Source organism: Larus michahellis, chromosome 1 (assembly GCF_964199755.1).
Source record: "Larus michahellis chromosome 1, bLarMic1.1, whole genome shotgun sequence".
Lineage (NCBI taxonomy): Eukaryota > Metazoa > Chordata > Aves > Charadriiformes > Laridae > Larus > Larus michahellis.
The window spans coordinates 55,055,705-55,319,067 of record NC_133896.1 but is presented as its reverse complement, the minus strand read 5'-3'; the positions used below and the strand labels follow the sequence as shown (position 1 = coordinate 55,319,067).

At 50.0% G+C, this 263,363-nt stretch overlaps 14 protein-coding genes across 20 annotated transcripts; 7 read left to right on the top strand and 7 right to left on the bottom strand.

Annotated features, from left to right (window-relative positions):
• The first annotated feature begins 7,802 nt into the window (after nucleotides 1-7,802).
• Nucleotides 7,803-26,019, top strand: TEF (TEF transcription factor, PAR bZIP family member). Of its 2 annotated transcripts, none has more exons than XM_074578037.1 (5): nucleotides 7,803-8,124; nucleotides 18,975-19,301; nucleotides 20,775-20,995; nucleotides 21,642-21,853; nucleotides 23,746-26,019. In XM_074578037.1, the coding sequence occupies exons 1-5, from the start codon at nucleotides 8,022-8,024 to the stop codon at nucleotides 23,765-23,767; spliced, it is 885 nt and encodes a 294-aa protein (XP_074434138.1). In that variant the 5' UTR covers nucleotides 7,803-8,021; the 3' UTR covers nucleotides 23,768-26,019. The 2 variants fall into 2 exon arrangements, with proteins under 2 accessions (XP_074434138.1, XP_074434129.1); XM_074578028.1 differs by lacking the exon at nucleotides 7,803-8,124 and adding an exon at nucleotides 12,782-13,092.
• A 24,951-nt stretch (nucleotides 26,020-50,970) lies between these two features.
• Nucleotides 50,971-60,260, bottom strand: TOB2 (transducer of ERBB2, 2). The gene is made up of 2 exons (XM_074578015.1): nucleotides 59,909-60,260; nucleotides 50,971-55,482 (listed from the first exon to the last, which is right to left on the bottom strand). Exon 2 carries the CDS (start codon nucleotides 55,394-55,396, stop codon nucleotides 54,374-54,376), a length of 1,023 nt encoding a protein of 340 aa, XP_074434116.1. The 5' UTR covers nucleotides 55,397-55,482; nucleotides 59,909-60,260; the 3' UTR covers nucleotides 50,971-54,373.
• A 5,276-nt stretch (nucleotides 60,261-65,536) lies between these two features.
• Nucleotides 65,537-72,513, bottom strand: PHF5A (PHD finger protein 5A). The gene is made up of 4 exons (XM_074578001.1): nucleotides 72,405-72,513; nucleotides 70,966-70,989; nucleotides 69,376-69,542; nucleotides 65,537-66,255 (listed from the first exon to the last, which is right to left on the bottom strand). The coding sequence occupies exons 1-4, from the start codon at nucleotides 72,454-72,456 to the stop codon at nucleotides 66,166-66,168; spliced, it is 333 nt and encodes a 110-aa protein (XP_074434102.1). The 5' UTR covers nucleotides 72,457-72,513; the 3' UTR covers nucleotides 65,537-66,165.
• Nucleotides 72,514-72,692: 179 nt separating this feature from the next.
• ACO2 (aconitase 2) lies at nucleotides 72,693-93,843 on the top strand. Its single transcript, XM_074577964.1, has 18 exons — nucleotides 72,693-72,855; nucleotides 77,705-77,847; nucleotides 78,926-79,184; nucleotides 81,449-81,541; nucleotides 83,493-83,651; nucleotides 84,062-84,212; nucleotides 85,499-85,603; nucleotides 85,866-85,957; nucleotides 86,237-86,342; nucleotides 87,416-87,573; nucleotides 88,641-88,714; nucleotides 89,420-89,531; nucleotides 89,707-89,829; nucleotides 90,025-90,180; nucleotides 91,327-91,518; nucleotides 92,342-92,474; nucleotides 92,790-92,911; nucleotides 93,343-93,843. The coding sequence occupies exons 1-18, from the start codon at nucleotides 72,820-72,822 to the stop codon at nucleotides 93,484-93,486; spliced, it is 2,358 nt and encodes a 785-aa protein (XP_074434065.1). The 5' UTR covers nucleotides 72,693-72,819; the 3' UTR covers nucleotides 93,487-93,843.
• A 1,182-nt stretch (nucleotides 93,844-95,025) lies between these two features.
• On the bottom strand, nucleotides 95,026-102,157 carry POLR3H (RNA polymerase III subunit H). Of its 2 annotated transcripts, none has more exons than XM_074577977.1 (7): nucleotides 102,038-102,157; nucleotides 101,525-101,652; nucleotides 100,215-100,311; nucleotides 98,490-98,576; nucleotides 97,435-97,498; nucleotides 96,587-96,794; nucleotides 95,026-95,913 (listed from the first exon to the last, which is right to left on the bottom strand). In XM_074577977.1, the coding sequence occupies exons 2-7, from the start codon at nucleotides 101,633-101,635 to the stop codon at nucleotides 95,860-95,862; spliced, it is 621 nt and encodes a 206-aa protein (XP_074434078.1). In that variant the 5' UTR covers nucleotides 101,636-101,652; nucleotides 102,038-102,157; the 3' UTR covers nucleotides 95,026-95,859. The 2 variants fall into 2 exon arrangements, with proteins under 2 accessions (XP_074434078.1, XP_074434088.1); XM_074577987.1 differs by having other exon boundaries at nucleotides 101,931-102,040.
• Nucleotides 102,158-107,620: 5,463 nt separating this feature from the next.
• CSDC2 (cold shock domain containing C2) lies at nucleotides 107,621-116,695 on the top strand. Of its 2 annotated transcripts, none has more exons than XM_074577901.1 (4): nucleotides 107,621-107,878; nucleotides 113,868-114,133; nucleotides 114,402-114,524; nucleotides 114,786-116,695. In XM_074577901.1, the coding sequence occupies exons 1-4, from the start codon at nucleotides 107,645-107,647 to the stop codon at nucleotides 114,946-114,948; spliced, it is 786 nt and encodes a 261-aa protein (XP_074434002.1). In that variant the 5' UTR covers nucleotides 107,621-107,644; the 3' UTR covers nucleotides 114,949-116,695. The 2 variants fall into 2 exon arrangements, with proteins under 2 accessions (XP_074434002.1, XP_074434008.1); XM_074577907.1 differs by lacking the exon at nucleotides 107,621-107,878 and adding an exon at nucleotides 109,365-109,449.
• Nucleotides 116,696-116,802: 107 nt separating this feature from the next.
• Nucleotides 116,803-129,516, bottom strand: PMM1 (phosphomannomutase 1). The gene is made up of 8 exons (XM_074577922.1): nucleotides 128,607-129,516; nucleotides 128,361-128,478; nucleotides 127,394-127,470; nucleotides 127,096-127,187; nucleotides 124,671-124,770; nucleotides 123,754-123,829; nucleotides 120,862-120,977; nucleotides 116,803-120,060 (listed from the first exon to the last, which is right to left on the bottom strand). The coding sequence occupies exons 1-8, from the start codon at nucleotides 128,682-128,684 to the stop codon at nucleotides 119,938-119,940; spliced, it is 780 nt and encodes a 259-aa protein (XP_074434023.1). The 5' UTR covers nucleotides 128,685-129,516; the 3' UTR covers nucleotides 116,803-119,937.
• An 828-nt stretch (nucleotides 129,517-130,344) lies between these two features.
• On the bottom strand, nucleotides 130,345-147,879 carry DESI1 (desumoylating isopeptidase 1). The gene is given in 7 exon segments (XM_074577936.1): nucleotides 130,345-133,487; nucleotides 134,655-134,777; nucleotides 135,585-135,694; nucleotides 136,363-136,432; nucleotides 137,393-137,414; nucleotides 147,545-147,709; nucleotides 147,712-147,879. Coding segments are annotated over 7 exon segments (693 nt in total). The 5' UTR covers nucleotides 147,821-147,879; the 3' UTR covers nucleotides 130,345-133,393.
• Nucleotides 147,510-160,711, top strand: XRCC6 (X-ray repair cross complementing 6). 2 transcript variants are annotated; one of them, XM_074577877.1, is made up of 12 exons: nucleotides 147,510-147,776; nucleotides 148,438-148,547; nucleotides 149,107-149,245; nucleotides 151,187-151,441; nucleotides 152,280-152,463; nucleotides 153,711-153,897; nucleotides 155,082-155,250; nucleotides 156,428-156,589; nucleotides 157,484-157,613; nucleotides 158,294-158,394; nucleotides 159,340-159,453; nucleotides 160,224-160,711. In XM_074577877.1, the coding sequence occupies exons 2-12, from the start codon at nucleotides 148,497-148,499 to the stop codon at nucleotides 160,415-160,417; spliced, it is 1,686 nt and encodes a 561-aa protein (XP_074433978.1). In that variant the 5' UTR covers nucleotides 147,510-147,776; nucleotides 148,438-148,496; the 3' UTR covers nucleotides 160,418-160,711. The 2 variants fall into 2 exon arrangements, with proteins under 2 accessions (XP_074433978.1, XP_074433968.1); XM_074577867.1 differs by lacking the exon at nucleotides 147,510-147,776 and adding an exon at nucleotides 148,106-148,320.
• A 1,861-nt stretch (nucleotides 160,712-162,572) lies between these two features.
• On the bottom strand, nucleotides 162,573-167,014 carry SNU13 (small nuclear ribonucleoprotein 13). The gene is made up of 3 exons (XM_074577949.1): nucleotides 166,723-167,014; nucleotides 165,721-165,841; nucleotides 162,573-164,000 (listed from the first exon to the last, which is right to left on the bottom strand). The coding sequence occupies exons 1-3, from the start codon at nucleotides 166,723-166,725 to the stop codon at nucleotides 163,738-163,740; spliced, it is 387 nt and encodes a 128-aa protein (XP_074434050.1). The 5' UTR covers nucleotides 166,726-167,014; the 3' UTR covers nucleotides 162,573-163,737.
• On the top strand, nucleotides 166,935-205,922 carry MEI1 (meiotic double-stranded break formation protein 1). Its single transcript, XM_074577852.1, is given in 32 exon segments — nucleotides 166,935-167,059; nucleotides 167,328-167,451; nucleotides 169,932-169,982; nucleotides 171,888-171,961; nucleotides 172,640-172,745; nucleotides 173,295-173,498; nucleotides 174,761-174,891; nucleotides 175,388-175,502; nucleotides 176,314-176,430; nucleotides 176,958-177,057; nucleotides 179,545-179,679; nucleotides 180,214-180,328; nucleotides 181,853-181,971; nucleotides 183,009-183,150; nucleotides 184,542-184,653; nucleotides 185,296-185,366; nucleotides 185,839-185,886; nucleotides 185,888-185,913; nucleotides 186,584-186,681; nucleotides 187,476-187,650; nucleotides 187,761-187,908; nucleotides 188,481-188,753; nucleotides 191,837-192,002; nucleotides 194,023-194,127; nucleotides 196,027-196,137; nucleotides 196,728-196,909; nucleotides 199,285-199,366; nucleotides 199,820-200,025; nucleotides 200,728-200,809; nucleotides 202,850-202,956; nucleotides 203,802-203,933; nucleotides 204,287-205,922. Coding segments are annotated over 32 exon segments (3,915 nt in total). The 5' UTR covers nucleotides 166,935-166,942; the 3' UTR covers nucleotides 204,428-205,922.
• CCDC134 (coiled-coil domain containing 134) lies at nucleotides 203,809-214,641 on the top strand. The gene is made up of 9 exons (XM_074577891.1): nucleotides 203,809-204,396; nucleotides 205,724-205,847; nucleotides 206,279-206,523; nucleotides 210,687-210,804; nucleotides 211,638-211,759; nucleotides 212,002-212,086; nucleotides 212,371-212,552; nucleotides 212,789-212,860; nucleotides 213,239-214,641. The coding sequence occupies exons 2-9, from the start codon at nucleotides 205,781-205,783 to the stop codon at nucleotides 213,362-213,364; spliced, it is 1,017 nt and encodes a 338-aa protein (XP_074433992.1). The 5' UTR covers nucleotides 203,809-204,396; nucleotides 205,724-205,780; the 3' UTR covers nucleotides 213,365-214,641.
• Nucleotides 214,642-215,185: 544 nt separating this feature from the next.
• On the top strand, nucleotides 215,186-241,472 carry SREBF2 (sterol regulatory element binding transcription factor 2). 2 transcript variants are annotated; one of them, XM_074577836.1, is made up of 20 exons: nucleotides 215,194-215,433; nucleotides 219,902-220,044; nucleotides 220,159-220,288; nucleotides 221,169-221,350; nucleotides 222,569-222,709; nucleotides 224,483-224,704; nucleotides 225,820-225,934; nucleotides 226,143-226,324; nucleotides 227,120-227,312; nucleotides 228,311-228,492; nucleotides 229,181-229,454; nucleotides 230,425-230,594; nucleotides 230,805-230,973; nucleotides 231,551-231,671; nucleotides 233,208-233,317; nucleotides 234,639-234,771; nucleotides 235,311-235,479; nucleotides 236,709-236,894; nucleotides 237,826-237,937; nucleotides 238,592-241,472. In XM_074577836.1, exons 1-20 carry the CDS (start codon nucleotides 215,352-215,354, stop codon nucleotides 238,810-238,812), a joined length of 3,237 nt encoding a protein of 1,078 aa, XP_074433937.1. In that variant the 5' UTR covers nucleotides 215,194-215,351; the 3' UTR covers nucleotides 238,813-241,472. The 2 variants fall into 2 exon arrangements, with proteins under 2 accessions (XP_074433927.1, XP_074433937.1); XM_074577826.1 differs by having other exon boundaries at nucleotides 215,186-215,433; nucleotides 219,902-220,288.
• Nucleotides 241,473-242,201: 729 nt separating this feature from the next.
• SHISA8 (shisa family member 8) lies at nucleotides 242,202-252,664 on the bottom strand. 2 transcript variants are annotated; one of them, XM_074572700.1, is made up of 4 exons: nucleotides 252,068-252,664; nucleotides 243,759-243,883; nucleotides 243,517-243,657; nucleotides 242,202-242,929 (listed from the first exon to the last, which is right to left on the bottom strand). In XM_074572700.1, the coding sequence occupies exons 1-4, from the start codon at nucleotides 252,613-252,615 to the stop codon at nucleotides 242,613-242,615; spliced, it is 1,131 nt and encodes a 376-aa protein (XP_074428801.1). In that variant the 5' UTR covers nucleotides 252,616-252,664; the 3' UTR covers nucleotides 242,202-242,612. The 2 variants fall into 2 exon arrangements, with proteins under 2 accessions (XP_074428801.1, XP_074428802.1); XM_074572701.1 differs by having other exon boundaries at nucleotides 243,517-243,633.
• Nucleotides 252,665-263,363: the final 10,699 nt, after the last annotated feature.

The following is a 263,363-nucleotide window of genomic DNA, read 5'->3' as shown; positions in this document are numbered from 1 at the left end:
TTGCTAATAAAACTGTTTTCTTTATTTTTCAAATCCATCATGGTGCAGATTAATTTGGGATTCTTGATAAAGCCAAAACTGGACATGCGGCAAAGACAAGGAAGTGCCATGGAGACACCCTGCTACTGCTGTATAAACCGGTAGAGTGACCAGAAGGTCACATCCAGTGAGCCCTGAGGAGAGGAGATGTGTTATGCACCTCCCTGATGTGCCTGGATACAGACATAAGGACTAGTGTCCTTCTGGTCATAGTAAGAGAGGCCTGAATACAAGCTTGTAGTGCAGAGGGAATGAGGAGACCAGCGCGCTTCTAAGGTGCATCTGTTGAGGAGGTACAATGTGAGAGGCATTAGTTTTACCCTGCACAGATTACTGAGGCCAGGCTGGCAAGCGCGAGGGCAGCTTTTCCGGTACAATGGGGACCACCACTGTCAATTGCAAGGCAGACAAAGCATGAGGAGAAAAACGGCAGTGTTTTCCTTGCAGGTTTGAGCCTCAGCTGTAAACACCTCCTCACTGGTGTTTCTTCATTGAAGAAAATAAATTTGTATTTTGAATAGGCAGGGAAAGGAGCGGTGACTTCAGTATTCAGATCCTCCTAGGAACTTCTGCTGATACAAAGACAAAGGGGAGAGCGCCAGGTCAGCCAGGAAGGATCCGGATCTGATGGAGGATTTGAGAGGAGCAGGGATAGAAACCCCTGAGAGGTGGGAGGAAGGCTTTCGTGCTAAAGACCTTTACTACTATCACACAGCAGCCTGGCAGAGGGAGTTTGCCTTGCAAAGCGTGCAAGCTGCAGATGGGATTCCTAAGCAATTCTGTGACCAAGTCTGTCTGCCCACACTATCGGGAAACGTTTCTGGGCACTGACAACAGGTGATGCAAATGCTGTCATCACTCTTAATTGTGTTTGCTGCAGCTGTTGCAACCAAGAACACGGCCATGTTGCATCATGTCCTGTGCACAGAGAGCAGCGGACTGCTCCTTCCTGCCAGGAGTTGTAAGCTGCGGAGGTGTGCTGGTCACTGCCTGTGATGGAGGGCGAACACTGGGCAGAAAGTGGTGTGCTAAATAAATGGTGAAAGAGGGCTGGATGGGGTGACTGGTGGGAGGGAAGTGGAGGAGAAAAGGCTGCAGGAGCAGCCTCCAAATGGCTGGAGCAGACAGCCATTTGGTGTGGGGTGAGGGAAGGTGCTGAATAGACTTGGTTGGGAGCCTGTAGGGTTGCTCTGGGCAGAGGTCCTGTGGACAGCTAGCTCTTGGGGCTTCCTGGAAATCCGTGGGCACAGCTCAGGAGCTCTGCGCCATGTCTCATCCAGCCTCACCCTTTCTCCCTGGGATGGGACAGGGCCCATCCATTCCAAATAACCTCTCTCCCTTCCCAGGTGGATTCTCACCCTCCCGCTTCTCTGCAGTTCCCCCTCCAGGCAGGAGCAGCAGGTCACGGTGCCCCCAGGGCAGGGGTGGTGTTTCCTAAAAGCAGATCCGGGTGCAGCAAGGACAAGAGCAAGGGTCAGACAAGATGACAACTCCAGCTACTCCTTCTCCACTGCAACCATCCTGGCCCTGGCAGCTCCTGAGACTGCCCCTTCCATGGGTGCTCCTCTCTGCAGTTTAGCTTATGGATGGCAGCACTCCAGAAAACTAATTTTTCCTGAGAGCCTTAGGAGGCATAGACATAGCAGAGAGTCCCAGAAAATAGGGTTATTTCTTACCATCTGGATTAATCCTCCCAAAAATGATGTTTATCCAGGGCTGGGATAAAAATCTCTAAACCTGGATGCCAGAGTAGGTTTGGCTTGCTTGGAGCCGGAAAAATACTCAGCGCTGGAGGTGCTCTTTGGTGTATTTCCCTTGTTCTCTGTGGATTTCCTCCGTCTGCCTTAGCTGTGGGCTTTCAGTAGTGCTGGGGCCCTCCAGGCAGACGGTTGGGAAGGATGAAGAGCTGCATAGTTTCTCTAATTGAATATCAAGGCACACTCCCCTGTTTGTACCTCAGCAAAGCTCAGGGGCAGAGAGGGAAAGTCTTGCTTCCGCAAGAGCAAGATGGCCTTAGTTTTCCTCAGCCAAACGGCTTGAGGATAATTGCAACACAGCTGGACATTGACCCTGGGACCTGTGGTGGGGATTCAATACAGAAGCAGTGTTTCAAAAGAGGCTTTCAGCAGGCTGGATCTTCTCCTGTTAATGACCCAGGCTTTCGTATCTTGGCTTTTGGGGATCAGCAGCAGCCAGACTGCCCAGGCTTCGGGGGGATCTGTTGTTGTCTTTCAGCCCACATGCCTTCCCCAGGCTCAGCTAACTCGTGGATCTGTCCATCGGGCTCTGACCTCTTGGACCATGGTGCTGCAGGATCCCTGCTCCTGCCTGAGGCCACGTCGTTCCCAGGAGAGGTGAGTGAGCCTGGGAAGGGACAGCTGAGGGACAGACGAGGTCCTTACAGCCTGTCTCTTCATTTTCAGAAGGAAGCAGCCGGAGGAGCACGTATCTTCCTTGCTGTCCCACCCAATGGTCTCTCACAGACCCTGGCAGAGGCCCAGCAATCACTGTCCTTGGGTTTCCCCATCCTGCTTTAAACACCTTGGTTTATTGCTGCTCTTGGCACCTCTTGGGCTCTGCCTTGTGCCAAGGCTTGTTCGGAGAGCTCCCAAAGCCAGCTCTGCCCAGGCTCCCAGAGCATTTCCAGAGCAGGGAATTGCACAAAGGCAGCTCTAGGTGTCCTTCCTGCCCAGGGCAGCACAACTTCTGGTGATCCCAAGAGTCTTTCTCACGTTTTCGCCCTGCCTAGCACCTAGTTTTCTGGCAAATGGCACCTCACAGGGGAAGGCCACGTGCAGAGGAGCAGAGCTGCGGTGAGCCCAGCTGCCACGTGAACACCCTGAGAAGGGGGGAATGTCTTGACAGGAGGGTTGGGGAAGCAAAGCTCATTAGCTTTTTGGCACTCGTTTTGGGGAATTAGTTTTTAGAAATCCTTTCATCTCAGGCGGGAGGTGCAGGCGGTTCCTTCCACTGAGCTGCACCGTTCACTCGGGGATCCCGGCACTGCTCCTCCACGGAGGAAGACAGGCACGCATGTACAGATATGTATGCATGTGTATGCATGCAATACCCTGCCCGGGGAAGGGACAACCCCTTCAGAGTTGGGAAGGGGCTCAGTGCAAGGCCTCATCAAGCCTGCGTGTCCGTGCCCCACGTTGACACCATCACAAGTACCTAAAGGGTCACATGCCCACACTTTAGGTGCCAGGCAGAGTCTTTAGCCAACACAGAACTCCAGTCCCACTGTAACTACCCTCAGCTGTCCACCCTCCCACACAGGCTTCATTGTTCCTTCTCCCACCTCCTTTTCTTTTAAAGTAATCTGCTGGTCTGGCCTCAGCTTTCCCTGCCGCTGCTATTCTGGGTGTCCTTGTATCTCCGTAGATGTCCATTGCCACTAGTCGCAGCATCTCAACCCCATAGAAGACAAGGTGCTGGGATGCGGGGCAAGCGTACTTTCAGAAAGGCCACAGTGAACCTCAGCCTGCCGGCCCCTGCCAAGGTGAACAAAATTCCCTATCAAGCCCAAAGCACTATGAAATAAACATTTAAATCTGGCAGCTGTCAGTGGAGTGTGCGTTTGTCCTAGGGTCTAGAATAAGAACAACAAAAAATTACAGATGTCTGCAAAAAGGCAGTGGCTGACCTCTGGCAAAGGGTTTGCTTAGATAAAAGAAGAAAGAGGAAACCACTTACCAAGTTGGGTTTGCTGCAAGACTCAATCCCCATGGGTGGGCCTGGAGCCTCCACACAGACCATGAGAAATAGGTCTGACATGTGGGACCTGGAGCAGGAGACATCCGCGTGTGAGGCGATATGGAAATTTCTGAGTAATGGCTGTGCAGCAGGATTTGTAAAGCTTCTAGAGTTTTCTTCAGATTTTTCTCCTTATATCCAGATACACCTCAGGGTAAGTAACCTTCCTTGTCTGTCGCCACAAAGCCCCCTCAGTACTGCTGGCTTCTGCCTCTCCCCTCACTATTGCCTGCCGGGGCAGCATGTGCTTTGGGGTGTTGGCTGCCAATGCACATGCCCCATATCAAATAGAACAAATAACAGCAGTTTTTCTCTCTGAGGAGGCATTAATTTGACTCTCTCTTCTTCCTAGTTTGTATTTCAAATATAAAAAGATATTTAAATATATTTATCCCTCTGCCAAAGTGAGTAGCCTGTTCTGGGGAGCAAGGGGTGGGTGGACATATGGATATATATAGATACATATGTTGTGTCAGCTTTGTGTCCTTAGAAAATCAGACCAAAAAGTTCTTTATTTTCTAAATTATTTCCATTAGATTATCAAGCCACGCTTTCATCTTATCTGAGGAAGCTAAGATAACAGCAATTAGTAATAATAACCATTAATGCCTTTCTTTGGTCAAATGTCACTGCTGCTGGTGGGTTCCCTGCGGGGTATGTTTTCAGATCCCTGTAATAAACACCTAAGTTCCCTTCTGTAATGCTAGCCTCAGAAATCGGTGTGCAGCGAGGTGCCACCACCAAGTACAAGACTCGCAGAGACTATTTGCAGGAGTTTTGGCCAGGGGAGCCACCCAGCTGTGCCTCTGTCTCTTGTTGCAGGGCTGAAGGGGGCTGCAAGACACCAGCAGGAGGGGAGGCAGTGGAAAGGCAGATACAGAAGCACCATGGATGTGGCCCTGTGAAGGAGCTGAGGGAGCACTCCTGGGGCTGAGGGAGACTGTGCAATTTGGAGAGATGCACAAAGAGCCTCCTTGACAATCTCCTTGTAATGAACAGGGTTGTATCAGAGAAGTCTGAATGTCCGAAATGATTCCTTGGGGTCTCAAACTGACACAAAGGCTGTACCTACCGATAACACACGAGCAGCGGTGCTCTGCAGTTCCTGATGCCCTTCAAGCCTGATGACAGACCTCTGTAGAGAGATCCTTCTAAAGACAAGAGTAGAATTAGGGGTTAAAAAAGACATTTACATGTCCTAATACCAGTATAAGTAACTGAGCAGTGCAGAGAGGCAAAGCAGGGAGGGGGTGGGAAGTAAGGTACAGAATTTGGTTGTGCTTAAAAAAAAGCAACTCTTTGGAATGAAAATGTAAAAGGAGGGAGAGCATGGACCAAGGAAAATGTTGATGGACCCCTGCTCTTCCGCTTGGGACTGCGTGCAGCCATGTCACTGCTGAACATGCTCCTCAGGCAAATGTGCCGAGGGGCCCAGCAGCACTGCTGGAGGTGTGGGTAGCTGCACTGGGAGACCTAGAGAAAAGATACTGAAGGTAGGTCTGGCCTCTGCCATTTAAATTGGTGTTCCCAGAGGCCCTCTCCATCTGGTTAGGTACCCCCTTCTGTGTGCCAGCCACTTAGGACCAGCATAAGTTGACTATGGCTGGTTGAGTCTGTGAGAAGATGTGCTGCTAAGGGCTGACTGCGCTTCTGAGTGATGGAGCAAAGCTGCTGAGACCTCTGCTAACGTGGGGTTACAATAATAATAAATAATGATGTGATCTGACAACAGTGCAGCCAGCACAAATGATGCAATCTGTGGCCATGCCTGCAGCTTTCCAGAGCCAACATTTCAACTCCATTCGCTAAAGCAGCTCAAGCACTCTCCGTGGTGGGACACAAGGGCAGACGGGCACTCCCTACTGCTATGACTCTACTCCATAGTACCGTTTCTGCTTCCCCAGGGCTTGAAGTCAGAGCAGCGTTTATGCATCCTACTAGTGATGTTACCCAAGCTCTTCTCCGGGGCAGGAGCTTGATTTTCAGGGATTAGGAATCAAGGACACGTAATGCTGGCAGGACGCTTTGTGGACATGGCAAACACAAGACGTTATATGTGCTCTCAGATCTCTAAAAAACTCCTTGTAGATGTCCACTGCAGGCTAATAATTCAAAATGCTAAGTGACAATTTCCTCTCAATGAACTTCTTAATTTTCTGATGCCATAAATGTCAGTCAATCAGTGCAGCAGCTGCTGTGAAGTCCTTGGGTGCCTCCAGACGTGCGATCAGATGTTTGTCCAGCTTTCAGGACAGGTGATGGGGCAAACCCAGGAGGTCCAGGTGTACCTGGCATTGGGCAGCTACCACATTCTCAGTCACTTTACCTTGCAATTGTTTGATGAGAAGCAGGCCTAGGCATATGTGACGGTAGCTGTCCCAAATGTTAGCGATGCCTGGCAGGATTGAATGATCCCACTCCATTTGCCTTGACCAGCCAGAATGGATCAGAAAATTTTGAGAAAGGACGTGGACCTCCTGGCCGGCAGACTGTGCTCCAGGAGGGAGAGATATGATCGCTTGTCTTGCTCCCAGCAGCCAGAATCCACTGACCTTGACCTTCTAGAATGTTTGCATGGTCTGTCTGCTGGCTCTGGGTTTGGGTATGGTGGAGGCACCATGTATGGTGGACACCATAACGGGCTAGGGCTAATAGGGGACTGTTCTCCCTGAATGGCTTCAGCACTGATGGTTACCACTGTCTGCTTTCTTACATTCTCTCTGCGGGTGTTGGGGCACCAAACCACAGGGAAAATCCCAATAGGTTGTAATGTAGTTGTATCGTAATTAAGAATTCTACCAAAGCATCTACCTTGTGATTTCTGAGCCTAATTGTATTGGGATCTAGATCATGAAACTTCCCCAGCTAATCTGAAATTCCCAACCACCCAGCCTGGCTAGGTAATTCTTTTTTTTTTTGTTTCAGTGCAGTTAAATCAAATGCATTTCCTTATAGGACCAAACACCATGCTATCAGGAGTGAGCAAAAAAACTATCACTTTTTAAGACTAAATTCTGGGCCAGAAGTGAAGCAGCGAAATGCTTCACTTTAGGGACAAGAAAAGCCCTACTGACTTCACTCAGGCCACTTCCATGCTCAGAGCCATGCATGGTTTTGTGAGGCTGTCCCTGAGAGCTGAGGCTCACGGACCAGTGTAGGAATACTTGGTTCCTATCAACTTGCACTGGCACTGTAAGACTGAGCCTGGCAAAATGGACAGGAGCAAACTGTGAAATAAAGGCATTTCTGTTCTAATTATCACACACAGCAAAAGAGGAGACCCCAGCACGTGTAAGATCCTCCTCTCCAAGCCAGATCCTGATAAAGACATTTATCCTCCTGCCTCCAATCCATCCCTCCACGCTAAAAAGCTTCACTAACAGGAGAGGAGGGGCTTTGCATGCTGAAGATCTTACTTAACCAGCTGTTATCAAAGTATTTGCAGGGTGCATGAACTCTCTTGCCTTACATCGCTGCTCCAAGAGGAGGCTGTTGGCTTTCTGATAAAACTCTGCCACTTATGAAAAGAAATTCTGCACTTTGGGGATGATGCACACTTGATAAGAAAGATACCTTATGCTGTTATCAATATTGACTTAGGAGGGACACAGAGTAAGTGTTCTACCGTATACAAATATTGTCACTATCTGCATCTCAGAGAGCTGAAAAGTTAGCAGGCAGACGCAGGCAGCGTGTGTATCTCCACGGGGCAGCCTGTGCAGCTCAGAGCTCGTCAGAGCCTCCCTTCAGAGGATCCCTCTGTTGTTGCGTTTGCAGCCGATGTGTGTACCCCTGACAGCGTGCGCTGGCTTTTCTTTTTTTTTCCCTGAACGTGTATATTTGTTATAACACCTTGGGAAGGAAAAGGGTGCTGCCTTTGCAAAGTTAGATAACTGGCCCAGTTCTTTGCTGCCGGATTGGCTGGGAAAGGCCCTGTAAAACCACGCTGGCCAGCCGCCCGGCCCAGCCCTGAGAGGCTGCAAGCTATTTCCACAATTGGCCACTTCAGAGCGGGAGAGGGGGAGGTGAAGACAGCCAGGGAAACTGCATCTCCGCCAGGCTCCTTCCTTTCCTCCTTGTTTTTTTCTCTCAGCTGGAGTAGTTTGGCAAGCCCGCTGCGGGTGCCTCCGAGCCTTTCTCGCAACATCCAGGCGAGTGGGGTGTAGCGTTGGCGGCCAGGCACCTGGCCCTCCCTTAGCCGTGCTAGCAAAGTCCCAGGACAGGACATGTCAAGCTGCAACAGCCCTGGGGGCCCCGGTGCCCTGGACTTTCCTGAAGTCCTGAAGTCCCTGCTGGAGTACTCCTTACCCTGGACCAACAAGATGACAGGTAGGATTGAGGGAACGCATGCTGGCGTTTCTGTTTTGATTTCTCCTTCCACTCCTTAAGTTGCAAGGCAAGAAGCGGGCAGAAGATCTCGTTTGCTGCAAGCCCTTCAAGGGTGTGTTTCCCCCAAGTGTCCAAGTCAGACAGAGAGTTCTGGCACCGAGCATGTTGTGCAGCTAGGAGGAAAAACAGCAGCAATGGATTGATTACAAAATCAGTCAAGAGTGCTGAGCTCCTGATCCTTTTAATCTCTGTGCTCAGCTACTTCTTGGAAACCCTCAAACCTTTGTGCACAGAGAAGGCTTGGGCACAAATCTCTGTGCTCACGTAGCAATCCTGGAAGTTGCACCTATACAGGTTGTCCCATGGTTAATAACAGCTAAGCCTCTTCCCAGATGCAGGCTGTCCAGGGAGCCTGGCCCGTGTGAGGCCGGCTGACTCCGTGCAAACTTTGTGTTTGATGCTGCAGTTGTTTATCAGTGGAAAGCTGGGGTAGGGAACACAGCAAATGTGTTTTCTTTGCAAGAGCACTTCTATGCTCCTAGGCTTTCCCACTCTCTGTGCAGCATCCTATAAAACAAATGGAAAGGACCCAGGAGATTATTTAGTCTGGGCCTCTGTTGTGCTGAACACTTTGTTCTTGCTGGACTGACCACTTCTGTATTGCTGGGCATGCTCCAAGTGCCCACAGCACAACTTGGGGACTCTCTGGTTTTGGATAGGATGCCACATGCCCTTGGCAAGCTGCTTTTTGGTTGTTGTGTTTTAATGTTCGCTGCTGAGTTATGGGGAGGTGTGTGGGAACACCTTGTCTCAACAAGCTCATGTCTAGGCACAAGTGAGTTAAACTCATGGAAACAAACATGCACTGAGCTCGCTCTTCTGCAGAGAGTTGTGACCAGGACATGCAGACAGCTCTGCAGTCTTGAGGGGCCGCATGATCCAGGAGGTGGGAGCAGAAAAGCCAGATTCACAATGTGGAGAAAGACCCTGCTCTTTCTCAGGGGTCAACAGGTGAAAAGGCTGCTGCTGCAGCAGTAAAGGATTCATAGCAGGAAAGGCAGCTGCCTACACCTGCTGGAATACAGGGAGCCCTCGGCACCCACACAGCTCCCGGTGGGAAAGGGGTTAATAGGGCAATGGGAGCTGCCATACCTGCTAAGGGTCTCATTTTGTCACATTGCTGCACTGCTGCCACCTGTGAGCTAGCTCTCTCCTTTGCTGAGACTTTGCCTGTTAACGGGTGTGTTTACATATCACACAGTAAGAAGCTGTGTGTGGGGACGAGGGCATGTTTTCTGAGCTGACTGATACCCAGGTAGAAAGCAGACCTGGCTGTGAGGAGGCAGTAACGGCCAAGGGAGGCTCACGTGGTACAGAGCCTTGCTGTGGCTAAGCTGAAGTTTGGCTGCCTCTCTGGGATCTCTGGCCTCCACAGCGAAGTGGATTGAATTAATCCAAGGGAGGAGTGCTGGCAAGATTTATCTCTTTGGCAAGAGTTGAAGTGGGGAGTGGACGGGGGATCAATGATTTGCAGGGGGAATGATTTAGTCTTAACTCAATATGGCTTATTTGGCAGCTGAGAGTGCTGTTTTGTGGCAGCTTTCTTCCTCAGCCCCAGGACCACCCTGCCTCTCAGCATCACCTCCCATAACCCTTAGAATTGTCCTTATTAAGCCGCCTCCCTCCCGGGCCACTGTTCCCATCATGGCCCTCTTCCCACAGAGCTCAGTTCCCTCCTCCTGGGTCTCCATACCTATACACCACTTGTCTGGATTTGCTGGGTCTCAGGCCTCTGTCTGAAATGTGTTCTGCTCTTCAGACCTCCCAGTGGGGCTTGCTGTACGTGTTCCCCCTGCCCCGTGCCTAGTGCTGGGCTGCTTCTTGCTTGCCTCCTTGCTGCATCAGAGCTGGGCTGTTCTGCATCATCTGGCCCTGACAAGACTCCCAGCAGTAGCAGCCAAGGCCACTGCATTCCTCTCCTCACATCTCATTGTCCTCCTTTTCCTTCTCAGCTGCAGAACAAAAGAGAAATTGTAAAAATCCAGGCAGATTCCAGCTCAACTAAGAAGGTACAGCTGATGGTGCAGTGGCCACTTTCTGCTGGCAGTAGCTTGAGCCCCTAATTCCCAGAGGAGGCCAGAAAAAGGTCTCAGAGCAACCTCCCTCCTTGCTGGCAGAGCAGAGCTGATGCCCAAGCAGGGTGCTGTGAAAGGGAACCCACAGGAATGCTCCCCAGGAACTCCCTCCAGCCTTCGGGACATGCAGCTAACACTGTACATACTTAAACCCTCTCCAAGCAAAGTCACAACCCAGTGGTGGTGCACAACAAAGTTTAGCACAGTGGAGTGTGGGTGGAAATGTGCTGGAGAAAGAACATGGTCGATCTAAAAGGAAGAGCCCTGGAGTAAAGGCTGCTGAGTGGTTTTAATAACCTCCATTCATATGGACATTACCCAGCAAAGCATTTGGCGTTGAGATCTGCAGGGGGTGATGCGCGCAGAGCCTGTTCCTTGAAGTAGCATTGTACAGTACTGAGACACAGTGACATCCCCAGGGGCCTCCAGCATCAACAACAATGGAACAAAGCAACCATGAGAGCCATGAGTAACTGAACGGGAAGCCTGCAGCCTGCCCACTTTGGCTACGTCCCCTTGCCCTGTTCCTAGAAGGTGCTCCTTCCCAAATTCACTAGGTTGTGTTCTCCTACCGCCTACCACTAGCTGTTTCCCAGGCAAAAGCATCACTGCGAGCCCACCGCCCCTTGCTGAGCTGTGTGTGCTGCCTCTGTCATGTGTGGTCTGACATCTGTGTTTCATTGCCCTGTGTGAAGTGGCATCTCCCTTTCATGCATGTGCTTTTTTCTTCTGCCAGCTGAGCTTGGCAAGGCAGAGGGAGTCTGCAGAGGGTGAGCAGCAGCCCTGGCGCATGCTGGGCAGCGGAGCATGACCTGTTCTGCCTGCTTCTTGCAGCTGGATTTATCAGCTTTGATAAACGATGCATTAACCCATGCTGTTCCAGCCTTTGGACCACAGCCTGTATTAACGAGGTGGCCCTTTCCCAGCTCCCCGTTGGGCAGCATGCAAGCAGGAGTTGCGTCAGGAGTCCCACCCCTGTCCCCCGCGAAGAAGGTGGCAGATTCAGCCTCCCAGCCCATGCAAGAGAAGTAGCTCGCAGGTAGGGCAGCTCCCTGTCTGACTGGGTTGGATGGAGATGTCCCCTGGTCCTTGTTGTAGAAGGGCAATGGGGAAAAGCACCTACCCCATGCAACTTCCGATCTATTCTTTTTCCTGGGGCACATGGGGAGGAATTTGGACGTGATTTTGTGTCACAAAGACCATCAGGGTTTATTAGAAAGGGTCAGGTCAAATTGCGCCTCGCAACCAAAATGAAATGTCTGAGCTTTGTGGGAGAGCAGCTGAACCAAGCAGATGCCTGAGTGTCTACCTGGGAAGAAGAGGTCCTTTTTCTGCTGGCACTTTGAAGGACATCTCCGCCCTGGCACCTGTGGCTCTGTTGGCTGCGGATGGGGCCACCCTATGGAGGTTGCACACCCTTTCCTTTCCCCACTCGCAGCGCTATGCAGTAGGTTTGCTGCGGCCGGCCCTTCTGCGGCAAGAGGCAGCAACTGCTGACGGGAGAAGCCTGTGGCTGTAGCATCTGACACTTCTGCGAGCTTATTCATTCTGCCCGAGAAGCTCCTCAGTATCCACCTGTGCTCTTGGGGATGAACTCAGCAACACTTGCTCCCTTTGTATGGTCAGAAGCTTAAATCCCAGCACGGCATCCCTATTGCTGGAAGATGGGATCAGCTGGAGAATCGCAAGGGATCGCTTGTGATCATGAGAACTTGGAGAGACCCCCTCCTTCTCCAGCTTCCCAGCCGCAGTGAGGTCCTTCTCCCTGCTAATGTTATATAGGGCACGCTGCTGCGGGCATGATGTAGGACAGAGGGAGATTAAATCCAGGTCATGTGGGAAAGGTGATCTCGGGATCCTAAACGAGGATATTTAAGGACCGGCGGCGGTTCGGCACCGGCGGCGGCCGACGCGGTTACGCGACCTCCGAGCCCGGTCCCAGGCCCGCCGCCCTCCCGCGCCGCGCTGCCTGCCCCGGCGGTCGAGCCCAACCGGACCCGAGGCCGAGGGGTGAGGGGTGAGGCAGCAGGGAGCGGCCTACAGCTGAGAAGCGGCTCCTCGGCGCCGCGCAGCCCGGGCCGCCCACACGGTCCCCTCAGCCGGTAACTGTCGCCTCAGGCAGCGACGGGGTGGTGGGGGGGGACTCCCGCGCATGCGCAGAGGCGGCCACCAAGAGACGAGCGGCGAGCGCGCGCCCCGCGGCCGGCGCGGCTCCTCCTCCGCCGCCCACGCGCGCGCCTTCCTCCCCCGCCTTCGGGAGCAGCTGGCGATGACGCAGGAGGGAGGCGGGGCTCCGCATGCTAATGAGGCGCAGCAGCCGGCCCCCGCACGTGCCCCGGCGGGCGGCGGGCGCGTGCCCGCGCGGCTCCGCCCCCCCGGGCAGTGCGGGCCAATGGGCGCGCCGGGGAGGGGAGGAGGGGGCGGACCTCCCTCATGAATACTGAAACATGCTGCCAGGCGTCAGCCGGCTGCGCATGCGCTCTCTGCCTGCTCGCGCGAGTCCGTCCGTCTCGCTCCGCGTTCGTCGTTGCTCGACCGTGTTCTGGGGAGCTGCTACTGCCGCCGCCGCCGCCTCGCGCCGCGACCGTTGACAGCCGTTGACACAGCCGTTAACACAGCCGTTAACAGCCCGCCCGCCAGCTCGCGGGGAGTATGCCCGGCCGCGCCGCGCACCAGGAGGCGGCGGCGGCGGCGGCGGGAGGACCGGAGCCCACTGCAGCCGGGGGGAGCGCGGGGGGGGCCGCCGCGCAGCAGGAGCAGCGGGGCCTCGCGGGCGCCTTCCCGCTGGTGCTGAAGAAGCTGATGGAGAACCCGCCGCGGGAGGCGCGCCTGGGTGAGCGCGGGAGCGCGCGCGGGGGCGGCGGGAGCGCGCGACACCCTCCAGCTTCCCCCCCCCCCCTTTTCCCTTTCCTTCTCCTCCTCCTTCCCCCCTCTCCCCCCCCCGCCGTCTTCCCGCCTCGGAGGGCGGGTCTCGCTGGGTCACGGAGGGACTGGCCGCGGTGTGCGCGGAGGGGGGGGCACCCGCGGGAGAGGCCGCACGCCCGGGCCTGGCGTCCTTCCCCGGTACGTCCTTCTGTCCGCCCCTCCCCGGCCGGCCGTGCCAAGTGCCGGCAGCACGGGATCCCGCCGGGAAAGGGCTCGGCCTGACGGGGCGGCCGCCGGCCTGCAGCCCGGCCGGCTCCCCGCCTCAGCCGCGCAGGGCAGCAGCGGCCGCCCCGCGGGACTGGGTCTCCCCGGCGAGCCGGTGCGACTGGAAAATTCAGCTGCTGCCATCGTCCTTTCGGGTGTATTTAAGTGTATGCGCCGGGCAAAACAAAATGCTTCGGGTGCGAGGGATATGTGGAAGTCAGGACGTGACGCGCTGGTTTTTATCCCCTTAGCTATCTAAAGGCAGCCTCCCCTACCTTTAGACGCATAGTTGGGAGCAGCAGTGAAAAGGTTCCGAGTCTTCCGTGACCTTAATTACTGAAAAGTCGTACGATGACACGCATAAACAGCAAATCTCCTCAGATTAGGTTTGTTGATAATCCGTGAGGGTATGACTGACTGCCTGCACATGCAGCGCTGCATAGGCTGGAGCTCGCTCTCTCCCACCGATTATGCAGTCAGCAGCTGTGTAAGTAACAGTGCTGGTGCTTATAGTCTTCAATGCTGATGGCACTTCTTTTAAAAACTTTTTTTTTTTTCCACCTGGCAGTATTTTTTGCCTTTTTGAGTATCAGTTTGATTTTGAGGAAGGTTTGTGTTTATCCGCACTGCTGTAGCGCCCAGTGTACTGGTGTATAATGTCCTTTCCAATCATGAAGATTCTGTGAAATAAATCCTTACATTTAGGAGTTTTGAAGTTGAGAATAATTTTTGGAACATCAGGCGATATCCAGAGTAGACTGCAGTGCAAGCAAGGTTGGCAAGATTCTTCCCAGTGAGGAGCCTAGTTAAGATCTGTTTACTTTGTGTGTCTAATGTTGTACAGTACTGTGTAAATGTATCCATCTTGTCGTTCTGGAAAATATTTTTTTCTCCTTTCTGTTTAAAAAAAAAAAAGTCAGCCTCTGATAAAGGTTTTAGTTATGTTGCCATGGTGCAGGATGTTGCAGTACATAGAATCTTGAATCTACAGTATTATGGGGTTTCTTAAGATATTTCTTCACCCAATCCTTTTTAAGGTGATAGTGCTAGCAGGAGCCTAAGGTCATGTGTGGAAACTATGATGGTAGCTGACTGGGATGTGGTGACTTTGTCTTAGGGGTGGTTTTCTTGTCCAGAATCATGTGATCTGGCCTATGGACATGTAAAATTTTAAAATTAATACGATTTTGAGGTAGTGCATCTTCCTAAAATTAGAAACATATTATACTTTTAGTAAAAGACCCTATTTCATCTTGGGAAGGTGTTCAGCTTGGCTCTCTAAAGCTTGCTAGTGAGTCCATTGCATCCTGATTACCCCTCTCCCTTCATGCTGTGATGAAGTTCAGATTGTTCTCATTCTTAAAATTTCTCCATAGATTTCCTTAGTCCATCTTGTACTGTTCCACTTCACACTTTGTGGAACTTGTTGCTTTCTGTTCATTTTGATCTCTCTTGCTTTTCTTGTTTGCATATTTGCAAGACAAAAGAAAGAACTCCTCCTGTGTTAGCAGGTAATTTTACAAAAGACTTGTCAGGAGAATTGTGACTCAACTGACTTCAGAAGATCCTTGTTGATTTTCTGTTCCTTTACAGTATGGTGACACAGCCAAAATGTTAAATAATTACAAATTTACTTAAAACAGTGGTGTGTTTTCAGCAAGCTTTCTGAGAAAAGACCCTATGCCTTTTGCCTGGAACACCTGTTGAGAAAAATACAATTTTCTGTTTTATTCAGTGAGAAATGGTATCATCTAGCTGCAGTGTCCATTTATAGTCTCCACAAGCTACCTGTGGGTTTTCCAACTGCTGTAGGTAATTTGACTACCCAGTAATCCAGCAGGCTTTCTAATCCTTCTGAGCAACAGAGGAGGACATCCAATTCCAAATGAATGCCGTAATCTTGAATGCCTTGCCATATACCAAGTATGTCTGACCAGCCTTGCTGTAAATTGTGATCATGTATGCTGTAGGGATTAAATAAATAAAAATAATAGTCTTTTTATAAAAAGTCCTGTGGGGTAAGGGAAGAGAATTAATATTCTGGAGCAGGAGTATAAATCTGTCATATTAATAATGAGCTGCTGCATACTCTCCAAAGGATGCCTTAATCGCCAGTTGTGTGCTGCTGTGGCAGGAGGAATGCCTCAACAAACATCACAGTAATGGGCATCAGGAATATAGAACCCTGTAACCTGTCTTGTTCTATTGTCACAAGTGGGACTAAAGATTTATGGAGCAATCAGCCTTAGTCTGTGTAGTGTTTTTGGTATAATTTACAATACTTTTTTATGAACCAGGGGAACTTTGTCAAATAAGTGTTTGTTCTGTTTGTGGCTGGGGGAGCACTTGACAGTTGTGGCCAAAATATCTTTTGGTGTGCTTTTGTTTTGTTATTTTTTTTTTGTGGGTGGTGGGTCTTTTGGTTTGATTTTTGTGTGGGTTTTTTTTTTTTTTTTTTTAAAAAACCACCAGGATGTGGAATAAAGCTCTTAACAGGCTGCTGCTTCTGGCTAAAACAGCAGTATTTCCAACAGTTCAAGAACTGGAATGCTCTGCCTAAATTACTTAGCACAAACTAGTGACCTCTCTGTTAACAGCAGATGTACAGCCTAGTTAGTAGGTCACAGTAGCAGAATGAGGGGGCTAAATCGGACATGAGCCATCATCTGCAGAAGTACAGTCCAGATTTATCAGGGTGACCTTGAATCACTGCAAATGGAGCCTCTTAGGATACTGCAGCTCTGCTGTCAGGTAATACCTGTTTACACTATAAATATCTTAAGAGAATTAATGTTTCAGCTCCCTGTGATGGGGCGGGCGGAAACTTCCCCCTCAAGATGCAAGAAGTTAATTAGTGTTTCGTTAGATATTGTGCACCCAGCAGGATGTTGTGCAGCAGAAATGAAGATTACATTAATTGAAAGAAAGCCAGTGGGAAAACGTCAATGGAAAAATGATCATACAAAGGTTTTATCTTTTTATGTATCGCATTTGAAATACATGGGCAGCCAATATGCATGTTAACTTCTGCTATTTTAATTTGTTTCAGATATTGCTGTTAGAAGTGAGGAGGGAAAGAGAGAGGCAGCATAGCTGAACAAAGATAGCACTGGAGGCCCAGGGGTTGTCCAGTTGTCAACACGTAGCAAAAGGACAAAAAAGTTCAGATGGTCTTCTCATGTGAAGAAAGGATCTAATCTGGTGTGAGCCAGGGATGATAGCAAGAGGAAGTTGGAGGGACCACAGTCTTTTCAGGTTACTGAAGTACAGCAGGATGATGGTGCGCATCTAAAAGGCATTAAAAGATCTGAATAGTCCTTTAGGCATCTACCTTCTGAAAAATATTTTTAAGCCTTATGTTTAGTCTATTAGTGACTTAAGGTTTCTTTTCTTCTCTGTTGGAGGTGTTGTATTAGGTGTTGCAAAGCAAAAGCACTGCTGGCTTGCATTAAAGCTGGTATAACTTAAAATGGAATACTGGTGTTTTCAAGAGTAGAGACTGATTTTTATTTTTTTTTTCCCCTGCCATTTTGAGTCAACATTCACAAGTTTTGTTATCATGTTGATCAAAAAATAAAAGTGATTTGCAAAGAATTCATTATTGTCACTTGCACTTGTTTTGGTGTTGTCTTTACTGGGATATTGTCCACAATCTCCAGTGCCAATCTGGGTTTGGTTGTGCTGAGCACTATGCAAACCTTATGGAAATACACAATCCCTGATTCACAAGTTGAATGTAAAATGGTGGTTCCAGTTTGGTTCTTCACTAGTAAGTGAAATCATCCTTACATGTGAAGCAGAGTAGATGCTGTTTTTTTACTAGCTTCAAGTAGGAGCTATTTAGAAATGTGCAGGTTATTTGGATCATGACTGTGAGCCTGCACGTTTGCTTTGCCCAAGCGAAGGGTAGGAAAGGTGCAAAACTCCCTGCAAAAAGGAGTTGTTGGCAGGGATAGGAGTTGAGAGATGGCAGTTCAGAGGCAGCAGTGTCAAGTAGCAAGGGGGAAGGCCAAAACTACAAGATTATGTTAATAAAGCTCAGGTCCAGGAACCACTGTTCTGAATTTAACATGTTCTTTGGTACTTGCTCTTAGAGCCAAGTGTATGGCTGGTAAGTATTTTCTCAGCTGTTTAGTTTAAAATAGGTGTCTCCTTTTGTATAACATGTTCAGAGCATGGTAGATTAAAATGATAATTTAATTCATATGGCAGCACTGTTCTTTAAGCCATAAAAAGCTCTTTCAGTCCCAGTTCCACACCAGCTAAGGCAAGAGCAGAAGGAATGCCAGTTCTATCAGAATAGGTTTTATATAAATAGGCTTTTCTGATTTAGAGCAGAGTTTCACCCCCCACTCCCACCCCCAATAAAGAAAAATATTCCTTTAGGATATTGTTGCCAGTCTAGAAAACCCTAATGCAAAACGTTTGTGCATTGTGTTGGGCTAATCTGTGTCAATACTGGAGATCCAAACTGGTCCAGTCTATGTCCCTGGAGTCCTTGTTCCATTGAACTGAATATTTGCCAGCTTCTGTGGAAAGACCAAATTTGCAGTTGGTTAGGATACAATCAGTGCCCGTTCCTTTTGACGGCAGTGCTGGCACAATGCTGGCAGTGCTGGCACTGCTTCTGCAATGCCTCCTTCAGTGCTGGTAGAACTGCATGTCTACATGGAGAACTGGATCAGGAAAATGACTTGGATTCTTTTTTCTTTTCTGCCAGCTTATTTTTATCTCTTAAATTATGTAATTATTCCATAACTTGACTTTTCTGCTTGGATTCCGTCCCAGACGATTGTTAAGATTCAGTAGCTATGGGGAACACAGAATCAGCCATTTTTCTGTCATATGTGCACTGTAGCATAGTAAATGGAGAAAATTTCATCAGTCTTTTGTGGCTTGGGGGTGGGGTGTGGGAATATGCCTTATTAGACATCTCCCCAAAGAGTGAAAATTGTATGTAGGTACTCTGAGCTATCTATAGCGAACAGCATTTGGAGCTATTGCTTTGTGTGGACATGCTGAGTCATTTCAGAAATAACTGCTTCTAAAATGCTGAACAATAGACATCCAGGTCTCTGGTGTCTGGTGGACCTTTTTGACTGCTTTTCAAATGTAATCTGAAAATCCATATTCCTTTCTTGTTTGTATCTAGATTATTCTTCTGCACCTTCCTTCTTTGTGCATAGAATAAACTACTCTGCTTCCTGGGAGTTTTCTTAATGGCTTCCTATGTAATCCTACTTACGGACACTCACTTTCGCTGTCTTCCAAGATGAGCCAGGCTATTTTGCAGTGACTATTTAACAATAAGCTACATGCGTATTATATCATGCTTTGGTAAGTTATCATAGCAAAGATGCTGGTCTTCAAGGCTACTCAAATGCCTGTGGTCCGGCCATCACAGGGGGTCAGAGCGTTCCATACTGAATGTATGAATGTCGCCTTTCAACATCTGATTTTTCAGATTACGTCATGAGGCAGAAATACAGCTTACTGAATTTCCTTTCATGGGGATTTTGTTAGACTCTTAAACCTTGAGTCTCTCCTGTGTTGCAGCTTGTACAGTGACCTACTTGTATCTTTCAGATAAAGAGAAGGAGAAGATAAAGCTTGAGGAAGATGAGGCAGCAGCTGCCAGCACTATGGCAGTCTCGGCTTCCCTTATGCCGCCCATTTGGGACAAAACCATTCCTTATGATGGCGAGTCTTTCCACCTGGAGTACATGGATCTGGATGAGTTCCTGCTGGAGAATGGAATTCCTTCCAGCCCTACTCACCTGGATTTGAACCAGAATCCACTCTTGCCTGTGGCTGAGCTGGAAGGAAAGGAGTCTGCCAGTGCTTCCACTGGTTCTCCTGCATCATCCTCTTCCACTGCAGTTTACCAGCAATCTGAAGCAGCCTCCAGCACAGGTAGATGGAATAATATGGGGCTCTGAGGGACTTCCGTTTTTCTGGTATTAAAAGGTGCCTCTTCAGATCAAAGAGGAGATGTGCTAACCTGTCAGTGTTAGCTGTGGCAGGTTAAGTAGCACAGACATGCTCAGTGTAGAGCCTTAGGTTTATGTGTGAGTTCATGAAGATGCTGCTTCTTCTCTTCTTCCCCTCTCCCCCACCTGGAAAAAATGAGTGAGCGTCTCTCAGTGTACAGTCTGTTTCCCTTTTGAAATTGAGAGAGCTGAAACACCAACATAAAGTATTTGCTTTCTTGGTATTGCTAGTATAATGAGAAGCTGGAGATGTTGAGAAAATAGTTTCTCAGGTTATTTTACAACAGATTTGATAGTTTCTGACAAGTCGTTTGTGCTACCTTGGTGGCTTGGTATGCTTGGGTGAACTTACGCTAACTTAATGTACCTCAAATAACAATCCTTAATAGAAAAACAATGAAGCAATCTTTTCATGCTAGCCTGTGAAATGTGAGAACAGACACTTGGAAAAGGTGCGTTAATGATGCAGTTTGATGTTCTGTGGTGCTTTGAAGTGGGAATGGAGGAACAAAGAAACAAAACTGTACTTAAATGGTAGTAGGAAACTTCTACTCTTCGTTTGTAGTATGGAGATCTTCTCTATTAAAAAATGCAGCAGCTCAGTTTGCACTAGATTTGGAGTTTAAACATGATAGCCACTAAACTTTCACAGTACTGTTTTCTGAGCAGACTTCACAGCAAGCATTTTGCTCGGGGCCTCTTCTGTGAACCTCTGAGAGAAAAGCAAAATGTGGAACTACTTCAATAAGACATAGGGTGTGGCTTTTTTCTAGGTTGTATATGAAAAAATTATTCATTCATCACTACTTCAAATTGCACTGACATTTACAATTCATGTATATGAAGTATGTAAACGTAAACTTTAATATGACAAAGTTCATATGAACATTATCAGTGTTAGACAATCTGTTGGGACATTTGTTTCCATGTGGCAAAGAAGTAGAATACTGTTGCATTTGTAACAAGCCCACCTTTATTTAGTCCTCTGTTTGGAAATACAAATGTCTGACCTTTGAAGGACCTTGTTTCTGTAAGGCTCTCTATGGCACAAAACTGAGGCTGATACAAGTTTCTCATTTCTTACTGCTGTGGAAAGTGCTTCTTAACTGTGTAAAGCATGAAGTTTCTGCCAAGGAAGTATTAACTCTTGTCCAGCATCTGTTTGCTCACGTCTGTTAGTCTAGCATGTGTTCCTAGAGTTTGTGTTACAAACTGGACTGTGTAACTTCTCTCTGTACCAGCAGCTGTGCAGCACTGAGCACACCTTACGGAAATACTAAATAATACGATTAAATACTGCCTACAGTAGGGTAGTAAACAGAGATACCCAGATTGGCTTCTTGGTTAATTCTCTTCACTCTGCTGAATGTATTGTAACTTCTGCTGTTGTTGCCAGAGTCCCCACCACAAAATGAGAGAAATACTCCCAGCCCCATTGATCCTGACTGCGTAGAAGTTGAGGTGAATTTTAACCCTGATCCTGCTGATTTAGTGCTGTCCAGTGTGCCTGGTGGTGAGCTCTTCAATCCTCGCAAGCACAAGTTTACTGAAGAGGACCTGAAACCACAACCAATGATTAAAAAAGCCAAGAAGGTTTTTGTCCCAGATGAGCAAAAGGTAACAGATTTATTGCTGCAAACTTCTCTAAGCCTTGATCAAAGTTCCTGATTCTTTACCCAAACATTTTGACACATAAAACTAATGCACTGCACCTATGTGATTGGGGAGAAGCACTGCCAGGAATAGAATTGGCAAGTCAACTGCTGTTCTTGCTCTTTTGCTGGTTTAGTATCATGAGATAATTACTGGGCAGGAGTAACTTATCATGCTATACGCAGAAATCAGAAGAATTATCAAGTCACATCCTCATCAACTGCATTTTTGAAGGCCATTGTGTATATATTTGCCCAGCATTATGTCAGCCCAGACAACAGAACGGGTTGTTTTCTGTGGAAGTTCATTCATGAGTTGAAACTAAGTAAAGGGAGCATTTTAGTTGGACAGCTTCTTAGTAGCCAAGTCTCTTAATCTCCCTAGTTCTAGCAGTGCACTTGGTTTATCCTAAAAAAAGACTCATGTAAGGATGGAATCTTACAGTACTGTGTCGCTTTCATTTTGGTGTCTGAGACCTGCAAACCAGTGAAGATTTTTCAATATAACAGTCAGTATGAATGTAATCATACAATAAAGAGGTGTCTATTTGATACAGTTGTCAGGTTGGCGCATCTTTTTTTTGTTCTTTTCTTTTCCTTTTTTGCTGCAGGATGAAAAATATTGGACAAGGCGAAAGAAGAACAATGTGGCAGCAAAGCGTTCCCGTGATGCTCGACGATTAAAGGAGAATCAGATCACAATTCGGGCAGCCTTTCTTGAGAAAGAGAATACGGCCCTGAGGACGGAGGTCGCAGAGCTACGCAAGGAAGTGGGACGATGCAAGAACATTGTTTCTAAATACGAGACCAGATACGGACCCTTGTAAGCACACCCCTTTTCCTTGTTAGGGCTCCTTGTTTTAGCCTCTTAGACTTCTCTGCCTTCTGTAGAGACACACAGAAATAAAGTTTGTGGAGGCTTTGCCATTTTGCATCTACACAAAAAAAACCCAAACAAACCCTGTTTCTGTTGGCACAACTTGTTCAGGCTCTTTCCTGATCATTGTATTGCCCAAAATCTTAATGTCCATATTTACAACTATGTTTTTAACACTGATAGAGCATTTTCTGATGTCATACAATAGAACAGATTCATCCGTCTGGAGGAATAGATGTGGATCCCTCCTGATTGGACAGGGCTTTTGCTGTCTGTTCTAATCTCCATTTTAAGTGGAGAAAGAGCCTAGGAGATTCTCCTTGCTTTTTTTTTTTTTCTTTTTAAACTCCTGCTCTTTTCTCCCTTTCCAGCCCACCCACCCCTCCCAGTCAAATTGTAAAACATAATTTTAAGATGTAAGTAGATGTTGCTGGGCAGCATCGTGAAATTATTTCCTCTCCCATTCAGAGGCACTAGGAAGTACCTGTTGTATAGAACTTTTCCTGTTGAAGAGGAACAGGCGAGCCTTTAGGACAGAAAGACAGGAAAGTAATCAATCTCTTGTAAAAACTGAGGTATCTCAAGGTTAATGCACAAGTGTTATGCAGACCAGAGTCAGTGCAGCGTTGATTAAAATACTGCTCAAATATCATGGTAGGTTCTAATCCTGGATAACTTCCAGAAACCAAGGAGAGAGAACAGAAGGGGATCTCTCACTTTATGGATACGGACAAAATAATTTGCTGTGGGTTTTAGGCTGTATTTCTACCACAACCCCTCCTTTTTTTCCTTAGAGGGACTTCTCTCTTGAACTGCTGATGATAAAGCAGCATGTCACACTTAGCTGAGAAGGAAGGGAGAGTTAGGAAAAGAGGTCTGGCTCGTTAGGCTGAACCTTGAGTCCCATCTGTTAAGGAATTGCCAGTACCTTATGCTTTGGAAGAAGGGTTTGTTTTTTTTTAAAAAAGCAAGCAAGCCACTGTTACTTTACTGCACCTTACCTGTTGTACAAGGGCTTGAGAAAGACTTTTGGTCCTTTGCCTCATGAACACTCTATGGAACAAGCTACACCCACTCTAAACACGAACAGTTTACCTCACTATCTCCTGTGTAGCAGTATATCTGGTCTCTCCATGCCTGCTGGTTCTCTCTCCAGCATGTTTCCTGTTACAAAATTAGCACACGAGACTTGCCCTCTTGGAAGTAATCCATTCTCAGCACCAAGCGCTGCTTCAACAGTACGTGGTGTTAAAAGAAAAATATGTTATGTGTGATGTTGGGACCTTCTACATGACCTACAACTGCAAGAACCAGAAGCTTTAACAGAAATATGTGTCTAGAAGTCCTCTTAATGAGAGAAGCTATCTTAAGATAGTGGCTGTGTCAGAATTCTTAGGCTACACGTCTTGGGCTAATATTTATATTAGGGAGTAAATGTGGGATACAAGATGTTTAAGCTAGTTTCCAGGTCCCCTATTGAAAACTGAAAAGTTTATTAAAAAAGCATTGGGGTTTCTTTTCTATACTAAAGTCTTCTTGCCTAGCTTACCTTTTAAACATAATGTGGAAATTGATGTGAGTTTAGACCAATCGTGTGTTGACTTCTTAAGGAAGTTGAGAAACAGGCTAATTCAGAATGCTTAAAGTAAATGTATGCTTTGAATTATCTTCCCCTCTGTTATGTTCTTAATTTGACTAGAGTGGCTCTTCTTTCAAACGTACTAAAAATTGTCACCCTTTCAGCAGGGGTTTTTCTTTCACAGGGTGGTGTGTGGTGGTGATGGTGGGAAGTATGTTATAAATAAATTGTCACACTTAACACTTTGCTTTGTTTAAAGTGACTTATCTGATTCCGAGTGATGCAACTTTAAAGACTTTTAAAAACAAAGCAACTAAAAAGCACACATGAATCGCCAGTCTTCAGAGTGAGCAGTGAAATCTATGAGGTGTCCCAACACAAACAACTGACGATGACCCTGCCTGCCTGCTTGCCTGCAAGTACCCCATCTGAACTACCCAGGGCTGGGCATGATGAAAAGTGCAAAGTCTCCTTAATTCTGTATATGGCTTTCTTATCTGTCTTTCTCACTGTAACTATGAACTACAATAAGCTTACTTATTGGGGTTTTGTCAAGACACTCAAAGTTCATGTCTCAAAGTCTGTTGACAGCCTGTGTGAATAGTGACTCTTTGTTTTGGCACTCAAGTGGAAGAAAATAGGGAGCTTTAAATGAAAGTGTATATATTAAGAACTGCTATATTTTAAGACTCTTTTTCTTTTCCCTGCAGTAGGATGAATTTTATTTAATACTGCGGCTCACTTCTGGTACAGCATAGTGTCTTGTGGACTACTGTGGGTGCAGAATTAAAGACACCAGGACAACAACAGTCTGTGATGTGTGAGACTTGCAGTGCAGAAAAGTACAGCAGATGTATTGAAACAATCCAGAAAGCACCACAGTTTGCCGTAGCAAGAGTAGTAATAAACCTCTATCAAATGACCCATGTAATAGTAAAACACTTCGGTTGCTTTCCTGCTCCACAGCTATACTGCTGTAAGCTGCCTTTTCCTTTGTTTCTTTTTATCAGGCTTGCTTTCTTTTATGGTATCTTGCTGAAACAAGATCTATTCTTCTGTTAATGATTTAGCAATCATGGAAAAGGTGCTAGTCTGAGCTGCTGATCCTCATGACTTTTGGCAGTCTGAAACCGCCGACTGAGTATTAGCTCCAGCAAAACAACGTCTGTTAGCTGCCATATTACAATTTTCTGTCTCTTGACTACATGAGAACTGCAGTGGCGAAAGAGCACTTTGTTCATCTGTTTCATAGAACTGAAACAGCCAACGATTTCCCACCGTTACAATGGGCAGCTTAAGTATCAAGACCCTTGTGCTGGTGTGGGAGAGTAGATGAAAGCTTGGACAGATTGCGGGGATGTTTATTGTGTGTAGAAGATGGAGGAAGTAGGTGGAAGTTCCTTTGTAAGAGTTTCATCAGCATAACAAAAATCTACTCTTATATTGAGGAAGCTTAAGAGCTAAATTTGCGTGGGAAGAAAAAGAGCACTTAATTTCTGGGCCATGCTTGTAGCCAAAGTGGAGCTTGTAAGACAGGAGTGAAAAATGATCAAGCGTATTCATAAACAGCATACATCTCAAGAAAAATAATCCTGACAGCTTTCAGAAGCACAAGTGCCAAAACTATGAGGCACAACTAGTTACCAGCAAAGCTCAACATTATCATGTTGGGCAAGTATTTTGACTCTGCATTTAGCCAAGAGATTCCACCCCTAATTTCAGAGCAGAAAGGCAAAGAGGAAAAAGGTGCAAAGAAGCAGCTAATGTGAACTTAATTTAAAAAAAAATATAATAAAAACTTCAAAACTCTGAATTTATAACCAGTTTTTTGAAGACATAACCTTTGTAAAGAGCATATACATTAAATGCCATTATTAACCTATTATTTTAATGGACCGTGTTCTGAAGTCAAGCAAGTACTTTTAAGTTGTTTTGTTTTTTTTTTTCTGGTTACAGAAGTATACTTATGAGTGTATTATTATAATTTGGGATTCTAAAGCTGAGATAATCTTGGAGTATTCTCTTCAAATAGATGAATAGTTTAGCTCCATGTTGCTGAAATGTCAGCATATACCTCTATCAAGTATTCCTGATTTGGACCGATATTTTTGGTATTTACTGGGTTTTGTTTGTTGTTTTATTTTGGTGATAAAGGCCAAACCATGGATTTAGAAAACAAAAACAAAGCAAACCAAACAAACCTGACAGCATGTAAATGTAGCAACTCTTTTTGCATTCATCATTTCTAAATTTTCAGTTAGCTTTGAATGGCCGTTCTTGAAAGTCATGCTTCCTGTTTAAATCACAAAGATAACGGGTATTGTTAACTGGGCAAGGAGCTGCTAGTCCTTCATTTGGGTCTTGCTGTCTTGCTGCTTTAGGAATACCTTTTAAATACTTAACAAATTGTATGCAGGATTTGGTTTTGCAGTATGTCATGCTATTTTAACAGCAAAATATTCAGTCAGTGAGAATAGTATGTGCAATTCTGTTACCTTTTGTGTTGGTATTAAAAGCTTACACCATGGAAACTAACAGTGAATGTTCATTAGATCTTTCTTTCAGAGAATACTGTTAGCAAACTCTTGTGCTTCCCTGTAGGACAGTGCAGATTTCCACATTCTGTGATTCATGTGCCTATGGGTTGCAAAACTGGAAAATCGCACTTTATGGTGAGTGCGGCTTAACTTTTGTAGTTGGAGAATTTTATTTTTTTTTGTTAAGAAGCAACATCTTCAAAGATAGATGAGAAGGTGGTAACTATTTAAAAGAGTGGAGGTATTACCAGACAAAAAATGATGTGCAATGCGGAATTCCTTTCTCAGTTTTTGCAGTCTCAGGAAGTTAAGCTTACTGCTTTGGAGCTCTCTGCTCCTCTCAGAACAAGTAACTATATAATCTTGTTTCTTTGACTAGGATGACAGTCCTATCTGTAAGTGATAACTTGGGTATGTTTTCATAGTGGTCATAAGAAGAGTAATATTCTTTTAACTCAATTTGAACATTAAAAGATGCTGAATTGACACTGTTAGAATCTGAAGTTCTCTAACTTTGGAACATGGTCTGTAGAGGCCGTAAGTGTGCCTGATGGCAATGTACCCCATTCCAGACATAAAGGGACCATCTCCAAGGGGAGAGAATAAAGGTAGTGCACCTTTCAGCATCACTGCAAGGATTGCCAGTAAAGGGATCAGTTTCTGACACAGCTGTACGTTCGTTAGAAGTGGATTGACACCAAATGACCATTTGACAGTACTCACTTTGAAAATATATAAACTGTTGATGAGATTTGTGGGCAATGAGTGTTGTCTTACTCTACAGAAGAAACGGGCTATGAATAAATGATGCGCAACATAATACAGTATTGCTTTCATACATGGTCTTCTAATCTACACATAGTTATATCTCCTTATAATAATGTGGGTTTGTATTTAAAAAATTCCCTAGAAGACTAATCTTTCACCTATTGCCAAGATCTGCTCCCACTGAAGCCAGTAACAAAGATCTTATTAACTCCCACAGAAAAAAGTCTTTACTTTCACATAGTTATCGTAAAGTTTTAGCAAGCACTGGAGTCACGGGTGTCTTTGCTTTACTCTAGAGCATTCTGTGCTGGCATCAGGTGGATGTATCTCATTGCAGGTGTAATGTTGGTAAACTGGTCCTATCACTTGTGCATTTTGACAGTTAGTGACAGTTTTGATACTCAGATAATCTGAATTCTGCTTTTTATTTTCGGGGAGAAGAAATGTTTTAAAAAAAAATCTATGATTCCAGTAACATTTTATGTGTTTTCTGACAATTCTCCATTTCCCAGCTGTGCTGTTTGAAAGGCCAAGGTGTTCTAGCTGTAGAAATCACTTTCAGCGTTATCTGCAGGACTGCTACTAATTGTACCAAATCCATTTCAAGTTGGGAGGTGCAGTGGAAGGGCAGCAGCTTTGGGAATACTGTAATAAAACCACTTATGTGGAAAAATATTTTTGTGTAGACAGCAGAAATAATGGACTTGCACAGAAGACAATATTGCTGCTTCAGGCTTGTAAGCCTCCTCAGCGTAACAGGGCTTTGTTCCTTATGATCAGATGCCTTCATTTTTAGTGCAAGTGGAGGTATCTCAGACCTTTGTCAAATCCAGATAGGCTTTTGTTCCCCCTTAAGGTTTTAGCTGCTAAACACAAGATGAGAAATGCAAGTTTGTCTTAATGCCTGAATCTCATCTTTTTGGCAGCCTAAATCCATAAACAGCAAAATCATTTATTAATGCTAGTGTTTTGCCTTTGCAGCACTGCAAGACACCGGCTGGCTTTCTAGATGTTCAGATAATTACTCTGATCTGTATATCTGCCACTGTAACGTGGTCGAGATAGATAAACTCACAGAGAGAGACTAGGAAAAAGGTAGAAAGAATAGGCTGAACTAAACTTCTGTGGAGATGCTAACATAATGCTAATTGAGAAATTACAATGATTTAATTCATGATAATACAGATTTGTCATACAGAATGTAATTTGTTAGTTTGATAGTATGCTATCTCCTAGTGAGGCACTTTTGGAATGCAAAGTTCTTAAAGTTCAAGCAGCTATAGGGGAAAAGGAATCCTTTGAGGAAGAGACACGTATAGATGGCAAGGAGAGCAAAGAATGCAAGCAGGAAGAGCAGCGTAATGCAAGAGTCTGACCTGAGCAAGACTGCTAAAACTGAAGCCTCACTGTTTACAATTTTAGGCCAATTTGGATCCCCTCAGTTTAGCATCATACAGAAGATATGTACTTGTTTAGGTTTGGGGAATCTTCTTTTCTTGATCTTGTTTCCACAGTCCAGAAAAAAGTGAGAGGAATATAAAGATAGGAGAGTTACTGCAGAAAGGCATGAAAAAATAGCAGTTGCTTTAACCAAGTGCACTGTTGCACTGGGACTTGACCTGCCAATGTGAACCGATAGTGCTGTGTCGTGAGGAAATTGCTATCTGAGGCCCCAATATTTTAAGGCCTCAATTCTGCTGTCACTTCTGCATGGGATTAGCCCTGCATCTGTAGAGAACCATGTGGACTTCACAGGATCTGTGAAGCTCTGCCCTGGCAGTCAGCTGCAGAATTGTGTCCTTAACGTGCAATCAGTTGTAGTTATAAGGCTGTTGATATTAAGTGTAATTTGGGTGCCTGTTACATAGCCAAAACCCTTGTTACTTCATTTTCCCAACTAAGGCATGAGCAGAAGCCCTTTGCTGTAGAACATATGTTAAAAAAAAAAAATGTACTTCACATACGTCTAGTAAATTAAGGCATGTGATTTTGGTCTGTGGGTCTCAACAAACTTTGCTCGTGTACCTGCCTGACTGTTTTCTTAGATCTGCAGTTCTGTCTCGGTGAGAAGGTATGGTGGGATTTGTTTTCCCGAGGGGGCAAAATAGCAGCTCTCATCTGCCACGCTGCGGGTGACTGCTTGCTACTGGCCAGGATCATGGACGAATGCATCCTCTGCACTTCTATGTGAAGTTGTCTGAAATATGGTTATTAACATGAATTATTGGAATACTGTATTTTGTATAACTTAGAACGTGTAAATACACTTTTAAAACTAATCTGTTCTATGAAGTAATAAATAAGTGCTTCCATTGTAATATCTGAATATTGTTAATGCTTCATGTAGCTTGATTTGGGATTATTTTTTTCCTAGAGAACTACAGAAATCAAAACAAAGATTGATGTTGTGGAGTTCTAGTCTAGTCGTGATGCTTTCTATCAACAAAAAAATGTTTTAAAAGTAATAATGAGCTACTTAAGCAGAGAAACTGAGAATTTGAGGGAATTGATTCTCTTCCAGTCTTTCTTTAACAGTAGTCACTGATGACACTCATAACTGTACTCTTCCCATCCCATTAGCTGGACAGTTGATCTGTTGTTTGTGAGTAGCATTTGGAAAGTGGTGATATTTAATTATTCATAAAGCCTAGTGACTGCGGAAAACTAAAGGTTGGTTGGTTGTTTTTTTAACTATTCTTTCTTTTGGCTCAAACAGATCTGTCTCCACCCTTCAGCCAGAGTGCAGCAAGTTGCAATGAAAGAGTGAGTTATTGTTACGGAAGCTCATTTGTAACCTAGATAGCCTACAGCTTTATTAGTTCCATTAGGTACATAGATGACACAGGTATCCTGTTGTGCTGTGGAGAGAAAGTGATTAATGACTTGAGGTTTTGCTGAGTACATGTTCACTGGATGCTGCACAGCTGGAACTTTCATCAGCGTTCATGACTTTTTCTATCTCATGTTAAAAGGAGAAAAAAAAAAACCAAACAGTGGAATGAGAATCATGAGCAGTCTCCTAGGAAATATGAACACTTGGGTTTTGAGAGGGACGTGAGATTGAACCATCAGCCTTCATCTAAAAAGATTAGCCTGTCATGACACTTTCTCCAGCCATAACGTAACTTCTTTGTCTTTAATGCTGTACTGGAGCAGTCTTCTCTCCAGTAGCAGCTACATCAGCAGTATCCCATAAATGACAAAGCCACAACATTTTTTTTGTAGTGGGCAGAGATGGTGGCGTATCTTTCTTTTTTTTCTTTTTTTTTCTTTTTTTTTCTTTTAGCTCCCCTCTCAGTGTCTCTAGGCTGTAAAATAGCTATGAAACAGCTAAGCATATGTGCAAATTATTCAGAAAGCTCTGTTCTTGTAAAGCTTTTTCAGAGACATACATTTTTTAACTAAATAGTTTGAGGGAACTCTTATATTTGGCCTGAAATTCTGTTTCCTCTTGGATAGAAGTTCTTTTTGGATTCAGATGTGACACTGATCTGTCCCATTCATTCAGTGGGATGGATGATAGATCTGCACGGTATTTATATAAGATATAAATCTGATCTTAGTTTTACTGCCTGTTATATTGTTTAATCTCTTGGATATCTATTCCTTGAGGTTGTCTATATAATTCCTGTAAATGTAGCTGCTTTTTGAAGCAGTCCATCAAGTGCATTTGAGATCATCCTGACTGAAAGATTCTATAGAAATGAAAGAGATAATAAAGATTGTAAAGCGGCTGGGTAAAACTGTATTGCCATAAATGGTTTTAATTTATATATGAGTCTTTTGTCCCAAACTGCTTATTTTGTACATAAACCTACACACTCCTGGCAGCTGATGGGTAAAAATAAAGGTGCTTAAACAGCAATCTAATGAGGAAAGGGCATTTCACTGTTGCGGAGTTGGTATTATTTTATATTTCCATTTATTACACTTTTTTAAATGTATAAACCAGAGATTTGAATTCTCAAAGTCTTCAGCTTGGATTTTGTGAGTAGTTTAAATCCTCTCACCTCTCTGCTCGTAACTGGTTTTTAAGAAAAAGAAAAGCTTTTGTTTAAAATGTAAAATTTTGACTGTATTAAATTCTGTTAGTACCCTGCCTTTTTAAGAAATAAAACGTATATTCCACTATGCTGAGATCCAGTAATTTTGTTCTCTAGATAGCGTACTGTGTGCTGTACACCTCAACTGTCAGCATTACACCTGCAATTTGCACTGAAGTTGGTAGACACTAAAGCAACTGATCAACTTTTAGGATTATGCTCTTGCTGTGCATTTCCCATATGTTAACTGTTAGGTGTGCTGGTAACAGGTATACAATTCCCCACTCTTATTTTCTGGATTAATTGATTTCAATAACTTCGCGAGGTTTTGCATTTGTTCTGTAGTGAGTCTAGGTTGAGCTCTTTCAGGTAGAGGGAGAAATCCTGACAAGTGGTAGTCAGCTGCGTACACTTGAACCTTGCTTCGTTTGTTACCTGTGGGCTGACAGCCACCACAAGAATTTAGTTTTCTTTCTTTATGGGAAGAAACAGAGTTTAGAGTAAGTTAGTTTTGACCACAAGGACAGCTTTCTCCATTCCTTTCCGTTTTTTGACATAAATCTTGTTTTTTTGGTTGGTTTGGTGTGTTTTTGTTGGTGGTTTGTTTTGTTTTGTTTTTTCCAACCCTTCCCCTTTCCTGGAAGTGTTCAAGACCAGGCTGGATGGGGCTTTGAGCAGCCTGGTCTAGTGGGAGGTGTCCCTGCCCATGGCAGGGGAGTTAGAACGAGATGATCTTTGAGGTCCCTTCCAACGCAAACCATCCTATGATTCAAGGGCTGGTAGGTGAAGATCAAGCTGGTAAGAAATGTATGTCTTCTATACATTCACTGCCTCTGACTGGAAAGGACAGCTTCCAGAATGCGTTAATTTTCCTTGGCCACTTACAGTCCATGCTATTTCTACCAGAGACACACGATCTCAAGGAAGGTGAGATCACTGGTATTTTAATATATCTGGAATATTTTAGCATATATAGAATCTGCAGTAAGGTAGAGTTTGGTTCTTTGCTTTTGTAAAAGGTATCTTGTATGATTGGTGATGGGGGCGACAGGAAGGAAATAAAATTCAAAACAGGAGGAAAAGGGGAAGATAGGATTTCTGATCCAACTCTGCAGGTAGGGCTCTTGTCTACGTGAACACTCAGTGACTGTTTCCTGACACTTGAGGGAGGGAAGGGGTACCTAGCCCAGGCACTAGAAGGTCTATGAAGACTGGGTTGGCATCTTGTCTTGTCATTCAGTACTATTTTGAAACATATGTATGAAGATGACTACCTGCAACCTACCATAGCCGATTAGGAAATATATTCATATGGTTTTGCAGAAGGAAGAAATTGTGTCAATTAGTTGTTTTTCTCTGCCTATCTTCCAGAGCCGTGGCAATTTGTATATAAAAGCTAAAAACTTACCTATTTAGAGGGAGTGTCCTGACATGTGCCATGTGCTGAAGGCCAAGGACTTGACGTAGACAAAACAAGGAATTGCGGTAGAAAGTGAGTGGATAGGCGGATATGTTGGATGTATCCTTCTGGTGTTACGCAGCCTTAAGATAGAATCAATGGACGATATTTGGTATCTTTTCTCTGTTGTGATGGCAGCTGTCAGCAGCATGGAGGTTTATTAAACAGTGTCGTCTTTTCAGGGAGACCGTATGTTCTCTTGGGTGGGTGGGGAGCAAGTTTATAAATGTCCTAACTCTGCACATTATATTACTAGTTCCCTTCAGGAAATTCTCCTATTTGCATTCTCCTAATATCTCCAGATCACTAGCGATCTGAAGGATGACAATGGAAAAAATGGCAACCTCTTACTCAGCCTCCTTCCTGTTGTGTGTTGGGGGGGATCTGCTGACCTCAGGACTTCAAATGCATTTGTACTTGTTTTTTCTTCTCCTGGCTACACCAGATCCGCAAAGGAGTGGGGAAAGGATCTGGCTCCTGTTTGGTTGGTAGTGCTCCATAGCGGCAACTGGAATGCCTTGGTTGAGAAATATGCAAGAACTGCATCCACTAAGCTCTTCTGGGTTTTTGCTTGCTGTTGGTTGTGGTTGTTGGCTAGACAGGGCCGCTGAGAAAATATTTTGTCTTACATGGCTTTCAAATGATACCATTCTCTTAGAGCTGGGGAGACTGTTGGGCTTTGAGAGGCTAAATCTGTGGGGTGACCAGGTTGCAAAAGTGGTTTCAACTGCCACTTGCTTCCGAATTCCCCTTCGGACATCCCATGGCATTGTAGCCCTGTGTGACTGTGCAAGCAAGAAGGAATGGAGACAACTGAAGAGCAGGTTGACACCACCTCTGCTGACATGCAGAGCTGGGAGGGAGCCTACTGTGTGACTGGGGAATTAGCAGAACCTGCAACAGGGTGGGAGTCCCAGCTCATGAGTATGGGTGAAACATTGCTGGAGACCCTGTGTATGTACCAGACCCAGCAACCAGCGTAGCCTCTGCCTGCAGCAGGACACTGGAGCCCCTCTCCTGCCCTGGAAGAGGAGGGACACAGAGGGACTAGAGATGCAGTTGTGTGGAGACCTTGGAGTAAGAGGCTGTCTTCTGACCTGCCCCAGATGTCCAGCCTGTGATGCTGGGAGGGGAGGTGGGAAGGGAGATCAGTGTTCTATGTGAGTAGAACAGGCTTCTGAGGAGTGGGAGGGCATCGTAAGGAAATCAGGAGCAAACTGAGCATGAGGGAGTCAAGCCAGAAGTTGGTGGTTTAGGTAATTGCAAAAGGGCAACACGGGACCAGCCATCCTCCCTCTGGAAAGGAGAGGAGGCAGAAGAGGCTGGGTTGGGAGGTAGCTAGGCGGAGTAGAGAGGAAAGGTGCTGGCAATATTCCAGACGTGGCAAGAGGTGAGTTAAAGTACCTTTTCCCTCTTGTGCTTGATCACAAGTTTATGGTCAAAACCGGTACTTGAATGCTTTAATCATGAAATTTGCTTCCAGCTTGTGAGAGCAGGCTCGCCACACAGCCCTGGTTGAGCCCCAAAGCAGCAAGCCTTTGAGCCAGACCCGTGTGCATGTTCCACGGTGGCCGTTTGGTGGCAACAGGCCATGCACCTGCACTTAGCCCACTCCAGACTTTGTGCTGCGGGTGCACCCCGTGCCTCAGTGCTTCTCAACCCACTCATGCTTGAGACGGTTGCCTGTGTCTCCCAAACAGCAGCTGCTTCAGCCAGCTTCAGTCTTTGTCATGCCTTCCATTTTATCCTGCTGGCTGCTTGTTTGCTCCTAAGGCGTTATGTGCTATCTATAAATGTAAAATACATAATTCGAGGAGAAGTAGCCTCCTCATGTTCTCCTAGATTCATGTACTGCCTCAATCGAGCAAGCAATGGGTCCTCCAGTGTCCTGCTCCTGCTTGGGACACTGCTGCAGCCCAGGAAAAGGTGCCACTTCCAAATCCTTCTCATCCTGAAGGTAAGGCTGGCTTCACCGAGTTACAAGACCGCAGGCCTCCTGCAGGACGTGAGGTCTGGGGACTTGCTGCTCATCCTGCACATCCCTTCTCAGCAACTAGGAGCTGTCATGTACGCTCAGTGCCTCGTGCAGCAGGAGCCCCATCAGAATCTGTGAGATCAGGGACGTTTGCAGAGCTGGGGACACGTGACCTACAAGTAGCTTGACCGCAAGGAGATCTCGCTACTCTTCGCACTACCAAGGCCTGCTGACCCAGGATGGCTCCTGAAGAGGGAAGAACATCACGTTGTTGTGGTGTGCCACCATCTGGGGGGGACAGCAGCCTGCCAGTTGGGCAGAAAGCCAGTCTCCATCAGAGCCTGGACCTGAGCAGAGGGGGGCTCTGCACAGTGCCCCCCAGCGTGGCCAAGGCACTGGGGCAGTGAAGCTGGCAGGACCCCCCCAGCGTGTGGGGGGCAGGTGGCTTGGCTGGGGTGCTTGTTTGAGCAAGGCTGACGGAGGGTTCGGCTGCTCGCATTGCCAAATGCGAGCATAGGTGCCGAAACATAGGTGTTTGAAGGAAAAATTGTTTTGTGTTTATGCCACCTTTCAGTCCTGGGGGGTCGACGCAACCACGGGCACGGTGAAAAGCCCTGGGTGGCTGCAGGAGCTGGGAACCATCTCCCCCGTCCGTGCAGCCGTGTCATGGTGGCGTGTCTCCTCGCTGCAGCACACGGAGGGGCACGTCGCTCCCCCGGGCCCACCGGCACCTCGAGGCTTCAGGGTATGTGTGTGCCACGGGCAGGGCTGCTCGTGGGGAAAGGGAGGCGTTTCAAACCCTTTGCTTTTCCCTCCCTGGTTAGTCCTCGCCTCCATCCCTCACACCCAGCTGTGAAGAAACGAGTGGTGGCTTCGCAGGGGCACAACGAGCTGGGCGATGCCGGTGCCCGCTCCCCGCGGCCCGGCTGGATTCCGGTGGGAGGCAGCAGGAAGGCCGGCAGAGGCTGCACCGCCCCAGCAGGACTGTCGCCAGCCCGGCGAGCGGCCACCGAGCCCTCACCGCTGGCCCCGGCCCGGGCAGCCCCCGCGGGCGCCCCAAATGGCGGCTGGGCCGCGCCCTGACAAGCGCCGCCGCCAGGGGGCGCTGCGACAGCGCCCAGCGCGGGGCCCCGGCTGGGAAGAGCCGGGACGGATCCGGGGAGGTGGAACCGCGGGGAACGATCGTCAACTGCAACGCCCCCGCCATGGGCAGGGATCCCTCCCCTGGACCAGGCTGCTCAAAGCCCCGTCCAGCCTGGCCTTGAACACTTCCAGGGATGGGACATCCGCAGCTTCTCTAGGAAACCTGTTCCAGTGTCTCACCGCCCTCACAGTAAAGAATTTCTTCCTAATATCTAATCTAAATCTCCCCTCTTTCAGTTTAAAATCGATACCCCTCGTCCTATTGCTACACTCTCTGATAAAGAGTCCCTCCCCGTCCCTCCTGTAAGCCCCCTTGAGGTACTGGAAGGCTGCTATAAGGTCTCTCTGGAGCCTTCTCCAGGCTGAACAACCCCAACTCTCTCAGCCTGTCTCCACAGGAGAGGTGCTCCAGCCCCCTCATCATCTTCCTGGCTTTCCTCTTCATATTTTCATGAGTCATCTGGATGATGGGATCAAGTGTACCCTGACTAAACCTTGCTGATGATACCAAACTGAGTGGGGAAGCGGACACTTCAGAAGGGAGAGCCACCCTGCAAGAAGACCAGGATAGGCTGGAAGCGTGGGCTGAGAAGAACCTTATGAAGTTCAACAAGGGCAGGTGTAAGGTCTTGCGCCTGGGAAAACATAATCCAGGAGTGCAGCACAGGCTGGAATCTACCTGGCTGGGGAGCAGCTCTGTGGAAAGGCACCTGGGGGTCCTGGTGGACAAGCTCACTATGAGCTAACATGGCAAAGAAAGCTGACAGGATGCTGGGTTGCATCAACAAGGCCATCACCAGCAGAGACAAAGAAGTCATTGTTGCGCTCTACTCGGTGCTTTTCAGGCCACACCTGGAATACTGTGTTCAGTTTTCGTTCCCGCTATACAAAAAAGATGTGGACAGGTGGGAGACAGAAGGGACACAAAGATGATCGAAGGACAGGGAAGCCTGACGTATAAGGAAAGGCTGCAAGAATTGGGTTTATCCAGCCTTGAGAAAAGAAGGCTTAGGGAAACCGTGTCACCATTTTCCAGTGCTTAAAGGCTCCCTTGTTACAAGGAGTCACACGGAAAGGAGGTGTGGTAATGGGTACAAGCCCTCCCTCATCCCAAGACCAAGGGCGCCGAAACCTCTGTCCCGATGCTAGACACAGCTTTCTCCTCATCCCCGCAGCTCAACAGCAAAACAGGCAACCTCTGCAGTGGGGGGAGAACAGCAAGGATCAGCTGAGGGCCTTGGGTGGGACACAGTCATGGCCTGGAAGTAAACTAAGAGATGAGAGACTGGAGGAGGCAGCCTTAACTCCCCTGCTGAGGGACCTGCTGTCCTCTGATAGCTCTCCACAGTCTCCTGAACTGACCCCACCGCAGCCCTTAATCAAGGCTCCCACTTCAGTGCAGCTCTGCCTGGGGCTCTGCCCAGCTGCCCCTGGCACTGAGGACTCGGAGCAGGCAAAAATAGCTGGCACGCTGGTCACAAGGCTGGGGACGTTGGCATGGTAGTGTGGTAATGCAGGCTCAGTGCCACATGGAAACGTAGGCCTGGGACTTTGACTCCTGTCCTTCTGACCTGAACACACTGTAGTGTAGTGCCTGAGCCCAGACATGTGGGGAACATCCAGGGAACGTCCTGACCACCTCAGCTTGAAGGCACCACCTCACTTCCCATGGTGAAGCTCCACAGAAGCCTAAAGATATGAATACAGCAGAGGGAGCAAGTGGGAGGGAGCAAAGGTGTCTCTAATGTCCCCGAGATACTGCAATAGGGAAAATGCAGCCAAGGAGTCCCGTAAGGGCACTGCTTCCTCCAGTGAACAACATTTCCAGCTCCCCAGGTCGCCCCAGCACACAAAGCCCGAGGGAAATATCTTCCTGGCCCTAGAGCTGGCTTTGTCTTGAGCCTGTGAGCAAGGCAAACCAACACACCCAAAGCATGACTAAGAGCAGAAGGAGTGGTCCCGTTCTCCTCCCTGCCTCACCCCTGTGGCCTAGCCCTGGCCAGAGAGGTTACAGAGATGAAGGGAATGAAAGAGTTTGCTAAAAACCCAGAAGCAAAAGAGATGACCTCTTCCTTGCCTCTTCAAGGATCCGGGATGACGCCAAAGCAGAAGATTAATAACATGTAACATGCATGCAACACACCGCGGTTTCAGCTCTGTACCATTCCCTCTGGGGACCAGCCTGGGGACGTGATTGCAAGCTTTATTTCAGATGTGTGTATGGCTCATTCCGGGCTCCCTCCTCTCCTGCCATGCAGTGACTACCAGCCGGCTGGATCTCTTACCAAATTAGGCTGCTTCTGCCCACCTTCCAGCCTAACAGGCTGTCGCAGAAGTTTACACCATGGCTGGCTAGGAACTTCTTTCTAATTTTAAGTCTAAATATATTTGTGATCCAGATGAGCTTCTAGGAGAATGACTTAGACTTTTGCCCTAGCATGTATTTATGACGCATGGGTCCTGCCCCTGCCTCAGCCTCTCCTGTTTTAGGTTTAAACAAGCCACATGCTCACAACGGCCACTCACAAAGCCTGCTCTGTACATGCTGCAGGTCAGATCCATCCTTCCTGAGGAGGGATGTCTAGACCAGCATCTACAATGCCAGGTGAAGTGGTACCTCATACTTGTTGGTCTCTCCAGACAGTTCTTTGCTGGGCATATCCTTAAACTGAGTATGTTTATTGAGAGCCAAAGCAGCAGCAGGCGGACAGTCTTCTTCCATTGCTCTGCCTTGAGGGGTGCCTGTCTTACAGCATTCTGGTGCAAAACACTGCTGGTTTTGACAACTCTCCTTTCCCTGTGACCGAAACTGCCTCTCTCTTAGCCAGCTCCTCACCCACCTCGTCTCTCCCCTGCCGGTCCCTGTGCCGGCAGCGTTCGGTGGGAGACGAGACGTTACGCAGTCCTGCTCGGACCATCTGCCTCTTGCCCTCGCTCTGAGGGAGAGGGTGGTGCTGGGGGTATCATGTTTCTGCATGAGAAGGTAGGGTTTTTTTTTCCCCCCTCAAGGTCCCTTCCGCTCTGCTCCGAGGAATTGCGATAACCCCACGGCTCGAGGAGGAGAGAATGACCTTTCTAAAGTTACAGGGAGAGGCTGGGGGGAGGAAAAGGGCAGCGCGGGTCCTGCCGGCAAGGAGGGCCATGAGAGGTGAAGGAGACAATGTCAAGGGACTGTTGATGGGCAAGAAGGGCTGGAAGAGGACATGTGTCCTCCGGGTACCACCAGCCCTGTGCTGAGGCGCTGCGTGTCCCTCTGTGGCAGTACCAAGTGTTGCCCCGCAGAACCAGTTTGGCACAGCCCAGCGGTACCAGTTCCCACTGTGGGGTCAGGTCTGGACATCCGCACAGCCTGGCTGGGGCTGCAGGAAAGAGCTGGAGAAAGAGGGAAGGGAGGGGGGGGAGGGGATTTAAAAATAGTCCCCATCTCATTTTTGCAGCTGCCATTCAGGGTGCGTAAGCGAGCCAGAGGCCTCCCAGCTCCCGTACACACTGCGCCTTACATAATGGCAGACATGCGGGCATCGCTTCGGGCCCGGAACAGGCAGGGACATGGCATCTACGCTGCCTTGCCAAAGCCGACGAGCAGCTCCCAGGAGCCTGGGCCCTGGAAACAGCCTCTGGGCTGGGGAAAGCGGCTTGTCTGGCTAGCAGGGGCAACCCAGCCACAGCCACAGGCTGTGGGAAGGGGTCAGGGGCTGTGGGGAGGTCTGCCAGAGATGCCGCAGTAGGTCCCGAGGGGCGACTGCCAGAGAGGAGGATGTGGCCGCGGGCGGGTGGAGGAGGAGGGGTGCGGAGGTGGCACCGGGAAGTGGAGGAGCACAGGCATTGCAGAGCAGCTCCCCAGGGAGAATTAGAAACTGGGAAGGGGCGAGCGGCAGGCGTGGGAGGACAGGTCTGGGGGAGGAGGAGAGGGACAGGCGGTGCAGGGAGGGACAGTGCTGGGGGGAGCTGATGTGAGGAGGGGTCCGAGGGGACTGAGTGGATGGGGAGAATTTTGAGAGGGAGGCAGGGTGAGAAGGGCAGTGCTGGGACCACTGGGGGCTGGGGAAATGGAGGGTGATTCAAGTGCCTGAGGGAAAGGTGAAGATCCACTGGATCCATCAGGACTGCCTATCCTTGTCTGCCTCCTCGGTGCTACAGGCCAAAGGCTGCAAAGGGCAAAAAGAACACTCCACGCCCCCTCCATGACGGCCATGCTTGGGCTCGGGCGCTGCTCCCGCGTGCCTTTTCCCTACCTCCCCGGGCTCCGAAAACTGCTGAGTTGGGGAAATTCCAGAGACAAGGGGCTGCGCATGTGGCGGCAGGTCAGGAGGACGGAGCTGGGCAGCGGTGGGGAGGCCACCGCTCTGCCCCTGCCGAGCCTCAGCCTCCCAGCCCGTCTCATCTAACAACGCTTCCACCCCTCCCACCTTCTGGCCAGGAACTGAGCCATATGTCTGCTCGCTGTAGGATCCTCTCTTCTTCCAAAGATCACCGGCTTTCATGCTTTCTACGCCAGCAGCCAGACTGCCTTGGGTAAGGCATGAGTCACTGTGGTGCAGTTATTTAAAGTGTGTCTTCTGAGCGCTCACCACGTGCCTGTGTTGCGCAGGCTGGGGAGGAAAGCTCTGCCGGACCCCAGGGTCGACACGCAGAGGAAAGAAACGCCGAGCCCCCGTCAGCTTCTCCCAGAGCAAAGGGAAAACTTGGCATTTCTCAGCAGCCCTCTCCCTCGGTGGGGAGAGCAAAGCAGCTCAGCCCAGCCTCAAACAATGCCGAACAATTTCCATAACCACAAACCAACCGTGTTCCACAGGAGGTGACCGTGTTGTCGCTTGGGGGCTCAGCAGGCCCGGGGCTGGTTTGGCAGCCATGCAGCCGCCCGCTGCACAGGAGGCATGGCCCGGAGACACCAGGATGGCACTGGGATGATGCTTGGCTTCTCCTGGTGCTGGAGCAGGAGCCAGAGTCCAACCCTGAAACTTCAGGCAGCTACAGATTTCTAACAACCTTTGGGGAAATGGATGTCTTAGCTAGTAAATATTTATGGCATATTCTAACTACTCCCTGCTGTTTTCCATTAGGACTGACATCCCAGAGCAATGAGTAAGTCCCAGTGCATGTCCTTCCTGGCTCCGCATCACTCCGCCGGACCTGCTGCGAGGCCGCTGGCCTATGAATGAGTCCAGGCTCAGGGAAGCTCATTCTCCCCCCCATCCCGCTGGCACCGACCGAGGTCCCGGGCACACGCCATACTTAGGCTGAGCCTTGCCACAGCCACCCCCTCCTGCCCCACTGAGGAGAAGAGCAACTGCCAGCCCTTCGCCTCGTACCCTGGCAGGAGGTTTGAGGGACTGCTGTCGGCCAAGATGGGGAGAGACTGGGCATTTCTAGGGTATGGAAAAGGAGGTGTCACTGGTGAGCGTGACGTCCGCATTGGCAGTCAGCAGTGAGGAGCCGAAAGAGCAGGACAGAGTTTCGCAGGGGGACTACCTACAGGCCAGCTACATGAAAGATCTCAGCTGTGTTTCCTCACGAAAGTGATTTTCTTTGGCACCGAACTGCCAGGATGCATCCACAACTTTTTCCCTTCCTTTGGACCAGGTTCTCTGGGACTGAAACAGCCTTTTCCTAGAGCCTGGCTGCTCCTGCTGCCTCTTGCACAGTCCTGGCCCTGCATTAACCCTTCCGGGAGCTTCTTCTCACATGGGTTCAATGCCTCCTTGAGCATCTATTTTTCTCTCCTGTAACATACGTCATTTAGCTTCAAAGCGTCACAAAAGGGATGGTATCAGGGAAGGTATTTGTGCTAATTGCTCATTAAGCATTCCCAGAAAAAGCCAGGCTCATCTTTTCCAAGACAGCAACAGCAGGAGAGAAATGCACCAGGTATGGGAGCTGTTGTCACCTCCACGCCCTGCTCCTTCCTGCCTCCCTTTTCTGGCCTGTGGAGGGCTGCTGTCTCTCTTTCATCACTCCCTTTGTGTTACTCCTAAATTTCCCCTCCTTCCACCTCCTTTGCTTTCTACACTTAATTTTTCTCTTGGCTAGACGTTGATCTTCAGGTTTCTTTTGCTCTATCCTCTTCCTTGTCCTTCTCCCTCTCCCCACACTGCCTCATCCCTCTCCCCCACTTCATTCACCAGTCAGTGGTGGCCACCAACCAAAGCAGTGCCGGAGCTGTCAATAAAAGAGCCCTTCAACTCCTACAAACCCTATTACAACCCCAAACACCAGTTCTACCCAAGTCCGTGGGCTTCAAGTCCATCTGCAGCGCAATCCTCTCTCAGCTAAGCCCTCCTACGCAGCTCCACTACTCTAGACCGCCGCTACTTGTTGCTACAGCTGTAAAAGCAGGGACCAACACAGCAGGGGAGGGATCGTAGCTGCTAAAACACATGCTTCGTGCTCCAGCTCTCCCATTAATTTGCATCGGGCCCGTAGAGGTTGATGTTTATTGCCTGTCTTCTCTCCGCTGCCTGAAGTCCATGTGCCGCAGACCCCTGCGCGCCTTGGGACCTTCACTGCAGTGACGGGACGCACTCAGGGGCTATGCAGAGTCCACTTTGAGCCCGGTCTGACCCCCAGCTAACAAGCACCAAGCTGTTTCCTCAGGTCTCTCCCTTCACTATGAAGTAGTTTCTTCATCATCTTCTTCATTAGAGCTTCTGGAGATGGGCCAGGAGAGAGAGCAACAGTTGCAAAATGATATAGGGCATTTATGCGAGGTATTTTATGCGAGGAATGGTAGGGCTTTGAGATTCTGCTTCCCATTGATGATAGTGTTATCCTGATGTTGAGCAAGGCCACACTGAGCTACGAGCCTGTTTGCAAGCTGAGACACCTTGGGCCTGCCTGATATTAGGCCAGAAAAAAAATTATGGTTGCTGGAAATGGCACCGACCACTTGGGAGCCGGGGCCGTGCTTTCTGTGGGTGGCTCTGACCTGATGCCCAGGCTGGTTGGTGGGTAGCCTGGAGCTGCTTTCAGGTGGGATGATAATCTGATACCTTAACGACGATGCCTGCTGAATTAAGTCCTGTGGTATTTTTGTAATAGCAGAGCTGCAAATCGCAGCTTCCCAGCTAAATTGCACTTGAGTAATGCTCTCATGACTTGACTATCTCTCCAACATTTTAATTAGTCATTTCTGTCTTCCCTACCATGACACGGTATTAGTACAAAATTATTGTTATTAGTACAAAATGGCTGCCCTGACACCCACTGCCACACAGCTCTTTGCAAGATGGGGCTGTATTCCAGTAGCAAGGGGTGACCTTGAAGGTGTTTTTGGAGCCATTGAGGGGGGAAAAAAGCATCAACACAGATGTGGACACAGACACAAGAGCAGACCTTTTGACCCCTTTTCTTCACAGCCCACTTGGGGGCAGACACCCAAGGGCCATAAAGCTCCCACTGAAGTCAGCGCTGATGTTGAGCACAGCAGAAGCAGAAGCGGGCCCTGCGGAAGGACGGCAATGACAAGAGCTTGGGACAGAGAAGACTCAGAGGGTTCGTGTACCCTGACTCCTCTGTGTGCCTAAGCAAGCAGAACTGCATCTATACTCCTGCTTTGTACAGGGCACCGCGGGAGCAGTTTGTACTTGTAGATAACACAGCGTGGCGACCACAAAAACCTGCCTCCCTTTTGGCTCGAGCAATTAGCCCGTACTCAGTGTTTCCATTAGTAAGCGAACTGAATGATGGCACTAGGTGGTTTGACATAATCCTGTTTGCCTACAAAGAATATACCAACTCCTGCTTCTGTAAGCACAGCAGGAATCAAACTGCATCAACAGCTTCTTTGGTCATAGCTCTAAGCCTCTTTTTAACCAGTTCTTCAACGTGCTTGGAAAAATCTCCTCAAGCGCTTGCTGTGTGTCAAGTCGCACGTTCTTCGCTGCACTGCCCATACACTTCTACGGTTTCCACTGCCACTCTTCAGCCTCTCCTCTCCTCCCTCCCAGCTTCCCTCCACAGCTTTGCTTTGGGGTCAGTAGTTCACAAGTGCCTCAGGCCATTTGTGGTAGACACGCAGCGCAGGAATTTGGTAAGACGCTGACATTTATGCCCCTCTGTCATCATATTGCACCAACGTGCATGGTGTGTCAATGTCCCATTGCCACTTTGCTTCTGATTAAACACTTCTGGGTGTTTAACGATGAGTTCTCCTCCTACTGTAAACCAGTGGTCATGGGTATGGGTCACCTCAGTAATCCCAGGATAATTTTGGACATCCTGGGAGGGGTGGCAGAGCCAAACGCAGCTGCAGCATCCTTCAAAGGCTGAAGGGAGTTTTGGAGACTTACACAAAGCAAGAATCCACTTCGCAAAACCCATCATCCCAGCTGGTCAGCAGAGACTGGTCTCAACAAGCTGTTCAGAACGAGCTCCCCTCATCTCCAGCCACAATTCCTGCAATCCTCGCATCTGCCACCTGCTCTGTCATTAGCTCCTGGGCCCTAGCCAAAGGCTGTGGCAACACCTGAACTACTAATTGGGCTATTGCAGCAGCGCTAACAGAGCTGGGGCGCCTCTGCCAGCCAAGGCAACTGATCCAAGACGCGCCAGTGTGCAGCCAGTGCCCTCGCTGTGCTTGAAGCCCCCTGCGCTACGCAGCTCCCGCAGCTACCTGCCATGCAGATATTTTTGCAAAAGCTGTTTCGCTGCATGGAGGTCAGCCGTTGCCAGCCAGGCAGGGCATGCGTGGGAAGTGGGAGAAGACCGGGAGGAGCTGTGGTAGGGAAAAAAGGGACCCAGGCCGATCACAAGTGAATGGAACAGCGGGGATGGGCCTGGCAGGAGGCGAAGGTACTATGGGGAGAGATATGGCCGGCGGCAGAACTCTTCCTTGCACCCCGCTGCTGGCTGCTGTTTGCTCCTGGGATCAGACCACAGCATTTAGAGAAAATAATTAGGAGCAAGAAAGATAGAGAGGCGAGGGAGAAGAAACTCTAGAGGAGGATGCTTCCCAAGTTCCCCAGGTGGATGAGCTCCTACCTGGGGAATACCAGCACCCATGGTGGCATTAGCTGGTCTCACAGCCAGAGAGCTGGGACACCCTTCCACACTCTTGGGGTCTTCCTATAGCCTGTGGCAGCACGGGCACGTAATGGCAAACATTATAGAGATGCGATTGCATCCGTTCACCTTCCTTTCTGGTCTGCTTGGTGAAGAGCATCCGCAAGGGAGAGCAGACAGACTCAGCTGCGGGACAGCGTGAGCATTTAAGTCCCTGAGGTCCAACCTGCTTTGCTTCGCCAAGTGTGAAGAGGCCAGCATTCACCCAGCACAAGCAAATGCTTTGGCAGGGCAGGCTGCAGGCAGGAGTGAAGCTGGCTGTGCCCCTGGGCAGGAGGCTTCTGTGTGGCTGCCAGGTGGAGCTCCATGGCCCTGCAGCCTGCTTCGCCGGTGACAGAGCCCGGAAAGCCAACCACTGCCACCACAAGGTGAGTAAGATCCTGCCAAGCGACAATTATCTCCAGGAGGAAACATGGCTCCCTTCAGGAGCAGCAGCTACTAATTCCCCCACCAATATCTTCAGGTGAAGAAGAGGGCAACGAACAGGCTCGCCAGGCATGGGAGGAGAGGAGGAGCTCTCTGTGCGTTCGGCTGGCAGGGCAGCAGCACAGCCTGCGATGGAGACCCTTTTCTGTCCGCAGACCTTGCAGGAGGGAGGGCAAAATTAAAGACAGTGAAGTAAATGGGGGCCCCCTGCTAATCGTACCTTCCTCAACAGAGTTGTATCACAGAAAAATACCTGGGGAGGTTGTTTTTTTGGTGAGATCATAGCCAGCTCCCTGTACCCAAGTCTGTTGAGGTCAACAAGTCTCACTGGATAAAATGCATGGGGTTCAGGCAAACACAGAGACACACACACACCCACACACACACCCCCTTTTACCTCCCAGGCTGTGGAAGCCAAAAGGCACCTTCAGCCATTCGCGGGATCCTTTGCAGCACCACTGAGGCGACATGGCCTTCTCCACTGGGGCGCTGTGGTCTTGCTTTTGTGGCTTCCTCACGGTAACGTGCAGGTCCCACCAGCTCTTGCAGCCCTACGTGGGCAGAGCAGCTCTGGGGCAGACATTTGCGCAACTTTGCAGGAGACTCCAGGTATGTGAAAGAAAGATGTCCAGCCCCAACCAGTTCTGGACTATGAAGACCTACTGGCCAGGCAAGGGAAGGGTCAGCACACACAGTTACTAACACAGACCTCCACTTCCTTGTGATGCTTTGCAGATTCCTGTCGTGGTCTTCAGACAACCTCGTTCAACCAGTTTATCCCGCTTTCCAGGAAAGCCCCGTGACAGGGGGCAGAGATCAACTGGGGGTGCTGCTGGCAGAGCCAGGGGTCCCTGCAGCAGGTCTCAGCAGTTACTCTGCGTGCTCAGAGGAGTCAGTGCTTCAGTCTCAGGCATCCCACGGTATAAAACACGAGGGCCGAGGTTGGATGGACTCAGGCCCTTTCATGGCATTTTAAGGTGCATGTTGGGAAGCCTGGAGTTTTTTCTTAAAAATATGAAGTAGGAAAATCTCCTCAGCTGCAATGTTGTCTGTGTGCTGAATATCTGTATGACAAAGAGATGTGGTCAGTGGCTTTCTCCTACAATAAATACCGGTCTAATATGACTTTGATGGAGCGTGTATTGGTTAGATGATGTATTATTCTCTACTTGCCACGGGGCTATTGAAGTCTCCACTATCACCCCTGTAACCATTGGCTTTGGGAAGGTTTCTACTTACATGCACTGGTTGGTCAACAAATTCCTAGAATAAGTATCTCTATGGAGGAAAATAATCTTTTCCAAAGGGCACTGTGCCTTTGGAGAAGAGAATGACTCCAAGATAAAAAACAAAGTCTTATCAGAATAGAATCTTTCTTAGCTGGCTTTGGTACCGACCAGTTGGTCTCAATGGACAAGTTTCCAGTCTGAAGGACCAAATGAGGTCTCTCTTGCGTGGTTTTATACACTTGATCTGTGCTGTGATTTATAATCTGGAATATAGGAAAGTTTCCTCGCTTGTGTTTCCAAAAATCAGCAATTTGTGGTTCTCTGTGCTGATGTGTTAGCACTTAAGCTGTAGGTCATAGCGTTCAATGCCCTGTCCAACAGCGACTGCTCGGGCAGCAAGACTGCTCTCCTCGGCAGCGCTGGGCACCTTCGGCTCTGCCTTGGTGCGTCACAGCCCACCTGTGCCCTTTCTGGGTTTATTTTGTTGGATCCTATTTTTGCCTGGGTTTGTCAAGCCCTTTCCCTTCCTCAGTGGATGGCTGGCAATGGCATTGCTGCGAGGGATGAGCTGTCCTCCCCCAGCGTGTCTCCATCTCGTTCCTTCTGCCATCTCCTTTCCCATTCGGAGCAGCTCCCGGCGCTGGTGGGATCAGTGTGAGGTGACAGGGGAGACCGATGGGTGCTCGTGCTCCCCACAAGAGGGGTGAAGCCATGGCCCCTCCCTGAGCCTCAGCGTCGCCATGTCTGTGCTGGAGGCAATGACAGGGCGGTGACTCACGGGTGCCCCGCGAGTGCTGGCCGTGTCCCCAGAGGGGAACCACCGCGTCAGGACCAGTCCAGCGGGAGAGTCGGAGGATGATCGTGCGCCAGAGTGTGACAAGCTTGGAGCCAGGCAGGGACAGGAAGGTTGCGCTGGGCTATTCCAGGCGGGAAGGAGGCCTACGCAGCTGCCGCCCACGTTGGGTCACCAGGAACAGGCACCGTTTCACTGGGCGGTGAGGGGGAAGAGAGTTGCAGCCTCCCTGCCACGGTTGTTTGTGTGTAAACACCTCGGATGTCCCCAGGGTGCTGTCCTCCTTCCCTCTGCTCCTCTCAGTCCTCCCCTGGCTCGTGTTTGTGGTCTTCCAGACATCTCTGCTGCTCCTTTCCTCCATGTTCTCTGCCATGCTGACACTGTCTCCCCAAGGATGCAAACTCCAGACCTCCTCCAGCAGATGAAGTACCTTCAGGCTCTCCCCCAGTTTTCCTGCATGCCCATGGCCCCTGACTTGCCCCATGCGAGCACTGACGCTTCGCCAGGCTCCGCAGGTGATGCCGGTGCGTCCTCCCAGCTGCAGCCAGGCTCCGCAGAGCGATGCTGGGCAGAGGCAAGGATGGAAGGCAACCTCGGCAGATTTTGGAAAGGCTCCCAGGGCCTGCTGTGACGTTGCGGGAGCCCGGAGCAGCATGTTGACACTGAACCCGACCACATGAAGATCAGGAAAAGCAAAAGCGCCTGTTGCTGAGGGAAGCTGGACGTGGTCCTTGCCTGGATTCACCGAGCTCTGTGGGCAAAGCGAGGCCCATGGAAGAAGCGTGTCTTGCTGTATCACCTTGTGTGGATTATTTTGGGTTTGTTTTGTTGGTTTTGTTTTGTTTTGTTTTCTGATGGAAAAGCCCCAGACGCACCTTCTGCAAGCAGCTTCTGGCTGATTCACTTGAAGGAAAACTTTGTCCTTGGTGGAAACATCCTGCCGAGTGGGAGGGACACGCTCCCTCCCAGGGATCTGCTTCCTTCAGCACTCAGGCTCCGCCGGCAGCATGGCAGGCTGCGCCAGGCCAACAAAAATAAGCAAAAAAAACCCCTTAACTAGGTCTCAGCAATCGTGGAATAACACAGGAACCACACTCGCCTCCTTGGCGTTTGGTGAAGAGGGAGCGAGTTCCCCCTCGCCTCCACCTGCATCATTCCCTGCCCCTCCTCAAGGCAAAGCGGCAAAATTTGACCCTGAACCTTCTTCGCAGAGATCTATCTCCTCTTCCCGACCCGCCGCCGTGCCTCTGGGGGCTTCTCGGGGGAAAAAAAATCACGTGTCCCTCCCTGGCGCACACACTTACCACATGGGAATCACTTTTGCCATTGGCAATGGCCACACACAAATTGGCCATCAGGCAAATTGGCACTTCACTGACCAGTACGACCCAAAAGCACCAGGCCAGGGCTTAGCCTTCACCGAGGTGTCTTGGGGATGTGGGGGGCTGAAAGCTTTGCTCTTCCACACCTTTATAAAAAGCAGACCATGTTTCTGGAGGTGACGATGCCGGCAGCTGCCAGGGTGACAGAGGAAGAACAGCTCTGCAAGGGCCGGGGCGAGTGTGTTCCCGGCCATGTTTGAATTGGAGCCCAGCCATAGAAACTGAAGGAAAAAGCACAAGGTTTGGAAGGCGGCTAACCTTGGCCACCGTCAGCCTGTGGGCTGGCGCCCGTGCTCCAGCAGAGGACACACGTGGGGTGGGAAGTGGTGGCCGTCCCCCTGCAACCATGGTGTCAGCCTGGCCCCTTGCACGGTCCGGGCCGCAGCCACGTGAGCGGGGAGCAGGTGGTGTTGGCAGGCGCCATCCTCGGGGACGCCAAGGACTCGGCGGGTCCCAACCCCCCCACCAGCGGTGTTTTTCCACCCGGCAAGCGCCAGGGCACGGGAGGGACACCCGCTGTCGGCGGCACCTGCGCCATGTGTTATTCAATCCCAGTAGTCCCAAATCTCCGGGAGGCTCTGGGGCAGCGGGAGATGCTCTCCTGCCAGAGCAAACTCGGGCTGTTTTGCTGGGCCTGTTGTTTAACACGCAGTCCACGGCAAGGCTGCCTCGCAGACAGCTTTTCACGCCTTGCATAAGGCTTTCCTCCTCCCTCCCTCTCCCAGAACAGCCCGACTCGTGTCAGAAATGGCTGCTGTCACAGACTGAAAAGCCCAAGGCTGAAGCGTGGCATTTTCTACCCAAGCTGTCTCCTCCTTTCAAGGTGGGAGCCCGCCCGCTGGGTGACTCAAGTTGCAAGTTTCCTTCTTAATAACGGAGTCCCCTGTGACGAGTGTCTAAACACCACCCCCACGCCCCTCGCTTTGGAGGTTTCAGGAGACAAGTCCCATCTTGTTGCCGTGCCTTGCTGGAGCACCCTATTTGGGGACCGACTCGGTCACTGCCCAAACACCCGGCAAACATTCCCACACCCGGGCACCACCCCACACCGGCTGAACGCGGAGTGCCAGCACCTCCTTTCCTCTCTGAAGGCTGACGGAGGGCATATCCCCATCCCCGTGCCCTGCTGGGCTCCCTTCCCCTGCCGCTTCAAGGCAGGGAGAGGGACATTTCACCTCCCCACACCCTTCAAGGCTCCCTGAGACAGCACAGGAGCAAATCCCTCAGGAAGAACAAGGCTATACTAAGCCTTTTCCCTAATCCCTGCCCAGGCTGCGCAGCTATCGGCTGTAAACCAACCCCAGGCCCCACCGCTCGGCGTACCTGCACCCAAAAAGGGAAAGGCTCCGTGCCTCCCTGCGTCACAGCCGAGCAAATGCAGGGCAAGGATCAGGAAGGCACATACTCGCCCTTGATTTTCCATTTCCAGAAACGTGTCTAAGGGCAGAAGCTTGTGCGTGCTTCAGATAAATGATTACAAGGGGTTTGAGACACAAAGGGGAAAAAAATAGTTTTGTTGCTTAGCAGAGTGTGACAGTCACGTGGCGCCCAGCAGGCACGAGCAGCAGCCCAGCTCCCCGGGCTCGCAAAGCCAAGGGCAAAGACAGCGCAAGCTCTTCCAGGAAGAAATTCGGGCCAGAGGGGCCGAGGGGGCGTTAGGTAGGGATGCTAGCAGGAGAGAGCAGCCAGTACCAGCTCCACCTTTGGTTTCCTCAGGTACATTCAGAGCAGCTTCCTTCAACAGCTTTCTGAGTCGGGACAGGGAGCTGGGAGCCACCCCTGGAGCAGGAGGGCAGTGGGGCTGGGGGAAGCTGGGTGGTGACACAGCCATCCGGCACACATCGGGTGGGACAGGCATTTTGGCACCTTCCTCAGCACAGAGGAGCCATTTCATCTCCTTTTGGTAAAAAGCAGCAGCTCTCTCCGACAGAAATTCTGATTAAAGCTGAGCAATGAGAGGTTAGAAAGGGCAACAAAAATCAGACCTTCATCATCACCGCTTGTTCTCATGGCCAGCCTCGAGCCCACCCCGCTACTCCCAGCAGGGACAGCATGGCCTGCACACACACCTCGAGGTACCCCCGGATAAACCCAAACTGGTTTGCACAGAGGGGAGAGAAATCACCCCAGGAACAGCACCCCCTCTGCAGAAACCCCTGCCTAGGAAGGCTTCGGCTACCCCCTGCAATGACGCCAGACAAATCCCAGCCTGGAACTGCCGCAGAAGCCGGGTATTTTAGGAACTCCGCTGATTGACTGAAGGCCCGCAAGGCGCCACATGCTGAAGGCAAAGCGTTCAGCTCCCTCCTCTCGCCTGGAGAGGAGAGCCAGCTCTCCCCCCTCCCAGGGAGCTGAATCACGGCAGGACCTGGGAAGGCCAGGCACACCGCCACTTTTTCCTATGCCGCTGCTATTCTCAGCCATGCCAGAGGTCAGGCAGACAGCTGCCCGCGCTGCATTGCACAAGCCTGGGCATCACTGGGCTATTCCGAACCCCGCGAAACCTACGCGGCGCACACCACAAACCAGCGACCATGTCTGCGAGAGGAAGACACCAAGTGCCAGTGCATCTGAAGGCAACAAGGAAAGTAGCTGCATCCCTCCTCGCCCGGGAACAGGCACAGCAGAAGTGATCTCTCCCCACCGAGCACACACCACACGACAACGGGTTATTATATCATGCTTTTAATACAAACTTAAAAAAATCTGGAACAATAGAAACTGTACAGATTTGATCAACCTTTTTGTTCTTTTTTTTTGTTTTTTTTTGTTTGTTTTTTTTTTGTTTTTAACTAAATCTCTAGACACACCAATGTCCCGTTCCAAAATATTGCACAACATTCTGAATACAAAACTCTGATTGTATTCCTCCTTCGCTAAATAAGAAAAAAAAAAAAAGACCAAAAAAAAAAAAAAAGACAGCAACCCCCTTGGTTCCCCCTCTCAGTAGCCCCCTTCTTGGAAAGAAACCCAAGCAGAGCACACACAGTAACCCTCCGCTCGGAGACATACAGACTTCTGTCCTCTTTCACTCCTTCTCTCCCACAAGGCAACTGTCGATTCACTCCTCGGAGAGGGGCGGGAGGGAAAGGAGGGAGGCTGAGTAGGGAGAAAGGAATCTTCACCTCTTCTTTTTTTGTTTAAAGTTTTTTTCCTGAAAAAATATTTTTTCTCTCCTCTTTTTAAGAAAAAATCTTGAAAAGAAAAAAATTACAGTTTTTTTTTTACGTTAGAAATATACATATATTATATATACCTCTTACATTTTACAAATGTAGCAAATTATTCAATACAAACAGACATCAACAAAAAGAACACAAACCCATAAAAAATAAAAGTTAAAAAAAAAATTCTCTCTTCTCTTCCTAAGAAACCAGGTAAATTAGTGCAGGTTTTTAAAAAATAAAATTGAAGCTGAACGCCTACATCCAAGACTAGAAAAGACCCGAAAAGGCCGTTAGTTTCCATTGCTGCCTGACACTGGAGGAACGTTTCTGAAGCACGCTTTTTTCCTTTTAAGATACAAAGAGGTTGGTCCCTCCTCTTTTCCTCCTTCCGCTCACACCACTAATTTTTAAAGCAGGTATAATACGTGTGGCAGGGCAAAGCGGCATCAAAGCTTCACACACACACAAGCAGGTGGCCAGGGGGCATCCCCACCTCTCCCTGTGCTGGAGGAGAGCACGCTGTCCCGCAGCAGCGGCTCACAGGTGGCTTTGCCAGATGTGGGGACAGTTGAGGGGGGGACAACTGGACCTGGGTCCCACCACGGCAGGCTGAGCGCCCCTCGGTCCAGTGTGGCAAGTGGGCTGGCACTCAGTAGCACACTCCTAGGGAGAAGTAGGGGGTGGCAGTGGTAACATCCCTAAGGGGGTGGGGGGAGGGTGTTTAAAAAGAAAGAAAAAAGAAAACAAGGGAAACCCAACAGCTCGGCCATTCCTCAGGAACTCATCCTAGTCTGGAAACCTGCATGGTTGAGGCCATGGGCGCCAGTATGGGGGAAGCTCCCTGGGCTCCACTCTCCTCGCCCACCTGCCGTGTCGGTCATAGCTCGATGGCAAGCAGCCTGCTCAGGAACCCACGCTGGGCATGAGGTCCGGACCGTGCCTCCCCCAGTCACCCAGCGAGGGGAAGCGTGTGCTGGACAACTCTCCTTGAAGAGCTCCGGGCAGTGGCAGTCTCCCTAGGACAGACCTCTGCAAAGGCTCATTGGCAACACAACTGCAAGAGGGCTGGAGTAGCTTCATCTCAGCTCAAGGGAAGGGAGCAGGAAAAGCAAGAGTTCAAGTCCATCTCGCCTGAAACAGGGATGTCTGGAAAGAGCATGTTGGTTTGACAGATACAAGAGAAGTGGGTTTCAGAGGGTGCTCCAGAGACATCATTAAAAGAAAACCAAACCTCAAGTTCGGAAGGCAGCAAAAAGCTTATTTTTCATTTAAACTGAGAACTTCAAAGATTGGAGTCTCATCATCTCCACCTCTCTCCTCTTTGCACGCTTACATACTCCCACAACAGCCTCCAAGGAGACCTCCTTCCCACCTGGAGAGCCTCCACCCAACCTAGGCAAGAAGCAGCCCTCCTTCAGCTTCTCATGAAGGTGAGTTTTGGAGTCCCTAATGCACAAGCGACCTAGCTGAAATGCCACTACTGCCCAGCTGCAGTACGTTGTCCCAGGGAAAGCTGCAGCGGCGTTCCCAGATCCCGGCCTTGTGGCAGGGAGGCACCATACATTCATACGTTGGGACGGCCGCTCGCCTTCCGAGTGCCTGTACCTGCTCTGCTCTAAGCCTGCCACCATCCACGCTGACGTGATCTGGCTGGAATGATGAGCTGATGCTAGGTGCTTCCCTTCCACACCAGATCAGCCACCTCCTCCCGCTCCTCCAGAAGGGCAGGGGAGGGGATTTAGTCAGGTGTGTACCTGGCTGAAAGCACAAACCCTTATGCTACCACTCCAACAACATAGCCCTTTCTCTTCCTCAATAGTAGTGCTGCCTCTCTAACTGAAAAAGAAAGGATTCCCTCCCCAAGGCAAGGAGATGAATTCACAGCAGGGAACAAGAACTCAGATCTCAGACACCACCCCAGGTGGATGCTGGTCCCTGCTGCTGGGGAGAATGTCTGGGAAGCAGGGGCAGGATCCAAGTGGGGCCGCCTGGCTCAGCACCACCTCACCTCCCCCAGCCGCAGGGGCAGGCGGGTGGTGTTTCTACACCACAGGGTTGTCACCTGGACCAACCAGCCAGCCCTGAGAGGGCATGGAAAGGCCCCCTCGCTCACATGCAGAAGGGGACAATAATCACAGTCACTCAGTTCAAAGTGCTGTCCTCCTGTAGCTGCAGCTGGAAGTGCGGATGAGGAAGGGAGCAGTAAGAAGCCATTTCACAGTAACACTCCTTGCTACGTGCTGGGAGGAGGTCAAGGAGAAGAGTTAGTGCTTTTCAGCACACAGACAGAACAGCTGACACCAGCCCGGCCTGAAGCAACAACAGCACAACGGTCTACGCCCGTGGGCACAGTAGATGCTCTCCGTCTACACGCAGAGCCGTAACAGAAAAAGCAGGCTCACCCACCCACTGCTGGCTAGCACGCAACAACAACGTGTGTATCTCCACCGATACTGACTCATCCTCTCCCCATGCCTCCTCCAGCCTCCAGCGAGGTGGTACAAAGAAGACATCCCTACACCCCGGTGGAAGGACCCTGTGTCCAGCGCTGGGAGGGGGTGCAGGTCATCAGGAGCATCGTGACCTATGGTTGCACCAGTCCTGGGCTGGGGTGGGAGGGAAGGGGGAACACAAACCGAAAAAAATCCCAAGACTCATTTAAGGAGTAAAAAAGTGAGTAGGAAAAAAGCACAGGGACTGAGTTAAAAAACAAGTCAGTGCTTCAGGAGCGTTGCCAGCACAGCGCAACAACACTGGGCTTTCTCTTTTCCCAAGAAGCTATATTTATAAGATTTGAATATTTTCTGTATATTTCTATTTTTCTTTTCTCTCCCTCTTTATTGTTTGTTTTGCTCTTGTTTCCCCCCCCTCCCTCCCCGCCCCAAAATACTCTCCTTCCTTGTGTTCAGTTGGCCAGGACGACAGGCTGGAACGACTGGCTGGGATACTGCATGGCATTCAGGTTGTAGCTGAGTCCTTCCACGAAGGGAGACTTCTCCAAAAAGAGGCTGTTGGTGCTGCCACCGAAGACCTGAGCCATATCAAAGGTACCACCCGTGCCGGTGTTGAACTGCGATGCCGGCGGGATGCTGCTGGCCTGGCTCTCACTGGCAACACCATCGAAGAAGAGACTGCTGGCTCCCGGCGACCCGCCGCTGTAAACGAACTCCTTGGCATTGGGGGAGAGCTGCGACTGCGGGGCTTGGCTCCCAGCGCTGCCGACGAAGTTCAGAGAGTGCATAGACAGGGAGAGGCCCTTGTGCTTCAGCAGGTTGGTGGTGGGAGACCTGACCATCCTCGGCTGCTGCCCAGCCCCTGCTCCGCCGCCCCCTCCTCCAGCTCCTCCGCCCTTCTTCATCTTGGTAGAGCCGAACTTTGTGGCAGCAAAGGTGGCAGTGGTGAAAGTGATGGGCTGGGCAGAGCGAGGGATGAAGGTAGGGCTAGGCGACTGGCCGAAGGAGGGGGACGGAGAGTTGGACAGCGAGTTGTCCTGGCTGCCGATGGGGACAAACACCTGGGCGTCAGGGTTGAAGCTGCTCTTGATTTCTTTGTCCAGCTCCACCACGCCGCAGCCCTCGCTGTCATCCAGGTAGAGGACCTTAACAGAGCCCTTCTCGCCAATCTGGTAGGAAACCTCAAAAGGATCGATCCAGACACTCAGCTCTTCCGGCACATTGGCACGCACATCCTCCACAGCCAGCCCGCTTCGCTTGGCCGCCAGCTCCACCACTGGATCCACTGTCTCCCCTATATGAACACAGCGATAGCCAGATCCCTTCAGAGGCTTCTCTGGGTACCAGTGACCCTCATATTTCTTCTTCAGCAGGCGCTCTAGCTCCTCACCAAACAGGTCTGCCCGCCTCCGAGGAAGCTTGTTGTACAGGTATGAGATGATGAAGTTAAGAGCAACTTTGATCTCCAGATGCATACTCCCTTCGCAGCAAGCAAGTCAGGGCAGTGTATTAAAAGAGACAAAATGACACGCACATAGACAAGATTTGGCTCCAAAGAGACCTAGGGAAAAAGAGAAAAGGATGGATGAAGATGAGAGAACACAACAGCTCTCCACCTGTTAAGATAAACAGCCGCGCATTTTCATTAAGGAAAGCGGAACAAGCAGTTTGCACAAACACTAACAAGCAGTGATGCTCTCTAGGAGGATCACCCCAAATCTACTGTCCCTCAAAACAAAGAGATGCTGGTAGGGAGGAGTCTCCCTGGTCCTCTACAGAAGAGGTAAGGGTGTAGCTACTATCCGCACATAGGCACGTACATTGTACTTACCTCATTGCCAAGTACCGCTGCTGAAACCCAGCGAGCCAACTGTCTGCTCCAGCAGAGCTACTTCAGCACATCTAACATGCCTCTCTCTGCCCTAGCACTTAGCTGCTTCCAGCACGGCTCACCTGCACCAGCCTCTCTCCAGAACACAAGTGCACCACCTGAACAGCCTCGTGACTCGCTCAGCAGCTTGCGCAGAGACCTGCTCGCTCTCAGGACGGCAGGGACAGCCTCTCCTCCGGGAGGCTGGGTGGCTGTGCCGGGTGCCACGTCCTGCTGGCACAAACGCAGAAGGGACAAGAAGCAGCGAGGGAGGGTGCTGAGGCACCAGCTGCCAGCCCGTGTTTACTACCCTCTTGACTGGCAGGCACGTATCTTATTAAGCATACGTAGTTGAGGCTCTGCCTTGCTACAAGCCTAAAATCCCAGTTTAACTCAGGTAGGGGGGGAAAGGGGGAAAGAAACATGCAGAGTCACAAAACACACACGTGCCAACATCCTGTCCAATACAGTTCACATCGCTTATTCCTGGGCAGAGGGACGATGAGCTCTGCCAGGATCAGGTACCTACTTCATAAAAACTGAAACTGCTTGCCAAAGACTGAAGTAATCCTCCTTCCCTCATGAGGAAGTCTCTGAAATGGAGAGAACCCACAAAAGCACAATGCAAAACCACAACACTCAACTCTCCCATTATACGCACATTTGCAAACAATGTTCGTCTGAGTACAAAAAAAAAAACCCCAGGTAGGTCACCACCACACTCTGTCACCCATCCAAAGAAAACAAATCCCACAGATATTTTAAGAGGAAGCACACTTCCAATAGCCTCCACGCCTCTCTAGGGGGAAGCAGAATATCCAGTTTTTAATTGGCAGCTTAGTCAGAGGCTGCCTTGTCTTCAGCTGCCCTCACCTTGCTCAAACAGACACACCATGTTCAACCGTCTTCCTAAAATGGGCTTCAGGGATGCTCTCACGCAGCACTCAAGCCAATGTTTACAACTTGTGCCAATTATTTTGGGGGTGGGGACGGAGTACAAACATACGGTGTCAGCATTCCCCTGAAAAACCGGGAATCCCGGCAGCACAACCAGGTATCCACGCTGGTCTAGGTCAGGAGGAGAAAAAAAAAAAAAACAAAAAAAAAAAAACAAAAAAAAAAAAACAAAAAAAAAAAAACAAAAAAAAAAAAAACCAACTGACCAGACTTGTTTGCTTGGTCTAGTTTAGCGGACAAGAAGGATTAAACACATTTTAAAGAAACCCTCAAGTATTTTGAGATTTTGTTACAAAAAAAAGGCGGGGGTGGAATTCTATGCTTTTTCTGTACCAGTCTGAGCTCAGAGAGGCTTGGCTTCAGGGTGACAGTAACCAGAAACAGATGCCACACCTCAAGTCCACCAACAAGGTGGTCAGTTCTGGAAGGAGAATCCCCTTCAGGTTTGATTCAGCGACAAGAAAGAAAACACCGGAATGAGGGTATGGAAAAGAGAGGACAAAGTCTTGCCTTTAAAACCTGCTTTAAGGATTTACTGTAGTGTAACAACTTTGGGCAGGTCATCGAGACCTGACCAAATTCAAATAAGACTAGATCAACACCAAAGGAATATGCAACCAGAGTTTTTCAGAGAACAGCAAGGATAAGCCATTTTCAGAAGGCAGGAGTCTTGCCACAGAGACGGAGCCCTTTCCAGAGACAACGGCACAAAGCAAACCCCTGAAAGCGCACATGTTAGCAAGAGCTTATACAGCCCATGCTACCTTAAGGGGGGGATTACATGGAGCCCTCTTGCTCCTTTGGCTTTGAGGCATCTGAGGGAGAGGACAGCTTGGGATCCCAGCAAATTAAGCAGGAGGAGAAGAGCCAGTTTTGTATGTCTTTTAATCTTGTGTGATAAATTCTAGTCCAGATGCAAAATCTATTAAGAAATCAGAAATTACAGATTGGGAAAGGAGAAGAGACCAGAATTTGTTACCACCCTATTTGCAACACAAATGCCTCAATATACTTTGAGGAGCCCACATCCTCATCAACCTTCTGCAGAAGACAGCGAGCAGATACAATTATAAATCATTGCCTCCTTTTTTCTTTTATTTAAGAAGTACTCCCCCTTCCTAAAAGGGGAATACTGTGTACCTTGACTATGAAAAAGATGAGTTAATTAGTCTAATAATATCAACAGCTGCCAAGGTAGCTGACACTTGTAGAAAGCACAAGAAGTCAGAGATACCACTGACTCCTCTCAGGTTGTTGACAGTAGGCCCCTCTCAATCTCTTTCTATTGCACCAGAATGTGATAACATAAAATAAAAGATAAAAAAACCAAACAGCTGAAGCAGCATGGCTCCAAGACAAGAAACAACTAAATATCAACTGTAAAAGGTATTCTGACAAGACTTCCATGAAGAGAGGCTTGCCCACACTGACAGGATCTCCAAAGCAAAGGCGTACTGTACCGTGGGCAGAACACAAAGGGCTGTTCCTCTGCGGAGGAAAGGCAGGAGCCCACCCAGCCCCCACCGCGATCAGCAACACCGAGGCACTGAAGGAGAGAGAGGGGCCAAATAACCCCTTGCATCAGAGGAGAGCAAACACGGGAACCATGCCCTCTCCTCCTGCCTGCGCAAACACAGCGGGTGACCTTGCGAGTATCCCTCCGGCCTCCCGAGAGAGGCCTGACTCCCTCCCCGGGGAACCGGCTGGCTGCTGCTGCTGCCGCCGCCTCAACCCCTTTGAAAGCGGCCTTTCGAAGCGGGCGACCACGACGGCCTGTAGTCCCAGGGCAGGCCACACCCGTCCGGAACACGGGCCCCCTTCACACCCTTCGCCGCCCCAACCCGGCCCGGAGGGACTCCCACGACTCGAGGCGAGAGGCCCCGCGGGGGAACCCACCCGGGGAGGGCGGCCATTTCTGGTGACCCGGGCGGACAGCCTCGCCCCCGCCTCCCAACCCCGCCGCCGCGGGGCGCCCTGGGCGTTGTAGTCCTCGCCCCCACTCCCCGCCCCGCGACCTACTTCGCCCCCGGACTACAGCTCCCGTCGCGCCCCGCGCCCGGCCCGGCCCGGCCCTTCCCTCGGCGGGGCAGGGCCGCAAAATTTTCCACGGCACATGCGCCCTGGCGCTGCCCACGGCAGGGTTGGCGGGGGGAGGGAAACACGCCCCGTCGCCCGGCGCTGGGGACCGCCGGGCAGCCGCCCCCTTCTTCCCTTCCCCTCCCTCCCCTCTCGGCGGGGACGGGGAGGCGCGTCCCCACCCCACGGCAGCCTCCCCCCCCCGCCCCACGGCTGCGGGATGGCCACAAGCCCCGTGTGTCGTCCCCGTCTCTCCAGATCGCCAAACCACGGTCCCCAAAAAAAGCCCTTTGATGGGGGGGGGGGGGAGAAGGGGGGGTGAAGATCCCGTCCGCCTCAAGGGCGAGCTCCTGGCCCCGCGCACCCGGGGGGCCCCCGAGGCCTGGAGGATCGGGGAGGGGGTGGGTGGGTACGGGCCCCCCCCAGACACCCACCCCCACGAAGGTAACCCAGGGCCCGACCTTCCCCCGCTGCCGCATGACCCCTTCCCAGCAGCAGCGGCCGTGCCCGCGAAGGGCACCTCGGCCGGTCCCCCCACCCTCGCCGCCTTCACGGGGGTGACAGGGCCCCTCCGTCGGCGACCAGCCCAGCCCAGCCCCGGCAGCGCCTTTGTTGTCGCCGAGATTCTCCCCCTCCATCCCCAGGAGCCGGCGGGGGCTGCATCTACCGTGAGGGAAGGGAGACACCCCAGCGGCACCCCCGCACCCCCAACCCCCCCCACCCCAGGGTGCCCGCCACCGCCCCCGGGCCCGGCCGGCCCTTTTCGGGGCTGAGCCGCACCCCGTCCCCCTTCAGACTGGGAAGGGGGGGTGACGGGACGACGACACACAAAATGGTGAACCGGGGCACTGCGAGGCGTCAGCGACCCAATGACTTTCACACACACCCCCCCCCCCCCCGACACCCCATTAATCCCCCCCCTCCCCGGGGGGGCTGCAGCCGCACGGCCGCTCCGCGCACGGATAAATTACCCGCTGGAGGGGAGCGATGAGCCCCCTCAGGCCGAGCCCACAAAGGGGGGGACAGGCCAGGGGGACCCGGCCGGAGACGGGGCTGTGAGGGAAGCACCCCCAGCCCCACTTACTTCGTCCTTGGCTCCAGGGCCGGCGGCTGTCGGGGGCCGTGGGCGCTGCCGGCGGAACCTGGGCGGTGCGTGCGAGTCTCTGCCCCGTCCCGTCCCCTCCCTCGCCTTATCCCCGGCGGTGCGGTTCCTCCGCGGGGCGGACCCGGGGGCTGCGGCGCGGGCCGGAGGTGGTGCGGGACGCCCGGCGGTGGTGATGGTGGGGGGTGCGGGTGTCCGGTGCCCGTATCGTCGTCGCCGCCGCCTGCTCGTCGCCCCGCCGGCCCGCAGCCGCCCGCGCCCTGGCCCCAAGTGAGCCAACTCACTGCAAACTTTCACCCTTAGCAACCCCGCGCAGGGATCCGCGCTCCCGCCCAGCGTGATGCGGTCGCGGAGGGCGGGCCGGGACTACTTCCCCCTCCCTTAGGCGTCCGCTCGGCCCCACCGCGCCGCGGAGATGGGGGGGGGGTATGGGGATTAATTACCCTTTTTCTCCCCTTCCCCCACCCCCCCCAGCGGGGGACGCTACCAGCCGCGTGGCACCGCGGAGCGCCCCGACCCCGGGCGCCAGGGGCAGGAAGGGGCAGGGGGTTTAGCGGGGATGAGGATTGACCTGAGGATTTCCCCAAGCGGCTTAGCCGGGGGCGATGGCCGCGGGGGAGGACACCAGCGAGGGGATCGAAGGAACCGGCCGGCGTTTCCCCCACCTCCGCACATGGCGGGTGCTGGGCAGGAACAGGCCGCGGTGGGGGTGGGGGGAAGCTAGTGCCGCCGGGACCCGGCTCTGTGTCAGGGCCGGCACCGGGGAATTCGGGCTCCCGAGGGGACAAGCCCAATGCACAGCCCCAGTGAAGCCTTCAAAAACTCCGTGCTGAAAGCCCCAAGCCCTGGGGGTGAGGTGCCCAGAAGGGCGTGAGAAGGTGGAACCCCGGATCCGTTCCTCGCTGCCAACCCCCCCGGTCCAGCGACACCTCCTCAGGGGACAAGGCGGGGCGAGGCCTGCCGGTGCCACCCCAGGGACGGCGGGAGCAGCCACAACCACCCCTACGGCCCCGAGCCCAGCCGACACCCCTCTCCCTGGCGGACTATTTTGTCTCCACACGCCTGTGCACCTCCGCCCTTCAGCGGTGGGCCGGGCCGGCCGCGGCGGAGGCGACGAAGCCGCAAGGTGCGCGAGCGGCGGCCGAGCTAAAAATAACTACGGCGTGTTAGCAACAGCCTTCCCATTGGCTGGCCGGGCCCGCCGTCGCTTCCGGATTGGTGCGCTGCCTCAGCCAGTGAGCCGAAGGGGGTGTGCGCGGCGGGGCGGTGCCGGGTGCGGCGCAGGTACTGCCGGGAGTTGTAGTCGCCATGGCGGCCGCGGCCTGGCCGACCCCGTCCCGCACCGTGGGGTATTGGGGGGATCCAGGAGAGCCAGGACGCGAGGCGGTGTCGTGCTGCCCTGGGGACGGACAGCCGAGGAGATGAGCATCCCTGAGGCCATCGCCTCGGACAGACACCGCTTGCAAAGGGCTCTTGCTGTCCACGGGTGAGGCAGCTCCTGATCCGAGTGATGCTCCAAGCAAGCGGAAGGGACACCAAGAACGGCACTTCCATGAGTTTTCCTCAGCATTGGAACAGGCGGACTGGGGAGGGAGAACCCGTGACCAGTGCACTACCACAACCCCCGCCACAGCGGGGGCAGCTTGCCCAGCCCGTGAAGCGTCCCGTTTCCCAAGAAAAATCCCATCGTGGAGTCACGTTCCGTCATGGAATCACATTCCATCTTGGAATCCTGTCTTCCCAATAACACAGTCATGTTTGAATGTTTAATTCATTGCCCGTCTTCAAAAGGGACAAAGACCACAGACACTTCCTGAGCTGCTCCATGTCCATCCGGTTAAATAATTCTCCGTAGCAACTGTCTGCCAAGTGCAAAAATACGAAGTCCCTCTCCCGCGCCGTTTCCACAAAGATCCTTGGCACCTTTCTGGGTTTGGTTTGTCCTCCCTCGCTCAGGAACTCTTTACCTTAGGTACTGCCTTTGCCACTGAAGAGGACTTCTTCTGAAGCCAGCCAGCACCAACCCGTCAGTGCTCTCCTCCCTAGCCCCAGCGCTACACCACTATCCTTGCTCATTTTCCCACCGATTTAAAAAAAACACAAACCAAAACCCAGTAACTTTTGAAGCTTTTTTGTTTGTTTTTTTTTTTTTTTTTCTGCAGGGGAAGGGGGAGGCAGAGAAGGGGAAGATTTATGAGAGCTATTATGAGCAGCCTTATTTTCATCACTCCTAGTTTAAAAGGAATTTAGTTACAAAAGAACGCCTTTTTTTTTTTTTTTTTTCCTTTTTCTAATACTCCCTTGCTTTGCTGGAAACAAAAATCACGCTGTCAGCCAGATATCGGGAAATTAAAACGACTGCGCTATTTTTATCATCATTAAGGGGGGGAAAAAAAAAAAAGAGGCAATTACATTTCTAAAATTCTATTGTTGTTTTAATAAGGTGTTACTAAGAGGGTGTTACACATTAGGGCTCTTTAAAATACTTGTGCCTTGACCGTGCTCCTTTAATTATCGCGTCGCCCCGGTACACATGCAGGCAGAGGAATCCTGTCACAGTACCCGCTCATGCATTCTCGGCCATTTGGCCATTACGTCAAAGCAAAGCTACCGGATCACGTGCACGCGGGGAGGGAAGGAATCGCCAGGCCGCCGCTGGGGCAGAGCTCGTTTTGCTGGGTTATTTGATGCCAAGGAAGGGCAGTCAGGTTATAATCGAGCGTAATTAACACCGCCATACCCTGAATCTTCTTTACATTCAAGTCACATGACGACCTCAAGGAAATGAAAAATTCTTTCCTGCTATTGAAAATAGGCAAACAACATCTCCAGCTGATCCCCATAATGAGAAAATAACAGCTCCTGTGCAGATAAGGTTTCAGAAGCAGGATTTTGTCTATACAATTCCCGCAGGGAAAGCTCACAGACAGACCTGAGGCCTTTGCCTACCTTTAGTGTTCTGGTTTTTTTTTTAAAAGAAAGGTAATGCTTTGGGCTCAAGGGCTTTGTCAAGACAAGGTCTGAAATGATCCAAAAGCCTGGAGGTGCGTTAAGGAGCTATTTGCTGAGCTGGGCTGTAGGTTGCGACGCTGGGGGGCTGGTAGTCGGTCTGAAGAGGCGTCTAACAGGGAACATCTATATTTCAGAACGCAGCAACGCCTTGTTAGTACTGGCAACAAAGAGGACAATTACTTAATAGGCCAAGAGGTCCCATGTCTGTCCCCCCTGTGTAAATATTTGAAATTAGTTTTTTTACTTATTATGTAACATCCTTTTGATTTATTAAAAAAAAAGGAAAAAGAAAAAAAGAGATAACCCTACCTAGAAAAAGTAATGGCAGGAAGACACATTTAGCTCCATGCAATTAAGGTTTGCAGCCAGCACCACAGGGGTTCAGCTGCCGCAGAGACGCAGCTCCCCTCCTCCTCCCACCCTTCCTCGCAGTTGTGAAGCAAGTGCTTCACAGCTGGCAGCCAGGGAGCCCCCGAATCAGGATACTTCAGGCTCCAAGGTCTGATGAAGCCCTTCCAGAGCCTGGCAGGCAGACAGTAGCGGGACAGTCTGGTCTCATTCCCCCCCTGCAGGGAAGCTCGCCCTTTTAGCATGTGCTCCGGTCTCCAGCGCTGCCAGGAAACCTCCTTCTACTGAGCAAGTACTTTAAAAAAAAATCTATTTAGGTAAGAAATATTGCAGATCTCTAGGGGCCCTGCCTGGGTTTCATTTGCTGGCGAACAGAAATCATTACCATGCAGGCAAGGCTGAGTTTTTCTGGGCTACCCAACTGTATCCATTACCCTTGTCTGAATTAGCAGCTTCAGGGCAATGTCCCGTCCGTGCTCTGAAAGTACCAGAAAGGCAGCGGCGCTGAACTGCTCCGAGCACCAGCAGCGTTTGGCATTCTCCCCAGAGCTGTCTGAGCAAACAAGGCAAAGGGGAAAAAGCCTGTCCCTCCCTCTCTCCACCTGCCCAGCGACTCAGAACAACTAGAAATGGCAGCTTAACTCCCATTGCTGCCAGAACGCAGACCAATATACCCAGCAGTCAGAGTGAGGGCACCCAGAGTGCCAAGAAAATAAGTGTGCTCAGCCATTTTTGGGGGTGGGGGAAGGGATGGGGACACTCGCGTCTCTATAGCAACCCCAGCCTGGCTGATCCTGCTAAATGATCGGGAACAAGGGCTGCTCTAAAATTAGGTCTTCTAGGGGTCCCTGCTCCAGGGGCAATAACTCTTTGAGACAAAAGAAATAATTCAAACTTAATTTCCCTCTACCTTCACCCAACAACTTTTGTTATCTTAGAAACTTCCGGGAAAGGAAAAAAAAAAATGTACAAACCTTCTGCATTCTTAGTGTGATAATTTGGGCAGCCTGACTGAGAGCAAGTGATAAATTCTGCTTGAAGTGATAAAGTTCCAGGTACAAAAAAAATCTGCATGTCATGCCCTGCTTTTAAAGAAATACAGAATTTAACAGGGCTGATAACAGTTCTGACATGGGCTTCCCAGTCAGGAACAAGAGGCAGCTGTTTATTCAGATAGAATTCCTTTGAGAGAGTGGGTTTGCCGTAACCAGAGAACCAGTTTGCTCTGAACATCTTGGCAAATGGCACCCACGTTGGTAAAAATTAACAAGAAGCCGCATTAGGGGACCATGGTGCGGGGAAGAAGCCATGCAGATACTCTAAGGACAGCAAAAAGCTTGGAAGAGAAACCTGACAGAATTAATAGCTGGGTGTAGGAGAGGGAGGAGCAGCTGAGATGGCTGTAGGACCAGTCATAGCCAGAACCAGCTGCAGCAGGAAGAAACGACTTTTAAGGGAAGGATCACCACAACTTGTCTGCCTGTTTTTGCTCTTATCCTAAACACCTAAATGGCTGGAGCAGGTAGAAGAGGCATTTAAGCCAGAGAGGAGTTACAGGTATCACTACTAACCTCAGGGGCATGATACAGGCTGTGCACCCTGAGACTGTGCAAAGAGAATCCCGTTACTGTAGCTCGGCTCGGGCTATGAAGACTTTAGGGACTACAGGGCACACCGAGCAAGGACCTTAATTTAACCATCTGAGGAGTGCATGCATTAGTAGGGAACTCAGTTCCGCCTCCACATAAAGGTGCCCATTCCCAGATCTCTGCTGAGCCAACAGACTGCTTTTAGCCTCTACTGGTATTTGACAAACAAGCAGCCTCTGGTTTTCAGCACGCATAGGGCTAATAGCCTCGAACACAATAGTTGGTTTCCAGTTACAGCAGGGAAGGCTTTAACTTATTCACAAGAACAGGATAGCGAGTCAAATAGCTTAGTAGGTTTTAGAAAGGGATTGGATGTTTGCGTGGTGAAACAACATCCACAGCCGCATTAGCTAGGATAAGGGTTACAAGCTCAGCGATCCTCACGCTACAGGACAAAATGATCAGTGGCTGGGATCACAGGCAGACAAAAGCGATAGCCATTCCCTGAAGCTCCTTGCAGCAAGGTCACATGGCCATAAGCAGGCACTGTCAGAAACCAGATAACCCATTGTGCAGTTCTAGCTGGGCTAATCCTGCGTGTCCCCAGAAAGCTCCAGAGAGGCTAGGCACAGAATGAACCACAGAGAAATCCTTGTTATTAAAAAAAAAAAAAAAATTACCCAAAAGAAGCTTTATTGGTATGCATCCTACAGAAACGGTTACAAGAAAGGGCCTTGGATTAATCTGTCAAAGAAAACACAGAACAGCTGTGGTCTCCCTAGGAAGGCACCAGCCATAAGCAGGTTCCTTACAAAACAGGGCAGCATGGAAATATACTGGAAGGAGGAGTGGGGGAGCAGACACACTGGATTGGTGCTCTGTTCTTCAATAGCGATGTGTGGGGCGGTTTCAGACTATTGAGAGGCGGCCTGGTAAGAACAACTGCAAGGTGTTTCCCCACACCAGAAACGGCACTTGATTTTTACTGAGCTGGTCTCCTCCATGTATAAATATCTGCCCACCACAATTTTTATAGCAAGCTGGGGCAGCTACTAGTAGAGCTTCTGAAAAGGCAACAGACAGTAATCCTCATTTGCTCTTTCTGATAGTCAGTTCTGATCAGGTTTCAGTCCCCACTCAGTCTGTTACTTCTCCAAGCCCAAGTATACTACTGAATTTGTACTGCTTTAGAAAAAAATAATCAACCGGTTTTCAATAATAGTAAAGTCCAGAGGTGTTCCAAGACTCTCCTGCCAACCCAACAGGAGATGTAGCCACGTACGGATAGGATCACCTCTTCTTGAAGCCATACTTTTTCCTTTCATAGAAGAGATCTGTCTTGGAACTGCCCAGGTTGACAATCTTAGGGCAACCATCTCTCTGTGAGAAGAAAAGAGGATATAAGTTAGGAGATGAGCAAACAGAACATCATCACTTGCATAGTTCTAGTAGGTTCTCAGTTCCCACGCTCCCCACCCTGTCCTCAACACACATTTCGAACACCTGTGCAGACAAACTGCCCTCCAATTCTGGTTACTACCAGCAAGAGGGTGGAACAGAGAAGAGGACGGATGCCTTTATAACATTACTCTAGGACATTCTCTTCCTCAGGGGGAAGATGGAAAACAGCTCGTATAACATCAGCAGTTTAATGAAAAGGATGCTCAGTGCCTCAAGACTGGATTCTTTCTAAATTAGGATACACAGGACTTATAGGGCCCAGAGGAATAACCTTTCCCTTCCTTAGCCAAAAAGAATCTTGTTGCTTTACGTGTCACCAAGCCATTCTTGTGTTTAGGGACTCCTCTCAGCTGTGGCAGCAGAACTGAATCTCAGACTTCCTGCATCCTGGATTGATTACTGCAGAGGCTGTATGGTCATCTTGGGAGAGGACAGCTCTTCACAGCAGCTACAAGGGTAAGTTCTTGTACCTGAATTCCAGTAGATGGTGAGAAAAAAGCCACAAAAAAAGCAAGAAGGGAGCAGGGGAGACCCACCTCAGTGGGGTAGCTGCAAACACAAACCAGTGAGATGTATCTCTCGGTGTACCAGCAAACATTTATCCATGGGCTACCTGAGCCCAACATCTGCGTAACTATTGAGGGCAAAATGTTGTGGCCAGCAACAGCAGCTGTGGGGCCCAGCAGGCAGAGGAACACGTGTCCTTGGCTGTTGTGTAAGCCAGAGTGGGTTAGATTTAGAAAGGCTCTGGGCAGGTATGAGCTGCTGTAGAAACCGCACCCAAGCTGCCCCACTGATACCTGCTCCTGTGCAGCAGATGTAACCCAGTGCGGAAGGTCTGCATGGTGGAAATATAACAGGAGGGGGTTGGGGGGAAGACATCACCCGTCCCCCATACACCTGCCACAACCCATCTCTAGCTACTGTCTCCTTATTTGATTTTGAACCTCAATAGGACTCTTCCAAGCCTTGCCTCCCACGATCCAGGGAGCCTGTGACAATCTTGACAGCATTATTGCAGGGCTCTGTTCATTCTTCCACCTCCTCCTAAGGAGGCTGCACATGTGCATGCTCCCGTCCCTGGGAAAAGATTACTTTTTGCAATTCACAGGTGACAAGGCAGGATTTTGGCCCTTACCTACAGACAGAAGTGGGGTGAAACAATACCTCATTCCTCCCTCCATCAGAACAAACAAACCAAGAGTAACCAGGCCCTTTGCCTCATGCCCAACAGCGTTCCACCTGCTCCCTCCGTTTTAGTATTTGCTTTTTTTGTTCATTATCTTTTTCAGTTTTTCTCTGAGGATGACAGAAGGGCTGTGACTGAAACCTTGGAGTGTTAGAGCTTCAGGTATAGGGCTCTGTCCATCTGCTTTTCTGATTCACATCAGCACCAGCTACCATATCTGTGACAGGCAGCATGCTTAACTTTTCTTGTTCCGGGCACTCTACACCTGTGCCAGCACTTTTCAGTCCTGCAAGTCAATCATGCCAAATCTGCTGTTTCAGATCTGCAACTTCACATCTGCAATAATCCCTAACAGTTGAGTTTGCTGGTACAGAGCAACTGCCTTCACCCACTGCAGCCTGCACCCAGCTGTCAAAATACCTCAGTTCTGACTTGTCATTCTCCTGCTCCTCCAGCTCTGTTTTCTACAATCCTTCCTTGCAGATCAGCTGGCTATTTCACATCTGAACCAGACATGATAAGCTATTGGTGAGCTTAGGTTATGAAAAATACCTGTCGGGAATCAGTATGAACTGGTGAAAATAAAACCAAGTAAAATAACTCATGACTTATCATGCCAGGTGTCTTGGTTCCAGAGGCAAGTGAACAAAACTACTGTTTCTCACAGCATTTCCAAAGTACAAGGCAGCACCACCACAGCACTTATATCCATATTTAGATACTAAGAAAGATTATGGTCCTGTCAGATCTAATGACTAAATTCAGATGAGGACCCGTCCCTGTCCTGAATTTAGCTGCAGGCCTCTAGAGAAAACGTAGGCTTTGCAGAGAATTAAACCAGCAACTCACTCATCTGAGCGTGTTCCTCTAAATCAATGAGCCATTATCTCCACGTGTTCTCCACTGTGCTGGAAATGGCATTTGCAAAGCACCAAAACCCAAACAACCTTTAACAGACACTCTCACAGCTATCAGGTCTGTATTCTGGAAATATCGCAGCTGTACGCATCATATTCTTGCTTCTCCCTAAGATCCTTCTACCACTTAATTTGCAGTTTTTCCCCTCCTGCACTCATTGTGTTGGACACTAACAAATACCTTATAGGGGTGAACAGCTGCCTTGTTTCACATGGGCAGTGGCTATCTTTCAGCACAAGAAGATTAAACATCACTGACTACAGAAATAAGGGAACATTACACCAAAAAGCGTTAGCAGAAAAGGAGATGTCTACGATATAGGCCATTCCAGAAAATAATTAAAAAAAAATAATTATATCCCACTGAAATTATACAAGAAACTTTAAACTTGTAAAACACAATTAGTGGTGCAGACACAGGATACTAAGATGTAACTTTATGTTGTAATCCAAAAGAAAACACAGGTGGTGATTCCATAGGCCTTACAGTGTCCTTGGTCAGTGGCTGATAATGGACTTCTAGTGAGGAGCTGCTGCTACCAAAGCCTCTGCGGTGTCTGTAATATCTCCAACCCTGCTAAAACCTAGGCTGAGAGATCTACCAAGATAACTTCAACATAACAAGCAGTGTGGGGAGGAAGTGAACCGTGAGCGTGCAGTGCAAAGTTGTCAAAGATCCTTTGAGATGAAGAGAGTTACGAAACCTCAAAATGCTATAATGCTTCAAAATGCTTTGCAAACACAGGGAACTACCGACAGTTCCCTGTGTAGGTACAAGGTACAAGGCAATGAAAACCAGTGCCAATATTGGTAGTGGAACCCAAGTGTCCCATGTCCCAGCACTAATTTCATTAGCTCCAAGCCCCTTAAAGATAAGCATGGCTGCTAAATAAAGACATAACCAATTCAACAGGAGACTGGATGACAACATACATCTTTTTCCTGGATGGTACACTCCTTGCAGTAGTAGGCATCAGACACTCCCGGACCCCCGCAGATCACACAGCGCCCTTGGTACGAGCCGTAGTTACACTCATCACATATGCGCACGAGAGTGCAGGGCCGCACATAGGAGTCACAGATCACGCATTTGCCATCACCTGCAAGTACAGCAGAGTCTTTGGTTACAGAACGTCCTTTCCTCCACCCCCACATTAAAGAGGAAAAGGTTCCTAGTCAAAGAACTTGCCTGTACACTCAAAGACAATACAACTGAACTGCAGAAATTCATCTTGCAGTTACAGGGTGAAAGTTTATATTTGCACACAGATCTGAGAAGAACGAGGGCCAGTAGTCTGCAATATTTGAGTTTGTTGTTTTTTTTAATCATGCAATCACAATCAGAGAAGAAACACAAAGTCACTTCTGTGATTAGCCAACACCTGCTTAGATCATACCATTACTTTTACTCTAAAACTTTTCCTGAATTTTTGACTCATGAAAAAATGCTGGACTGACAGGACTAGTGTCCTTACCTACGCAGAAGCAGCAGTGTAAGCTTCTCCCACATCAACAAAAGTCTGGAGTTACTATCCTCAAAGAGATGAGATAAGAGATTGTACCCGTGTGGTCCTTTTAATCCTTCATCTGCGAGAAGGCCAAAGAAAGGGCAAACTGGCATAAACAGCCATTTCACAAAACTTGCTCTTGCTTTCTCATAAGGAACTGAGTGAAACTCAAGTACTCATATCATACAGGCAAGCAGCCATCAGATGCCATTGACAGTCTCTGCTGTGCTGGACCTTATCCAAGACACTGACCTAGGGATGAAAAGCTTCATATCCTATTACCAGTTCCCAAGGCATCTAATTCTGACTCCCACAAACAGCTCATCTAACGTGCTCTTAAATCTCCATCACGACAGCCCTCAACTACTACCAATGGGAACCTGTTTCACTGCTGAGAGCTCTTGAAAACAATCTTGTTGCTTCAGACTGTGCTTCTCCCCACTTTGCTTATTTTCATACTATTTTTGAGTCCAAACTAGTCATCTTATTTATTCTGTTGCTCTACAAGGATCTAATGACAGGTCATACTCTCTCTTCTCTTCCACAGTTGAGCACTGTCATTTGATTCTGTGGAGTTTTTTCTGCTCTAACTCTACATGTTCCCTCCCCATTTCTTATTCTCTTAGATGCTGAAGGGAACCTTTCTCAAGGTGTGAAGAACTCAGATTACAAATACGCATCTTTTTTTTTCCTGCTTTGAAATAATCAAGCCAATCATTCTGTATTACAGATTACAAAGAATCAATCAAGAAGTCACTGCAGTCTCAGCTACTGAAAATGCTTTCAGCATATACACTGGAACAGCATGCATGTATTTGTGTGACAAACTATTTGAGCACACAACTTTTTAAGTATTCACTGATTCATACTTGCAATACACAAGTAACTCTTCCCATCTCAAGAGACATCAAGTTCATGGTTAAAGCAAAAATAGAATCAAATCCCCAAATCCAAACTGTACGCTCTAACCACAACACCATGTTCTCAAGCAACTATATGTAGAAGCTATACTTACATTTTTCACAAAGTCTTCCAATTGCTGTAAGAAGAAAAAGAAGAAAAAGAATTATTTGAGGCAGAAGCAGGAGCTTGAATATCAAATAATTATGTTCTGCATTGAGCAGTTGTTTTTTTTTTAAAAAAAACAACCAAAAATACTAACCACAGAAACAGTTTGAGCATAAATACAAACATATTTTCAATAAACAATATATATCCTCCTGCAGACATTTACCAAGATCGAAATTTGGATGCACTGTGAATGTGCAATGACACCCATTGGCAGTAAGAAAACCTACATTCATTATTCCATTTCAAACATAGCCAATATACCTGACCGAAGGAAATCCTATAAATGAGTCTGCTCATGAGTTTTACACTGCTTTTAATGAGACAAAAAAAACCCACAACCAAGCGTCTATTTGATTTAAGGCAGCCCAAATACCTTCTTCACTTCAGAGTACAAAGATAGATAGATATACCTCAGAAGTCTTGTCATTTGTCTAGGAAACTCACAACAATGATGTCAGTAACTTGGATAAATGCCACAAATACCAAGTTCTAAAGAGCAGATATCCTCCTTTACAAAGACTAAATAGCGATTCAGTTGAAATTTAAGGGTCAGGGTGGAAATCAGGCTGGAAATGAATTTTCAACATAAATAGACTGTTAGCTGCATTAACTATTCTAAAAAGAAGTTTTCTAGAGACAATGCAGCTGAATACTTTGCGTTTACAGTTCTTTCAGAGAACTGCATGTTAAATTTGTTTTTCCCAGGAGTAAAAAAAAAAAAAAAAATCTGGAAAAGGTATCTCAACGTCTAAACTCATATAAGACTTCTTCAAAACTTAGCAGGGTGAATTCTAAGCCAAGTGACAAGAACAAAGCTCAATATCTGACTACAGGTATAACTTGCAAAATAACTTTATCCTGCAGCCAGGAAGATGCTCCCAGTGCTGGCTGAAGCCTTCAGCTCATTCTCCTGGCTGCACTGGCACCGCCAACACAAAAGGAGTAAATCAAAATCGTATTTTTCTGCGTACAGCCATCAACTTCACCTGCCTCCCCACACACATACGTGAGGAAGAAGAGGCTGCTGTAACGCAGGCATTAAAGCCATTCGGCTCTACTGAGAGAGGCCCGGGAGCACCTGCACCTCAGGACGGGCCCCGGGAGAAGTACCCGGGACGGGGTCAGGGACCCAGCCCTTCCTTACAAAGCCTCTACCCCCACCTCAGGAGAAGAACCCATAAAACACGGCAGGACACCGCAATAAAAGCGAAATAAAATAGGGAGGGAGGAGCGAGGCGGGCGCCCCTCCCCCCCGCCAGGCCTAACGGCCACGCGCGCGCGCCTAACGGCTGCTAACTGCAGACCCCCGGCTTCCCCCGCGCCCCCCGGCCCCGCAGCGGAGTGAGGGGCGAGAGGTGATGGAGGGGGCCCTCCGGGACTCACCGACGCCCGCCTGCTTGCGGCAGAAGATGAGGTCCGGGTGGTGCTTGGCCATGGCGACGCCAACACCCGCCTGGCGCGGCTGCCCCGCGCGCTCACCTCCGACCCGCGTGCCCCGCCGGTCCTGGCTGGGGTGAGGACAGCGCCTGCAAAAAAGCGCCGCCCCCAGCGGGAACGCCGCAGCGCGATCCCGCGGAGGGCTGCCGATAAAACTCTGTCCGCGGAGTGCTCCGCCGTTAACCTTCTCCCGCCTAGAGAAGACCCGCGCCTTGCCCGGTGGCCGCCTTCTTAGCGCGGATACCTCCCTGCCAGGACCTGTGAGGCCCCGCCCGCGCACCGCCCCCGCCCGCGCGCCGGAGGTGTGAAAGGGGCGGTGTGACGCCATCGGGGCGCGACTTCATCTTTGTCAGTGAACAAAATGGCGCCGTACTGCGTCCTGGCGGCTCGGCTGCGGGTGAGCGGGGCGCCGGCGGCGGGACACATCGGCGGGCGGGGGCGGGGGTAGCGGGCGGGAACCGCAGTGGGGCGAGGACCGTTACCCGCCGGGCGGGCGGGCGGGCGGGCGCGGCCTCCGGCCCGCTCCGGCCCCTGCCTGTCCCCGCCTCCGCGTGTAGGTCAACGTGTCCCCGGCGCGGCCCAGCGCCCCGTTTCCATGGCGATGGCGGGGAGGCCGCCGCGGCGGTGGCAGCGCGGCCGCCTCCCGGGGCAGGGCGGCTCCCACTGCCGGGCGCAGCTGCCCCTCAAGGTGAGGGCAAGGTGAACGGGGCGGCGGGGATGAGGCCCGGCTTCACCGCCTCTCCCGCCCCGGCCGGACCCCGCCTGGGCGGGCCAGGATCACTGGCAAAGCCCGGGCCCGGTGGGACAGTGAGCCTGAGGGCATGGGCCCTAAGGGCGGAATCAAAAGCCTTTCTCTGGGGCCCGCACTTTTCTTCCTCTCAGCTTCTGTTTTTTTCCCCTTATCAGCTGCAGCAGCACAAGGTGACTCCTCGTTGTGTGAGTGAGTCCGAAGGTTCTCTATCTTTTGGCTGCTCTGTTTCAAAATTACTACTTTTAATAAAAACACAGGCCCTTGAGTGAAACAGATGCAAAGGTCTATATTATAAACAGGACCTAGGAAGACTGAAAAAGAGTCTGGACAGGCACATAAACTGCCTTTTTTTCCAAGGTAGTGATAGTGATTTTCATAGTCTTGACTGTTGTGACCTCTAAAAATCATATCTGCCTGTAATATGATCTCACCATAGAGATTCTCTTACCTGAGACATAGTTGTGTTTAATGTGTAGTCAATAATAAAGACTTAATGATCTTTTAAAGCCTGGAAGGCAAATATAGGCATGCAATTTTCTTTTTTTAGGGCTGCTAGCAGGGGTAAGGATGCCTGTGCTCCCTTTAATAAAGCATGTGATAAAGTGAGGCAATTTAACTTCTCAGTTTGCCATTTGTGACCTTGGCCCTTTTCCTAGGGAGCTGAAGTAAGAACTTGGCTTCTAGTATTCTGAAAGTACTTGGTGAAGCTTAATTCGTGTTTTATATTACTTTCTTACTTTAGAGGTAGATGTTTTATTCAAATATATATATTTTTTTAAATGTAAGCAGAAGTTACAGAATAGCACCATTTCAGTTAGTTTGCTATATTAATTCTTAATTGTTAAATAGTTTTTAATTTTTGAACAGAAATGACTACTCATAAAATGACGGCAAATTCTTTATTAGGTTAATTGAATTTGCTCTCATTTTATGGTGTGTCATCACATGAGAACAAGCAGTTATTTGCTAAAATTAATATTGTATAATGTAAAACAAAGGTTGTGCTAGCACAGTGAATATGGGGAATTTAGTATTCTGGGAGGCTGTCTTCTATTATCAGGCTCAGGGTACATGGTTTTTTCCTCCTCTGAAGGACTAAATTTGTGATGGTAATCAAACATGCTTCTAGGTGATCTTTAGGAGGCAAATTTTTTTTTTTTGCACGTATGTAGCAGCCTAGAGATTAATAAATACGTGGATCACCTTGCCAGTTGCTGTGATAGTGCCAGCATTGAGCATGGCACATGTTGTTAACATTGGTTCTACTCATTTCCTGTCCTAGAACTGTTTTGGTATTGGAACTGCACGGTAAGCTTGCCTCTGAGGGAAATAAATTGGAGTTAGGCCGGTTTGGTCTGACTGTCCTATTTAAAGTACAATTCTTTTAATAGCCTCAAAGGGTCAGGATCTTTTTCATGCCTATCTGAGAGATGCTTTTAGTAGCATCCCATTTCTGGAGCCACACTGGCTAAGGATTGACTGAGAGAGTAGTACTGTAAAACTCTAAACTGTCTGAAGTGTCAAGGGTTTATTGAAGGCCTTGTAGGTAAGTGCTGAAATTGTGTATGGGAAGCTTTGTGTATGCTGGCAAAATGCAGTGTTGGCTAGAGCTAAACTGGTCTTCAGAACACTAATTTTGGTTGCTCTTTGGAGGTGAGTCTAGAAAATTAGACTGCATTTACAACTTGATTATACCACACTGCTCTTTTTAGGCTGAATCGTGGTGAATGTTGGAAACTTGGACAGTGTTCTTAGATCTGAGGGGGTGAAGAAAGGTGCCTTCTAAAAGTCTTACATAGACAAAAATGATTCTCTCTTGTCTTCTGGAACTGACTGGCCTCAGTGATTGTTTTTTTTCCCAGTCTTACTGGCCGTCACAGAAACAGATCTTCAGTTTTCCACACTGCTCTTGCCATGCTCCATGACAGGATCCAGACAGGATCCTTCACCTCAGACATGCTCATTTCTTTCCCTTCCCACTTCCAGTAGCCTGAAGCTGTGGTCAAGCAGGAGTCAACTAACTTTGTATTGCTACTTTTGCCATTACCATTTGAATATTTATATATGGTATTTGAATAAAAATTACATTTCACGGAGCCATTTCATGACATAAAAAGATAGATGTGTATGTTCAAACTGAAAAGATTTTATCTGAAAAGTTTCTTTGCCCCTCTCTCTAGAGAGCCCTGCTTCAGTTTTCTATCATAATGAGCTTTGGTCCCAGGCAAGACTAGAATGCTAAGAAGCCTCTGCCGTTACTTTAATTTGCAAATCTGTTCTTCTGTACTCTGAATTATGGTGAAATTTATCTTCCGGTTTAATGGATCACAAGGAAGAACTCCATTAATCAGTTGTGTTCCAGGATTAGTTTGGGGGGGGCGGGGGGCAAGAAGAAATTACTGCGTTAAACCAAAATACCTTTCCTGGTCTGGGGAAGAGATGACTTTTCCATGAGCATTGATCAAATCGCTCAGTGTTGTTTTCCAGCTGCTCCAGCAGTTAGAGACTTTAACAAAATAATGGACATCTTGTGAGGTAAAGACAAAAAAAAAAAAAGAGGCAGTCCAAAACAAACACAGAATTTAGGTGGCCACTAAGTAAAGATCAGCTTATGTATGTTAAACAATGAGAAGCTGGATGGTGTTTGGTTTGTTTTGGGTTCATTTTTTTTTTTTTTTGCTAATGGAGGAAGGAAGAGACTCACCTCTGACACCTGTGATACGTTCTGAAAGTTCTAAACTAAAGTGCAGCACAGTGAAATTTGATGACTGGGTTTCCTTTGCACTCCTGGAGGAGCAATGCCCTCTCTTGTACCGCCATATTCACTTACTTAAGATATTTTTTTTTCATGAAAATGGTATGCAGCTGCTGTAGGTCTGTATTGCTCCTACCGAAAGCTGTATATCTAATAGTTTAGGATTGTTTGGTAAAAAATCAAACTACACCCTTATTGCTAGCGTGCTGGCTATTATGATCTCACCTAGATTTCCTGAACTTTTTCTTGTGTAAGATACTAACAAATGTTATCAAAAGGACAATAAAACAAGAGATTTGGATAAAAATTTGGTGACGTCTCATTGATTGTGATTATTTCCGGCAATGTTTTTTAGTGCTGGTAACAAGAAAACTGAAAAAATATTAATAGGGACAAAATAAAAATGCTTGAACAAATCTAAAGAATTGACTGGCATTTTTCATAATGCAAAAACAGTGGTCGGTACTCTGATTGTGTTCTGTGCAAGGAATATTTGCTGATTTACAGCCATACATACAAAATGGATATTTAGTGTTATACAGCTGTGTTTATTAACCTGTATTTATCAAAACCTTTTAACACTCAAGTAGAGGATGAATAGAAAAAACAGGATTAAGATTAAAGTGTGTTACGGACAGAGGAAGAATTCCAAACTCCTGTCTTCAGTCTGTTTCCAGACTTCTGGTGCTGATGACTGAGACTTTCAAAGGATGTAAGAAATGCGTGTGCCAAATCCCTGGAAGTTTTTATGGAGGCTGCCCTCTGACTCAGCTTTCAAAGCTGCGTGAGAGCCTTTTAACCTGGGTGCTGACCTGTCTCTTCTAGGTCAGGTGCTGTAAAGGTGCTTCTCCCATATTCCAGGGAACCGTTTCACTGTGGAGGCTGCCAAGCAATATTTGGTTGTGTTTTTTTTTAATGGCATTTTCTGCTGATGTGTTCAGCCTGCAGTATAATTAATCTTTCCTGCTGTTAACTCACCTGTGGGCCAAGTGCAAGGCTGTTCTTAGGGGAAACGTGAGGATGCCTTTGTGAGAGTGAACATAAAAATAACATGTGGATCTGCACAGCCAGGTTGGTGAAGCTGATGGGTTTGTTCCACAACTTACCTCTCTCCATCTCTGCATTACATCGTAGACCAGGCATGTACAGCAAAGTCACTCTTGCTACCACTGAAACGCAGCTCACCTTACATGAAAATACAATAAGCTTTGTAATGGTATGCAGCCACCCTGCATGGGGAACTTAGTGTGTGATAGTGGAACAGATGGGTATCTGCTCAGTCCTGTACTGTGTCACCTGCCAGCCCTTCAATATAAACTCAATACCAGTGAGCAAATACAAACCTAGGGTTAGCTTGCTTTGGAAACTGTGTAGGTTTTTCTCTACCATGGCTGTAACATGTCAGGAGCATAGCAAACTGGTGTTCGCTTAAGAATTATTTCAGCATTGCCTGAAAGCAGATTTCTCACTGAAAGTGTAAGGCATCTGGTGCTATAAATAGAAATGTAAAATAATTTGGTAAACACTACCTGTTCTGGGTAACCTGGTGTCTCACAGTTTCACATAATACATAGTATTGTACGATCAAATGTTCATTGGGTGCCTTTAAATATCTTTGCAATTTTTCTATTCCTCAGCCTGTAAAATCCCAGGAATAACAACTGAAAAACAATTGGTTTATTGATATGTTATAGGAATTTACTCTGCAAGGTTCCAGTGCTAATACTCTCCTTTTTTCAGCATGCCTTGAATAGTGGGATACGACGCTACCATGTTGCTCCTGTCCTGTGCCAGCGGGCCAAAGTGTCCATGAGCCACTTTGAGCCTAATGAACACATAAATTATGAAAAGCTGGAGAAGAACATCAACATTGTCCGTAAGAGGTAAGAGTGGAGGAGGTGAGGGGTCAGTGTGCAGAATTTAGCTCTGCGGTGATGGGAGAGGAGGAAGAAAATGTCATGGGGCCCTGCCATAGGGAATATTTACTAGGGAGAGGAGCTTTGAGCAGTGGCAGTTGCAAATGTAGTGAAGTATGAGTTGTAGTGTCTTCATGTAGTGGTGGAGCGCTGTGAGAAGAGCTGAAGGTTATGATGAAGCACTGCGACATGCAGAGAACCAGGCCAGTGCAGAGGAGGTGCTGGAAAGGGCTCTGTCCTCTTTGTTTAATGCCCTCTTTAAGAAGCCTTGATATTGGCCCATGCTTCTTTCTGGGGAAGCAGCGTGTGGGCAGTTGTCATTATAGGCTAATGCTCCTTTGCACTGTGTTTCGACAGTGAATGTTCTCCTGTGTTCCACTGTAGGCGTTAAGCATGGAAAGGAGGGCTAGGAATTCATAGCATATGTAAACATGGTGACCTTAATCTGCTGATAGAGGCTTGTGTGCCTGCTAAGTTGTTGTTCCTGCTCCACTTACCTCAGCAGCGGTTTGTATGACATGTCCTTCAGTCTTTGCGTCCTTTGTTAAATGCGGTAGCTCTCATTTCAAGTCATTGTATCTACTTAGTTACTTCTCAGAAGATCTCACCACTGACATAAATAGGTTCCTCAACTGATACAGCTGCAAGATGAAAGGTCTGAGGTCATGAAACTCTGCTTAGTTGTACTTGCTTGCTGTGGGATCTGGTATTTGTGAGTTGAGTTTGACCTCTGTCTCACCTCCACATTTGCTGTCCTGAGTTATCACTCAAGAAACAAGCAGAGTCAATGTTTCTTTTATTGTATAGGAAAATTATAAAAGACAGCATAAAGTGACATCAATTCATATACTTTTGAACTTTCTGGTCTGAGCCCTTGTTTTATCCGTCTGCCAGTTGGTATTTTAGTGCTGTAAGAAGAGCATGCAAGTTTCTGCATGTTAACAGTCTTAACAGTCTGAGTGATATAGGGAAGCGCTCTGTTACATGCTTATAAGGGCAAATGCTGAAGTACACAAGATGCAGATACTAAAATTCTTCTCCCCAGGCTTGACCGTCCCCTGACCTTGTCCGAGAAGATTGTATATGGACACCTGGATGACCCAGCAAAACAGGAGATTGAGCGAGGCAAGACCTATCTGCGCTTACGGCCAGACCGTGTGGCCATGCAGGATGCCACTGCTCAGATGGCAATGCTACAGTTCATCAGCAGCGGGCTGCCAAAAGTGGCTGTGCCTTCCACCATCCACTGTGATCACCTCATCGAAGCCCAGTCCGGTGGTGAAAAGGATCTTCGAAGAGCCAAGGTCACTATTGCAGGGACTTAAGTTCTGTATGTTTGAAAGCCTCTTTCCAGTCGAAGGAAGAGATTTTTTTATCCCCCCCCCCCCCCCCAAAGGACAGCCATGAATCAGATATGGTAACAGATTGCCTGTGGTGGTCAGCTCTGTAGATAGGTCAGATGCAGCAAAGAAACAGAGTAAATGGATCTTTGCAAGTTTCACAGATGAGATTCATCCATTACATGGTTTAAAGGACGGTGAATTTAGAAAAAGCTAGTCTTAATTGCTAATGATGGAAGCCCATGTGTGTTCTGGAGAGAGAAGATATTTCAGATAAGGGAAGAGGGAAAATGTATTTCAAAGGGGGGAAAAAAAAGAAGACAGGTTACTCCAGAAAGTTATGCTCTTTATGCTGCAGTATAACAGTGTGAAAAACTTCCTCAACATGTGTCTGTGTTGCACTGGTGTATCCTGGGGGGGAGAGCGAATAACTAATTTAGTTTCCCAAACCATTTGCTAGGGATTAGCTGAAGAACACTAACTGAAGCATGTGCAGCTTTCAGGGTGGGCGAGGGTAGGTATAATTGTGTATAAAAGCATGGAGGATGTCATTTTTTATTTAGGAGTTTCAATGTGATGTTTGTCTAACTGCTGATTCACTGCCTTTTTAAAATTTCCCGCTCACCGTTTTACCGCTTATTCCTCCGTAGGGCTTCTGTTAATTATAGACACATTCACCTCCGTCCTAGATACCACAATGCATCTGCCAAGAAAGGACATGCTCTTAGCGTAGCAGGGAGGTGGGGGAAATCTTGTTACTCCAAGTGAACCTAGCCTAAATCCACCAGGAGGAATTGTGCCTTGGACTTTGATACCAAAATTTACAAACAGTAAACAGTTTGTGGGGGCTGAGCTGCATTTTAAGATTTTAGTCCATATCTGTTCTCAGAAACTCCTAATGTCAAAGTAACTGCTTCTGTGTGTTTCTCCTTCAGGTCATAGTAAAGCAACTTATACCACTTAGGAGTGAATTTGGGGAGTTCTTGCTCCACTCATCTCAATCCTAAATTCTGCCCAAGTTGTGCGATTAAGAATTTGGGACTTACTAAATAACATAGTTTCTGTTCTTCCCTTCACCTCCTGTCTTCCCCTTTCCTCTGTTCCTCTATTTGTTCTCTGTAGTGCAATTATATTCTGCTGCAGCCCTGAGCTGAGCAGAGTGCCTCCTTTGCCACCCACTCTGAGCAGAGCAAGTAAAGGTCCTGCCTTCTTCTGACTGGGTTCTGCTTCTGCTCCTGCCAGTTGGCACACAGTGAATGCTGGCAGGGCAGAGAGTGGTTTGGATCTGCTCCTGGCACATCAGCGTGCTTTACTGGGGAAAGGATGCACAAACAGAGTGAAGTGACCCGACTCGCAGTGGAAAACGAGGCTTAAAGAACTGCTGCTGCCTCATGGGAAACTTAAGCAAATGTGTGCTGAGACAATTCTTCCATTATCTCCAGTTTCCCCTTTCTCTTTATTCTGAAGCATAGCTGCATGAGAACAGTCTTTAAGAAACTCTGTCCTCCTAGTGCTTATCTTATCTACTCTGCCACTCCTCTGCCAAGAACTATCAGGACATAATAGTGTCATACTTCCTTGGCAACCCTGGTTATTCTCACAAGCAATTTTCATGGTTTGACCTCCACCAATAATGGTGATAGTGCAGCAAGAAAGGCAGCATTGTGTGGGTCTTAAACAGGGGACTTTGTAGAATGAGAAATGACACTCACCAACTCCTCTGGCAGCGAGCAACTTACAGTTCCATTTCTTAATCTGTAAAAATAAAGCCAAAATGCTTATCTAAGGGTTTGAAATGCCTGCAAAGCATCTGTAAAGCAAAAAGAACAGCTGGTAGAGAAGGAAGGAGGGGCTAGGAGAGGGAAACAGATTTAAAAAAACAACACCCTGAGAATGCAAGAAATGACCAGAGCATTTTAAGTGCCTTATTGGCAGGGTTTTCCTTTAATTGTGCTGTTTCCCTTGTGCTGTTTGGAATCGGGAACTAAAAAAGATGCTTTAGTAGAGCTACAGGTTGGATGAAATTAAATGGCCTGTTACAACTGTCTGGCAAACAGCCTCGGTCCCTTTTGGTTTTAAGAGTGATGTGCACCTCCCTCTAGCTGCTACAGAACTGTGGAGTAAGCTGCAGAGAGGCATGGGAGAGAAGCGAATGTGCTTGAATGAGCTCTTGGTGTATGGAAGAACAAAAGATGTTACTAATGCTGTGTGTTTCCCTGTGTGAATAGGACATAAACCAGGAGGTGTACAACTTTCTAGCAACGGCTGGTGCCAAGTATGGAGTAGGATTCTGGAAACCTGGGTCAGGAATCATTCACCAGGTAAAGTGTGTGTGTGTTTGCAATCTTTGAGCATGGAGTAGCTCATTTACCGTATGGAGAAGAGAGAGCTCAAGTGCAAACCCTCAGAGAATTTCACCAGCTTAGGGAAACAACTTGCTTTCCTTGAGGCCGGTGAGGTTTCTTGCTTGCTCTCTCTGTTATCTTGACAACAGTGTTTTTTCTTAAAGGTTATTTTGGACAAACTGTAACCTGATGCGTGATTAGGTAGTGCCAACAGCATGCCATGTGAATCACAGAAGCTTGAAATATCTTAACTGCTTATGGGCTGGCTCCTCTTGGTACGATTGGGACAGTAAGGTGATGCCATGAGCTAATGTGAATTGCTTTTGATGGTAAGGAAAGCAGCTTTGGGAACATGTCTTTCTTAGGATTATTTTGTATGCACTTGGTTCCATTAAAAGACAGGAGAGTATATGAGGACACCAAACAGAGCAGCTGACTTTGAGTACTCAAGAATGGCAACCTATTAACAAGTTGCTATGTGAATTTGAATAAAATGCAAACCAGTTTCCAACAGCTTCCAAGACTGAGATTCTCTTGTTATAGCACTTGCATCTTAGAAGAATATGACTGTCACAAGATAGCTTACCAGTTAATGAGGCTTTTTGTTTTTTAAAACCAGCACCTCTGGCAGGATTTCCCTAACTTGCTCACAGATGATTTGCTTTATCGGTCCAGTAGACATTTTTCATGGTTCCTCTGAGTCGCAGGCAGTGAAAAAGGGAAGTGCGGCACAAAGCAAAAGGAGTAGAGAGGAGAATGGATGACTGGTAAGCATCCGGTCATCAGGGAGCTTGTGACTAGGTGCAGGCAAGAGCTCTCTGCTGTTTTCTTAGCTACAAAATGAGTTACTAAGGTTACCTTAACTTGGTGTGACGCAACAGAGAAAGGAAATAGAACAGGTGAACTCCCCAAAAGGTTATGGCAACACCTCAGGTCATTTGTGCTCTGAAACCAGTCGTAACATCTGTCATGTGGCAACATAGCTCCATGCTGTGGTTACCAGCTTTCTTGTGGCTGACTTTCTCTGGCTGTAGAAAATTGGTCACATTGTGTAGATTCAGAGTCCAACTCTGGCAAAGCGATCTTTCTCGCACAAGTACATTAATGTGAGCTACAAGCAAATAAAGCTGAAAGTACTAGAAGCAAAGCTTTGGTCTTCTCAGTAAAAGGCCACCTTAGTTCTGTCCAAAACATTCTGTGGTGCACATGCTGTGGGTTCTGTGTCTCCCAAAAAGGCAGTCCATAATGTTGGTATGGCACATATGCAGTGAAAAGTTCATTAGCTTGAGTTCACTACTGTGTTGCTACCATAGAAAACTCATAAGTTTTCATTAAAGAACTGTTTTGTGGTTTTGTTAATAGTTGAAGAGTCTTGTGTGGAATCAATAGCAGTGATAAGGGAAGGGCAGCCTCTTGTTTTATGTGTGAGGGATTCTTCTACGTGATTAGTTTTTGGCTGGCAGCGTGGTTTGGAGGAACCTGTTGATATTCTACTGCTATGGGAGCATAGAATATGGAAGGTCTCACTAGCATTGGATAGGCGAGCTGACTTGCTCAGCAATTGATTAAGTGTGCGGAAACTAAGGAGCAGACTCTTGAGCTCAAACAAAGCTGGCACCTTAGCAAAAGATTAAACTGGAAGGAAGGAGTCTTCCAGTGAAAAAATGGAGATAACTTTCTAAGTTTTATTACTGTCCTGGGATAAGCAAGGATCCTGGGGCTGAGACTTGGTACCTTGTTCTGTCGTTACATTCTCCACAAGGACTTTGAAAGAGAAGTGAATTTCCAATCCAAATCCAAATTCAGTTACTTTCTTGCTACTGAAATCTGCAAATACAAACTGATGTAAATTCTTGTTTTCTTTCTTGCTGTCTTCCCCCTTCTTTTCCAAAAAACAAGCAAGCAAACAATCCATTTTTGCTTTCAGATCATACTGGAGAACTACGCCTACCCTGGGGTTATGTTGATCGGCACAGATTCACACACCCCCAACGGAGGTGGCTTGGGAGGAGTCTGCATTGGTGTGGGTGGAGCCGATGCCGTAGATGTCATGGCGGGAATCCCTTGGGAGCTCAAATGCCCAAAGGTAGGAGCAGAAGGAATTCTAGTCTTTGACGTGAAGGGTGAGATGCAAGATGTGTAAGAAATGTTGATTTTCAGGCACTACATATATAAGGCACTATATACCATTTCAGTCTTGTTTGTAATCACACATTGGCTCAAACAGCTGGTGGATGATTCATTGGTAGTTCTGAGTTTCCATTTTCAGCCTTTTTATTCAGGGACTGAGAGAGATAAGTGAGTAATGATCTCCCTTCAGTTGGCCCTGTCAGTGGTTTCATCCCTTGCGCACATGTTCTGATATTTCAGGATTTTCTCCTTTTTGGTATTGTAACCACACAGATTCTTAGGAAAAATTCAGAGGAATTGTTTTTGCTGCTGAAAGGAAATGGTGTCAGCATTTATTATTTTTTCTTTCCAACTAATCTTGCTCAGGTTATTGGTGTAAAACTGACTGGCAAGCTTTCAGGCTGGAGTTCTCCTAAAGATGTGATCCTGAAAGTGGCTGGCATCCTCACTGTCAAGGGTGGGACAGGCGCCATCATCGAATACCACGGGCCTGGTGTGGATTCAATCTCTTGCACTGGTAGGACAACACAAATCTCTTATCTGAGCAGATTGTTTTTGGAGCTGGGTGTTGAGTTGTCTGTAGAAGCTGGGAAGGGAATCAGGCAAGAAGTACTAAATGTTCTCCCTTGGCCTGGCCAGGTGATTAGTACACAGCAAACTGGGAGAGTGGATGAGAGTGGTATAACAAGATAGCATTCCCTCTTGGTGATAAAGTGACCTCTCTCCACTAAATGTTGTTATGACTTTGAGAACACTGAATGGTTAATTGTGAAGAATCCTGTAAGGTGGTGCATCAGGATAAAAGTAAGGGTGGAGGTATTTCGGTGTATGCTTAGAGGGTGGAGATGTCAAAGATAAAGGATGACATTTGAATTTCAGCCAAAATAGGCAGTGGACAGAGGAAAGAAACAGGTTAAGGGGGTACGTGGGTGACAGCTGCTAAAGAAAAAGCTTTTTAGAAAAGCAGGACAGAGGGGAGACCAGAAAGCAGCAGTTTGTAACGTGCAGTCTTACACTAGCTAATTGTGGGTCTTGGGTGCTGAATTCGAACCAGCGTTGTCCGTAATGGTGCTAGTTAGGACCAAATTATAAGAAGTGTCCCTTTCTTTGGCTTGAAGTGTAGCCTTCAAGCTGGCCTTCTCTTCGCTGTTTGCATGGCTACAACTTGGAATATTTGGTTTTACAAACTGAGAGGTATTTGGGATTTTTCTTCTGTGAAATCAGAGGAACTTGACCTATAATATCTGCTTCTAGCTCATTAAAGGTAAACCAGCAGCTTCTACAGCTTCATTGCTGTGTCCTTGAAAGGCATGGGTGATCACAGAGCTGTGAGCAAACATTTTTTTTTTTTTTATTGTGTTCCGTCACTGGAAACTTTTTATTCAACCAGTAAATTTCTCACAAATTTCTGGCTCTTCCAGTAAAGACAAATGAGGTGGTAGGGAGGGACAGGACACTTGTTGCAGGTAGCAGAGCCACTGCTCACTGCTGTAAATATATTTGGTGCTCAGTGCAGACAGGGGGTTCCCTGTCATCCCTTCCAGTATCTGCAAGAATCAGTGTAGCTTTCAGCTCCTTCCTTGCAGAACAGTCTGGTCGCAGGCACTGTATCATTTGGAAATGTCAGGGGCTGAGCCAGCTGTTATGTAGTCAGTGTGTCCTCTCTGTGGAATCTGGTTTCTGTGGCTAATGCCCTGATCTCTCTTGGCTTTGCTGTCTTTTCCATGGACTGACTTTTAGAAAATTGGATGGCCTTGGACTTTCTCATTGACCCTATAGTCTCTTCTCCCACTCCTTCTCTAGGAATGGCAACAATCTGTAACATGGGGGCAGAAATCGGAGCTACCACATCGATCTTCCCTTACAACGCACGAATGAAGAAATACTTGGGCAAGACTGGGCGAGCTGGTAAGAGGGTTTGGGGTTTGAAGGTGGGTAGAGGTGTGGGTTCAAGTGAAGGTGTATTCTGGGAGCAGCATCCTCTTACAGTGGTGTCCGATGTGACTTCTGACCTTGCTTGGTCCCACAGGTCATCTGATACAAGCAGGGAGTGTGTAGATGAAGTGGCTGGGGAAGTATATGGTGGACTCCCTGTGTTTAGCTGTTCCAAGCTTTTTCTTTGCCCTCGTATGTGCTGCACTTTTCACATCTTCCTCCTTTCTTACTCCAGACATAGCTGCACTGGCAGATGAATTCCAGCAACACTTGGTACCGGATGCTGGTTGTCAATATGACCAGGTGATAGAAATCAACCTCAGTGAGGTAAGGCTTCCTTCCTTGTTGCCATCTTGGATGTTGTGATGTGACTCTGCTTTGTGTGAATGAGGACCAAGCTGGGAGTTTGATGCAACACCCCTGGTGCTATGGCTAGAACATATAAAAAACACATCTGCTTCACGACAGCTCCTGCTCTGGTGTTTGTGTAAGAGAATCCTATTTAAACAGCTTCCAGATAGAGCTATGAAAGGAATTGATTTGCTGCTGTGTTTTGGGGTTTTTCTTGGCTACTGTAATTTCTGACTTTGTCGCTGTTTCTTAAAGCTGAAACCGCATATCAATGGACCTTTCACACCAGACCTGGCGCACCCTGTGTCAGATATTGGTGCTGTGGCAGAAAAGGAGGGCTGGCCTGTTGATATCAGAGTTGGTGGGTAGCATTTGCTCTTTCCTCTGTCTTCATCCTTGTGGCATAAATGTTGCTGTCTTGGGATAAGCGGTTGGTCACATAGCTTGGGATATATTCCGTTAATTACTGCTGTATGTCCTTTGACTTTGCTGCAGTGTCATCTGCTCATGGCCATATGAATTTGCTGGGAAGAGTACTGACCACCTGGGCCAGGTGTGTGGGATGAGATCTGGGATAGGTTTTTTTTTTAATCTCAAGAGGCAGACAAGTGTTTTTTTTCTTCTTGGAAACTTTTGAGTGATTGGGTTGACAGGGATGTTACCTGTTGTTGTTAAAAGTCTGATGCGTGGATTTGTCTGTGCAAAGATCTGTCAGGATCATGATTGTGAGTCCTCACAGCAGTTGGCTGTTGAGCTCTCAGGACATGGTAAAGTTTGTACTTGCTTTCCTAAAGAGCAGGCTTGGATATTTTTATAGTCAGTTGTGGGATGGTAACCTGTTGGCTGGCTTCTCAAATGTTGCTCGCTGGGGAATGAAACGAATGTAAATACATTGTAAAGGCCACATCCCAGGTGGGAAATGTATTATTCGATGGTGAGGCAAATATAGGATCAAGAGCAGCTGTAACTGAAAGAGAATTTATTTTTTGCTGGTTAGCACCAGAATGCTGTCAGGACGATACAGTATGTCCTCATGTGGTCTCCATGCTGTAATAAAGGATGCTTTCTTGTCATCATTTCCTCCATTTCTTGCCATCTTGCCTTTTCTGTCCTTGTGGAACAATACCTCACTGTGGTAATTTGCTTAACCAAAGTGCAAGCAGGTGATGCTTGGATCTTGTGAAACAATAACCAGACTAGTGACCAGGTAGTGTGTTTTGACTGTGCAACCTCCAAAGTGGGACAAGGGATTGCTTGCGACCACAGTATATTGCTGTGAGACTTGTCAGTGTTAGTACCTGAAACTGTTTCAGATTCTTTGTCAACAGAAAAGGTGGTTGTCTTTTGCCTTTTCTGCTGAGAGATGGGTCAGGGAGAAGTTCCCTAGAATCAGGGCTGCAGTAACCACCTCCCTGTTTCTGTCAAACACCACAGGCTTGATTGGCAGCTGCACCAACTCCAGCTATGAGGACATGGGACGTTCCGCAGCAGTGGCAAAACAGGCACTAGCGCATGGATTGAAGTGCAAATCAAAGTTCACAATCACACCGGGCTCAGAGCAGATCCGTGCCACCATTGAAAGAGACGGTTATGTGAGTATGGCTGCTCTTTACGCTTCCAAACAGTAAGCGTTAAACTCTCTTCCACACAGCACACGGGAGTCCAGAGGCAGCTAATGGAAACCTCTTAAACTTTGCCTTCACTTATCACTAGAGGTGCAATTACTGATGTAGTAACCAGCATGTGGGTCCTGCTGTCACCTTGACAGTGTTTTGGCCTGATATCTTTACTATCTGGGCGTATAAGAATGGAATTGGAACTGGACAGAGCTCAGACAGTTATCGGGAACTGGGGCCCTGAGGAGGTAACAGTATGCATAGTAAGGGATGCCTCGTGCTCCTGGGATTCTGTGGATGGCCATGGCTGACAAAGGGCTAGCACCCACCTGCAATCCAGTTTTCTCCTTTAAGAACAGTTCAGGATGTGAGCAAGCCCTTTGTCCAAAGGTGGTTCCCATTTTAGACTAAACTTATGGCAAAACTCATATTTGATTTAACACGAGTGTTTCTGTAGAGGAACCATCACCTGCTTTCTCCCCTTTTCTGTGCAGAAAATTATGTTTTAACTAGTCCTAGTATTTATGAAATGTTAGATGGTGTCACAGCATGGCCTGTAGATGTGTCCAGCCAGTGCTTAATGCCTCCTCCATCCAAGTCCACAGTCACGCCTTTCCTTAACAGCTGCCCTCTTAATTGAATCATGCGTTGAACAGACTGAGCAGACACACACACTTCCCTGCCCTTTCACCAATTCTCTCCTTACACGGACAGGAAGTGTGCAGGATATTGATCAGACCAGACACTGCCCTTCAGTCAAATATCTGCGAGTAGCCGGATTGCTCCATTTGAAGTAGGTAGAGAATGGGAACACCATGGCAAGTCATCTGGTGCTCTTGCCCAGTGTTACTGTACAGCTTTACTGGGATTGAACCCCATGTATTTATAAAAGCGACTCAAAACGTGCAAATGCAACAAGGAGGGGATTTTTCTCGGGTTTGGTGCTTTCTGTTAGAAGGCAGGTGTCCTCTTCCCCCGAAAAAGCAAACCCAGAAACGTATTCCATTCTTTCTACTGGTAACAAAGTTGTTCTCTGCCCCCAGGCGCAAATCCTGCGAGATGTTGGAGGGCTCGTTCTTGCCAACGCTTGTGGGCCATGCATTGGCCAGTGGGACAGGTAAAGTGAAAGACGGACCTCACTGTAGCTTTGTATCTTTTAGCTCCTAAAGTGCTCTGTGAAGCCAAATTTGATTGTAAATATAACACACTGGGAATTAAAAGTAAATGGTTAAAAACCCTTTGGCCGTAGCAGTCTGATGTGCACTGGAGGAGGAGAAATGAAAGACTGTAGATTCATATTGAGCCTTTAGATGAATGAAGCTGCAGAGTGGCCACAAGTGTGGCCACACATGTAGGCTTCTGACAGTGGGCAAAAAGTGGGGAGAGAGATTGATTGTCTGTGAGAACATGGACTGGAGTTTGTATGGTCCTTTTAAAACAGGAAAAGTGAATTGGTCCAGCTTCAATCATTGGAGTGGCAGGGAGGAAAATTCCCAATAGAAGGGATGGGAGACATTCTCATGTAGCTTTGTCATCGCTAATGGTGGGGTGTCCAAAGGCAAGGTACTTACCTGATTATTTTTTAGACAATTCAACAGTGCACAACATGGGCTATGAAAACTACTCCAGGAATCAGAGTCTGACTTGGTTTCGCACTGTCCTTGGTTTTGAGTGTGTGCTTAAGGGAGGAAAACTTGTCCAGGCACCAATTCATATTTCCAAAAGATAGTGATTGCTACCAAAACCAAGCTGGGGAATTTTAGCAGCGAGACACCTAGAAGCAATATTCCCTTTGGATTTGATGACCATGTTTCTTTCACAGGAAGGACATCAAGAAAGGAGAGAAAAACACAATAGTTACGTCCTACAACCGGAATTTCACAGGTCGCAATGATGCCAATCCGGAGACTCATGCATTTGTGACCTCTCCAGAGGTAAGAGACAGCCAGAGGGAGGTTCTGGAATAGTTCAGGGTGTCTGGGGAGATAATTCCTCTGCCTGCAGAAGAGACAAGGTGTAGCTTGGCTGCTGGCTTTGAGACTGTTAGGCATGGGACTTTCAAATGGAGGGGGTAGAATATGCCTTTAAATATGTAATTTTTTCTTTCAGATTGTCACAGCCCTGTCCATTGCTGGCACTCTCAAATTTAACCCCGAGACAGATTACCTGACAGGAGCAGATGGGAAGAAGTTTAAGCTAGAAGCACCTGATGCAGATGAGCTGCCCAAGCTGGTAACTGCTCGGTCTGGAGATGGAGTGGGGGAAGGCCTGTCACTAGTTGGGTTTTATATGCAGTAAGGGAACTTCCATGCACTGGCCTCTTCCTTAGTGTTAAAGCTAGAATGGGTGCAGTTGCCTGCATTGGCCTGTTTTTTATGTGCTGCTGGGGATGGCTGCGGCTGATGATTCTCCTTTCTTCTTTGGAAGGAGTTTGACCCAGGCCAGGACACCTATCAGTACCCTCCCAAGGATGGCAGTGGGCAGCACGTGGATGTGAGCCCCACCAGCCAGCGCCTCCAGCTTCTTGAGCCCTTCGATAAGTGGGACGGCAAGGATCTAGAAGACATGCTGATCCTCATCAAGGTCAGGAGCAACGTGGGGGAACACTGGCTGTAACAGGACTGCTCGAACCGGGGTTGGCACATCAATTGTGTGCCTTTAAGCTATCTGTGATTCCCTCTCCTACAACTGTGTTGGTATGGAAAGTGAAGCAAGAATCTTCCTTCCTTCCAGGTGTTTCCTTCTGGTACTTCTTTCTATTATAACTAGGAGACTTTTCTCCTTTGGGCTAGTGGTTAGCTAATACCATGAAAAATGAAGTTTGTTATAGCATGTAATACGATCCTACCCGTACTATGCAGTCTGCAGAATTTCTCCTGTTTATAACCTGCAGCGGAAAGGTGGATGGGATGGGTTCTTTAATTAGCATCTCTAATACCTAACTGTTCTAAGATGCATTTTGTCTGAAATGAGGTCGTTAGGAACTTTTAATCCATCAGTATGTGTGTTCTCTTCCCATTTTATAGAAAGAGAAATCACTTCACAATAAACATTGCATTTCAGTCTCTTAATAAAGGCACGGGTTTCTCCTCACTGTCTGTGGTGAGTTAACAGGATGAAAACTTCAGTTAATACAGTGATGGGTTCTGAAATGCAATCCCGTAGGAATTGACCTTCAGGAACACTGCTGATTTTCAGTGTCAGAGAGTTGCAGGGATTCCCAAGGGCCACACTGAGCCATGCTTGAATTTTTGACACACATAATTCCTTTACAAGCACTTTGGGACTTACCTGTTGGAAGGCCATTACGTCTGGTTGGGAATTCTGTTCTTACAAGCCGAAAAGGCTTCTGTGCAGATTGGAAACACTTGGCATGTTGCTGAACTCCCCCAGCAGGGGAGGCTGAGCTGTCGCAGGAAGGACTTAATTGCTTTTTGTACCTGAAGAACCTGCTGCTGAGGGAAGTGAGGATGTGGCAGGAGGTGTCATGGCTAAGCTCATTTTTGCAATTTCCCCTTTGGAACAGGGTTGTTCTTCCTACACAAAACATGCAAAATGACCACCGTGTTCTACCTTAGAGTGCCTTGATTCTGTAACAGATGCAATTGTCTTGGGTTTGTGCCTTTAAAAAGAGATATGAAGATCAGGATCCTTCACAATAACAAGTGTTGAGGAAGGGTCAAGTCACTGATCCATCCTAAGACATTCTTCTCTTCTGCTACCCTTTAGGTAAAAGGGAAGTGCACCACTGACCATATTTCTGCAGCCGGACCGTGGCTCAAATTCCGTGGGCATCTGGATAACATCTCCAACAACCTGCTCATCGGCGCCATCAACATTGAAAATGGCAAAGCCAACTCCGTGAGGAATGCGTTAACCCAGGAGTTTGGGCCAGTCCCAGACACAGCCCGTTACTACAAGGTGAGATTTTCCCCTGACGCATCTATTTTAAGAGGATGTTTACACTTTGGGCAGTCTGTGCCAAGACTGAGGATCTCACCCTCCTGCTCTCAAGTTACAGCAGCTGTGAATTCACTCAGTGTTGAGGCTTTTTCTTGAGACTTACTCTGATGGTGGCAGGTCCTGTAGGAGATTCTCTCCCTACCTGGTATGGGGAACAGGGAGGAGAATCGGGTGACCCAGAGGGACCAGAAATCATAGATGAAGGGGGAAGAACTCCTTTAGGCACTGCACCCCTTACAAGGCACGGGTGTCATCAGACCATAGCTCAGTCTTCCCTCCTGGAGCGTTTCACCTGTGACTAGTCTAATGTTAAAATAAATTCTAATCTTGTCCCCTTCATTCTTTAAGACTTGGCTCAGAACCTCAAGAAATGTCCTTTTGCCGTCTGGACAGCTTGGCAGCGGTCTCAGATTGGTTCTTCCAGTAGATAGAACTTAAAGTTTTCCATACTGCTTCCACAAGCAGAGCAGGGATTATGGCTGGTGTGAAAGCGGCTCCAGCACAGGACCATGGAAGGAAAGGTGGCAGCAAGGATTTGCTCAGAGTCTCAAGGGCAATCCTCCTCAGCCCTCATTAGCGAAGGATGGCAGTGCCTAACTGCTGTGAAGCACTTAATTCCTTTATTTCTGGCCTTCCTCAGAACCAAGGGACCCTTCTGGGAAAAGGGATGGCACAGCAATGTCAGTAGGGTAGCACTGAAATTAGAGGGTGGGTGGGTATTTGTTATTAATTCCTCACGTTGCGTGACTGCAGAAATGTAAATCTGTTTCTTTTGTCACAGAAAATGGGTGTCAAATGGGCAGTTATTGGGGATGAAAACTACGGTGAGGGATCAAGCCGGGAGCATGCTGCGTTGGAGCCACGTCATCTGGGGGGCAGGGTGATCATCACCAAGAGCTTTGCCAGGATCCACGGTGAGTGGCGTTTCCCCTGTGATGTGTGTAAACAGGATGTGTTTGGTTTGGGTGGAAGCAGTGTCCACCTTGCCCCAGGGCTCAACACCTATGGGCACAGACCCCATCTACTGGCAGATCACATGGTCCCTCTGGTCAGGAATCCTATTACAGATCTAGTTAGATATGCCACAAACGGTGGGCATGCTGATTTTGCTACAAAGATAGTAATTGTTGCTGGAATACTATTCTGAGAAGCACTGGGCAGCCAGAAGGCAGTCCTGATGCCCTGCGGCAGCGTTGTTACAAGCGCGCTTGGTGGTTTGTTTTCCGCAGAAACCAACCTGAAGAAGCAAGGTCTACTGCCACTCACCTTCGCTGATCCAGCAGACTACAACAAGATTCATCCTGTGGACAAACTAAGCATCGTGGGGCTGGCAGACTTCGCACCTGGAAAGGTAACCGGGCCTCTTGTCTTTGCATCTGGTGGGGCAGGGATGTGGCCGTGACGGGGAACAGTGTGGAGCTGTGTCCTCGGGGCCTGAAGCAGCGCAGGCACCCGTGGGCTGCGTGACGTGCCAGCCAGGTGAGACACTGACCAGTGGTCCAGGGGGCTAGAGAGCAGGTCAGAACCAGGTTGCGTTATTCTGAACTGTTATGAGAAACCCTGGTATGACATTCTGAATTCCTGGACTTGTTGCCATAAGCATGAGTGCTTCCCTAAAAGGAACTGCACCCACAAGTCTATGCTAAGACCCACCCTGAGCTATGATATTCCATTTTCAACCCTTTAAAAACATGTCGGAATTTTACTGTGAGAAGCTTCGGTTAACTTGCTCCCTTGAAAGAGAAGCGGGGGAGGGAAATAAAAACTGTCTTCTTCCTTTAGCCTCTGAAATGCATCATCAAGCATCCCAATGGGAGCCAAGAAACAATCATGCTGAACCACACCTTCAACGAGTCGCAGATAGAGTGGTTTCAAGCTGGCAGTGCCCTGAACAGAATGAAGGAGCTGCAGCAGAAATCAAGCTAAGTGCGCACAATGCCCCCAGTGCACTGGACTCGATTCAGCTTTGGCATTTTCATGAAAGTGCAATTCCATGCCTACTGTTGGAATAAATGTCTGATCAAATGTAACCATAGCTTCCTTTTTGTTATGGCACTTCCTCTTCACTGACACTATGAAAAGGGAGTGTGGCTAGGCTTACTTTTGTCTTTTAAACTTCCCAGCTCCCTTTTTCTATTTTGGCTCAATTTTGGTTGTCCCACAGTTATTTATATTTGGAAATAACCAGCTAAGGTGGGTTTGTCTGCTCAGTTGGTTGTTTTCTTGCCCATTCGTTTTACTGATGGCTAAAGAAATAAAATTAAAATAAAGAATGTGACCATCTCTTCTGCCTCCCTCGTGCTGTATATTCACAGTTCTCCTCTTCAGCCCCTGCTTCCCCTGTCACTGTTGCTGGGAGGGTGGGAAAGAAATTCTTGGAGATACAAGATGGTACCTGCCCAGTTATTATTCTGGAAATCACTGCTGTGCACAAAAACACATGGTTAAAAAAAGAGCCCTCACAGCTGTCTTGCACTGTTTATCCCTTGATATTAACCTGCTGCAGGCCACACTCATGACTGTTGCTGCCTTCCCAACTACATTCATGTCCAGGACAAGTGACGCTACTGCAGCAATGACAAACCTGCAAGGAGCAAGTGACTTATATGCTTTCCTGGTGTTGTGCAGTAAACTAGTTTCCTCAAGCACAGCTTGCCTTCTCAACAGGCGCCTGCTGTTGGGGAGCATCTCATTAGATCAGCACGTAAAGCCCTCTGGCTACCGCCTTGCTACGCTCCTGGGAGCTCCAACCCCGTGAAATGAGAGCTGAGCACAACAGCTCCTTGGAGGTACCTGGGCTCTTTCCTGTCCCTAGACACAATCTGTGCGGAAGCCTCGCTGTTTGGTGAGGCTCTAACTGGCTTCTCCCAAATTTCCACCTCTACAAACAGCTGGGGGGGTTGTAGCTGTTTGTTTCCACCATGTCTAGCTTGATTGCATGTCTGAGCGCTACCGCTCTATAGCCGGCACTCAGTAAGCTTATTGTTTGCGCAGATGGACCTCAGTTACTATGTGAATCTAAAGAATTCTAGGCTCCCTTTTAATTAGGGCAATGCACCAGGAGTAACAGTTCAGAATTAAGGGGTTCTAACAGCGCTGCGGGGAGGGCGCTGGTGACTCAGGCTTTGTTTCCTCAGTTGGAGGTTAAGCAGACCCGCTATCCCAGGGAATTATAGTCCCTTCCTGCCAAATGTGGCTGGCTTTGTAATTATGTGCAACATCACTCGCTTGGCAACGGGCCCTGCATAGATTTTACTCCCTGTTTTGTTCCCCCCTTTCCTTTCACTGCTGTCAGGGAGGGTGATGGCAATTGTTTGTTATTGGCTGTTAGAGCAGAGCAAAGTGTTGGTCTCAACACTGTCTGCCTTGAAAGCCAAGTAGCTCAAACTGCAGGAGGCAACTTTTTTCCTTCCTGCTAGGCAGGAAGCTAGTAGTTTCCCCACAAATTGTACAGGAAGGCAGGCTGTGTGGTTCTTACTATTTATTCCATTTCTGGTCTTAATACACCCCCACTAACAAGTATTTAACTTGCTCAAAGCAGCCTTGGTCCATTTCAGTTCATAATTATGTATTTTCAGTCAAATTCCTGCAAAGTTTAGCTCATTCTACATAAATACAGCCCACCCAATAAAGTATTTCCATCCAGCGCAATAAGCAGCCTGTAGCCTTCCACAGCAGTCATCTTCACAGAGCCTAAGCCACTTTTTGGTAAACCACTGTCATACCAGTTCTCTTTGGCTGACTTCATCCATGGGTTAGGTTCCCATTCTTAGAATATTTACCATCACCTCCCCAGCCCTCCCAGCAGCAGCGTTTTCCAGGTCTGCAGAGTACCACACCTCTATTAACTCCAGTCTTTTGCTGTTTCTTCTCAGTTTCCTATCAAAAGAACGGCAGGTTTCTACCCCTCTTGAGATCAAGCTCTCGGCCCAAGGGAGTGATCCGTCTTGACAGGCATTCTCTCCTGCTTTCACTCACTGAAGTCAACTCCCTTCTTTATTCAGGCAAGTAAAGACCTCCCCAGTTTTCCCTCCAAGGCAGGAGACCAAAGCTCCAGCTGAGTTTGTTGCTGCTGCGCTCAAGGCTTTTTTGTGCCTGTAAATTCACTTCTACAGATCAGTGAAGACATTTCTTGAAAGCGACTGTCTCGATCTGGCAGGTTGGAAGCTGAAGGGGAAACAGAGAATGGCAGGTCTAATTTCTCATTCAGCTTCAGAGGAGCAGTGAGCACCAGCAGGATCCCATAATCCCCCAAATATCCACCGGAAAGACTTTTTGCGGAGCAGGCTCTGACTGCAGCTAACTGTTTGTCCACCACGACAGGAGGCCCAGGCCTGGCTCACTGATCGATCCCTGTTTGCAGAGAGAAGAGAGTGCGCAATTATAAACTGCACAGAGAACACAGGAGTATATGCATAAAAATGTAAAATCTCTCCCCCCTGAGGTATTCACTTTTTTTTGCCCCACCATCAGAGCTTGCCCAGCAGTTGCCCAGACTCCTTTAAACCTTATCAACACTATACCAAACCTTCAACACTTGAAAAATCCAGCACTTGCTCATTCCACCTCTCCACTGTCCCAACACACTCCAGCTGTGAGAAAACACAGCTTTCGTTGGTTTAGATCCGCCTGTCTCTTGCACTGTACTCAGGTGGGTCTTAACGCCAAACCACCGCATGGGAAAGGTTGTTTAGCTGCTGTGTAAACCTTCATGTGGCTCTCCTGGCTCCTTGCTCCTTGTGTGCTCGCTCCTGCCCGCAGATCTTGCATCTGCAGTCTGCTTTAAATCAGCCTCCCAGGGGCAACTCCACCAACAACCACAATGTGTTCCAATGAAAACCCACAGCAAACTCAGGGCCACCACAAGAACAATCTTGTTTCTCCCCTTTTCCACGCCTTTCATTTTATGACTCAGTCTGCTTCATGGTTGGCTTAAAGCAATCAGTTCCTTGTGAAAGGGATGCTTTTTTAGACATAGAATAAACCACAACGTTCACAAGGCACTATGAATTGTGCACATAGTTACCACAAGAGTGTAGGGTGCCTCCTTCTTCTGGACTTCTTCTGTGGCATTTGAAGTGGAGGCCTCTGCAGAGCTCGGGCCTGTCGGTGACGTATCAACAAACGTTTCGTCCACGACTCGAAAGCGGATCTCCTCCCCAATGTCCATGTAAAGGTCATGGGCCCCTTCTTCTGTCTCATATTCCCACACCCACACCTGTTCTGCTTCATCACTGGCCACACCAAGGGTTAAGGAGGGAAACAATCACTATTCTGCCTGACAGATCCCTTTCTGACAGTTTTGGGAATAGACTCAATTCAAAGCATTTTCACAACTATTTCTCAAACCGCAATGTGCTGTCCCAGCTCATCATCTGCACAGACCAGGACCCCTGCCTTGTTTCCAATTTTCCTGCTTTTAGGTGTATGCTGCCAGGCAGAGTTGCAGTTACCCCCACCCCCCATAAGAACAACAAAAAAAAACCCCAAGCCAAACAAAACCCCTCAAACCCAAGACGACCTCACCTACCACAAATAAGTATTTTAGACACACCGTGTACCTAGACATTACATGATGTGGAAAAAACGGCATTTTGTCTTCAGCAGCAGCCAAGACTAGAGGCAGGGATTACAATGCGGTTGTTCGGGGGACACTGCCATTCATTTCTATCAGCGAGCACAATGATCCTGCAAAACCTAATAAGCGTGAGGCCTGTCTAGCTGCGATAACAGTCTGCGGGACTTGCCCGACACAACAGCTTAGCTTCTGCCACTGAGCACCTTCATTGTTGCAGCAGTGAATGCCTGTTGGGCCAGCACTGCACAATCTTTTGAAATGAAGTAGTAAAGTTATCAAAGGTGATCAAAGGATACAACTTAGCTGGCTGCTGCAGGGATTCTGGTGGGATGACAATATCGTCAAAGAATCCAATAGAAACTGTGGAGAAAATAATTTGATTAAGACCGAAACGCTTCTTCGCAAATTATGTACCACAGACATTCCTAAAATGCGCTTCTAGATTCATTCTTCCTCTTTCAGGAAGAGCATCTGAGATCACGCAGGAATTATTCTTTGAGCCACAACGCTCACTTTCAGTTGGCAGCAAAGCAACCACGCAGCTGAAAGGACATACAGGAACAGAGGGCACAGTCTTCATGCCCGCTGGGAAAGGAAAAGGCTGTTTGGAGCAGGATTGGAAATTAAAGTGTTCCAAGAAATGAGTCAGATGCTATAGAGGTCTGTGACAGAAAAGAGCTTAGAAATCACAGAAATAACATGTTAAATAAAGACCAATATAACGTTAGAACAGCCCCCACCTCCACCTTGAGATTTCATGTTGGATTTTATCAGAGCGTGGACATGCCCAAATTCAGCAACAAACACACCCAAGATAATCTTATTGTCCTAACTTAACAACTGAGCAGAGGAGCTCGCTTGTATGCAATACTTCTAACAAGAAAGGAAAGCAACTCATCAATTATGTATTCCATGAATCTGACAGCACTTTGTGCTCGCAAAGGCATTTCCCTGCCATGTTTTCAGGTACAGGAAACGATCGAGAATTTGCACAGAACTATAGGGAAGATGTATCAGACCAACATGAGCTGATACAACCACTTTAAAAAAAACAAGTTCTATTAACTGAAGTGAGAAAACTAATCCAGTCCAGCCTCCGGATGGGCTTGCCTGTTCTTGGGCACGCACATGAATGACAAAAGGAAAGGGGAGTGCAGACAAAACCAGGAGGGCAGGGGAAGCCACTGTCAGGCTCCAACTACCAACCGCCCTCAGATCAGAGCAGCGCTAGAGGCCAGCAACAGTCTTTACCCAGCCCGCAGATGCAAAATACAACTTGAAATCACAGTATCTCAACAGACCCACGAGCTCTGCAGCTTGTGTGTCCCTAACGTCGGAGGTTGCAATTTACCGTGAACGCCATCCTGACTGCAGCTTTTAATCTGTCCAATCAGAATCTCATCCAGGAAGGGATGGAAGACCACGTAGCGGAAATGCACTTAAAAGAAAACAGATCATTAATGTTATGTCCATGTTAGTGAACTATACTCCTTCCACAGGGTGGCAGCCATTAAAACAAAATCCCATATCCTCTCTGCCCTCTAAAATGCTAACCCAGTTTCTTTTACAATTTCCTTACAGGCACTGATTACATAGAAAAATGGGAATAAGAGTTCTGATTCCTAACTGCTTTGTATGAATTATGACAGCTGTTGATCATGAGCCTCTTGCTCTCTGCTCTTCAAGCTTTTAAGAGTTCAAGTTCACAGAATAAAACTATAGATGAAGAACATGGAGCAGAACATCTGCTTTAGTTGGTGTGAGCACTCCCGCACAATGCTTCCAGGAGGCCAAGAATATCAGCTGAAATTATACTTTCTTGTAATATTTCTGTTCCTTCTATCTTTGTCAGCAATGCTGTATTCCCTTTAAATTAAATATATGATATCAAATATTATCAGAGTGAATAAGATTCTCTGATATAACTGCTTTTTTTTAATCCAGGTTAAATAAAATGTTTCTAACATAATTTATAAATTATAAAAAAGGTACACTAAGACAAGCTTAGCCAAAGAATGCTTATGAGCAATTTAACATCGCTTTAGCTACCCGTGCTCCTCTTTTGCATAAAATCATGCAATATAGTAAAAAAAGAGTTACTACCAGGATTTATTAAAATGCTACCCCAGATTCTGAAAACAGGAGACTTTTTTCCAAGCTCAAGCTCAGACAGAATATAGTCTCTTGTTTCAGTTCAAGGAACAATTCAAAGAATGGAGATTAAAGCAAGCAAGAAAGCCTGCCATCCTCCTTCAGTATTAGAGAAGCTTTTATTTGCAGGGAGTGAGTTCTGTTGGAGTTAAAATTTAGGCAAGGGGAGACACATACAGTCAGTCCAGTTCCCTTCTAACTGGAAACATTTCACTTGCTCAAGCTACGCTTCCGCATTAAAAATGGAAGTTAGGAAAAAATTAATCTCTTGCCAGTTCAAATAAACTTATTTTAACCTAAAAAAAAAAATGAAATCTGCTTTTATGTATTTACTTCCAATTTTTACTCAGACAGATTTGCCAAAAGTCAAAGTAAAGAAATTAGTCATTTCTTTTCTTTAAAAAAAAAAAAGTCACTAGAAATGTATGCTGAACCAGATCTGTCTAAGTTTCAAACAAAAACGTAGCAAAACTTCGAGCTAGGAAAACAGCATCAAATGCTGTGCAAATGTTATATTTAGAAACATGTTTCAACACTATAGCTAGGGAAAATAAGCTTCAAAAAGAAAAAATACTAGACAAACACAGGACAATTAATACAACTTATTTTCTATGTGCAGGTTTCTAATAATTTAAAATTAAATTACCCCCTTCCTTATTCCACACATATGGCTCTAACCACAGAACAGAGATGGACTGCTAGAGAAGGCAAACAGGACTGGCTATTTAAAGCTGTATTTCTACCCAAAAAATGCAAAGGAAAGAGACGTTTACCATGTTCCTTTTGCCCTCCTAACAGGAACAAAATTGAGGCTATGAACTTCAGTAAGTTCCTTTAAGCTTACTTTCCCTAACAATTGAACTCAGTTTACATTTCCAGATCACTAACGTTCTGCAAAATTACACAACTGAGAATGAGAATATACCTTTGGTATGTGATGCACCATCTCCAGGGAATATGTATGAATCTTCCAGCTTTGTGATATCATACAGACAGATGCAGAGGCCGACATTGTACACAACCTGCCCAAAGAAAAAAATAATTAAAAAGCAGTAAATCAAGGAACCCACCAGGTTAAATCAAGCAAACCATCCAAGGTATCCACTGTGCGCACCTTTTCAAAAGAAGATCAACAGAGGGGCAGCAGGATGGGAGGGAGGCTGTTTTGGTACACTCGTTCAACAGCCCCAGCCTTAACCACACTGCACGGCAGGGGAACCCCTAACTCATTCAAGTGTTATGGGGGCATGTGTTTTCATTGGCACTGGAAAGAGCACCGCTACAAACAGAAACCCTGGGGGTAACTGTCAGAGGTGAGAGAACTTGACCTGCCAAGACAGAAAACAGTTTCCCACAGACATCATTCATGAGCCCCACAGCTTGTCCAAAGGCTAAACATACTTTTTGCTAGTGTTATACTTTCAGAAGCACCTAGGCTTGCCTTTATCTTACATTATATTAGCCCTGGGCAGGGACGAGAACTCTTGGTTTCTCTGCCACTTCTGAGACAGCTTCACAGCCTACAAAATTTGAGGCACCTACTAGTCATCAGTGGACGAGGGAAAAGTTTTGCTTTTTATAACCTGTCTGTATCATCTGCTCGATCACTTCACGTTGCTCTTTTGAGCTCTGTTCACAAGCTGCATTTGAGTTTTGCACCTGCCTCCCGCTGAAAGATGTATGCTAATCGCAGTCCCAGAGGCCGCACAGGGAAACTGTGACCTCCTGGTCCATGACATAACACTTTTTTTATATTCTGCACCGAAGACCAACTTCTTACTGCTACACTGTATTTCAAGTACTAAGCACAGACCAAGTCTGCTATTAAGATCTTAATTTCTCTTCCAGTATTACTGTTCTACATTTATTTAGATGGTCTTTTAAAAAATTCCCCCACTGGATGGATTAGCTTGCATCCATTTTTCAGACTGTGTTTCAGGTTGCTACTCTACACACAAACGAGCAGCCACTCCCGCTTCCCTTCCATGCTTCTCTGCTCCATCTGGCATCTCAGTATCTTCCCATTACAGCATTAGCCATTAGAAAAAAGTCCCCTTTGATATGATACATGGCTGTCTGTTTATAGTCTCTTATATTTCAGTCTCTGGGGATGGCCTTCGCATCTGAACTATTCTGATACCTCACCCACACATCTCATTAGGAACAAATAAAAGGTAGAACTGCCAGGGATATGATATGATGCCTGCATCAGCCTATACACGACCCATGCTTTACCTTATTGGCCAATTTCTTGTTTAGCTCTTCCGCAATGGATTCATTCAGCTTCCTTTCAAACTGCCAGGGAGGAATTCTTACTGTGTCAGTCATCTCTACCAGGACAAACATGGTGGCGGGGAGCGCCTCTGAGGAGAGAAGACACGGGGCGCCTCAGGAACCGGGAGCACTGCGAGGGCAACCAACACCCCCCAAGCAACCGATGCGGGGCGGGCCTGGGGAACCACCTCAACCTCTTGTACGGAGCTTAGTGGGGCAGTTACCCCCAAAAGGAGGGTTTGTGGGGGGTGACGGCGGCCGCGCAACGGCCTTTGGAGGGGGGGTGGGGGTGGGAAGGCGGCCACGCAACCGCTGTTGGGGGTGAGCGGCCAGGCAGCCGCCGTGGTAAGGAGCAGGGGGAGCGCACCAACAGCCGCGCCGGCCGGTAGCTCGGAGGAACGCGGCGGGCAGGCCGGGAGCGGCTGAAACGGCCCGACACAGCGGAGCCACAGCCACCACCGCTCCCTCACCCACCTGACACACGCCGTGCCCCGCCGCGCGCTACCCCGGCCGCCACGGCACTTCCGGCGCCTCAGCCAATCACCCTCGAGGGGGCGGGCCCACGCCCTGATTGACGCGGGGCGGAGCGCTCACTGGACGGGGGAGCGGAGTCTCGTCCCGCCCCGTGGCGGCCATTTTGTCCCTCCTCAGTGCGGGGCGGGGCCCCGGCTCGTTACCTGCTGTTACTGCCCGTTACCTGCCGTTACCGGTGCGGGGCCGAGACCGGGCCCGTGAGGGGGGTGGTTTTTGTCGATAAAAACGTGTAAAGGCCCTCAGCAGCCGGGCACCCTGCGCAGGGCTGCTTTCTGAGTACCAGCTCTCCCCCCCCCCCCCCCCCTTTACTGGCTGGTGTATTCTGGTGTTGCTGCTATTGATTAACCAGAAACAATCCATAATTGCAGCTAGTGCCCTTTTATTTATCGTTTTTGTAAGCTTCAGTCTCAACAGGACAGCAGGGATCAAAGTTTATGTCTCTCTGAGAGCTGATACTTCAGCTGTTTGCCTGTCTATACAGCAAAACCATCCTTGTGCCTGGAAGGTATTCTTAATGGTGGTGACTGCCCAATACTTAGGTCAAGGTTATTATCAGGTACAAATTATCATCATCTAGAGCTGGAATAATTTATTCTGAGTGCTAATTTAAAAAAAAAATAAATCCCCATGGCATGATTTTGTAGGCCTTGGTGCATTCTGCAGCGAGGTAAGCAGCATGAGGGACGGTGGAAAGCAGGGGGGTGTGCTAATGTCTGAAACTTATTGGGGGAAATGAAGGGAGGTTGTTTGAAGTGTGTTTAAAAAAAGATGCGCCAGGAAAACCAAACATCTCTGCCTGACAGTCAAAACTGCACTGTCAGCATAATGGCTTTGATGCAAAGGCTAAGTATGTCATCCCCCACGCTCCCCAGCAGCATGTAGTGGGACAGTAACGAGTGGTTTAGATAAGAAACCATTAAATGTTGAGTAGTCTTGGAGCGGGAAGGGGAAAATGAGGTTGCAAATACTGTGGCTAGGCCTCATTAACGAGATACCTGTCTTGGCCAGGAAGTTTCTGATCTCTTTGCAATTACTCCCGTTTCACCAGGATCTGTTGGGTGATGGGTTGGTGTTTTTTTTTTTTAAGTAAACATGGCTGGTCTGCATATGTTTGGTGTGTTTGTATTAAATGGGGTGCCCAGGAACAAGTTTTCCCCTGTCACCTGAGAAGAGCAGCGTTTTTCTTGGAGCGGCATCTACCGTCTCAGCAAGGACCTCTGCTGCCAGCGCAGCAGACACCGCTCTATCAGAACACCTCAACCCAAATCCCCAGCGTTTCTTGCTCTTCTCGTCCTACTTCAGGGAGCCTTACAAAGGCTCTTTTCTCCTGCACTACAGTCAGGGCTGCGCTAATCTCGGCACAGCACAGTTTTGCTGGCACACGTGCCGTATCCCTTGCTGTTCTGTCCTGGCCTCATGCAGGTCTGGCAGTGCGAGGTTTGACCTTTAGCTGGAGTGCAGGTTTTGCAGGTATCTCTAGCTACTTTTCCAGAAGAGAGAATAGTTCCTGACCCTGTCCCTCCTCTGACAGCAGGGGAAGAAATAGCCTTGGTATCACATGAGGAGGCAGAAATTAGACACTGTTGATATTGGCGAGGTGATCGCTCTGGATGGTTTTGTATAAAAGAACTGTAAGGTTAAATAGGGACAGGAGTTCAGGCGAATTGTAGGCTGAATACCTTGGACAACATTGGAGATGGAGAGAAGTGAATTTGGACAGAGTTGTATCATGGAATCATAGAATGGTTTGGGTTAGAAGGGACCTTAAAGATCATCTAGTTCCAACCCCCTGCCATGGGAAGGGACGCCTCCCACTAGACCAAGTTACTCAAAGCCCCATCCAGCCTGGCCTTGAACACTTCCAGGGATGGGGCAGCCACACAACTTCTCTGGGCAACCTGTGCCAGTGCCTCACCACCCTCACAGTAAAGAATTTCTTCCTAATATCTAATCTAAATCTCCCCTCTTTCAGTTTTAAACCGTTATCCCTTGTCCTGTCACTACACTCCCTGATAAAGGGTCCCTCCCCATCTTTCCTGTAGACTCCGTTTAAGTACTGGAAGGCTGCTGTAAGGTCTCCCCAGAGCCTTCTCTTCTCCAGGCGGAACAACCCCAACTCAGCCTGTATCACACTTTCATTTCTAGCCCATCCTTGAGCTAACATTTTTCATGTTTCCAATAGCCATGCCCCATCAGGGGCTGCTGAATGCCCGATATGAAGCAGATGCATCTCCCTTCAGCCTGATCCACAGGCCCCAAAAACCAGCTGTGTGGACAGCAGGGCTGCGAGGCCTCGCTCGGTACCGGCTTGCATCTTACGGTTGGGTCTTTGGTGTCTCATAAAGTGTAGGCACCAAGCAAGCTCTTCTGGGGTGGGGACGTACAGAATATATCTCTGTTGGCTCTATGATCGCCAACAAGGCCTGAACGCTGCAGGCTGTTCCTCAGTAAGGACAAGATCTCTCTTCTATATGCAGCTACGTATTTTGGTGAAACTTGCAGGTTCTTTGATACTACCCTGGAGAAACTGACTTAAAATGAACTGAGAGAAAGCTGGCGATCGCGCAGTCAGAGGAGCTTCATCACCTTAAGATACCGGGCTACAAACACCATGAGGGCTGAGCCTGACTGGCAATTTTTCAGCCTCCACCAGTAACATCACAGGCTGAGGGAAATGATTTCCAGTCTCACCCTCTGCAGGTAACACCCCCCCGCCCCCGATCCCAAGCTGGCGTGTGCCTGGGCCTTTGTGTACATGACGGATGTTGCTCTGTGACCACCTCAGTTTTCTCCCTGGAGGAATTCCGTGTTTCATAAGCACCATCTCCAACGTAAAAATATAAACCAAAGCCAAACTTTGCCCCGTAAAACATGGGTGTTGTCTCACGTCAGCTATTGATAGCACTCAGAGTTACGCTGTATTTGACGCTGCGGCTAAGGTATCTTGATGTTGGAGATTGTGAGAACAGGCTCATTTTGCCGATTGGTCTCTTTTTGCCCCAGTAGTACTGACACAATGAATAGCCACAAATCCGCAGCACCTGTACGCACCTTTTCATACATAACCATAAAGTCTCCAGAGTCTCTCTCAGCAGCATTGGGGCTTTTCCGACATTTGGGAGCGTAGTTCTTGGTTGCTGGTTTATTTGAAGCTTCAGCTGCTGGAATCCAGAGATTGCACAAGGGCCTTCCTGTCACTCAGAGAAAATCCCAGACATTTCTCATTCTCATGATTGTACAGGGAAACTGGAAAATACTATTTGAAGTTACTTGAAGGCTCAGAAACTGTGAGGAAAATGAAAGGAACCCCCAAATTATTTTGTTTAATATCTCCTCTGCTCCCACGTCCCCATGGCTGTCGGGGAAAACTGGTTCAGGGACGGTGGAGGAGCTGAGTGGTAATTTGCATCTAGACTGTTTTGGCCCTCCTTTGATTGACTCCAAAGGAATTATGTATCTTCTCACGTACAAAGTCCTCCACGCTCCTGCCTTCGCTTCCGTCTCTGCAGGCATCTCTGGCACCCCCACTCCCGCTCTCTGATCAAAGCTTCCCCTCTTCTCCTTTTATCATTTTTGCATGCTTTAGAGTCTGCCTCCTCTGCTGCGGCACAGAGCCACCTTCCAGTTAAAGGTACTTCAAGTTCCCTGTGCCTTTTCCGTCAAGAGCCTTCAGCGACTATGTGGGAGAGTCGGGTTCTGACGCTCATCTCCTCTGTTCAGTTTTTATGGCTTAACACGTGCAGCTGGGCACGTGGCTAGCCCTGGTGTACCACAAATCAGGCCGGGAAGTACAGGTATTTATGATATTCAGTGTACAAATGTTAAATGAATGCCTGGGGAAGATGCAGGCATGCCCATACCACTTGCCCCAGCACTCTTCTGGCCTCCAGCTGTTTCCAGCTCAAGGCTCTCCTGGGCTGGATGTGTAGAGCTGTCCCCCGGGAGAGGATGGGTCATTTCAGGAGAAATTTGGAGTGGAGATTGAGAGCTGGCTGGGTTTCTCCTCCCCTTATTTCACAAGGTTTTGAAGGGACGGTGGACTGGGGAGATGAGCCTTGCGATGTCTGTAGCGGGGTGAATGGGGCTACTGTTTTGTCACAGAAAACTGCTTGAAAAGCCACAAGGAGAGTGTGATGGGCAGAACCCACCAGCACTTGGGGTCTCACTGCTTCTTGGTCTTGCCATGGGCTGGGTCTCTGCTGTCCACCAGACCTTTATCTGCGCCATAGTTCATTGACAGGAGAGACACAACTGCTTGGACATCCTGTCCCTCTGCCAAGGCCGCTGGGACACCCACAGATCAACACTCAGATACCTGGATGGATGGATACAGCCAGGCAAAGCAGCCGTGACCCTGTCTCCTGACTCTGCGCCTCGTGGCTTCCCACACAACTCGTATGCCACCCTGCAGCCCCAGGGGTCGTTGGTGGAACAGGTCCAGTTGGCACCATCGCGTTCAGCTACTTAGAATAACTCAAGGGAAGAGTCATGTTTAAGAAACCAAAAGCAACCTGCAACTGCCCCTGGTCATATGATGTCGGTGACTGACACTGAGCCACGATTGTTCAGGGTTCTTGCAAATTTTATTCCAGGATCACAGTGACCTGCATGGTAAGGTGCTGGTGTGGTCCACACTTCTGCTCCAAAATGAGCCCAGTATCACCTAAATTCCCCCCAAAGAATGCCTACCCAGCCTGTTCTCCAAAACCTCCAGTGATGGAGGCTCCGGTGCTTCCCCAGGCAATCCACTTGAGTAATTAACTGTCTGTTCTGTTAGAAACCGTTCCTAATGTCTAACATCAATCTTGCTCCTTGCAATTTAAACCCCATTACTCCTTGCCCTATTCCCCAGCGGACACAGCAAACGATTGATGCCTGTCCTTGTCGCATCACCCCGCGCCCCCAAGAGAGAAAGTCTCGGGCCGATTCGTGACGTTGTGTCTGCCCGAGGAGATGGCTCTCCTGAGCACAGTCATGCCAGGGTGGGGGAAAACGGAAAGGAAAGATCTTTTGGGGTCAGGGGTGGTGGCATAGTGCGCTGCTAGACATGAGACCCTTAGAAAGCACCTGGGTTTGTAACAGCTGAGAGCCCGGAGCGGGGGAGCGGGATGGTGCGGTGGATCTGTGGCATGTGCCCCCCCTCCCGTGCTCTCCTGCTGTGGCGGGGGGTGACAGTGGCACCTGTGGGTGCTGGGGGGCTGCAGGCTTGGGCAGGCAGGGAGGGCGGCTGCAGCAGCACCAGCGGGACTCGGGGTGACAGGGGAGAGGTTTGACCCGTCACAGGGGATCCCTCCTGCTCCGGACCTGGCCTGGATCTGGGCTCTTCCCACCCCCCATCCCGCTGATACATTGCGTCCGACCGTGCCACCGATGCGTGTTGCTTTGCGTAACTGTAACGATGCAGCCCCCCACCGGGGCTGACCCTCGTCCCCTCCGGCCCCCCATAGAGACTCGCTCCTTTAAGCCTGGCTCAGAAATGACCAAGCTGATCCCTCCCACCTGCCCGCTCCCCCTGGCCTGGCCCTGACGTCAGGGGAAGGCGTGCGGATGCGTGTGCCTCTGTGTGTGTGTGTGCGTGTGCGAGGCGCGCATCATACACACATCAGACACCGCGGATCCATCGGCAGCCGGTGGGCGGGCAGGCAGAGGGAGAAACCCCTCCAAGAGCCGGGCTGCCGGCGAGACCGCTGCTCCTCGCAAGGCAGCGGAGGAGCGTTGGGCCCCACTGAGCACCGATGCTTGGCAGGACGCAGCTCCAGGGAGCCCGTCACCGCTAAGGAGGTAAAGGGGAGGCACAATGGCCATCCAGTTTGCCCGGGCTATTGTAAGCTGGAGGTTAAACTTCGCGTATCGCCTTTTTCTTTCAAAGCTGCTTTTTTCCTTCCGACGGCGGCAGCGGAGAGCTGCGAGGGTGAAGCGCGACATCCCTCCTCCGCTTCGGTTATTCCCCACCAGCCTGAGGAACAATAACTCCTCTGGGGGAGGGGGCGGGTGGCGGTGGCTGGGGGGCAAATAGCCGGGTCTTTGCCACCTAGGGCTGAGATCAGCCGGGAGCCAGCTCTCCAGTTGCCATGGGGTGGGAGGGAGGGGGGTGATTTGTAAAAAAATCCGTCTTATTAAAGCGGGCTGATAATGGTGGGGGCCTGAATTGGGCTTTCTTTGGGACTGGCTGCACTATTCATTCCTGCAGATGGCAAGTTAGATCCACAAAGGAGGGAGGACGTGGACGAGGACGTTTGCACCAGGTCTTTGAACAGACACTATTCTAATTAAAAAAAACCAACCAACCAAACAAACAAACAAAAAAACCCCAAAATAACCAAACCCCACAAATTTGATATTTGGGAGTGATGCTTATGCATCTATGCTTAAAAGGTAAATCAAGCCTCCATGATGGCTTCTCCCTTTGCTTCCCCTTGGCATCTGGCAGCCCGCTTGCTCTCCCCTACGGCCTCCCTGAGAACTGGGCAGCCCAGCACTGACTGAAGGAGCTTTTTATAATCGATCCATAAAGGTGACATTCATATTTTAGCGCTAAGCAGGCTGTATCGTAGGCGAGACTATCTCAGCAAAGATCCCTGGAGTGGGGAGCGTGATTGGCTTAGCTGGGGAGGGGACGCTGTCAGTGTGTATTCCCCAAAAACTGCCTGGTTTATTTTTCCTGTAGTAATTTGTCTCAGCAAAGGGGATTTTAACATGCAAGGGGAGGCAAGGAAATTGCTTTGCTTGGTCTTTAACTCTTCATGGCGTGATCTGGTAACCAAAAAAAAGGAGGCTGGGGGGGGGAGGGGGGGAGCTGAGAGGCTTTCATTAGCATCGGACAGAGACAGCATTTATAAAAACCTGCCAGATGCCGAGGCTGCGAGCCTCCTCCGAGGAAGGGAGGATGGAGAAACGTAGCCCCGGCGGGCGCTGCACTGGCCCTGCTTGTGGTAACTCCTGCCTGGAGCCATCCCTGTCCCCCAGCTGGTTCCTGCCCCTCACAGCAGACCCCGCTCCCCCTGGGAGAGATGCCGATTCGGGGTCTCTGCTGGCCACCGCGTTATCGGTGGGTCCCTCGGCGCCCGCATGTGCCAAGCAGCTGAAAAATGGGATTTTTGTTTTTGCATCGAGCTCTGGGGACACGCTCCGGCGGCTGGAGGGGTGTATCTCTTCTCTGTTTCAGACCGCGTCTAGACAGGCTGGGTCTGAGGGGGGGGGGCATCAGCCTCCCTGAGGATGGCGGCGGGCCAGAACATCGCTTTCCCTGCTCCGTGGGGTGAGGAGATGGCTGCCGGCAGCCGGCTGCGGAAACACGGTGTCTTTTTGACATACTGAGACCTTTTTGCTACTGGGGTGGAAGGAGCTGGGAGGTAAACGTGACTCCTAAACTGGGGTCGCTGGCAGTCACGAGGAATGGAGAAAACGCGATGGCAAGTGGCCGGGAAGAGCCGGTGCGGGAGCTCACTGGAAAAGGCAGCAGAGGGAAAATAACCTCCTGCTCCTTGGCTGGGGTGGGGGGAGCAGCAGCATTGGGGAAAACGGAACGTGGTGGCAGACAGCATCTGAGCCGGGGATTTTGCAAAGGGATGCAGCGGCGTGAAAGGAAACAGCCCATAAAGGCGACGGCGGGCCAGCCGAAGGGTCACGTCCCGCAGCCGGAGCGTGACAGCCGCCGGCAGAGCGGCCGCCTGTCCATCCCTCCCTCCCTCCATCCATCCCAAGCAGCCCTGGGGGTCCCGGTGGATGGGAAGGAGCACAAAGAAGCGCAGCACAGGAGGGCCGTCTCACCGAGGGTGATTAAGCCAATTAAATATGTATTCCCCCTGCCCGGCCCAGGGACGCGTGAGGGGTTTTTCTTCGCTGCCACTAATGAACGAGGAGTGGCAGACAGAGGCTGGTGCCTCTTCAAAAGGCTCCTTCCCCGCTTTGGGGGACCTTGAAAGGGTGTTTAGTTAAACAAGGTCACCGCCAGCACCCAAGTCAATGTGTTTGGCTTTAAAGAGAGGGAGAGAGAGACAGTGATTTTATTTGATAAACCGCAGACCTTTCAGTGGCTGGTGATGAATGGGGTACTTGGATCTCGAGATAAAAGCTGATGTGTCTACTGCCTGTCTGCCTTAATTGGCCTGGGTTTCCTGCGTGCGTTCGCCTGCGAGCGCTCCCGACTGTCAGCTTGGCTCGGCTCGGGAGCCTGCCCTCCGAAAAATATATAAAGCAAAGCTGGCTGCTGCTGCCGAAGGAAACCCTATCAGCAGAGGGCTCTGGGGTTTCCATCCAAGGTGGTTTCTTTGGGGAGGTGGGGAGATGGACGGGGTGGGGGGGTGTTTGTTACAAAGAGCGTCCTTCCAGGGAGAGCTGGGCTCGGTGCTGCTTGCCTTGGAGGACTGTCACCCCAGGGGACCCTCGGAGCAAAGCCACTGAGGGGAGGTGGAGACCAGTGGAGGTCCTGCAGCGGTGGCAGGGGGGGTTGTTATGCTGGAAAGGCTTCCTGTGCCCCACGGCAAAGCCGGGCTGCAGCAGCCTCTGCTCGCCTCCTCAAGTGACCCGGATTTCATCCCCGCACCGTATACGTGCATGGGGTGGACACGGTGTCGTGGGTGGCGTCTGCCAGGCCTGGAGAGACCCAAGATGGGGAGAGGTGCTCTCAGCCCTGGGGGAGGTTAGGGTGACCGCTGACGATGGAGGAGAGGGGGAAAATGCCTCCTGACCCCCCCAGGTGCTCCCTCCTGGTTGCCTGCTGGGGCTGCAGCGTGGAGAAGGGCAGTCAGGGCTGGGGAGAGGATGGTGGGGTGGAGCAGAGGGAGGGAAGGAGAAGGGCAGGAGGACAGGAGGTCGAGAGAGACTTTCCCTGCTCTCCAGCTGGGCTGGGAGGGAAGAAGAGACCAGCGAGGACATGCTCGCCTCTCCCCTCTTCTCTCAGCCTGCATTTGCTGTGAGTTTAATTTCCTCGGTCCCTTTGTTTGCTGCGGGGATTTAAATGAGGTGGGAGGATGGATGCTGCCCCGGAGCCCCCCGTGGTGCCAGAGCTCCTGCTCAGCCTCAGCTTCCCTGGCACAGCAGAGCCGGGCATTCAGCCGCCGGGCCCCAAGGCTGACCCACAGATATGGGGTGTTCACGCCAGGAACGTGGCTGGTGGCCATAGGAGCCACCTTTGGCACGGCAGTGGGACGGATGGGTGTCTCTGCTGCAGCCCCCGCTCCAAGCAGGAGTTGGGTGCCGTGCCTCGGTTAGAACAGGCTGCTGAGGGATGTGTCCCTGGGGGGGTTGCGTATCCCTGAGGACGGGGATCCCACAGCCTCGCCGTGCCCTGTTCCCGTGCTCATCCCGGTGAGCTGCCACCCCATGCCAGGGCTCTCACGCGTATCCGCATGGACCAGCTGGAGCCCCTTGAAGAGCTCATGGGCAGTCGTGCCCGGCTTGTTCTCCCACGTGGGGCAAGCTCCGCTCGTGGGGGCAAATGGCAGCCCTGGGAGGGCACCTCCGCTGCTGCCCGTGGGCCTGAGGAGCGGGCTGTCTGCCTTTTCTCCCCCAGCGATGCCCGGCACGCTCCTGCTCCCCACCACCGCTCATCCCTGGAAGCAGGGGGGTCCCACAGGTGAACCTGGGGCAAACCCGCTCTCTGTTGCCACTTCCATCTGCCCATGCCATTTTGTCCTTGAAAGGCTCCCCCTCTCGCACGCCCCTTCCCCTTCACCTCTTATTTTTCTTTTGCCTCTGTGAAACTTCCATTTTTCCAGCCCCTTGTGGACCTGCTGGAGGAAGCTCTTTCTCCTGGCACCAACCAACCGCCTCAGCATACTAATACTTTGCTCAAAGCATCGTTATTCAGGTTAAATACCCTCCATTGTCCCTAATCTGGTGAGGGAATCGAAAGGCCTTGTCAGCGAAAGCGCGGGCGCAGGAGGCGCGCCATGGTGAAGCCATTTTTGTAGTGGCAGCTCCATGATGTGCAGAGAACTGAGGGCTGCTTCCCCCAAGTTGTCCTGCTGGTCCAGCCCTGACACCTCCTGGGAAGGTGCTGGATCCTGCAGGGATGCTTGGGGACCACATGGCTTTTTGCTGCCCCGAAAGTGTCTGGGCTGCTCGCCAGTGGAAGCAGGGCTGTCGGATGGGGGCACAGATGGGAGCAGAGAAGCAGCTTGGGGGCTGCCCTGGCTTTTGGGTGTCTCGCTTGGGTGCTCCCTGAGCCTCTCCGAGCTCCATGGGTGAAGGAGCTTTGGCTGGGGGGAAGGAGGTGGTGAGCCCAGGCATACGGGAAGGAGATGCTGAGCCTGGGAATGGGGGAAGGAGATGCTGAGCCTGAACATGGAGGCAGGAGATACGGAGCCCAGTGGGACAGGAGCTGAGCAGAAGGCAGGCACATGTTCTCCAGTTCTTTTGCGGCAGAGAGGAGACACTGAAGCACACGAAGGGTTTTGGGGGGGAGTCGGATGGGAGACACATTTCGGAGGGGTTTGTGGCCACAGCTGGAAGTTGTCTGGGAGGGCAGGAGGCCTTGGGGTGGGACCGTAGTGTGCCCTCTGCCACCTGGACCTCAGGGTGAAGCTTTGGAGGGCTGAGAGGGGACAGTTGTCAGGAAACAGCTACGGCATGGGTGGGCACTGAAGTGGGGCTGGCAGCGGTCAGGGCTCGGCGACAGGCAGAGGCCCCTGGCAGGGGAAGCAAGCGGAGGTGGGTGAGGGGAACAGGAGTCGCCTGGTCCCTCCCCGAAACTTGGGCTGCTCTAGAAACCATTTCCCATGTCCTTGGTGCCTGCTAATTTGGGAGCGGAGGTGACCCCCTTTTGCACGTCCCCCCAGGGCCTCTGCGTCTCAAGGGGCCGCGGATGAGTCAGAAACCAAATTAAATATTCTCTGGGTTTCCCGGTGTGTGCAGGTGTCGTCCCAAAAGATGCCGCACGCCCCAGCGGGGCAAGAAGGGCTGGAGGGGGTGGCGGGGAAGGGGACGGTAACTCCATGGGATGTCGGGCTCCTCAGCTCCGGGTGATGGGGAAACCCCCGAGCCTGAGGAGTGAGGGAGACGGGTGAGCCCCAACCCAAAGCCCCCAAAGATGCCCCCCAGGCATCCAGCATCGGGTGCGGCGACTGATGGGAAGAGAAATCGTCAGAGCAAAGGCTTCCTGCGCAAGCGGCCGCAGTGCTGCTCACACACCAGAGCAGCTCACTGGGAGGCTTAAAAATGCACAGCTCTCCCAATTTCATGCTCGGGGTGGTTCGGTGAGGACAGCCGTGTCCCTTCCCTGTAGGGATGTGCTCAGGTAGGCAGCGAGCTGCCGGCTGGGGCTGGGGTTGGATCCTAAATCCCATAGCGCTGAGGCAGCCTCCAATGGTGGGGAGACCTGAGACCCCTGACCTTGACCTACCTGTGGTCTCAGCCTTTTTCCTTCACCCTTTTAGCAGGAATCTTAGGCTGGGAGAGATCCCAGAGGCCGGGGACTAGGCAGGCTGGCGCAGCGTGGGCATCCTTGGAAAAACAGCCCCTGCCCGTGGCAGCACCTTCTCCCAGGGCGCGTGCCGATTTAGCCACTTCATCTCTAATATGTGGGATTATCCTGGAAAATAAAAGATGCAGCAACAAACCAGGCTCTTTCCTTCCCTCGGGACTGATTTGCTGGAACATCCCGGATGGGCGATTCCCAGTGCCGGGGGTTGGTGCCCAGTACCAAATGTCAGGCTGCCCGCCCGCACAGACGTGGGGCTGGGAGCAGAGCGGGCAGTTCCTGACAGCAAACTGCCCTGGCCAAAAGCCCCCCTGGGCGGGCCTGTGACCACCCCTCTTTGCTCCCCAGGTCTCAGGCAGCAGACCCGTGCGCCCCGGCGCCTTCTTTCCTGCCGCCTGCCCGCCCATCCCCAAAACGGAGGAGCCCGCCGGTCCCACCATGTCGTCAGACCCCAGCGCTCCGCCAGCGGTGCCCCCCCTACACTCCCCCAAGTCGCCGGTGTGGCCCACCTTCCCCTTCCAGCGGGAGGGCAGCCGCATCTGGGAGCGGGGCAACCTCCTGCTGCGGGACCTGCCCAGCCCCCTCCCTACCAAGAGGACCAGGACCTACTCGGCGTAAGTAGCCCGGCACGCAGCGAGCGGGTTTGGCTCTGGCTGAGCCGAGCAGGGACCATGGTCACCAGCAGTGCCTGCAAAACCTTTTACGCCGGGTGCACGTCGCCATCGCGGCACCCAGCATCACCGCAGCCACCTGCCCAGGGTGCTGTGGGTGGGTGCCATGCCCTCTCCCAGGGAACACCGTGCTTCCATAGCAAACCTCCTCCCATGCTGCCCCCCAGGCGAGTGCCGCTGGTGAGACATCTCCATCCCTTTCCTCCCGCAGGACGGCGCGTGCCTCTGCCGGCCCCATCTTCAAGGGTGTCTGCAAGCAGTTCTCTCGCTCCCAGGGCCACGGGTTCATCACCCCCGAGAATGGCACAGAGGACATTTTCGTCCACGTGTCTGAGTAAGTCCAGGGGTCGCACAGTGCTGGGGCACCCTGGGGGAGCCATGCCATCAGCATGGGGCTGGAGAACCATGGGCTGGGGTGGGGATGTCTCCGTGGGGTGGGGAAGGGGCTCTGCCTGTCCTCTACCCGCCTTTGCCAGTGGGTTTTCTTTCCCAAGGCGCAGCTGGTGGGTTGGGTGCCTTATTGGTGCTGGGTGGTCCAGGGAGGGGGTCTGGCTCTTGGCCCCATCCCCACCACCTCCCCTCTCCTCTCCTGCAGCATCGAGGGGGAGTACGTCCCGGTGGAGGGGGATGAGGTGACGTACAAGGTCTGCCCCATCCCTCCCAAGAACCAGAAGTTCCAGGCGGTGGAGGTGGTCCTCACCAACCTGGCGCCGCACACGAAGCACGAGACATGGTCCGGCCAGATCATCGGCTCCTAGGCGCCCGGGGGGGCCGCCGACCGCTCGGCCCCATGCAGCAAGCCTGCCCAGCCGCTCGTGGCGGGCATGGGGGGAGCTGAGGCGGCGATGGGACCAGGGCTGCCCCCAAACACGCAGGCGTTTGCGTTCGGTGTCTTTTATAAGGTTACGGTTTCCTTTCTCTGTGTGTGTTGTAAGTGTCTGTCGAGGGGGAAGGGGGAAGCAGACCCTTCCCCTGCCACCCCCCAGATCCGGGGGCAGTGCTGAGCCCCATGTCCCCTTCCTTGTCCCAGATGCCATGGGGGACCAGGGGAACCAGTCCTACCCCCCGACCCCCCGGCTGCCCCGGGCTGAAGCAGGTGCTGAGAGCTGGAGAGGGCCGGGGGGAGGCTGGGGGGGCTCGGATCATCCTCCTGAACCCCACTCTGGCAAGATGGACACCCCGCTTGGTCCCGCAGCACGGCAGCAGTGGGGCATGCCATGGGGACGGGGGGAAATGGGGCGGCATGGGGCAGCGTATCACTGTGCAGGGAGTGGGTGGCTGAGACCCATCCCCATCGCTGGCAGCTCACGGCACCCGCCTGAGCCACGGCCCTCCATCAAAAGATCTCAGGTCAGTGGTGCCACGGGGAGGCGAGTGGCTTACGGAAAGAAAAAAAGTAGTTTTAAGGGGCAAACGGCTGCTGGCAGGGTGCTGTGGGTGCTCGGTGTTGTGCCCGGGGGGCTGGGGGTGCACTTGGCATCTCCGTGCTCCCCACCGGGCCGGTAATGCACTTTTCTTGGCTCGGTGCTGACGTGGTTTTGGGGAGATGGCTGCCTCCTCCTCCTCCTCCCCTTGTCCCCCCAGCCCCCTGGGGACCCCTCTTCCCATGCGTGTGTGTGTGTGTGTGTGTGTGTGTGTGCATGTCCGTAGCTTGCCGGGGGGGCAAGGGGCTGAGGGGTTTGAGTAGCCTCGGCCGTAGGGCAAGCGCAGCCATCTCCTCCCCAGCCCCTCGGCGTAGGCAGGGTCTCGTATACAAAGCACAAACTTTGTTTTTTGGTCTTCTCCGCCATACCCTGGCCAGGCAGGCTCCCGCAGCCCGGGGAGGGACGGGGACAGAGAGCAGTGGGACAGGAACAGCGTGGAGCGGGCTGGGCCTGAGGTGACACCAGGGAAACGGTGCCCGCACCGACGCTCCAGAGATTATCAGCATCTGAAGGGGTTTATTTCGAAGCAGGGCAAGCGTCCCCACTGGGCGGGATGGGCGATGACAGCCGGATCCCAGGCACCCACTCGGCGGGAGCCCCCGGTGCTGCCGGTTCCCAGCACTGATGGAGAGGGGCATTTTCCACCTTTCTTGCTGCCACTGTTGCGGTGGGGACAAGGGTCTGCTCTAAGTGGGGAGAAGAGGGGGGCAAGGCTGGTGCCACGCAGGACAGCCGGGGGCCGGTGGATTTGGGAGAACCACTCCGTGCTGCCCCGTCCCGGGCTGGCATGGGGACTGCCCCGGGACCCCACAGCCCATCTCACTGCCAACCCGCAGCCCGGCTCACCCAGGGGCTGCGGCGACACCGGCTCAGGTCCCAGGCATCCCCGGGACACGCAGTCAGCTTGGCCAAGGCAAACTTTGTTTGATTCTTTTTTTTTTTTTTCCTCTTTTTCTGGGAAATAAACTAAAACCCTAGACTTGTTGGTGTTTTTACAACTCCAGTGTAGTTCCTGCCTGTCTGACCGTGTGTCAACCTTTGTAACATTGGCAATAAACCATTAAAATTGACTTTCCCATGAGCCCTGCCCATCCCGGCTCTTTGTCCTCCGTGTGTGTGTGTGTGTGTGTGTGTTGGAGGGGGAACACTGGTGGCTCTCCCGGGTGACGGACCTGGAGCGCCCAGGGATTTATCCAGACGGCAGGACAGACTCACCCACCTCCCTGCAGCATGTCCTGGGGGGTCCCAGACTGCTCCAGCCTTGCTGGGGGGGAGCAGACCCTGAGCCTGGGCTGGGAGGCTGCCCACTAGAAGCGGTGACCGGGACCGGGGCTGGTCCCCTGCTGCTGCGGGGATGTTGAAGGGCAGCTGCCTGACGCCTGGCTGCATTTCACCCCAGCAGAGCCGGGCACAAAGCACGCACCGCCTCCAACCGCTGCACGTTGTAGCTTTAATATGATTTATTTTATTTTATTTTTTTTAATATACATATATATATATATGTATTTAAATATATTTCTTATTTAACAGTTGGTATCAGCCAGACAGGAGCCGCCCGCCTCGCACAGAGAGGGAGCCATATGGCACGAGGGTCCCCAGCGCGGGGCCCACCACATCCACTCGCTCACGCACATGCAGGGAGAAACCCCCACCCACGTCACGGGCACCCACCGGGAGAGGAGCATCATGGCAAAGGGGTCTTGGGGACAGGCGTGCACCGTCCCCTAGGTGTAGGGCTCCCACCTCAGAGCTGCGCCTCATCCCTGCCCACAAAACTGGGCAGGCTGCCAGGGCTCTCGGTGGCTTTCAGAGCCTGGGGCTGCCCCAGCTACTTCTGATGCCGTCCTTCTCCTCCTCCTTCCAGCAGGACGGGGTTTCCTGGCGGGAGAAGCCCTCCACTGGCACAAACTTGGTGTAAGACAGAGACAGGAATGGGGAATGTTCCTGAACTTGATCTCACCCATGCACACGTGAGCTCCTGAGCAGAGAAAGCGATGGCTGGTGCCTCGAAGGTCATCTCTGCCTCTGCCCTGCTCCTTCCCCGACCCTGAGCAAGGGATGTGCTGCCCATCAGGAGCAGCCTTGGACAGAGCGTGCCCTTCCCTTCAAATATGCAAGGCATCTCAGCCCCCACCATGGTGCCTCGTGCCTTCATGGCCAGGCTCTGCTCTTCACCCACCACCAAGCTCTCTAGAGATCCTGCTGACTTTGAACAGACTTACAGGAAAAATAAACCCCACAAAACCCCCACACGACCTGAATCCACAGTGAAAACAGAGAAGGAGGAACCACAAAACACACAGTTCCTCCATGAAGATTGCGGTGGAAGGCCAAAACCAGTGGCCTGTGAAAAGGGTACCCTGCATCCGGTCTTCCCCAACAAGTCCTCTTCTCTCATGCAGAAATTTTCACTGGGTAGGAAGAGGAATTTGTGCATTTGTTGGGGATTTCCGGATGCTGTGCAGACCGCTGTGCTCATGCAAATGTGATGCATTACAGACCTGATGTGTTGTAAAGAGGTGCAGGCGGGGGGAGGAGAGAGCACCCCACCAGCGCCGGTCACGCAGCACCCCTGCTCCTGTGGCCAGGCAGCAGTGCCAAGGTCCACTCAGGACCCTGCCCGCGGCAACGTGGGAGCCCTGCCCTGGGTCTAAAAGCACCAACGTATCTCACCTGAGGAACTTGACCCCTTGGTTAAGTGGCAGTAGCCAGCTGAGAAACTTCTCTCTGCAGTCCAGCTGCTAGGTAGCAGATGAAGAGCAACGGTGAGAAAAAGCAGAACAGGAAAAAAAGAGGGAAAACAAGACCAAGATATGGAGCAGTGCCATACCAGCAGGGATGTGCTGAGAAAGGTTCCCAGGGAACAATGTGGGGAGTTTTTGGAGGAACCTCCAGCACCCTCCAGGTCCATAAACACTAGACACTGTGTCTGGGGGAACTATAAGCAGGACATCTCCCTGGAGAGGATCCCTGAGCTCCTCTAGAGCACAGAGTTGTGATCAGCATCACTGGTGCGGTCACGCACCCCAGCGTAACAGCCAAGAATAAAGGGGCATTGTGAGGGAGGAGGTCAAGGGCCAAAGGAGAGATGTAGTTTCACAACCCACAAAGACCCAGGAGAAGAGAGGAGCGGGAGGACACACGACAGCTGCACTGGAGAACTTGTGTCCCTAAAGGTGACCATGTAAACCAAACGCGTGGGACAAGATGGGGTAGAAAAGCAAGCCTGGAGGGCACAGTTGAGTGTGTACCTCCGTGCGCACTAGAAACCAGGTCTGGCCTGTGTCGGCCCTCTCTGAAAATGTCTCTGGCAACATGACGAAAAGCTGGGCCCTGGGAAGGAAGGAGAATTGGTCTGTTCGGAATGCCCTGGGTAAGCTTTTACACTGACATATCTGTGATGCCTCATGGACACACGGGTGGGAAGACTGTTGGGAAGCTTCTGCCCCCAGTGGCTCCACAGGGTGCTCTGCACACACCAGGCACCCTGGGTCCTCTGGCCGCACCAGGCAAGGTCTGACTGGACAACTTCTGCAGAATATGGAAAATAAAACCATGATACCCTTTTTTTTTTTTTTTTTTTTGGGTAAGCTAAAAAGAGAATTAGTTTCTTCATGCACCTGAGCAAAGCTCAGAGCAGGAGCAGACTCATTTTAAAACCGTCATTCCCAGGTCACCTGCAGGGACTGGCACGGTGTGGCACCGAGGTGAAGGACGTGGTGATCCTCTCCATTAAGATGCACAATGCTGTAACGAGCGGAGGGGTTGCAGCTACCCCTTCTTACCACGGGCTTGGACCAAACAGCTTTCCTGGCCTCTTGCTTTGGAGCAGCTCTGGTGAGAGTGCCTGGGGCCTCTGCAGCCCCATCCTCACTGGCCATGGCGCAAGGGGGAGAGAAAAGTGAGACGCACGTTCCCTCGTGCAAAAGCATTAAGAGAAACAGTGAAAAAGAAGAGAAGAAGGGACGGAGCACAGGATGGACACACACGCGCTCTCGTGACTGGCCCTTTCAAATGCTTTCCGACCATGAAAGCATCTACATCGCCACCCACCTTGGCCCAAACTGTCCAGAGAGAAGTTTTGCTGGAGGTGAGGAGGAGGGTCAGGTCCCACAAGCCCCAGCTGAAGACGGGGAGTGCCGAAGGGCTGGTCAGCAAAGGCCCCCTCCTGCACACCCACCCGCACTCACGCGTTACGTCCCAGCCAGCTCTGGAAAGTGGCTTTTTTTTTTCAGTCTACCCTGAGCAGATTCCTCAAATGAAGGTGCTTTTCCTGGTGGGGGGAGAGGGTGGGGCTGGGGCAGGGCTGTGGTGACCTGGCTGTCAGCACTCATTTGCCCTCTCTGGAAAGAAGATTTCACGGCATCGCTGGACCGTGTCCTGAGGGGACTGGACGCTGTGTCCCACTGTGCGGGGATCGTCATAGATTTCATAATCATTCCCTCCCTGCAGGGAAACAGAAAATAGGGAAAGCATTAGCTGAGTCTCACTAGAGCATCCTCATCCATGAATCCGCATCTTGCTCTGTTCTATGAGGAGCCAGGGTGGCAGCCGGCGGCAAGGCAGGCAGGAATGTGCTGGGAAAGGGCTGCCAAGACTTTGGTGGCCCAGGGAGGGAGAAGAGGCTGGGCTGGGAGCCCTACTCCCTCCCTCTTGCCTCCCCTCTTCAATGCCAACTGAGGAGCACAGAAAGGACGCGGAAGGTCTTAGACCAGCAAAGCTTGTCCAGGAGCATGGGGTTAACCCTTGCCCTGCCTGTGGAGGGGCTAATAGAAGATGGGGTGGGCACATTTTGGGGGGCAAGAGGTTGCTATCATCTGGAAAGAGCAGAGCAGATGGCCAAGATGGTCTACAGCTGCTCGAAAGCATCATCTTATGACTCTAAAGGGAAGGCAAAGCTGTTCCTGCTGTTGAAAAGCCCTCTCCTAAGTGCCGGGGATTCATGTTTTGGGTCCTGTGGCTGCAGGTGTGGCTGCAGGGGGAGGAGGGCGATGCTGAGGTGGACCTGCTCCCCAGCACAGTGAATCCAGGGTGGTTTCCCCATGACCCAGCAGGCCTGCCACCATCACAAACACGCACCGCGAGAGAGCATCTCTCCCTCTCGCACAGCTAGAGGTCTGTGTCCTGTGTCAGACGTTGGCGTGGCCCAGGCTGTGGGACCCATGATGGAGCAGCTCCATGCAGGCTTGCCAGGCCAAAGGAGAGAAAGCGGACATGCACCTTCTGGGGTAAGCAGGGCATACTCACAGGGGTCGTCTCGTTCCCAAAGAAGTGGATGGTGTCAAATCGCTCATCGTCGAGCACGTTGAGGCAGTAGCGCTTGTCCCAGCCCTCCGGGAAGACGTCAAAGCTGATCATGCCACCTGCCAGCCGAAGGGAGGACATCAGCAATGTTGGTGGGAGCTGGCAAGGTGTTCCCCCATCCCAGGACAGGCAGGAGGGGAAAGGGCTGGATGGATGCGGAAAGCCCCCCTCAAGCAGCAGCCAGGCACCAGCTCTGCCTTGGCGTGCCTCCCCTGCATGTGGCTAGGACAGTGGCAGATGCTGTTCCTATAACAACAGGCTGGAGTGACATCAGCATGGCTGGGGTGACCAGCACAGGCTCCCCTGCCTGCAGGCAGGCACGCAAGCAGGAACCAGCAGGCTGCAGCGGAGGCTGGGGTGGGAGGTCCCAAGAGAGAACTCTTTTGGGGGAGATTTGGGGTTACGCCTTGGGGTTACGCCTTGTAGATCGCATCAGCATGTTCTGTGTCTCTAGAGGGGACAATGTCCTTGGAGACTGGCACCAAGCTCTCTCCTAGACTCCTGCGTGGACATCGCTGTCCCTTCTGAAAACACTGCTCCGACGCGCCTTAACTCTGCAGGGAGTGGGGGCTGCCGGCTCCCTGCACAGGCAAAGCTAACCCCATGACAGCCCAGGGACCCCAGCTGGACGCACAGCAGGCCCCGAGCGGGCTCTGCACGCTGAGTAAGGACCAAAGACCTTGCCATGGAGGTACCACAAACCTGTGGACATGACTGGGGCATGATCCCGGCCTGCCACCTCTTACCACAACAGTCGAACACGGGTTGCCAACATCTGGAGGGGCACAAAGGCAGGTGACTTAGGGCACACGTGCGTTTGGGTCTCACTTGGAGCCGGAGGAACAGGTTATGTTTTATGAAGAAGGAGAGCATGAAACTCCAGGATTGCTGGTGGCGCACTAGACTGCCTAGAGAAGCAGGGAGGCCAACTTGAAACCAACTAAAGCAGAGACCTGGCGGGGAGAGGCACGTGCTCTCCTTCTTCATAAAACATAACCCCACCTCTCTTAGGAAGGGGGTAAGCAGACAGGTACCCACAGGGGATGGTCCTCGCTGCAGGAGAGGCACCCATCACCACAGGCTGTTCAAACCTGTATGTCCTGATGCCATGCTCATCTTCTCCCTGGCTGGTTGAGTTGTCCCCATTGGCTTGGGGCTCCCAAACCAACCCTCCTCAGAGCCTGAAGAGCTGGGGACAGAACCTCTGTGTCCAGCTTGGGGCAGAGGATTCACTATCAGACAGGATGCCCTGGGCAGGGCACTGCGATATGGACCCTACAAGCTCAGGAACGGGGATGCCCGCAGCCTCGCAGCAGGAACCAGCAACAGAGCTCAACTTGGCTGCCCTCCTTAAAATCCCTCCTGGTTTTGTACCCAAAGCCATTTACCTGTGAAAAACACTGCACTGCACTGCGTTCTGACCTTTTTAAACAGAGCTGGGCAGCAAGAAGGGGCTCCTGACGCCAGCTGGAGAGGGTAGGAAATTGAAAGGAGAAGACGTGGTGTGGAGAATAGCCAGCACTGTTCCTCGCCTCGGCAGAGTATGGGTCTGGGGGGCTGCAAGATCTCCTACCATCGCTGGGGCTTGTGTCCTCCACAGCCAGGGACAAGGCACATGGAGACAGCTTGGCAGAGGAGCCCTGTTTCCGCGTGTCCCTGTTTTTGGATGCCTGACCTGAGACACCCTGTGTTTTCTTTGTGGAGGAGCAAGGGGCCCGCAGCTCCCCCTTGTCTTCATGGTTTTACACAATGGGCCCGGGCTCTTCATGGCGGCTTCCCAAAGTCAGAGGAGAAAGGCCCGTTGTTCTGCTCTTGTACCCCATGCCTGCAGGGACACGGCAGGGGGGGACCTTGTCTTCCTCTGCTGTGACAAACAGTGCATGCCAGTGCTGTGGGCAGCAGAGGATGCCCCTGGCAGAAGGGGAGGCTCTCAGGAGGAAAGCCCTTGGAGGACCAGAGGGACAGACACCTCAGTACTGGCCCGTGCTGGGTGCAAGAGTGGGGTGCTACCTGCCACCTCCCAACCTTGTCACCCCCTTGCCTTTTGGCCAGGCTGCCACATGGCAACTTCTTCTTACACACACCCATCCACTCTGCTTCAGCCTCACCACTTACACACCCTCATTTTCTCTCCCCGTGCTGGACTCTCCCCGGGATTGCTAAAGCCTCTCCTTCGGTTCCTCGTCTTCACTAAGTTGGCTGTTAAGAGCCACCCTGGGAAATGGCCCTGCAAAAGCCCATGGCATGGAGCTACAAACTCCTTGCCTCTCATCAGCTCTTCCACCAGGAAGAAAGATGTTTCCCTCGTAGCCAGTCCTCCCAAGGAAACCTCAGAGCTGAGACACGCATGAGGCTCCTGTCTCATTCCTAGGGAGGAGTGCATGGAGCTCTGCTGGCCACCCTGCTGGTGATGCTTGGGCCAGAACGGACCTCCTGGGCAGGGGTGAGATCCACAAAGCTAAGTGAAATTCAGGCAGGGATAACATCACGGGACAGAAGCCTGCTTGTCTGGCTGATTCCCAGGGAGGCAGATCTGCAGCACAGTTTATTCTTCTTGTGGTGTTTTTTAGCCTGCCCATGGCAGGGGGGCTAGCACAAGATGATCTTTAAGGTCCCTTCCAACCCAAACCGTTCTATGATTCTCTGCTGTTGCCCTGCCACAGATGTCAACATGATGCCCCTGTGGCAGCTCTCCAGGACTAGAAGCTCCTTGTGCTCTTCCTGGTCTACAAGCCACTGGAGAGAACAGCCAGGATTCCCACTCCCCTTCCCAGTATTTTACGGGAAACATGATAAAGAGGCCAACGCAAAGCCAGGGAAGCCCCCTCCGCTCACCTCGAGAGAAACGCAGGCCTTTGCCAGCAAACTCCCTCTGCAAGGCTGCCACAAACTTCTCCCGGATCCGCTCCTTCTACAGGGGAGGAGGAGGAAAGGGAAGGAAGGAGGATTTGAATAATTAGATGTTGACAGTCTACCAGAATCCACTGTAAGATGGCTGCTGGGCAACTCTGGCTTATCGCATTCCCCCTTCCCACCTGCCCCGAGCCCCAGTGTAACGCCATTTAGCCAGCTTTCACCAGTCCTGCCCAGTGGCTGCATAAAAAGCCACTGGGCTCAGGGCAGCTCCAAGAGGCTCCTGGGAAGAGCAGATCCCAGCCTTTCCTTCCAATGAAATGCAACTGCTTCAGTTTTTCAGAAACCCAGTTCATAACTCAAAGTCTCCAGCTTTGCTTAAAAAGTCTTGCAAAGTCCGACCGATCCCCCAACCCCAAGAAAGCTCCCCCAGGCAGAAACTGCTGTCAGCATGGGCCAAGCACTCCAGAGATCTGCCCAGCAGATCAGCCATGGCCTTACCAGTCTGGAAAGCCCATTAGTTCCAGCTCTGTTGGGGCTGGGAGAGTGGGAGACTGAAGACAGCTGCTGGGCCATCTTTGGTTACTGTAAATGAGGAAACACCCTGTTTTAGTAAGTGCCTTATTCCCTGGGGCTCTCCCACGGCACAAGGAATCCTGCTGGCCACCCCACTGCATTGGCGGTCCCCAATGAAGTCAAATTCTTCCTTTCATCTATGTCTCTCCTTGGGCTTTCTCACCCCCAGTCCTGTCTCCACCTTGCTGCATGTGCTGACCTGGTGCAGAGCTTGGAGCTCGGCTCCTTTCTCCTCGGGATGGGGGGAAGCAGGTAAGACCTGAGATCTGTGGTGGAGTAAAAACAAGCAAAGGGGAGGGTGAGCCCCAGCCTGCCCCTTGTACCTTGTCCAGCTCGGAGAACTCTATTCGCTCCTCTGGCGTGCAGCTCCGTCCGATGGGGGAGATGTTTAGCATCCCGTTGCGAAACTCGATGAAGGTTCCTCTGTGGGTGGGCAAGGGCAGAAGGTTACTGGGGCTGGGTGAGAAAAACAGACGTTTCTGGGGAAATGGCTGCTCAGTGAGGCATGCAGTGTCTGCAGGGACTCGCAGGAGAAGAGAAACCATGCCCACTCATGGGTGCTCACACTTCAGACGTACAAAAGCCTCTAAGATTAGCCAAGAGACCTGCTGCAGCAGGCAGAGACCAGGGTCCAACAACTCTCCTTAAGGTCTCTAAGGGGCTCATAGTTTCATAAAAAGAGACTGTAAGAGAAGAGGAATAAACAATTCTTGTGTGCCCTGGGGACAGGCTGAAAGCAGCCCACCTAGGTGAGATCATAGAAAACATTTTCTAATGTTGTCACAACTGCAATGACAGCTATTGCCTGGCCTGGACCAACCGCCTGACAAGACTGTGGTATCTCCGCCCCTGGAGGCTTTTAAGAAATGTTGGGTGGGTTGGGTGAAGCTGGCAGTACCTTGGGGCAGTGGGACAGAACAGGTGAGTGTAACTTGTTGCTGATGTCCAGCAGCAGCCTGATGAGCAATCAGGACCTCCTCCTGGGACACAAATCAGGAAGGCCTCTGCATCTCCCGTTTGTCCCCTGCACCGTTGACTGCAACTCTTATCTAAGCTTGCATGGACATGACCCAGTTCCTGCTTGCCACCCTCGTCTTGCGCTGGGATGACTACTCTGCCGCCTCCTCGGTGGGCTGGTTCAAAGCACTAAGCTGGCAGAAAACTGCTCCCTCCTGTTCTCTTTGCTACAAACCCAGCCAGTTCTGTTTGCTTATCGCCTTGGCATAGCTCACCAAGGGGTCAGATAGGTACCAGCACTAGTCCACAGGAGGGGCAAAACCAACAGGGGATGGCAGCACTGCCAATTTTAAAACAGACTGAAATTCTTGTGGAAACCTAGCTGGAGCAGGGAGATCCCTTCCCTGTCCAGCTGAGGAGCTCTGAGCTAATTAACCCTCTAACATCCAGCTGAGGAGCCCTAAGCTCATGAACCCTCTGATGCCCCTCCCAGCCCTGCCCGCCCTTTCTCTGTGACAAAGCGCTTACTGCTCTCAGTCTGGAGGAAAACTCTCTACCTCCTGCCTTGTAACACCTGGGCAGCCATGCCTGCAGCCTGGGAGCAGCATCTCTGCAGCACCAAGGGTTTGGTGGCTCACGCCCCAGGCCAAGACTGGGGAGATGTGGGTTAAAGTCCTTGCTTTGCGAGAAATCCCGTAAGCCTAAATCCACAGAGGCACTTGGAAGCTGAAACTTTGCTGGGCTGTTGGGCAACCAGGCAGCAATGAGGCAACCAAAAAAGCCTTGAGGGTTCTGGGTCCTGGCCCACGCTTTCGGGGGCAAGTTCAGTCAGCAGTCCGGTCGCAAGGAGCCACCCTGGCCCCTCTCACCAGTCTTCATATTGCCACATGGTGACTCACATCAGGCAACTAATGTGGATTACAGTTTAGCAACTTTTACCAGTCTAATTTTTACCAGACAGCTTGCCTGCTCGAGTTCCCCGTACAAACACAAGGGGAGAGGCAAGTACAAACCAGCCGGGGCGAGGGGAGGGCAGGGCCGCTGCTTTCAACAGCTAACGCCGGCTTCAAGCGTTTGTGAAACCGTGGGTGAGGGGTGGTTTGACTGCAGGCTGCCTCTCAAAGAGGTTCTCCTGCTCTACCCTTCCACCTTCATGCCCTCTGTTACCTCTCTCTCCTTTCTGTGATAACAGGGTAAGCAGATCCATTGGAAAACTACCCTTTTCTTTCCTGGCAGCGGCCTAGTCTTCCTTCAGAGGAGGTGTAGCGACCCAACTCACCCTGTGGCTGCTGGACCTCATGGGGGGAAGCAGACAGGAACACACGGTCGGGGGCAGAGCAGGGCCAGCCCTATTACCAATGTCACCAAGTGACACTGGGTTAGAAACAGTGAGAGACTGTGTGCTCAAGCACTGGACCTCCCTTCTTAAGAGACATTGTTTGTCTGTTTGGAAACTCATACCACCAATGACGCCTGATGCCCTGACTAGTAACAAGCTGGTACCGTTGTCCTAAATGAGATGCAAGCAATGGCTGTACCCTACTTCCCAGGGAAGAAAATCCGAGGCGCAAAAGAACAGGCATTATGCTAAAAAACAGTGCAGACTCTCCAGAACAAAGACCTTCCTCCATTATTTGCCCACAGTGATCCTACACAGGGCCTCTAAATGCTAAGATAAAACCTGGAGCAAGACAAGCTCAGAAGCTCAGCTGTTCTTAGGAGAGCTCTGGAGCCCAGACCTCCCTACGAATGAGTGATATGACTGCCATTTGCATGGGCTTGGGCCATTACCTTTTCTTGGGCAGCTTCAGCAGCGCCATGTAGTTGAGACAGAAGTTGATTAGATCCTGCAGCAGCTCTTCCCCCAAGTGGTCCTGAATGGCCTGTGGGAGGAGAAGGGGGAGTGAGGAAGATGCCTGAGGTCCCATGAAGCCCACCCGAGAACATGACCTGGAGGATTGGGACACTCAGATGCGGCGTTTGGGGAGAAGAGAAGAGGCTGCCTGTCTGCCCAGGGCCAGGCGCTGTTCCCCATGGCACACAGGGCACGGGGAAGGTGAGCCATGGCTGTGAGGGGAGCTGGACCTACCTGCTTGGAGACAAGCTGCCCATTCTTGTACTGCACCGTGCCGTTCTCAGCAAAGACATAGTCAAACTTCTCGATGACTGTGGGGGGAGGAAACAGAAGAGGTACAAATGAGTACTGCCTGGGAAAAAGGGGCCAGAAGGACTGGGCTCGGGACAGAGTGAGCCATCCTCCCGGTTCCTTACTACAGCGCTTTCCACATCTCCTTTGCTCCACAAGGGGCCACCGATCCTCCTCGATCCTCCTTGCTCTCCGCAAAGTCGGAGAGATTATCTTTGGCTCACAGGTGGGGGAGCTGACGCACGCAGGGGGAAACGACCTGACCGAGGTCACGGGCTCAATCAGTGGCAGGAAAAAGATAAGGGCTCCAAAATGTCAGGCTTTCAACCACGTGTGCGTTACTCTGCTCCTTGCCCTCCCCGCTGACAGGGTGCTGGGGTGATGCAGCCACTGGTTATCTAACTTCAGCCCCTCCGGCAGCCGGGAGACACGGCACTGCCAACTCAGCAGACAGCCTCAGCTGGGAATTTCTCGGCCTCGCTCCGCTAAGGATTGGAGCCGGGAGCCCTGCCACGCTTGGCATCCGTGCCAGAGGAGGAAAAGACGGTGAAGGCAGCAGGGGCTGCCCCCTCGCCCTCCCACTCCCTCTTCCACCCCACGTCCCTGTTCGAACACGGTGAGAAACCCCCCCGGAGACCCCACCATGGAGGCAAAACTTGTGAGGGGCTTTTTGGGGGTGTGTGTGTGTGTGTGTGGGCTGTCAGAGCCCCGATGAAGCTTGTACAAAACCCGCAGCATGGGTTGGAGCATCCCTGCCTGCTCTCCGCAGAGGGGGAAGGAGGCGAGCGGTGGGAGAGGCGAGGGCAGCCTTGGGGCTGGATTTGGGATGCAGGTGACCCCCAGGGTGGCGGTGGTGATGGGGGGGACGGGGGAGCCAGACACACCACCCACCTCGTCGCCCCCACCTCACCTTCGTCCCCGTCCCCCAGCTGCTCGGCTATCTTGGCGTAGTCAGAGCCCCCCACCACGCCGATCTGCACCCTCTCCCGCAGCTCCCGCAGGAAGGCGTCGACCTCCGGCTCGATTTTCTGCAGGGGAAGAAGGGAGCGGGTGAGGGGGGGAAAGCTCCGCCATGCTGTCTTCTCCCCCCCGCCACACACACACACACACGAACCAAACCCAAAATGCTTTCCCCACTCCCCCCGTGCTTCCCTACCTGCCGGGCCGGCGTCAGGGTCCCGTCCACATCGAAGAGGCACAGCACCCGACCCCGTGTCGCCGCCGCCGCCGCCATCGCGGCCTACTGCCAAGGGGAGGCGGGACCGCGGCGGAGGAGGCGATGGCGGCCGCGCCGCCCTCCCCCGGGCAGACGCCGCACGTCCGTGCGGCGTCTGCCCGGGGGAGGGCGACGCGGCCCGGGTCTTTGGTTGTGAGCTCCCACCACCGGAGAACCGGCCTCTTTTTCCTCAGCTGAATTTTCACAGCCTTCACGCATTCTCCGGAGGTCCCGGTTGGTCTCTGCCACGCAGCGGAACCGCGAGCCCGGGATTCCCAAAATCTGAGAGCCGCCGTGAACGCCTTGGGGGTTCCTTGGGAAGTCTGCTAAAAAAAAATAAGGGGCCCGGCCCTCACGTTTTTGCGCTCCTGCAGCCCCGTGGCGTTTAGGCTACCGGGAGAAGCTTTCCAAAACTTGGGAACTGCCTGCCGTCCTTCCTCCAGTTTATTTGTCACGCTGCTTCAGAAACTCCCAAGTCGGAACGCCTCTCCCCGGCAACCCCGCTGCCATTTGGTATCAGCCGGCGAGAATTTGTGCCGTCTTGGCTTGCCCGAGAGTACGAGTCTGGCTTTTGGTGAAGTGCACAGCTGTGCACAGCTGTACGCTTGTTCCTTCGTCTGGGTTAGCTCCGGGAACGCGGCCGCTGCGGCTGTTTCCGTTATTTAAGACTTTGCCCTTAAACCACTCGCGACGGGTTCCCTTGACTGCTGCTCGGGTAGGCAGGAGCTGTCGTCACAAATAAAATCTCGGTTACTAGCAGCAAGGGCAAATATTTTGTTTGAGGTTCAGAAGGTAAGTGGCTGTGAGCACGGTCTAGGGCTGCCGTCAAGATTTTCCTTTTATACACATTCCCAGGTATTTTATGTGGGGCTGGTACTGGTGCTTGGTGGCAAACCAGCACCACATCTGAATAACGCAGCCCAGAATAACCACAATCATGAATCTTTGTTAGAGCCCCCTTCTGTTACAAGCCGCCTTCTGTATTACACTGATACAGGCTGTTATACAAACAGCGAACTGTGTGGTTTATCACTTGGATGCCATCGATAAGCATTCAGAAGGCCGAACCAAGCAGGATTAATTTCTTTCCCAGATCCAGATATTTCTCCTGCTCCTTAACAGCCCTCTGGTGGGCAGAGGCATGATGGGCAGCACTACGCAATCCTCGCTACATATCCCCTCTGCAGCTTCAGAGGAACCCAGGCATGAAGTCTACTTCTTAAAGCTCCTTTTCTCCATATGAAAGTAGTAGCATCAAGGCAATAAGGAAAAACTTAGGGCTTTTTCCTGTGTTTAAGCTCTATTGGGCCTCTTCAATAGCAGACATTAGACGTTTAATTCTTGCACACTTAGATGAGCAAGAGCTGCACAAAACCCGTGCTGGCAGAACACCTACTGTCCAGCCTTCATTCACCTCAACCAAGCTGTGCCAAACCTCAGGATTGTGGTCTTGATAAGATACCGCAGTGCTTACAGAAGGAAAATTTCCCCAAACTTAAATAAGAATATTGCCTGGGACCAGTTCTCGCAAAGGGCAGTAGCCACTGCTACTTGGGACAAACTGCTCAGACAGTTTCTTCTCTCGCACTTTCCAGCTGGGACCAGAGTGAAGACGACAATTTCTGGTCATCTGCATTTGCTGGGCAGCTGTGTGGACACACACATTCAAACAGGAACACTCGCTGTATTTCATTTTATTGCAATAGAAAAAAAACACAAATAAATCAAAACATCACTTTCTGCCTAAAGACGTTATTAACACTTTTAAAATGGCACGGGGGAACCCCAGCAATACAAGATAAGATAGTAAGCGTGGGCAAAAGGGTTCTGTTTTCTTTCAGGAGTTCAGTTTCCCTGCCCCTCTGTCAATCAGCTGGCTGAAGTTCATCACCTATATACACTTACATACGCTTCTCCGTCTAGTTTATATTCCTACGAGTAGGTATGGCTGGGTGGAACACTGGGGGCACAGTCCTGCAATTTACACGTAACATCTTTGGAGAAAATGGGTTTCCTAAGAGGCCTATGGGGGTCTTTGTTACCCAGTAAGACCAAGCAAATGGGATTCCCTCCTACAGTTCTTTCGCCGCAAAACACAGAGTAGGCCCCCAGCCCAGGACACCCTCCAGGAGCTCCTTGGCTATTGCAAACAGTATATGGCTGAGCAAAATTTTACCCAGTGACCTTAAAGTAGCAGCATTCTCTCTGCAAAGGGGCTGCTCAGGAGGGGAAGAGGCAGATTGCAAAATGCATGGGGTGAACGTCTTCCTTTTCTTTCCTGCCTCCTGAGAGGATACAAAAAGTCCTGAAGTAGGCAGCCAAGCAGAAACCAGGCTCAGGACCTCGAAAGTGGTGGAGGTACAGGGGATATCAGCATTGTACAAAAGTGTGGGGCAGAAACCGTGGCACCAGTGCTTCCACCGCAGGCAGGTGCACCTGAAGGGACAGTTTGCTGAAAGACAGGCAGCCACAGCTGTGCTGCTTGCAGGTACCAAACTAACACACCTAGGTGTTGGGCTGCACTGTATCAGCTTGAGTATACCTGTTCAACTAAGGAAGCTCCAAGGTCTCTAACATGCTACAGCATTTTGTGGCACAGTCACAGTGTGTATTAAGACGAGAGACTGGTTACTCTTCACAGAACAGGTATGGGAAAAGACTGGAGAGGATACACATACTAAACAGGAAAACAAACACCAATCCTTCCTGCAGGAGCACCAAAAGGCATTCATAAATGATTTTATTACAGAATGCTTTCTGCAAACAGGACATTTTGATGGGGAAAGACTGAAAGCTTTTTGTATAAACCTATCTGTACTAACTGCTGCAGTTGTCTCCAAGTCCAGTCCATCAAATGAAATGCTTAAGGAGAAGCTGATGGCACAAGCAGAGAATGACAAGGGGAAAAAAAATAAATTTGGGCTGCAAGGGCCACTGCTGTGCACTGAGAGCAGGTACACACAAAACTGCAAAATGGACTGACAGTACCCTATTTCCACTTGTGTAGTGGCTCCACAAGGTGCAGGGCAACAGAGTATTTGACAGAGTGACTAAACTGCAATTTTCCTCCATTCCATCCCCTCAAAAATATGAGCCATTATAGTCCAGGCTGAGTAACAGCATGAGAAACTTATCAAACTCGATTATTCTGGGAGAAAGAGCCCAGCAGAGGAAAGACATCTCCTTTAGGTACGCAGGAAGTTTCCAGTGCAGGAAGTTTGAGATGCAGGACTGAACTTGGAGCAATACTTCTCCCAACAAAGCACTGGACAAAGGGCTGTACATTTGCACAGATGCTTTTTCAGCAGCATCTGGAACGTGCAATCCCCATTTATGGAGCATCAGCAATGTTTTGGGGTTTGTCCGACATCTTTCTTGTGTTCCTTCCTATATATAACCGCTTCAAAATCGTTCAGGAAAATAGTGTACATACATGCATGAAAAGAAATCAGTGTGCCTATTCTTTTATTCCCCTGATCTTTTCCACTGCAAATAATTGCAAAGCTATAAGAATCTTAATCTAGAAGATGCAGTATTGATACAATCTAATGTCAATCTAAGGACAGGACTGCTTCTGCATATATCCAAATAAACTCAATTGTTCCGTGAAAAAAGCTTAATTTTACTCTTCCTCATTTTCTTTACATTTGAAGAGACCTAGCACCTATTTCTATTACACTTAAGCAGAGCCCTCTCTGTGATGTGCTTGACTTCTTTGGAAAGGACAGCAATATCCAAGAAAGCTGGAACTCTTACTGTGTCTGCAACTAGATATTGAAGGCAGAACTGGTCCACCTTATATTATCATCCAGTTGCCATGCCATTCCGGTCTTACTGTACTGTAACTCTGGCTTGATAAAAAAAAGTTAAAAAAAAATCATCTCTTATGCAAAGGTAAATAGTTAACAAGGTTCTGTCTATCTGCTGATAAGCTTACACGTGAGAAAAGGAAACATATAACTTTTTTACTTTCATCTGAAATTTTTTTCCACCGCTTCTGCTCATGAGATTCTGTTCTTTCAGCTGGTTCTTGCCCATAACTCTTGGATCCAGCATTAAAAGGCTCTTGGTAAGCTCCAGTTCCAGCTCCCTCCTACACACCGCTAGTCCCACTGAAAGTTTCAACTTTTGAGTGTGACACATACGCTGTTCTGCTTGATCACCTTCCACATACAGCTGTGCCACTGCTGTAATTTTATCAGATGAGTTCAGCCTTTCCCCTGAGCAAATAACATGTTGTCAATGAAATATGCAGAAGACTAATCCCGGGACACTTTCACTTCCTGGGCCACCAATACTTCCTTTGTCTTTTGGCTACAGACTTCAGCAAATACCCCCATAATACAGGCAGCGACAGGAGAGAGAGATGCAAGCCTCCAAGGGATGGCGAGAACATCCCCTTATTTACTCCAAATTGTATAGTGGGCCCTTGAATGCTCGTGGAATGAATTCCCACTTACCAGCACAGGAGTTACTTAGAAAGTGTCAGCCTACTCCAACAAGACAGCCTTTATAAATTAGTATAATACTATTAGAAATTATGGCAATCTTTTTGGTAGCATTGTCTTACATGCACCCTGATAAATCCTCGCCCTAGGAAATTTTAAATCTTGTCTTGTAACTTCTGTAAAGTTAATTCTGATGGGAAATTATAAAATAGAAATCTTGTAGATTCATGTTTAAAAAGGAAGAGGCCTGGTGAGGCTGGGCACACTGGGTCACTCCTGTTAGCTCTGTCCATTATGTCTGCTGAAGGTATTTCCTCCAGGTGGCTGGATCTGGATGGAGTCCAGGAGCGGCCTTAAAGCTTGTCCAAAAGGTCTGAGAAGGTAAAGAAATAAACATCTCAAACAGCTTACTTGGTGAACAGCTTTTCCCATTTACTACTGAAGTGCCCTCACATCCTAGAGTGCAATCAAACCAACACTGTAGCAGCAAATTTGAAGAACAGACTTCCACTACAAACTAAACTAATTTAAACCATTATAGAGAGTTTACTCTTCAATAAATAAGAATCTTAAACATGATTTTATATAAGCTAGTTCTGAGTCCTAACATGCCCAGACTGATAATGTGGTAATACCATGTCTAAAACCAGCTTTTAGTAACTCATTCTACTTAACTGTGCGAACGAAATCCCTGTTATGCAACTGCAGTGCACCATTAAGTATCACATCAGCATTAAAGACTGCTAGAAGAATAGCCTCTAGTTCCCTTATAAGACAATGGTTCAACACCCACAGAATAATTTCTGTTGCAATCTGTGGCACCTGGTTTATCTTTCAATATGACTCGCTCTGTTAGAGACTTTATCTGATTTTGAGATATCTGATGTGTTAAGAGCCCAGGGTAGAAGATACATGTCTCCCAAATAACGTGGTATACAATTGGTTGCAGAAATAAGACCTAAACGATGGAGCTCCGATCATCCCACTGGGATCCTCACTAGCTGAGTTTAAAAAAAAAAAAAAAGAAAAGTGAGCTGAACTACCAGACAGGAATTCTTCATTTCCTCTTTTTCCTATCCTCTTTTTCCATCTAGTCCTAGTTTTAAAACTGCAGTGTTAATTTTAAAATTACATCCCGCCTGCCTCTTCAAAAGCAAAGCTGATATCTCCACTGCAATTACAGTGCTTAGAGCAAGAGATGTGACCTTTAAGAGATACTGATTTCCTAAGACAAAAAACTTGCACCATTTTCTGAAACTTTCTGTGCTTCTCTGGTCACATATAAGAGACCATCCCCAAAAAAGTAGTTTAAATTAAAGGCAGAACAACCACCTTCTCCTGTCTCCTTAGTAATGCCAGTGCCAGTCAGCACTTGTCGTACAGTGTTGTAAGTGCTGAAGTAAAGCAAACAGCATCCTCTTCTTAATCTTATGCTGGTTCTCAGAGAGACCCAGCAGAAGCTGGTACCGCTGTCTCTGTCAAACGTTTAACCATTAGCATGAAGCCATACAGTAGAGAGAGGAGCTGCACGCATACTCACGTGGCGAGAACTTCAGCTGGAAGGTCAGTGATGTAAGAAGGGATTTTTCTTCCTGTCAGGAACTGTGCCACTTCGTTACTGAAGGTGTTGCAGTTATGTTCAAAGAGGTTATAAGACTCTCCTCTGTGCAAAAGGAAAGGAATTGAAACATAGAAAGACAGACTCAGCAATAAATCTATCAAGCAGAAAAGCTTAGACCCCTAATGAGGAACATCTCCTTACATCAGCGCTTTTTTCCCCACAAAGAATTCTAAGGCAAATAGGTGAAGTACAGACATCAATTCACCTTCAAATCCAAGTGAATCAGGGTGGAAAATGACATCTCTCTGCATCACTGACTTTATACAATTTTTTTTTTTTGAGGATAAGTGAGGTCAGGTTTCTTCAATTACAGCCACAGAAGGAATAATGAGAAATCACAAGAATTATTGACATTGAAATTTAGCCAGAACACTAAATGCTACTGTTTCCTATTCTTTTGAGAAGTAGACTAGACTCTTTAATAGTCAAGACCTTGCTTTTGCTCATCTGAAAGTTGGCAGCTTTACTACAACGCCTCACCTATGACTCATGGAGCAAAGCACTATTGACTGAAATATTTTATACAGTGCCTTTGTTTTCCCTGGTGATACTCTCAAAGACATTTCAGGCATTATTCCATTTTACAAAAAACAGTGTGAAAGACTTCCTGGCAGAACGCTTTCCCAGCTTAGCTCAAGGCTGGCACACCGGAGGGTTGCCTAGCTGGTAGCTCTTTGTGTATCGGTACATCAGTTCCGGTCTCATATTTGGAAAGTATCAAATAATACACTAAGCAGACAAAGCTTCGTGAGAAGGACTGGTTTCATCATAGCCTCCTCCATTCTGCACTCCTTCCCCTAAAGGCTTTTTTTTTGTTATGCAGACTTCATAGTACAAGCAGCTACTTACCGGAACATAGATTCCCCCAAAGAGGAAAGATATTCTAGAAAAATTTCTTCTGTAACTTCAGTATTTCCCAGGTCAACAACCGAGTCTGGTGGGCCAAGAAGTGTCCCTCCCTGCAAAAATTAACAGCAGAAGACAATGTTAAATGGTCAGACTGAATTCTTTTGCAGGACTCTAGTGAATAGAGCTGTCGTGGTTTGTCCAGGCACAGAAGGAGGAACTTTTGGTGTGTTTGTCAAGCAAAAAGCCCTACTGGCTCTCCTCTGTTCTCTGGTCAGAGAACGAGAAGTAACATGCAGCTTACATTTCAGCTTGTATATATGGCTCCTTGTGATGAAAAGTGCTAAACTATGGTAAAATTCTGCTTTAGAAGAGTGGCCCATAAGTTTTGCCTCTCCAAAACCAGAATGGTCCAACAAAGCATCTTGATTTTTTTTTTTTTCCTAAATCTTAAAAAGGATGCCTTGAGTTGCCAAGTCTGCATGTAAAACCTATCCATACGAAGTTAGACAAGGTGTCACTCTGTCAATGCAGTTGCAGAAGGTGTCTTGGATAGATAGTCTCTACCAGAAGCAGCAACCCCCAACCTGTACTTAGTTGGGCTTAAACCTGCTGTCCCTGCTTCCTTTTCCTCAGATGCCCTGGGCAACCATGGCAAGCAGCCACACCTGGCTGAATTCAGAAGCCTCTTGCTGCTTTTCTAAAAGACAGAGACACAAGCAATTCTGATCAGGTAACCCTATCACAAAATTACCTTCTCAGAAAAATAGATATAACTTACAGGTGCACAGCTGGAGATTCCTCCACTGCCATAGAAGAACTCATCCTTGTGGACTATTATGGAGGTGTGCCTGCCAAAGAGAACAAAAAATTGGTGAAACAAAGGAAATATTTAACCTAGCACATAAATCACTGGTAAATTTATGTGCTCAAGGACATCATGAAGTGAATAACTGAAAGAAGAGGTCAACGTGTTTCTGTGAGTAGGAACAGGATCTGCTGGGACATGAATGGATATGGAAGCAGTGATTATCAAGCCTACTGTAACTCTGTAAATGGTTGGGAAAGAACAGGCTTGGCTAGGTGCCCAGACAGGAAGGAACATGGGAAGAGAGAGCGCTCTACACTAGCATGAGGTCTCCAGCAGCCTCTTTCAGCTGAAGGGTTGATGATAAACTCACAGAGACAGAGGGACATAGCTAGCCCTGCTACCACATTGACAAAAGTAGTGCATGTCTGATAAACACTGACTTGAGAAGGTCAGACAGTCACTGGAGATTGATCAATAGAGAGGGAAGACGGATGGACAAGGGTTAAGTTTTTTTTTTTAACCCCCCCCCTTTTTTTTTTTCTTTTAAACTCTGAATATTATATATAGGAAATTGAGAAGTGTTTTGTAACCGAATATAGCTGCTGCTCTTAAGTGCCAGAAAGCCTGATTCTGTAATACCTTCTTCCCACCTACTCTTTTACTCTCATGTTTAGTCATGCCTGCAATTAGAAGACAAAGTGCTTGGGACAAGAACAACATCCTACCCTTGAAAATGGGTACAAGTGCACTAAAACACAATGACTACTACCAACACTTTCTTTCCATGGGGTCCACCGAGCTTTAAATGGAGAGGTTTAACCAGCACCTGACCGTACCTCATCTTACTGCCAATCTGTGTTCAGGAACAGAAAATCCTTTAGTTTCCCTTCAGCACCGAAATGTTCTTAAGATCTGAGGCATATATAATCTCCTATTGAAAATACTTCCTACACCACACAGTGTTTAACGCACATTATGCAATTTAAATCTAGTCACTTACCAGATGCCATCCAGCTGTTTCCCTGTATGCAGAGAAAAGAAGAGTTATTAGCAATGTATTTTCCAGATTTCAGCCTACTTTCTGTCAGTCACTAAGGAACCATGGCTATTATCTCACCACGACAGTAATCCCAAAGATTGCATCCCAGAGTTGCTTCTAAAGAAACAAAATGTCTTTCTTTCAAATGAACTACCCTGTCTGCACTACTGCTGTAGTTTTTTCCTCCTGCATGCAGAGCTGGCAACACCATCCTATCCTGCCAGCGCTTACCTTGGGCTTCTGTCTACAGACCAAGAAAATAAACCTTTTCCTAAAATTGGAGTCTTCAGTCAAGACCAGAAGAGTTGAGTTTTATACTGATTTCACAACTGCAGGCAGTTAGCCAGCACAGAGTATTCAGTTTTCTTTCTCGGTAACTTATGAGGGATCTTACTCGAACATACGATCTGTGGTGATAGTCTCTATAATCTGTTCCATGGCTTCCTCCCCCTGCCTTTAAAAACTAACAGCTTAAGTGGGGGTTGGGGGGGACAGAAGGGCAGGGCTGAGGTTTACACAAGTTATAAAATTAAATTGTGTGTTTTGCAGAACACAGCAGCAGCAAAGATTTGCTTCAGGCACCACTAAACTGATAATATCATTGTGTCTCAGAGAAAAAAGCACCTTCTGAAATGCTTCTGCAGTTCCTTGCAAGTGGGAAACCTAAACCTCTCCTCATTGACAGTAGGATCAAACCGCTCTTCAAAGGGTCACCAGCTGTTACTGCTCCAGGGCCAATTACTTTATCTATCACAACCTAAGGGCTTGGTCCCTGGTATCGTACCCCTTTGTAAACTTGTAGGCAGCAACAGCATGCTATGACAGATGTGCTATAGCTTTATTTTGCCAAACAAGGTGCACTACACCCAGAAAAGTGGATTTACAACAGAGAAGCTGTGTGCATACACACATTCGGTGTTCTCCTGAACCCATGTAGTAGACCAAGTGCTCCTCTGCTCTAGCTTCTGCTTCCTTGCAGTGGGTTCCTGATCCTTTTAGTCAGCCTCCATGTATCAACGCCCTCCCCCAGCAGACCACTTCCCACACCACTGTCCTTTATATCCAAGCAGCACCTCTTCCAAGAAGTTTTGCTTTTATTGTTCAACTTTTAAATACCAGAATGTGATGATCTGCTAAAGCCATCTGCAGGTTTCCCAGAGCTAGATCAGAAACACTGTAGACATGATAAGAAAAGCCACCTGAACATGAGAAGCACTGTTCTAGTAAAAGTTTGTTCAGAAAGCACTGATGGGTTAACTTTTGGCCAACAGACTTTGCTCTGGTTTGGACATCTGTTTGCATCAGACTAGACTCAGGCCTCCCAAAGCAAGCCACAGTTTAGGTACTATCCTCCTCCTTTAAACGCAACCTCAGAGCTGTGGTCTTTTTTTTTTTTTTAAAAAATGTTTTACGCAAGGCTTGTGACATTCAGGCTTTTCTTAGATATTTTGAGGGCCACTGCCTTAACTCAGTATTTGGCTGCATCCCTCATCACACTGTCAGCATCGCCTGTCCCCAGCAATTATTCCACCAGCCACCCTGCTTGTATTCCCACAGCTTACGATGCTGAAAGTGCACTGCGACTGCTCTTCAAAGGCTGGAATCAGATGCACAGAATAACAATTCTCTCATGAAAAAAAAAAAAGTTTGGTAAAAATGAAGCTCAGCTCAGTTGCATTCTGCTGCTCTTCCCGCATGATTCCCAGAGAGGAGGCAGAACATCACACACTGGGCCCCTGTTAGTGTATCAGGAACCTAAAGCTAAATGGTAGTTTGACAGAGCAATATTTCATCCCTCAGACTCCAGGATGCTGGCTTCTCTGCTGAAACTTTAGGGGTCACTCTTCTTCCGCTGGTGTCCAGGTTCTTCCAAGATAGCCGGTGCAGTGGCAGTGATGGGTACATTGTCCCAGTTCCACTTGTCAGACGCTCTCTGACTGTTCTTACTTACATTAGTGCCATGGCACCAATGGCCTACAGGGAGGCAGAGGCATTGCCTTTCCCTTTCTAGGCAGAGGATCTTATGCCCTTTTACTTCTCTCTCAGGGCTGCTTTGGTCTGTGAGTGCCACGAAGCGAAAACATGCTACTTCCAAGCAGCAGTAGTTCTTCAAGAGTTCTTTCCTTGAGCAAAACCAACTTTTGTCATCATCATAACTGGCTAAAACAGAGGAACAAAACTGATGAGGGCAATCCTTCAAGAGTTCTGATAAGTGGATGCTTATGTGTCCAAGCAAGGAATAAACAATTCCTACCAATTTTTTTCCCCTCAAGTCTGAAACAAAATAGGAACAAAACAGAGATAGATACCTGCTTCAGACAAGGGTTGTGTAAGAGCGGAGGCAGGAAGAGGCTGTTGTGATGATAGAGACATCAGTCAAAGCGCGCACACACAGTTTTGAAGTAGGTGGACTGATCTGTCACTACCATGGATCACAGCCAGGCAGCAACCATATTCACTGTCAACCTGTCTCAGAGAAACGTAGGCATGGAATAGGATGAAGGCCAAAAGATAGTACCAATGATGAGAGAAGTGAAGCAGTCTGCTGCAACATCTCAGCAGCATTTGCTGCCCTTTAGCGTGTCCCACCCTGTTGTGCTCCTCGATGTTCCGGGCCTTTTTACACACCTTCCCCATCACAGCTTTTGCTTTGTGCTCTAGAGCTGACAGAAAGCGGTGACACTGCAGGCTCATCAGCAACACGTGAGGCAGGGGAGAGTGCACTGCCCTCACTTTAGCACCTGGCCTACGACAGGCTCTACCGATTGGTTTTGCATAGTTCGAGTTCTGCATAACTGTTAATAAATTATTACACATTTGTTCACAGTAAGTCACTGTTTTCCACTAGAAACTTGAACTTTGTCCTTCAGGGCAGAGAAACAAACTGTTTCAAAGGCAGCACAAGCTAGAAATGTAGCTGCCCTTTAGTCTGCTAAATGGGAAAAGAATATCTTAATATTTACTTTCATGCAGATTTGCAGCAAACAACAATGAAAGACTTTCCACAAAGCTGGCACTTTGCACCTAAATTCTGTGTGCAGGTGAAAGTTATAGCAGATGCTGACAATGTCACAGGTGCTGCTGGGAACCTGCTCATGCAGTTACAACACCTACTTGAAAATGAAAAGATCATTGCAGCAAAGGCTACCATACATCGGGCAGCTCTAGCAAGACTGCAGCCAGCAGCTCAAGGAGGGTGACTCTTTCCCTCTGTTCGACACTTGTGAGACCGTATCTGGAGTGAAGTGTCCACTTTTGGATCTCACCAGTACAAAAGACACCAATGCACTGGGCTGGAGCACTTACTGTATTAAAGAGCAGTGTTCAGCCTCTAGAAGAGAAGGCCAAGAGTCCTTATTGCTGTCTACAACTACCTAATGGGTATGGAGGAAAGAGAGCCTTGTTCTACTCAGAGGTGCACAGTGAAAGGGAACAGGTGCTAGTTGGAAAATGGGAAATTCCCAACCCAGTAAGAGAAGAAAAAAAAAAAAAAAGAGATTACCATGAAGGCAGTCAAACACTGGGGCAGGGGGCAGAATGCATGTGGGATTTCCATCCTTGGAGATACTCAGAACTCAGCTGCCCAGGGCCCTGAAGAATCTGCTCTCGCCAGATCTACCTTGCGCAGGACCGCCAGAGGTCCCTTTCCACCAACGCAATTCTCTGATTGTATGAGCAAAACACAAACAGTATTCAGGAAAGGGACTCTGCATTAGACTGCAGTCCAACACTGGGGGGCTCCTCTCTGGCTGCTGCACACAAAATCTGTAGCCAACAACAGGCAGCGACTGCCAGGGCAGTAACAGCACAGCTCTTGGCAAGTGAAGCTGCTTATCTTCACAAGGCAGGTCCGTCTGAGGCTGCTCAGCTAGGTCAGTTTGTGCCAAGTACTGGTTTGATGATCTTAATGGAGCTGCTGACCTGCTATTTTTGCTTGGCTCCTGTAAGACCAGGCTGGCACTGTGGAAAACACATGCCAGACTGCAGCACTGATGACAATAAGACACTGTGATAGCTCTCCAGCCTGCTGGTGGACCGCACTCGGTCAGAGGCAGTGCAAGCCTCTCCAACGACAACACCATGGGGGAACCTCACGCCTAAGAAACCTGCCATTATTGGCCACATACGCATCACCCAGAAACATCCAAGACCAAGAACTTTTGGTATGCTGCTGCAGCTTCCCATGCTGCACAGCTCGCTATTGTCATCTCAACTCAAAACTGACTGACAGAGGAGTAAGTCAATGGCCACCAGCTTCTGAGGAATTTGGGCAGCTCCTTTTCCTGCTGCTCAGCAAGAATCTTAATGTTGTTTATCTATTGCATCACGTAAGAAGTTCTGTACAGCCCTTCATGGACACCATCATCTTTCTCATAAAGAGTTGCCTCTATTGGTGATCCTCCTCTAGGACTCTTCTTGTCCTTCTCTCAAACTCAGACATTGCACAGAGCAGGTGACAGCTCACAACCACTGCCACCCCTGACAAGCTCACATAAAGCAATCGTGGCAGCCTGCACTAAGCAGTTATGTCTTGCCTTACGCTGGACATTGCCCACTATATACAAAATACATTGTTCACAGCCTCTGAAGGCTTCATACACATACCAGCCCTAACAGTATGACCGAGCAAGGATTGGCATGGCTCCGTTTCCACAGCCAGCTGCCCAAGTGAGTGCAAAGTGAGAGCATGAGTACACTCTTGCTCTAGCAGTGCTAAGGCAGAAGTCATATCCAGGCCTTGCAGCGACACTTTCCAATAAAGCTGCTTCTGGCAGCCCTGTCCAGCTTAAAAAAACAGAAGGTCAAGCAAGCTTGCCAGGGAGCCTCCCCAAATAATCCCACAGTGCAACAGAGGTTATATCCAATAGTCAATTGAGTGGTCTAGAAGAGTGGTCTAGAAGAAGGGATTGCAAATACCATCTGGGATACTGGTAGACATCACATTTCATGCTCTTCCATGCCTTGCCACAATGCTCCTAACTCCTGTGACACGCTGCAATGGGGGCAGAACTATATGCTGGCACTGCCACCAAAATCAACACACTTACTCATAACCTGAGGCTGTCTTTAACTATATAGAAAAGTCTAATTCCCCAGTAATTTCCATTAGAGCTGCAAAAGCCTTTAAATTGCAGGCATTACTCCTCACTCAATACCTACAGCAAAGCTAATCCAAACGAAGCACACAAATATAATGCGGAACAGGAGTGTCCTGGTGGAATGATACTCTTTTGGGCATCTACTGTTCATCCAGGTAAAACAGGAACAGCAAGATGCCTAAAGAGCTTAAATATTTCAAGGGACAGAGGGCTGTTGAGCTGGAAAGGGTCTTGCAGATTTAAATGTACACACTTAAACATACAACAATTAGTGCACGTGGTCAAGTTACCAGGTATCAGCTGTCCCACAGTAACTGCTTGTGTGCAAGCTCAGCCTGAAGTAAATATGAAGCAATTCAGCTTAATCTGATCTGCTTCCACTATGAGCTAACGCAAGTCAAGCTACCTTGCGTTTGTCACAGACCACGAAGATGGACATGAAAGTTACCGTGTTATATCTGTGAGAGTTTAGGGTGACAGCTTGTCAGTCTTTGGAAACCTGTTCACATTACCTGATCTTTAAGGCTTTTTTCTTTTTTTAAGAAAAAACTTGCTGAGGTGCTTATATGGATCTTTCCTGAAAATACTCACTAGAACTCAGGAATGGATGCCCATTCAGCATAGATCCGTGTGCTTAAGCATCTCAAAGATTCAAATTGTTTGAATGAGGCAGAGTATCATCTGGCAAGTAAACAAGGTTTTTTATTTGCTGTTATTTTTCTTTACAACATTCATAGCTCACCTACTTTCATGATGCTTACATGAGACAGAAACCTAGGAGAAAAATACAACATTCAAATGTATTAATTCCACGACCATCAGCTTAGTCATCGGAATGTGGAGAACAAAGCAGTTATATTTGTTTGTTGTAAAACTGATTCAGGAGACTGTCATTGTTAGGATACAAGGGTATTTTGAAAGGAGCAAGCAAGCAAGCCAGCCCGCCCATATAATTTTAGAATACAAACAGGATTACTTCCATGCTTGGATTTATCTGGAAGGCCAAGCAGAAGGGAGATTAGACGCTCACCAATCTATTTTACTGGCACAGTTAATTTGTTAATCTTGAGGGCCACATGATGTAGTTTATTCCTGTGCATTTTAAATACCAAATGAAAGTGGCATTTGTATATTAACCCAAATTACTAGACTGAAGGGCAGAAGAGTTCTGAGACATGAAGGAATTATATAAGGAGATGGGCTTAGTTTACCCCATCTAGAGCTTAGGCCATCCATCCCTCAGCACAAGAGCAACAGCTGTTCCTGAGCTGTAAAGAAATAATAGGAAGCTTAGTATTTGTAACAACATATCTATGCTCTGCAATGGATATGCAAGCCCCAGAAGACCCTAAAAGACCCCAAAAAAAGTAGTGGACTGGTCTCCTGTGGAACTGGAAGCAATATAATTTGGTCAACCAGCATGGGTATTGCTTTGCATATTGTTGCAATTTCCTTGGGCAAATCCATCAAGGTTCCTGCCTTTTTTGAATTGAAAATTATCCTAATTAGTCAAACACTTTCTCCTATGTGCAGCCCAGGGTGCTCAACTGAAGCAAAAAAAATAACAGAGAGGAAGAAGCCTGCTTCAGTTCCCTTCTCCTTGAGGTGCCTAGAGAGACCAAGAAATAGGCTAGATTGGGGGAGGGTAACGCACTTGACTTTCATTAAATCCCTAGCAAATGCTCTGGAGCAAAGCTGATGGCATCTCATGCGGGAGCAATTCAAAACTGTTCAGAACGGGCGGAGGAGAGGCAGAGTAATGTGCTAGGTCTGGAAAAAAAGAACAAAGCAGAAGGTACCTCCTTTTAGCAGTTACCTTTTGCTCCAGTTCCTTCTGGGCTGTTAAGTCCCTACAGCTGCCCATACATACAACCCATACATACTCCCAGCCAACTCACTGCTAGTTTGTACTACACTGAACCAAAGCTGCTGTGTTAAACTAAGCTCCTGCCTGTTCTGAGTCACACGAGCACAATAACCACAGTTACACGACAGGAGAATTTTGAGAGCTCCAAGACATTTTTCTTTAAGCCCATGATGCAACAGGATTTTAATCTTCCTTAAAGATTTCTCTGCCTTTGGACATCTACTTCAGAAATCAGCACTGCAAGCTGAACTATTCTGTTTTCCTCTCTACCCTCTACAGAATCAGATGGATTATGTTTTCCATCTTGAAAACAGAAATCTCATTGCATTCAGGTTAACATTTATTATTATTAGATCGCACAGCTGGACAGACAAATCTAGTTTCACAGACTGAGAATGGGGGAGAGAGAAGACACATGTTGAGCAACAGCACACAGAAATTAAACACACTGCTTTCAAGCCAATTGAACTATAATATTTAGTCATGTATACTTTAGAATAGAAATATTTGCTGAAAAATTACAGGAAATTCACAGAAACGTAAGAAAAACAAAATAAGTCCGGGTAGGAAGCCTAAACTTGCCAAGAAAAGTGAAGATGTGCCCAGGGGGCCTGACTAAGTCACTCTAAAGCCTGCTATGAACAGTGCTGTATAGCTCTGCCTCACAGGTTCACCATTCAACAACAATGGAGAGAACTGAAAAAGTAAGGATAACATTTAGTAGTGACGGCTGATACTTGAACGCTGTACTGACATAATCCATAATACCTCTGGATCCTATTAGCACAACTGAAGACATCATGTGGTGATGCTCTCGCAGTGGTCAGCCCTGTAAGAAGGGATTCATCCCCCTCCAGCAGAGGGATCTGAGCTTCTGTTTTCGAGCATGCTAGGAATTGATTTTGGCACAATCAATCATCATATTTGTTTCTTCTCTCTAAAACACATATATTTCAATATAGACGATGTTACAGAGTTATCACTCAAAGCAAAAGCACAGTTTCAATAAAACTTGGCACCTAAGGAAAGAATATCAGAAGTAGAGATGACAAGCGTTTAACACTAAATCATCTAAGAAATCCTTTCCTCTTCAATTTCTATGACTTTCCCTGGTGATGTACAGTTTATGAACGTCACTGACCAAAAAAAAAAAAGGAAAAATAGCTGTTGACGATCTGAAAGTTGAGGTACAGAGAAGTGGCAACAGTTTTTATTGTGCTTCAAGAAAAAAAAAAAAGAAAAGGTGTGTACATGAGGCATCACTTTGTTCTTGGGAAGTTTCTAAAATAATCTGGAGGTATGACAGAGCTGAGTGAAAACGCACAGAAGATACTTAAATGGAAGGAAAAAAGGAACAAACAATGATTTGTTTTACAGACAATCCAGTCACTGAATCCACACAATCCCAAATATTCTGCAGCCTGCCTTGTCACTGTCACCACACAGGCCTAGTTGGCCCTGTTCCACGAACACGTCTGAACTCAGCTAGTTACCGGGCAGTATTAGTGAGCGACGTTTCCTGCACTAGCAAGAGATGTGTTCAGATTTTGAAGCTTTCCTTTCCATTACTCATACTTGTAGAAAATTAGCACCAAACTATACCTCAAGCACAAAGTTTTAAAGTTGTTGTTTGGATATCATAAAAAGCACCAAAATGAAGTCATCCACTAAGTGTTTTTGTGTGGGAATTCAGAAAGCTACAAGATCCCAAGATTGACTTTGAAGGTAAGAAGAGAGCTGAAAAGTTTTTGCTTGATCTATGTTGAGATTGGCATGGAGATACATACAGTGACAACATATTTCTGTACAAGTCTTAGCTTGGACCAACACTTTTGAAGTCTTACTGAAGTAAGACTAGTAAGACAGTAAAATCTGGTCACCTCAAACACAAGTAAATCATGCACACATGTAATCTATATCTTAAGATTTATAACTCTTCGCCCAAGATAAAACATGGCTATTATAAGCTAACAGGTGAGCAGTTACTTCCCTGAGGGCTACAACAGAAGCGACTCTGACCACACATGAAGTTTTGAGGTTACCCAGGGTGGGAAACACACATCTCCCAAAGTTGTTGTTGCTGTCTGGCTAAAAAAAGCACATCACATACGATGTCTAGAATATTTTCGTCTCAACTCTGCATGCCTATTGTTAACATGTATGAAACCTCATGCTAAGAATTATTTGGACTTTCATTTTAAGCTTGCAGGAAAGCACTGAATCTCCTTGTAGGGCAAATGAGTGAAGTCAATGCCAAGAAACTGTAAAACAAGATTACACGGAGCCATCTGTTCAGACACTGAGCCTGTTGAGAAGTCTCATCTCACACAGACGGCTGGTCTGACACGGGCCAGAGTCTACACGTAACAGGTATAAACTGCTCTCGCATAGCGTTCCTAATTCACGCTTCCAAAACTTCAAGCAAAAGCTGTTTCCTGCACACCCCCAGTCCAAGGCTCTGTTGGAAACGCACACATTCTTGATAAGACGTACAACAAACTTCCACAAACCCTCTGGGAGGAGAAGGTGGACAGTCGCACATCGTGAGCCACGCAACGCCCAGCCCAACCTCACCACAACATGGAGCCGCTTGAACGCAGTCCCCTCGTAAGCAGCAGAAGGCTTTCTTCCACTTCAGCCTCCCTGCCAAGGCGTTACCGCAGTCAGGGAGTTGGCAACCATGCTTTCTCTTGCTTCAGGGGCTAAGTAATGTTTGTAATTAGGCATTAGCAAATTAACGCCAACCAAGGGGCAAAGGGGAAGAAGAGGCCGGACCCCGTTCACCCAGTGCTGCCTCACCGACACAGCCCGTCCCACGGCCGGGGATGCCGCGGCTCCAGCCCACGCCGTTCCCAGGCACCAGGCCCCCGAGCCGGGCCCTCACACCCCCAAGCCGCGCTCCAGCCGCCGGCCACCGCCGCGGCCCGGTGCCCGCAGACGCCAAGAGCTGCCCGCCCCGCAGGGAGCCCTTTCCCGGCGGGCCGCTCCCTCGGAAAGGGCCATTCCGGGAGGCAGAAGCCACCCCCGGGGTGAAGGGGGCGGTTTCAGCCCCGTTTCCCGGCGCGGCGAGGCCGGTGGGGGAACACGACCCCCCGGAAGCGGCGGGAGGGCCGGGGCGGGGCGGGGCGGTCCCCGCCGTGCTCTTACCCAGCATGAGGGGGCTGAGGCGCCGGGCCATGCCCTTGGACAGGTCATACACATAGAGCTTGACGGGGTGCAGGGCCAGCGGCTCCTCCATGGGGCTGTGGGCACGGCCGCCGGGCGGCACCCGGAGCCCTGGGAGACACCCGCTGGGCGCCGGGAAGCAGAGGAAGGAGGAAAGGGCGGCCTCGGTGCCGGTCCCGCCGCCAGTCCCGGGTGCGGCAGCGCCAACCGTAAGGTGACAGACGGAAGAGGGAAAGGGGCGACGCTGCCTCTGCGCATGCGCGGCAGCCGGCGACCGGCCGGCCTGCCCCGTCACTGCGCCGTTATGCAGCGCGGCGGTTCCGGGGCGGGGGTCGCGGGGGCGGGGCTAGAGGCCGTGGGATTGGGGGAAGCCGCCCTGTCATTGGCTGGCGAGCCGGAGCCACGCACAGGGCGGGCAGCGCTCCCGCCTACTCTTTTCCCTTCCGCAACCAATCCCGGCGGGGGTGTGTGTGTGTGCTGTCTTCCCGCGGAAGGGGGCGGGACGAGGCGCCCTTCCCGTCTCGCCATTGGTCAAAGGTTGCTATGGGAGGCGGGTCTCCCAGCCCGACGCAGGCTGCGGCTCGTGGCGGCGGCGGTTGGTTGACCGTTGGGGGCCGGTAAAGAGCGGGCGGGGCCGTCCCTCTTGGGCCTGGCGCCGCGCTGGGGAGCCATGTCGGAGTGGGTTTCCTACTACCGGAGCGAGGGGCCGGAGGAGGAAGAGGAGGAGGAGCAGCGGGAGGAGGGGGCTGAGGCGGTCGGTAAGGGCCCACCATCCCCTCACGGAGGGCAGCCCGGGGCCCGCCACCCTCAGGGGTCAGCGGGCGGTGGGGCCCACTGCTAAGACTTGTTCCCCCTACCCCCGACCTGTTCCATAGGGGACTACAGGTTCTCAGGTCGGGACAGCCTCATTTTCTTAGTCGATGCCACCAAGGCCATGTTCGAGCCTGACGAGGATGGAGTGACGTCCTTTGACATGACCATCCAGGTAAGGCTGCGCGGGGAGCTTCCAGGGGCTTCGCAGACCCTCTAGGAATCTTCATCCGGCACCACCATGGGTATGGCCGCCTGGTTGTCGCTCTGCCTCATCTGGTGGTATAAGGCCACTGTGAAATGTGAGCAGCTCGGGTTGCTGGATGGCTGTGGGTTTGGAGAGATCCATCGCCTGATGGGCCATGCCCAGAGTTTGGTGAGGGAAATGTTTATAGAATGAGTGATCAATCCGCCTTCAGGATGATGTATTTAAGAAATGTTTGTTTCATTGATCTTGTTCGTAGAAAGGGAATGGTAATGAAAAATACCCAAGTCTGTGTACTGAAGAAAATATCTCAAAAAGCAAGAAAGCAAGATCCCACATTCTTTCTCCATCTGAAATTAAGCTTAAAGCATTTGTAGCGGTTCTTCTGTTTGATAGAGTCTACTTGTATAAACTGCTGATTGCCAAAGACAAAACTTTTGCACCATTATTGCAACTGATTTTGACAAAAGTTTTGCACCATTACTGCAACTGATTTTCTTCACATTTTGACCTGTGCATTTTTTTTCAGTGCATCCGGAATGTGTATACCAGCAAAATTATTAGTAGTGACAGGGACCTGTTAAGCGTCGTGTTCTATGGTACAGAAAAGAATAAGAACTCGGCAGATTTCAAGCACATCTATGTTCTTCAGGATCTGGGCAATCCAGGTAAAGTCAGTAAAGTGATATGAAGGTTATGCAGAAAGATGGAGTAAGGCAATCTCTGCAGCAGTGTTGTCAGTAACTGGTCTCTCTGAAAACAGAGAGCTATCAGATAAAAAAAAGTTCCTGTTACTGAGATGCATGGGGGAGATAGATTTAGAAATTTATTGAAAGCTTAGAAACTTATTGGGAGCTTAGCTTTTTCTGTTATAGTTTGTTCAGGTCCCTTTCCTGTGTCTTTTCTTGTATTGTAACATGGTGGTTCATTTACTGTCTGCTAAACCTAAGAAGATCTCAACAGAACTCTTTGAAAGCCCATCATGCGTCTGCTGCACTTCAGAAAAGTGCATGTACATGCTAAGGCACCACGGATTCCAGCTGATGGAGCATATCACAGAATGGCTGAGGTTGGATGGGATTTCTGGAGGTCATCTTGTCCAACCCTTCTGCTCAAGCAGGGCTAGCTAGAACAGGTTGTCCAATATGTTAACCTGTTTTGTGGGTGTTCCATCTCTTATTTTCATAATAGGTTTTGCAATTCTTTAATTTATCTCTTCCATTTTCTTAGAATTTCTTAGAATTACCTAGAATTGATAACAAGTGCCAGTTGCTGAACTGGAAAAGGTAGTAGGAGGAGTACAAAGAATGCAAGCTAGTGGTGACAAATTATCTGACAGCGGAGAGTCTTGTGGGGGGATTTTGTCTACTAGCTTTTAATAGCAGCCTTTATCTCTGAGGAGGTTTGATTTCATTTTCTCAACTAGGAGGTGCAGGTTTAATGACACGTGGGGTTCTCCCAAAAGAACTGTGCCTTGTCCTAGTTTCAGAATAAATTACAACAAGGACCTGTCAAGACTGCCCTGGGTTCTTCTCCCTTTTCCGGCAGCAAGTGCCTTAGGCTTCTTGCTCATCCTTTTTACTCCTTCTTCCCTGCTTGCCCTTTTCCCTGCGTTAGAGGCAGTAGCTTCGCCGTGCTGATAAAGACAGTGCAGGTGAAAACTGGGTGTTTTTAAAAAGGAAGAGAATTTGCTGCCCCTGGAGAGCAGTGTGCTCTGGAGAAGGAAGAAATGCTATAGTTAGTTATTATGTAGTACATAATTATGAACACTTATGTTATTAATCAGATGACAGCTGAGGAGATGAAAATAAAATAGTAAATAGCAGGGGAAAAGACATTTTCAGATGAGGTTTCAAGAGTGCTGTAGAATTTGAGCAAAGGACAAAAGAAGCAGCTCCGCAGAATGCAGTAGCAGAAAAATGAAAGCTTGCTTCCTTTTGTAGAGTTATGGGAGAAAACAGAGAATCTGCTCTTAGACAGGTGGGAAAAGGAGTCATAGTTGGGCTGGAGGAATCTGCAGTGCTTTAAAAAGGCTGTTGACACCTGCGCTGGATATTGCTGTGCTCCACATGGTGATCTATGGGCTGCATCTGACCTCTCAATTGCTTCTATCTGACATGAGGGGCAAGGGATCAAGAGGAATTCTCCACCTTCCCAACGTGCTGTGGAGATACAGAATGTATTTCAGGCTCCTCTCCTTTCTGTCGTGACACAGCAGTCTGCTGTGCCTCTGCAGTGGGTGCAATTGCTGCCTTTTCTGCTGAGCACTTGACCTTTCAGGTTAGAGGGTTTGCGATACTTTGATCCCTGCCTGTTTCCCTCCCTCAAAAGGAAGAGCCCTGCATGGGTGACAGGGCACTTTGTGTCCTCTTGGCCCCAGTAGGTGCTTTAAAGTGGTAACTGGCTTGCAATATTGCAAATGTTGAAATTGCTGAACAATTGAATCGCTGAACAATTTTCTGAGCCAGGTGTTGGAAGGGCATCGCCACAGAGATGCTAGGGGACGTTGCTCAGACATCAGCTGCAACGGACCTTCGTGCATATTTAGAAGAGTTTGCAGTACTGCTTTCAGTATTTCCAATGCATGTGAATGCTGTTATTCCCCTTAGGTGCAAAGCGTGTTCTAGAGCTGGACCAATACAGGGGAGATGAAGGACGAGTACTTTTCCATGAGACCTTTGGCCACAATGCTGACTACTCACTGGGTGAAGCACTCTGGGCCTGCTCTAATCTCTTCAGTGATGTCCGAGTCAGACTGAGCCACAAAAGGATCATGCTCTTCACCAACGAGGATGACCCTCATGCCAATGACAGTGCTAAAGCCAAGCTGGCCAGGACCAGAGCTGGTGATCTGAGAGACACAGGTCATTATTTTCCCCTTTAATTTCAGGCAGAATAAAAGTGATGTTAACTGCATTGCAAGTTAGTGGTGGAAAAAGAATGTAAAATCGTCAAAGCTGGGGAATCTTTCTCAAGCTTTCTAAATCAGAAATTTGGCATCTAATCTAAATTAGAAAATCTGTTATCCAATCTGGTATCCAACAACTAACACTTATTTTCTAGGATCTCTTTTTGTACTCTGTTAGCATAAATCAGGACTTGAGAGGTCCATGGAAAACAAACTCTACTTTATTTCATTGTTACACCATTTTCCAGGGAGGGAATAGCAACGCCAAGTTAACACAAAAGAAAAATTACCTTAATGGGTCCATTTTGAATTAGCTGAAGAACAGCAACCTGAGCTCAGAGACTAGAGAGCAAATGCTTCATTAATTCAAGTATGTAGCTAAGATAAGCGGTGTTTTTGGAGTTTATCGGATGTGCTGGATCTAGAAGCTGTGAGGCTTCCTTAATCCATTAGCCCTTATAACTGGGAAAGGGGAATTTCTGAACTCATTACTTCCCTCTATGCCTGAGGTAAGATTATGTTTTATGGGAGCTTGTCAGAGCTGTTTCATACACAATGTTGTCCAGATACTTAATTAGGGAGGGGACGTTTTCTATGCTATGTTGTTTTGACTGAAGTTGAAGAATGTCTTTTGCCATTCCCTGGAAACTTTCACATCTGGTGCAGATGACAATTTGGAGCTTATTCTTGCTTAAATTCTTTGCTTAGAGAAATCTGAGAGCACTGAGAAACATGCTGATATAAGAAAAAAGCAGTTTCTGTGATCCTCTTCCCATCTCTTACTTTGTTTCTAGGTATCATCCTGGATTTGATGCACTTGAAGAAGCCTGGAGGGTTCGATATCTCTTTGTTCTACAGGGATATCATAAATGTAGCAGAGGATGAGGACATTGGGATCCAACCTGAAGAGTCAGGGAAACTGGAACATCTCATGAAGAAAGTACGAGCAAAGGAGACAAAGAAACGGACTTTAGTCAGGTTTGTACCTAGTTATGATATTTCATTCAATGGAGGCACCTGATGTTATTTTTAGGCTGCATCTCATCTTCCTCTTCTGGAATGATTGGTCTATAAAGGCATCAGCGCTTACATTCCTCAGTCTTAATTCCTAGGTCAAGTGTTTCTTCCATAGCTTCCAAGGATATTTGTCGCTGGTGGATGAAGAGAGCGGAGAGTGAAGTTAGGCCTCCTTTTTCTCTCATGTAAAACAGTTTATAGTGAAATCTGGTTGAAATTAGGGTTTTCTTACTAGTGTTAGCTTAAAAAAATTCACCTCAATGTGACTGGGTGGTATTGTGGCCTATTATTAACTAGTTATATGTGTCCAGTCTGTCTAAGCACTCGGTGTGGATTCACACAGGCTTGATATTTCTGATCTCCTGCTGAAAGATTAGAGATACTTACAGAGAGATTAAAAGGATCTTGACAAAGCAGATAGAAAGTATTTTTGGAACCACATACTCCATAATGACTTTTTTAATGAGTGAGTTCACAGCAGAATGATGTGGTAAGGAATGAACTTCACAGCCTAGTGGTTTTTTTTAATATATATATTTTAAAAAATACCGACCTGAGCTGTTGTCACTGGCATTCTTGCTCCTACTCACAGCTTTATTTTCCTCTTCTGGGAATGTTCCTCAAGTTTTCTAATAACTGAGGAAGAAGAATCCCCTAACAGTGATACCTTTTAGAGGAGAGGAAGTAACATTCACAGTAACGCACTGTTCTGCTCTCAGAACTTGAAGATTACCTCCAATTTTAAACCTTTACTTCTGAATATTTTTCTAACTTCTGATTATTATTTTTTTTTCTTAAATTTTGGTATTGTTTGTATTGATGGTGTTCTTTTGGGGAATTTTGCCTTCTGCGTGAACAGCTGTGTGAATTCAGAGGTCACATTTCATTAAGCTCAAGTAGTGTGTCCAAATGTGAACTTGTCCTGTGCCGTGCTTGAGCATAGCTGCCATCAGAATGAAAAAAGGTGAAAGAAATATGGTAAATTATTTGTGTTTAAATCATTTTATGACCAGAAGTAACAACATTGCAAGAATGTTTTAATACAAGTGAGATTATTAACCAAGTAATATTATGTTTCCAGAGATACATGTGATTTTGGGGGAGGACAATGGGATGAGGTCAGAGAAAATAAGTTATCTAAGGAGATGACTTTTGATTGCAAAAGTTACATTTTTAAGTCTCAAGTCTGTATCTGCTTTTTTACACAGGTTAAATCTGTATCTGAACAAAGATCTGTCACTTTCTGTTGGTGTTTACAACCTTGTTCAAAAAGCTTATAAGCCATATCCCGTGAAGCTTTATCGGGAAACTAATGAACCGGTTAAAACAAAAACAAGGATGTTTAATGGAAAGACAGGCAGCTTGCTGCTGCCTACTGACACAAAAAGGGCTCAGGTAACGTATTGATTATGTGCCTGCTTTTTTCTGTCTCTGTGATGTAGGGGGGAGATGCTAATTTTCTTGCTGCTTTTGTTTGTATTTTGCTTTCAAGATGAGATGCAGAAATATTTACGTCTATATTCCCCTGAGCATAGCCTGGTCACTTTGTAAGCTATGCAGAGTGAGAGCGAGCTGTTTCTCTGGTGTGACTGTCAAGGGAAAGCATGTCCGCTGGTAGAAGTGCACTCAGGAACACGTCATTTCTTTCTGTAAAGCAGAACCGGGATGTTAGAGCCTGACCTTATATGGCCTTGTGCTATCGCTGCTAGTGTTATCTTTTGATTCATTAGGAACAGATTTTGTCCATTTTATTAAACATATATGTGTGAATCATGGGGGGCGGGTTGGAGCTCTTTTCTAAACAAAAGAAAGAGCATATTATCTTTGGGTTTTGCTATTTTGTTCTTTGCTTTGCCTTCCTGCTTGATAGGTTGGCTGATGTAGATTGAATGTCACATTCTGTTTGCACAAAGCCTTATTTCAAAGCAGGATATGCAGTTGCTAGGTATGTTGTCACAAGTGCGCTTTGTGTGTCCTTCCATACCAAAGGCTCTTAAGGTTGTTGTCTTAAGATTACATATTAAGTTTATTTATACTGGACATTAGTTTCTTGAAATACAGTACAGGAGATGAACAGACTACAATATGGTTTTGGTTTTGTGACATATGAGTGATGCTTCAAAATCTCAGTTGCTGTTTCTGCCAGGAGTAGGTAGCTGACGTGCATCTCGCTGAAGCAAGTTCAGAATCGGACAGGACCTTTGAAAATGTCTGATCCAACCCAGCCCAGAGCAAGACTCACAAAACCAGATCAGGTCGCTCAGGGTTTGTTTGGGACAGCTCTGAAGAACTCCACGGATGAAATGTGACAGCCTGTCTGTGCCAGGGCTTAACCATTGTTTTAGGAAAGTGCATTTTGCTAATGTCCAGGTGGAATTTCCCTTGGGATAATGGTCACAAACTGTGACTTGCCATTTCAGTGTGCACTAATGATGAGAGTTTGCTCTGTCTTGTCTATAACCCTCTTTTCAGTAGTGGAAGACAGCAATTGCACCCTCTTCCTGTGTCCCCCACCTCGTCCTCTCCCCCTGCAATTTTTTTATGCTGGCAGCACTACTATCTGCTCTTCCCTGGTGTAGACATATGGAAACCGCCAGATTGTGCTGGAGAAAGAGGAAACAGAAGAAATAAAAAGGTTTGATTCTCCAGGCTTGTTTCTGATTGGCTTCAAACCACTCTCAATGCTAAAACAGCACCACCATATCAAGCCCTCCCAGTTCATCTATCCTGAGGAGTCCCTAATAAGTGGTAAGTAAAGACAGCAAGAGAAGATTCACCACCTTGCGTTAGGGTAACCAGCTGATTCATAGTGTGTTTGAGTGGGGATCGTTGAGTATAAAATCTTTGTCTAAGTTAAAAACTTGCTAATGTTAAGAAGTGGAGAATTAACTGTTACTGTCCCTCTCAGCTGCAGTTAATTCTTGTTTTCTTCAATAGCAGAAGAGCCAATTTGGCTTCATGTTTCATCCATCATGACAAGCAGCTCATGAAACTGTGCAGACATAGTCACAAAATATTTGGTTTTGTCATTCATGAAAGTGAAGGATCCTAGTACCTGACAAGAAGGCAAGGGTGATTAAAAAAAAACCAACATAACAAAAACCAACCAACCAACCAACCAAACAAAAAAACCAAAAACAAACCAGTGAAGATAATTGCTGGTTTTAAGTCCATATCAGCTAGAAGTGGAAACACAATATTCAGGAAGCATGGTTGAATTAACAGCACTTTATGGGCTTGTAAAGAGAGAAGGAGTGGATGCTTAGGACTGCTTTTTCTCCTCTTTTTATGTATATATGTAAGTCTGCTTATCTAGAAATATAGTATTAATCGATCCCAAGCTAGGACAGTAAATAAAAACCTCCAGCTCCTCAATCTACTGGTGGATAAAGAGGACTGAGTTATGACCAGATGCTTGGCAGTGTCTGACAAAAGAGCCTTTACACTACCTTCTCCAGCTTAGCAGTTTCCTGAGTCAAACAACTTACATGTTAGTCTTTTCCTGACCACCATATCTGGTAAAATACAAATACAAAAATACAAATCAAACATGTGCCTCGAGGAATGCTGCAGTCTGAATTCATAGTGTGTTACTTCTGCAAAGGTCCTATGATGTGTTGCTACTATGATGTCCCACCAGACCAGAAAGAGGCTTTGTAGATACCAGTTTGATTTTCAAGCATATTTCATTGCTCAGGTGCTGGTGATTTCATTTCTTTTACCAGAACTCTCACTGCTCTGGTCAGGAGAGGCACTAACATTGTCATTTTTGAGGGATTCTGCTTCCAAAAGTTGCTTTTTACCTCTGGAAATATTGCAAGCATCTCAAAGAAGTCACAGGTGTTGAAACTGTAATATCTAGGGTTACAGTCCTGAACACAGGAGCAAAGCTGTCAATCTGACCAATACAGTCTTTACTTTGCAGGGAGTACAACTCTGTTTAATGCCTTATTGATGAAATGCTTGGAGAGGGAAGTGATGGCACTGTGCAGATACATCGCCCGCCGGAACATTCCCCCTCGCTTCGTGGCCCTGGTTCCCCAGGAGGAAGAGGTGGATGAGCAGAAGGTGCAGATAGCCCCTCCAGGTACAGGAAGAGATGCTGCCTTTCCCTGCATGGTTGGATGCAGTCAGCATAATAGCCTCCTGTATTGTGTAAAAAAAATATTCTTGGCGCTGCTCCCCTTAAAAATGGAGAGAGTGCTTTCCAGCATCCCTTTTCTTCAGTTTTGTCATTGTGAGTGTCTGATGTTGAAGCTATTTTTAAAACTCCAGTTGCATCAGTGCTTGCCCAGGTGTAGCATGGCTACAGTATTTTCACACCTCCTGCTTTTTTTTAGCAGGCTCAAGTAGCTGACCTAAAAAGCCCTTTTTTCTTTTTGCTGACTAGACAGAATGTCTTTCCCTAAATTTTATTGTATCCTTGGATACATTTTAAAGCCTTAAATAAATACTCTCACGTACTGAGCCTTGCACTGTAGCAGCTGAGTAGAGAATGATCAAAGAGCAAAGGCAGACTCTTGCTCTTTTACATTTTCTCGCCTCTTTAACTGGAAAATCTTCTTCTGTGAAGGACAGTAACGCTGCTTGTGCACAGTGTAAAGCATTTCAGAAATAAAATGTGGGCATTAACTTAATTTTCAAACAAGCCTTTTTCAAGCTCATATCCAGTGAGAGATGGGGAAGGTGCACAAATTGATCTCCTGTATAAATAGCAGTTTTCCAGCTCTAAGACATGCATTTAGTTTGAATCTCTTTCAAAAAGCCGTTAGTTATGCTGGTTATATTAATTGAGATTAGGATTGAGCGTCATGCTGTAGGTACTAGGAGGTATTATGGATTGCTGTTGTTGACAGCAAAATAGTAGCTAGTTTGGGGAGTAATCAGACCTAGCTAATTATCATCTTGGCCTTTGCCATAAATTATTGTTTTGAGGCGGTGGTTATGCATAACTGTTCTCTGCTCTCTTCCTTCTGTGTAGGTTTCCACATGATTTTCCTACCATACGCAGATGACAAACGGAACGTTGATTTTACAGAAAAGGTTCCAGCCAGTCGAGAGCAGGTGGACAAAATGAAGGAAATAATTCAAAAACTCCGATTCAAATACAGGTACATGGAGATAAATAGTGTGCATGTTGGGGGGTGGCATGGGGAAGAAGACACAACACTGTTGCTTGCTCTGTTGCATACTTTATTCAGCTGTGGTGTCCACAAGATGGGATTTTGATGCATTTTGATGCAAATTGCTTCCCTTTGCAGTAGCTTTGTCCAAACTTTTATTTTTAATTATTCTGGATACCCAGGCACCACGTGCAGTAGGTAGCACGTTCTGGAGTTCTATTGCTCTTGTACTCTGGGCTGTTGTCATTTGTTGCAGAGGTATCACATTTTGTTGTGGTTCTGCCAATCTGTTGCAGATCAGACCTGGATCATTTAAATTGGAGCACTTTAGAGAGAGTAGTTAGGCTTTTTCATTATAGATAGGATAAATTTTCTGCGGTGCTATTATGAGAGATTTTTTTCTAGGTATGTGGAAAGTAGCATAGCTGGTATTGAAGTAGAAAGCCATTGTCTCCATTTCTCTCACACAGCTTTCTAATGTGGCTGATGCATGATGGGATAGTGATTCAGCAGGTACATTGCAAACAGGAAAAGCAGTTCTTCTGATGAGGTGGATTGTTATGTGGGAAAGAGGGAGGTTTTACTCTGAAATAGATTGGTGGCAGATCTTATGTGTCTTGTCTGTCTGCTTGGCAGCATGCATTGACATTTTGGGGGATTCTTGACAGGCCTGACAGTTTTGAGAACCCAGTGTTGCAGCAGCACTTCAGGAATCTGGAGGCTTTGGCGCTGGATATGCTGGAACCAGAACAAGCTGAGGATCTTACAAGTGAGAATTATTGAGGGGTGCGAAGGGAAGTGGGGTAGAGGGCTCTTGACTTTGTTCTAAGTCAGAGATGTGCTACTACAAAACCAAACGTCTTTTAAAAAATATTTTAGTTGTGTGCAGTTCCAAGGTGTAGAATTCTGGATGTGTCCATTCTGAAATACTGAAGCCTTACTTTCTACTGTTGTCAGTTTTAAGATAAAGGAAAAATTGATCACTTTACTCTCCAAAATTAAAATTGAATCACCTTTTTTTCTATGATGACAAATGTTTTCTCTGAAATTCCTGTCTTCAAGAGTCTAATTAATATTTCAGTCTGATAAATGGGCAGAATTACTTAGAGAATTATTCTGCTAGGAGGCAATAACGCCACCTTGTGGCTCTGAGAGTTTTTATAGAAGAATATCTTGTCAAAGAATCGAAACTTTCTCCTGAAGGGGAAGTTCCTTTTCTAAAATTATGTTATACTCGAGGAATAGCATTAATGTAACTATTTGTCTCTTCTGAAGTGATACCTAACAAACAGTCTAGGTCTGTGTGCTAGATATCATACAAATACATGACAGAAACAAGCTGTTCTGCCTCAAACCACTCGCAACCTTAGATTTTGTTGTATTTTAAATGTCTGAGATTAGACCTGGGTAACAGTGCAACTAGGTAGGAGATCTTCTATATCACTTCCACCGTGTCAGTTTTGTTCTGCATATATTTTTCCTGTTTAGGGATGTGGGTGAGGCCATTACATATGTATAATACAAATACTTGATATTACCAAGAGCTTTACGTTTCATTTGTGAATATCATAACATAGGTCTTTGCATTTTGCATGCTTCCAAGACACTTGCATGCTAGTTATTACAGAAGCACAATTGTATGTGGTGATGGCCTCATTGAGACTTTTCTATGATTGCTCAGTTTTTGAGAGGGCAAATGTTTCTCTTTTGCCAGTGCCAAAGGCTGAAGAGATGAACCGCAGGCTGGGCAACCTGGTGGAGGAGTTTAAGCAGCTGGTTTATCCCCCTGACTACAATCCCGATGGGAAGGCTGTAAAGCGAAAGCAAGGTAAGTAATGATGGTGCAGACATGTAGCGTGGTGTCTGTGTTTGTTTAGAGGCTTCTGCATTTTCAGTTTGTCTCATAGTTTAGAGACGCTGCTTGTGCAATGACTCGTTACTCATCTCCACAAGAAAGTGGACTCGTATTCAGTGGTGATTCTTAGAGAACTGCTGGAATGAGAAACTGCATAGTGAAAAAATAGAGAAGTATAGGAAGCAATGGGAGTGAATTACTGCAAAATATATATTTATTATTATTTTATCATTATCAATAACTTTGTGGTTTTTACAACACTGGTAAAATTGTTCATGCTTTCAGTTTGTGCTCTTGGTGAGAAAGCAGACTTCTATGCATGGGCTGTTTAGCGAGTCCAAGATGGGCATCTTTAGGGCTAAATGTCTTAAGTAATGATGAAGTACATGTGTAGCTTGGGAGTCTATGAAATTCTGTATAAAGTGTCAGTTGGCTGAACTCCCTGTGGAATAGTTGCATTCTCCTGTCTAGATGAGAATCCCTTAACATTTTCATTTGGGGGTGATCTTTCCATCAGAACACAAAGTTTCATACTTGAGTTTGAGATCACTCGTATCAATGAAATATACTATATGACACCTGCTTCATAAAACAAAATATGGAATCTCGATCTGTGAGTGTGTAGGTAGCTATTGAAGTACCGTGTGCTAACAGGAATTAACTGTGGTATGTGTATGAAACGTTGATGTCTTTCTATTAAGAAGCTTTTTTGAAGCTTGGTGACCTAAAATTTATCTTTCTAGCTTCTGATGGTCAATCTGAGAAGAAGCCCAAGGTAGAAATCTCGAAAGACGAGCTGCAGAGCCACGTGCAGAAGGGCACTCTAGGCAAGCTGACTGTACCTGTTCTGAAGGAGGCATGCAGACTCTACGGGCTGAAGGGTGGGGGGAAGAAGCAGGAGCTCATGGATGCGCTGACTGAGTACTTACTTCAGTGAGCACTAAGCAGGAGCAGAAGGCCCTGGTTAACTTCCATCTGCTTAAAGTTTTGGTTGTCTTATGTGGCTGCTGTGTCTTTTTAACCTTGCTAAGGAGGAGAAGGCGACTAAATGTTGCTGAATCTAGCAGTGGAGAAACTTGTTACTTTTAGTTGTGAAACATCTCTGCAAAGTTGAATTCTGTTTGCAGTAGCCAAAGGCAGAATTAAATTCCCTGCTAACTCAGGTCACCCACTACAAGTAAACACAGTTGTGCCTTCCTGTTTTCTTAATAAAAGCTGTTTTGGACCTCTCTTGCTTTGTCACGCCAGCTTTGTATCATAAAGACAGCAAAAATCACTTCAATGTGAGTAAGAAAACAGCGATCTGTGTTAATGGCACCACAAGAATTCAAGCAGCAGGTCAAGTCTGTGTGCTAACAGAGGGTATGTGATGTATTACTATGCTACTCTCCAAAACAGCCAGTCAGCACCAGCACTTGTAAATCAAATTTCTTTTCCATCATCCGCGTTATAAAGATCACCAGCAGGTCATAAAGGAGAAAATCATTACTGGGAAGCAGTAGCCAATCGTTTGGGTAAAAAAGCCAGCACTTCACAAAGCTGCACAGCCATGTATTCCATTTTTAAATGGTAATAGCAAAAGCTGGTCTAAAAAAAAAGGGGGGGGAAAGCCACGTTCCCTGGAAGGCTGCAAGCACTTACCCCAGTTAAATTACAGAGCTTTTCCACCTCTGTAGCGAGTGTGAGTCAGACTATTATGCAGACTTCTGTTCTCAAATTTGTGCTTTAAAAATAAAAAAAAAGGCAAGCTGTGGAGAGTAGCCCTTGTTACTTCCAGTATCCTTATTTTTTTAATTATAGAGACTGCATATGCACCTGTCTACATTTTGTTTTTTAAACTTTATGTCTGGCATGCCCTACTTGTTGTGTGGTGCAAGATGATTAAATCCAATAGTCATTGCCTTTGCTCTAGGAAACAGTACTAATTGTTTAGCTAAACCGCAACTTTTTACGGGATGCAAATATGGGATACATGAGGTATCCATTTTGGTCTGTGTGGTGCTTTTAGGGATTCCTGTTTGGCACACAAACTATTGGGCAACTTATTGAAGAATGAAGTCATATATTAAGGTCGTGCCCGTGCTGTAGTGTAGCACACGTATCAGAGCCAGCTGTGAACGCTGTCTTGGCACTGCGACCACCCTGGCTGTGCCAGCACACTGCTCACCGCCACCTCCATGGCTCCTCTCAGAAGAGCAGCTAGCCCATCCATGTTGAGCTCTGCAGTATTGAAGCTACGTAGTCTATTATACGTTCAACCAGCCTGCATTATAGTAGTTATTTTTAATAAAGATTTGTCTAAGCAATCAATTTATTTTGCCCTTTGGCAAAGAAGTTGCTATAAATGCTCGTCTTAGCAAGACTTGAATTGAACGCAATAAAATAGTGAGACTATCCTGTCCTTAATTCTGTGAATTTTCATTCCCCAAATGCCCTTGTTGACTACTCTCTTGGCTTGCTAAGCCCCAGGCACAGTATATTCCAGGTTTTGGATGATTATGGCGTGTTTTGTCTCGGTTATTAGATCTTCCTCTTGTTTTTTTTTTTTTTAAAAGCAAGCTATTTCATTAAGCGAAAGTTCAACAGGGATGGTAGTGGAAGGATTCAGAGCAGAAAACCAAGACAGTTTTGCTTACTCAAGAATCCTTTATTTCTGCTCCTTATGTGCTTTGTCTTACATCAGCTATCTTGGCATGGTACAATAGGGCAAGTCCTTTGCAAAGCTGTGGTTTTAAACACAACTAGCTCAACAGTCAGCATCAGCAGAAGGGAGCAGCAGCATTCCTGAACTTCATACAAATGAAAGGACTCTAAAATCTTTGTATTAAGTTCACCTCAGCAAGGGCATTAGTTGTCAGTCATTTACAAAAATACACAGACATGATGTGTCTTGGATCTTTAGTGAGCTGACTTCATCTGCTTGGGATGCACTTCCCAAAGGTATGAAATCAGTGCCTCTGTGGAAACATTACAGGAGATTTTATTGTCCCTTCTGTGTTGTACATGTTCCATACTAGCTTTGCTTTGGCATCCTGCAATAAAAGACAGGTTTGATACAACCCATTCCAACACAGAGGTTTAGACTCTTCTGCTCAGAGTAGTACATGGATTTATTATACAATATGCATTTAACTAAAGCTAGCTCTGTAAAACCACCGCTAATCCAGAAAGCTGGTAGTGCTTCACGCTTTTCCAGAACATGAGATTATCTAACATTCTCTTCTTGAGACACAAGCTGTTTTATCTGAAAAATTACTTGCTGTGTTGCCTTGGCTATGACTTAACAGGTTTACCTTTACTCAGGTGACTACAGTACAACAGCTTCCCTAAATGCATTAGGTAGGGCACTTGTCAGCCACAGCAGGCTGCTTTCTACCATGTGCCTTTACTTAAATACCCTAGAAGTCCAAGCCCGTTGATACAGTCCACGCAAAGAAAACTGAAGGAGTATGAACTATTACACTGCAATAGTCTTTAGGCAATCTCTGAGCAATTTAGCTTTACAAGCAAGAACACTTCAGTTGCAAATGCTTCCCCGAGGGAATGACAATTATATTTAGCTTTGTCAGCAATTTTATTTTTCTTAAAAAGTCAGTATTTAAAAATAAGCGAGATAAGAGATTTCCCCTTGTGCACTGCTATAAGATTTCTGCTCCCCGTACACCTCTTAACAGAAGTCTCTTGTCTGGTTTCGAGAAGAAAAAGGGTTGTGCTCTGTGTACTGATCTTGGCTCCGTCCGCTGCTGCACAGTAGCTGCTGCCTGCCTTATAGACGGCCTGTGCTGCTCCATCGTGCAGTCTGAATGCACGCACTGTGTGGGGAACCAACATGCCTCATCCTCAGCAGACTACAACCATTCAGAAATGAAGAGTTACTCACACCTGTCAGAGGCTGAAGCTTAGCAGAAATACTGCAACGTAGAGCAAGCTAATGGGTGGGTTAAAAAAGCCCTGAGCAGGCAGACATGGAGATAAGGGGGCATTTGTTTTTTCTTTCTATTTAACATCAAATGGGAAATACAATTGTACAGTCACTTTTCAAGAAGTAATACAACAAGAATGAACCTGTTGGGGTGGAATAATAGAAAAGAGGGGGGAGGGGAGGCAGCAACACTAAGAATTAAGCCGTTATTAACCAAAAATGTGTTGTTTTGAAATGAAACACTGATATCAAAATTGTATCTCAACTGAAGCTAGACATTAATTCCCCTGACTTCCAACTTTCCTATTCCACACACACTTAGAACTCATGGGCGTTTAGACCAACAGTCTTTCTATAGCTTGCTGGACAGACTGGATCTGAGGCTTTAGCTGTGATCCCTCCTTGATGGTGATGGAGCAGGCAATGACAGGGCGGGAAACGCCACATGCCCGGCCCAGGGCTTGCTTGGAGCGCACAAACACATAAGGTACATTCTTGTCCTCGCAGAGAAGAGGGAGGTGCAGGATGATCTCCAACGGTTCTGCATCTGCCGCCATCACAATGAACTCTGCTATCCCACGGTTCAGTGTTTTGGTGGCTGTAAAAGAAACTGAAGAGTAAGTCTAGGTCCTTCTGGAAAGCACATCTAATGAAAAACATTAGATGTTGTAATTGTCATATGCAAGGAGATCTAGTGGTAGCATGAGCACAGACCAAAGGAAAACAGCAGCTATAGGGCCAGGGAGGGGGTTATCCATAGGGTTGCTCCAGGGGTATTGTGTCCAGCACTGCTCTTGAACACAGCGGAGAGACTCACAAGGGAGCTAGGCCAGCCCAGGGCTGCTGGGGCACACCACGGATGAGGGGAGACTGAGGGAGCTGGAGTTTGTTTAGCCTGGAGAAGAAGGGGCCAAAGTGGGAGTGTGGGTGACGCGGCTGCTGTCTTCTCCTGCTTCAAGGGGACTGCAGAGAAGATGGAGCCAGACTGTCCCCATGAGTGCACAGGAAAAAGGACAAATTGCAGACTGTGACTGTTGCCTCAGGGACATTTCTGGGGACATGCTGGAATTTTATCCCCCCCTGCCATGAGAGAGGTTTAAGCCATGGGACATGGATCCTGAGAGATTATGGAGTTTCTATCCTTAGGGATTTTTTTTTTTTTTTTTTAAGAAGTTTGACAAGGCAAAGCCCCAAGTAACCTGATCCAACTGTGAAGGGAGCCACTGTCTGAGCAGGTTGCACTAGAGACCTGCAGAGGTCCCCTCGAACCCCAATCTTTTTATGATTCTAAACTGGCTAGGCACCTGGTAATCCCAGTGCCATGCCACTAAAGTATGCATGATCAGAGGACACACACGAGGAATGCAGTTTGGGCATCTACCAGAACTGTATATAAATATTGAAAAGATTACAGCTTAGTTCTGTCCCTGAATATTGCTTAAGCAGGCTAGAAAAAGGAGGGAGAGGGACACTTGCAATATCCAGATCTATAGAATGCTAGAATGGTTTGGGTTGGAAGGGACCTTAAAGATCATCTAGTTCCAACCCCCTGCCGTGGGCAGGGACACCTCCCACTAGACCAGGCTGCTCAAAGCCCCATCCAGCCTGACCTTGAACACTTCCAGGGTTGGTATCCAAAACTTCCTTGGGGAACTTCTGACAGTGTCTCACCACCCTCATAGTGAAAAATTTCTGCTTGATATCTAATCTAAATTGACCCTCTTCCAGTTTGAAGCCATTACTGCTCATCCTATTGCTACATGCCCTTGTAAAAAGTTCCTCTCCAGCTGTCTCGTAGGCTGCCTTCAGATACTGGAAGGCCACTATAAGGTCTCCCTGGAATCTTCTCTTCTCCAGGCTGAACAACCCCAACTCTCTCTGCCTGTCTTCATAGGAGAGGTCCTCCAGCCCCCTGATCATCTTCATGGCCCTCCTCGGGGCCTGCTCCAACAGTTCCATGTCCTTGTGCTGAGGGTTCCAGAGCTGGACACAGTACTCCAGGTGGGGTCTCACTCACCAGAGCAGGGCAGAATCACCTCCCCCAACCCGCTGGCCTCGCTTCTTTTAATGCGGCCCAGGATGAGATGGGCTTTCTGGGCTGCAAGTGCACTTTACCGGCTCATGTTGAGCTTCTCATCCACCAACACCCCCAAGTCCTTTTCCTCAGGGCTGCTCTCAATCCATTCTCCGCCCAGCCTATATTTGTGGTATGTAACGTTAGTGTCCCACCACTAGAGAGAAGAGACAATCTCTAGCCACAGCTTCTCACAAAATCCTTGCTATGATTTCTAGCACACATCACAACATGCAGGTCTCACCTTCATTGGCTCCCTTGCGTAGCTGCTTGTAGTTGCAGGATTGCTGCACAAGATCCAGTAGCGTTTTGGTGAGCTGTGCATCAGCCAGGGGGTAAGCTTTGGGATTCACTTCTGCCTCACTCTAGAGAAAGGAAAAAAAAGAGTGTTAGAATAGGAGCAAAGGGGGCTTTGTTCCGAACAACACTACGCAGGCATCGTGTCCACCACATATATTGACTACTGAAGTCACATCACTATTCTCAGTTACTCCGCACATACACTAAAAATCACACTGCATTTTATTTATAAAAAGGGGATTCTTCTCACATTCAAAGCAGACAGCATCTCTACCCACACAGACAGCATATTTAGATCCTACAGACTAGCAGCAGTGAACTTGCAGGGAAGTTTTTAGGCATTTGCTACCACGGATACCACATAAAATGAAGGAACAAGCTCCTGCCGTCAGGGAATTAACAAGCTCAGGCATGAATTTTAAAGAAACCCCGAGAAGAGCACGCATCAGGTTTATTCCTGCAAATTCCGAGTAGCTTCTAAACGTTAACATCAATGGCGTGGTGCAACAGCAACGAAGCCACAAGCGCCGTTAACGACCGCCACCGACAGAAGGGCAACTTCTCCAGCCCCCACCGCCGCAGCCGACACCGGCACTCCCAGCACCGGGCCCGGGCGGTCCCACGCCACGGTGCCCCGCCCGCCGCCTGCCCTCACACACCGCTACGGCCCAGCACCGGCCGCCCACATGCCCCCGGCTCCCCGCGGGGGCACAGCGGGGCCGGGCCGGCAGAGCGGATCCCCCGTCACTCGGTGCCCTCAGTACCGCCACCCCCCAACCCCGGGGCTCCCTCCCTCCGGGGCAACGCGCCGAGCCGGAGGCCCGCGACCGGCCTCCACGTGCTCCCCGCCCCGCAGCCGCCGGGGAGGTCGCGCTCTCCGCCGCGGCGGCCCCTGAGGAAGTGAAAGAGGAGGATGAGGAGGCGGCCGGCGGCCGGCCCCACTCACCATGGCCGCGGCCTGGGCTGGGCGGCGCGGCCCGGTGGCTCCTCTCGGCCTGAGCGCGTTGAGGGGAAGGATCCAGGCGCGCTCGCGCGCGCTGCGTCGCCGCCGGAAGTCAGGCGGCCGCGTGCCCGGGGGCGTGCCCGGGGGGCGGAGCCTCGGTGAGGGGCCGCCTGGACCCGCCACCGGCAGCGGCCTCGCGCGTGCGCAGGGCGGCGGTTGGGCGATGGCGGCGGGGTGTCCGCTGCCCGGCGGCGGGCACGGGGCGCGTTGGGCCTTGCCGCTCCGCCCGCCGCTCTGCCTCGCCTGCGCCGTGGAGACGCTGGGCGACGGCAGCGCCTCGGTGGGCAGCGCCTCCGGCCCGCCGCCCCTTCCCGCGCAGAGCTGGCCTCCTCACGGCGGGCGCAGCGGCCCCCCCCCCCCCGCCCCGACCCCTCAGCCGCCGCGGCCTTGGCTGGCCCCTCTCCTCCCGATGAATTTGAGGCCCGGGCGGGAGTGTCATGGTGCCTGACCCCGGTGTATCACCTCGGCACCTCTCCCCCCAGGGCTGGTGGAAGCAAGCGGGGTGGCTCGGGCCCTAGTGCTGACCGGTTGTTGTCTCTGATCCGTAGCTGGTGCGCAAGAAGCATGTCCTCTCCCGTCTCCACGATGCCCTGGCCTGGCAGGCGCTGCCGGTCGTCCAGCTGCTGGCACCGGACGAGAGGGTCTGCCTTCACTTGATAGGAACTCTCTTTGGTAAGAGCTGTGCTGTGGCCTAGCACAGCAGCAGGGAGAAAGCAGTTACCTTTTTTTTTTTCGAATGGGTGTATACATGTGAAACTTCTCCACATTTGAAGCAAAAAAAAAAAAAAAAGGCAAAAGAAAATTGAGGTAGCAAATTCCATATTTCTACCGTTCTGTGTTAGGTGGTGTTACTCCCTGTGGAAAAGTGCCTGTCATTTCATTTAGAATAGGTTAATTCATTTCCTTATTCCCCAAGGAGCAGGATTGAAATGTTCATAAAGCTCTTGCAATTTTCCAAAATACCTTGATGTATCTCTACGGTCTTTCTGGAGAACTGGGAGTGCCTTGTGTATGACTCTTCCCTGAATGCCCTCCATTCTGGTCTTCATGACTCATTGCTTTCTCACCTTGCTGAACTGTGGCATTATTTGAAGATTCATACAGAAACGAAAGTGTGAGCTTAAAAAAGTGCTGCAGGATTTAATATCAAATGTACAAAATACAAATCTATGTATTGTTTTTTCACACCGTCACTTTACATCTGTAGAAATTCTTGTAGCCGTAGGACTGTAATACCTGCTTCTTTCTGGTGGGTCAGCCTCACAGCAGACTAGTGTTCAGCGGGATGTCAGAAGGTGCTTTTCCGGTAACAGTCTCTGTGATCTTGAACATCTCTTAGTGGTTTCTGTTTGCGTAGCAGTGCTATGGGAAAGGTCTTTGAAACATCTAAAATCTTGATGGAGGAGAAATAATGGTCTAAATGAGAGAACAGTAAGGCAGGAAGAGAGGCGGAGGGTATGAATGAGAGTGCCTTCAAAGAGCAGATATACTGGATTCCTTTAATTCCATGATCTCATTTGCACATCACAGATAATTCTTGTTCTTTGGGGGAAAGTGACTTACATGCCCCTTCCTCTGCCTTGATGCACTGAATAATTCAAACAGTGTTTTCCCAGTTGATTTTCCAGCACAAACTGTGTTGCGCATGTTCTGGAAGAAGCTCTGTTAGGAACAGAACTGTGTGCATGTTTAGTTCTCTCCATTGCACAAATTTTTATTGAGCTCTGTCTGCACACATAATCCTATACAGATGTGGAGGGAGTGGTGCTTATGCCAATTTGGTCTGTACATTCATACACTGTATGACCCTAACATGAAATACCCCAGCAGACAGGGGAGCTGTGCTTGCATTTCAATGCTATTGTCTGATTTTAAATAATAATTTTCTCTCTCTTTAAGAAGCTTTACAGTTGGATGGTTTGGGGACCGCTTTGGGATTTCACTCGTTGTAACTCCTAGAGCAGCTGGAATCCCAGTCTAAGCTTGGAGCTACAAAAAATGACATGTACATTTTGGATAAAGCTTGAATGAACCAAGGATCATTTGGTGCAAGAGCGTAAGAGGGACCCCCAAAGGTTCGAGCAATGCTGTGGAGGAAGTATTAATAGTAAATTCAGGAAAGTACATTCATTTTTGGAGAGAGAATATTGGGATAAGCACAGGCAGAAGAAAGAGTTAAGAGAACAGGTGTAGTGTGGAGCGTTATATATGAGGAGGTGGTGAATTTTAGGTAAGCCTGAATTTCATGCAGCTAATATTGTAATGTTCACTGATGCTGTATGCAAATCTTTTCCAAAGTGTAAGGAAGTTACTAAGGGTTGGGCAGATGAGACAGGAAATAAGTAATTTCTTCACCTGCTGTGTCATAACATTGCTTTAGTTGGTCAAATTTCTGAGAGGTCGTGGGGTCTCCAGAGGGGAGGTAATTTGATTGGATATATTGAAACAAGTGGTTTGCTGTTGCAGAAGTTGGGGTATGAACCAGATGCCTGATGGTGTAGGTACCTGAAGTTGGAAGGAGCTGGGAGGTAGAGTTTCTCATCTGTTGTGGTGTAGTAGAGTGAGACAGTGGCTTATTTTAATATGTCCAATCTTATGCTCTTGTTGCACAAATGACTTGTGAAGTGGTGCCTTCAGGTTCAATTTAATGTTGGAATAGTTTCCATGTGCTTTAAACCTGGTGTTCAAATTTGGGCTCGGGATTTTCAGTACTGCGGAGGGAGAAGACTGTTCATGGTAATTGGTATGAATGGAAGATAGAAAGGACAGCTTACAGTTGGGCTCACTTCCGTCATTCTGGAGTGTTGTTTCAGATGTATGATATCTGATACATGCAGTGAGATACGGTGATGATAGCAGTTACGTATTTACTTACATAGGTGGAGCCATTGACTTCAACTACGAAGTACATAAAAAAATTGCAAGAGAACAGAATGCCTTCACGTCCCTGTCTCCTGCTTATGGAGGAACCTTTTGTGATGTTCCCTGAGAGTATCCACCTTTCTCTGACAAAGTCAGGCTGGTGTCACGTGAAGCGGGGAAAACAAAACAGTTCTGAAAAAAATTTGCAGTTCTTTTTACAAGAACGCATTGCAGCACTGATGATCACAGGCAGGAATGAGTTCCGTGACTGATTGTGGTTTATCTTTTAGGGCTGTTGCATACTGTGGAAGACAGCAGTGCCCTGGACCTATTCGTAGAAGGTGAGAGGTAGATGCCATGTCTCAGTCACTGACAGTTTGTGAAAGGGAGGCTCTGTCTTGTCTGATAACTATAGTGAGCTGCTCCGTTTCTACATAGCTTGAATTGGAAAAAGCATCTATTTTATGTCAATGCAACAGTGACAAGCAGGCTGTTCTAATATTTGGGGGCAGGAGAGTGCGTGCAGATTTAAATATTTAGAATTTCTCTCACAGCTTCTATGTGTGCCATGTATTTAGTGTTAGATGGGTAACAGTGGTAAACGATGCCTCATCTTTGGCATCTTTGAACCTGACTGAAGTCTCAAAGCAAATGAAAATCTTCCTGTAGGCTTCCGTGAGCTTTGGGATCTACTGCTTTCTCCTCAGTACAGACAGTATTTGGGATTTACCTGTACAGGCTGCAGATTCCTCTTTGTGAGCAGTCCTTCATTTGAAATTGGAAGGAAACGTCTGCAGGGCTAACAAAGGAATCTGCAGTCCAGTTAACCTTGGGCATTTCTGCTGACTCTAGTGATATTAGCAGTGCAATGATTTCATCCTGTCCAGCCATGAAAGATGAAAGGGGGTGTGTCCAGCTCCTTTCAGAGGGGTTTCAATTTTCAGGCACTTGCTTGGAATGGTGTTGAAAAGATGAGAAGTCTTTCTATCATGTTACCAGTCTGTTGAAAGATGGATGTTCTCAAACAGAAGAAATTTAACTTAGTGTTACCTAACTTTTGGAAGTTTTTAGAGATTCTGAGTTCAGGGCAAGGAAAGGCCATTAAACCATCAATAAATCACCTGATTCAAGATATGCATCTGCTGAAATGTGTAGCTCTAGCTAGCGTAGGTCTTTAAAAACCTCCATTATTGCCCTGGATATACCAAGAGATGGTGAACCTAGAAATCTCTTGGTTTTGTTTTTTTTTACGATGCTTTCCTAGAATACAAATCAAAAGAGCGTGTTTTTCAAATGAGTCATGCCGTGACAGCAAGATACATTCAAGACAGCCTTGCCAAATCCTACAAAACAAAGTTCTGCACAGTGTCTCAGTAAGGGGGCTATTGTCAAAACTTTATCTGCTGAACATTCAGGTGCCCAGGTTCTAAAAATACCAAAAGAGGAACTTTGCCTCCTGAAACTGGTGCACTGGTATACGTGTGGAGGCAGAGGCAGCCTGCCAGCATTAGGCAACTCCTTTGTGATTTTTGTTAGGGAAACCCCAGGTGATGTGCAGCCAGTGCCTGGTAAACATAGCTTCTTGTTCATTCCTCTTATTAGGAGAGAGTTCTTAAAGTTGCAGTGAACCAAGAATAACAGCCCTTACTTGGGGCAAAGGAGGTGAACAGTACCAGAAAGGTGACTGGGGTCTTGCTTTCTGGCAAGGTATATGGGATAATTGCAGTGGGGAGGAATGGCTGATAGACAGCACTGTTACCTCAGGGACAATAGTAGCTGGGGGAGGAGCTCTCAGACTGCATCTGAGGATATTCAGCAGTTGCAGTTCTGATGTCTTCCCTGGAAAGATGGTTTTAAAGGCCAGTTTTCATACTGTAGGAGGCCTGCTGTATTCAGTTACCAGAAATTTTTAATCTTTTAAGTTAGGTCTTTTAATCTTTTAAGCTAACCTGTCTGGTTCCTTATGTTTACTTGGTGTCCTGATGCTTAGTTTTTCGCTCACCGTTCATTTCCATGCATGGTTTGTAGTGCAGGTAGAACAGGACCGTCGTAATGTTGCTGCAGAGAGCTCGGTCTGGGCTAGCAGAAATCATAGTGCTGGGAATGCCGATGTTACCCTGCTCTCTCAGCACCTCTGTGCTCATTTAATTTCTAAGCTCTTTGCTCACTGGTCTGCTAAAGCACTGTGGAAGATGGATTGTGAGTGCTTCTGGGTGTGAATTACTGATCCTGTTTCTTCTGTGTAGTTCTGGTGCGGCTTGTAGTGGAGCTGAAGTCACAACAGTACTTACGCTGCATTTTGGAGGAAAGCCAAAAAGAGGTCAGTGAAGATGAATTCCCTGCCCTTCCCTTCAGTCCTTCAGAAGTTGAGGAGATGGGAAATGAATGGCCCTGCAAGACTGCAGCTACCGCGCTGGGATGCAGCCTCTGCTGCAGTGGGATATCCTAGTGCCAGCTCCCCTGCTGTGATTTTGGCAGTGTTGGTGTCTACTCTGCAGTTTTCCTATTGTTCCCATGATTCCTTGCAGCCATATGGCTTCATGATGCTCTTGTGAAGCTGTGTGGCTTCCTCCGATTCTTCGTTTCCTCCCTTACCATTTCAGTGATATGAGGAGCTTTCCCCACGTGTGCCCTGGGCTATTTCTCTCTTCATTCCTAAGTTTGGGATGGTCCTATGGGGAACAAAAAATTATCAAGTAGCGAAAATGGGCAGAAGTTCTTCTGGTTCATCCACTCATGTAAAAGCTGGAGGGGAGAGAGAGGAAAAGGAGCAACGAGCAAGAGATTTCTTGGATTAATTAAAAGACATTTTGGAGACTTAATGGTGTGTTCAGGGATTTCCTGTGGTTTATCCTAAGTGGTGAAGACGACCCAGTTTAGGAAAAGATTGTGTTCTGGAGCATTATACATCACAGAGAGCTTGCTGGTTTGTGTGCATTTCTGCCTTTGGACTGTGTCCTCACTAGTGAAACATTTTCTTTCTCTGTTTCCTCTACAGCTGTGCAAAGCAACTACCATGAGAGGCAGCCTGCCCACATTCACTCTCTTGGGCAAGCTGGTGGATGCCATCCCAGGCTTTGCTGATACACTGGTGGTAGAGCACAGTGAGTAATGTGTCATGGCCCACCGAAGGGTAGTATGCACAGCCCTAAAACACATAAGCATGCATGCACTCCCCTGTGTGAATTTTTGAAGGTTGCACAGGAAGCCTGTCCAGAATTCAGAGTGGCATTCAGGTCTCCTGGGTTGCGAGTCAGTACCTTAATAGCAGGCTTATCGTTGTGCTCTTAGCCAGCCTGGCCAAACCAGCATCTGTGAACTGGGATTTGTGGGTCTGTCTCACAGGCAACATACATTTAGTTTTTCTTTCCTTGATCCAGCCCCTGGGGGTCTGGTGAGCAAGTTTATCTGTTTGTGGAAGTAGCTGGGATGATGGATCTTCATATGGTGAACAGTGAGCTCCTCTAGCCATTTATTACTGTACCTCTGCTCAGGGACAGATGGTGTGAGCACATCTTCTAATTGTGGCATTCATTAATCTGCATACACCAGTCTGTCCATGGACTTTTGCAAGTTTTCCAGGGAAATAGGTTGGTGCTTTTAAAAGTCAGTTCATTGGTGTGAATTTTTGCTGTTTCTGTTCCTCGCGCTAGGTAATTTAGTAGATCATCTGCTGATGGGCTTGATGTACCCAAATGAAGGTATAAAGGCTGCTGTCTGCTACTTATATGGCAAGCTGTACTCCTCTTGTGTTGGCGCAGAACGGCTCTCAGCACACTTCGAAGAAAGGCTGTGTGGTCTCTTCTTGAATACCTTGGGGCGTGCGCAGACAAAGGAGCTGCAGGTTAATTGTTTGGGTAAGGCATTGCTGAGAGAAACTGCAAGGTGCAAGGGAAGACTTAGAATGAGGAAGAAATCCTTGGCTGGTTTAGACATTCTAATATGGGTTGTTCCCTGTAGGAGCTTTTTGCTGCTTGTCTGAAGCAGTCAATCCTTTCTGTTACTCCATAGCAATCAAATGGCCCAGACCTGCTGCTGAGCTCCCCCAGCCCTCTGTTGTCCCTCAGGCCCCACGTTTGCCTAGCACTGACTAATCTTAAAAGACTCTCTTCAGAGCTTGCACTGTGGCCTGGCCTGTCTGAATTTGATGTTTCATCCTGTGAACAAACCATCCCCTAAAGTGTCCAAATGCAAACTCTATGCACAGACAGGTGGGTTTTGTCAAGCAGTGGGATGGAGTCTCACAAATACGGTCTTCAGATGTATGGCATCATAGCATTTAGGTCAGAAAGCTAATTTGGAAGTGGCGCTTTCTTGTGTTTATGCTTCCAACTGCACATATCAACAGTTGCTGGGGAGCACAATTTCAGCCTTTCTGACATTGCTTGTTAGTAAACCGTCCAGGGATTTTCTTTTTCTTGTAGGAGGTATGCAGGAACTAGATTGCTTCTCAGATCATCTACACAGCTACTAGAAATGGACGATCATTCCTTTAAAAGTAGAATTCTATAGCTCAGATGATACCCCTTGTGAATTTGTACTGACATGTACTGATGATTTGCATCAATACCTGTAGCAGTGCTCTATACTTCTATACCACGGGCTTTTTTGTGTGGGGGGTTATCCTTCAGCTAAACATAGATGCTTCAGTAAGAGCCTGTGAAAGTAAAAGGGGAAGATAAATGCCAGTTCTCTAGGAAGTATTCCAGGGAAAATGTCTAGTAATTGTGGGGTCACTGACTGTAGCTTGGAGAAAATTTCAGGTCAAGAGCTCTCCCAAGAAAAAAATTGAGGGGTGGGTACTGGAGCACAGAAGACAATTCAAGTAGAGTGCTCCTGAGATGACGTACCAGTTCACATGCACATCTCTGAGAAGGAACAGGGAGCGGATCAGACCCAGCAAAAAGCATCAGCACCAAGGAGTTGCGAGACCTGGGGCTCATGGCAGTATCCAGGGAAACAGTGAGAAGAAGCTTCCTAGACTGGAGGTGGAGGCCTTTGTTATGAGTGCAGGAGATGGGAGGAAGTTGGCAACAAGTCTTAGGCTGTAAATACTCCTGTGTTAATCAAATCCTTGCTATACCCAGCATGGTGCTCACTCTTGCCCCCGCTTTTGCAGGTTTGCTAAAGGAGCTGCTGAAATCTGACCATTTTGTCTCCATTCTTATGAATAATTCAAAGACAGAGGAGGAGTCTGAGACCCCTGAATTTTTAGAAGGGGAAAATCCACTGCCGCTTGTTCTCAAAAAGGTGATTGCTGAAGTAGTAGTGAATTATCGGTAGACATAAAGAATTTGATGGCCTGTATTGAATCTTCATCTGAGGCACTCCAGTATACTGTTGCCAACACCAGCAATAGAGGCTGCAGTGGGAAATGGGGACACCCCCACAGATCACCTCATTGTTCATTCCTGCATCCTGGAGGGGGGAAATTTTACTCCTGGCCTCACTGATTTTACTCACTCACACTTGAGGTTTGATACAGCACTTGTAGTGCCGGCATGACTTAACATGCGGCCAGAGCTATTCATACTCATAACCTTCTCTGTTGTGTTTCTCATTTTGCGTTTTTTGAGTGTATTTGGTCCAGTGTTTTATCTTGCCGTAGCAAGTTTAACCCATGAAATACATGCCAAAAGAGAGATCTCCACTTAGGTTTTACAATTGAAAATGTAGAGGAAACTGTTTCCTACTCATATCTGCATAGTTAACTTCCTCTCTCATTTTGACTTTTGTTTCCCAACAGCTTTTGTTGACCAGAGATGAGATGTTACAGGCAGCAAGTTCTCACTGTGTGGCTGCAGTGCTGGTTCACTCTCCCAGCAGATATGCTCCTGCTTTTATCCATGCGGATGTCCCAGGTAAAGAAATGCAGTAGCATCTTACTGTTCATCTCCCGGTATCAAAGCACTCCCTGGCTGTTTGTTTTAGGAATCAGTCTGGCTCTAAGAAATCCACTGATGGCTTAATGCGTGTGGTGACCATTTTATACCTGTAAAAACAGCTAATGTGATTTTAGGATTAGAAGGGGAGAGTAAGTTTTCAACTGAAAGTATAGAAGGAGCTGTCAACAGGCAGAATGGAGTTTCCACAGCAAGAATTTGGACAAGTCCTTGAGGTCAAGGTCCTTCTTGCAGGACCTTAGATACGAACTTAAACCTGGCGTTCTGTGTTATCCCACTAAATCCTGTAAGTTTGCATAGAATTTGATCAAGAATTTAGCTTTAGAATGCAGCTGTGGGAGATGGTTTATTATTTCTTTGTAATCCCAAAAGACAGAAATGCTTTCATTTTGCAAATTCTTTGGGAGATGTAAAAGTTGTGAGGAAAAAAAGATCACTGCGTCTGTGATAAAGCTTGCTTTGTGGCTTTTTATTTGTGTCAAAGGCTAGAGCCACAATTCAGCTCCTGACTGCTGAGTTTGTGCTAGGAAGATGCCTGCCTGCGGGACTCTGCTCTCCAGTCACCTTGTTTTGAAGACTAGTGCACCCCCAAGCATCCGCTCCATTCTCCATTCCTGCCACTTCATAATACAACTGTTCTCCCTGTGGCTGTTGCTATGCTTCCTCGTATCCTCCTCCTTCTTCTGCTCTGTTCTAGGAGCAGCTGTGCCATGCTGTGAGCAGACTGCCTCTTACCAGGGTGACCTTATTTTTGTGTGTGTGTTTGCAGAATTCCTATTTGAGTGTCTCTCGTGCAACAGCGAAATTCTCATCTGGTCGGTGTATTGCTGCCTGCTCCTCCTAACTGAAGAGCGCCTTTTCTTCTCAAAGTGTCACACAGTCTATGGTGAGTCATCAACCTTTCTGACAGGGTGACTGCAGTAATACTGTGGGCATTTGTTGTGCCGCTAGCTGAATTTCAACGCTTTACACACAATCACAATTTCCAGTCAGGATGGATAAAGGACAGAAAATGAGTACCTATCAGACATGTTTGTGATATCCAACATAGCTTAAATTTACAGTGTCTCTGTCCTAATGAGTTCCTGATAAGCATGCATTCATTAAAATAACCAGTTATCGTGACTGACACTACCTAAGTTACTATTAAGTATTTCTGTGGACATGCCAAGAGTGGATTTAGGAAGAAAGGCTAACTTCTTTCCATTCTTCTCATCTTACCTCCAGCAGTGGAGGTTGGGGCCTATTATCAGGGAGATGAGTGTTCGCTCATCAGTTTTGGGCAGTTGTTTCTGTCAGTAGCTCAGAAGAATAATTGTTCAAATCTTCCTTCCTTTTAAAATTAATTTTGCTTCCATCCTGGAATTTTGGGTGTTAAAAGCCCTTTCTGTGACTTCTCTTGAACATGTGCAGGCATTGAATCTCTGGTGAGGAGTCTCCAAGATGTCCTGCAGCTGAACAATGTGGAGTTACACAAACAAGGGCTCCTGCTCTTCACTGAAATATTGAAACGGTAAGGGAGCACTCCCATCAGGCTTGCACAGGCAGAGTTTGGTGGCCCAAAATGGAGGCTGTGGTGCTTTTGCTTTTTAAGGGTTTTGTCCGAGACTAAATATCTACACCCTCAGAGCCTTTGTGTTTGAAAGATGTTGCTGAACAAATGCGTCTCCCTTATTCCTGTGAAAAAGCGCCTGATGGTTGTTTCTGAACGTCCCAGCCTGCATCCACCAGTATATCTACCTCTTCCTGCTTCCTTGCCAATCTGGGAGGTGAAATCTCCTTTCAGCTGTAGATAGAGCAGGAGGGAAGGGTAGGAAGGTCCAGGCGTATGTGAGCAGGCCAGTTCCTTCTAAGTGCGCCTTTGTGACAAAACAGAGCATGCAAATTCCATGGCTTCTAGTCTTGTATCATCATCTGAGCTAAATTCAAACAGCAAAAACAAATTCTAGGCTGAAATATTAATGTCTTCTGTCACTTTTTCCCTCTTGTTTTCTGATATGGAATAACATACCCTGGCTTGTTTTTCTTCTGTGCTTCCTGTTCTTGCCTCTATGATCTTGTTCCCGTCCTGTCATGCTAGTGACAGAGTCTTGGTTTTGCCACATAGTTCCCCCAAGAGAGCCCTTGAGCTGAATTTTGGAAACGTCACAGTCAATTTCGTAGCAAGTGGCAGGGTAAAAAGGAGAAGGAAAAACAGCAGTGCTAGAACAGTGTGATGATGCCAGTGTAGGATCTGTCAAAAAGAGAAACCAGGATGTGGGAAACACTAATTACAGCATTTATGCTTGTAAAACAAAGAGAACACTCTGTGCAATTACTCTCATTTTCTAGCACACACATTCTGTTTCTCTGAACTTTGCCTTAGAAATTATGTTTTATTTAAAACTATCTCAAAGTGTGGAAAGGGGTCTCATCCTGGAACCTCCCTTCGTGGTTTTTCCTTGCAGATGGATTTTCTTGGGTAAGCGAGCCCCACATTCTGGTGTTGTCCAGGCTGGATGTATTGCTCCCCTTGTACTGCTCCCTGTGTTAGGAATGGTGGGTGGCTCTCCCTAGAGTGCCCCTTGTCTATCCCAGCAAAACCAGCGGCAGGCACAGTTTGGGGCCCAAAGACAAGAGGCTGCAGGAAGCTACAAGGGTGCTGTCCTTCACACTTTTCTCCCAGGCCATGAAGACATCATAGTACACCATATTGCCAGTGGGCTTGTGCCTCTTGAATGAGTCAGCAATACTCCTCCGTCCCTTCCTCCTTGCATGAGTCAGTGAAGACTTCTTTTTTTTCCTGATGTGTTTTACTTCAGAAGGTCAGCAATTAAAGAAAGGAAATACAGAGGTTTAATAGAATTACAGTATACCTAGAAAGAGCTTGGAAGCTCAGCACACTGCTTATGGCTTGGGCCAGAGGCTGCTCCTGATGCCCAAGTTCCACAAGATCTTTTCCCTGCCTTGCCTACCTCACAGCTTTTTCATGTGAGGTGACTGCCAAGCTGGGTTTCATCCCACTGAGTGACTAAAAAGAGTGATTCTGCCTCTGTTCACTTTTTGCCTTGTAGCTGGGCTACTAGTGTAATTTCTACTGAAGTTCACATTCCTCTCCCATTTGTGCATGGGAGCACGTGCTCCTGGCTTGCTTTAGTCAGGCACATCTGTGAAAACTGAATAACAGGGAGTACTTTTGGCTCCCAAGTCTGGCTCCTGTCATGCTGTGCTGCTTTTCTTGCTTCGCTTTGGAGAGGCCCTCTGGCAGACTGTTAGTGCCTCTCGTCCACATGTAGTTGCCTTGTCCTCCCCCTGCTTTCTCTGCTCTACCTGCCTTGCCAGAAGCCAAAAGAGCACAGTCTGCCATTTACACAGCTCTGTCCAATAACGGAATTAATGGCTTGTCATCCCTCTGTGGTCTTGTGCTGAATGCTCAAAGGTGTTGTGTCACAAGGTGATCAGACAACCAAAATGCTCACTAGCAATAAGAACTGTCAAAACAGTTGGATTGTGTTTATTTTCCTGATTACTTTTCAAGTTCATGAAAGTCTCTGTCCTTCTGGCAGCATCTGGCATTAGAAGTGCGATAGGACTGTGAGAGAAACTATTCTTATGGTATCGTCCTTCTTCTAGGATGGTCACGTTTACTTTTTTACTCAGAAATATGAATTGCCAGATGAACCTGCAAACACCAGAGCAGATGGCCTCAACAGAGTCCTAAGCAGAGAGATCACTGTGTTTTGCAAAGCCCGTTTTTCTTGTGCTTTTCATGTCAGCGTTTACTGCTGCAGTCACACAGTTATCCAAGCTGTGGGGTTTTTTCATCATAGTAGGGCTCCAGACCTGCTGGAGTACACTCTTTGTAGCAAACCCTCCACCTGCTGAAGTTTGAGACTACATCCTTGAGAGCAGCTGTCTCTGAATACTGAAAAGCATGTCCATTTGGTGAAATGAGGAGAGGGCAATACAGTTACTTAACTCTGACGATATTCTCCTTGTTTACTTTGTTTCCTCTTTGCAGGCAACCAGTGGAAATCAAATTATTCACCAATCGAGGTGTATGTATAGAAGCCATCGATGTTTTGATGGAAACAGTGAACTGCCCAGTGCTGGAGGTGGTAGTGGACGCTATGAGAGCTGTGGCAGCTTTCCTGAGGTAGGCAGGAAAATATTTGCAGGCTTTTCTTCAGGTAGATATGCTGATACCATGTTGGTCTCTGCAGCTCCCCTGTGGCTGTGTGGGTGAGCGTGCTCTGCAGTGGGACTTCTGGCTGAGACAGGCGTGGGTACAGCAGAGCTAGCTTCCCACCCACCTCAAAAGGCTGCCAGGGCAATGAAGCTGCAGTAGGCAGCGAGTTGCTGCAGCAAGGACCTAGCGTCCCGGGCAGGCTTGTACTGCGGCTGCTATGGCTTTGTCACTCTTTGCCCAGTCCGGGTAGATAAGAGCAAGCATAAGACTGTACAGTCGTATGCTTCCTGACTATAGTGGGAACGGACAATGAATGCAGTGAGGGTGTGTTTGGATGCTTGTGTGGATGAAGGCATTGTTCAGATATTGTGATATTCTGTGCTGGAGAGAAGTAGCAATGACATATTGCTGTCAGAAGAGCAGTTGTTTCTGCTGGTGTTGCCTTTCCAGGTGGAATGTCCCCAGCAGGGAATGTGCATTGCTGTCTTTCTGCTTGTTCAGGAAGGACCATCTGAGCTCCCCTCCAGTCCCATATGAAGAGCTGCAGAAGCTGATGGAGGCAGTGCTGAAGCGATGTGCTGACCTTTCCCCACCGCAGAGTAGCAAGAGGCATGCAGTAAGTCAAAAGTTGTTGCTTGTTGGTAGGACCAAGCAGAACAGGAATGATCCTCCTAGCACACTATGTGGATGGTGTATACATGTTCTGTCCCCTTCCCTATGGCTGTTGGGTTTTCTGGTGTTTCTTTTGATCCTCGTGCCTCAAGATGATATCAGTCTTTATCTTTGAAGTATCTTTGAAGGTGGATGCTGGTGAATGCTGTCTTTCTAAATCAATGAAGATTTGTGGGGCAGCACTTGAGCACACTGCTTGCTTTATGTGTCCAGTACTCCGAAGTCATTTGAACTTCCCCTTCTTCAGGCCCCCCCACCTTGTAGGCTGCATCGGTCAGTCTATTTGTTTGGCAGTGAACGCCTCTTGCTGTGCCTTCAGACCACATCATATGTGTGCTGTGATGCCTCAGCAAGGGAGCTGTTAGCCACTCTTTGAAATGTAAATCCTTTCCTGTTAGTGTGATGTGCTGCTGTGACCTATGCACTTCTGAGGAAAGCCTCCATTACAGATGGCTAGTGAAAAGACAAGGGCTGAGCCTTCTTACTCTAGGTTTGGAGTCATGTAGATTTAGATTGCATGTCTGTAGCAGCAAGAGCATCTTGCTGGAGTACCAGAGCTCCAAATGCCCGCTGAACTATCTTTAGGCCCAAGTTCTGTGGTACCAGATGTCTGCTCTGCCTGGAGAAGACAGAACTGCATTCTGTGCCATAGGCAGATGTTGGTTAGTCTGTTTGCATACACACAGAGCTTGGTGTCCCATTCAGAATAAGGAGCTTCATAGGAAGGAAATTAGGCAGATAGTAAGGACATCCAGGCTGTCTTTAATGGGAGAAAGGGGAAATGATTGTACCTGAACTGAGTTATCTCACCATCAAATGCAGAAGGAGAAGGAGTTCTGAACTGCCAGGCACCAATGTCTCACCGTACCCCCCTCTGGTAGTATTCAGAGAAGGCTACCACAACAGGTTAAGGCTTAAAGGCAGATTTTGAGTTACAAGCAGTTCCCAGTTTGGGCAAATGATTAACTCTGATGCTGCAGTTGGCTTCTGGCTGAACTCAGTAGGAGCTGTGTGGGAACAAGAGCTAGTACATGGATAGTTGCTTACAAATCTGAGCCAAAGTAGAGAACTTCTAAGATTTCAGTGCTCAGCAAGGAGGGCAACTGTTTGGCATTGTCTGAAAAGTAATAGGAAGAAACAACATTTAAAAAAATATCAAGCTTTCCCAGAAGGGTTTGAAGCTCCATTAGCTGAGCTGTTAAAAGCTCAGATTAGAGCAAACCATGGCGATACAGTCTGCAAAGACGGGCCAGTGCAGAACTAGTAGCTCTGTAACTCTGTCCTCCCTAGGAAGAGCACACAAGCTCTCTAATTCTGCCCTCCCTGGGGAAAGGACAATAGTAAAAAAAACAGTTATGTGAAAAGAGTGACAGGAAATCTATTGTTCCTCCTGTTGCTGCTATCAGAGAAGAAAGCTATTTTTTCCAACAGTGAACATAAGATTTTAAAGACTTCTCTCCGTTAACAGGGTGATCTCCTATTCTCAGTGTCTCAGAGTCACCCAGCAAACAGAAGTCTCAGCAGAGTTCCTCAGAGACAGGGCCAGCTCTTGCTCAGCACCCTGGAAAGTTTCAGAAGTGCTTGCAGGTGAGGACAAATTGGGGAGGTGGGCAGGTGGGCGGTGTGTGTGTCCATGTCCGTCTGTTCTGTCCTGGTAACTGAGTTCCTCTACCCAACCCCACCAGTCACAGGTGAGTTCAATGCATGGCACTTGTCAGTGAAACAAAAGAATGAGGGGTATGTAGTGATAGTGTAAATTTTGTGACACCTGTATGTGTCTCCCAAGAAATTTGCCTGGGACCTATCAGTTTATTTCATGTCTTTGGTCTTTGAGGAAATGCTTGAAAAGTAGCCAAAACTGGTGACGATGTAAGAATGGTTGGAGGGTATGTGTGAAACCATATTCCTGTGCCCTGGGGTACGTGGTATCATTCCTGGAGAGGATTAACCATTTAACAGGTGTGTATCTGCTCCAGATGCTGGCTTTGGATTTGCTCATGTCTGTGACCTATTACTGCGAGTTGGTTTATAGGCACCAACTTTTCCTATTTTTCTGGGTGAGAGCTGTCTCACCTTAGCTGCCAGCAGACAGCAGTATATGAAACCGGATCTGTTGTTAGGGAACTCTGAACAACTTATTTTGCCTTCCATTGCTTGCATTTGTTTTGGCTGAGATAATTCAGTCAGAAGCGGGTGTTCCTGTCTGCACTGACCCAGTGTCTTGGGGTGGTGTTACAGGGCACTTGGGTTCAGTCATGGGTTTTACATCAGCTGAATGGTCCCCTGGCTGATTTTCATGAGGTTTGCTTTATTGTGCTCCAGGCACTCTGGCCTGGCTGAGAACCTTTAGTCTTGCCACACTAGGGCTTCCCACAGCAGGTACGTTCTTCACAGAAGCTAATCCTTCCTTTCCCAACTTGTACTGTTGCGCAACATTATTCACTTTTAATAGCTTCACTCAAGAGGTAACTCTGTGCGATTGCCAGATTCCTGTGTTTCCAACCCATCAAGTGTTTGTGGGGTCCTTGACAGTGAAAGTTGTGATGGAAATGCGGTATTTCCTGACTTCCTTTACGGAGCGAGGAGGATTCCTCTCTCCTCTGGTATCCGCTTTGTGTTTGTAGGTTAGCAGTGGAATTCCAGAGTGACCCCATGGCCCAGGAGAATGCTTTCACTGCCCCCAACTCTGGGAGCACGGACACGCTGAGCAACTTCTCTGAGTTCCTGTTGAGGATTTGTGACAGTCTCTGCATCCCCATGGTCATGGTAGGGTTTTGTTTGAACTTGGTCTACTCCTTGGATACCCGGAAAGGTGCTTTCAAGCACCAAGAGAGGTTTGCACAAGTTTTTTTTGAGGGAAGATTGCATATAGAGTAAACCAAGAACTGCTGTGTCATTTGCCACCTCTCTGGAGACAAATGTGACATTATACAGTTCATGCAAAATGGGATTGTACGGTCTCAGGGTGGAGAAATTCATAAAAGATTCCATGTAGATGGCAGTGTCTTTCTTCAGACTCTGAAATCCCCATAGCCTACCTGCCATGTTATCTAATCCATGGCAGCTCTGGATGTTGCAGAAAATGAAGAGTGCCTGAAATGTTGTTTCCCCTTCTGCTTTTCCTTTCAAAACTTTCCTGTGTCCCAGAAAGCAGAGGTGTTTTGCATCTGCAATTTTGTTTTCACACTTCTTTCCAGAAGGTATTGAGGAGGCTGCCCAGTCTACACAGCAAGGGCAGTACTAAGCATTGCGTCTCAGTAAGGCCAGGGGCAAGGTTTAAAACGCAACAGTGGAGAGTCATGTGTGCTTTAGTGCTGCATACAGACCTGTCACTAAGACACTTTGAGCAGAATTGTCAAAACAATGGGACTCTAGTTGTGGTTTCTCAATGTTGAGTAAATTTTGCTTGTGCTTTGCTGCAGGTAAAGGTGTATGGATTCTTGCAATTGTTGGGAGCTTGGAGATGTTTTGTTTTGTATTTTTTTAACCAATCTCTTGGTAGGTAGCTGTAGCGGCATTGCTGTTCTCCCTGAAGGGAAGGTGCAGTGCATGTCCAGTTTGGCAACACTGGAGTCAGCGTGCTGTTTCTTGCTCACTGAACTTGGGTAAAAATTAATGAACTGTGAGAAATTGTCCAGTGACCTTCTACAAGAGTGAGTTGAGTCATTCTGTTCTAAATGGTTTAGGGCTGGACTCTGTAGAGACCTTAAATGCGTGTGTTTGCCACTACTGAATAAAATCTGAAGCACAGGTGTTAAGTGTTCCTGAAGTCAGTTGCACTTAAGCTTAACACTGGAGAATTAGCCATCTGACCTGTAAGAATAGTTATGTCCAGGGCAATATGGGGAGTAATGATGGTCGCTGTGCATTAAGGCCTAACTGCTTGCCAGCTGGAATCAGGAAGAAGTTTCTTGCTTGATGTAATGTCTTGCAGAGTTAGAAGTACAGCTCATAACGTTGTCAGAGGGGAGTGTTAGTTGCTTTCAAAATGCTCTGGAAGCCTGCGTTCTTGCTGCTAGGCATTTTGATAGAAGAACTGTTACTCCATTTGCTTGGATTTAGAAATCTAACTTTCTGGGTGGGCAGAAGGCCGGAAGAAAGCTGCTGCTTTCAGTGTTTATTGCATATCATGTACATGATCTTTCTTCCTTCCGCAGAACTACCTGGAAGGGGCTGTCAGCCCGTCAGTAATGGAGGTTTTCATCTCAACACTTAATACCCTTTTTACGGTGGTGCCAAACATGCGGAATAAGTTCTCCAAAAAGCTGGGTATGGGAGTAGTGTGGGATCATGTTCTCTGTGCTCTTAACTTAACTGATGGAACTTGCTGCTACTGCATATTACTGAGGCAATGAGCTTAACGAGACTTTATGTGGAGGATTACATTACATGTTTATATGAGTAAGAATAGAGTGCGCAGTCATGTTCAGCAGCATGAAAAAGTTATTTGGTCTAGCAATGGTTATGGGACAGATTTTATTTTAGATAAGTAAGTTGTGTCAGCTTTACTCTTTCCTCTGGAATATTCAGAATTGTCTGTTCCTGTAGACAGGGATTTTGCTGAAATTATTGGTGGGATTTTACTATGGAGAAATCCTGTTTACTCAGTGTATTCCTTACTCTTTGCACAGCAGAGAGGCGATGTTTAGAATTCCTCTATTCTAAGCATGTGAAGCTGGGAAATCTTCCCTTCTCCTCCTGAGAAGAAAATGAATCTCCCCTCCAAACCAAACTCAGAGTAGTTTGCTTTGTAAGAGAAGGCCTAACAAATGTATTCATATTAAGATGGCCTGCCCTGTTTACCAGGTTTGCGTTGCGATGTGTGGGGATGATTATGGGACCTGCTTACTCTTTTCCCTTACGGTACATGTTCTGTGCTCCTTCGACATTTCTGTCTTGCTTTCTGTCTAGCATCCTCCTCCTTCATCCGACTGACACTGGAGCTGAAGGCCAGGTTTTGCTCTGTACAAAGGTATTGCAATGTGTGTATTTTGAGTGAGTAAAAAATTTCCAGATGGGAAAGCACATCATGCCTTACCTAATACACCTGATTAGGCAAGATGGGAGGTTGAAAGACTCAAGAGTGGTTGTATCTTATTGCAAAATGTAAACGGCAACTGGCAATGGAAAAGCTGGATGTGGGAGAAAGAAGAAGCAGTCAGGTAGGGGGAAGGTGGATTTACACAGTGATGTGAGAATTCTGTGCTCCGTCATGAGGTGCGCAGATAGAGATAAAGCAGCCTGACTTTGGAGTAGTCAAATCAGGGGGTGTTTTGAAAAGAAGTAACAGTAGCATCATTTCCATTTGAGCTCTGGCTTCCTAGGCACATATTACCACTATTTTTGTTCCTTGTGGTGTGATAATGTGTAAGAAACGTGAGGGGAGGAGGAAGACTTCAACAGCAGGCATTGCAAAGGTTATTCTGTAGCAGAGGCTAGGATTTCTAGGTTGAGGAGGACTTCGGGAGACTGTGGATCTGCAGAGATGTTTTACCTCCTCTTTTCCTGTGACTGCATCTTATTAAAAGAGTAAGCAAAATACACAGCACCCCTAGTCCAAGTTACCAGTGTGGAAGTTAGAGTGGGAATGTTTGTGCCTGTGAATGGTGTGTGGGGGGAGTGATCTAGGCCACGGAATACAGTAGTGTGGGGCACCAAGGATGGTGTGTTACAGTGCAAAGATATTTGGTTATGTCCCATTCTGCAACGAAATCAATTGGAGAGAGAGAGAAATTCCTATAAACAGAGCTGTACTCACCCTTTCAGTTAACATTTTGGTGTTCTTCATTGTTCATCCCTGGAAACATCATTGCTCAAAAATCTCCTTACTGATGTTAGCCAGTGGAATCAGGTATCGGGAGCCACCCTCATACACCTCCCATTCTCTGCAGTGTTATGTGGATACATGGTATGATGATTTTAAGAGTACCCCACTGCATTCCTGTTGTCCGAGGATATGTGAATACATTCACTGTCATCATCGCTATTGCACCTGCCACATCTGTGAGCTGACTGTCCTCTGGGAACTCATCATTTCCCTGGAAACCCGGGTTGGCTCCTGGAGACTTTTTGTGACAGGGCAGGTGCTTGTATGTGATCCTTCAGTAAACTGAGGTTCTGACAGACAGTGCGTGATATTAGACGTATGAAGAGGATGTTTCTAGCTTTCTTCACTATATCTTTCTGCTCTTCTTCACAGTAATCCTGCCTTGAATCAGGCCTGTTCCAGCTTCCTCTACAACTTGTGCCTGAGCCTTTACTCTGCCACAGAGAAGGAGAGAATTTCTTCTCAGGAGGGCAAGTTTGGGGAAAGAAACAAATTGCTTCATTTAGTTTGAAGCCCTGCCACCCTCTATTTAGGCAATAGGTGCAAAAATAATTTAAAAAAAAAAAAGAGAGACAAAGGAAGAAGGGAGGGAGGACACACAAAAGCTCTATTTAGAGATATTTTTTTCCCCTGCTTTTTTTTTAAGCTGGTCCAGCAAGGACATAACACTCAGAGAATGCCTTTTGAAGAGTTTGGAACCCTACCTGAAAGAATGTGTTTCATATGCCTATGGTTTTGTTTACACAGTGGCATTTCTTAGCACAACTGTGCATGGCTTAATTGAAGCAATACTATTTGCCACATATTCACCCATATCTGCAGATTAAGGTCATTTTTTCCTCTGGCATACTCTATAAAGCTTTCCTGTCTGTACTGTAACTTTCCATAATAGGTAAGTCCCAAATGAATGAGATGAAACTTTCCACATCGCAGAACCCACTTTTCCCAGTGGCAGTGGTTGGTCTGCATATAGGCAGCATCAGCAAAGAGCTGGGAACCTCAAACAGAAGCGTCTTTTCATCCTCAAAGCCAGCTCCATTAAATCTGGTCTCACACCTCTATTCATGCCAAATCATAGAGGTGCGCTTGCTGTATGCAGACTGTGGGGTAGTAGATTGGCTTTGATATTTCTTATATCAGGAGCTTCCCTAATTTAATGTGCCTGAGTTAAGGCAGGCAGATGCTTCCATCCCCCTGTTTCTCTCTGTTTTGTCATAGACATTCCCCATCACTGCCTGCCTGCTCATATTAGTTTTATTTCTAGAGCAAGAGATGTCTGAGCTCCTGCAGAAGGGTCTGCCTCAATTAAACTACACTGTTGCTGAAAGCCTTCTCCTCCTGGCTGAAACACCTGAGCCTTTCTCTTTGGATCAGTCTCTTTGCAGCCACCAACACTGCTTTGTACTACTCTTATACTTTGCCTATACCCTTGGGGACAGGTGAGCCATAAGTATACAAGGCAAGTGGTTTTGTGGCCTTTACATACCATGTATTGGTGGGTAAGGCATGTCTAATGTTATTTTTTCCACTCCAATCTCCTTGAACGCAGGTTTGTCCCAGAAGCAGAATTATCTTTAGCCATAAGAAATTTCCTTGTATCGGCACAGGACCGTGGAGACTGTCCCCCTCCATACATACTCAGAGCTGCACTTTATCTCCTTGCTGTCTGTCAGGACAAAGGCAAAGCCCTGGACTTGGTAAAAGAAGATTTCATGCCTACCTCTTGGATGTTTTTTGTTGAAACTAAGGTTTCTCCCTACTCCCATCAACCCTCTTGCAGAAAGTATTTTGACATAGGTGGTGAGCAGTGAATGAGCGAAGAGTGTGCAGTGCATCTACACTCTGGAAAGTTAACTGAGAAAAGCCACTAGGGAATATAGATTTGACTGAATAAATTTGTGTATGTGTGGGAAGTGTAAATGCGTTGGATAGGCTGTGAATTCACATATGGAATATAATAAATTTCATAGCTTCATTCTCCTGAACACATCTACAGCCTCTGCAGCAGGCTTTCTAGTGTTCCCATATGGCTCTTTGCTGCTGCTGCACAGCTTTGAGCACTGTATAAAGCCTACAAGTTTCTTAGCTTTTGTGATGCAAATGGGCTTCACAAAATGATGTTTAACTGATATATTTGATTGTCTACTGAAAAGACAGTGTGACTGATTCTCACAGTAAACTCTCATCACTTCAGCTTTTTGATATTCAGTGCCTGGTGATTATTTTGTTCTCTCTCCCCCTCCCCCTTTCCATCCTACACACTTACCAGAGGTCGTTGTGTACCATAAGGAGGATCCTGAATAATCTTCCAGATCTGAGTTTTGTCTACGTTCATTGTCCTCTCCTGATGAAATTCTTCCTGCACTACCCTGAACTTACGGGGAGATTTGGACACCAGGTCCTCCAACTCTGGTTTTCCTGGGGAGACTGCAAGCAAGCTGAGACTGAAGAAGCTGGTTTTGGCGTGTCTGATCAGCTGAGCAGTGCTAACCCGTTACTTCCCATTCTGAAGAGCAATTCCAGCATTTTACTTATTTTACTGGTATGTGACTTTCACAAAGACAGGCTGCTATCCTGTCCCTGATTTAGGTGAATTTGTGGCTCTTAAAGTTCTTAGTGCTGTTATGAGGCCAAGGATTCTGCTAGAAGGGCTCATGTGTGTATACACAGACTTCCACCTCCCAGGGAAGCCTAATACGGAAAACGGGACTGTGTATGTGTGTTAGCTCTTTCTCTGTCGTCCATCCACTGTGATAGAAAGGGATCTTTTAATAGTTGGCTAGGAAGAGATCTGAAGGGTGCTGCTGATGTATGCCGTGAAAAACCCTATTCCTTTCTCTGTCCAGATATGCAGCTGGGTACTCCAGCTTCTTCTGTGGCAGCCTTTCAAGAAGCTGTTTTGCTAATATGGGAGCAATGGTTTGCTACTGATAGATGAGAAGGGTGTGAGGAACAAAGAACTTTGAAAAAGCAGCATGCGGAGAACAGGTTTTGAGGGCACGGCTTTCTGTTTGCGTGGGGTTTTAGTTTTGTTTGCTTTTAACTGGAGAGTCTTGTCAGAGATTTTTGCAGTACTCTTGAGTTTTCAGGACTGCAAATAGCATGTTTTATTGCTCTTAAAAGATAAAATAAAAATCTTGGGACAGGGAAAATTAATCAGTGCAGGGGAGAAAGGGGCCTTGAAGTAGCAGGACTAGCGTGTTTGCCTTTAGCTGGCATAATGAGCTCTGTTAACCTCTGTAATCGTGACAGAATCCAGTTCCTGATGGATGCGCAGAGCCCTTTTCTCGCTTCCACCTCCCCTAGCTGCCCTGTCACCCCTCACCAGCCGTGGACACTTGTCCCATGACTATTCAGCTAGTCACATAGTAAATGCTTGCTAACATTGCCACACAAGATGAGTGGCAATGAGATTTGCCTATAAGGGCAAAAACTAAGAGCTGTGATGTTTCTTCTCGAGCCTATTAGAGAAATTAAAACTGTGTATCATTGAGAATAGACACCCATGTCAGCAGACAGTGAAGAAGCAAGGTTTGATTCTGAGTGGGCACCCATTGGGTATTGCAGACTGGCATGTATTTATTCTGATATAAGAGGCTATGAAGTAAATTTTAATATCCCAGGTTACTGAAATGACTGACAGAAGGGCTCTCATGTAGGGCAGTTCTTTCACAGTTAGGGTGATATTGCAGAGTAGGTAGCAACATCCAGACATTTGATACCATTGCAGAGCATTAGTAAAAGTGATCAATGAGATGACATATCAGTACAAATTAAGGAGGAGAAGTGTCCCATGAGACTTGCCTGTGCTGTTACCTTTGGCAGTAGTTCTGGAACCTATCACTCTATAAACTAAAGCAGATGTATACATCCAAGGTCTATCAATACGCAAAAGAGAAACGGTGGCTCCTTCGCTGAATGGTATAGCATTCCTGCTTTGTCTTTTCTGTCTTGCCATGTACTCTTGCAGAAATAAATTAATTTAGCTCTGCCCTGGTCTTTAGAGTGAGTTGTAATAAATCACAGGCTTTGACAATTCACCTTTCAGTTGGGGAAGAGCATAATCAATCTGAATTTAGATGGGCTAATAAAACAGTGCAATATCCTGGGATAAATATACTGTCAGATGTAAACAAAACTTATGAGGTGAATAACCTCAGCCTGAGAATGCACTAGTAAAATGTGAAGGCTCTGCATGGTACAGTGAAACAAAAATGAATGTCCTTCCAAGGATGATTTATTTGCTTATCTGCTTTTAATAATTGTCTAGATTAGATAGAACAGATGGTTAGTGGCTTCCTCTGAGACCTTGAGCTCCTGAGTAGGAAGGAAGATGTTAACACAGTGATCCATTTACCAGGACCAGGAAGGCTGTGGCCCTTGGTTAGTGCCATTTTGTGTTGTGTGTGTTCATCTGGGGGTGAATGTGGTTGTGATCACACACTGTCCAACTTGTCTTCTCCATGCTCCAGATCTGAGCTGCTCTCTGAGAGAATGGAGATAGGCTGACTGATGTTATATTGCAGACTGATGTTAGAATGCAGAGCCGATTGTGCAGACAGCTCCCTGCCCCTTATTCCTGAAGGTCTCAGATATGGGCAGGAATCAGGCTCAGAACTAGAGAGGTTTTTCTGGCACAGGCAGTCTGTTCTTACCTTAACTACTTTCCTTGGGTATGGGGTCACGCAGCTATTTCCTCTCCATCATCCCAGTCTGCGTAACTACTGCCTGATAGGGGAAGGCAGCTGGAAAAGGCAGTAGGCTGCCCTGACAGGCCCTAGGCTTGGTTGCTGAGACTAGTTTTCTGTTTACCTCTTTCAGCTGTACCATTTGCAATGCAGTAGCCAGGACTACTGGGGGAGGAGAGGAAAGGTGATGCTGACGTAATACATGTTAAGACTATCATGTTATGTCAGCGCTACCAGGCGTTTGTGGAACTGCATCTGTACATGCTGTGCAGGTGAATTTTATGTTAAACACCTTAACAACAAAAGTATGCCCAAATTAAGGCTGTGGGATTCATCTCAGAGGCTCCGGACAGAGCTCTGTAGTCAAGAAGCAGGCTCATGGGCTGAATGCTGTGTATACGATTCTTCCATTTTCTGTGACTGAGTGATTGCTTGTCTGGTTTAGGTACATTTCATGCAGTTTAGCTGTTATGTTGCTACTGCAGAAACAAGGCTGCCGGCCTTTTGAAAATGAGTAACTATGGACTGACTCATAAGCTTGAATTTAGGTAAGCATCTTTAATATGCAACCTGATTTTTCCAAACAACAAGGAGAGCAGAAGTGACAGAGGCTCTGTGCTCTTGGAAACAGGGCCCTGGCTTTAGGATCTCGCTTGTCTAAAACCTCGACATTAAATGTGTGTTACCCCTACACTCATGTGCTGGACAGGAGTTACACAGCCAAATCCATTCTTTAATCGGGATATTACTCAGAGGTGCCCATCAGGCGAGAGTCCATCTGCTTTATTCAGTTATCTGTTTAATCAGGACATACTTAATCTGAATGGTGCTTTATTAGGCTGTTTCCCAAGGCACAGATTAGCATAATGGTATTAAATAGCAGTGACTTCTGCCTAATCGCAGCAGAAAGGTAATGTGTGTGCATCTTCCCTCACAGGACCTGGTCTGCTCAAGCTCTGTGGAGGTCGCTTGGAAGGTGTTGATGACTCTAAGGACCTTCCTGGAAAAAAATGAGGATGTCCTTGTCTGTGACCTCCTCCGGAATCAGTTCCTACAGATTCTGCAGCAGCTGCTGGTAGAGAGCAGCTCAGCCTCCTTACAAGGTGACTCCCCTCTGTGACTTGGGTTTTGCTGTAATATCAACTATCACGGTAGATGGCTGAAAGGATGCAGTCTGGGATAAAGTGTTTTTGAACTGCTAGCGTAGCTTCAGTACTTATCTGCATGAGGAAGTTTGTGGACAGAACTGTGCTGATTTGGTTTCCTTCTGCAGAAGTTCTTGTTTTGAATATTTCTGATATAGGTTGTTCTGGCTTCAAACTGTGATTGTTGAACAAAGGCAAGGTTTTCTTATACTCTCCTAAGTGTTTAAGTGGACAGCTGTGCTGGTAAATCTCCCAGCTTGAACAGTGGCTCAATTGGTGACGGAAAGAAGTCCTCCTTTTTGCCTCTTTTCTGCGCAAAACAGCTTGGTGTGCCTGAGTACGCTTGGTTCTCAGGGCACAGGGGCCGGGAGCAGAGATGGTTTGAATCATTCATGATTCACTGATCTCCAAACAGGAACTGTGGTATCACCAGGTCTCATAATTCTATTAAATCTCTCAAAGATTTCTCCTAGTTGTGACAGGGGAAATCCTTCTGTTTTCCTTACTAGCCTGGCTGCAGAGTTGGGACTGTTGTCCCATCATGAATGGTGCAAAGCAGTCTGTGAGCTTGAACTGAAAAAGGGAGCAGTGCTAGGATGTCCTTGGCTCCCCTGGGACAGGGGCCCAGCACAGCTTTTGGTTGTTCCTGAGAGGGCTGCTGACACTTGTAACAGCCCTGGTCTGTTTAGGGTGTTTTGCTGAGCAGAAGTTGGGATGGAAGCAACAATAGGGAAAGTGTTTTTTCCTTACCTCCAGCAAAGTCGGTAGGCTGGAGAAGAGAGGGGTTGGAAAGCAGGAGCATCATAGAGCATGAGGCTACAAAGTTATGGATAAAGAAGGAATTGTGGTGTCCCTCTGTCACTGATCTAGTGATCTACTGTGGGGGGGTAGATTGTCTGTGTTGTGGGAATCAGATCTATTTCTCCAAACTGCTGGTGATGGAGACAGGACACTAGGCTAGAATGCCTTTTGCAAGATTAGAGCCCTTCTGTGGTGTCTAATATCCCCAGCTTCTCTTCATACTGTGTCTTGAACTCGTTAGCTGAGTTACTGGCAGCCCCATCCAGAAAGTCAAACACCAGATGTACTCTGGAGACAACGTCTTCCTTGTCTCCCAGCACGCAGGCAGCTCTCTGTGAGGTCTGAGGCAGGTAAGTCCAGGGGATCTGCATTCCTGTTCAAACAGTAGCCTGCTCTTAGACAACAAGAAGGCCCAACAGTGGGACTCCATCGAGAGTATGTTAACAGTAAAGATACCCATAAATGTTTCCTCCTCTAAACTGAAAACTCCTGAGCCTTTGTGAAGACTTTCTGCAGGCAATAGTTGCTTGCTGTAGGTATGGCTGTATACAATGCAAGGCACTGTTTACAGTGCTGCAGAAGAGTGAATGTACTAGGGAGGATGTTGCCCTGGGGTGGCTGACCAGCTCCACTGTCCTTGAGTACAGACCTGCCATGTGGGGCTTTCACCTCTACTGTCTCTGCTCTGCCCTGTGGGGTGGGATGGGCAGCATCTTCTGGCCTCACAAGGTGCTGGAGAACAAATGCTGTCCAGCTGAGCACTCGGAGGTGCTGGGCTGCTGTTAAAGCTTGGGCTACCAGTGATGGTCAAGTAGATGGGAAGAGGGCAGTCTGCAAAGGGCAGGTGACTTCTGCCTTATTAAGTGTCAATTTGAATGTGCAGTGACCGTGCCCCTTACATGGTTCACTAAGTGTGTAAAAGACCCTGGCCTCCTTTTCTCCCCTCCTTTCTAGTTGTTCTAGAATGATGTTGGCAGGATCCAGCATGTAAGGGGGCCCGATCCAGAGGTGACTGTAGACATGAGAATTTAGTTGTAAGCGTGTTTGTAAAGGAGGAATATTTCATCCCCTAACCCACACTCATTCCCAAGCTGGAAAATTACCAATTCTTGGCATACTTTAAGGTACAACAGTTTAAAGTTCACTGACAAGCTAAGCTGTCTGCACCTTTCTTTAGCTAACAGGAACCTGCCTGTTTTGCTGAGCCTCCTTTTCCTGGTGCAGCTGCGGAGCAAAGGTGTGAGGGAACTGGACAGCACAGACTTCAAGCTGCTTCACCAGGGTGAGTCTGTGCTTCCATTTTCTCCCAGGGGGCTTTAATCTGTGTTTGTTAATTGTTCCTTAAGAGGATCAGGGGCTGGCTCTTTGTCCTTTGAGAGAAGGTATACCTTGCATTACAGTTATGGTTGCTTTGAGATACTTTCATAGCTAGAGCATTGTAAAGAGCCCTGGTTACCAGTTCAGTCAACAAAACCCAGGTTCTCTGCCTCTTGCTTTTACAATACGTTTGTTGTCTGAAACCTCACAAGGTGGACAAAGTATTCTCCTGGCCGTGACATTATTTCAGGGTCTATAACTGTTGTTGACTTGGCACATGACAGTATTGCTGCTGTGCTTTCTGAAACATCCTTCCCTGTCCACACTTGCTAACCTACCCCTGTGGGGTTCACGCCACAGGGGTGTCCCGTGAACCAGCCATCAGGAACCCGCAGCCTAGTGAACCTGGGCTCTTCCTGGAGTGTGAGTCCAGAGTATATGGGTCCCAACCAGTTGCAGGACTTGCGCGTTCCACCCCAGAGACATGGAAGTACGGGCTGTGTTTGTTTGTTTGCCATACTGTGACCTGCTTTCTTGTCTGGTGATCCTTACTTGGTGACTTCTCCCTTCTTACTTGGCTACTGGAGGTTCATGCAGACCGTGAAAAAAGAATAGATACTAGAGGGAAGCTCAGCTGATCCACCCTCTCATCTTTTCCCCGCTCTGACAAATTGATCTCTCCAGCAGACTTTGAAGGACTATCTGCTTCAATTTGAAATGTTCTATGTCTCGGGGCTGCCTGTGTTGCCCTTGTAAAGAGGCAGTGTTTCTCAGACATTCATTAGCCAAGGGAACTGGGGGTGTGGAAGAAACATGTCCTCTTTATACCAGCCCTTTTTAGCTGCTGTGATTTCAGAGCACAGCTCAGATGCTCCCAGGAGTCACAAGCTCCTTCTGCTCTTGCTTTCTGCTCTGTATTTTTCAAAACAACCCTCCCCCTGCCCCAGCCAGCCCCTTCATTCTCTGCTTGGCTCTCCAGGCTATGTTCTTCAGGAGTGGGTGTGCAGAGCACTCTCCTCTGATGAGGCCTACGTGAAACCAGCTCGTAGATGGAAGGAGTGTGGGGAGGCGTGTTGATGTGTGTTTTTTGAGAATTGCTTACTTAGACTTTAAGCTCTTCAAAAGATGTCCTATGACAGTTTTGCTGAGCCCTGCAGTCCTGGATTTCCCTCCCAAACTCTTGCTAAACATTGTTCTTAAATGTTTGGTGCTTAAAACAAACATGGCGTGTTTATTCCTGGTGAGCAGAGTTGGTGAGAGTGGAGGAGCACAGCTCTCCATGCCATTCCCCAGACTGATCACCATGTGAGACAGGCACACGGCTGTTTATGGTTGACCTAGTAATAGGTTCAAACTCAGTCTGTGGAAATAGGTAACTTATAGTCTGTTGCTCTTGGATTTATTACTGCCCAATGTTACACGTGCCCATACCCTTTCCTATTTGCTTTCTTCACAGAAAGAATGGTCAGACACTGGAATAGGCTGCCCAGGGAGGTGGTGGAGTCACCATCCCTGAATGTGTTTAAGACTCGTTTAGATGTGGTGTTAAGGGATATGGTGTAAGGGAGAACTTTGTAGAGTGGAGTTGATGGTTGAACTCGATGATCCCAAGGGTCGTTTCCAACCTAAATGATTCTATGATTCTATTCCCCCCTCCCTGTTATCATCCTCCGCTGCACTGTTCAGTCTAAAGCAAACACTCTAGGGCAGATGCCTATTGCTTTCTCTGTACCATGCTCTGTTTATTTTCACTTCAGGTTGTGTCGCTCTTGTCTGAATTCTCTCCCCACTGACTGACTTCTTTCTTGTGCTGAGGTGCTCTGTTATGTTCGTGTCTGTGTTATGCACGTTCTTTTATTTCCAGTCAGTAATCTCTGTGGGAAATGCAAGCCGAGGGACACTGACCTCCTGCAGCCATCCTTGAATTTTCTGTACTGCAGCCTTCATCAGACAACACCTTGTAGTCAACAGAGAGGTGAGGCAAGATTGTATTGATCGCTAAGTTAATCTTGGCAAGGTTGTAGCTTGGCCATCAGAGGCTGTGTTCTAACTGTCTCAGCAGGTAAGGTGTATTTTTCCCCTTCCAGGCACAGCATTACAGTTAACAAAGACCATTTTGTATTTGTGATGAGGTTTTTTAGATTGAGGGTTTTGTTTTGGTTTGGTTTGGTTTTACTACCTTCTGATGATTCAGGAATTGGCTGCTGAGAGACAGAATCACTGTATTTTTCTTGTTCATAAAGCACAGCAGTGGAGATTTGGTGCCTTGTTTGAAAAGTCCTGCTATTGCCATGCTTCAAAAAATTAAACAATAATAGAGAACAGCTCTAACCAACCTTCCAGCTGTGTTAGCTGAAGGCCGGTCGTTTTATTAGCTGGCCGACTGGTCGCTTGTGCTGTGGGAGATGAATACCAGCATAGCTGGACAGCCTTACTCTGATGAGCTGTGGCAGCTGGGGCTGCCTCACTGCAGCAGGGGCGTGCTCTGCACATCTCTTCTGCTTGTCAAGCTGGTTTAACCTGTGCCATCCCATCAGCCGCTCTGATTATGTTTCTCCCATACAGCAGTGGCTGTGCTGCTCTCCAATGTGTCCTTGCTAGAGCTCCTGCAGAAGGTTTTGGAGTGCACCTGGTTGCGGTCCCCTCCCTCTGAACCTGCTTACTTGTCATCTGAGGATGCTTTGCTGTGCTCTGGATGGCTGTTGGTTGCGTCCCTCTTGCTGTATCAGCATCGCTACAATACCGAGGTTAGAACCACTCTAGCATTCAGACCCAGAGAATGGCTAAACCTTAAAAAAATAATAAAAAAATAATAAAATTCTTCATTAGCAGAGGGAAGTGGTTTGCTTTGGCCTGGAGTCTGCTTGCCTTGGTTGCTGTTTTGTTATAGTCAACAAGTTATTCCTTGCTGCACTTCTCCAGCCGGACTGGAAGCTAGCATGTTGTGGAAGGCTGAGACACAAATTATTGGAGAGTTAGAGAGGGGCAGAAATCATGGGGGAAAAGGTGCATACCCAGCCCTCCTAATCCAAATCACTTTCCTCTTCAGGACGGAGCAAAATCCGTTTTAAGGTCTTTCTCAAAGAAAGGCTGGGGGTGGAAGACACAGCTCCCATGTTGCGAAGTGCTTTTTTGGTACTAAAATGATCAATAGTGGAACAGTCACAATCCAAACCTATTGGTGGCAAGTGAGTGCTCGGTTTTAGCTGAATGTGGACAGCTGTCATTTTATTTGACGCATTGCAGTTTGACAAGAGAGCTAAGCTTGATTGTCAGCTGATAATGGAATTACAACTTCGAGGGAAGCACTTTCTAATGCCAACACAAGGGGATAATGTTTCCTTTGAAGTATCTACCTAGGCCTCTCTCCCTCTCGTGATATGGAGTTAAACAGCATGTTGTGAGTTGTGAGCTCTGCCCAGCAGAGTATGTTCTTTGGGAGTCGTGGATGATAAAATCACATTAAGGACATGTGTGCATCTGCACAGAGAGGCAAGGGTTGGTTCTCTAATACTGAGGGAAGACTTTTTCCAAAAGTCCAAACCAGACCAAGTGTGCGCCTGTTACTTCACAGGTGTGCTGCCTCTGCTTAGGTTTTACAGCACTGGACTTATACGGACTGTTAGCTGTGTGAATGCATAGCAAGACCTGCCTGTTCTGCTCTATTAACTGCTGAGCACAATTTACCTTCTCAGTTTACAAGTCACAGCTGGGTCTGGGTGGTCAGTGTCGTGTGGGTCCCAAAAGGGACTCAGTTGTAGTGGCTAATGTTGAGTTTCATCTTCTGTGATTGACCCTCGCAGCTCATATTGATCCTTGAAGTGCAATCATTTAGTGGCTTACAAGCCTGTTGTTTGGCTTCATCAATACCTTACTGGCTTGATGTGCTATGACCTGCAATCCAGAATCCTTCTTGCACCAGAGAAGAGGAAAGAAACTACAGATGCAGGTCGCAAATGGAAGTGGTTCAAGTATGCTTCAGCATTTCTAAGCTTCAGTGTTTCTAATCTGCTGCTGCAGGAGAAGGAGAGGGGATAAGAGGAAGACTCACTTCTCTTGCTGCTTTCTGCTGCTCAGTATTGCTGAAGCTGCACAAAGCACCCTGGAGGCCCTTGTAGAGAGTCTTTGGCCTTTGTGGCTGTGAATGTTAGCTGATGGCAGGCTGTCTCCCTGAGCCTGCAGTTTTTTAGAGGGGAACAACGGCTCCCAAGAAATGCGAGTTGCCCACATTTCATCTCAGGCTGGTGTTAATGATGCGGACTTGTCTGGCCATAGCAAGCTTGCATCTTAACTGTGTTACTGCTAATGGCTTTAGCAAAAGCCTGCAGATAAACGTGGGTCATGGATGGTAGGTTATTAAGGGCTTTGGCTTGTCAGTTCTTAGACAAGTAACCACTGCCACCCTGTTGCAGGAGGTACTCCTAGCTCTCCTATTGAATATTTCTCTCTTCAGAAGACAGGTTGAAGGAATCAGCCCTGTGCTCCTTATGCCTGCCCTTCCGTGTAAACTCTCTGCCTTACTGAAGAGCTTGAACCCATCTGGGGCTCTGTGAGTCTTCATGCCATTGCTGTTGGATGTCTGCTCTGTGATGGAAACAGTATTTTGCAGACGGCCCTCTCAAGCCCACCTTTGCTATTACCTCTAGTTCCCAAGTCCTTAACCTCCTCTGCCTCCTTCACCCATGTCTTAGTTCCTAGCCCTGGGCTCTTTGCAGGCTTCCCAGCTCCAGCAGGCAGGGCCAGATTCTTGTCATCACTGCTGCCTGACTGTGTGGCTAATGTACAGATGTATTTGATGACGGCTGTTCCTGCTATTCCATGTGCTCAGCAGTCTGCCAGCCATGTGCCAGAGGGCCTGCAGGGAGTAGTGAGAGCAAGACAGGCAAACGAGTTGCACTGTGGTTTGGAAGCTGTGCGGGGCTGGCAACTGGTGATGAGTGAAACTTGAGGGCCCAGTGATGTGGCTCTCCCTTCTGGGTCAGACTCCTGAAACCCTGTTGCTGTTCCCTTGTTTTTCAATGGTCATCATGGGGTAGTGTCTAAAGACTGAAAGTACATAAGGGAGCTTTTTACGTGGTCCAAACCAGCACCATTTATTCTCTTATATTTAATTCTCCTCTAGGTTCACCAGACACTCTCTCTAGACCTAACAAAAGTCCTGAATGCAGTCATCTTCAGGAAGAAGAAGCCAATCCTGCTGTTAGGTATTTTGCATCTGTTACAGGGATTTGACTGGAAGCAGCTGCTAGTACCATATTACAGGCAACGAGGGAGAACTGGTGACATTGGGATGGGATGGTGCAGTTGCTGGTGGGGATCTGGAAGATTTGGTCCATTTGGCTTTGGGAGTACGTAACTGGTGGTGAGAAAGGGCAAAAGGGAGCTGTCTGGAGTTCTGCTGGACCAATCTTCCTTGGAGGTTGATAGTGACATCTGGAACTGAGCATGAACTGGGATAGTGTCTCACAGAGAGGAGACGAACAAGGGAACTCATGTTGCCATTCCTGCCTGCAGCTGTCAGCAGTTGCTGGGCAGCTCCAGTGGGCCCTTAGCCCAAATTTCCTTTCCTCACCTCTTTTATGCTATTGCACAGGCACCAACACAGGGCAGGGGAGAGGAAAACACTGACACACACTAATAAGCAGCTCCCTGTCTAGTGAGCATCATGCAGTTCCTGAGAGCTATCCTGCGACAGAACTTCTCCTCCTCTCTGCTGGTGATTGTTGGCCAAAACACAGCCCAAGGTGCTACACAACCACAGCCATCATCACTGCAGGATGCTGCCTTGCACCCCCTTACCTCGCAGCAGGTCTTCTCGCTTGTTGTCAGTCTGCAGAACCTTCTGGTGCATGTCCAGTTGCAGGTATAGAAAATATGACTTTTGGAACAACACTAGTGTTGGGCTTCAAGCAGGTACACTAATCTGAGGAGAAACCACCCTGTTGCAGAACCTAAGGGGCTGCCTTTTTGTTATCTTCTGCCTGCATTTTCCACCCCTTAGAGACATGTGATGAGGAGGAGGGAAAATACTCTTGCTGCAGCATGGCGCAGTGAGAAAGAAAGTAAATCAAGCTATATGGTACTCCCTGCTGCTGAACTGGATAGCTGAAATTCTGTGTGCTAATCTCTGTTTTCCCATGTGCTCTGCAGGAACACCACACCCAAAGAGACATAGGTTGGAAAAATTCCGTCCCCCCACCCCTGGCAAGGTTCTTTTGGGGGGTAGTACATCAGTGTACATTTAAATTGCCAAAATGATATTGGGCTCCAGGGGATAGTACATCGGTTTACATTTAACTCTCTCGAGCAATGTTGGGCTCCCATCTTGTTCTTTGGAGGCTGTTACTTAATTTTTTTTAGTCTCAGAATGAGTAGTCGTGTCTTTGTCTGGCTCCTTGATGTGACAGATAATTTGCAGCACTTTGTATCCCGTGAAGGAGATGAAGGGTGTTATTTTCCTGTGCTGCATGCTTTTCAGATCCTGACACTTTATGAATTTTCCTCTCGCAATAGCTGTTGACTTTTTTCTTTTTTTTTTCTTTTTTCCCTGCTCTTGGTATTCCAGAAAGACTTGCTGCTCTCTCAAGCCATGGTTGCCTGCCTGGAAACCTTAGTGGAATACCTGTATGTGAAGAACCAGGATGTTGGTAAAGTCTTCCTGCCCTTTCTTCTCCTGGGTTTCCCTCCTGCAGTGATTTTGAGCTCTTTGATCTCCATCCAGTAGCGCCCTGGAGCAGATGCTTAATGAGTTTATGCCCAATGAGAAAAATTATTTGTATGCCTAAAGTTAATCATGTGCTTTGTGGGATAAAATCACAGTGCCTGGCTCCCCTGCAGGCATGAGCCCTCACTTTGGCTCTGGACACCAAGATGCTTTCCAGAAGGAAAACAGTCATTCCCCAACCCCTGATACAGCAAGAGTGAAAGGTTTAGGAATGGAAAGAGTATAGGAATAGTATTTCACTTCCAGGCAAATTGTAGCAAATCTTTAGACCATGAATATAAGGGAGGGAGTATCTGAATATGATGTGTCTTCCATGTGGACAGCATTGGTCACAGTTTGGCTCTGAGGGAGGGGAAGGGAGAACAGCGTACTAGGAAGCCTTAGGGAATGGAAGCTGGAAATTCTAGATTTCCAGGGGCGAATGCAGACCTTGGTTTATGGAGTCCATGTCAGACGTAATGTATACCATGTTAGCAATATAACATAATATGCCAGCATTGTACAGTCAGAGAGAAGAATAGTCCTTTCTGCTTATTGTCAGCCTCCTGCTACAAATTCCAGGTGCTGTCTCTGATCTTAAAGCAGACAGAAAGTTCTCTGTACCCTGACCTATTCAATTCAGTCATTTAAACGCTAAGAGAGAAGGGGATGGAGTGAACGAACACTGGACAAAAGGGACACTGGTGGGAGAGAGGAATTGATTGAATGAAGATGTAATACTGCAGATGAATGACAGCCAGTAGCTGAAGGGAGACTATGAAAAGGCTGGTTTAAAAAAAAAAAAAAAAAAAAAGGTGTCATGTTATGGGGGAGGTTCTGCTGATTTGGGATTATGCTAATGAAATGCTGCTTCAGCAACAGCTGAACCTGTCACTTTGGCTGCCTAAATTCTTTCTGTGGTGCATAAGTTCACAACAACAATAACAGGAGTCTCCTTATTCCAAGCAGAATGAGAGCCATAGCTATGTTTGACTGAAAGAGACGAGAATACTGCAAAGAGTGTGGCTTGGACTCTGTCTCTAGGAGTTGCCTCATTTGAGGCTTTCTAAAACCCTCTCTTGGTCCAGAGATTTTTCCAGATGTGTAGAGCAGGCTCAGTGCACAGTGCTGGTACCTCCTTGTTTCCACCAACTAAAAGATAACCCCAACGTTTTACATGATTTTTTAGTGGTGTTTTCCCATAGAAAAGATTCTTGTAGTGGTAATAGGAAATTTACATGACTGCCAGTGGAAAAGGGATCTTTCTGGTGAGTTGCCATGGTGTAGCAGCTTCTATCAGTTGACCTGTTGTAATTGTCCTGCCCATGCAATAAATACATCCTAACCTGCAATAAATACAAGGTAATAACACTTTAGCGTTCAGTGAGAGACTTCACACTGTCACAGACGGTGTCCTTGAGCCCTACCTCTGTTTATCATATACGCTCCTTATTAAGAACATTTTCTCTACTGATTGTTTGCATTGCTGCTATCAGCCTGTCTGGTCCCTGGAGTATGCTCTCTGATGCAGATTCAGGCTTGGTTTGTGCAGCTAATGTTATAGGTCTTTCTTCATTCCCCAAAGAGTATGCTGCAGCTAAATAAAACCCATGGTCAGGAAACTTGTCCTCATATTGAAACCAGAGGGTATTATTTTTAAAACCCTGGGCTAAAGATATCCCCTTACTATTTTATGACACGCACCCCAGGAGAAGGTTTGTCTTCCTGTACCAGCAAAAAGATGGACAAAATGTATTTTCAGCTTTAAAAAGCTATTAAGCTTTTGTCCTCATGACTAAACTCTTGCCCAAAGAGTGCCAGATTAAAAAGCAAGTAAGAACAGGGCAAAATATCCCCTTCGTGTTTCACAGCGTGGGGTCTAGAAGAGAAAACTTGGTGTCAGTATTGAAGATTGTCATCCAGGTCCAGCCTGTCACTAGCCAATTTTAAAGCTGTCTATGATTGACTTCTCCTTCTCTCCCAGCTCTACATGTTGCTTCACAGCCATGGCACCGATTCCTGCTCTTCACACTACTCAGTGGGGGTCAGAAATCCTTTCTGCAGCCAGAAGTTCTCAGGCTGATGACTTTGGTGAGCAGAGGAAGGGCATGGTGTTCTCCATTTTTTTCCCAGTATGTTGGTACACTGCATGTGGGTCGGTTATTGGAACTCACCCCCGCCCCACGCACACAATCTCGGATACTGCAGTGGCTTTGTCTGTCAATATATTCGTGACCTATAATAATGATACTTTGAAGTGAACTTCCCTTCCACACCCTGCAGAAACTCACTGCTGTTAGTGAGCACGTCCTGTTCTTCTGGTCTTTGTAGCATTTATTTATATCATCTAGGACCCCTGGGGATGAGAGGGGAAACCTACAGGGAACATGCAACTGCTGCTTCCACCCAGGGAGCGTGCTGTGGCTCTCTGGAGAGCAGAGCTCCACTTGGCATCACAGCTTGTCTCCTCATCTTTCACCTTACAGACCTAACTTTTCAGGGCAGGGAGTTACCGCAATCTACTGCCCCACTGTACCTGGGGCCCGTGAGCAAGAGAGGGAATGTGGTCCGATCCTGCAGAAATACTGAAGATAAAGTCCTCATGGCAGTGGATGAGAGGAAGAGGTTATTAATGTTAACCTAATCCCTCCAAATACATGATGGGTCTGTGAATCTTGTTATTCTTATTTCACTTTTTAAAGGTTACATGGTTTGTTTAATTTCCTTCCCAACCTAAACCAAAATAAGTCTGGTTATAAATCAGAGCACCGTCAACAGGGATATTTGCACTGGTTCTGTTCGAATGGATATAAAAATCAGGCCTGTGGTTAAGGTGCTGCAGCATTACACAGAAGAGGTCTTTCCAGGAGATGAGTCACTGTTGGAGTCTGTGGGTCTTTTACTGTTTAATGCCTCTACTTTTTCCTTTGTTCAAGTTTCTGAGATATCAGAGCAGCAATATTATTTCTCAAAAAGAAATTAGCCAGATTCTCCAGGAGGCAACAGAAGCCAACTTAGCAGAGCTGCCTGAGGCCACATCTCGTGCTCTTCACCTCTTCCTTTGTCAGGTAAGAGAGTGGTTGACTGCCTTGCAAAATGAGAAGGCGATCCCTGCAGAATTGCTTTAGCCTTTGATGGGGAGCCATCAAACTTCCTTTGAGGAGGTTATAGTAAGATGAAGAGGAATCCTGCAGCTGCTAGCTTGGCCGACTGCCTTGAGGGATGTACAGTGAAAGCGGAAAGAGAGCGATGCCAGCAGCTGCCTAAACCGTGTTGTCATATTGTGTGGCCCCTTGATTCTCCCCAGATCAAAGTTTGAAGGGCTCATTGCTCTGTGTGGAGATGAGGGAGGGAGGTATAAAGAAACAAGCCCAACAGTTTCCTGTTCGTCTGGAACTCATTCTTTCTTCTGACTGCTTAGATTCAGAGCAGTCATTGCCAGGTGGAGCCCGTGCAGTCAGGGACCATTCAGACCTTGCTGGAGCGCCTCCTGGGACAGAGGAGCACTTGTGTGAAACATCAGGACATTGTGTATCCTTTGCTGGGCAGATACCTTGGATAGGTGATGCGAGGGTGGTAGGTGTAACAGAGGTGGAAGCGTTACTTCATCCTTCCCTTGTTCTAGCTGAAGGCAAACAGAAATGGAAAAACCCTGAGTGGTTGCTACACTTGTCTAACTTTGGAATGAAAGACTTCATCATCCCCAAATTTGAGAAGACGTTTGGGAAATGAGGAGACATTCGGGATAAAAGATGGGTCTCTGCTGGGGCTGCATTCATCTGTATGGCAGAGGTGGTCTGGTGAAAGGGGAGCAGGCCAGGGAGCCTGTGACTTCAGAGCAGTAACGACCCCTGTATTGATTTTCCTGGAGGATGAACGATCACTTAACCTCTGTCTGTGTGCTAACTAGTACCGGTATGCCTGTGAAGTTGTGGCAACCCAAAGATGACCTGAGCACTTTCGAAGTACAGTGAGCATTCAGAAACTGCTGAGTGGAGTTACCAAATTGCGTTCTGCTTGGCCTTAGGGTCCTCTGGTGAGAACTGAATCCTCCTCCTCTCCATGGATGGGAGGCAGGGCCTGCTCCCAAGTTACTTTTGGAGAAAGAGGGAGCCTGACGCAGTATTTGTTTATTTCTCAAACTGGCTGCTTTTGCTTTCCTGTTTTCATCACACTGCATTGCCTCAGACAGATAGCAGTGATGGAAGTGGCCCCTGCGGAGATTTCCTGTTGGGGTGGGGACTTTCTCCATTGTGGGACACTGTCATCAGCCATGTGCAGGGTGTGTGCTGGGTGAGGTGTTTGTTATCTGTGAGGAGTAGCGTGTCCTCGTGCTTACCCCTAATTTGATACTACTGCTCTGTGGTTTGATGCTCAGAGCACAAGTTGTCCAGGTGGGGACCATCCAGCCCCATGAAGTTCCTCTCCGCTGCTTCTGCTTGTCTGTACAGGGGTGAGGGAAGGTGGACAGGAGGTCTTGTTACATTGCTAAAGCAGCTCCTCATTTCTGGGTTTTCCACATCTGATGAAACCTTCAAATCTTTGTTAGGAAGGGTTTTGGATACAGTCAAAGAGCAGCAGTGGTGGCTACCTGAACAGGGTAGTCATGAACATGGAAGACAAAATCCTCTGGTCAGAAACAAGCTTTGACATCAGTTTTGTCAAGAAAGGATTTTCTTCAGGTTCACCCCCACTGGTGTTTCTCGTGTGTGTTGTGGGGGGTTCCATGGCTTGGGAGAGGGGTGGTTTAGTAATGAACACCTCCTGTCAGCAATGTGTCAACTATGGGAATTCCAGTGCCATGCTGGAGTTTCAGACGTGCCTTCTATTTGGTTTCTGCTCATGCTGTCAATGACAGATGTCTGGGAAGCGTGGCAGTGTCCCTCTCACACATTGGAGACTGAAATGAGAAGATATGGTGCACGCAGCAGAGGAGCAAGGCAAGAATGGAACAGGAGATCCCATCCTGCCATTTATTCCCAGTGAGTAGCAGAGAGAAGATGAACAAAGGAAGTAATTTGTAGCTCATTTTCAGAAAAATGTTTGTTGAAAATCATTTATAAAGTCTGGTTTCCTTTTATGTGTGAGATGAAGCTCGGTTGATGCTCTTTGGTTACCAAAATAGAGAACTGCCTGGTGAAAGCCATGTCCTAGGCAGGTGCTATGGAAGAGATGCTTCGCTCCCCTGCCGTCGCTGGTGGTGCTGCGGGACGGCCCCTTTCCGCTGGGCTGGCGGGGTGTCGGGGGGGCTCAGCCGGGACCCTGGGGAAGCAGATGTACTGCTTGTCCCAGCGGGAAGAGGAGACTTCTTCCAGTTCATCCCTTAGGCTACAGCCCCAGACCTCCGGTTGCCTGTTGCCTCCAAACCCCTTTCTCTTCGGGGCTTTAATTAACGACGGTCCTTCCCTTACAGAGCCGGGGCAAACCCTCCCGCCGCCGGGGCAGGGGTGGTCGGGCTCCCTCCAGCCCCGGCCGCGGTCCCCGGACCCCGCACCGCCCGCGGGAGTCCCGGCGGGGCCGGTGCCCGTGCCGGGGCGGGGCGGGAGCTCAGGAAGTGACACGGCGGGGCGGAGCGGGGAAGCGGCGGCGGCGGCGGCAGCGGCATGGCAGCGCGGCGGGCGTGAGCGCCCATCCACGGCCCCGCTACCCGGCCCGCAGGTGAGGGGGGGCGGCCGCACGGCGGGGCAGGCGGCGGGATGGGGCCGGGGGAGACGGGCGCCCTCCTCTCCCCGGGGGGACCTCTGCCCGGCCGTGGCGGGGCAGGAGGGAAGGGCGGAGGCGGGGGCAGCCCGGGGGAACGGGCAGGGGGTTCGGGAGCGGCCGCTGCGGCGCTGTCCCCCTCTGCCGCCGGCCGCTGCCGGAGGGAGGGCCGGGAGGGAGGGGAGCCGGTGCAGCCCGGGTGGCCGATGAGCGGGGCGGGCAATGCGGCCCCGGGGGTGCCTCGCCGGACCTTGGTTAAACGGCTTTGCCCTTGCCCGAAGGGCTCTGCCGTCGCCGCCTGCTCCCCCTCCTCCCGGCTCCCGCCGAAGCCCCGCGTTGGAGCCGGTGCGAGGAGCGGAGCGCCGGCAGCACCGGGGAGCGCCCGTCCCGCCCCGTGGGTTTGCAGCCCCTCGTGCGCTGCCTGCCGCGTCCGCTTGACCAGACGCGGCTCTGGGTGGGTTTCCCACAGCGCGGCCGGGGTGGCCTCGGCTGATCCGATTTCCACGCCTCCGTCCCTGCGCGATTGCCATTAGTTTCAGCGGTGCTCCAAAAAGGATCCCCATCTCGCTGCGCCCCCAGCCGCCCGCGCCCCTCGGGGTGCTGCCGGCCCCCTGCAAGGGGATGGCAGGCAGGGAGGTGGGTTGGGACGGATCCGTCCCCGGTGGAAATCGCAGCAGCTCGCTGGCTTCGGCTGGGGCTGCTTAACCCCGGCTGGCGGCCGTCCCTACGATACGTGAGATCTGGTTTTGGTGGTTAAGGGACTTTTGAGGTAAGCAGATGTAAACGGCGGCTGTTGTTTCACTGAAGCACCTGATCCTGTAAGCCCTGTGTAGAAATGCCCTAGCAGAAGTCATCGGAGCCACCTGTGTTTCACTTCTGAAGCTTTTGGTTCGGCTGTGACAAGAGATTGATCCTCATCTGGTTGATGGAGGAGCGGCTCAGCGATGGATTCGTGGGGCGGAGAGTTCTCATTCCTTATTTTGCCTCAGTGTGCTCCCAGGGCAAGCTGGCTGATGATACTTTTCCCCCTGTGTTTCAGTGCCCTGCAGAGGGGAAGGGAGGTTCTGCGAAAGTCCCTCCCGGGAACCAAAGCGTGGCAGCCTTGCAAGCTCATTAAGTGAATAAATCCCGGGGATGCTCAGTTCAGATGGGCTCCTGCAGGAGAATTTATAAAGTCATTAAAAACATTTTAATGGAAAGTACTAACCATCTATAACACAGCATCTGTTGTCGTGTCTTTGGAAAAACACATCTAAATTAAGAGGATGGGAGACAGCGAGACAGACTGGTGGGCTTTCTGCTGAAGCAACCAGCTGGCCGGGGCTGCGATGGTGGAATATTGGAGGAAACTCCTTCCCATCCGTAGCATCAGGCCAGGCCCTGGCTCCCCAAACTGCGCTGGGAGCACTGGGCAGAGCCGACTTTGGCAGGGATCGGTTCAGGGAGGAACAGGGAGGGAAGAGAGGAGCAGCTCTGCAGTGTTTCTGCCTCATTCCGTCCCTCAGTGGATGTGAAGGCACAAGAGAGGGTTTGTGGGAAAAGCATGGAGGAACATCTGCGAGAAGCTTTGGTATCCCTGCGCTTACGCATCCCAGCCTGGAAAGGAGGGAACGTCCTCTGCTGTTAAAAGGGGGTGAAATGGGCAGGGCAGTGAAGGGAAATAAGCTCAAGCTGGTCCCACGTGGCACCAGCAGCCTCACTTTCCCTATGGGTGAGGGCAACAGCTGGCTCCTGCTTCATTTTCACTGGGGTGTTTCAGCCCTGATGGACGATGGTCAGTAGCTTCGATGTGAGAATGAGTGTCAGCAGGGAAGGGGTCAGACGAAAAGGTGATGGGCTTCTGGTATGGCATGGTTCTCTGGTTGTCTTCTTCCAACCTTGTCCCATAGCACAATCCGTAGGACTGCTGCAGGAGGATTTATAAAGTCATTAAAAACATTTTAATTGAAAACACTAGCCACCTATACCGCAGCATCTGCTGTTGTGTCTCTGGAAAAGCCCGTCTCTGTTCTGAGACTCGGGGGCAGCCAGGCAGGCTGGTGGGCTTTCTGCTGCGGCAGCCAGCTGGCCGGCAACCGCTTCATCCGAGAGCCATGCTTCGCTCTGCTGCTGTTCAACATCTTCCTCCTTGGAGCAGCCACAGGGCAGCCTCCGGCCGCCCGCGTCCCATGTCGGAAGGAGGGGACGCAGGAGCCCCTGCCCTGATGAGGCTGCTGGGACTGCCGTGGGCAGCGTGGCAGAGCTGTCGCGGGCGGCATTTCTGCTCTTTGCCTTTCAGCCTGGTCTGGAGGCCACCAGCTGCCTCCAGGGTCTCTCTCCAGTTCTCCACCAGCGTGGCAAATAGCCAGCCCGGTCCTAAGGATGTGTCCGATGCCTGGGTCCCAGGGCAGTCGCAGTTTGTGCTTTTGAGTTGCGTCTCTTCCTCCTCCCCGAGAGCCTGGGAGGGAGCGAGCAGCTGTGGGGGGGGGGCTCTGCAGAGGAGGGACCCGCACCCCCTCGCTGGGCCAGGCCTCGGGCCTTTGGGTCCTGGTTTTGGCAAGGTGAAGCAGTCTTCTCTTGGAAGCCGACCAGGCTGGTGGGTCCAGCAGAGCACCTGCTTGCCCAGGATAGAGAATTTCTTCTTACAGCCTCGGCTCCTCAGCATGCTTTGCGCCCTTCAGGGTGGCTGGAATAGGCCTTAAGCCTCGTGCCAGGGCGGGCAAGGGCGACAGACCGCGGGCCTGGCGTGGGAGGCTCGTGCTGCTGTCCCGGCTCTGCGTCGTGTCCAAAACACGGGGCGTGATGCCAAGCCCACGCCGAGGGCCGCGGGGTCTTCCTCTGTAACACTGGTCGTAGTTATTCTGACCCGTTCCCTTCCAGGAGTGCTGCCCCTTGCAGAGCCGCACCAGCAAAATAACACAGAGGGTTTCTGGCGTTTGCCTGATGCCGTTTCCCTGCCTGCGCCGGGGGTACGAGGGCCTTGGCTCGCACAGCCTCGGCGACAGGCACATGGTGGGAGCTGCTGCTGCTCCTTTCCTCCTGCTGAGGTTGAACAAATTGTATTTATTTAAAAAAAGGAAAACAACAAGGAAAAGAACCCTTAGATTTGGTGTGAAGGAGGGATTTGTTCCTGTTCCAGTTGTTCGGGCGCTGCAGAGAGAGGCTCGGGAGGGGAGCGGGGTGACAGGGCGAGGGCAGCTCCGGTGGCCTTACGCGTCTGCCTTTCCCTCGGGAGCAGGAGGCAGCTTGGGGGATGCCTCTGAAGGAGCTGATGCTGCTTCCATAATTGCCAGTGGCCGCTGCTCAGCTCCACGGAAACCTCATCCTTGCGGACAGGCGGCCTCGAGTCCTGCTGTCTGCAGGCCGAGGTACTGCTCTCCTTTTTGAGGTCTAGGCTGTCCCAGGGACCAGGGTCCTTGTTTTCAAGGACCTTCTCCTCTGGCCTCTCTTCTGCACATTGACTCTGTCTGAGGGACCCTTGTGGCCAGGAGCACCTCTGCCTGACTGCATCCCTGCAGAGCCTCATGCTCTGTCTGGGGAGGGTCACGCGTGGGGCAAACTTGGGGGAGTTACCACCAGGTCACCCAAATCCTGTTTTTCGGCGTTAGGCCCACAGCTGGCACCTGGCAAGTGGCCCCAGAAGGGTCCAGGTAGCTGAAGTGAGGTGGCTGAGCTGGTCAAGCCTGGTGCTTGAAGGAGAGGTGGACTTCAGCCCCTCGGTGATCCTCCTCCTCCCTTCGGCCCTGCTGCTTCGATGGCTGAGCTGCTCTAACTCGCAAACCCAGCAAAAAGCTGGCTGTTATTTTTGGGAGAAGGGGAGAATTTGGGAGAATTTTTCTGCTGGGTCAGTGCTCAGTTAGATCCCTGGGGGCCCAGCTGGTGCCCAGCCAGCAGCGGAGGCAGGTAGAGAGGAGGGAGAGACCAGGGCTTCCCTCGCAGGGGAGAGTGGGCCCACTGCAGCATCGTCCCGTGGCCCTGCTCTGGCCACTGTCTCCCTCAAACCCTTTGTGGGGACAAGGGAGAGGTGGGCAAGGACCTTGGTGCCGAGGGCGATGTGCCATCGGTCCTGAGAGGCTTGTGTGACTTCTCCCTTGGTTCATCTCCTCGCTGGTCACTGGTTTTGTTGGTCCATTTTGTTCCAGGCTGTGGCGGCCAACATGGATTTTCTCTTCATCTGCCCCTTTCTGCTGGCGCTGCTGCTATCCCGGGGCAGCTTTGCAGACCTGGAAAAACAGAGGGTGGACTCTGGCTTGGAAATCTGTATCCTTTTCTGCAGCCTGACCCTCGTGTCCCACAAGCAGCCTGACCTGCCCGTGCCTGCTGAGGCTGGAGGGAACTCGCACGCAGGGAAAAGGTCAGAGACCACGGAAAGAGGCACGGGGGGTGGAAGAGAGAGGACCCAGAACTGCTGGGCAGTTGCCTCTTTGCTCTTCTGTAGAAGGGCTTTAGCTGAGCTCCTGGGTTTGCTAACCAAGTGCCTGGCTGGGTGCAGGAGCAGAGGTGGGTTTTCTGGCAATGCCTGGCGTTCTCCCAAGCACGCTGCTTTTCCTTTCTGCTCCAGCATGCTGGGCACCAAGCACGCCTCCCAGTCCGCTCTCGGGAGCGGTGTGGTCAGCCAGGCTGCAGAGCACATCTGCGGGTCTCAGTGCATCAGGGTCACTGGCTGGGATGATGGGAGAGAACTCCTGGACTTGCAGCTCTCGATCTCCTCTGTGCCGTGGGCGTTTATCGCCCACGAGGAGGTGGGCTAATGCAAGCCCTTCCTAGCACACAGCAGCATCCCCTGGCGAACAGGCAAATTATGAAAAGATATTTAATACGCATCCTTGTGGAGACACACATGGGGAAGGTGGGAGTTCACGCTCATCCTCCAGCCTGTCAGCCAGAGCAGGGGCTGGCGAGTAGAAAGCTCCCCACGAGCCCCCAGCATTGTTAAGTGCCCCGCTGGGGTGTCTGGGCAAAGGCACTGCCCCCTGCCCCTCAGGCACCTCATGGAGAACTGGGGGGACTGGGATGGTGCTGGGTGTCAGGTGGAGGGGGGAGAGCGGGAGCAGGGTGGGAGCGTGCCAGCGGCACCCTTGACGGTAGTGCAGATAAAAAGCTGTTTGAGGTGAAGCGCAAGGACCAGATGAACGCGCTGAAGAACCTGATTGAGCTCAACGATGTCAACCAGCAATACAAAATCATCGACATCATGCTCAAGGGACTCTTCAAAGTGAGTCACAGCATGGGCTGCCCTCCAGGCTCGGTGTGCCATGGGGCCAGAGAGGGTGGGCACGAGAAGCAGGGAGGGCCAAGGGTCCTCCACAGGATCAAAGAGAAGAGCTGGGCGAGCAGGTGGGATTTAAGACCTGAAGGGGAGATGCCGTGGGGCTTCAAAGCGGGGCCGCTGGGGCAGCACCCCTCGGGTACAGGGAAGGGCTGGCAGGCTGGGGCAGTAACTGAGGGCTCTGGCAGGTGCTGGAGGACTCCCGAGCTGTGCTCATCGCTGCCGATGTGCCTCCTGATGGGCCTTTCCCTCAGGATGAGAAGATAAAGGATGGTAGGTCTGCTCTCCGCTCTGGTCCTTACCCCCCTCCCTTTTACAGTGCTCTGGCGCATTGCTGATGTTCCTCCTGGGACCGGCACTGGGGGTAGATGCGAAACCCCCATGTACCCAGTCCTGGGCTGGGTCCCTGTCTGTCGGGGACCCTGTTGCTGCCTCTCTGACCAGTTCGTACTGGGGGGCCTACCCATTTGCCCCCAGCCTCCTAGAGGGGTTGTAGGCGCCAGTGGGACGGGATGTGCGTACCGGTGTGCTGACGGGGCGGGTGGCTGTCCCCGCAGCGTACTCCCACGTGGTGGAGAACACTGCCTTCTTCGGGGACGTCGTCCTGCGCTTCCCCAAGATCGTGCACCACTACTTTGACCGCAACTCCAACTGGAACAGCCTCATCCGCTGGGGCATCGGCTTCTGCAACCTGACGGGCGTGTTCGAGCAGGGACCTCACTCCCAGGTCCTGGGACTGGTACGGCTCACGGTCCCCCACTGCCGCGTCCCCTCTCTGCTGCTGGGGCTGGGGGGTGAGGTTTTGGGGGTAAAAGGAGGGCAGGGGGAGTGTACCCCATGTCTGAGGCCTGTCCTTGGGCTGAGGGACGGGGGAAGAGCATGGAGGGGGCTGGTGGGGAGGAGGGGACCCTGGTCACAGGCGGGTGTGGGGTGGGAGGTGCCGCTCCCTGACGCAGTCTCTGCTTTGCTCCGCAGATGGCTCAGGAGCTGGGAATCAGCGAGAAATCAGCCGATTACCGCAATCCCTTTAAAACGGACCACTCTGAGGTAAGATGACAATGCCACTACCTTGCCCCGTGGGCTTCCCCATCCCTGTTGCAGCTCCACGCAGCCGGCTGGGGAAGGGAATGGGTGGCCTGGTGGGGAACGGCCAAAAACCCCCAGCACGGAGGAAGCTGGACCAAAATGCATGGATCGAATTCCCCAACAGCTGGGCTGCAGTTGGTTTTCGGTGCCCGATGCCATCTTTCCCCTCCCGTGGCCGCCTGACCCATGGAAGCATTGGGACCACATTTGCTTCGTGCCACATCCAACCTCAAGCACCCTGGGGGGCTTGCGCGATGGCTTCAGTGGGTTTGGGGGGAGTTGTGCATCTGGAAGGCTGTGGGGGCTCCCCCATGCTGACCCCCCACTGTCACCCCGCAGTTTTTCCCCAGTGCTGACACCTTCCAGAAGGCACTGCGGGAGGAGGAGAAGCGGAGGAAGAAGGAGGAGAAGCGGAAGGAGATCCGCAAGGGCCCACGCATCTCCCGCTCGCAGTCGGAGCTGTAGCGTGCGGGGGCTCGCACCTCGCGGTGGGGGTGATGCCACCGGGATGTGGAGTGGCTCCCTCCCTCTTGGTGGCCTCGGGCCAGCGCCCCGCGGTCCCCTTTCCATTTGTGCCGTGGGTTTTTGTTTTGTTGCCTTTCCCTTTCGTTCGGCGGGTGGCGGTGCCAGTGGGTTGCCCCAGTAGGGCTGGGGGGAGCCGAAGTGGGGCACCCCACCCCCAGAGCCAAAGCACAGATGGGAAGGCAGCAGGGCCGTCCCCTGGGCTGGCTGGGGCACTGCCACCCACGGTGGGGAAGGGCGAGGGGCACGCGCTGTGGCTGAGCCCCACAGGGAGCCCAGGGAACCCTCCCCTCTGCAGCACAGGGTGCCCCGCGCTGAATGTGCCTCCTCTGTCGTGGGTGGGCCGGGGAGCTCATCACACCAAACAGCCTCATGAGCAATGCTGCTTCTCTCAGTTTTAGGGGTTTTTTTTTTGTTGGTTGTTTTTTTTTTTTTTTTGTTAAGCCGGTGATCTCATTGGCACCCCCCCACCCGGTTACACCTTGTCTCTGCCCATCTGCTGCCTCTGCCGGATCAGCTCTCCCCTCTTCCCAGCGGCTGTTTTACCAAGCAACATGCGTTTCATCAGCCAGCCGTAGTTGAAAAGGCCAGCGGCGCCGGTTCCTGGCCCGACAGCATCCTGCTCTCCTGGGCGGCTGCCACGGGGCGTTTCCGCAGGGAGGCAAACGTGGTGAATTTTTGGGAAGGAGGGATTTCAGCTCTTGTCCCTCCTTGCAGATGATGGGTGCCCGTAGAGCAAGCCCTGCTGATGCTGGAGGTGCTGGGGAACCAGCCCTGAACCCCCGTGAGCCTGTCCTGCACCCCATGCCGCCCTGCCCCCATCCCCCTGCTGTGGGGCTGATCCTTTCTAATTTAGTCCCCCAAACCCCAGCCTGCTTACAGGCACATGGGGACAGCAGGGCTGAAGCAGGGTGGGAGCCAACCCGTGGGCTGTGACCCTCTGTGGGGCGTCTGGGCTGCAGCGGGAAGGGAGGTGGGGGGCTGGCCCCCAGACCTGGCCTTTTCTCGTGGTTGCTGATGAACTCAGAGCAGAGGAGGCTCTTGCAGAAGGACAGTCCCTGAGCAGCGGGTGCTCTGTGCCGGGCTGGGGGCACCGCGGCCTTCGGGAAACGGGAAATGTCCTGAATTTTTAAATACGGACCCAGGTCTGTCTGGTGTGGGGGGGTGGGGGGGTGGCAATCGGCGTGTGTTTTGTTTTTCTTGAATAAAAATTGACTTTATTTTATTTTTTTTTTTTTAAGTAAAAGAAGCCTGGCTCTTGCTCCCGTTCCTGGTGGGAGCGGGCGTCGGGTCTGGCCCCTCAGGAGGGTGAGGAGGGTCCGTGGGGAGCTGCGGAGGGATGGAGATGCTCACGGGGGGGTGGGGAGGGAGGACAAACCCCGTCCTCTAACCTCCACCGCCGCCTTCCACCTGGCCTTTGCCCGCCTTCAGCCGGCCCGGGGGCGCCAGCTCCGTGGGCCGGGGGGCCCTCAGCGCTCGCCCCGCTCCCACGCGTGTCCGCCGTGCTCGGCGCTGCGCAGCGCAGCGCGCCTCTCCCCGCGCCGGCCCCGCCTCCCTCATGAATATTCTAATAAGGTGGGCGGAGCCCGCCCCATGCTAATGGCAGCTGCTGATCGCTGACGCGCCATCACACCACGCGCCGCCGCCGCCGCCGATTGGCCGCTGGCGACCTGGTCTCACTGACAACAAACCGTGGTGGTGGGGGGGTGAGGCGCGCGCGCCGCCGCCGCCGTGGCGGGCGGGCAGGTGGGGGGCGGGGGGGGCGGAGCCGGGGCCGCCGGGCCGGGGCGGCCCAAGATGGCGCGGGGTCGGCGGCGCTCGCCGGCAGCCTCCGCTTGAGACACCGGGGCGGCGGCGGCGGCGGTAGTCGTGAAGGGCGGGGGGGGGTGTTGATGTGCCGGTGCCCCCGGCCGCGGCGGGCCCCTGCGCGATGGAGGGCGGCGAGCTGAGCGCGGAGAACATGGAGAGCCTGACCGAGCTGGGCGACGAGCTCACCCTGGGCGACATCGACGGTGGGCGCTGGAGAAAGGGGAAGGGGGCTGGGGGGGAAGGCGGCTTCTCGCGTGGGCTCCCCCACGCGGGGTGGGGGGAGCTGTCACCCCTCCCCGCGTGGGCCTGGGGCTGCTTGTGGGGGGGGGTAGGGTCCGTGAGTGGGGGGGTTCTTGGGTGTCGCTGCGTGGGGTGTCGTGTCGTCGGCCCCGCCCCCCCCCCACGAGTGGGAGCTCAGGGTGGCCGCACCGGCGTGGGCCCGCTGCGATGGGTGAGCTTCCCACGCGCTCAGGGCTCTTAACGCCCGTGGGGGGTGAGCGGGGAATCCCCCCCCCCCCCCCGCCCCGGGTGGGTAAAGGCGGGGTTGCGGGGCGCGTCCCGCCGGGCAGCGCTCACCCGGCGAGCGGCCACGCGTGTCTCCCGCCGGCCAGCCCCGCCCGGGGAGCGCTTCTGAGCGGCTTCCATGGGCCTGACCCACGCCGTGGGGCGTCGAGGCAGTTACCGCAAGAAACCGCGGGGGGGGTGCGGGGGTCCGAGCCCCCGCAGCCGCCCAACCCTTCCTCCCACGCGTGGCCGCTGCCGGCGCGGGGGAGGGTGGGAGGGAGCAATCACCTCGCCCTTCCCCTCCCGCCTGGGACCCACGGGGCAAACGGCGTTGCCCGGGGTTCCCCTCGTGTTTTCTCGTGGCTGTTTTAAAGTCGGCGATAAAGGATTGCCGGAGCTGTGCCGGCACTCGTGTCTGTGGGAGGAGCCCCCGCCTCCTCGCCCTCTTCCACCGAAACAGGTGTCACTGCTTAAATTCCCCCTTTTTTATTTTTGTTACCCCCCCCCCCCCACCATGTCATCCTAAAACTTGACCCCATCGACGCCAGAGCTCAGGCCCACGAGAAAAATCCCTGTTTTCCACCGAAGGGCAGCAAAACGAGGCCGGCCCCCGCGCGTGGCGCCTTGTTGAGCGTTTCTTTCCCCAAAAGAAAACCCATTAAAAATATAATTTCGCGATGAGCTCTGCCGCAGGTTGGGGATGGGGCTCGGTTCCCGCCGCCCCCCCCCCGGGCTGTAATCCCAAACACAGCTCAGCTTTGGAGGGGGAGGGTGGTGCTTAAAGCATCCTTGTTCAGCAGTTAGGAGATAAAATTAAGCTACTGCTTTTAAGTTTCTGATTGCGATTGATTTGCAGTGTAGCGAGGGGTGTAATTTATCCCTCTTTTTTTGTTTGTTTGTTTCTTTATCACATGTAAAAGAGCAATATACCTCATGAGAACCTAAGGGCCCTATTTATCGCTCATAAAGTTGCTGATGCGAATCGAAGGTGGTGTTTGCTCATGTTTAAGCACCAGTTAATGACTTCTCGGGATCCACACAGAAACAGAGATGAATTCCATTGGAGTTGGAGCCGACTCTGTACCGCGGTGTGCCCGGAGAGGTGTGATTCAGAGCGATGAGTAACTTCAGAGAAAGAGCTTCTCCTTCCTCCCTGGCTCCTGGGTGGATTTTCCTGGGGTGGGGGAGGTACATGACAATCCTGCTTTTTCTGTGCCCTGATGTGGATTTATGCCAGGGTTTGAAGTTCTGCACGGGTTTTGATTTGGTTTTTAAGTCTCCTTAGTGGTGGGTCTCGGCGTTCCTCTCCTGTTCCGGCTGAGGAACCCTCACCACCTCCCTCATGGCTTTTGGTTTTCCGTGCTGGAGGATGCGCTGGCTGCTCTGTGATGTCGGATGGGGTGTGAGGCTGGTCCAGGGATCCTGATGCAGAGCCAAAAGCTTCTGGCTCTGCCTCCTGTCCCGGCACCAGCTCCTCAGCAGGCCACCGGCACCTCGCTGCTGGTAGGATGATGCCGGAGAGCGAGGTCCAAGTTAGTCACGGGTGCAAAACGTGTCTGGGTTCGTGGTATCGGTGTTGTTTCTGTCAAGGTTGGGATCTCGGCCGCTTTGTGTTTGTCAAAGCAGCCGGTGTGCGGGCTCTGGGCCACCGCTTGGGAGAGGCGGCTAAAGCCCGGCCCCTGCCTTTCTGCCAGGTGTTCGGACGCCAGGCTGATAGGAGCAGCAGAAGTCCTCGGTGGGCTCAGTTTTGTAACACCTTGTTGACGTTTTTTAGCCTTGGGCTGGTCCGGGATGGTTTTCTGCAGGGACATCTTGCCCTGCATTAGGGGCTGAGGCCTCTTTGGCACCCAGGGTGCAGGTGGTCCGTCCACCATGAGTTTGTCACCGAGAGCTGTCCTCTGACAACCCCCGAGCTTTGTGTCAGTCCGTGTAGGTGCTCACTCTGTTCTCTCTGTAGGCACAAGTGTTTTAAAAGGCAGAGATTTGGATTTTGGATGTTGCTGTTTCTCCTGCGTTTTATTTTTCTTGTCTTGCTACTAGGACAACTCTTGGGCTTTTTAAAAGAGGTGGGTTTGTTCTAATTCTTTAGACTTTTTGCGCTTAGTCAAAGTTGACTCTGTGCTAAAGATGTGATTTAACTACAAGAGTAGTTTTTTTTTTTTAATAAGATAATAAATCTGCTGTGTCGAACACAATGTTCTTTAAAACACAGTACTTGAAATTTGGCTCTTAAACTGGAATTTTCCCTTCCAGAGCTAGTCTCGTCCGATTTACGTTTATTCCCCACTCGTGTTAGTGAAACAGCAGTGCTGTGAAATGAAGAGCCTCAGAAGTTCGTAGTTGGGATTATCAAGTTTATGGTGTTGGGGGTTATTTGGGATGGTCTTAGCTGCCGTCGGTCGGAGGGTGAAAAGCTGCTTAATATCCATCCAGATGTTGTGCAGAAGTGTTAATCTTTAAACATCCCTCCTTGCTCCGGTAGTGTTTTGTGAAAGTTTACTGAGGTGTTACATTTAAAAAAAAAATAAATAAATATTTCATTCATTTAATTAGAAGCAGACAACGGTCTGGTCCCGGAGGCCGCGGCTCGGTGCTGGGGGAACCTCACGTCCCCACCTAGCGTGGGGTTGTACATAGGTCAGGAGGACCCACATCTCCTCCCTCTAAAAAACTCGAGTTTTTAAGAGGGAGGAGATGTGGGTCCTCCTGACCTTGAGTTTTTAAGAGCAATGGTCACGGTCAGCGCTTAAATGCATGTAAAGGGTGTGGAAAGATTCCTGTCGGAGGAGGAGTAGTATCGCAGAAATAACATAGAAATATGGTGAAAGAGTTGTGAAGGGAGCAACAAGCCTGGAGGATGATCCCTTTGCTCCATCTCAGGAGCGTCAGACAAATTAATTGGATGGTGTGTGGGTGGCATTTTGGAGAAGCAGATTAATAGCTCTTTCATTGCTGGGGCATTTTCCACAGAAACATTTCGTGAAAAGTTTGCTTCTTTGAACCTCCTTCACAAACCGCAGCAGCAGCGTCCTAAGGGTTTGTGGATGAGAAAGCTCCTGGTGTAAGGAGCCCTTTGCTATGTTTTCCCTAGAAATCAGAAATCTATTTTCTACTTTCTAAACCCAAATGTATTCATTCTAAAGCCTCCGTTATGTTTGTGGGTCTGCTCCCTTTTTCTCCCTGCTTCCAGGAAAAAAAATCCCAAACCCAACCAAACCCCAGAAACTTTCAGAAAACCATGGAAGAGCCAGTGTAGCGTTGGGCGGGTTCTGGGCTGGGGAGGGATGTTTGACTCCTCCTGCCACTGCCTACACACCGATTGGGGGAAGCGTGCAGGTAGTTTAAGGTGCATAATTGGATTAAACTGGATTAGATGGAGGGAAGAGGAAGCTTTGCTTGTGAACAATGATCTCTTGGTCGTGAAATTTTCTTCCTCTGTGGGGGAGAGCTATAGCGCTGCGGTAGGAGCCTCTTGATGTGGGCTGATAAAATCTTGGAGAAGGTGGGATGGAGAGGAACTGCTGTGCAGTGATTGCAGGCAGGGGATAAATAGGCAAAAAAAAAAACATCAACAAAAAGTTATTCTGGCGGTTTCAGCATATACATGTATTTCTCCTGCTACAGTTCTATAAAGCGTTGTTTCCTTTAGTGTTTTTTCCCCAATTTTCAGTACACTTGAAAGTAAAAGTTAAGATGAATTCTTATCCCGTTTCTTTATTTTTGCAGATACTCGGTGGGGCAGGAGGGATAGGGGGCTTGAAAGCACCCGAAAAGTTGGGCGCGTTAGTGCTGGAATTGCGGAGGTGCTTGGTTTCTTCCTTCTGCGAGGATTAGATTGGAGCAGTGATGGAATGAGAGTCTAATTTTAAATGTGTTGGAGATGGCTTTAAGTTCTAGTCTTGGATCTTGTGGTCTGGGAAGGTGTTGTAGGAGAGTCCTGCCTTTCCCGTTGAACAGCAGCGGCAGTGCCCAGCTGCTGGCCACCTCTTGGTTTTTCTCTAGAGGTAGTAGGTTGGTGTGATGTGGTCTCTGGAGGTTTTGAAGGACGCAGAGCTCACACACCATCTTTGACTCTTGACTAAGAGTCAAATGGTCTTTGTGAAGTGGTGGGTGACAAAGTGTATGGGCAATAAAATAGCACTGAACGCCTTCTCTTCTGTTTTACAGAGATGCTGCAGTTTGTCAGTAACCAGGCAGGGGACTTCCCAGATCTCTTTTCGGATCACTTGTGTGGCACCTTCCAGGGCAACAGCAGCAGTGGCGGCAGCGGTGGGACCCTGGAGCCGCAGTTGCAGCGGTCGTACAGCCAGGTGCAGCTCCAGCCCTTCCCACCGCCCTCCGCCTCCCCCCAGCTCCAGAGCCTGCCGGTCAAAGCGGCACAGGCAACACCTCCAGCCCCTCCACGGTCGGCCCCTCTCCTTCAGCCCCGGCCCCCGCTCCAGCCTCAGCTCCAGCAGCAGGCCGTGATGATCACCCCGACGTTCAGCTCTGCTCCCCAGACCAGGATTATCCAGCAGCCGGTGATCTACCAGAACGCGGCCACGAGTTTCCAAGGTAGAGGTCGTGTGGTCCTGGTGAACTCGTAATAAACAGTGTCAGTGTTCAAACTCCAAAAGCATCCGCAGCCACCGCAAGCCTGATGTTCCTTTTCTTGCGGTACTGGGCTGTGGGGCATCCCTTCTCCTCCCTACGTGGCTTTGGAATTCGGAGAGCGTGAGAAACTTTCATAAATGAGATCTTAAGTCTTCATGTGACCTCTTGCGATAGTTGTCGTCTTGCTGCTCTCCTGTTACGGCCTTCTCCCCTGTGGCTCTTGGGAGGCTTGAGAAAAGTACATCTTAAAAAATGGTTGTCAGCAGCCCTGTCCTCCCACTGATGAGTGCAGTGGGCAGATCCAGTCCTGAAGCTCCGGTCTGTCCCACGTGGCAGTCCGGAATGAAGGCACATTTTAATTACCCAGCTCTTGAGTGCAGTACTTGCCCTGAGCTGAGACGCTTATAGGTATATTTAGTGATGGCCGGATCTTCCTTTGTGAATGCCAGTTGTCTTGATCCTCTCCAGTAGGTGTTGATTCTTTACACGATAAATCGGATCCTAGGATCCAAGATCAGCAAGGGTGGGCAAGTGCTGATTGGATGTGCTGCGTAATGTCACTGCAGTCGTGAGTCCCGTGCTATCACACCAGAGGTCTTTGACTTTATCTTCTCTTAGCTGATCCTCTGTGCCTCCTGGAAAGCTGCTATTCTAGGTGCAGCATCCTCTTGCAGGAGGCACCAAAGAAGCTGGAAGCTTCCCAATGTGTGGGATGTGTTAGATGAACGCTGCCTACCGAGAAGCTCTGGGAAGAAGGGGAGTGAAGCCAGGAGCGTTTACAGGCTCTGGAATGGAGAACCTGTGTCTCTGCGCGATTCCTGACATCTCTTCTGCTTTTCAGTTCTGCAGCCTCAAGTCCAGAGCCTGGTGACGTCCTCCCAGGTTCAGCCGGTTACCATCCAGCAGCAAGTGCAGACTGTGCAAGCCCAGCGAGTGCTGACGCAGGCTGCCAACGGCACCATCCAGACCTTAACGCCAGCCACGGTCCAGACGGTCGCAGCACCGCAGGTCCAGCAAGTTCCAGTAAGTAAAAAGGCGGAGTGACACAGGGATCCAGCAGAAGAAGAAATAGCTTTTTGTGGATCTGGTCTGCTGGCTTGCCAGGGAAAAGGTGGTGAAGGTTGTAGGGCTGGCGGTCCTGGCTGGGATTGCTTTTGCACAAATGTTTTAATGCGCGAGAGGTATTTCTGGCCAGCCTGTGTCCCAGAAGCATTTTGCTTCATTCACGTCATGCGTGAGAGCCCCTGTTGTGAGCTGTGATGTGACTTCAGGTAGTGGGCAAGGTTCAGAAACTGTTTTCACTAGAACACCTGCGTAACTAAACTTGATCTGAAATATTTTCGTAACTCGGTGCTGCCAAACCGAATTGGAAACCTTACTTGAACAAGCTTTCTTTGACTTTTGCCTACTTCTTTACAAGTCCACCACCTCTACCATGTCTTATAAGGGCCGGCTGATACTGGAATGTTTTCTTCCAATTCTTCTGCCGCAGTTTCTTTGACCTTTTTGCTCCTACACTGTTATGTGGTACTTGTTTTAAAGCACACACAAGAGTGAAAAAGTCTTGTCTTTGTATTAGATAAAAACATTTACGGCTAGGGGACTCCCTCAATATGACAAAGATGCTCTGGTTCAGTTGTACTGTGACATTTACAGTGTTCTCTGAGAGTCAACGACGTATTTAAAAAAAAAAAAAAAAAGAATAAAAATAGGAGCAAGCTGTCTTGTGGCGAAATAACTTACAGTTGGTTTTGATCTGCTTGATATTCGTGGCGCAGATCCTTTCAGTGAAACTGGAGGAGGGGAAGGATCCTACAGGTATTTGCCAAAGCAGGCTGTCCTAGCCACGTTAGACTCTGAGTACTCAACCAGTTAATGTAGAGAGCTAATTATAGGTGTAACTGGAGAGGGGAAGGGAGCTTTTCCATCAGCTCTTTTGTATTTTTACATACTTGTTTACTTCTGGTGACTGATTTGAAAACCAATGTCCTGGTGGTTCCTCTGCTCCCCTCCTTCCCTCCAGCGCTGTTCAGACTGTCTCGTGGTCGGAGATTGCATCAGGGGCTGACAAAAGCCGTCCAGGTGACGTAGGGTGCAAGGTGAAAGAAATACTCGCCCTTCTCTTTTCCCATCCACTGAGATGTAAAGTTACAACTCCGTCATTGCTTACCTCTGGCTGCTGAGATCAGCAGAGCAACACGTGCCTACTCTCCCCTTCACCTGTGACCATTTTCAACCTAGGTTCTGGTCCAGCCTCAGATCATAAAAACGGACTCCCTTGTCTTGACAACCCTGAAGGCGGACGGTAATCCCGTTATGGCCGCAGTGCAGAACCCGGCGCTGACAGCACTCACGGCTCCCATTCAGACCACGGCTCTGCAGGTACCGTATGGGTGTTCTCCTTCCGTCCTTCTCACTGACGTCCTTTCCTCTTAACGCCAGGAAGAGACTTGGGCTTCAGTAGCGTGCAGTGGCACAAACGGGAGGGGTTTTGGGGGCTGCTCTAGACATGTCCAGAGTGAGTAATACCCTGTTTCTGCCAAGGCTAAACACACAGATTGTACTTTTTTGGCAGCCTCCCATGGCCAGTAAGCAAAGACCAAGGGCACATTTCTGTTTACCTTTTTCTGGCATTACAAGGAATATGATCTAAAAATTCCATCCAGTTTTTGACCGCTGGAAGGTACTTGAAACTGAAAGCTAACTCACTCTGGATACCTGTGGAACTTTCTTTTCCCCCTCAGTAGTGTCTAATAGCAGTATGTCGAATGTGAAAACTAATTAAGCTACTTTTCAGAGGGCATTTGCAATGAGGATTCAGTATAATCATTGGAGATGGCAGCTGTGCTTCATGGCCTCCGCTTCTTATCAGCTTGGAGAAACTTCTGCCCCCAAAGACGCATTTATTATGATCTTATACATACGGAGCAGATAGCTCTGTTCAAGTATTTACTGGGGAAGAGATAAATTTACAAGTCTGGACTTAAGTTTTGACTTAGCGTGGTAGGCTTCTTATGTACTAATTAGCAGCCGGGCTAAAATCTTCAATTAACCTGCTTGCTTTTAGGTGACACTTTTACACAAAGGCTCATGTGATTGTGTCTGAGACACAATCTGTGGAGCATTTTGAACACACTGAAGTTTGGTGGAAATTAGCCAAGGAAAGGTGTAGGACTTAAATTCCCTTGTTTGTCAAGTTCCAGCTTGAGATGAAACTAAATAAATTTCTAATATCCCAATTAGAAGACTATTTCAGAGTTGAAATTGGTCTTGAAGTTGCTCATGGCTAGTTTATTCCCATTTATGTTAGTCTGTCTTTTGACAGAAATAATTCTTCCTCTCCATAACCGCTTCCCTGATCCTAGGTGTATTTTTGAGGACGTGCGTACCCTTCTCAGTCTTGTTTTGCTGGGTTAAGCAGCCTAAACTTTCTTTACTCCAGCTGGCCTAGAAGCCCCTCTGTGCAACTGTTCTGGTGGGATTCATCATCTTTCATCGCAGAGTACATAGTGCTTTAGTTTGGTATAGATGGTCTGTCCTACATCTAAATGCCCAAGTTTGAGCTTTTCATGCCAGCGTTTATCACTCATTGCCGTAGTTCCTCATCTTAAGGCATTTTTATAGCTTAAGGATCCTTTTTTTTTCCCCATTTAATCAAATTCAAATCAACTGCATCACTCAAGCCAAGGCTTGTTTTTCCATAGCTGGGTCCTTTCTAACATTGCCATTAACAGCTTGGAAGTATCATTGCTTGTTGCTGATTTGATGACTTTATTTGTGCGTAGAAAAGGTGGATTTGGACACTTGGGTGTGTAAGAACTGTAGGAGCGAGAAAGAGCCTTGGTCTGTTTCTCTGTTTAGTGGATGAACAGAGCGTGGTATTGGTGGAAGAGTGTTGATGCTCTTGGAGAACAAGAGATCTTCTTACTCTGCAGTGACCAGTGTGGGAGGCAGAGTGGCAAATTTTTTTCTGTGCTGCTGTACCAATGCTCTTGTCAGCTAAGAAAAATGGGGGAGGAAACTGGCATATCTCTTATTTTCTGAGCTGTACTAACTTTTCCTGATTATTCTTTTGTTTACTCCTTCTTCACTGACCATCATAAACCATCTATAAACTGTCTGATTCCTCGTGACACTTGTGCATTGTCATTGTAGACCCTCGTTGGGAGCAATGGGACCATTTTGACCACAATGCCAGTGATGGTGGGGCAAGAAAAGGTGCCCATCAAACAAGTTCCTGGGGGCGTCAAGCAACCAGACCCACCTAAAGAAGGAGAGAGGAGAACAACTCACAACATCATTGAAAAGCGTTACCGGTCATCCATAAATGACAAGATCATCGAGCTGAAGGACCTTGTCATGGGGACAGATGCCAAGGTAAAGATGTGGAATAAGAGCAAATCTAGTGTCATAAATACTTTGTCTTCAGGTGCTCAGTGCAGTACCAAAGGAAGCAGTTGGGTACATGTGACTGTTAACAGTATGCGCACGTGTATTGGGAAAAGACTGTGGAGAAACACTTAAGCGATGGAAAGCTAGATAACTGTATTCAGGAAAGGTCACCTGTAAAATTATTGTTTTACTGTACTAGTGGTACTGTTTCTTGAAAATAAGCTATACCTCATGCGTTTGTTCTTATGTTAGTTCTAACTTAAATAGGCCCTTCAGGTAGAATATCCAAGTGGATGCTTTGATAACTCTGCCAAACCGGAGCTTGCTTGATTTATGTTTCCTTTTCTGTGCGACTGCAGTAGGGACGAGAATTTACAGAGCTTTCCAGTTTGTTTCCTTCGAATATGAGTTGTAAAAACTCCTGCTCGCTCAAACTTTAGAAAATTTCTCGCACTGTGGGGTGCACCACGTCTTCAGGGTTCTCCTATTCACTTTGCCTCGTGCTGGCAGAGCAGGGAGAGTAGTATTCTTCATACCCTGAGTGGTCTCAGTACAAATACCTGCACTAGTGAAGTCACCACCTATTGCTGGGTGGAACTGGAAGCTTACATTTTAAAAGTGTTGGTAATGTGCTTCGTAGTTCTGCGGGCTTGTGTTTGTAAGCTCTGCTGGAAGCAAATGTTTTCATGGGGGTGGCCAAGGGACTGAGGCACAGAGAGAACCACTTATCTCAGAATTAAACAGTGAACGATGGTTAACAAACAGCAGCTTGTTCCATCCCGGAAGAGAGCCACTTCATTTCAAAACTATGGTACTTGCAACGGGCTATTTGTGTCTGAAACCTAGATGTGAACTCTATTGTAATTTGGATGTTAATCTGTTTCCATTGTATTATTTTTACAAGGTCTTTGAGAGACCTCAGTCCTTGTGTGTCTTTCGAAGTCTGATACCTATTAGTTTCTTTGCAGCTGCTGAGTGGTTCTTTACACCATTTTCTTTATATCTACGCGTGATACAAAGGGGTGTGCTATTCCTGGAAGCGGGAGTGACTCTTTGACGCTTCATATAAACTGCTTTCCGTATGTCTTAATTCCTTGCAGATGCACAAGTCTGGAGTCCTGAGAAAAGCCATTGATTACATTAAATACCTCCAGCAGGCCAACCACAAGCTGAGGCAGGAGAACATGGTTCTGAAGCTGGCTAACCAAAAAAACAGTAAGTTGTGGAGGCTGTGCAGCTGGGGGGAGGCAGTCAGCATGAATGTAGGGCGCCTCTTGCAGTTTCTTATCCTTGACAGAGGTAGATGACATGCACGTTGCATCAATAGTGGCCAGTGTTACTCCAGGTGACAGAGCCAGTCGGAGTGACGCTGCCAGGATGCAGGATCAAGAAACATGTACATAATGCACTCTGATTTTTGCAGAGCTGTTGAAGGGCATTGACCTGAGCAGTCTGGTTGACAATGACGTGGATCTGAAGATAGATGACTTCAACCAGAACGTGCTGCTGATGTCTCCTCCAGCCTCTGACTCAGGATCCCAGGCTGGCTTCTCTCCCTATTCCATTGATTCAGAGCCAGGAAGCCCACTCCTTGATGATGCAAAGGTATTTGTGACTTCAGCTGTGAAATTCAAGGCATCTACTTCAGGGATACATCAGGGCCAGAATTTAAATTCTCCTAATTCTCAAGAGTGGAACCAGCAGACATCTGGCAAGCAGATCTGTAGGGGTCAGAGATCCTTTGTGAGGATGAGGAAGGCACATGGGTGTGGTTTATCTTTTCTTACATGATTGAGACGACTTTCTGAGCTGTATTGTCTGAGCCATACCTCAGCTACTAGAAGAACTGTACTTAGCCTTCAGCCCCTGTACAGTCTCTGTGGACTTACAGTGCCTGTTCATGACCTAAAGAGCCTGTGGCTTTTCAGGGATATATATCTCCAGTGAATAAAGCAGGAGAACTTGAAAATGGATCATGACATCAGCTGTGGTTAATGAGACTGTAAGTAACCACAGTAAAAGAAAGGTGTTAGCTATCTTCGGCTGATGTGTTTGTTTTGTGGATATCGCAGAAGTAGTGGGTCTTCCAGGACATCCTCAAAAGAGTGAGGGCAGTAAAGGTTAATCCTAGCCTAAACCAGGGATCCGGTTAATGATAATTGAAATGACTGGGAGCAGAAGGAAGGTGAAGGCACTCAAATACTTCAGCCTTATCTTACTAAGCTAGGGAAAGCTTTACTGGAGTTCTTGCTGATCTTGATCTTAAAAGCAAATTTTAAAATGTGTTCTGTTTCTCCTTCTTCCCTACCCCTTTCTTGGAATAAGCATTTTTGGTTCTAAAGAATGGTAAGCAGGTTTTGTTCTCCTCTTACTTTTCTCTTCACTGGTATTCCTTTGAAGGTTAAAGATGAGCCTGACGCTCCTCCTGTGGCCCTTGGCATGGTGGATCGCTCTCGAATACTCCTCTGTGCTCTCACATTCCTTTGCCTTTCCTTCAATCCTCTGACATCCCTCCTGAATGCCCGAGGAACCTCGGAGTCTGACAGCCTGGTGCACCATGGCTCTGGCAGGAACGTGCTGACCATTGAGTCAGGTAATGAACTAGAATAGTTTGTCCCACAGAAAGGGGACAGGCTTACGTGGTCTCCCTAAAGACCATCTCCATCTATCATGGCTGTAGGTCACGAGTTGGACTGTCAGTGTGATCTAGTAGGATGGTTTTGTGTGTTCAGGGAGTTGTACGACCTTTGTTTAATGGTTGGGGAGGGGTGGTAACCGCAGGGCTGGGTGTGGGAGGAGGGCCAGCCCTGAGTGCTTTGACACAGCTCCAGTTTACATCCACATCCAGCATTCTTCTTGAGCAAAACCAGCCTTTGCTCAGCCTGGTGAGGGAAGAGTGAACACCTGTTTGTAGCCCAGCAGCCTGGGCTCTCAGGATGGACCCTTGAAAAGTAGTTCAGAGTAAAGGGTCCTCCTGTCCTCACTGATCTTTGAGGCATGTTCACTTTATTACTGTTTTTAAGGTAACTGGCTGATTTTTTTTTTAAAACTTTATTAATAAAGTAATAGGTGAAGAATTACTTCAGATAACACAGTTGCTGTATAGTCTCGCAACTGGCTCGTTCAATGTGCTTGTTCCATTATACTCATAGTTTAGAGTACAGTAGCGCAGGGCAGGGGGTTCTGTAGGCATGCTGTCATTTCCCTGACCGGTAAATATGCTGCCTCGGTGTTGCTTTGTAAACTTAATCAAGACAGGAAAAATGACACTGAGGTATTGAATACCCGTGGGCATATCAAGTAGTTTTCCAAGAGTGCTTTGTATTCTGATTTTTCGAAGAGCTGACTCAGTTTTTATAAGTCAGTCTTGCAAAAATAACTATTTTTATTTGGTTGGGAATGTTGTGGCTTGGAGTCCAGATGAAGAAATGTTGATACAGGTGTTTCCTGATTAAAATGCAGTCTTTGCAAAAGTTGCTACCACGTGTGGCAGCTCTAGCAAGACATCGTTCTGGGTCTGCGCTCATCCTGTTGCGGGGCTTTCAGAATCCGTATTAACTTTTAACTTTCCTTCTGGGGCGCCCGTTGCAGATTCAGGTGGTTGGTTTGGCTGGATGATGCCCACGCTGATCCTGTGGCTCGTGAACGGAGTGATTGTGCTGAGTGTGTTCATAAAGCTCCTTGTGCACGGAGAGCCGGTGACCCGGCTGCACTCCAGGTCATCGGTCACCTTCTGGAGGCATCGCAAGCAAGCGGACCTGGATTTGGCACGGGTAAAGCTGACTTGTTGTTTTGCATCAAATACTTCTTTTCTTATTCTGCGTAAATGTGGCCTAGTGAGGCAGTGGCTCGGCACTTGCAAGAGTGTGGCATTTCTCAAGTGGATTATCCTGTCTGGTTTCAGAGAAGCTGATGCTAGGTTGTCTTGAGCAGATTGCCGTCTTCCCTCAGCCTAAATTAGCCAGGCGTGGACGTCAGCATTGGAAGAGGCTCCGAACTTATGTCCTTGTTCCTTGCTGCTGCATCTTGTAGCAATCTGTCAGCAAGGTCTTGGGTTTTGTCCAGAATCTGGCCTCTGCTGTGTCTGTTTGTCTGCTGTCCTCCAGCCTCCTGGAAGTCTTCTCCGTTGTTGAGGCAACGTTTGGCTTTTGATATGGGGACCCTGAAATTTCCACGTGGGTTGAGAAGGCAGGAAGCCCCCTTTGCGTAGCGTTCATATGTGTCGCGGGCAGTGCAGGATCAGAGCCATGGGTGGAAGGAGATGTGTAGGGCCAGATTTTAAGCTAGTGTAAATTGCCTTTGTGTTTACCGGGACTATGTTGATTTCACTCAGCTAGAGGTCTTGTCCCGGCTTGCCCCAGCTTGCCCATGTGTTTGTCTTGCTCCCAATGCCAAGGAGGTCCCAAAGCATCTCTGTGATGGTGCTTTTTGTTCTTGAACCTTTTGTCATGTTATTTGCAGGGGGATTTTGCCGCAGCTGCGTCAAACCTGCAGACTTGCCTGTCGGTACTCGGCCGAGCGTTGCCAGCTTCTCGCCTGGACTTGGCCTGCAGCCTGTCCTGGAACGTGATCCGCTATAGCCTGCAGAAGCTGGCGCTGGTGCGGTGGCTGCTGAAGAGGACTTCTCATCAGTGGCGGGCAAGGGAGGCCACCGCAGGCTTCGAGGACGAGGCCAAGACCAGCGCTCGGGATGCGGCTCTAGCGTATCACAAGCTCCATCAGCTCCACATAACAGGTAGGAGCAGAGGTGGCAGATCTGCTGTCCTCGTTTTGCCACACGAGGAGGCTCAGAGCTGATCCTGGGGGATACAGGGAGAGCACTACAGCCTCCCTCTTCTGGAAGGGCTGCTGCTGGCAAATTTCAGGAGCCACTTACTAAAACACAACAGGTTCATGCAATAAGAGAGCTCTGTAAGAACAGCTGAAACAACAGCAGCGTCTCGAGTTGCGTGTTCCTGAATCTGCAGGGGTGGCTGAGCAGTTCCCGAGCAGCAGTTGATTGAGTCCGGTCACTTTTTGCTGCTGTTAAGGGCTTGTTTCATCCCTTTCATTTGGGAACGTGATGTGGAAGCAGGGGCTGGGGTTAATTGCTAGAAGAATTTAAATTTCCGAAGCTGTGTAGAGCGCAGATTGCCAGTTGGTGTTGATATGCTTTGAAAACCTGGGTGTGTGCACATGTACTAAGGAAGTGCTTGAATGTTCCTTGCGAATGCTTGTTTTTGCCACTTCCTTGGCAAACCAATTTGCAATGTTAATAGGTTCCGAGCACATCAGAAATCCAAGCTAAACTTCCTTCTGCCTAATCATGCTGTGTGAATTGCAGCCATGCCACCAGGGATAAGTACTTGTCCTTAATATTATCTGTGTAGGTACAAGTGTGGATTGCAGAAGAGTTCAGTTTTAAGACAGTGATTAATATAGTGAGACAAAACTTGCTGATGATTTTATCCTAACGGGTTTGGCCATACAGGGCTTTCCCACTGAGATAAAGCTGTGAGTGCCAACCATGGTATCTGTGGGAGGAAGACTCAGTTATGGTTGTTCTGTTGCCTGAATACCAAGTAGGCATATGATGTTGTAAACTTCTCATGTCAACAGGTTGTTGTTGTCTCTTTAGGATAGTGGCCCTGGAAATCACAGTAGTATTTAGTAGCTGGTAACTACTGCATTAAAAGTTAACCCTTTTCCTTTCCCTCCTGGTGCAGGTAAACTTCCCTCCAGCTCAGCTTACTCGGGCTTGCACATGGCCCTGTGTGCTGTGAATCTGGCTGAGTGCGCAGAAGAGAAGATCCCACCCAGCACAATGGCAGAAATCCACCTGACGGCTGCGGTTGGCTTGAAAACCCGCTGTGGAGGCAAGCTTGGCTTCCTAGCGGTGAGTTGTCTCCTCTCCCGTCACACCTGCAAGCAGAACTGTAGGAAGGTCTGCAAGCTGGCGTTGCCGTAGCTCAGGGCATCTGCTAGCACTACAATTAGTGTGGCCTGCAATTACGATATGAGCTGTAATTACGGTGTGACCTTTGTCTTCAGTGGTGTGTCTCTCTCCTTGGATGCTGTTCTCAATCTTAGCCTCTCCTTTCCCCAGAGCTACTTTCTGAGCCAGGCTCAAAGCCTGTGCAGCTCGGAGCGGAGTGCCATCCCTGACTCGCTGCGTTGGCTCTGCCACCCCCTGGGACAGAAGTTTTTTGTGGAGCGAAGCTGGACGGTGAAGTCTGCTGTGAAGGAGAGCCTGTACTGCACCCAAAGGAACCCTGGTGAGAGCCGCTTGCGTCCCGCTTGAAGCACCTGGCAGTCTCTCCACCTCTGGGACAAAAGCGGGTGTCTTGTTTGAGAGCTTGCCCTTGTACGTCCGCCCTGCTTGTGGTCTTGATGGGTGAGAGGGGCTATGGAGCTGGGAGATGTCTCCTCAGCCTGCAGGAGCTGGCTCTCTTCCCTTTGGATACTGTGCTGTCATCCCGCTTGTGTCTTTATATGCTGGAACACAACCTGGACGTGGCCCTGAATGTCTGGGGGGTGACTTGGGGGGTGGTCGAGGTTTATCCTCTGCAGAGCTGTGTCATCACTGTTTAGCTGAGTGGCTGGAGTGCCAGAGGGATGCTTGGCCAAGGGCTGCAGCTTTATAAATAGATTAAAGGGTTATAAAAGGCCCTGAAAACTTAGTCTTTAGAAATCTTTGCATTAATTCCTCGAGAATTTCCCTCTACTGCTCTTCCTCGTGCTCCTACATTTTGATTCTTCTTTTTGGTTGTATTGGGAGGTGGCTGTCACCATATGCAAGTGAAATGGTTTGGGTTTGTTGTTTTTTTTTTTTTTTTTTTCCTTCCTCTGTAGCGGATCCTATCGCACAAGTTCATCAGGCGTTTTGTGAGAACCTGCTAGAGCGAGCGGTGGATTCACTCGTGAAGCCTCAGACTAGGAAAGAGATAGTGGGACAAGAGGAGGAGGAGCCATGGTAAGTGTACGTGCTAAGCTGGGGACTGCTCGCCCCAGCTGCGGGCTCTGAGGCAGAGCTCGAAACTGTTGACTGAGACAAATTGAGTGGTTAGTCCTTGTTAAGGACTCGAGAAGACAACGTTAAGTCTGACCGCGGCAGCTCATTAGATAGGTGAGCTCTTCCTCTTCGTATTAAAAGCTCTGAAGTCAAAGGTGAAACTCTGACTGTTGACGGGCGTGGGTAAGGATTTCTGGTTGATTCCTGAACTGGATGGATGGTGCGTTCTCTGCTGACAAAGTTTAATGTTCAGGAACAGTAAAATTAGTGTGCACCTGCCACTTCTATGGACCAGAACCTATGTCTACGGCTCTAAGAGCGTGAAGGTCTGGCATGTCGGAGAGTGACCTCACCGGCTCGCTACCTTATGCATGAGAGCATTTTCCTAACTGAAGTGAAAGCAGTGATTTGCCAGCAGTGAAAAAGCCAACTGATGTGTGGCAAGAGGGGGAGAGATGATGTTGGCCGAAATTGTCGTTGGCCTCCAAGCTCTGTGATCAAATGAAAGGGGCCGGTAGGTGGGAGTTGGAGCAGCTTTTTCTACTGAACTGCATCCAGCTCTTTCCTGGACTCCACAGGAAGCGGAGCCCCAGCCTTTGCCAGCAATTCTGTGCTGTTTCTATCTGATCTCCAGACCAGCTGGTGCCAGGCAAATGCTATATAAATACATGGGAAGCTCTGTAGGGATCCCATCCTAAAAAAGTGTGGCTAAAAGCCTCAAATGGGAAGATAACCCAGTTTACCTACCTATATAGGGAAAATAGTACATGTTTAGCTTTATTTTCAGTCTCACCTCTGTTTCCTAGCGTCGTTGCAGAGGATGAGCAGCAGTTCAGGCTAATTGCTGGCACAATACAAATGCTTGTGATCAGAGGCTGCTGTTGATGATGAGAGAAGGTGGCAGGATTTGTGTCAGTGAGGTGGGAGTCCCTTCTCCTGGTGGGAAGGACTAGCTTTAGTAATACAGCAAGCCTTCCCCTGCCCCCAGGGCTCACGGATCTTCCTCTGTAGCATGCCCCAGGAGGTTAGATCATTGTTGCCTGTGTTGCTTTCTCTGACCAATGCTATTAACGCGTTGTCACTTGTATTCATATATATTTGTATATATGCAAATAGTCGCTCACTGTAGTAGTAGTTCCGCCTCTTTTGGAGGCAGTGATTGAAAGGAGCCTGTAGTCAATTTGTAAGATATGTCATGTCCAGCACCTCTGTAGTTGAGGTGATGATACTCCCAGGGTTGACTCTGGTTCCGTGCCGGTCTCCTTGCGTGGGGAGATGTGAGGCTGCTCCTCCTTGAGCCTCTGCACAGTTCTGCTCTCAGGGAGGTCTCTTCGGTCTGGCAGTGTTGTGTTACTTGTAGAGCTTGAACTTTCTCCTGGCTTAATTGGGTCAACATTGTTTAAAAATGCCTTGTAACTGATGAGAAATGCCTTTAGGCTTTGGTATCTCCTGTTTGACAGCATAGCAAAGGTCTGTCTACCTCGTTTCTTGTTTCAGCGAGTTCTCCGGTGCCATGGAGTACCTGAAATTGCTCAACTCTTTCTTGGACTCAATGGGAAGCGGAGCCCCACCCTTTGCCAGCAGTTCTGTGCTCAAGTCCGCTCTGGGTAAGTCTGGTAGAACCGAAGCTCCCCCAGCTGCAGGAACTACTGCTGATATGTGTTCCTCCTCTCCCCACCACCTCTCAAACCCCAGACAAGGGGAAACACAGTCCTTGGGGTGAGACTTGATTGCTCAGCAGCAGCATGTCACAATGTGGTGTGGTGGCCTCAGACTGGAAGAGGGTGGCTGGGAAGGCTCGTAAATTCGTCTGTGTGTCATAATGCTGGGGGCCGAGGTGGGACCGCTGTTATTTGTATTGTTGGGCATGTTCCAAACTGAACTCCGTGCCCTCGCCTGAGAGCTTGCTCCTGGCCATGCAAAGCGAGAGGAAGGGTGTAGGGTATAAACCAGTGTAGTAGTGTTGCAGCTGAGGTACAGGAAGGTTTTTTTCCACTTAATTACCTATTGGACCAAATACGGGTTGACCTCACTTTCACAGCAGCTGTCATGCGTATTCCTCAGTCTCCAGAGACCTGCAACCCCTGCTGTAGACGAGCTCTGGGCATCTATTGGGAGGTGCTTTGTTTGGTCCCTTGGTGTATATGTAGTGGGATAATGAGAGCTGTAGAATCCCTCTGAGCCGTGCACTCATCTGGGGTTGGCTGGTAGCAGGCTGCTGCAGTATTTTTCTTGCTTGGTGTTGGTACAGACAGCACCTGGCAGCTCACTAGGATGCTGCTGGAGCTGTAGACACAGGCTAACTACGCTGTACCTGAAATGTGTAGAGCAAACATAAAAGGGAAACTAGAGACTTCTTTTTCAAGGGATTATTTTTTTTTTTATATAAAGGGAAGTCTGTATTTGTGTTAATATTGTCATGAAATCTAAAAACAGCTCAGAGTAGCAGAGCCTATGTCCTTTGGCCCTAGATAAGCTTTGGGAAGGTCTTGAAGGGATGTTAAATAATGGAGGAAGTGCTCCAGGGAACCTGGTGTTTTATTTACTAGTTTGATGGTGACTGGTGCCAAGGCACGGTATGTACAAATAGAGTTGTTTCTTTGGGGTGGTGAGTGGAGCTCCTTGTCAGGAAGGAAATGAAGAGATTTCTAGACAAGTAGACGGGGTAAGTTCTTGTTGACAAGATACAAACTCGGCACCCAAAACTCTGCAGTCAGATGCAGGGTGTTGGCAAGTTCCTTTGTGTTCCTGCAGCGTGTTTCAGCATTTACCCAGACAGCTGCATTCCCATGGGGATCAGTTTGGGCCCATTAGCGTTGAGCTTGGCCGAAGGCACTGGCCAAGGGCACGTGACACCTGCCTGCTTCTTCCCCCGGGAAGGAGCTGGGTGTCCTCCCGTGGGTTGCAGCTTGTGATTCTGTTTCACAGGCCCCGACGTGGTGTGCCGGTGGTGGTCAGCAGCGGTGGCTATGGCAATCAGTTGGCTCAGAGGGGACGATGCAGCTGTGAGGTCGCATTTCACAGAAGTGGAGCGCATGCCGAAATCCCTGGAGATGTCAGAGTGCGTAAGCCTCATACGCTCCTCCTAAACAGGAGCAGCTCTTCCCCCAGCCCCTGTCCTGTGGGCTACCCCTGCCTGTGCTCTGGAGTTGCATGCCTTGTGTGTTCTGGGATGCAGCAATGCACCATGCTCAGACATCGATGTGTAGACCGAGGTTTGCAGGCTGATACCAGAACTGTGGACTTGGAAGTGTCAAAATTGCTTCTTTAGGGATGTCTTCTGGCTTTGTTTTAAGTGCACAGCCTCCTGCCTTCCAAAATCAAACAACAGAACTCATGCACTGGTGGAGAGGCTGGTGTTACCATCTTGGTTCTTTTGCATTAAAGCTTCTTAGCCAGTTTCCTTCCATTTCTCTGTGCAGTCTGTGTAGGTGAGGAACAATTTCCATCTTCTTTTCTCTCTAAGAAATTACATCTCTGCTCTTGAAGATGTGAGGGTGGAAGCTGATGCTGGTTGCTGCTTTGAGCTCATCTCCTGGGGCTGCCTTGCGGCAGCATGACATGGTACTGCTTGAAAGCAGCACTTCCTTTGTCTTTCAGGAATGCCCTGGTGAAAGCCACCTTCTACGTGTGTAAAGCCATGCAGGCCTCGCTGTCTGGGAAGGCGGATGGACAGCAGAGCTCCCTGGGTCACTGTGAGAGGGCCAGCAGTCACTTGTGGAACAGCCTCAACATGAGCAGTGGCGTCTCCAGCACCGTTCTCAACAGCGTAAGAGCTATAGGCCCCAGGAGAACGCGTGCTCTGTCTTGGTTGTAAAGTTGATCTTGCTGCAGGTGTATCACTTCCCCGGTGTATCTGCATTCTCCGTCCATCCTGTGTCTGGGAGTAGAGGGGAAACTTCCTCCCTTTCCTTGCAAAGGGCATTGACATCTTTCTGCCTCTGCTGTATGAAGGAGCAGAGCTGCAAGTACGATATCGTTTCCCTGGGCATGGTGTCAGATGGCTGAGCTCTCGTGCCTCTTCTGCCAGTAGCTGTCACCCCTTTCTGGTGCTTTGACCACTTTGAATTTGGCCCATGGAAAGCATCCACCTCTGTCCTCCAAATGAAGTTGCTGACACCTGTAAAGCAGGACCTCATTAAGTTGAGTTTTCTCTGTTTTGGGAAGCACTCACGAGTGTATGAACCCTCTACCACGAAAGTGGGACTGTGCCGTGCTATTCCTGAGTTTGTGCGGGGCTTATCTCTCTTCTTTCCAGGATTACCTAAAGCTGGAGCTTCCCTGCGTAGCATATGGGATGTGGTTCTAGTCCCTTCTGTGGCTCCTGGGTGGCAGCTGTAGTGCATTGTAGTTGCATTGCATGTTGTGGCAGTGACTGTGCAATGTTTCTGCAGTGCAGCACAGAGGCACTCTCCGCTTCGGCAGCGCAGGTGGAATCCCCTGAAGAGCAGCTCGGATGGCGAGTGATGCTAGGGGGCAGCAGCAGATGGGGAAAAGGGATTTGGGCAGCCTCTGTGGGCTGTGTCAAGACTGCCTGGTTGTTTTTTTTCTTTCCCTCTGCAGATAGCAAGGCTGTCTTTGCCGTTTCCCACTAGTTAGTATTGGGCTGGAAAGCCTTTGCGGAGTGCTAGGGCATTGCCGGTGCAGTATCCCATTGGCACGTCTTGTCTGGGGTGGGATCGGCCTTGCGGAGGGGTTGGCTCTCCTGGAGGTGACAGCTGCTCTTTGGGGACAGACTGGCCCTTGTTCCTTAGACTGGACCTCTCGATGCTAGGCGCCAGAGGTGCTGCTTGGGCAAAAGGCGAAGTCCTGCTCCCTTCGGTGCATCATGGTGGGGATGGCTTGGCTGGGAGGGCTGGGGAGCCCCTCTGGGTGGGCAGGAGGTGCCATGGCCGCCCTCCTGCGGGCTGTGTCGGCAGCTGTGTAGCAAATGGCCTGTTACTCGCCTGATGGGTTGTGTTAATAAGCATGTGTGCCCGGGCCCCCTGGCTCTTGCAGATGATCCAGCTGCTGGCCTGTGACTTGCTGCTCTCTCTCCGCACCAGCCTGTGGCAGAAGCAGGCGAACGCCAGCCAGGCCCTGGGTGAGACCTACCATGCCTCGGCCCCCGAGCTGACGGGCTTCCAGCGCGACCTGGGCAGCCTGCGCAAGCTGGCCCATGGCTTCAGACCTGCCTATCGCAAGGTGACAGCTTGACTCCCCCGTCCGCTCCACCTGCAGCTTAGCTACAGCCCTTCCCGGGGCGGGGTGATGGGGAAGCTGCGGCCCTTGGAGAAATGTAGGGTGTGTGTGGGCTGGAGCAGTTTGGACGCTTGGGGTGGGATGGTGTGCCAGCAGCAGCCTCCGTACTTTCTCTTGGTGGGTGATGAGGGAGGTTCCCATGGGAGTCTGGTGCGTGTGGGGAGGTGTCTGCCTTAGTTTCTACCTAGAAAACCATCAGGATGTCTGTATTGCCAAGCATATACTGTGGCAAATATTGTGGCATCCCTTAACATGGCTTCAGATTGGGTTAGTGCCTCCAGGGAGTACGGAAGGAGGCTTCCTCAGCTGTGTTGGCTCTGTGGGTACCTGGGGGGTTAAATACCTTTTGCACGTATAGAGCATCGGGTGCTTCTCTGGGGGTTTCCCCCCACCCTTCTGTTTAGTCTATCTAGTTTTAAGCCTCTGTAGAGGAAGTGTAGTCTAATACTTGGATAAGAGGGTTGTCCTGATATTGTCCAAAATCTGGGTTTTGAAGTTTGATGCTGTTATCGGAGAGCTGCACCAGCAGATTGGGGGGAGATGACCACCTAGGCCACAGTCCCAGGGTTTGCTCTCCCATTTTCCACCTTGTTCCCTGCTTTCCTTCCTCCCCCTTTCCAGGCCACTCAAAGTTATGTGTGAAAAGCTCTTATTTTTTCCTCTTCATGGTTGCCCTGACCTGCAAATTCCCCAGAGACAGGTGGGAAGATGGGGGAGGAGTGAGGAAGTGGGTCTCCATTGTTGTCGAGATATCAGCGTTCCGCTTGTGAAATGCGGTGGGCTGAGGGATGACGCGAGTTCAGCTGCAGCATCACCTCCGAACCAGCTCGCCGCTCGCCTCTCACCTCCCCTTCCTGCCTTCCTTCCCTTCCAGGTCTTCCTCCACGAGGCCACCGTGCGCCTGATGGCCGGTGCCAGCCCTACCCGCACCCACCAGCTGCTGGAGCACAGCCTGAGGCGACGCACGCCCCATAGCAGCAAGCAAGGTCTGGCCTGGGCACTGACCCACTCCCCGTGGGGCTGGGAGGGGGCAGCGCTTGGGCAAGGTTGAGGGGGGGGCATAGCTGCAGCCTTGCAGCATTTTCCCCCATGTCCGAGGCTCAGGATAACGAGTTCCCACCAGCCTGTAGCTCATGGTGATGCTCCGTGCAAACTGGCTAAAGCGAGCTGCCAGCCCTGGGCTGGAGGTGTCGGCAAACAGGTTGGAAAACGTTTGCCTTCGTGCAGCCGTGCACGCGCAGGGCTCGGCAGGCTGGAGTTCGGGGCAGTCAATGGAAAGGCAGAAGCCAGGAGTCCTTACGGGGTGGGGTGTAAAGAGACATGGTGCTGGCTATAAAATCCCTTGAGGGGGTTGAAGGCGACGGGCAGATGTGTGTGCTGGCGCTGGGATGAGCCCTAGGAAGTGAAGTGAAATGAAAGGGACCGCCTCCATAGAGGACGGGATTGCCCGTCCCTGCCGGACTCCTGCCCTGCTAAAGCAGCCGCTTGGGGCTCTGCAGGGTGCCCCTCGCTCTTGGCACAGTCGAGGGGACACCACCCAGGGATGCCTGCGCTAACTGGTGCCATTCGAGGGCATGGTGGGGTTTCATCATGCAGGTGGTGGCTTCCTCGTGAGCTTTCTCTCTCCTCTTTGCGCCTAGGTGAACTGGACACCCTGCCGGGCCAGAGGGAGCGAGCCACGGCCATACTGTTGGCCTGTCGCCATCTCCCCCTCTCCTTCCTTTCCTCCCCGGGCCAGCGAGCCGTCCTGCTGGCTGAGGCCGCCCGCACCCTGGAGAAAGTGGGGGACAAGCGCTCCTGCAACGACTGCCAGCAGATGATTGTCAAGCTGAGTGGGGGCACGGCCATCGCCGCCTCCTAACGCCAGCCTGGGGCCGCCTTGTGCAAAGACAGCCCAGTTGACAGTCAGCCTGGACTTACCTTCTTGAGCTTAAAAAAAAAAAAAAAAAAAAAAAAAAAGTGCTAGGTTAGGGTTGTGCCGGTGGGATTACGATGGGGTGGGAAAGGGAGGGAGGGTTTTGATTTTGTTCTCGGTTTTTTTACCTTCCCCAGGCTTAGCTTTATTAGCCCCCTTGCTTGTTTTCAGGCGCCGCAGCAGAAATGTCTCTAGTTGTGGTTTCTGCGACTGTGCCTGGGGCTGTTGGGTAGCGCTGCCCGGACCCAGACCCCCCGTCCCTGCTGGTGGGGAGGAACCCACAAGCCCAAGGCATAGAGAAATGGCACATTCCGTGCCTGTCCTCAGGGGCATCTTGTTCCCTTCCCAAACACCTCTGCAGAAAGGAAACCTCTGGGGAGGGCAGGGGATCTGCTCAAGCCTTGCCCCATGGCGCTGCTGGGGTGTGGGGCCATTCCTGCGAGAGAGGGGGAAGGCACCAGCTTCCCTGGAGCTGCGTGTCAGGAAACTGAAGCCCCCTAGACCCAACTTACAGAGGTGCTCTGGGAGTATCACTTGGGCCCAGTACTGCCCAGCAAATTTCTCTACGGTTTTTATACAGGTTTTTTATAGGAGTGTTTGTGGCTTTACAAATATGTAGGGAACGATGCAGCAGATTTCCCTTCCCTCCCCACTTCATGCATCTCCTTGCTGTGATCAGAGCTGCCTCCAGTTTTTGGCAGGGGGCTGAGGCTGGGGCAGCCTACAACATGCAGAGCCTCGTAGAAGGCTTGGAGAGTCCCTGGTCATCTGGGGCCAGGTGGCAGCAGAGGTGGACCTGCAGCACCCTGCGTTCTGCGTGAAGGGTGAATGCTTCTCTGGTGCCTTTTTGGTGATGCAGAAACAATTTTTAGAAACAAGTTTTTTATTTTACTCGAGTCCCAGAACTTGTCTTCAGGTGTTTCACCTTCCCTTCTCCATCTGCTCAACATCTCCTGAGCTCCTGCAGGGACTGGGAGGCGCTGGCTCAGGGTGTGAGTCTCCCGGCTCTGTTACCATGGCTATTCAGAGCAGTTTGATTTGCAGGTGTTGAATCGGCTGTGACTTTCCAAGAGGGGGGAGGCAGATCGGGGACAGGGAGGGAACGGTTTGCCCTCTTTCTCTCTGCCTTTCCTGTTGCATCCCTCCAAAGAAGTGCAAAGCAGTTGCCCTCTCACAGGTGCAAATGTGGAAATGAGCCTTTGGCAGGCAGGCATCAGTCTTTCTCCCTGTGTGTAGCTGGTGTGTGCTCCGTGTCAGCAGCTAGAAGCACTTTGGATATGGGCAGCAGCCGAATCCTATCCTGTCAGAGTTGGACGCATACAGCAAAATCAGAACTCAAGTCTGTTTTGCAAGAAGCTTCTGCTACATGTGTCCAGCTTTTGCAGAGGGGCGTGAGAGCTTGAGCTCCTTCCAAAATGAGGGGGGGAGAAAAACATGGAGGCGTGTTGTCTCACTGTGCACAGGGTCTTTTGGTACCTGGGAAGGGGGATTTCATGTCCTGCAGGAATTGAACGCAAGTAATGCTAGCCCTAGAGTTGCCTGGCTTCAACAACCTGGAAACTGGGACCAGGAGAAACCTGTGCCCCAGTAAATCCTGTTCACAGTCACCCTTTGCCATAGCCGCAAAGAAAAGTTCAGGGACCAGAAGACGCTTCCCTCCTCCTCTCGCTTTATTTGGGGAAGAGCTGGTGGATCCGCAGTGCCGAGGGCCAGCAGCCTGTGCAATTGGAGGGGAGCTCATCCTTTGAGGGGGAGAGGTTGCTCTCGCCTGTCTTCGATCAGTGTAGGGGATGCTCTGGTTTGGGTGGTGGCAGCCACTTCTGCTTTGAGCAGGTATCCTAAGTGTGCAGAACAGCTCCTGGGTTCGGGTGGGTTTTGATTGCCCGTCCCCAGTTCCCTAGCTTATCCGTGATCCGATTTTGGGGGTTAGATCACAGCCTCCTACTTTATCTCCTCTTAAGCAGCTTTTGCACTGACTTTCTGGTCGTGGGTTTTTTCCTAAAATACAGAAACTCCTTATCTGTGGCAACCTCCCAGTTATTTCGCATTTCCACAGCTCGGGAGTCCGATGCGTGAAGAGTTTTATGCTTTAGTAAATAGAGGAAGCGAGACTTTTGGGAAACGGAGATGCTGAGGCTTCACTTTGTCACTAAGGGTGGACTGAGTCTTGGGGGCTGGGCCGCAGGGAGGACCGGCTGGGCTGGGGGGGTGGAGGCTGCTGGGCTGAAAGCCTGATGGCTAATGGTGTGATCCATGGAGGGTCCCAGCACTGCTGGTACTTTGCTCCCCTCCAGGGCAAGGGATTTTTGCCCTGTTTTTTTTCTACGCTGTTCATAAATTTGCTGCCCATCTGTCCCTACAACTTTTTTTATATGTGTGTGTATATACTGTGACTTGTTTTGTTTTGTTTGTGGGTGGGAGGAAATTGTTTTATGGATTATGTGAAGAAAGTCTATTTATCCACATGGAGTTTGGAGTAGGGATGCTTTGTGAAACGAGGTGCAGCTGGTGGTGGGGAGGTTCCCCAGGGAACATATCTGCTGTCTGGAAACCCTGTTCAGGGCTCATGAGCGTCTGTTAGCTAATAAAGGCGAACGTTACCACCACCTCCCCCCTGTCCTCTTTCTCTCAGCCCTCTTTGTCCCACCCAGCAGCTGCTCTTAAGCATACGTGAGCCTGAAACGTCCTTCAGAGGTATCCAACCACACAAGTGCTTTGGGATGCTGTCACTCCTTTGTCCAGATGACCTGGAAAATGGAGCTGTACAGCCTGCAATGAAAGATGGTCCCTTGGTGGAGCAAGTGTGGGGTCTTTGTGCTCCTTTGGATGTAACCAAAGAGGCTGGTGGCTTGAGCAAGGTAGAGCTGGGCCAGAAGCCTGCAATTTTAGGACCCTCTATATGGGAGGAAAGCTTTTACCTGACCTTGCTTGCAACAGTGTCCTTTCGCTCCATCTCTTTGTTTCTCTGCTCCCCCTGGTAACTGTCAGAACCATTAAACTTCAGGCAGAGGAGATCTGTTTGGTTTTTTGTGTAGCTGCTGGAAGGGTTTTGCAGTTGGCCCTGGAAGCTGTGTTCCCACCACATCCCCCACGGGAGGGCTTCCCCAGGCTCAGTGGGAGTGGGCTTTGCACCCTGCTGCCCATGGGGAAGGGGCTGGGCTTTTGGGAGCAGCGTGGGGTCCCCCAGCCAATCCATACTGAGGCCGTACAGTTTAATGTAGTATTTATTGACAAGGTGGAGGCTGGGGTAGTGGGGAAGGGGAGGCTGGGGAGGGAAAGAGGCTGCTTGGGCTGTGCCAGCAGTGCTGGGACGGTGCTTTGAGTCCATTGCTCTTCCCCCTACCTGGTTGCAGGGGCTAGGTGGGGGTGCCTGGCCCCAGCAAGATGTGTCCCTCCATCCCTCAAGGCTGTGGTCTGTCCAGCATCGCACCCCATCCCCTGAGCAGCACACTGCTCTGCCAATGTGCCCCCCCAGCTCAGCCTCTTGTGGGCGGGCTGAGAACGGCTGAAACTCGTTGCCTGGATGAGAGGGATGGCCTGGCCCACGGTGCCTCCTCGATGGTGAAGCGCAGCCGGCAGCCCCCAACCCCGGCAGAGGAAGGACGGTGTGTCTCCTGCCATGGCCAGCTGTCGTGCTTTATGTAGGACCTACGATGCTTTGCTCCGGTGGGACACCCCCGCCCCAGGGTAGGCTGTCAGCCGTCCTCGGATGAGGGGACAGCCCCGGTTCCCGATGCCGCCAGATGTCAGACGGTGACCTCGGTCTTGCTGTTGGTGGCGAGGTGCCGGGGGGCCTGGCCGTACAGCGGGGTGGCGGGGACGAAGGCCTCGGGCGGCCCCTCAGGGCGCAGGGCGGGCAGGCCGGGCCGCCGGGGGCCGCGGGGGGGGCCCCCTTCCCAGCCCCCAGGGAAGGCCGGGCCCCCCGGCAGCTTGGGGCCCTTGGCCTTGGGCGGGGGGCAGCCCTCGGGCAGTGCTGGGGCCTCGGCGGGCGGGAAGGGCAGGGCACCGCCGGGGGACACCTCCGGCCCCCCGAACCGCCTGTAGAAGTCCTCGGAGGCGCTCTCTGTGGGGACAGGGGTGTGGTGTCACCCCCGCGGGGACACCCCCTATGCCAGCACGGGGGGTGTCCGGGAGGAGGGATTGGCTGGGGAGGCTGTGGGGCCCGCAGGAGGCATCCTGGGTGCTGATTGGCTGGGGAGTGGGGGGATCCTGGCCACCAATTGGCTGGAGAGTACAGTGGGGGATCCCAGCCACAGATTGGGTGGGGGTTGCTGCAGGGTTTGGGGAGATCCCGGGTGCTGATTGGCTGGGGACTGCAGTGGGTCCATGGGGGATCCCAAGCTCGGATTGGGTGGGCAGTGCAGTGGCGCCATAGGGGACCCTGGGTTCTGATTGGCTGGGTAGTGCAGTAGGTCCATGCGGGATCCCGGGTGCTGATTGGCTGAGGAGTGCAGTAGGATGCTGGTTGGTGGGCAGGTGGGGGGTTGCAGCACCTCGGCCACGCCCAGCCTCCCTCTGGGGGGGGGTGCCCCTCCTGCCCGTGCCCCGCTGCAGCTCCCCGGTCCCTCCCCACCCGCCGGCGGGGCCCACGGGATGCATCCTTCCCCCCACGGCCGCCATCCCGGCCCACGCGGCAGCGGCGGCACTCACCTCCAGCCTTGAGGGTGGCGTAGGTGCTGTAGGCAGGGGCCGGCAGGGCCAGGCCGCTGGCCAGTGGCAAGCGCTTGCCGTGGCTGTGGGGCCGCCCCAGCGAAGGGGTGATGGCCACTGCGTTGTTCAAGGGCGGCTTGTCTGGAGGGGGCAGAGGCTCAGCCATGGGCAGCCATGTATCCCCCTGCTGCCTTTATTCGCCCAAGGGAGCTGTTTTTCTCCCCACTGCCCCGGCGTCTTACCTATGCTGTTCCTGGGGGGGCCCCGGGCCAGCCCCTCACCCAGCGGGACCTGCACGCCCCCCATGAGGCCATCCACATGCTCGGAAGGGCCATGGCCCGGCTGCTTCAGCAGGTCTGTCAGCGTCCTGGGGAGGGGACGAAGGGCCGTTAGGGTGACACCCCGCTCCCCCGGCCCCACCAACGCATCCCAGCCCTGAACCCCCCCCCTTTGGAGGCAGCCTGGGGCTAGGAAATGGCTGCTGGGAGCAAGGAGCGCACCCAGGCTCCCAACCTAGCTTTTGCAGAAGGGGTGGCGAGCCCCCATCCAACGGTGAATTGGGGTCTAGTTGCAGCTGAGCCCTCCTGGGGCTGGGTCAGCGGGTGAGGACGGCAAGGGAGACACATGGCTAGGAGCGAGCTGCAAGGGTATGATGAACCAAGCAGGAGGAAGCTAGACTGGTGGTGGCTGGAGCAACACCTTGTGGATGCAGCCCCGGAGTGAGAGCCTGGTGGAGTGGGGGGAGAAGAGACGACACCTCCACACGAGTCCCTTCAAAGCGGAGAGGACCATGAGGAAGGGATTAGAGGCGTTGCTTGCACCTCATCGGGGAGGAAGATGAACTAGCAGCAGCCTCCGGCGCACGCGCTGTCCATGCGTAATGCCTTCTTGTAAGTAACAGCATTAAACATTAAACACCATTACATAAGACAAATCCCTGTTTCGTTTAACATTCATGGACGGAGATGCTGCAGTCCCACCACAGCACAACAGCGGTGCTGGAGCAGGGCACGCCAGCAGTGCCAGAGCGGGACATGCTGGTGGTGCTGGAGCAGGGCACACCAGCAATGCTGGAGCTGGGCACACCAATGATGCCGGAACGGGGCACACCAGCGATGCTGGAGCAGGACATGCCCATGCGGCATTGCAGCCTTCGGCAGCAAGTCCTGGGGCAGGACATGATGCTCCTACCGGCGCAGGGCTTTGTGGAGAGGAGACCACGCCATTCCCCCTGCAGAGACCAGCCCTGCGTGGCTGCAAGGGCACAGAGATGTCCACTCAGGGCTTTTTTTGGCGCCCTAATCCCTGGCTCACAGTCAGCATGCCTCGCACCTCGAAGGCTGGCTCATAGGACAGTGGGCGCTGCGTCAGCGGCTCATGGTTAGCAAGTGGCTGGACGATAAAACAGCAGATTAAACTCAACATGCATAAATGCAAATTGGAGACGAAGCGGGGGGATAATCCTGACTTGGTGGATGTGTCAGCTCATGGCTCTGGAGCACTCAAAAGCCCAACGAATCTGGTGTGGGGAATTGCCAGGGAAGGCAGCAAGAACAACGGGGAAAGCAATGCAGTATGCCCGGGGCTGCAGGTGCTCGGGTGCCCCAAGGACTGTTCCTGGGACATTTTCACTTCCAGTTTATATCCAGTCACCATCACAGAGCGATGGCAAGAGGAAAGCTACAAGGGAGGGTCACTTGCCCTTTAGGTTCGTTTCACATCATTCTTGGGGAACTTTGGGTAACAACCCCCCTGGGATCATTTAATCTCCAAATGGGCCAACAGGAGCCTCATAAAGCTGAACAAAGGGAAGCGAGGGAGGAACAACTCCAGGCACCAGTACGTACCGGGGGCTGACCAGCTGGAAAGCAGCTTGGCAGAAAAGGGCCTGGGAGTCCTGGTGGACACCAAGCTGACCATGAGCCAGCAATGTGTCCTTGGGGTAAAGGTGGCAAATGATCTCCTGGCCTGCACTAGGCACAGCATTGCCAGAAGACCCAAGGGAGGTGATCCTTCCCCTCTGCTTGGCACTGGTGAGGCCACACCTGGAGTGCTGGGTCCAACTGTGGGCTCCCCAGTACAGGAGAAACGTGGACATACTGGAGAGTCCAGTAAAGGGCCACAAAGATGATGAAGGAACTGGAGCATCTCTCCTATGAGGAGAGGCTGGGAGAGCTGGGACTGTTCATCCTGGAGAAAAGAAGGCTCAGGGGGATCTTATCAATGTAGGTGAATATCTGAAGGGACGGTGCAATGAGGACGGCACCAGGTTGACAAGAGGCGACGGGTGCAAATTGAAACACAGGAAATTCTGTTTAAACAGAAGAAAAACCTTTTTTCCTGCAAGAGTGGTCAAACGCTGGGCCAGGCTGCCTGGGGAGGCTCTGGCACCCCCAGCCTGGAGCTATTCAAACCCCACAGACCCCCCCCCCAAGGAGACCTCCTGCAGCTGACTGACCCCAGCTCTGGGCCCATCCAGGCTCCTTTGGCCACGGATGCTGCACCGAGAGAAGCTCTGGGTGCAAGCCCAGGCAGGCAGTGGGCTGTGCCCGAGCAGGGCTGGGGGTGGGAGCAGGTCCCCCGAGGGCGCGGGCAAGGGGCTGTCAACCCAGGGAGCTGCCGCCCCATCAGCAGCCACCTTCCCCGGGGTGCATTGCTCCCCAGCCCCCTCCCCACAGGCCGCTGCCTGCTCTCCCGTGTCCCCAGGGCCCAGCACTCAAACAGGCTTGTTTCACCAGGAAGTTCAATGCGATTTGACCTGGTTTTTTTAAATATATATATTTTTTTTTTTTACCCTCGGGTCTATTTATGAAGCCTGAGCAATCCTTTATCTGTGACTTTTCCTCTCCAGATAAATCCATCAGCGCTCTTTCTCGTAAGCCTGCCCTCCGCGCCGACCGCCTGGGGTGCGGATGATAACAATTAACAATAACGGGGTGAGCAGCTCTTAACGAGCGATTTTCCTATGGTCAGAGGTGTGCACAAGCCTTCAGTGCCTGCAACACCCGGACTCTCCCCCCTTGTACCACGAGCCGTGCTGCCGGCCAGGGCTGCTGGCACGGCCCCCAGGGCTGCACTCCCCTCCCTGTCCCCAGGTGGTGTGGTGCAAGGGAGGTGGACCTGGAAGGTGACACTGTGCTGAGGAGCTGCTGTCTCGCTGTACACATTTTTGGGCGTTTTATAAGCCCCAGCCTGGTCCCATGGCTGGGGGGCTTGGGGAAGGTCAGGCTACATCTCCCTAGGTCACCCAGCGGTCTGTACGACCAAGACGGCTCCAGGGTAGAGATGGAGGCGGGGAACACAGGGCAGATGCGGCTTTAAACCTTCACTGATCATCTGCAACAAAACACTAACGAGCGGCACCAGTGAGGTCTCCATCCACCACGGTGGCCATGGATGCTGAGCACACGAGGCCATGCGTGAAGGGCACTGGGGCAGGATCCTGCTCCCAGCCACTGCCTCGCCTGCGTGGCACACAGCCACCTCCGCGGCAAGCCTGCTTGTGCCAATGTCCCCCAAGGTCCCCCAAACCAGCCTGGAATGAGCCCCGAGACTGAGTGAAGAGGCAGATCCGGGAGCAGTGATGACAGACGCTGACGGCTCTGCAGCAGGAGCCGGCACACAGCTCTCGGTGCTCCAGAGCCAGCCCCGGGGGAGCCGCCGGTGCATGAAATGGAGGTGCCCGTGTGGGAGCAGGACCCAGGGCCTGGCAGAGGGGCTGACCCACTTTTGGGAAGCCCAAGCCCCACACCCACCATGCCCAACAGGAGAGCGGCTGCAAGCCCTGGGCAAGGGGACAGGAAGCGATGGGAGGAGACAGGAGTGCAGCCGCCGGAGGAGAGACGATGGAGTGACGGGCGAAGTGACATTGCCCCGAGCTGGAGTGAACCCTTGGAGGGGAAGCAGAAGGTGGCAGCCGCTGGCTGAGTGGGATGGTGAGGTGTGGAGCAGAGACGCAGTGGTGGAGGAGACACGTGGCATGCCATGGCTGCGAGTGGGCTGGCACCCTGGCTGGCCATGCCACCTTCACACCCAGGGAGAGTGCTGCCATCACCTCCCGGTGGGGACATTTCCCATGGCCTACAGTGCATCTCCTCGGGGCAGGGGGGGGCCCATCTGTGCAACTGAGCAGGTTGGGCACCGTGGGACACCCAGCCAGAGGGGCTGGGATGCTCAGGAATGGTCAGGAAGGCTTGGGGTGAGCAAGGCACCTTTGCAAAATGACTTGCAGTGGGGGGAGATGGAGCTAAGCATTGGGCAGTGGGAGTCAGCCTGCCTGGCTGGACATTGTGTCCAGTCTGGGACAGGGGTCTGGGTCTCCACACCTGCCAGAGCTGGGTCCCCTCTCTCGTGCCCCAGAGAGCCAGGGTGGCATGTGACGACTCGCCGTGCTGCCTGCAAACACCTTTTCTAGGTCTTTGCTGCCACGTGCTAACATGGGCATTGACCACAGGCACGGTTTGGTGCCAGAGAAACACCCAGCGCAGTCAGATATGCAGCGGGGCCAGGTTTTGACACCCCAAACAGCACAGGGGGGCCCAGAGAGCAAAAAGCCAGCATCGGGGGTTTGGCTGCTGCGGCTGCCAGGGCACCTGCTCCCGCTGGCTGTTTTGCCCCTCTCCAGCATCCCGCTGCCCCCCAGAAGGCTGCTCCTCATCCAGCTCTTCCCATAGGGATGTTCACCCCAGTCATAACCTGCTATCCCCCCCCGGAGGGTTTTGGGGAGAGGTCTGCTCTCACGCGATGGGCGCAGCCAGATTCCGGCATCCCGCAGGGACCCGACGTCCCCGGAGATCCGGGGCCTGAAGAAAAACACGGGCAGGTGTTTCTGACTCAACGCGGGTTTGGCCAGGCTGAGCGAGTGCCGGGAACGGGTGCCAAGCCTGAGCTGAGCAGGAAGGAGAGGAGTTTGCGGGAGCCGCCATAAGGCCTTGCGGGAGGAAGGTGGACGGGGAAGCGGGGGACACACACCAGGTAGCTGCAGCCACTCAGGCACCCGCTCCCCTGGGTGAACCAGCAGCCAAAGCTGGGAGGAAAAACTGTGTTGGAGGAGGACGAGGTATTGGGGTCTCAGGACAAGCTGGACAAGGGCTCAGGTGTCTCCATCTGGGAGGAGCTGGTGGGGTTTCTATGCCTGGTCGCTCTTCCTGGGCTCAGACCACGACCAGGACCACGACAAATGACATCTAGAGGTGCAGAAATGGTTGATCTTCCCCCCTAAGTGGGAAGCCTGCGAGCAGCGGCAGCGGGAGCTGTCCTGGGGCAGCGGGCAGCACTCCAAGGAGCGGAAAAACCCCGGCGGGAGGGAGGGATAGGAATGGAAACCAAGCCGGCCGTGCAACAGGGAGCTGGCCCGAGGCCACGATGCGGTGCCTGAGGAGCAAATGAGAAGCTCCTACCTGAGGCGCTGGGAGGGAGGCGAGGTGGCACTGCCCGTGCCTTGTGCCGCGCGTGGGTACAGGGGTGAGACAGCCAGAAATAACCTTGCTCTCTCGGCAGCACCGAGATGAGATGCATTGCCCAGGCCAACTGGGCGCACAGCGGGATGGAGGTGACAGCATGCCTTTTCGGATGCCCGTGCCACATACCCAGCCCTGGGCACCACCTCCATCATCCCAGCACCCAGCAGGCTGTGCCGGGCTGGTGCCTTGCCCAGTGCCTATGGCTCCATACCCGGTGCGCTGCTCCTGCCCTGCCCTGGCTCACCGGGCAGCCGAGCTGCTCCCTGCCAGTCGCCGTCCCCGTGGAACTGGAGCTGCTCACTGCTTACACAGAAGGACAGGGGGCACTGGGGACGGCGAGACCTCTCCTGGCTTCTGCAGTGATGGAGGTGCCCTTCTGATTTTGTCCCACAAAGGCGGGCGAGGTAAATTCACCTCCTGCCCGTCTCTATGCCAGTGCCCAAAAGATCTGTGGCTTTGGGGAGAAAAGGCACTGATCTCCCCAAACTCAAAGTTCAGACTTGCATGAGCCAGAGGGAGGGAGGACATGGGGTAACACATGGCACAGAATTGAGGCTACATGCAGAAAACACCCCCCCGCAGCTGGTGATGGGAGAAGGCAAGACCCGCTGGCAGGGGATGAGGACCCGGGTCCGGGCTTCACAGGTACCGACCCCTCCCCAAGCGCAGTATCTCCTTCCCAGGAGGTGGGGACACACACACTCCAAAAAAAGATGCGTCGGCGGCGAGTGGAAGGGGAGTCGGGAGGCTGGCAGAGGCCGTATTGATCCTGTCAAGGTGCCAGCGCTTCCTCATGCGACACGGGGGGGGAGGCGCGGGCACACAGCAGCACCCAACCAAGGTGCGGGGGGGGGGGGGGGGGGGGCGAGGGGGGCTGCAGCATGGTTCCCCCTAAAACTGCCTCATGTGACTCAGGAGGGCCCTGTGACCCCCATCCATGCCCAAATAGGACCCTCATCCAAGCAGGGGAGCCAGCCTCTGCTCCCCCCAGGTGGGCGCAAGGAGTGGGGTGGGTCTGGGAATGGGATGCAGCAGGTCTGGAGTTGGGGTGCAGCACCCAGTGGCCGCCCAAGGCCCGGACGAGCAGGGGGAGGCGGGAACCCCAGGGGAAGGAGAGAGGGTGTCTATGCTGGGGGGCTGCAATCAGGGCAGCTCTCTGATCTTCCCGGTGAAATAATTTCCTCCAGCCCTGCTTTTTCTTTTTTTTTAAAGCTAAAATCCCTCAACAAAATGGCATAAAAATGGGTTTATCGCCAGGCCCAATGTCCTCACTGGGAAGACGCGAAGTAGAGCGTGCACGCCGCTGCTCGGTGAGGTGCTGGATTCGGCTCAGCCCCCGACCCCTCTGTCTGCCCCTGCGTCCCTTGCTGGGCCCCCTCTCCATCCCTCCCCCTTTGATTTGGGGCAGCCATGGCACGACCACCTTGTTGAACCTGCCCTGGCTCCTGTGTGTGTGTGTGTGTGTGTGCGTGAACACGTGTGTGCACGCGTGTGCGTTGCATGTGCACGGAGGGGAGGCCGAGGAGGGACGGCTCTGAGTCAGAGCCACAGGGGCAGAGCTGCGCCGGGGAGGCTGGAGCTGCCAGCAGCCGCTCTGAAGTGTTAAAACTCATTGAATGTGATCGGTTAAGAAAAAAAGAAAGAAAGAAGGAAAGAAAGAAAGAAAAGAAAAGAAAAGAAAAGAAAAGAAAAGAAAAGAAAAGAAAAGAAAAGAAAAGAAAAGAAAAGAAAAGAAAAGAAAAGAAAAGAAAAGAAAAGAAAAGAAAAGAAAAGGAAAAAAAAGGAGGGAGAGGAAAAAAATCTACCCAAGTGGAGAAGCTGTACGACATGCCACCGAGGGGACAGTGAAGCAGCAGAGCTGGCGCTGGGACTGGGGCCACCAGCCCTGCCCTCCCTTGCCTGGCCTTGCCTGCACCTCCTGCCTTGCCCTGTCGCTCCCTGCCTGGCCCTGCCCCCCCCACCCCATCCCCCCATCCCAGGCCGGGGGTGTCACCTGTCCCTCCTGGCTGTCCCCACGTGCCCCAGCCTCGGGCACACGACTCCACTGCCCCTGGGGAAGCCGGTGGTGCAGCCTGCAGGGCTGAGGCCGGACCACTCGTGACACCTCAGTGCTGGAAGCCGGGGGGGAGGCCGTGCAGTGAGGGGCGGTGGGGGGGCGGGGAAAAATGGCGGGAGAAGTGTGTACCTTGAGCCAGGACTGTTGCAGGAAGGAGAGGGGAAGATGCGCCAACGGCCATGGGAGCCGGGCGGGAGCAGGGGAAGGCAGAGGGAGTCACCGATGCCGAGGGGTGCCTAACACCCTGACCTTCCCCCCGCCAGCCCCAAACTCAGCCCTGGGAGGGGGCCAAAAAGCCAGGGGCTGGAGCCACGGCGCACAGGGGACAGAGGAAGGCTGACTTTCCGCTGGAGGCTGAGCCCTGGGGGACGTGCAGCTCATTCTCCCCTCTGCAAGGGCGATGTCCCACCCCAGTGCAGAGAGGCAGGCGCCCGTGCATACCCACGTACACAGACACACGCGTGTGCACCCGCGAGCACACGCACACGGAGGAGGCGCAGCAGTCACGGCAGAGCTGTCTTTGCCGTCTCCTCTCCCCCTGCACTGCCGACCAGGCTGAGCCCAAGGGGACTGCGGTCCCCAGTCACCCCATGCACAAGCAGACCCCATCTCGCCTCCCCCACACATCGGGAACCACAGCTTTTTTGGGGTGGGGGGAGCGACGTCCTATAGCCGACACATCACCCACCCCACCTGCGGTGGGGACAGCTCTCCTGAGCCTGGGACAGGCCTCCTCCACGGACGCAGCAGGTCATTTTAAGAGAGGATGGGTGTATTATCACCCCTTCTCTTGGAGGCTGTCCTGGCTGGCAGCCCTCCCTGCTGGGAGATGTTGGGGGGCTGCAGCCAGCACCAGCCCCCACTCTCCCCCTGCAGTGTCTCAGCATGCCGGGATGGGGGTTTTGGGGATCTCCTCACCCTCTTGGCAGCCCCAGGGTCAAGTCAAAGCTCACCCTATGCAAGGGGCTGGGGATGTGGCCTTCCAACCACGGGGGGACCGAGCGGGATGAGTGGGGGGACCGGACCCCTTTACCTGGAGACGGTCATCTCCGTCTGGGGACCCTGTGCCTTCTCCAGGCCCAGCTTGGTGAAGATGCCCACCAGCACCATGATGGCCACCACGCCGCAGATGATGTAGACGATCATGTTGGTCTTGTCGCGAGTGGGGTCCTGGGGGGTCTCGTCCACCCGGGCGGGCGGCTGGCCCGTGTTGACCCAATTGGGGGTGTCGTAGTTGGAGCAGCCGCTCTGGTCCAGCCGCCCGGGCTTGAACTGGCAGCAGAAGCGGTACCCGCAGGTCCCGCAGCAGTACTGGTAGATGCCGGCGTTGCAGTTGAACGGCGGGTCCCACTGCCCCATCACGTCGTAGTAACCGCGGCAGCGGTCCCCCCCCGCCGGTGCCGCCCCGGTGGGCGCGGGGGCCGTGCTCTCCGCCGGCGGTGCCTGGCTGCCGTTCCCGCTCTCACCGGGCGCCCCGGTGCTGGCCTCGCCGCTCCACACCCGGCCCGGCTCCAGCAGCACCAGGCAGCAGATACCCACGACGTAGCTCGGCTCCATCCGCCCGCGGCTCCGGGGGGCCATCCGGGCGAGGGGGCGAGTTAGAGCCGCTCGCCCGGCACCGGCCGCATGGCCGCCGAAAGCCCCCGCGGAGGAGAAACGGGCTGGAGAAAGGGAGGGTGATGGGGGGCGGGGGGGGGGGGGGTACGGCAAAAAAGGGAGGGAAAAAAATAACTGAGGGGAAAAAAAAGTGCGAGGGGACGTACCCCCTCCCCGCTTCTCCCCAGATCGGCCGACGGGCAGAAATTCAGAGCAGGAGGCGAGGTGGGCGGCGGGGGAGAACCGCCGCCTCCCGCCGGCCGGGGAGGGGACGCGGCGGCGGGCGGCGGGAGCGGGCGGGCGGGCAGGGGGCCGGCGGCCGCCCCATCCCCGCGCCTCTGCCCGCGCCTCCCGGCACCGCGCTCCGAGACGGGGGGAAAGAAAAGGGAAAAGCAGCGAAAGCCCTTCGTACCAGAGCGGGAGGAGCAGGAGGAGGAGAAGGAGGAGGAGGAAGGCGGGGGGAGGGAGCCGGCGCGGCCAGCGAGGCGCTGGGGGCTCGGCTCCCCCGCCGCCTGCCAGCCTCCCCAGGAAACCGGAGAAGGTCCTTCACCGAGTCCTCTGACAGGCTCCCCGCCGCCGCCGGGCGGCAGAACGCCCGCCCTCCCCGTCGGGCTGCCGCCGCGGGCGGCCGGGCACGCGTGGCACCCGCCCCACGCTGCCCGCCTGCCCCCTAAGCAACCCCCCCCGTCCCCGCTGCGAGACCCTCACCCTCCCAGGCGGCACTTTGGGGTGCAGGACGGGTGTGTGCTGAGGGATACACAGCCCCCGGGGGGCGGTGGGGTGCCCTCCTGCAGCCCCACAGCCGGGGGTCACGCCAGGAAAGGCGGGGAGAGCCGCAGCCCCAGCCCGGTGCGAGCATCGGAGCATCCCCCAAGGGGAGCTGTGCACAGCGGGGGCTGCAGGATGGGTGAAGTTGGGGGGCTACTGAGGCACACCCCCAGAAACGCACCCTCCCCGGAGCCACGATCATTTTTGGCCAGCCCCTTTTTTGGGCTTCAAAGTCTGGACTTCTCTGGGTGATGTGCACCCACTGCTCTGCTCTCTGGCTGGTGCCACCCATAAAGATGGTGTTAATCCTCACTGCCAAGTCCTCTCCCCAGAAGGGTGGGATTTGCTTTCCCTGCTCCAGGGCAATTACGGCAAGAGCAGGGTGGGGGAAGCTGAGGCACCACGGAGCACCGAGCCCAGCACTGGCATGTTTTGCAGCCCGGGACATGGGTGGCTGACATGACCCCTCATCATCTCTGGACAGTCCTGCATCCTGCCTCAGAGAAGGGCACCAAATCCGTCATCACCACTGCCTCCCTCCAAATCACTCCTCCCTCCATGCTCCGGCCCAGCGAGGCTGGATACAGCTTCATCCTGCCCCTGCACTTGGCACATGCCCTGTCGGTACCCCAACATGGGGGACGAGGCTGCCTCTGGGCTGCATGCACAGTGCCAGCACGGGAGACCCCAGCGCCCAGGCAGGCAATGATATAAATAGACATTGTCATGATGAAGGCGAGATTAAACAGGTCGGGGAGGCTCAGCTCCCTCCGACGGGTGCCTCCTTCAGCCCAATACTGAAGCCCCGTGCACCAGCCTGTCCCCAGGACCCATCCCTTACCTGCCCCACCAGGGGTGGCAGGCTGAGGGTCTCACACCGACGTGGAGATCCTGCAGAGACAACCGCTGCAGCTGAGGGTTTGGGCAGCCTCCTGCGGGCACGTGGGGCTGGAGGTGGCCGTCGAGAACTGCTGGGGTGGGAGAGTGCCGTGCCATGCGCTGCATAGGGGGAGGAAACGCGCCGTCATCATCCTCCCTGCGCATCATGGTGACGCGGTGTTTCGCACCAGAGCTTTGCACAAACAGCTTTTTCCCCCAGTGAGGGTGAAACGCTGCCGCGTTTTGCTGCGGGAGGGATTTAAGGGATAAAGTATCCGGTCTTCCGTCACCAAGCCTGGGCCCTGCAGGCCCCCGGCCGCTTCCCATCTGGAGGCTGGCAAAAGCCAAAGACATTGAAAACGTGGATAAGGAGAGCAGCTGGAGCACAGGACACGTCCAATCGGCCCCCAGTGCCACAACCTAATAGAGATCCATTAGGTAAGGTAGCTTGCAGCCTCCAGAGCTTCCCGAAAGAGATAAAAAGCCAGTGAGGCAGAAGAAAACCATGCGTCTCCAAAAGCTATGCTTTCCCTGAATCTCGGAGGGGCTTTCTGATGAAAGGCCCCATCGGCTGGAAGTTGCAGACGTGAGGGTCGTTAGCGCTAATAGCCGACAGCAGCATTGGCCTTGAGAGAAGCTGCGCAAGCAAAGTTTGCTGTCTGCCCAGGTAATGCCAGCAATCATTTCCCAGGCACTGGGCGATTGCTCCCGACGTGCTGGTGAGCAGAGCCACCCCGGCGGCTTTAGCAGGCTGTTAGCAGGCTGAGCGAAAAACTGGCCAAAATCAGGGAGTTTGCTGCAAAACGGTTGCCTGGCATGACCTGGGAGAAAAGGAATGGTTTTAAGGGGGAGAGGATGTTCAATGAGTGTGAAGCAGCCGATTTGAAGGGTCTCTGGGAGGCAGAGGGAGGGAGGGAGGGAGGGAGGGAGAGCCGCTCGCAGGCATTAGCTGTGCGCATCAACCCAGAAGGAAAGCAAACCCAAGGGCACGGCGTGGAGGAGCACCCCTCCGGCACGTCCCCAGTGCGCAGGGCAAGAACCTGCAGGGGCTGGCTCCGTGCGGTGCTGGGACCGGAGGCTGCAGCCCTCAGCCCCGCTGAGCCGTCAGCTCGTCTTCATCAAATAAGCGCCTTGGCCACTAGCTGCGTCCCAAAAGGGAGGGAGCTGTGCGAAGGAAATACTATAGCCTGGCACCCCTACCTCTCATGTCCCCAGGACTCAGTGGCAGGACCCATAGGAAAATTCTGGTTGGCAGGGACCTCCGGAGAAAAAGCAAAGGAGGTGCTTGAGATGTCAGTGGGCACTTCTGGGGACGGGGATTTGGGAGAGGAGCTCCGGTAGGCTTTGGGCACGAGCCTTAGAGGATGCCATGGAAATATCCCCTGTGGTGACAACGCCACCCAGACTACAGAAGGGTGTCTCTGCACCTGCAGAAATAGGATACAGGTGGTTCAACACCGAGTGGGGAGGGATACACCAAGCGCTGACACTATAAACAGATTGTTTCTGGCAGGGCATTGTGATCCGGAGATCAGACCAGAGAGACCGACAGACCCAGATCCCTGCTGATCGTGGGGGTACAAGCCAGACAGAGCTGCCAGACCCCTGCCCAAGGAAGAGGAGGAGGAGGAGGAGAGCGCCATCACCAACACCAACAGGAAGCAAAGCCATAGGAGCTTTCCTGAGTGAAGGAGGCTTTGGGGTGCAATCAGTTCCCAGGAAAAGCCATCAGTAGGTGTTTGGAGCCCCAAAGCTACGCAGAGAGCCTCCCCTAGAGCTGGGAAATCAGAGACATTTGCCTCAAAAAGTGATTTTTGCCATGCAGGATGGAGCTAGCCCCAGGCTGAGGGATGAACGGAGGAAAGGATGCAGGTATGGGGTGGATGCCCCACGCTGAAGGGCTGTGCTGGGGCAGGAGGGCTCCTGCCAACCGACACCTCCTGCCCGTGTGCCAAGGAACGCTGCTGGGGTGGGTTTTGCCGCTTGCAAATGAGGAGCTAACTCCTGACATCATCAGCTGGGAAGAGCTGAAGTTGAAGGAAGGCTGTCAGGAAGAGCTTCCAGCACGCTCTGCAACACCATACCCTGCCTGGAAGAAGAGGAGAATCGGAGCTCCTACCACCATCCGTGGGGGTATGTGGGGCGCTGGTGTCCCCCTGTGCCTCCCACCATCCCCCAGGACACCCCAGAGAATCTTGCTCCCCTCCAAAACTTTGGCTACTGAAACTGGTGCTGTTCCAACTGGGGAAGAGGATCTCCTTGGATTTGTCTTCACTGTGGGGGAAATTTGTTTGGACATCAGCATCCCGCTGGGAGGCCCTGAGTTTTCCCGGACCCACTGTCTGGGAGTGGGATAAGGGATCCCCAGGGCTGGGTGCTGGGCTAATGCGCAGTAAGACGCTGCTCCCCTCCGCACATCCTTATGGGCTCAATGGATGAGAGAACCCAAAGGAGAGCTTGGGCTTCTTGCGTTGGTGACACAGAGCTAAAGCAGGGGAAAGTTAAATGCAGTGGGGGGGCACAGGGATGCAGTGTCAGAGCCCAGAGCAGCCCCCAGCCACCCTATTTCCAGCCCAACATGCACAAGGGTTTTATTCCCCTGCCTGTGCTTGATGCTCTGGCTGTAAAATGGCTGTAAAAGAGCAATTGTGCCTCGTAACGGCTTATAGAAAACACAGAAGCATATGTGCCTTTACCATTACGATCATAATTGCAAACATTCAAAAGTCGGGATTTGCAAGCTCCCAGCTTCCCAAAGGCGGCTGGAGTCGAACCCAAATGACATCCAGAGGAATCAGGAGAAAATCAGCTCAAAGCAAAGGCTTATTTTTCATTTACGCTGCGGTATGGGCGAGCAGGCTCCGGCTGGCAGCCCCAGCTCCCCCAGCTGCTGCTGTTAGAGGGTAGCCGTGCCCCCACATGCAGCCGCAGAGGTCCCCAAGCGTCGGCTGTGACCCCCAGGGTCCCGGTGGGGCTGGCTGCATATGGATTTTGCTTTTAGGATTAATCCTGGAGACCGTGCTGGTGGCTGCGGCCGCGCTGGTAAATGCTCCCCCTGCGCAGGCACTCGGTACCCAGCAGTTTGTGGGCCCCAGGGGCTTTGCTGGCACAGCCTGGAGATCGCGTTGCAGATGAGTGCGGGGTCTTTGCAGCCCCCTTTACACTCACCTGAGCTTCAGGGCAGCCGGTGGGACATTGAACCCAAAACTGTCCCCTCAGTGGTGCCTGCGAGCAGAGCGGGAACAGCCCAGCCCCAAAGCCCCCTCCCAAGCTGGTCCCTGCTGCTCTCCTGGCCGGAGCCTGAGCATCCTCTCCTTTCCTGCTTAAAGCAAATTTCCACCAGCTTTTTCAAGCGTTAAAAGGCAATATAAGCACACCTGGAGGTGGTGGTGCCCAGCCTGGCTGACCCAGCGGTGCTGTGGCATCCCTCCTTGTGCCCCCCTGCCGCCATCCCTGCTTCCCCTTGCCTCCCCTTGCCCCTGGCCACCCTTCATGTAATTTGAACTGCAATAATTTCAGACCAAACACACCCAAACGGAGAAGGGATGAGAGCTGTTGTCCCCACGCGGGGAATCCCCAGGGCTGGGGGACACTGCTGTGTATAAAAGGGGGTCTGCTGCAGAGCAAATGGCAGGCAGCGGGACCAGCTCTGGGTGGTGGAATCACCGTCCCTGGATGTATTTAGAAGACGGATAGAGACGGTGCTTAGGGACATGGTTTAGCGGTGGTTTTGGCAGTGTTAGGTTAATGGTTTGACTCAATGATCTTAAAGGTCCCTTCCAACCTAGACGAGTCTATGATTCTATGCTTTTGCCAACTGTGGAGCAATAAAAACCAGGCTGTGGCAGCAAAAGGGATCCAGTGCTTTCTCCCCACGCTTCAGGACCCGAGATGGCAGTGGAGGCAGAGTGAGCTGTTGGCATTTGCCGGGCTGGGGGTGGGGAGGAATTTAGGATGCCTATTCCGGCAGCCAAGGCAGGGTCGGCAGGAGGAGGCCATATGGCCGGGAGCAGCGTGCGGCGTGCCGTCCCGGCGGCAGACCGGCAGCAGTGGGCACGGCCTCTCCTCGGGAAGGGTGGCTGTGCCAAGTGCGGGCTCTGGCACAGGCGCCAGCCGGCTGCCAGGTACGCTCAGGTGCCGCGGGAGGCTTGGAGCCCGCGGGGTGGCATGGCACAGCCGGCACTGTGGGACGTTCCATGCAAACCAGCTGCCCCTCTTCATCCCCAGGCACCAGGGGATGTAAGGGGGTTCATCACCCCCTGCCCAGCACGGGTCTGGGCCAGGTGGGTGTAACCCCGCATGCAGCTGTAGTGGGGTGTAAGTACCAACAAACCGGGGCGGGCACAGGGAATACAAGCCATGGAATGGGACGCAGACATATAAGTGGGGGGTGTGTGGGGGGGGGCATGCCCGTGTGTGTGGTGGGGCAAGTGGCTGCATGTGTGGGGGGAGCACGTATGTGCGTGTGTGTAAATGCACCTGCGTGGGCATCCACATGTGTGTAAGTGCCTGGTGGAGCGTGTGCCAGTGCGTGGTGGAGGGGTGCAGGGGTGTCCTGCCTGGCCGTGTGCTGGTGGCCACCTCATGGAGAGGTGAGGTGGATGTGCCGTGGACGGGGGAACCCAGGGAGAGCCGTGGATGGAGCGACCGGAGCAGCCGATCTGCCCCGTGTGTCAGGGAGGCTGGCCAGGGCAGCCGGCTGGCATCCGAACAGGGATGCACAGTGCCTGCAAACCTCCCAGCACGCAGATGAAATCTCCTTTTCTTCTACAAGGACAATGTTCCAACGTGGAAGCACAGGAGGGCTAGTGGGACATTGGCAGCAGGAGCACATCCACCTCCTTCTCCGCCTGCTCTGATCCATGCCCGAGGGGGGGGTGGGGGGACAGGACGGGCTCCTCCAGCGGGGATGTGGAGAGGCTTAGCACCCGCCTCCTCTCATGATAACCCTTTTCCAGCAAAGGCTGGCCCCAGGCTTCCCACTTCTGCCTTTCCTTGAGGTGCAAAGGGGTGAAAATGCAATCAGGGATGTGTCCTGAGAAAGAGGGGCTTTGGCCAGGCATTGGGGAAGGCTGGTGAGCAGAACTGGGCAGGAAAGGCCCTTAACTAATACCAGGAAGGGAAGGCGGGGGCTGGAGGGTGGGGGGGCAGCAGATCAGGTTTGCTTTTCACGTGGCGGAGGACGAGTGTGAGTGAGAAGCTAAAGAAAACGTGGAGGTGCGAATGTGCTGCTCCCCTCACATCGCCTCTGCACGGAGCTGCGTGACACCTTTGGGACCATCACCTTCCTCCGTCCGCCCTTGCCTGGGCACGTGCTGAGCTGTCTCTTCCCCTCTCTATTGGCAGACTGTGGGCTCTGTTTGACCTTGGCTTCTTGAGAGCGGTCCCGGGGAGGATGCGCTCGCCCTTTGATGTCTCTTTTTCCTGGATTAGCGAGGAGGAAGAGGGCTTTGCTATCCGAGGGCTGGCTGTGGGCAGAGCTCCCTTGCCCACTGGGAGCCTTGGGGCTCTCAAGCCAGCTTTGTTTTGGCCTGATCCGCCTTTGCGAGTGAGACCTGCTGAAGACGGACCAATCCTATTAGTATCAGGGATTTGCTTCATGTCTCCTGTCATTAACCCGATCACATTTTGCTGTGCAATAAGCCCCTGCCTTTTGGGAGGCTAAAAATCAAGAGTGTCACTTTCCCGCCCCACAGGAGCCATCCCTGTGCCGTGCTGGCAGGAGTCTCGCTGCAGCAATCGGGAGTCACCTTGGTGTGCCCACTGGATACAGCATTTTCCTTCTGCCTCCCAAATCCTGGGCCGGGGACAAGGACAGATGCCACCAGCAGCAAGGCTCTGGGAGAAACAAGTCCTGTGTTTGTCACCCAGGGATGCCAGCTGAAGCCATCGTGGTGTTGAGCCCCTTGTAAGGAAGGGTAAGAGCAGGTAGGGTCAGACCAAGGGGTTGTCCAGCCCCAGAAAGCACCTCTGACAGCAACCAGAGGGAGATGCCAAGGAGATAGTTGGAGGGCAAGTGTTTAATGAGACTTTCCCAGGCCATCTCCTCACCTCCAGCAGCCTGGGGCTGGAGGACTCCTGACCTAGGGCTTGTCTCTTGGGTTTGGCACATCTCAAAGGGTTTCTCCTTCCTGAGCTTATCTGGGCTTCCCTTGAACCCATGTAAGTGGTCATCACCTGTGATAAAGTCCCCACTGCTGAGCCTCAGCCACCCCCTCCATCCCACTCCTTGTTGCTGTGCACTGAATAAATACAAAATATTCACTATACCTTCCCGAAACTCATTTTAAAATGCAATTTGCTTGCTGCCAGTGTTGTCACCACTTCTAACGACAGCAGAAGAGCCTTGGCTGGGTCACCCCTGTGCCTCGGGGACCCCGCACCCCTCCTGCCTCCCTGGCTCATCAGGCGGTGAGGGACCATCCCTTGACGCGTGTGAGCCACTGCATAGAGCATAAGGTCATTGCAATCTGGTCGTGTGAGAGTCATCTTAAGCAAGTATTTCTGAGGATTAAAAAATCCCATGTAATACGAGGAAGGGAGAAGGCTGGCACTGCTCAATATGGTCTAGAGGTGAGAGGAGAGCAAATGAACGAGCGGCTTTGAGATGAGCTGCGTCATGATGGGCAATGGGCATCGTCCCCACCCCGGGGAGGCAAGGGACAGGGGAACGAGTGGCAGCGGAAACTCCCATCACCAGGGATGCAGGAGGATCAGTGGAAAATCTTGGGGGAAAGGAGGGAAGGAAAAGGCGGCAAGAGACTGATGCCCCACACATTATTTCTGAATAAATTTACATGTGGTTTGCAAAGTGCCGAGACCAGACAAGGGGCTCAGTAACTACCTGCAGCTCCAAGACAGTGTAAGAGGAAAAATGTGCAATGGGAGGAATGGGACTAAATTGAGAAGAACAAGAGAAAACCTGAAAATCCAGACAGCGAGATGTATGTGGCTATAGGAGCGTCTCAGGCTGGAGCAAGCCAAGCATCATTAAAAACGTGCCAAGGCAGCAGAGCGGGCTCGGGGCGGGGGATGTGACAGGTCTGCTCTCACTTCTGCAACCGCCTGAGCGCAGTGGCTGGGGCGGCCGGGGCACATGCCCATGCACGTGGGATCCCGCCGGCGGGGCACGGGCGAGGGGAAGGTGAAGCCACCCCTGTGCCGGCTCACGTACCGCGGGCAGGGAAGGTGGGCGTCCCAGCGGGGAGACATGTGTTCAAGCTTTAATATATCAAACCCTACTTCACCCCCAAGCCTTGTGCAGGGGAGGTGTTAATCCTCGCCCATCACTCCTCTTGGAAGATGAGTTCACAGTCGAATAGTTGCCGCAGAGAGAGATGTCCCCGCCATCCCTGATGTGACCCCAAACAGGGCTCTCACTGACGGAAAGTTGTCTTGTGACAAGAGCCCATGGACTCTTGGGGCTGGTCTCACCCTTTGCTTTCTGCCCCCGGTGCTGTGTTTCGGGGTGTGCCATCAGCCTTTTGCAGACAGAGGATGATGATGCTCATGCCCCGGCTGGCGACAGGCTTAAATGCAAGGTTTGGGGCTGCTGGAACAAGGGGCGTAAATGCAGGGTTGCAGCTGCCCTGCTCATTTTTAAAGCTTGCCAATATTTGTCACAACCAACAAATGCAAGGAGAAAAATAAGCACTTGGCATCCACCAGCAATGAGTTTCCCCTCTACTGCTGGCGGCATGGAAAGCCCAGCAGTCTTGAGCCAGGTCTGAAATAGGTGTAAAAACTCCCGGCCACCATCTTTTTAAGGATGGAGCAGCAGCGCAGATGGAGCAGCCGGTCCTGGCATCGCTGGGGAAGGGGAGGCTGCTGTGTGTCAATCCGGGCACCTGGAGAGGAGCTCAGCCGGAGGATCCCTTCACCGGGGTCCTGCCTGGGAGGTGGGAAGGGGGAACTGGACCCTGGGTAGAGCAAAAAACTGGCTCGGAAAGCAGCTCTCTGCCATGTCCCAGAGCTGCCGCGTTATCCCAGGCACGTCACTGAGCACAGCACAGCCAGAAGCATCTCCTGATTTCTCTTCCTTTGGCATTTAGGAGCCTGAGACGAGACTTTGGGCTCCTGACTTTGGGAGGCGTGGAGCACGCAGGGCACTAAGCATTTGGAAATGTGGGAGCTCTCTTGCCCCAGTTTGCCCCTCTTGACTGAAGACCTGGTTCATAGTTCATGGGGAGGGCTGACAGCCCAAAGCTGCTCTACCTAAAATATTTCCGATGCTTCAGGTGAAGGGGAAAACCTCAGACACTTGCACTATCCTGTAGCAGGGAAGTGGTATATGCATCAGAGATGCCTTGTACCAAACAGCTTTTTGGAGGGACAAGGGGATGTTTTAGCGTGGAGCTCATGTTTAAGTGTTTACTCACACCTAAAGGTGTTTACTCACATCTACTCACAATATGAAGGTTGTCCTTCAGCCCCGAACAAGAGCTTGCATGGCCTCCATGAGCCTGCCCTCGGCGGGTGGCAGGACCAGTGGGAGAAGGGGCGGCCGGGATGGTAGCGGCTGGGAAATGTCATGCCTTGCCGAGCAGCCGTATTGCAAAGACAAAAAAAGCTCAGTCTTAAAAATTAGCAACACCTGAGTGGCCCTTCTGCCATCTTCCACATCATCTCCAGAGACATTTTCCCCTTGCACCGGCTTTACCTCGGGGGACAGATGCCTCCGCAAGCCGCACGGCCCTCGCTGCTGCTCTCGTGCCTCTTCCCCCTCCCTGGCCACGCGAGGGGGGCTCAGTGGCTTCAGAAATGGAAGAGTCTGGAGCCCCGAAAGCCCTGCCAGATTCCCCACCCACACAAGTGCCCGTGGGGTTCTGCCTTGATTAGCGAGAAGTGGGTTTCTAGCCCTCCAGCTCACAGAGAAAAGCCTTGCAAAGGTAAAACGAGCATAGCCTAGAGGCTCGGAAGCTGGAGATGAAATGAAAGTCCCAAAACTTTCCTTTTTTCCTTTTTTTGTTTTAATCTCACCACCTTTATGCCAGCTTTTTGGCTTTCCGCAGGCCTGGCTCCTGCCTTGAGATGCCCGAGGGTAGCACTGTGCCGGGGCCCCCTCGGGACGGCTGCTGGTGACCTGG

Bases quoted from the DNA above. Each gene is read 5' to 3' on its own strand.
- TEF (XM_074578028.1), top strand. From the start codon at position 12,912: ATGCCCGGCCGCGCCGCGCACCAGGAGGCGGCGGCGGCGGCGGCGGGA. The intron at 19,302-20,774 runs GTAGATGGAATA...TGTTGTTGCCAG, and splicing joins TGAAGCAGCCTCCAGCACAG to AGTCCCCACCACAAAATGAG. The intron at 21,854-23,745 runs GTAAGCACACCC...CTTTGTTTAAAG, and splicing joins GAGACCAGATACGGACCCTT to TGACTTATCTGATTCCGAGT.
- TOB2 (XM_074578015.1), bottom strand. From the start codon at position 55,396: ATGCATCTGGAGATCAAAGTTGCTCTTAACTTCATCATCTCATACCTG.
- PHF5A (XM_074578001.1), bottom strand. From the start codon at position 72,456: ATGGCCAAGCACCACCCGGACCTCATCTTCTGCCGCAAGCAGGCGGGC. The intron at 70,990-72,404 runs GTGAGTCCCGGA...TTCTTCTTACAG, and splicing joins CCGCAAGCAGGCGGGCGTCG to CAATTGGAAGACTTTGTGAA. The intron at 69,543-70,965 runs GTAAGTATAGCT...CTGTACTTGCAG, and splicing joins TGGAAGACTTTGTGAAAAAT to GTGATGGCAAATGCGTGATC.
- ACO2 (XM_074577964.1), top strand. From the start codon at position 72,820: ATGGCGCCGTACTGCGTCCTGGCGGCTCGGCTGCGG. The intron at 85,604-85,865 runs GTAAGAGGGTTT...TTCTTACTCCAG, and splicing joins GGGCAAGACTGGGCGAGCTG to ACATAGCTGCACTGGCAGAT. The intron at 92,912-93,342 runs GTAACCGGGCCT...TTCTTCCTTTAG, and splicing joins CAGACTTCGCACCTGGAAAG to CCTCTGAAATGCATCATCAA.
- POLR3H (XM_074577977.1), bottom strand. From the start codon at position 101,635: ATGTTTGTCCTGGTAGAGATGACTGACACAGTAAGAATTCCTCCCTGG. The intron at 97,499-98,489 runs GTAAATTGCAAC...TTTTCTCCACAG, and splicing joins CAGTCAGGATGGCGTTCACG to TTTCTATTGGATTCTTTGAC. The intron at 95,914-96,586 runs GTAACTATGTGC...CTCTGCAAACAG, and splicing joins AGGCACCCTACACTCTTGTG to GGATCGATCAGTGAGCCAGG.
- CSDC2 (XM_074577901.1), top strand. From the start codon at position 107,645: ATGCGTGTGCCTCTGTGTGTGTGTGTGCGTGTGCGAGGCGCGCATCAT. The intron at 114,134-114,401 runs GTAAGTAGCCCG...TTCCTCCCGCAG, and splicing joins AGGACCAGGACCTACTCGGC to GACGGCGCGTGCCTCTGCCG. The intron at 114,525-114,785 runs GTAAGTCCAGGG...CCTCTCCTGCAG, and splicing joins ATTTTCGTCCACGTGTCTGA to CATCGAGGGGGAGTACGTCC.
- PMM1 (XM_074577922.1), bottom strand. From the start codon at position 128,684: ATGGCGGCGGCGGCGGCGACACGGGGTCGGGTGCTGTGCCTCTTCGAT. The intron at 123,830-124,670 runs GTACAAGGGGCA...CCTCCCCTGTAG, and splicing joins AGTTCTCCGAGCTGGACAAG to AAGGAGCGGATCCGGGAGAA. The intron at 120,978-123,753 runs GTGAGCGGAGGG...TTCGGCTGGCAG, and splicing joins AGGCCTGCGTTTCTCTCGAG to GTGGCATGATCAGCTTTGAC.
- XRCC6 (XM_074577867.1), top strand. From the start codon at position 148,233: ATGTCGGAGTGGGTTTCCTACTACCGGAGCGAGGGGCCGGAGGAGGAA. The intron at 155,251-156,427 runs GTAAGTAAAGAC...TTTACTTTGCAG, and splicing joins TGAGGAGTCCCTAATAAGTG to GGAGTACAACTCTGTTTAAT. The intron at 157,614-158,293 runs GTACATGGAGAT...GATTCTTGACAG, and splicing joins AAACTCCGATTCAAATACAG to GCCTGACAGTTTTGAGAACC.
- SNU13 (XM_074577949.1), bottom strand. The intron at 164,001-165,720 runs GTGAGACCTGCA...TTTCTTTTACAG, and splicing joins ACGCAAGGGAGCCAATGAAG to CCACCAAAACACTGAACCGT.
- CCDC134 (XM_074577891.1), top strand. From the start codon at position 205,781: ATGGTGCACGCAGCAGAGGAGCAAGGCAAGAATGGAACAGGAGATCCC. The intron at 211,760-212,001 runs GTGAGTCACAGC...GGGCTCTGGCAG, and splicing joins TGCTCAAGGGACTCTTCAAA to GTGCTGGAGGACTCCCGAGC. The intron at 212,861-213,238 runs GTAAGATGACAA...GTCACCCCGCAG, and splicing joins TTAAAACGGACCACTCTGAG to TTTTTCCCCAGTGCTGACAC.
- SREBF2 (XM_074577826.1), top strand. From the start codon at position 215,352: ATGGAGGGCGGCGAGCTGAGCGCGGAGAACATGGAGAGCCTGACCGAG. The intron at 215,434-219,901 runs GTGGGCGCTGGA...TCTGTTTTACAG, and splicing joins CACCCTGGGCGACATCGACG to AGATGCTGCAGTTTGTCAGT. The intron at 237,938-238,591 runs GTCTGGCCTGGG...CTTTGCGCCTAG, and splicing joins GCCCCATAGCAGCAAGCAAG to GTGAACTGGACACCCTGCCG.
- SHISA8 (XM_074572700.1), bottom strand. From the start codon at position 252,615: ATGGCCCCCCGGAGCCGCGGGCGGATGGAGCCGAGCTACGTCGTGGGT. The intron at 243,884-252,067 runs GTAAAGGGGTCC...TCCCCTCCCCAG, and splicing joins ACGGAGATGACCGTCTCCAG to GACGCTGACAGACCTGCTGA. The intron at 242,930-243,516 runs GTGAGTGCCGCC...CTGTCCCCACAG, and splicing joins CGCCACCCTCAAGGCTGGAG to AGAGCGCCTCCGAGGACTTC.